Genomic DNA, 288,358 nt, shown 5'->3' with positions numbered 1-288,358 from the left:
TTCAAAGACCATTTAATGATGTAGGGGAAATGTCTGTAGAATATTTCTGTAGAATAATGTCAAATGAAAACAAAACTCAAGTATAAAAAATATATAGAATTGTTCCAAATTAATTAAACAATTAAAATGTTAAAAATATTTGTCACTGAGTGATAGGACTATATGTAATTTTAACTTTTGTTGCTACAGCCTTCTTCCAAATTTTCTAGAATATGTTTCTTTAATCATTGAAAGCATAACAAAAAGTTTTGTATATATATTTAACTTATTCAAGCTGAATTGCTGTCATCAGTCATCCTCACTCTAGAGTCAAGAGGAAGGATCAGTTCTTTAATACATCTTTCAGAACAACAGTGAAAACTATCATGTGTGCAGGACATAAGAAAAATCAGTCTATGCTAATTACTAATCATATACCTTTGAAGTCAAATTTTCCGGATCTCAATTTCTTTGCCCAGAAAATGAGAAAGTTAGGCTAAGTAGTCTTTATAATTCTGAAAAACACTAAATTTTTAAGGATTTTTTTCTTTTTAATACAAATAAAACCAAGATAGGGGACATAAAAGAAATATATTAAATTTTTCTTGCTTTACTTAGATTTTCATGGGCATTTAAGGTGGATTTTTTTATTAGCTTGGCCACTGGTAATACGTTAATATGCTCGGGTGCATCCAACATCTGATCACTGCTTGATGCTTTCACAAAAATTTTTCTCATCTCATCTTCACTAAAGCCTTTTGAGGTGAGCCTTATACCCCTATTTTTGCTGATGTAGATCAGAGAGTTCAGGAACTCACAAAAGTTCTCTCATGATATGTTGTAGCAAGATTCAAACCTGAATGTTTCTTTATAAATTCTTAGAATATGGTTAGTTCAAATATAGAATTATATGTTTGCTTGTTTGTTTTGTCATTTCAACTGCATATTGTACTAGTTATTTTAAAAACATAGTTTCTGTCCTCAAATATTTTGTATTCTAAAAGAGAGGTAAAGTTCTTTTAAAGAAACAATTCTGAAATTAAAATTAAGAATGATATGTAATGGGGACAAATGGAGGCTTTCGGCAATGTCTCTGTATCCTTTAGTGAGAAGCAAACAAAAGGACATTATTATAAAATTGCAAATGGGGGCAGAAGCAGTCACTTGTCATTAGTGTCAGGGTCATTTTAATGAAAATTAACCCCAGAAATGCTTGACTAAGCAGTGGAAACCTAGGCATCATTTGGACCTTGACAGAACCAGAGCAGTTAAATCTTTCTTACCTGCATATAAGCTTAAGAGAATAAATCAGTCCAAAGCCACTGGCCGTGCTAATTGCTCTAATTATTGTTGCAGGAGACACTAGATAATACCTAAGAGGTATCAAAAGATAGCCGTAGCCCAGAATAATCTTGTAACCAAAGTATTCCCAGAGGAATATTCAGACAGTGCTCACAAAGCCTGCACCTGCCCAGTTGGATAATAAAGCATAAAAATATGTAGTTTGTCAGAGAGGAAGGATTCATAGCATAGGGTGTAGTCTCCTGCTGGGGATGACCCTGTTCTGCAGAAATATAGCACTGATGGGACGAAATTGGGTGGGGCATCTCAGAGAGTCGTTATTGGTAGCACAGAGACACTTTGGCTCCTGAAGACTTCTACTCCTGGCGTGTGTGTGTATATGCACATGCACACGTGCACATGTATCTTCAGGTATAAGAACAAGTGTGGTGATTTGTTCATCTGTAATCCAGCCTTATTTCTTTTTTTTTTTTTTTTTTTTTTAATTTACGAGAGTCACAGAGAGAGAGAGAGAGAGAGAGAGAGGCAGAGACACAGGCAGAGGGAGAAGCAGGCTCCATGCACCGGGAGCCCGATGTGGGATTCGATCCCGGGTCTCCAGGATCGCGCCCTGAGCCAAAGGCAGGCGCCAAACCGCTGCGCCACCCAGGGATCCCCAGCCTTATTTCTTGAAATGTGACTATTCACCTATTATTTATGGGCTATGCAAAGAGGATTATGTCTAAATAAGAATTTCTAGGATTTTGTGAGGGGCTATCAACTTCTAAAATTCCCCACTGTCCTGAGATGAAAGTTGACCCAGGGTGGTAAGCTTGATCTCAGATGGTAAGTGAAAACAAGGTGTTTTGTGCATCATCAGCACTGATTTATCATCTGTGCATCATTTGATGCATGCTGAAGGGTGCATGGTTTATCCTGCTCAAACATTTCTTCTCCAGCAGGCCACCTTCTTCTAGGTAGTTACAGAAGTAACAACTGTGAAGTGCTCTAGTTCTCTGAGGAGTGCTGATATGTGGATAAAGTATGATAGATCAAAGAGCACTGAACCAGAAATTGGGGAAATGGCCTTAAGCTCTGCCCCTGTGAGTCACGAGAAAATTAATCTACAAGTGCCATTAATTCCCCATTATCAAAAGCAGAACTATGTGCTTATTTACACAAGTAACCCAGAACACACGATATAATGTGTCAAAGCACTCAAATTTCATTATATGTAAATTTCATTATATGTTTCATTATATTTAAGGAGCCTTTGCTATGTGCAAGGTACAGGTTCTGTGGGAGACACAAATAAGGCATGGTTCATATCTTTTGGGAGCTTGGAATCTAGTGAGGTGACAGACAAGCACACGTATTGCAACCAACTGAGGTGTAACAGACATCGTGATAATTGCTGTGAGAAAGTTTATTCAGTCATTCAATAAGTATTGGCAGGCACTGTGCAAACTCTAAAAGCAAATTACTTCTCTCTGAGGGGGGAAGTAGGCAGTCATAAAGCTTTATGGAAATGAGCATTTGGAGTGGGCTTTGAAGAAGAGGTTAAAATTTGCTAGGCAGAGATAAATTGAGGTAGGTACGTCTGAAGTGATGGAGGGGTAAAAGGCATGGGAAATATACAGGGTGTGCTTGGGCAGTAGTGAGCAATCTGGTTGGGCAAGAGTCAAAAATGTGTAATTAGAAAAGGAGGAATTGGTGAGAATTACATGGGAAAAGATCATTTGCAGCCACATTCAAGTTGGCCAAATTGAGAAACTTGAACTTTATCCTGTAGATATCAAAGGCTTGGGGCAGAGGAGTAATGTGATTACAACCTATGCTGTAGGACAAGTCTGTCAGTGCAGTGAAGAGAGGAGGATAGAGGAGAGGAGACTCAGTAGGAGACCTCTGTAAGAGCCCAGACAAGACAGAACCAACCTTTTTCAGAAGAGGATGGGGGAAAGAGATGGATGTACAAGATATGAAGGACGTAGAAGCCACAGAAGGTGGCACCTCTTTGGTTATGGGGCCAAGTGGAGGAGAGAGTTGAAGATGATCCTTTCCACATGTTGCCATCAGCAGCCCAGCCCTTGGCAAATTATTGGCTTTATTTTCACAGCTTTGGAGACTTCAGCACCCCATCCTCTGCTGTCAGAGCCATGTGCACTTATTTCCTTTCCACTGTCAAAGTCTGTCATCTGGAAGGGTATGAAATTCATCCTGTCTGGTAAGACCTACAATGTTACCCTTCCCAGGTATTTCCCCTTCAACAGATTTCTAAGCTTTAAGGTAGAGATAGAAACTTTTTTAAAGGAAATTTGGAATATTAGCTAAAAATTTTCCAGTATGTTTTTCTTCATATATTATATGCCTTCCAAAATAAGCTTTGAAGCTTTAAGAGGTAACTTCTGTAACCCCATCCTCTCTCTAATGGTTTTCCTACTGCCTTCTGGCCATCTGGAAGCCCTCTCTTGGCATGTTTTCTGTAGGTTTACTCTTTCCTTTTCTGTCCAGGATATTCATCAGGTCCTGCTTACAGGTCCTTAACTACAGGTCTGTTGGCCCCTACTTATGATTTGGGCTAGTGACTTACTAATGAGGAAGTATTTTATTCTCAAACTTCAAATATTTAAAACTTTGCCTTGGTTCAGCCTTGTTTATTAGTAGGAATGATATTCAAAATACTGAATAATTCCTTAAAGCCCAATCACTGACTAGTTATAAGGACCACCAACAGAAAACAACTGTTAGGGCCAAATGGGAATATCCAGCTGAGTTTCAGCTTGGATATGAGGATCTTCTGGGTTTTTACAGTCCTAAAAATAAGTATAGGCCAACAGATCTGTAGTTAAGACTTCCACCCAGTCTTTTGAAAATTAGGTTAAAACAAAGTGAAAAAAAAGACTACAATCCACTTCACTACCACTGAATTTTCAAAGGCTACAAAAGGATCCATAACTATATCCTAGGCAAGGTAAGAAGGAGATGTGAAAATCCTGTGATGTGATACACCTCCTCAACCTGAATGCTTCTCCTTTGTACATGGGGTTTTCCCCTAGTGCCTCTGAGATGCTCTGGAGGAAAGGAAGTTAAGTGCTACCTGTTCCTTGCCTTGCTGCATGCCACTCCCACTCATAGCCCAGGTAGCCAGACCCTTGGCTCAGGGAGGCTGGGTGTCATTGTAGGCTGGCCTGCATCTTATTATCCACTCAAGATGACTCACTCCCTCTTCTATTTGAAAGATCCAAATAACTTTAAATACTACCCCTGAGGCTGCATCTGTCCCCAGAAATGAAGTTCTGATTAAATTCCTACTCCTCCTTTAAGAGCCAACTTAAATGTCACCTCTAAATAATAATGGCTGACATTTACTCACTGCTTACTCTGAACAAGCACTTTGCTAAAGGCTTCTAATGGATTTTCTCCTTTCATCCTCCAAATACCTCTGAGGTAAGTACTAGTATTATCCCCATACTACAGATGTGGAAAGTGAGAGGTTAAGTAATTTACCCAAGGTCTTGCTAACTAGTAAGCAGGAGAGCCAGTAGTCCAATGTCTGTGTCCTCACTGCTGGTATATAGTAAGAATTTAATAAATGACCCGAATGATGGACACAGTCTCTGCCTCCTTTTGCATAGTGTTCTGATCATGTCCTTTACAACAGCTCACACATTTACAGGGATTTATCCAGTGCCTATCCTTCTAAACTCAACAAGGCCACCATTATATCCTTCTAGACCTGGTACTGTGCCTGACACATTGTGGGTCTGCAATATATATTTGCAGAAATAGAATATAAAGGAGAATGGAAGAGAAGAACAAAAAGGCTTTCTAGTTTGGGGTCTGAAAAACACAGTGACCCAATATATACTTTTGAATTAATAGAAGCTGTGTCACTGAGAGCTGCAGTGTTCTTAGATCGAAACATCAGGGTTGCAATCCCAACTCTGCCATTTACTGGCCAAGCAACTCTTATGCAACTGGCCAAGCAACTCCCATCCATTTCCTTTGAGTCTCAATGTCCACATCTTATAAAATGATTCTCCTTTTTTGAGATACTCAGGTTCCAGGGGATCACACAGGTGAATGAGGCCAGCAGAGTGCCTGCTACTCAGTCACTGTTGGTTGTGTTGTTAGGAGATACACAGAAGGGATTGACATATTTCACATCACATGAAGGAACAGGTAGTCATCACTGATACATAACATACTGCAGGAAACCAATAACTGTTTTTGAGTGATTAGGCCAAACGGCTGTATGTCTAAACATTAAAATATGATACATGCAAGTATCATCAGAAACACCTATTTTATGTCTCGATGCCATCTTCACGGAGATGTAGATCTGTTTATATTTCTAATGCAAATGCATTGTGCTATTCCTGGCCGGAACAGTTCAAATGTCTCTTATTTTGTCGCCCCCGCCCTTCCTGCCTCCCCAGCCTATGTATTCCTTCCCTACGCTCTCCCTCCAACACCCTTCATCTGCCTGTCACTTTTCAAAGACAAGCTCCTCAGAATGAAATCTCTGCTTTCTTTGTTTTCCTGGTTTCCATTTTGTATCCTAAAATATTCACTTCAAGTTCCGCTTGACAGACGTCCCTAATCTAATCTCCACGTCTGCTTTCTAATTTTCACAGTCAGGATAAAACAAATAGGTTGGAGTTAATTGCCGGAGCAGCGGGCCGGAGCTCTGAGCTGTGATTTATGAGCTGAGTGCAGGCGCTCTGCAACACATTTTTCTTAATTTATTTTTAATGAGTCTCTCAATTAATTTTCTTGGAAACATCTTAATGATGTTGGAGGCGGGTGTTAATGAGGTCTGCACCAGCTCCTAATTTTGCATATTTTAAAGGGCCTAATGTCATCTTGCACCCTTTCTTTCCATTTTAAGAAGAGTTGAGAGAGGAGGGAAATTATTGTTGAATAGAGAATTTTCACTCTTCATGCCTCAGTCTTTGCTTAACCTTTCAGACTTTATGGGCTTGTGGTGTGTCTCAGAGCAATCGCATACTTCCTGCCACCTTCCTCCACCTTCTCTCAGCTCCCTGAGTCTGAGAAGCTGCTGCTAGATGGGGAGAAAAGACCCAATTCCCAGAAACTGTGAGTTCTGGGGAGCAGTTAGTAGCCCTGAGGAAAGATGTCCAGAAAGTCTCTTGCTAGGTGGCCTAACCTTTCCCAAAGCAGTCAGTGAATAGGAGAAAATACCAGTGGAAGAAACAACTCCAGGGGTGTCTTAGCATCTGGGCATTTGTTCAGAGACCCTACTCCCCTCAATGTCTCTACAGAATTCGGGACAAAGTGCTAGAGTACTGTCTCTGAGCCCTCTCTGAGGCTTTTCAATTTCAAAGTCCTTATTGGTCTTCATTCTGTATTTGCTGGTTCGAGCTTATTTTCCTGATTAAATAGTCATTAAATGCTTATGATAGAAAATTTGGGAAATGCAAAAGAATGAATGGATCGAATAAGGGAAAACCAGTTTCTAGTGCCTGAAAACAGCCACTATTAAAATTATGGTATTTTCTTCTAGACATTGTTGATTTTCTACTCACGGGCTTTTGGTTTTATTTTTTACAGTTGTGATGATACCAAATATCATTTTTTTCTCATTTAATATTATCACATAAGTAACAAACTTCTGGGATCCCTGGGTGGCGCAGCAGTTTGGCGCCTGCCTTTGGCCCAGGCGCGATCCTGGAGACCCGGGATCGAATCCCACATCAGGCTCCCGGCGCATGGAGCCTGCTTCTCCCTCTGCCTGTGTCTCTGCCTCTCTCTCTTTCTCTCTGTATGACTATCATAAAAAAAAAAAAAAAAAGTAACAAACTTCTTTCAAACATTTTTAATGGCTGTTTAATATTCCATCTAAAATATTTGTCATAATTTACTGAACCATTACATTGTAGCTGAGTATCTAAGCTAATTCTCAAACTAATAACACAAACACTATTGTGATGAACATCTTTGCACAGAAAGTTTTTTTTTAATTAGGGAAAATAAATAAATAAATAATAAATAAATAAATAACTATTTCCTTTGGAATAGCCTGAGGAATTACTGATTTAAAGAGTATAATCAGGGATGCCTGGAGGGCTCAGCAGTTGAGTGTCTGCCTTTGGTTCAGGATGTGATCCCAGATTCCCGGGTTCGAGTCCTGCATCGGGCTCCCTGCATGGAGCCTGCTTCCCCTCTGCCTGTGTCTCCGCCTCTCTCTCTCTCTGTGTCTCTCATGAATAAATAAATAAAAACTTAAAAAAAAAAGAGTATAATCATTTTTAAGGCTCTCAATATAGATTTCCAAAGTTTCCAAAGAGTTATTCCAGTTTACTTCCAACAGTACTACATGAGTACATCTATTTATTCAATCTTACATTACCATGGAGTGGTATAATTTTAAAAAGTCTTAGCTAATCTGGCAGATTTGAATCCATTTAATTCTCCTACTAACTCCCCTCTTTGGGTAAGGTTCCAGTGAAACCAAAGGCTGCTTTTATTAGGGAACTTCCTGAACCATGTACTTGATGTGGCTAAGACCCAGGTTCTTCTCTTGGCAGAGACTCAACAAAATGTATATTAAAATTGACTTATCCTCAAAATGGAAAGTTAAGTATCCTATTTCCTTTTTTGTTTTTATTTATTCATGAGAGAAAGAGAGAGAGAGAGAGGCAGAGACACAGGCAAAGGGAGAAGCAGGCGCCATGCAGGGAGCCCAATGTGGGACTCGATCTCAGGTCTCCAGGACCACACCCTGGGCTGAACATGGAGCTAAACTGTTGAGCCACCCATGCTGTCCTGTATCCTATTTCCTATTTCCCTGAGTGTCCTGTTTCCATCTGGATCTTCCCAATGACCTCTCCAGCTCAGTGTCTCCAAAACTGAGTGCATGTCTCCACACCTCACCTTTCCCATCTTGTGTAAAGTTGCCCCCATTGACCAGTCCCCCACAGACTCCAGACATGAGAGTGCGGCTCTGTCCTCATGGCCCCCAACACATGCACTCTCAGTCAGTCAGCAGGTCCTGTGGGTGTATTTCCCCCAAGCCTCATGGCTGCCTCTCTTTTTTTTTTTTTTTTTTTGCCTCTTCTGTTCCATTCCCACAGTCCTGTGTCAGAGCCCTGTCTCTCACCTAGACTAGTGCAAGATTCTCCCAGTTGTCTTCGGCCTACAATCCTCCATCTGTCCTTTAGCTCTTTAAAGTGCCAGGGCACTATCTTTCTAACACAAGCAAAAACCCCACAGTGATTCCCTTCTTATATACAAAGTTTAGTCCAAAATCCTTAGTATGCCATTCATACAATTTGACCCCCTAGTACATTACTCATTTTTCAAATATGCCATGTACTCTGTTCAAGCCATTTGCTAAGCTTAGGATGACCTTTTGCCCACTCTTATATAGCAATTCCATGCTACTTCCTCCACGAAAGCTAATTCACCACTATGGCTTCTGCTTGGCGCCTAAGTCACACATGGTAGGTCCCTAGTGAACATCGGGTGTAGGGATAAGACATCTGTAGAGATGTGTTTCCTTCAAAACTGTTACCTACTGTGCTTTCTGAACTGTTTTACACTTCAAGTCAGATGTTTATATTTGAAATTTTAAAGAACTCTTCAACCTGGGGGTTAGATATTTACACTAAAATCTTTTAAAGAACATTTCAGCCTGGGAGAAAATAGTTTTTCAAGGCATTTATGTTTTCTGGTAGACTCCTTTGATTTATTGTTGGACATTTCTTAATTTCTGTTTAAGTATCTTTTGAGTGTGTTTCCCACTGATTCCTTGTGCTTAGTTTAACTGTTGTCAGAATATTCCCTGAGAAAAGACCACAGATTCTAGCTTTAGGGATAATTAGTTCAGATAAGATTCTGTACGCAGATGCAGACTTTAATATCTAGTGGCCTTAACAGTTAAAACAGTATCTTTCAAGTATTATGTTAAAGCTGAAGGATGTTTTTTTAAAGCTTTCTGACAAATAGCAATAATTTACCTACAACCATGAGATTCTGGTCTTTGACCCCAAATATTTGTCAAATAAATTGGTAAACTATAAGTGAAGCTCTGACATCAGTAACATTGCTTTTGGGACACCTGGGTGGCTCAGCAGTTGAGCAGCTGCCTTCGGCTCAAGTCGTGATCCCAGGACCTGGGATTGAGTCCCACATTGGGCTCCTGCGAAGAGCCTGCTTCTCCCTCTGCCTGTGTCTCTGCCTCTCTTTCTCTCTCTCCCTCTGTGTGTGTGTGTGTGTGTGTGTGTGTGTGTGTATGTCTCATGAATAAATAAATGAATCTTTAAAAAAAAAAAAAGAAACATTGCTTTTGAGATACCTTTAAAGCCTTATATAGGCTTTATATACAGGGAGAGAACAGAGCTCACCAGTGGATGAAAACAAAGATGAGCAAGCAATATTAATCATTTTAGATATGATGTTGAAGATGGTTTGACATTGAATCTGTTATTATAACATTGCTATTATTCCTCATATTGACCTCTATATCTGAGTTATTTTTAATACTATATAATTATATAAATCACTCATTTTATTTTTAATGTTTAAGATTTTCTAGCAATAGGTTTTGTTATAACAAACAACCTCAAATTTCAGACACTTGACACAACAAGCACTTATATTTTGCTCACATAATGTTTAAGGTAGATATTTTTAGTAGGAAGACACTTTTAGGCATCTCCTTAGTGACTCAAAGATCCAGGTTCTGCTGTCCCCTAGGGCATTCTTGGAGTCCTTCACTGGGTCCTCTGCATTGAGCTGGCCAATGAGTGAAGAGAGGGTATATAAAGGTTATGCTGCACATTTCAGAAGTCCAGTGTGTAAGTGGCATACCTCATCCCTGTGGTGTGCTGGAGCCAGCTCATGACAGTTCTCAAGAGCTACCTATTAAATTTTTAGGCATTTTGCAAGTTGTTTATTAAACACATTATTAAAAATGAAATTATATAAACAAATAAAAATTAAACTTCTTACTTTTCTACATTTTACTATCATTTATGCTTGAGATTATTTATGCCCTTTGTATCTCTAAGTGGGAAATGCTATAGAATACTATAGAATGGTTAATCTCTTCCTGACTCCATGTTCAATGCCATCATGTTGGGTGTTTGAAATAGACAATAGTAGGGATATTTATATCATAGAAATTGGCAAACACTATAAATCAGGGTTTATACTATTTTGTTGATTATCTAGAGACTTTTAGAAGTTATAAAGAAAGTATTAAAAATCCAGATTAATTAAAAGCATGCTGTATCTGTAGTCATTACATTGTGAACAGCACAAAATATCAAGGAAATATTCTTCTAGTATTTGATAACCATTAACTGACTCAGCCAAGAAGTTACCCACATTACTGATGAACAATTCTGACATATGTCTTCATTATTTCACTTACTCAATAATGTGAAAGAAAATATCAACCAATATTCATGTTGGAACTGTATTCATTCATCAATTGTAACCATAGGTTGGCTACAATACAAGGGTTCAGTAAAAATCAACAAAAGCGTTGAGAGAATCATTTGGCTGTATGGAAATTACAATAGAGTATTGCATAATTTTTAATGTAATTGTTATATTATTAATGGTAAATAATATGCTATACATTCTTTATATCAGCAAATTTATAATAAACTCAAGTACCTATGAACATACTATTTTATGGAGAGCCCGTTGTTAAACATTTACCACTGCCTCTACCTATGTTCTGTTGGCCAGAACTCAATCACATGGTTTCATCTAGATGCAAGGATTGTAGAGTAATGTCCAGGAAAGAGAGAACTGGATATTCATAAGCACTAGCAGTCTCTTTCACAGTCTATTCTCTGGACAGCAAATATCAATTCTTTTCTTCTTCCTGCCTGGAGAACATACTTACCCAAGGAGGACAACCCAAAGTTCCATCCAATAACCATTCTAGTTCAAAGTCCAGGATCTCTCGATCATACACAAATTTCTCTATCAGGTCAGATGTAACTCTTCTTGGCCTGGCAACCAAGGAACTAAAAGAATTTATTTTCTCTCCCTACCTTCTAGTCACACACTATATATACTGTAGTGAAGCAGGGGCAAGAACTGTAATTAAATATTCCCTGTCAGAAAAGAAACAAAAAGAGGTATGCTACAGTTGCTCATTCTTAACAAATGCTAGAATCTTTTTTAAAAAAGATTTGATTGATTGATTGATTGATCGATTGATTCATGAGAGACACATAGAGAGAGAGAGGCAGAGACACAGACAGAGGGAGAAGCAGGCTCCATGCAGGGAGCCCGACGTGAAACTCAATCCCAGGTCCCCAGGATCATGCCCTGGGCCAAAGTCGGCGCTAAACCGCTGAGCCACCTGGGCTGCCCCAAATGCTAGAATCTTATGGGTTGGCATAAAACACCCTTATGGGAAGAAATCTCTTGGTCTACAGGGCACTGCTTTCTGCTTATGCTAGGAAACCTAAGGGTGTTTTATGTCTCAAGCAGATAAAGACTTCTTTAATCTAGACTCATGGTTTCTTTAACAGTAAAATTCTTTTAAAAACTAATATAGGCTTCTAGTCTGTTTGCTTCCCAGTCACTTGCATGAGCCAATAATTACAATCAACATTAGAGATGATTTTCCTAGAGATGATTTTCAACCCTGCCTCTTTTTTTTTTTTCTTTTTTGTCCTCATGCCAATCTTTCTCAATTTAATGGCAACTGGCTTAAGGCCATCTGGAACCTCCAATGGGAAGATTAGACCTTCAATCTGGTCTTTGCCACAATCTGTGTTGCACTGAGAGGTTTCACCAGGCCTTTGTCATGTATTCTCTCCTGTTTGGGATCTAGAAGCAGTGGAGCTTTTTCAACTCTTTGACTTTGCAAATGTCTGGACTCTTTTTATCCCATTGATTTTCGCTTTAGAGATCAACTGATTCTCTCCTGGGTTCATCTCCTTCTTATAATAATAGCTTAGCAAAGGCAACCAATAAAAATCAAAACACATTGCAAGTAGTCTGTTTTCTAGACTCTTCCTCTAGAGCTACTGGTTTAGGAGAACTTATGACTACTAAGTTGCCACAAGTGACAGTTTTTATCATGTTTTACCACTACATACCATTAGTTTCATCTTTCTAGTCATTGTTAACAGCATCCTTGCCACTCACTGCCTGACCACTAAGCCATTGCCACATGCTTTAGTTTTTTATCAGGGCAGCAGCTCACTTGAAGGTACTAACTTCTGAATTAGTCAAAATAGAGCAAGCTAAACTATACAATATCCTAGCAGCTTAACAGTACAATTGTTTCTGCCTAATGGAAAGTTCATGCAGATTTTTGTAATAGGGCATCTCTCCTCCAGGTACTGATTCTGAGATACCTGTTCTTCAACCTGGTGGCTCCATGTCTCCTGAGATTCCTTGGGAATCCTCAGGCCTGGATACTCTGCACTCTGCTGACGAAAAAAAAAAAAAAAAAAAGAAAGAGTGTGGAAGACACTGTGGGGTATTTTAGGGGCCAGGCTTTCAAGAGGTATATATAAATCAGTTCCTCACGCACTCCAAGGCCACTCAATTACATGGGTCTACCTAGATGTGAGGGAATTTATGTGCTTTGGTTGTATACAAAGGAAGAAAAGAGAAAAAACAGAGGAAGAAAAAATAATTATTATCTTTATCCTCTTCCTGATCAAAACAAAGATCTTAAGATGCCTTAACTGCCTTTCTACCTTCTTCCACCCATCTTGCCTGTTAGGACTTCTTGGCATTTTAGTTTTACCATCCTTTTTTTTAATTTCATTTTTTATTTTTTTTTTATTTTTTTTTTACCATCCTTTTTTTATTTTTTTATTTTTTTTTTTTAATTTTTTTTTTTAATTTTTTTTTTTTTTTGGGGATTTATTTTTTTTTTTCTTTTATTGGTGTTTAATAACCATCCTTTTTTTAAAAGCTAAATGAGGTTTTTTGTTTATTGGTTGGTTGGTTGATTTTTGTTTTTTTGTTTAAATAGTTAGTATTTATTTAGTTTACCGACATGTTTGACTATTTTTTGCTCACTGACTGCTGCTTCCTGCATCTTCCTCTCTTCAGGTTGAATCTATCTTCTTGAACCAATTTTATTTGTTCTTTCAGCAAGAGCCTAAGATAAATAAACTCTTACTCTTTGTATGTCTGGAAATATCTTTATATCACCTTGCTTTTTGAATAATAATTACTTGGGTGGAAAATTCATGGTTGTCAATTATCCCTAAGCATTTTGGTGGTTGTCCTATTATGTTCAATTTTTTAGCTGTTTCTTCTGATAGTTACCATTTTTATAAATAATGTATTTAACGTTACTTTGTACTTGCAATGTTAGAAATTAACCAGGGATACCTGGGTGACTCAGTTGATTAAGAATCCAACTCTTGATTTTGGCTCAGGTCATGATCTCAGGGTCGTGAGACCAGCCCCATGTCAGGCTCTGTGCTGGGCATGGAGCCTGCTTATGATTCTCTCCCTCCCTCTCTCTGTGCCCCTCCCCTCCTTTCTAAAAAAAAAAAAAAAAAGAGAAAAATAAAGAAAGAAATTAACCAGATACTTCATATTATGATAAATAAGAATTAAGTTCTCTTATTAAACCTATGTTACTCCTATTTTTAATTAAATATTTAATATTTACTACAGTGTGCTTATGTTAATACTGTTCACTCTTAAGCCCAGTAGTAAACTATGATTACATTTAAATTGAACTATGATTCAAGTACAAGTGCAACTTTGGGATTTTCTGATAATTTCTATTTGCTATTCATTTATATGCAATGTTTGCTGCTTACTTATCATTGACCTTTTCCCTCAAATGCTGCATATTAGGTTTGCATTCGATTCCCTTGTATTAGTATCTATGGTTGTGTAACAAATTGCCTCAAAACTTTGTGGCTTAACACAAGCGATTTATTATCTCAAATTTCTGTGGGAAAGGAATCAGACTTGAATTAGTTGGGTCTTATGACTCAGGATTACTCAAAAGGTTGCAACTAAGATGTCAGCCAGGACTGATGACTATCTCAAGGCTCAATTAGGAGATGATCTGTTTCCAAACTCATTCAAGTGGTTGTTAGCAGGATTCAGTTCCTTCTGGGCTTTGTCAAGGACCATTCCTCAGTTTCTTGCCAGATATTCTCCACTGGGCAGCTCACAACATGGCAGCTGGCTTTCATCAGAGCAAGAGATGGAGACTAAGATGGAAGCCAGAATCTTTTTATACTCTCATCATGGAAGTAACATCCCCTCACTTTTACCATATTCTTTTTATTAGAAGCACATTACTAGGTCCAGCCCATCCTAAGAGGAAAGGGTTTTGCAAGGGCATGACCACCAGAAGTTAAGATCATTAAAAATCATTTTAGAAGCTACCCACCACACTCTTATTTTTTTCCTAGAGTTCTCTTTCCCCTTCATGTTCTCTCTAGACCAGTCCTGCCCTCAGTCAACATTCTGAAAGTTCCCTTTATCAGTTTCCTGCATTGGATCTTTGTTTCCTGGATCCTACCATCTCCTTTCTTGGTTTGCTTTCTCTTATTTTAGGAGAACATATCTGTAACTACTGCTCCCTAACAAAGGCACTTGGAAGGTAAATTTTCTATGTCTGTTCATGTGTGAAATATGTTAGTATTAATAATTCTTAGTACTTGGCCAGATACAGAGTTCAAGGTTAAAAGCCAGGATCTGTAAGACCGTACTTTTTTTCTTCTAGCATCAGTGTAGCTGTTGAGGAGTCTTTTCTCTCATTTCTCTGTAAGTGACCAGTTTTTTTATCCTCTATGGAGACTTTCCAGATCTTCTCTTTCTCCCTGATATTCTGGAATTTCAGTGATGTTCTTTGGTAAAGGCCTCATTTTCTTTATTGTTCTGAAACTCTACGTACCTTTCCAAACTGAGACTCAAGTCCTTCAGTTTGGAGAATTGTCCCTGTATAATTTCTTTGGTAAGTTCCTCTTTCCATTTTATCTATTCTTCTTTTCTAGAATTCCTGTTCTATTCTAGTTGGCCTTCGAGATCAGGGGTCAGAAAATGTTTTCTGTAGAGGGTCAGATAGTAAATATTTTAGGCTTTGGGCACCATATATATCCTCTGTCACATATTCTTCTCTCGATGATAGATAGATAGATAGATAGATAGATAGATAGATAGATAGATAATAGATACACAGACACACACACACACATGCACAATCTTTTACAAATTTAAAAAGCATTCTTAGATTAAAGGACATACAAAAACGTGCTATAGGCTATATTTGGCCCATGGACCATTAATTGCCAACCTCTTCTAGATAGACATAGCCTATGTCTCTTATCTGCTCTTTCATGCTTTCCATCACTTCTTGCTATAATTTCTGGGTGATTTTCTTTTTTTTTAATTTTTTCTTTTATTTATTATTTATGATAGTCACACAGAGAGAGAGAGAGAGAGGCAGAGACATAGGCAGAGGGAGAAGCAGGCTCCATGCACCGGGGGCCCAATGTGAGATTTGATCCTGGGTCTCCAGGATTGTGCCCTGGGCCAAAGGCAGGCGCCAAACCGCTGCGCCACCCAGGGATCCCTCTGGGTGATTTTCTTGATGTTATATTCCAACTCTACACCATATTTTTTTAATTTATTTTTAAACTCTAAGAACACTTTCTTATTCTGCAAATGCTCCCTTTTATAATAACATTTTCTCTACAGATATAAACTAGAGGCTGTTTGTTTTTAAAATGTTTTTCTGTTCCCCACATTATCTCTATTTCCTTCATGTTCATGCATTCTATTTGTCTATTTTTGTGCCTCTATTCCCTTTAGGGGTTTTCCTGGAAAAAGAAATCCTTGCCTGTCTCTCCTATTGAAATGTGAGGTTCTAAACAGGGGGGAATTTATTTAGGAGTGGGAGCAGGGCTTGCCAACTAATGGACTTCACTTTAGGGTTGCCAGATAGAGAATGCTAGAGGGGAAATCTAATCCCTAGGGCCATTTAGTTTATCCAGAGAATGCACTTGTGATCTCCTGCCTGGAGGAGGAGATATGTTGCTGCTGGTGTTCTGTGCATTGAGACTAGGGACTAGGAAGAAAGTTAATTATTCCTCATTGATTTTACCCAGTACCTGTGCCTAAATCCAGAGCCCTTTATCCATATCACCCTCTAAATTAACTTTAGACTGTGGCCTCTTTTATTTGCTAAATGAGTCATCTGCCTCTAAATTCCAAAAATCATTTAACTTTCTTACTTCTTTCATTCTCTTTCTATAGTGCATTTTTATGTTTTCAAAAATTCCTCTACAATCATTTTAATAAGGTCTCAGATGTAAGCAGAGATAAACACACATAGTTAATCTCCCTTATTTAATCAGGAGTCCTATCTGTCTTATTTTAGGATTTTAAGACACTTTGGATGAATGGAATGTCATTTACTGAGATCTGGAAGCCTGAGAACTCTTTAGCATAAGAGATCTGAGTGTGGATATCCACCAGGTAAAAGTGGTTCCTCAACGCCAGGCTTTACCATATCAAGTGATAACAATACAAAATATTTTCACTTACCCCTCAGACTGTTATGAGCAGAAAATACTGTTTGTGACCTAATTTTTCTGCTTTATACCTGAATCTTCTATAGTCCACTTCTGTAACATAGGTTGATATTCACATGTACTTTTGATCCCACATTTAATATTAAAGCAAGTGAATATTTCTTCATTGAGTTTGTTTTGCAATGAGATTTACATTCAATATTACCACCATTTTCATAATGCACATTTTTAGAAGATAGGATGAAATATGTAGATATTTCATGGTACCTCTATTCAAAAACTTTTATGAGAATCAAAATATTTAACATTTCAGCCTTTAAAAGAAAGGAAATTCCGACATATGCTATAACATGGATGAAACTTGAGGACATAATGTGAACTAAGCCAGTCACAAAAAAGAAAAAAATATGTATGATTCCACTCATATGAATTTTTATTTACAGTAGTCAAAATCATAGAGACAGAAAGTAGAATAGGTCAGGGGTAGAGGGAGAGGGAGTGAGGAATTATTGTTTAATGGGTATAGAGTTTCAGTTTCACAAGATTAAAAGACTTTTGGAGATGGATGATGGTGTAGGTAGCACAAAATTATGATTTACTTAATACCACTGAGCTGTACAATTAAAAATAATTAAGATGGTAAATTTTATGTTATATATTTATGTTATTTTGTTATATTTTATGCTATTGTTTTATGTATATATACAAAAATAATTGGAAAAATATCTAACACTGAGTTTTATGTCATATCATTATTAAATTCATTCAATAAATACTGAGTACCTTCTATGTACCAGGCACTGTTATAGGTATTCAGGAGTCAACAGCCAACAAAATAGACACAATCTCTTCCCTCCTAGAGCCTATATTCTAGTTGGGAAACAGAAAATAAATTAGTAAATATATAACATAAAGTAGGGTTAAGGAAGATGAGTGACATGGGTGCTGTTTCTTAGTATGATGAGGGAAACCCTCTCTGATTATGCAGCACTTACGCAGAGAGACATGATTGGTTTTCATTTCTTATGCCATTTCCAAAGAGAATTTATAATTGTGAGTTAACCAAACACCCACCCACCTCACACACACACAAGAACTATATTTGGTAAAAAGCTCTTAAATTTCAGTTACTCATTGTTCTTATGGTTGGTATTGTCACTACTTGAGTATTTGCATTCTCTTCTACTTTTATTTCTTTTCACATTAACAATTGTTATTTCCTGACACAGACTGAACTTTCCATCCAAAGAAATCCATCTGCTTAAATTGATTATCATTCAGCTATGAGGATTGGCCGTTGTTTTCATGTTTTATTTGAGGAAACTGAGGCACAGAGATCTAAAAGCACATAAGATTTTTTTGGTGAAACCATGCACAAACTTCAGCCCCCTAGCTCAAAGTCTACTTCGTTCCCTAAGACCTGAGTCACCACATTGCTGTGGGAATGGAATAGGACAATTTCTCTGAAAGCACTTGGCACATCCTTAAGCACATTGTAGAAATTCTTTTTTCTTCAGCATCCTTTTACTAATAACTGGCCCCTAGGGTGATAAAACCTCCCTTTGCCGCCCTCCCTACTTGGAGAAAGATTTACCTAGCCAAAGATCCTTAGCAGGCATTTTTCTTTCTTCTTTGATCATTTCTAGCCCCTCCAGCCCATGGTAGTAGATATCTCAGTAATTTGGGGCACTGAGAGGAGCTGGCTTACTGGATCATTTTAGCAACAGATAGTGGCCACAAGGCTAATTATCCTTTGTCCTATGAACTCCTGAATAACATTGCTCTTGCTATAGTCAAAAACACTTCACCTCTTCAACGCTGTGTTTTGTTTTGTGTCACCCATTGGAAGACTAAGTAGCCATGGGAGTGAAATTGACCCTGGTTTCCTTAAATCAGAGATGGCTGAAAATTGATTCTTTTTTTGTCCCTGTCCAACTGTGGCAGCTCTCTAATTTCAATTAGCAAAGCTTGAAAAAGAATATTATGTCAGGTGTAATTAAAGCTGAAAGGATTCCGTGTTTACCTCCAGTCTTTCTCCTGATTGAGGATCTGTAGTGTCCCCCAGCAGGGCTGTAAATTTTGGGTTCTGGGGAATTCTGGTGGCTGGGGCTTTGATGTAGCTCTCTTTTTAAACAAGTGACAGTTCAGGAAGCATAAGCCTCTAGGAAGGATTTATTTAACTTTTTAAAGTCTAAAAATTAGCTGCACGAATAAGACTTGTCTATGCACAACACCAACTTGTTCACTTTAAGCCCTTGCTTTTTCCTCTCTGTGTCTTTCAAATCTCCTCCTCCCCTCCGACTGGGGAAGGCCAACCATCTTCTCCTCTATAAAACAAGTATTTGTTCTGGTTGACATGTTAGAATCTCTACCAAGAAGCAAATCAAGCCCTTACCTGCAACTTCTTAGGTTTCATTGCATCAGTCAGGGTCCTGGCAGGAGACAAAATCCACTCCCACTGGTACAGATGAAGAGAATTTAAGATAGGAGCTACTGACAGAGGAAGGGACAGAATTAAGAGAACAGACGAGGAAAAGTGAGGTGACCAGGCACTAGCAATAGCAGGAAATTGTTATTACCCCTGGAAGGGAAGGAACAAGAGAGACATACAGTATTACCAGACCAAGTGACAAGCATAAAAGTGGCCCAACAGAAACTGTAGTCATGGAAGCATGTGGCCTTCCCAGAGAGTCTGACGCAGGGAAGAAACGTCCTCCTGCCTCCCAGTCTTCTGGATGTGCTTCCATGGCCAACCCAGACAGGGCAGTTAGCTGTTGCTCCTTCTGTATGGGTCTTGTTTCCCCAGTTTGTGTGTAGTCAGCCTCAAGGCCAGTATTATGTGTCCTATTTGTTCTGAATCTCATGGGTCGTAACCTAATACTGAGCACATAGGAGCTCAATTAATGGTCTTGTTAGATTATTTTAATATAATTAAATTATTATTATATAAAAATATAATTTAAAAAAGATTTCACTAAGTATTATTATCATATCAAATGTGTAATGTATAATAATACCTCTTCTTTCTTTGGGGGGATTATATATGTTTTTAGTATTAAGATATATTTGATATATAACATTGTATAATGTATTAATTTGATGCATTTATATATTGCAATATGATTACTGTTAAAGCATTAGTTAACATCTCTATTGTGTCCCATATTTTTGCATGTGGTGAGAACATTTAAGATCTAGTTTCTTAGCAACTTTGAAGGATGTAATAGAGTAGTTAACTATAATCTTTTGCTTAAATTATATTTTTTACACTATAATAATTATACTCAAATAATCTAACAAGAGCATTATATTGAGCACTTTTATTGCATTTTGCTTTATTAAGCTTCACAGATACTGCATTTTTTTTACAAATTGAAGGTTTGAAAAAAAAACAAACAAACAAATTGAAGGTTTGTGGCAACCCTGCATCAACCACATCTATCAGTGTCATTTTTTTCAACAGCATTTGCTCACTTCATGTCTCTGAGTCACATTTTGGTAATTCTCACAATATTTCAAACCTTTTCATTATTATTACATTATTGTTTTTTGTGTGGTTTTTTTTTTCTGTTTTGTTTTTACAGAGGAAGAGATAGGGGTGCAGGGAGGGACAGAGGGAGAGGGAGAGAGAGAAGCTTAAGCAGGCTCCATGTCCAGCATGGGGCCCAATGTAGGGTTGTTCTCATGACCCTGAGATCATGACCTGAGTCAAAATCAGGAGTCAGACGCTTAACTGACTAAGCCACCCAGGTGCCTTTTGTTTTTATTATTGTTATGGTGATCTATGATCATTGATCTTTGATACTGTATTGTTTGTTATGTATATTCTTTTTTAGACATAACACTATTGCACACCTTTATATGCACTGAAAAAAAAACAAAAAAAATCACTCAACTCATATTTTTGTGATATTAGCTTTATTGTTCTGGAATTAAACGTGCAATATCTCTGAGGTATGCTTGTGATGTGATAATAATAAATATAGAGTGATAACCCTGAGAATATATGTGGGGCATCATTGTAAATCAATGAGTGGATCTCAACCAGACATAGAGCAGACCCTCTGTTAAGAGTAAAGAGGGACGCCTGGGTGGCTCAGTGGTTGAGTGTCTGCCTTCAGCTCAGGGCGTGATCCTGGAGTCCCGGAATCAAGTCCCACATTGGGCTTCCTGCATGGAGGCTGCTTCTCCCTCTGCCTGTGTCTCTGCCTCTCTCTCTGTCTGTGTCTCTTATGAATGAATAAATTTAAAAATCTTGGGAAAAAAAGAAAGAAAGAAAAGTAAAGAAACAGCACAGCCACCAAGAAATGGCAGTTAATGGACATGTTTGGCCAGGTACAATATGCACATGACTTTCTGGAGACAAGCACTATTAGATAGGTGTATTTACATGGTCTGTTTGAAGAGGTTAAATGATGAGGGGCACCTGGGTGGTGCAGTGGGTTAAGCATCTGACTCTTGATTTTGGCTCAGGTCATGATCTCAGGGTCATGAGATGGAGCCCGGCATCTGGCTCCACAGTCAGTGTAGAGTCTGCTTAAGACTCTCTCTCCCTTTTCCTCTGCCCCTCTCCCACCCTCACACATTCTCTCTCTCTCAAAAAAAAAATAAATAAATCTTAAAAAAAAAAAGTTAGGTGACAAGAGGAGAGAAATGCCATTTCCAAGATGAAGGCTGACCAGGACTGTGTAGGCCCAGCTGGCTATGTGGAATCTATTTAAGAACAGAGGTGTGTGGGAGAAAGGGACAACACTGGTGAAACATGGAGGTTGGGTTCTAGCAAATGGACTGTGGCTCAAAAACGATTTTGTCACCATTTACCCTAAAGGTTTTGCAGAGTCTGGATTCCTGGGTTGTAAGCATTGCTCCCTCGCTCTGGGGCGGACAAGTCGCTGTGCCACAGCTGACTTGCCACCTGGTCCTGCTGACCAAACTGCAGGTCCCTTTCCTGCTTCTGAATCATCTGGCACCAAAGTTTTGAAGGTGTATTTCCTTGTATTTAAGTAAATGCTAAGGCACTTTGACAAATGCTGGCAAAAAAACCCGGATCCCTTCTGCTTCAATGACAAAAAGCCACAAATAACATAAAACAATTAACTTTGATTATCTTTATAAGCAGTGTGCACTTTTATTCACAACACATTTTAGATCATAGATTTGATTTTTCCTTCACCCCAGATCATTTCACAACCATCTTTTTCTGCCAATAGTTGGCGTGCCTGCCAAAAATGCAAACTAACTTAAACTTACCTTTAGGCAAACATAGTTAGAATGGAAATTGTATACTCAATCCAATAACCTTTTGGGGAAAAAGATTAAGTGAATGTCCTTATGGATTAGCAAAGGAGAGTCAAGTCTAAAGGTCTCCTCTATCATTTAAAGAACTCTTTGTTGACCCTGCTGCCCCTTCAGTTTAGCATGTGATTTTTCTCCTTTTGGCTGCCAACATTCTCAAGGAGGTGGCTATGTCTTCCTTCCACCTTTCCCCACCACACATTCCTTATTTAGTCCCCAAAAAGCTGACTTCGTGGCACTTGCGATGGTTTATTTTTTGTGTCAACTTGACTAGGACATGGGCTGCTGGGACATTTGGTCACACATTCTGGGCATGTCTGTAGGTTGTTTCTGGATGAAATTAAGATTTGAATTGGTAGACTGAGCAAAGCAGATCATCCTCCCCAATGTAGATGGGCTTCAACCAATCACCTGAAGACCTAAATAGAACAAAAAGACTAAGCAAGAGGAAACTTCTCTTGCCTGAGCTGGGACATTGGTCTTTTTCAGCCTTGAGACTCAGACTGAAATATCTGCTCTGCTTGGGTCTCTAGCTGGGTGGCTTTTGAATTGAAATGTATGCAATCAGCTCTCTTGATTCTCAGGTCTTTGGACTTGAACTTACATATCAGCTCTTCTGAGTCTTCAGCTTGCTACCTGCAGGTATTGGAAATTCTTAGTTTCCATAACTGTGTGAGCCAATTCCTTATAACAGATCATATGTATATAATATATGCATAATATGCATAATAGATCATATACATAAATATGTGTTCATATACACATACATATAAAATTGATCCTTTGCGTGCATGCATACCTCATCAGTGACTGTACATACCTTGCCCTCTCCCAGAGACAGCTGTGCTCACCTCTTCCTGCTTTGTGCCTTGACTAAGGCTTTTGACCCTAAATTTCTGAAGCACAGCCAAGATAAAGTACATTCCTTAATTGTCAGTGTAAATTACCTTTATTGTGTGTACATTTTTACTGTACTTGAGACATTTTTTGTGTGTGACTAGTTAATTTTGCAGGATGTGCCATATAATTGAATGGAACTAAAGTCTGTGACAGTGGACATAGCTGCTGGACCATTCCATCTTACATGTAAAGAAATCTGGAATTATGATTTTAAAACCATATAATGTGGCTATAATTTTCTTAGCATTTTCTTTGTAAAGAACTAAAATATAAACTAGTTGGTGTATAATAAAAAGTAACGAAATTCAAAAAAAAAAAAGAGAGAGAACCCTAGAGAACCCAGACTAATACAGCTCCATTGAAACTACTCTCAAATGTCATCAATGGTCTTCTAGTCAGGTTCTATGGGCAGATCTCTATCTTTCTCTTTGTTGATGCTGACACTCACTGCTCTGCCCACCTCTCAGGGACTCCTCCTTCCTCTCCCCATTTCTTGGTTCTCAGTCCCGCTCTCACTACTTTTCCAATTCTCACCACTGTAGCTCCCATTTCTCTACTAAGTCATAACTCTTGAGTTTCCCCTACCTTACAGTCCAGTATCTCTTGCCACCTATTATCCACTGCTCTTCAACATTTCCATCTTACGTAAAAGTCAGTGATTCTACCTTCTTTCCCACAAAGTCATCTCTTCCTGTGCCTGAAAAACCTGTGCCTGCTTCCCCTACCCCAGGATCCAATTAATCACCAAGTCTTGTTGGTTTTTCCTTTCATTTCCAGACACCCCCTTCTTTTCATTCTTTCTACTTCAATGCTAGCCACGCCCTCATTCCCACAACAGCCTTCTCATTGGCCCCCTGCCTTCAGCCTCTCTTCTCCTTTACCTGGACACCACTGCCAGATTAATAGTAGCTGACATTATCTCATTATGTCTGTCCCCTCCTCAATCACCTCCAATGACTCAAGGCAAATCCCAGGCTTCTTTGCTGAGCCCCTAAGCCTCTCTGCCATCTGATCCACCATTCCAGGCTGACTATCAGGACAAAATAGATTTCCAGGTAATTGGAATCATGCTGCATAGGACTGCCTTTCTGACACATCTTGTATTGCTTGCAACACTGAAAACTACACAGATGTATTTTCCCACTTAAAATCTCCTCCCTGCATACATGTTTAAAAATGTTGGTATCACGTGGATTCTGGGTGAATAATAAGTCACATGAAGTTTACTATAAATCTTTTAAGAAGCTAAACATTCCTTAGCCAGCTTTTGGTTGTCACTATTTATCTATAGTCATCATTGCCACACTGAGTTAGCTGAGAGCAGTACTTTGGGAAATAGTGATTAACAGTTTGGACCCTAAATCAAACTCCTTGGGTTTGGATCCTAGTTCTACCACATATGGGCTGTCTGGACTTGGGCAAATCCCTTCGCCTCTTGGGCCTCAGTTTCATCATTTATAAGATGGAAATGACAGGGGCATCTGGTTGGCTCAGTTGGTTGTCTATCATTGGCTCAGGTCATGATCCTAGGGTCCTGGGACCAGGCCCCATGTTGGAATCCTTGCTCAGCAGGGAGTCTGCTTCTCTCTCTCCCTCCCTGCCACCCCCCCACTGCTTGTGTTCTCTCTCTCTCTCTAAAATAAATAAATAAAATCTTTTTTAAAATTAAAAAAATAAATATAAAAAGTTGGAAATGACAATAGTCACACCCACAGGACTTTTGCAGGGCTTAACAGAAAGTGGTTAGACCAGTGTAAGTGCTCATTATACAGGCTCTCTGAGTTTCAGTCATTATTGCATCATACTGATGGTGAACTGCCAATGCAGTATTGGAATTACCCTATGGAGCTGACCTTCTGGAGTGTCCACATCCCAGCTGCAAGTGAGTGGGCATCCTGGTGCTCCCCAGGCCTTGGCTCACTTCCAAAAGTTATAAATAGATATAGGTCGTGGAGTCCCCCTACCTGGAGACCCTTCTAGTTCTGCCCCTTTGCCAGCCACTTCATAAGGACTGTTATATGCATTACCTCATTTCAACCTCTCAACAACCCATAAAATAAAACTGAGACTCTAGGAGACTAAGTAATTTGCCTAAGTCTACATAGCCAGAATTTGAGCTGAGATTTGCTCTATTTTTTTCTCTTAGAGCCTCGGAGATGCAGAGATCTGCATCTGATGGGATTTGTCCCATCTCTGCCAAACCCTCCAAGTCACTACTCTCACTTCCTCAGAACTCTGCTCCATCTTCCAACTAGCAGTTATCTAATGAAGACACTCATTCATTTTTAGTTGATTGGAACCAAGACAAAGCAAAGCAGTGAGATTTCTTTTCTGGCTCTCTGGTTGTTGTCACTACAGCTTCCAACTTCATACGCAGTCACCCTAGAGCAATGGAAAAGGAAGAGACTCAGGCCCTCAGAGCACCTGATGCTTCTAAAGTTCACCCGCTGACATTATTCCATGGGACATCAAGGATGATAGGCAGGGCTTAGCTGTGATGGCTCCTGTCTATCTTGAGCCAAGGAGGCTTGGAGAAGTTAGACTAGAAATATATCATTGGACTTAAGTGTTAAGTTAAAAGTCTGAGAACAGTCTTCCTGGTTGTGCAAATGTTCTCAGTGAAGTCACCACCATGGCCAAATGGTGGATATGAACTCTGCACCTAGGAATTGTACTTACCTTTCTTGCCGTTCAAATACATTATTATGCCAACATTAGCTAGCGGGAAAGGTTTATAATCACTCCACACAATGTCACCAAGGTCTGTGGAAGTCTGTTTCTTATGTGCCCTCAGTAGTTCTATTATCATTACCAATTCAGTCGGGACAAGATCAACAAAGCTGAGGTAACAAACTCTAAAATCTGATAGCTTAACACAACAAAATCTTTCTTCATATTTATGCAAAGTCTGAACTTTGGGGGTCCTCCATGGAGTGCCTCAGGGACCTTGGGTCCCTCTCTTTGGGAACATTACTATCTCAACAAGAAGCCGCTAGAGTGATCATGGCAGGGAACAAGAGAACACAGAGGTGGCATATCAACTCTCAAATACCCCAGCCTGGAAGTGACATACATTATTTGCATGCATACTACAGTGGCTAGGACTAGTCACATGGCCCTGCCTAACTGCAGGAGGAAGAGGAATGTCATCTTCCTCATTAAGGAAGAAAAGGAGAGCTAGCTATACAAATACACTAGTAATTTCTGCAATGGTATTTACATAAGAAACCATCAGAAACAAAATCAGAGTTCTTCAAACTTGTGATAAGAATACTCTTTTTATTAACTATTTTTATCTATAAAAGTAATACATCCTCATAGTAAAAAGAATTCAAAATGCACAATAAGGTATCAGGTGAAAAGTGGAATTCTCCTCCTGTCTAATTCTTACCCTCTCCCTCCAGGTCTTCCCCAGAAGTTTCCTGTATATTCTTCCTGCTATTGTTTTTTAACTCAATAATGTCTTAGGTAGCTTTTCATATCAAACCACATAGAGCTACCATCTTATTTTAATCACCTAGTATAAATGCCCCAATCAACCCCTTTAATCAACATTTAGATTGCTCTCCATTTCGAACTATCATAAACCATGCTCTGCATAGTTCAGTAGATGTAGTATATGCTAAGATAAACTTCTACATGATGGAACACAAAGTCAAAGGGTATAGACATTTTAAATCTTGAAATCCACTGCCTAATTGCTCTCTCAAAAGGGCAATTTTATTTACTCAAAAAATGATGGGCCTGCTATTTAAATATTGATGACAGTAAGGAATTTTTGCGAATTTTGCTAGGTGTGACAATGATACTTTTTTTTAAGTTCTTATCTGTTAGAGATAATTACTGAAGTGTTTGTAGGAGAGATAATACAATGACTTAGATTTGCTTTTAAATAAATAACTCAAGCAAAAAAAAGATGTGGGATGGATAAAGCACAAATGGTAAACTATTGATCATTGTTGAAGTGGATGATTCATTATACTCTTCTCTCAACCCTTGTATTTGATATTTTCCATAATAAAAGTTAATTCTTTATGTTTATTCTAAGAGGAGATGTTTGAGAGGCTTATTGCAGCACATTGTCAACTTCCTGATTAAAGTCAGAGGAGCCCTGGGTGAAAGCGGTCTTACATGGTTAGCCAGGAGGTGTTGGAGAGAGATGGGGATTTGGAATGAGGCTAAAAATAGAGTTCTAGAAGAAAGAGAAGGAGGAACTTGCAGAAGGAAAAGGAGAGATGTTCCCAGTCCTATCCATCCTTCCCCTCACCCCCAAGTGAACCACATAGAAACTCTTACTTTGGAGGGTGGAATTGTGCCTGGGCATGTAAGACTGTGCACAGCAATGGAGGGTACATGACAGGGAGTAAAGAGGGAAGAGTAGAGTAGACAAGGAGGAGAGAGGGAAGATTAAGTGTGCAGCAGCAACTTCCTCAGTGAAGCCATTTAGCATGCCAGGGAAGCACCTGAACATTATATTCAGAATTCCAGGTTCACATCCCTTCCCAGGCCAAGCAGGTGTGCTTATCTTCCCAGCAGTCCACTCAAAATTGTTTAGAGATCAACCAGGATGAAGCCGATATTTAGGTGATTCCCCTAGTGTCATTAAATTCTAGACTCACAACATGTGACCGTGGATGTATAATTTTTGTCTGTGTGTAAATATATGTGCCCAGCAGAAAAAATAAATTGTATATGTGAGAGAATTCTCTGTTTTTTTTTTTTTTTGAATTCTCTGTTTTTTAAGTAAGAATATGAGCACTTAGCAGAGGGAACTGAAGTATGATTGGTGATTGTATCCTCCTCTGGCAGATTTATTACAAAAATGACTAAATCCAAGGACTGTCTTCTCTTAGGATATGAAATGCTGATCTCTAAGAATTCTATGAAAGAGATACTATAAATAAAAGGGCCCTGCATGTACATTTTAGAACTTCATGAAAAGAAGCCATTTTAAAAAAAAAAAAAAAAGAAAAGAAGCCATTTTGCAGCCAGATAACCACAGATGTGTGCTCATCATCTGTGCTATATTCTCTGTTTCCAGCATTGATCCCAGCCCTGTGCTTGTGTCATACCCTTTTGTGTATGTAATAACAGGCAACAAAGTGGCCAAGACAAGAATGTGTTGGGTTCAACCTACCCACAGCAATCCAGGATACCCACAGGGGTTTGTTTTCATCCTTGACATCCAGTGCAATTGGACACACACTTTCAGTTGCTGTAGGAGATGCTACGGAGCCAGGGCAAGTGTGGGGGGATGTCTTGATGAGAAGCTGATTATCTTTTCCAAAATGAGTCATCTGTTCAATGCTGATCCATGGCAGGGGATCCACTCAACATGTGGCCAAACAATTCTTCCAGTGACTTTCTGCCTTTGTGTTATCACAGAGCTGAACCTCAGTGGTACAAGAAGTAGGAAATATCATTCATTTCTAAGAGCGAATCACTTTTAAAAATTATGGAAAAGAGTATTTGAAAGTTAATGTCCTGTTTGTCATCTCCCCATGAAGCTTCCACTTCTCTTTCTCCTAAGCTTTAAGCCCTGTCCTGGGCCAGAAAGGCAAATTCCCAACCCATAAACATTGACAATGACATCTTGAGGGTCCTGGCCCATGTGCCAGTCAAAATAGTATGTACTTTAAATTTGCTCTCCAATATGGCAGTCACTAGCCTTTATGGCTCTTTAAATTCAAATTAATTCAAATTAAGCAAAATTTTAAATTCAGTTCTGCATTTACAGCAGCCACATTTCAAGTACCTGTGCTTGGGGCTACCCTGCTGGAGAGTGTAGATCTAGAACATTTCCATCATCACAAAAAGTTCCACTGGGCAGTGCTGCTGCTCTGATGCCATCATTTAAACTGGTATGAGGTCTTTGAAAGGCCCCAAAATCTACGTGGAGGCAAATGATAAAAAATGGTTGATTAGTCTGTAGCCAGGGAGCATAGCTATGTATATACATCCTTTCCTCCATTCTTTTATTCCTGTCTCAAATGTTATCAGGCCTATACATACATCACCTCATGAGACAAGTATCCTGGGTGGCCATAGAGTTCAGAGAAGCAAAAACTACTTCCAGCTTGGGAAAAGGAGTGGCTCTCAAAAGAAGAGGAATATCCCAAGCAGAAGGGAGCACTTGAGCAGAGGCGCAGAGGCAAACAAGTTCTTCCTTGGAGAACAGTGATCCTCCTCTCTCCCAGCTGCCAGCCTGAGGCTCTGGCCTCTGCCAACTGGCTGATTATCTCAGTGCACCTTGCCAAGTAGGGAGGATGAATGTCTAGACCAACTATCCTCGGTATTGGTTAAGGATCAGTCATAGAGAAGAGAATTCACATTCGCAAGTTAAAGTGGGGTATTAGATGACTTACAAAATTGCCAGAGAAGCTGAAGAGACAGACGCTGAGTGGAGCTTTCAGAAGTGACACTAAGGAGAAGACCACCAAGGTAACTGCTGCTTGGTTTGTGACCAGGAAGCAGTACAGTCAGGAAGTGACCACCATCGGAAATCCCAACACAGCAATGAAGATGCCATCAGAGAAACAATGGCCCCAGAACACCGGGCTCAGCCCCACGTCACCTTCCACAATTCATGCAGGTACATCTAACTGGCAGAACTTAACCACATCCAGAATCCTAGGTGCAAAAGCATCTAGTGCATAAAAGAGAGTGTGGAAAATGATGGCTGCTAGCATAACATAGCATAACAGGAAGGAATGTTAGAAGTGGAAATCCATTCCTCCACCAACTTGCCATGCCCTCATATCCCCTAATCATTTGAGATTAAACAGGATAGTTACAGCAGCTTTCCAAGGTCAAAACCTGGAACCTATGGGAAGACTGCTAAAAGCAGAAAGCAAGAAACAATATTCATATAGCCACATTAACAAGAAAGAAAAATCTGGAAAAATATTTTAAGGCTTCTGGGTATTCTTTAGAAATCAAGAGCTCCAGAACTATGCAGCCTCTTTGCTTGGATGCAGCCAGTGTGATTCCCAGCTTTTTGCCAAGCACTGCAATAATCAGTGGGGCTGTACAGCATCCAACCCAGCTATACACTGATGAGGAATGAGGAAGGCTATTTTTAGGTTGAATTTTCAAGTCTGAAAAATGTTAGTAGGAGGTTGGCACCCAGCTCCTGGTTTTGTTTGTCATATCAGTCCCCGCTGAGGAAAGCAAACAGCAGGTAACTGTAGAACACACCTGTCTATAGCAGCTGTTTGATGTTAGCAGGCTTTGATTGTCAACCAAGCAATTTGCGTAGAATTTGGAAACAAAGGAAGGAGATTGTCAAGAGCCAGAGGAGCAGGTGACATGCAGCATGCCTATGTGCTCCCAGCAGTCAGGAGGAGAATGCATGAGTGAGAGATTGGCACCAGAGGTAGCGCACTTTGGAGAAGTGACAGCCTCCTACAGGGAAGTAATGGGATCTCTGCAATGAAGTGCCAACTCCCTATCCCAATAAAGCCTTGATATCACTAAAGTCCACAGTACTTGTAAACAATTCTAATGAGTGTCAGGGTGGGACCTAAAGGAGAAAAAAATGCATGGTTCTTACCATGGCTAATGAAAAACTTCAGTAAGGACTCCAGATGGATGCCAGCCAGAATTTCTAATTTTTAATGACTGACTTATTATTTATTTATTACTGCCTATCCTTCAAGATCCAGCTCAAATTCTACATCAACTCTTTCATTTATTCATTCATTCATTCAATGGTTCATCTGTTCAAGGGTATCTTCTCAGCCTACTCTACCTTCTAGTACAAGATCCTACTCAAGGCATCCACAAGGAGATGAGTGAAAGAGATGATCTTCCCTCTAAAAGGGAGACAAAACATCAATAAATAGTACTAGGTATTGGGTATTAGTACTAGAAATAAAGAGATGTGAAAATTCCAGGAGAGTTAACTTTAGTTTGGTGGAGGAAAATGAAGAAAGGATTTAGGAGGCCTTCCTGGGGGAAACAGCCTGTGTGAAAGCCTTCACACAGCTTTAGTCTTGGAATTCAGTGTCTCTAAATGACTAGGGTACTCTGCCACTCGGCCACGACCTACCTTGTAGAGTTAATGGCCTTTTAATATATCTAGTCTTCTAGTTTTTATCTGACAAAAATAATGAGCTTTGAAAGTATCTTTTGAGCTCCACACTGGACGTGGAGCCTGTTTATGATTCTCCCTCCCCTCTCTCTCTGCCCCTCCCTGCTCATGCTCTCTCTCTCTCTTATTCTAAAAAAAAAGAAAAAAAGATAAAGTATTTTTTAATGAACTGAGATGCTGTATATAAAGGCTAGCCAGATAGTGGGTAATTAATAAATATTAGCCTTTTCCCGGGATAGAAATAAGCTCAGAGAAAAAAGCAAATGTGATGGCTGAATATAAGCTAGAAATTCAGCACAATCCCTTGACCAACTCAATGTTAAAGGACTGGTTTTGGCAACTTTAGTTGAAGTCTTTATTATTATTTATTTTAGAGCCAGGCTCTTCTGTATTCCAGAAAAGTATTTGCTATTGTGTTGGAGAGAATTACCCTGACAATTGCTATTTGTTCCTAACTATCATATTCAGAGGAAGCATATACTATTCTAACTGAATTAGAAACCAGATGTAAAGTGGGAAGTGTTGAAGATCTCTCTAACAACTGTTGGGAATGAGGAGTATCTATAATGAAAATGTGGACATAGTTCCTCTAACTTTCACACCTCTCAAACTCCAATTTAAATTTAAATCCAAAATGCATTGTTCTAAGGGTAACTGTTCAGCATAAAATTATGAACTCAGATTAGTGTCTCATCACCCTCTCGAGGGAAAGTCTGAGAACTGAGAAAAGAGAGCCAAATGTCAGCTTTTCCACCAGACATTTCCAGGCCAGTGTTGAAGACATGCTGGGAAAAGAGCTGGAAAAGCAATAATGGACTCACAAATGGGGATTCTATCGCAATCTGGGGAGCTCTGCAAATCTGTCCCATGGCTGGGGTGGAAACAAGGAGTTATTCAGACTGTGAAACAATAAATAAAAGAGCAATAAGTATATAGTCAGCCAGACCGAGGACCGTAATCCAGCTAAAGCACCCAGGGACCCCACAAAGGACAATCTCTGTGTATGTCACTAGCAGCATGCAGAATTGGGGTTCACAGGCTACTCCTCTTGTCCCCAGACAGTCTGCTATCCTCCAAGGTCTGATAGTATATGCCCAACTAACACGTGAGCAATTTCTTTCAAACAGAGCCCATCACTAGTGGATTGTTATCTTGCCTCCTTGTGCAAGAGATGAGGAAGAGAATACCAGATGTCATTGTAAAATTCTGAATATGTATTAACTCGGTTTAGGTATTCCATGGAAGCCAAATTTCTGTGCTGCCACCAAATAAAAAATTATCTGGCCCAAAATGCCATTTGTGCCAAGGTCAAGAAACCCTGGTCTAGATGTGCCATTCATGAACTTGACTCTGAAATCTTGCCCCTTGTGTAGATATATTGTCAGGTCTCAGGGAGCAAGTCCCCTTTCACAGACTTTTCTCTACTTTTGCTCTTCCTCAGTTCTCTCCTCCCCTTTCACTCTTCCCAGCTTTGAGGCAATCTCTCTTAGGCCCTAGGGAATCCTTCTGCTTTTGCTGTATCTTCAAGACTCTAGGCCTGTGCTCCCAAATCTCCTCTCTGAAATTGACAGGGAGGCCACCATGGGCATTTGGTGCATGACAGCCCCTGCCCATTCATTATTGGACACTTACCATCTCTAATCCCTAGGGAACAAAACGTGGACAGTACTTCCATTCATTTAAACAACCAATAAAACTCATGACATACATTTCTAAAGCCCCTTCTGGGCTGCTAGTACCCTCACTGGAAGCTTTGCCCTAGGACCTCAAGCTTTAGTCATATGGAAGCCAGAAAGACTTTCACCTGCCTTGTGGCATGCCTCCCTAAAGGCAATGACCAATCAAATTATTTGTTTGTAGGAAGGAAAGAAAAAGAGGAAAAGAAAGACAAAATAGATTGGTATATTTAAATAGTATCCAGCCATATTCAGGTTACTTTCTGCAATAGAGGTTCACAGGATCCATAGAAACTTGGAGCAGTACAGGGATTTTTTTCCCACCAGCCATCTCAAAAGCCAGTGTTAAAACTCTGTGTGTGTGTGTGTGTGTGTGTGTGTGTGTGTATTTAATCACTAAGTAATGTATCTATCAGACTCTCAACCCATTTCTGACCCCATCCCATACCACCAAGGACAGGGTAGGGTAGAGTTTCTGGATAAGGGAGGCAAAGGGAAGGGTAAGGATGTCTGGTACTTCCATTACCAGGTAGCTAAAGATGCAATGGTTTGTATTTTGGCAGAGCCAACTCGGCTACATCAAAACCTCAAATGACACCTACAGTCTGAGGCCCACTGCTTCTTAGGCAGATTTGTACAACAGCTTCTTGCAAAGGAGAACTAGACCTGCCTTCTCATTTGCCATCAGAATCCAAAATTCCCAAGAGGGAAGATTGAACTGGGTTAGGTTGCCCTCATCTGATCTGGAAAATTCTAGTGAGTAGAATCCACACCAAACTTGGTCAGAGACACTTGGCCCCTTCATGCCCAACCCACACATGGTTATCCTCTGCTCAACCGCCACCCATTAACCCATGGGCTGGTTCTTTCCTAAGATATAACTATAGCAAATTTTGAAGGAAGGAAGCTCTGGGGGCCATTTCTCTCAGAAAATTCAGGTACTCTGGCCCCCAGCCTGTCCATGGTGGTGGAAAGAGAACTGCATCAAGTGTCCTGAGATGTAGATCTTATCCTTACTCTGTGATTTTGTCCTAACCCCAACTTTTCTACACCCTAGTTTCTTATCTATAAAATATGCCCCACCTATATCCTAGGGTTGCTGTGCAGTTCCAATGAGCTAATAGTTACGGAAGTACTTTGAAAAGCCATAAGAACTATAATAATGTTATTCCTTGACTATAGATTAACGAACATAATAAAATTGCTATTGCAGATATTAGCATAATAGGGCAGATTGCCCTTCCCTTTAATGAAATTCATCAGGATAAAATGCTTGGACTTTTCCCTGATGTCCTCTCACCATCTTTCTTCAGTAGAAGCCCATGAAGTTCAGTGGTCCCCACCCACATAGCTGTGTATGAGTAGAGGGTCCAGAACACCACTCTGCCTAAAGGGACATTGCTTAGATACAGATTAGACATCCTCCTGGAACCTTCCAAGATTTTAACTGGTTGAACAGCTCTAGCAAGAGAGTCACCAAATATTTTAAACTTGTAAGTGTAGAAATAATGCTCCAGAATAAATCAAACCAATTTTGATTAGAAAACATGTTCAGTTTTGTGACTAGCTGCACAGTTTGCCAGTTATGAGGACAGGGCTTCCCCTCCTAGCCAGGGAGAGTTCAGGCTGGTTCAAAGTCCCTGATAAAAGATAAAGGGTTGACTCCCCCACCACCCCAGGCAGATGTGGGATGAACATGTTTGGCAAAGGCCCTCCAGAGGCACTGGCACAGCAGGACAGGCATAGAGCCATGTGTGCTACCAATAGCTTGGCATGTGATGTTCTCTCTCCAGACCTAAATGTCACCTTGCTTATATAAAATTCATTGCAATACTTCATTTCCTCTCTGGCTTTTTTTCTCTCGCAGGCTCCGTGAAGATTTTCATAGTCACCAAGCTCTCTGTGTAGAGTCAGCAAGGACCACTGGCAGTCTGTCCTAATTCCATGCTGCCATTCCCTCTCTTAACTTCTCTCCATGTTTCCTACTGCAGCAGAGCATTAGAACAGCATTGCTAAGTAAGTGATTTGCAACTACATTTTCCCTCCTTTTTAGAGGAAACCACCCACTTAAAGGAAGCCACTGCAGAAACCATCCCGCTTTTTTTTTTTTTTTCATATAGTCTTCCCTATGTTTTTAAGTTTTCTTTTGCTAGACCTTCAGTGTGGTCAAGGTCTGGACTCTGCCCTTGTCTTCATTTAGCTATTAAAGGAGATTTTATGTCTTTTTTTTTTTTTAAGTGACATTCAAAAAGGAGGTGGTCGTTGGAGGGTAGGGCCTTGCAAAGACTCAGCTAGGGAGGACACTGCCTTGTGCCTCAGAACACAGGCAGACCCCTGACAACACCTGAACAGACAGGGAGAGGTGACCTTGGGTTGGAAACAAAGAACTGGGCCCTGGAAGCATGCCTCTTAGCTCCCCACAACAACACAGCAACTCACCCTGGGAAGAGCAAGAGCACAGAAAACAAAGGCTCATTTGGCATCTCTGATATCATCTTTGGAAGTGAATAAGACAAATAACTTAAAAGGGGCAGGGGAGATCGATGACGCTGCTAACTTGAGACTGTCCATATGAGAGACTCTGATTTATCAGCCTTCATAAGAGCGGATAAGCTCTGAAATGAGTGTTCTGTGATCGGCGGTTGTACCTCCTGCTAATCTGTGTTGCTCTCCTGGTTGGGGAGGGCAGGGGGTGTTATATGTGTGCAGGGGGACGGGACTGTGACAGGGACTGAAAATACACACTTTGATTATATTATTCACTGATCCACCAGTTTGCCCTCTTACGATGGGGCTGTTGTTAATTGTGCCATTCCCAGGTGCACCCCAGAGCTGGTGGGAATTCTGTTTCAGAACAGGTTTGGGGTTGGGGAGAAAAGCTATTGCTGAGAGTGGAGCCCTGTCATTTTTTTTTTTTTACCAGTATTATTATGAAGCTGTGTTCCTTGTATTAGCAGAATGGAGTCAGAGAAACCGTGCAGCCATTCGGAAAGGAGGAGGGGAGTTCTCCCCAGGGCAGGGGGACGCTGGGGATCCAGCAGGGAGAGGGAAGCTATTATTAAAAATAAGAATAAGAAAATAGAGCTGTAAAGTGGGCGAGTAGCTGGGCTGAATATTGGTGTGGAACAGTGTCTGAGCACTGGCTGGGGCTTGCCTGAGTAAGATTAAAATCTGCAGGGAAATTTTGTTCCTTAGCACTGGCAGAAATTAGGAATAAATTCAATTGCATTCTGCACAATAGCTGGAAGCGATTGAGGTTAAGTGGCCTCGCTCTCTGATGTGTTAGTATTACTGAGCACTCTCTGCCCATGTGACTCGGTGCAATCTGCTCTTGGAACACGTCGCCATGGCAACTGATGATTTCTATTACAGTACATTCAAGTTCACATTCTAGGCCTGTCATATGCTTGGAAATTTCCAGTTAAAATATTTATTTATGAAAAAGGAAAAAAAAAAAAAGCCACCCCCAGACTCTTTCAGGGATAGAAAACAAAAGGTACACCCCACTGCAGAATGATTTATCTGCAGAGAAGAGATTGTTGCATTGTTGCTTAGCTGTTGCCACTAAACAAAAAAACTCCCCATGGGGTGGCCAACTCAGCTGGGGAGGGGGTAAGTTGGAGTCTTACCTACTGTGGTTTGTGTACTGGTGTGATGTCAGTCTGAGTGCAAAGTGACAGAGCCTAAGAATCCAAGTTTCCACTTGGTTCTCTGGGACACATGGCTCCAACTGCAGCTTCGCAGTAAAGTTCTGCACTGCTTTACACCGCTCAGAGGGGAGAGCGCTGCACTCACACCTCAGTCGTGAGAAAGGGGTGGAGAGCTCTCTCACTGGGTGGGTCAATATTCTGGAGTCCCCAGATATTCTGGAGCTGACCCCAGCAGAGGAGGAGGGCAGCCTGGGACATAACATGGCAGACTGCTGTCTCCTAGAAGCCATGACCGTGTTCCCTGATAGAGGTCTGTGAGGCTTTCTGGGTCTACCTTCCAGGCACTGCACATGGAGCCCCAGGGACCCCTCACCCTTTAAAAAAGGCTGTTACGCTTATATATACCCACTTGCTTCTCCCCAGAGAAAGACAGTCAAGGGTTAAACTAAACCCTTCCTTAGAAAGCAAGCATTGTTTCTCTGCCACACTTTACACAGGGAGAGGTTGCTAACAAGCCCTCCTGGCTTCCTCTACTTTTTCCCCTTAGTCAAGCACATTAAATATGTTAATAAAAGATTCCCCAGTGCTTTTGCTATCAGAAGTTTCCAGGTGGCTGCAATGACCCTAGGTGCCCAATTACCTGGTGAGGGCATCCCATGACTCACAGATGGTTCTCTCTCTAGCTATTAAAACCTCCAGAATCTTTTCTTTTTTTTTTTTTTTACATTGTGGCTTCTGCTGTGTCTGATTGGAATTGAACTGTGATTCATAGCTAGAACCCACTTTGTTCAGTGCGGCATAGTTTTCTGAATTTTCCTGATCATACGAATCACTGGGCTGCTTGCTTAAAATACATATTCCCGAGTGTTTTCCCCAGACCTACTAAGTCTGAATCTCCAGGAGATGGGCCTGAGAATCTGTGTTCTTACAATCAAGCAAATCTGAGTGGCACTGTACTTGGATGGTGGACCTATTAACAATATTAGGGCTATCTTTCAAAAATTATCCCACTGACATACTCCTAATGTCTCTACATAAGGCACTGAGCCAGAAGTCTTCTGGGAAATTCCTAACCATTACTGGTGTCAAATGTGACCAAAAAAGATGGGACAATATTAGAAAAACATAAAGAGCAGATTGATGGTTGTGGTTCTGGAGATTCCCTGATGGAAACATGAATTAATTCAGTCCTCTAAATATGAAAGTATTTTCTATGCAACCAAATAGTCATCCTGTGTGTAAGAAGACAACTTCTTAAAACTCAGCTTCACTAATGTGCCAACCCAGCAGCTCTAAAGAAGGAGTATTATGCATAGGGATGGGGGCGGGGGTGAATTTCAGGGTTAAATTTTTAGTCTCACTCAGCAGCTTTGTCTATGAGGATTTACAAGACAGGTATGACGTTTACAGATTGCTGACTGGGCATGTAAAAAGGTAGGGGAGGCAGCGTAAAAGATGGCAGCACAGAAGCCAGAATCCTGGCCAGGAGGACGTATGTGCTGCGTTCAGCAGAGAAGACATCAAGCATAGAAGTAGCCCTGCACCCTCTGCTCCTAGTGTAAATGAGCCGTGCCTGGATGTGCAATTCTATTGAGGAACTCTAGCTAAAGACATTGGTGTCAACATCACTCAGATTGATGATTCTCCCGATCTGGGGGCAGGGATTGATGAACTTTGAGTTGGTCTGTTGATCCAAAGGGTGAGCAGTCAGACCTGAGGGTGAGTACTTGGTGAAATTAGAGCAGCCATGGTTAGTTCTTGAATCAAGTCAAGAGTTCCAGAGAACTCCTTCACACACACACATTCACCCAATTCTACAAGCTTTGAGAGAAAGAGAGAGAGAGAGAGAGAGAGAGAGAGAGAGAGAGAAAGAGAGAGATTTAACATGCTCTTCTGGAGCCTGGATTCATGGATCCAGAAATTACTTTTTCAGATTTTGTGGTGGATTACAGACCTGTAGGCCCTATCCAGCCAAGTTAAATAGCAGGACCCGGAGCCCAGAATGGTTCTGGCCAAGCCTAGCTCAGGCTGTCGCCTTTGTGTGGGGCAGCAGCGTCACCTAGTGATTCTGTGGTTTAAGTACAAGCTCTTTCCCTGGGAATTACCCAATTTGATCAAACTGTAAAGAGATCAATTATCTATTTTAATGAGTGAGAATAGTAGCATATATACTCCCACACTGGAGATGACTCCCAATTCTGTATTTGTTTGGCCTGACATGCATTCTGTGACTTTGTAGCATTTGGGTTTTCCATTAAGTAACATAAAAGACGGGATGACTACACCCATGCCGGCTGTATGAGTGGAGAAGGAGGAGGGGTAAGTTAGCAAGGTTAAAGGGGGCTGGGTCCTTGTGTCAATTCAGAGCCTCCAAGAAGAAGATGCTGAGATGAAACTAGAAGAGCAAGACAGTGTGGTTAACACCTGTGACACATAAAGGGGAGAGGGAATGGGAGTAGGCAGGGAGAGCCTTCAGACCACGGTGCAAGTCAGAGATCCATGAAAAGAAGGGGAAGGAAGGAAAAGGGTAGGAAGGGCTTCAGACTGCTGTGTGGCTGGAGAAAGGCTTGGCCAGCCCAACAGGGCAACTTGGTGCAAAGGTCATCTGCAGAGGAGTTCTGCACTGGCCAGAAAAAGGTGGGCCCTCGTACCACCTCTGTGCCTGGTCACTGGCTTGGAGCTTCCCTGGAGACATTCTAACTAGAGGCTGTCAGCTACTGCATTCCTTATGGCAGGTTCCCTCTTAAAGGGAGACGAGCAGCATGACTCAATGGCTGCCACAGACTCAAAGGGAAGCTGTCTCAAAATCATTATATCTGCCAGCAGATCACCATGTCTACACATGAATACTATCAATGAAGGAACACTGTGGAGTGATGCATCTAAATTGATGAGTGTAAAATCTAGCACTTATAATTCCATTAACTAATGTAAACTAGAAAAAGAAACCTTTAGCAGCATTTATTAATCTTGCCTTTCTAAACAGCAAGCTGCCTGCCATCCGTGATGTGTTCTCTGCCCAGGAAACCAAGATCAATGTCAACAACCTGGAATACCAACAGCACTTCAGCTTCTTTGTTGAGGATGGATTTGGGGTCTGAAAATTTCTATATCCTGCCCAATGCATGAACAATGACCTCACATCTGTGCTGACTCTCTCCCTACTGTAAATGGTCTTTGATGCTGTTGACCGTGAGACACCACTGCCCTGGTGATATGACCTGATCTCTGTATTTAAAAACATTAAGGAACTTGCTCAAGTTCAAGGATTTCCAAAAATCCAATTTGGGTGAATTAGGAAACCCAGATAGCATTACAGGCAAGGGCACAAAGTTTTCAAATCACAGTTAAGCCACAAAGGACCAGGATGACTTGAATAAAAAAATGCAAGGATCCGCTTGACAAAGAACCTTGAAAAGATCTAAGGATGGAAGAATGCCCACTGTGGAAATAGAGAAAGGATGAGGAAGAGCCAAAAAAAAAAAAAAAAAAGTGAATGCACAAACTCTTTCTAAGGCTTGTCAAGGAAAGGAAGGTAAGAGCAGCAGAGAAGGTAGAATGAGTTAACACCACCAAAGAGATTACTGGCGAGGAAAACAGGGCCGGTGAGGGAAAAGCATGGGCAATGAAGTGGCTGGACTAATGAATGAGAAGGCGAGTGAAATTAATGAGTGGCAGAGATACCAAACTGCTCTATTAAGTTGGTCTTTAACAAGAAAAATAAAGGAAGGGAACATACATAATTAGGAAGTAATGAAGACTTTAAATATAGACGTTGAAATAAACCAGGTAAGGGAATACTTGAAAACATGGTACAATATGTGAATCAGCAGGTCCAGATAACATGCATTCCCCAATCTTAAGGGAATTAGTTAATGAACTTGCTGAACTACTGGCCATTATCTTCAAAGATTCCAAGAGACCAGGGATTCTCAAATGGAAAATATCTGACTGGTCTTATACCAAATTGGGGGAAAAAAAAGACTTTGATAATTAAAAAAATTTCTTTATTTAAATTCTAGTTAGTTAGCATGTAGTATAATATTGTTTTCAGGAGTAGAGGCCTTGATAATTATTATACCTGCTGCTTTATGCTCTCCCCACCTTATGAGGTTGTTGTAATGACAAATGGGATTAGAAATATTAAACTATCTGGTGGAGGGATCCCTGGGTGGCGCAGCGGTTTGGCACCTGCCTTTGGCCCAGGGCGCGATCCTGGAGACCCGGGATCGAATCCCATGTCAGGCTCCCGGTGCATGGAGCCTGCTTCTCCCCCTGCCTGTCTCTCTGCCTCTTTCTCTCTCTGTGTGACTATCATAAATAAATAAAAATTTTAAAAAATTATAAAAAAAAATAAACTATCTGGTGGAAAACCTGGGGGAAAGGGAGTAGCCAATGCTGGTTTGTATGATCCAGGCTAATGGACTGGAGCTAGGACATATGATCAAGAGCAATTCAGATATTTGAACTTTCGTTCAATGGAATGCATGTGGGGGTTGTGTAAAAACATTTTTGTTTTTTAAGGTGATATAAAATCAGTTTACATCCCTAGGGAGAAAGGGAGAGAAAGCCTTCATACTAGATGCCCATCTATGATGCAAAAATTTCTAAGGATAATCCACAGGTGGATAATGGACTGTAGGCAGTATCAAAAATCTCAACACTTTCTCTTTAATAAGGGGACTGCAACATGTTATTCTTTAATTTAGTCAAAATCAGTAATACATTATTCTTGTAGAAAAAAAAAACAAACAATAGAGATAAGCATTAATAATCATCACCTAAAATCCTGCCACTGGTTATAAAGTTTGATGTATTTGCATACATAATTTTTCCTGTAGAAATAAATATAGAAGTTATCTTATTTTATTTTTGAGAGAGAGAGAGAGTGAGAGAGCATGTGAGCTGATGGAAGGGGCAGAAGAAGAGAGTGAGAAAGCATCCCAAGCAGGCTCCATGTTCAGTGCAGATCCTGATGCAGGGCTCAATTTCATGACCCTGAGATCATGACCTGAGTTGAAATCAACACTCAACCGACTGAGCCACCCAGGAGCCCCAAGATAGAATTTATTTTTATAAAAATCGGATGAGTCATATATGTAGGATGGTCCAGATAAATATAATTGGTTTTTTTTTTCCCACCACCATAGAACACAGATCCTTCTATTATCTTAAATTGCTGCAGAGTTGTTTAATCAACAACTTCTGGACATTTAGATTATTTCTCCTTCTTTCTTTTTGCTATCAGTAACTCTGCAGTTAACATCCTTAAGCAAACATCTTCTATATGTATTTTTTCCTTCTGTTAGAATAAAATCCCATAAGGGGAATTGCCAAGTCAATTGTCCTTTTTTTTTTTTTTTTTTTTTTTTAGGACTTTTGTTCCATATTGCTAAATTACTTTCAGGAAAGAAGGCAATTAACAAACAATAAATGAAAATGCCAGTTTCCTCAATGTGCACACCAACTGGATTTAACAAATATTTTAATCTTTCAATTCAGTAACATTTTAAACATCTTATAACAGTTGAATTTGGATCATTAGGTAGAACAAAACACCTGAGGAAATTTATATATTTTCTACCCTATCCTTAAACAATTTGGAAGAATTCTCTTTTCTCTCTCTGCCCCCCTCCCTTCTTCCCTGCCTGCCTACCTACCTGTGACTCCTTTTCTTTTTGAATCATAACTGCATTGACATATTTTTCATAAGGTTGGGTAAGAAATTCAAATAGAACTATTGAAAGTAACAGCCCAGCTCTATCTTACAAAGCTAAACTTTCACAAGCCTATGAACCAGGCATATACATTGGAGAAACACTTGCATAAGTACCTGAGAACACCCAAGAAGGCACACAGCAGCCCTGCTCTACCATAACTAAGGACCCAACAAGAACCTAACTGTATATCTCCAGAAACATGGATGAATAAACTATGCCATATCCCTACAATAGACTGTCATATGGCTGTGAAATGGGTGAACCACAGCTAAATAAAACCACATGGATGAATCTTGCAAACAATTTCAAATGAAAATAGCCAGTTGCAAATGGTTAAGTACAGTACGATAAAATTTTTATAAAGCTCAAAGGCAAGTAAACTTAACATATTGCTGGGGGTGGGGGGTACATACATATGTTAAAAGCATTTATCAGATAAATAATAATCACAAAATTTAGGGTGGTGATTATTTGTGAGGGGGAAGACAGGGTCAGAAGAATAAAACCAAGGGAACTCTTAGATGCCATACCAGAAATGTTTGAGATCCCAAAAGGATCCCACATATCATCCACATATCATCATTTTATTGTTCTGCTTCATAGCCTATGTATGTGTCCTAAGCATCTGAATGTATCAGCCACAGAGAGGTGATTATGCATTGCACACTCACTAGTTAGCAAATTTTATTTGCTCATACATCAAATAGTGCTCTGATGTCCCCCAAAGAGCACAAGCAATTTCTCACTGCTAAAACCAGCCCCCATACTTTACTGACTGGGTGCCTGTCACCGAAAACACAGAACAGAGCCTCTCCAGAGGATTCTACATCCCCCCAGAGAAAGGACTGTGCCCTCACACCTTCAGTGGAGAATTCTCTCCACTCTGGAGAATCAAGGTGGGAGAAAAAAAATGAACCAGAATGTACAACAGACACAAATTCTGGAAGAATTTCCTAAGGCTCAGGGCTATGACCTTACTCATCTTTTCTAAAAATAGATACCAAATTCTGGTAAACGGTTAGAGGAAAATAGCCTATTTTTAAAGGAGAAGTCCTAAATAGTGAAATCATTTTGCTTAAGCAATGAGCCAAGTCGTTTCTAATGAGGTTGTGGCATTACTGGAAATAAGAGATATATTTAAATAAATAGTCCATACATTACCCCAATAAATCATTTGAAAATATTCTCAAATGCACTAAATGTATTTTTAGTGGCATATGCCTGACCTTTCTGGAAAAAGAAAGGCAATTCTGGAACATTTTGAGAATAAACATCTATCTAAATTAGTAATCAAGACACTAGTAAAATTGTTTTACATTTTCTTAACACCTTTAACTATACCCTATGCTTCAAGAACAATTTATTTTTCCTACCTTTAATAAAATACAGATTCTGTCTGTAAAGTAGCAGGAATATGAGATCAGAAACTTTTTTGATGACCCAATGAGAAATCCTATAATGGTCCTATTACTTCAAGGCCTCAGGCAGGATGGATATATGTCTTTGCAACATTTCCATAAAATGACTTGCAGTCCATAAAATGTTAGTTTTTATGACTGTGTTTCCGAGTGTTTTAAAATCAGTGCCATATTCTTTTTTTATAATATTCACAATAAAAATGTAAATAAAACCCATTTATTCATTCAACAAACACATTCTGAGAACCTGCTCTCCACCTGGCACTCTGCTGGGGACCACAACTCCTTATCTCCAAGTCCTCATAGCCTAGAATGTTTTATAAAGCCCCTGTATTAAATAGCATCTGATCCTCTATATGTATGTTCCACTGCCTGAAAAATCATCATAATAATTAACAATAATAAAATACCAATTAATAATACTTATTAATTAATTAAAAGAATAATAGAATAAGTTGTTCTCCAGAGACGACTTCAGTTTGAGGTTTCCAGGGGAGAAATTCCAAACCTCAAACTTATTCATCTAGGATGCTTCCCCCACTCCACCTCTCACCCCTCACTCTGCTTTCCCCAACTCTGATCCTTAGCGAAGCTCACTAGCTTCCCTTCTGTCCCCTTTCCTCTCTCTCCCCTCTTGCCTTTACTATAAAACTCCTAGAAAAACATTCACACTACTCTCCTCCTAGATTTTTCTGGTCAACTGTGGGTAATTTCAGTCCTTTGTTCTAGCTGCAAGGTTGCAAAGGTCAGCAGTGGCCTCCTGCTTTCCAAAAAAATGACCTGATTTTCCTCATCATACTTAAACTTTTGTAGCAGCTACACACCATGGACCCCACTATCATTTCTCTGCCTTCTCCCCTTTACAGAAGTCTCTTTACTGGCTTCCTTTCTGTAGGAACCCTCTCAACCCTCCTAGCCAGCTCCCTTCTCTGCCCATCCCCCCCATGCTGGCATTCACACCCCCAAACAGCACCCTCACTTATCCCACTACTCTGACCACTAGGAATTTTTCTCTTGTGCCACATGGAATCATACAGGGAGGCTCTTGGACAAGCTTTTCCCTTTGCCTGGAATGCTGACCCTGGAATACTCATGTCACACATTCCCCTTCTTTCATCTGCTTAAATCCCCCTCATCTTCCACGGACTGTATTAAAAGGAAGGCAGTATGTAGTGGCTGAGGGCATGGACTCTGAAGCCAGACGGTGGGGGTTCAAACCGTGACTGTGCACTGATGAGCTATGTGACCTTTGGCAAGTTATTTAACCTCTCTGTGCCTTAATTTCCTCAACTATAGCATGAAGATAACAATAGTATCTGCCTCTAAAAATTGTTATGAGAATTAATGAGTTAATTTTTTTTAAGATTTACTCATTTATTTGAGAGACAAAGAGCAGAGAGAGGGGCAGAGGGAGAGGGAATGAGAGAATATGAACAAATTCCTCACTAGCCACCGAGCCCAATTCTGGGCTCTAGCCTACCACCCTGAGATCATGACCTGAGCCAAAATCAAGAGTTGGACATTTAACCAAATGAGCCACCCAGATGCACTAATGACTTAGTATTTTTAAAGTCTTTAGAACAGTGCCTGAAACACTGTAAGTAAGTAGTACCATGTGTGTTTGTTTGGCGGGGGTGGGGGGAGTCAACTCTAAAAGTACTTCCTAAATGCTGAAGCTTTTAATCTCACCCCTTACCAGCCTACTTATCACTATTTTTAGATAGATATCTCCCATTATTCTCTGAGCTCCCTTGGTCAGGGACCCTGTCCCACTCACTTCTAGATTCCAGCCTGGCACAAGGCAGCACTCAGCAAATATTTGTTGAATGAGCAGAAGATGGATCCAAAAAGGATGAGTTTTCCACAGCCACTGATCTTTCTAGCAACTCAGAAATCATGAGCCTAGAATTTCCTTGGGAGACATTTTGGCAGTGGGTAAGGGTGGGGCATTGTTAGGCACCAGCACTTTCCATTCCTACAATTTCTTCAGCCCCGTAAACTGATCAGGTGACAAGAGCCATAGTAGTGCCAAGCCCAATTAATCCAAACCAGAATGGCACACATAGTACCTTTATGTATCACATCAGTTAAGTTTTATTTTCCATCCTTCACTTATTTCCTCCTTTGTGTGCACTTAATGAGCTTTATATTTAAAACAAGAAAAGCCAATAAAACACAAAAATCACAAATCAACAGTGCTTTGTTCAAGAATATCCTATTTAATCAAGAAACTTTCCCAAGTAATTCACTCATTTCAGCCACCAGGTGCCAGGTGGCAATAGGCGCTATAGGCAGAGGGCCAGGGAGAGAAAGAGAGGTAAGAGAGAAAGGCTATGTGCTCCCTTCCCTTGAGGCTCACAATGCCATGTAGGATAGAGTACACCACCCCCCTCTAGGCAAGCATCTTTAGAAATCAAAGATGTTCCCATAACCTACTAATGCATCTGTGCCTTTAATTAGCCCAATCGAGCATATAACTCAGTAAAATCTCTCACCTTTTTTGCTCCTTTCAACTAATTTCTGAACATTTCATTTTCTAGTAAGCTTTCACTGCATAACAAGCAGTAATGAAATGACCGATATTAACCCATTGTTAGATTAAACAAAGTACATCATTGGTTGATAGCATTCTATATTATTGGGGTTTGAAATGGGTCCCATCCTATGTTGCAAACATTTGGTATTTGCCTAATGAGACCATTCTTGTACCTACAAAGGAAAAAAAGACATTGTATTAAAACATTTCATGTTAATGATGGCATGTTCAGCACTTTCCGCTCACAGCCACATCTGTGGGTGAGGCAGGTTTCTTGATATTAAATGCTGCATTGGGCCCATATTCTTAGCAAGATGTCTGATTGGCTACTCCCCAAATATACCTTAAATTGGCTTAAAATAGAACAATCACATGCTAACCCGGTAGCATTAGCAACTCTATTAACAGCCAATTTCACATCCACACCAGAGGGAGTAAAAGGTAATTTGCTCATTATCAACACCCTCTGGCAGTGGAAGGAAATGACTGTTCATCAAAAAGTATTTTCCAACATAACAATAGCAGCGCCCATATGTAACCACCTCACTCTCCCTTCCCTCCCTGACTGGATCACTGGAGAATGGCTACAGGAAAAAACTGAAATACAAATGGGTTTTGGTATAAATAGTCTACCTGCCCATTCCCTACCTCCCACCCCTATACCTTCACCTCACCTCACCCCTTTCGGGTTATAAATGAAATGTTGGGCAAATAATCCTACAGGGTACAGGGTGGATCCCACTACAACAGATATGTAGCTCAGAAAGGTTTCCAAGTCTCCATTACTTGACTAGTATCTCAGACTGCTTTAACCTAACCCAGTTGAATGTGGACGGTTCTTGGAGCCCACTGTAACCAGATCTAATCTGTAGACTCACCTAGTGACTGAAGAAAATAAACCATTCAAGAAATACCATACTGCCCCAATGGGGCAATTTAAAATCTCACCCCAGCCAGGCTTCATTTTAGTAAATATTTCTTCAGAAATGAAGGTTTTTTTATTTGCTTGCTTTTATCAATGTTTAATAAACTTCAGTATGTGTTTATGTATTTGGATATAATATTATACTACCGTAGTGACAAATTACAGAAACAGATTTCTTATCTATTGCCTCTGTTGAGCTGGCTGTTTTTGTTTGAGAAGAGTCATCTCCTAATTCTTGTCTAGCTCTCTGGGCCGCCTCCTGTTCTTCCTACCTTTGTCCACCTTGTATCCTATACACAGGAGTCAGGCTTATCTACCTGAAGCAATTCTTGAGATATCATTCCCCACTCAAAATTGCCTCTCTATTGCTCCCAGTTGCCTCCCCACTGTTTCTAGATAAATTCCAGACTCTACATCCTAGCATCTAAAGCTTTTCACAACCCTGCCTCCCCGACTCTTCTAGCTTTAGTTGGAAGTTCTCATTTCTCCCCAGTATCCTAGAATACAGCCCATCTGCCCTTATCAGAATCAAAGGTAAAATCAAATGCAACTATCTCCAGAAAGTCTATTTTGATTGTTCCAAAGAAAATTGATCCACTACACTTCTGAACTACAGTAACCCTTTGGGATAGGCTGCCAGTTCATAGTAGATTATAAGGGGCTTCCCCTGGAACTTATAAATGAGAGAAAGATTGTTCTAAGAGAGTGGAACCATACCGAGTCCTCTTAGAGAGACAGATTAGCTCTCAGATCTGAAGACCTGACTGTTCCAGAGTACCCTACTTAAGGAAAAAGCTTATGAATCTCATGATGGAGAGGAAGGAGAAAAACATAGTCACAAGGGGAATGATGTCTGGACCCCTCCTAGGGATGTCTAGGAGAGAGGGAACCTTGGCCAACAGATTGACAGTACCAGCCCCGTTGGTGAAACGTTTGCTATCTGAGACAGTTACATGATGCTGTCCCACCCAGTTACCATTCAACACTACACTCTTTAAGTGTCCTTAGTTCTGATTCTGTCACCCAAAATCTCTTTGGTTTCTAATGTTAGTCAGAGAGTGGTTGGACGTGTGAACTACAAGTATTCCAGCCTCCATGACAGTGATTTCCCTACTATATCACTAATTATCTACTATAAAGTAGTTAATTGGCTCTTTATTCTTTCTGTAAATATTACTGAGCAGCTACTATATGCCAGGTACTTGTCTACTCACTTAAGAGGGTGAACAAGAAAAATATAGTTTCTTGACCCATGGAGTTTACAGGATGGAGAGAAATACAGATAAGTACACTTAGAGTTCTAATATCGTGTGATGACTGCCTTGCTGGGGATGTTCAGGGGATAAGAGTGGGACCACATGCTTGGAGGAAACACTCAGGCTTTGGGAACCAGAGAAGGCTTTGTAGAGAAAATTATATTTACCCTGAGTCCTGAGGCATCAGCTAGAGTTACCCCAAGGGTGATGGGAGGAGAAAAAGAAATGATACATGTAGCTCAAGCAGCATGGGCAAAAGATTCAGGGTAGGTCTGAGAAACTGAGAATAGTTCAATAAAGGTACAGTGGGGAATATGAGGAGGGGCAAGAAGGGTCAGGAAAGCAGGACACAGATCAAGGAGGGTCTCATAAGCCATTTTAGGAATCTTTCTATCATGAGAATGGTGAAGAATTATTGAAAGGTTTTAGACAAGTCTATAACATGATCATATCTCTAATTGCTGGAGGAATAGGCAGGGTCATTGGGGATAAGAGAAGAGGGCCAATTAAAAGATTTATTTAGAAGATACAACAGGCAGGTCTTGGTGAGGGGTGGGATGAGAGGACTGGGAGTTGATAAGGGAGGGGGAAAGGAAAGAAGATTCAAGATGATGCTAGCATTTCTGGGCTTCAACAGATGGGCTTGTGGTACCTTTCATTGAGGCAACTTGTAACAGAGGTTCAGAGCACAGACTCCAGGTAGTACAGAGTTGGGCTACCTAACTTTGAATCCCTGCTTTACACCTTACTGCTCTGTAGTCTTGGGTAAGTTACTTAATCTCTCTGTGCCTCATTTTCTCATCTATAGTGAAGATAACCAGAATACCTATTCACAGAGTCGTTATGCAGATTACATGAGTTAATAGTGACATGCTCAGAATAGTGCCTGGCACAAATACATGCCTTATGTGTTTGTTAAGTAAATAAAATAAGTGACACAGGAGGAGTAACTGGTTTGGAGTAGAGGATTATGAGTTTAGTTTTGGAGATGCTGAACTGCAGAAATCTGTGGAACAATCAAGAATAGCTGTCTAGATGGGCAGTTGCATATATAGATCTGGAGCTTCAAATGGAGATCAGTGCTAGAGACTTTGTTGCAGGAGCAACCTCATATGTGCCGTAACTGAAATCAGGACAATGGATAGAATAGATCAGAGAAGATGTAGAATGAGAAAGGGAAGGAAAAGACAAGGGAGAACCTTGGGGCCCATTTCAGGGCAAAAGAGATACTTTACTTTCCAGAGAAATTTAGAAGCAGTCAGAAAAGCAGGGGGAAAACTGAGCAGTTCTCAGAAACCAAGGACAGAAAGTGTTTCTAGAAGGCAGAAGTAGCCACTGGTGTCAAGTTTGTCAAATGCAATAAAGACCAAAAAAAAACCCCATTGGATCTGACAACAAAAGTATGACCTTGGCCAATCAGAGTTGCTGCCACTGGCAGGGGAGTAGGGTGGAGGCAGGAGGACAGTGGTGAAGGAAAAATAGATTGCAAATGCAAACAATTTATTCATAAGAGATGAGTGGAGAGCAATGGGAAGGAAAGAGCAGACAATAGGTAGAGGTCAGGAGAGGCTTTATTTTTATTTTTATTTTTTTGGTATAATAGAAGATACTTGAGCATATTTAAATGCTGTTATAGATTGAATTGTGTCCCCCACAATTCATAGGTTGAAGTCCTAACCCCCAGTACCTGAGAATATGACCTATTGGAAATAGGGTCATTGCAGATGTAATTAGATAAGTTGAGGTCATACTGGTGTAGGATGGGCCCTTAATCCAATATGACTGGTGTCCTTATAAAAGGAATTTGGAGACAGACATGCATACAGGGAGAATGCCATGTGAAAATGAAGGCTGAAATGGGAGTGGTGCAGGCAAGCTTCCAGAAGCTGGGTGAGAGGCACAGAACAGATTCTTCCTCCCAGTCCTTAGAAGGAACCAACCCTGCCCACACCACATCCAACTCTTGATTTCAGCCAGGTCATGGTTTCAGGGTTGTAAGATCCGGCTCTGCACTGGGCATGGAAGCCTGCTTAAGATTCTCTCTCCCTCTGCTCCTTCCTACCTCCCTCTAAAAAAAAGAAGAAGGAGGAGGAGGAGGAGAAAGAGGAGGAGCAGGAAGGGACAGTAGTGAGGGGCAAATGGAAACCCAGTCCCATGCCTTTTCACACTTTGGAACTGCTTGACTACATTACATATTCAAATTGTTAAACTTTTAAAATGCTAATAAGAGAAATCATTAGAAAGAGAAAGGTTGCAGTCACTAGGCCACTCACTGCGTGAAGCCCCTATGGGAGGAAAGGGGGCTATTTTATGGCACCAGTACTCTTGTAGTTACATTTGTCATTGTTCATTTCTGCTTCATCTAATGCATACTGGGTTCTTTGCACTTTTTAATTACTGAATAAATTAATATTTATAGTCTCTATTTCTCTTGGAAATATCTGTTGAGAGGGACTTTTTCTACTATCACCTGAGCTCTTGACTATTTGAAATGACTGAGGTATATCTCTCTCCTAGGATACCTTTGAGATATGCCAGTGACTGTAACTGTAACCGGAACAGGTCTGGTTGAAAATATGGGCTCATAAGAGACAGGAAGTGATTCCAGAGAAGCTTCTGTTTATAACATAATCGGTAAGAATCATTTCTTTTATCTATGATTATAGGAATTTATTTAACTAAACCTACTACAAAAGACTGTATTATCTAAACTGGTACAGGCTGACCTGCTCTCTCTTTTATATGCATCTCTGCCAGCTTTAGCCAATGCTTTATTTCAAACAGGATCCTAATTCGTTGCAGAAATTAATATAACAATCATAAGAATAACAAAAGTCTTTTATGATAAAGGCTGATGTACACATGTCCACAGCAGTTCACCCTGGGTCTTGCAACATGAAGTTTTTAATCCCACAAAGTAGCACCAGCTATGTGGCAATCTTTTGGGTCCTTGGGTTGGCTTTTCCAGGTGAAATTAAGGAACTGTTTTGTGACAAACCACTTCAGAAGTATTCAGCTTCTCATGCCATAATTAGAGCTGTAATCTGCTGGTTGCCTGCTTTTTGAAGCAGAAGGACCAGATTTGAAAGCCACTCTAATGACTAGACTATCCATGTGAATATCTGCACACTGTATTATTTGTCTCTGGTAGGGGGGAAAGAGATGTAATAAAATGCAGAAATTGTCATAGTGGGAGGAGAAGTTGAGCGTGGGTAAATCATTTGAGGAAAATCAGAATTGAGCTTTGACCCAGTTTCTCCCTCTCATGAATAATGGGATTAAGAGGATGAGCTAGAATAGGCCTCCCAGATCGGTGAGGACAAAGGAGGAAACCAGGTGAGTGGAAGAAATGACCTCTGACAGAAATTCAGCCTTCAGGATCTTCCCAGGTAGAGGTGTCTGAGAGCTGAACAGCATCTGGGAATAAATCGCATGAAGTAACAAGAAAAAGCCCTACGGAGCTGAGCACTTTAATTAAAATAATAAATAAAAATTTAAAAAAGCAAGGGCGCCTGGGTGACTCAGTTGGTTAAGCAGCGGCCTCAGGTCCTGATGACTGCTCGCTCTCTCTCTCTTTCTCTCTCTCTCCCTCTCTTACCTAAATAAACAAAATCTTTTTAAAAAATTTAAAAAGCAAAAGATGGGGCACCTGGCTGGGTCAGCTGCTTAAGCATTGCATTCTAGATTTCAGCTCAAGTCGTGATTTCAGGGTTGTGGGTTTGAGCTCCGCCTGCAGGCTGGGGCTGGGCGGGGAACCTGCTTAAGATTCTCTCTCTTCCTCTCCCTCTGCCCTTCCCCTCTCCTCTCTTTCTAAAAAATAGTTAATTAATTAATTAATTAATTAAAAATAAAAAGCAAAAGATAAAATGGAGAGAAAGTAGGGAGTACCCCACAGCCCAAGCTGTCTTCCGACAAAATGCTCTTCTATGAATGGTCCCAATTGGGCATTTCTGATTTTTTTTTTTTTTAAAGTCACACGTGTATGCTACAACACGCCCAGGAAAGTTTCATCCCTTCCCTTCCTTTTGGAGGTGGAAATTCCCTTCACAGCTTCCTTGTTACTGGAATTGTGGGGGCCCAGAGTGTACCCGGAGCCCGGAGGCCCTTCTCCCTCCTTGCCACCTGCGGGGTTGCTGGGTTCAGTTAGGAAGTGCCCGGCTGCTGCTGCCTTCACTCAGTCCACTTAGCCGAAGGCCTCTGATTTGTTCACATTTACTACAACACATACAGAGGGCTGGAGGATTTTTTTCCTTTTTTTTTCTTTTTTTCTTCTTCTTCTTCTTCTTCTTTTTTTTTTTTTTCCACTATTGATCTGGTGCTTTAAGAGGGGAAAAAAATCTTCTTGGCTGTCTAAACACTATTGATCCCTGCTTGGGAGTCGCAGTAGAAGTGTAGAAAGGGCGTGGATGAATTGAAATTTCATTTCCGACAACTTGTTCCTGTTATTTTTACCCTTTCGGACGGGGAGAAACACGCTGCTGCCGCTTCAGTCAATGTGGTCGATAGCTCCGCTGAGAAACCCAACACAGCTTCCGCCAGAGGTTTGGCAGTGAGACATGCTCTTGGATTTGGAGTGCGTGGAACTGAAGGATGCTGGAGAAAAGCACCAGGTCTTAGCAAACGGTTTGGGAGCTGGCTGTGACCTAAGGGAGCTGTAGCTTTGGCAAAAAGGGTTGCAGAGGACAGCATTCCTGTTTGGGAAAGGCCTGAGCGGCCTCTCTAGTTACCGGTGCCCTGCTTCAGACTCTTGGCTGGCTTTCGGTAACAAGAAAAGGGGTGATCCTCTCCAGCCAAAGCTGCATTTCAGGCCTCAAAGAGGAGCATTATGTGGAGCTCTTACAGGAGGTTGCTCGTTATGGTCTGGAAAAGGACTGAGGTAGAAACTGGAGCTGCAGGCCCTGCAGGGAATGGGTGGACAACACTGGGTGTTCAAGGGCACACATGTGCAGCCAGGAGCCTCAGGAAGCACTCCCACCCCCTCAGCATGCTGAGTACATGGGGTTTGGTGCCAACAGCACCAGCTTTGTTCTTACTTTTATGAGATGTTCAAAGAACACAGGAGAGCACCAGGCTCCTTCTTCCTAATAGCAACATCTGGCATTTATGTAGCCATGCACCTTTGATCCTTAAGGATCCCAAAGCACTTTATAACCTGCTTCAGTGCTAACGGCCATAGCAACCATCTTACTTACAGTAAATGTGGTCCAGTATTCCCCATATTGGTTCTCTCTTCTCAGTTTTGCAGTGTACAGAACAGTTCTCCATTCTGGAAGGAAAGATTCCAGTTTGGACCTCAAGCACCTACTTTTGTGCGTCTTTTTTTGCATTTTGTCCAGAACTGGTCCTCCCACCCCCACCCCATTTCTTTTTTAAATAAAAGTACTTGGTAACCATTCTTAATAAACAGTACTTCATTTACATTTCCAATTATTTTATAGGCCTGTTTCTGCTTCTATCCCCATCCCTCCCATTCCAGAGAAAGATGAAAATGTTCTTTTCTCCTGGGAGCCAAGAATCTGCATTGCGGATGAGGTTGCAAATTCAGACACAATAAACAGAATTAAGAAAAACTGAGCTGGCATTTGACAGAAATTGTAAAATGACACTCAGAAATGTTGCTCTTGTGGAAATTACTGATATTAAAATATAAATCAGTGTCTTGTGTTTCCCGTAGCACCAGGGGCTCTATTAGGTTATGCAGTTTGATTGCTGAGCTGAACCTAAGAGACTTGGCAGTTCCATGCTGAAGTTATCCCAAAGTATTTAACTCCTCTCCTGCTGGAGAGCAGGCATCCAAGCAAATGCCAGCTAAAAACATTGCCTCCAAAAGGCCTTGCCTTTTTCATTGAACGCTTTGAAATCTGAAAGAAGGTAGAGGAGGCTAACATGGGGAGAGAAGGTAAAGGAATTTAGAAAAGCTTCTCTCAAGGCAAGAATCTTGTTGCATAGTACCAGGAAGGCAGCCTGGGGCAACTAAAAAAAAAAAAAAAGCAGATTTGATGCTAAAAAGTACAAAGGAAAACAGGCCATTAAATTTTTAAGAAATATTACCCCTTGTATATATGTATAATTTTTTAAATCCCCATAACAACCCCGTAAGGTAGGTACTACTATTCCAGTTTTTTCCAAGTGAGAAAACTGAGACTCAGAGAAGGTAATCTGCCCAAGGTCACATAACTTGAGTCAAAATGTGAACCCTGACTCTATAAAGATGTGCCTGGGGCAAGGAAGGTGCAAGATGAACCTGGAGCATTTTGAAGTTCCAAAAGTAAGGAAGTGCTCAAGAAAGGATGGGGCCTTGCTGAAAGGACACAGGAGCTGAGGATCCTGGATGGCTCAGTCAGTTAAGCGGCCGACTCTTAATTTTGGCTCAGGTTATGATCTCAGGGTCCTGGGATAGAGCCCTAAGCCTGGTTCCACGCTCAGGCCCCTCCCCTCCCTCCAACACTTGATTCCTCTCTCTCTCTCTCTCTCTCTCTCTCTCTCTCTCAAATAAATAAATAAATCTTTAAAAGAAGAAAAAAATTAGAAAAAAAAAAAAAAGATATAGGATCCAAACCAAAAGGGTGCCCAATGGCTAAAGTTGGAACATTTGAGCAACAAAATAAACAATGATATTAGATTATAACCCGTAGAATAAAACAGATAGCCATGAGTTCATATGGATATAAATAAACAAACAAATGGGGGAGAAGGTCCAACTATTCTTTATGAAGAATTCCAATAAATGAATGTAGAAGGAATAAAGGAAATATAAAATCCCTATTACAACACTGAAGCAATAATTGTTGCCATTCATGGTACTCACATATTTTTAAAAATAGAGGAAACATTGAACATCATATCATTATTTCAATAATTAAGAGCCCTAGAATTCATCACATCTTTTTCATTGGTAGGAGGAAGGACATTGGAGAAAAATCTAAAACTCAGCAAGAGTAAAAGAAAGACTTATGGCTGAGTGTAGGTAAATCTATGGGTTTTGACTAACCCCCAGGGATAACTTTATTTTTTTTTTTCAGGGATAACTTTAACTTTATTTCTTAACAAATTTTCCAGTGTTATTGAGATATAATTGACATACAGCACTGTATAAGCTTACTGTGTATAACATAATGACTTGATTTACATATATTATGAAATGATTACCATAATAAACATAGTTAACATCTCATATAGATACCAAAACAAAAAAATGCTTTTTTCCTTGTGATGAAAACATTTAGGATTTACTCTCAACTTTCGAACAGATCATACAGCACTGACAACTATAGTCATCATGCTGTACATTATATCCCCAGTCTTATTTATCTTACAAACAGAAGTTCATTTTTCTAAGGCTAGTAGTCCATCCATATACCCAGGCAGTTAGTTCCAGTTCCTCAGGAAAGCCAGCATTTACAGTCTGTGGTTATAGCTACAGTGTCGCCTTATGTGGGTAAATAGTGTATGAGACACTAACACGTGTTTTCCATCCTGCCCACTCTACCTGTACTTCATTGAACTTATTCACTTGTACTCTTTTTCCGTCCTCTCCCAAAACCTAAACAAAGCCTCTATGAGTTAGAAAAGAGGAAGGAGAGGGTAATTTGAGCATAAGCAAAAGAATTAGACCCTGGAAAGATTGAAGAAGTAGGCAAGGGTCGGGGAAGCAATAGAATCCCAGATAGGCTCAGCAAACCAGGGGCAGAAGATACTTTTGATAAGTAGCAGGAATGGGGGGGGGAGAGGCAGGAAAGTCAGCAAGATCTTAGAATTCTATACCCTTCTTCTCAACACCTTTTTAGGCAAAACGCAGGGTGATATTAGGGTGAGTCTAAGAGAGGGCCTGAGACTCATCTAACGTGTGTGTGTCTCTCTCTCTACATTAGGAACATCCTTGGAGAATGAAAGAGGGCCAGTAGCCCAAAAGTGCACAGGATGAGGAAGATGCAGTACTTGAAGGCTGCTGACCGGGATAGACATCCCAACACACTCCATCTGGGAGAGATACCCTTGACGGTGGACCAGAGCCACCTCTGATGCCAGAATTCAACCTAGGACCCCAGAATTCAAGTTTGCTCTTTAAGAAGGTGGAGGGCAGCCCCGGTGGTGCAGCGGTTTAGTGCCACCTGCAGCGTGGGGTGTGATCCTGGAGACCGGGGATCGAGTCCCACATCGGGCTCCCTTGCATGGAGCCTGCTTCTCTCTCTGCCTGTGTCTCTGCCTCTCTTTCGCTCTCTCTGAATAAATAAATAAATAAATAAATAAATAAATAAATAAATAAATCTTAAAAAAAAAAAATAAGGTGGAGATAATCATGAACTGATTTATTTTTAACCTGAAAATGATGGTGCTTTCTCAAAAATAACTAAGATTACGCTTTCTGCCATTTGGTGAAAATGGGGCTCAGTAATCAGGTTGAGTAATAAAAAAAGTTACTTTTTCTTTGCAGAGCTGAGTCCATATCTGCTAAACTAGTCACTCATGTGAGATACAGTGCTAGGTGTCTCTTGGGAATCTATGAGGTGCTCTGAGTATGAGCTGAGGCCTACCAGGAGGCACAAACATCACTAGATTATCTGACCAAGTTTATCTTCACAACAATTGTTTTTTCATATATTTGTTTGCTTTTCTGGTCACAGCTGTCACCAAGGGGAGGCCTGCTGGGGGAAGAAAGGAGCAGTACTTTTGAATACAAGAAATCAGTTCCCTGGGCAGATGCAGCAGGATTGAATATGCCAGTGGAAGAGATGAGGCATGAGGAAGTGAAGTCTCAAAAGAGATGCAGGAGACAGCATCACAGAAGATGCAGAAGAAGGGTTTGAGAAGAGAGAAGACATTCAAGTCCTGGACCCAGACATCAGTATCCACGGATCAGATAGAGAGCCCCTCCCTCTGTAGAGAGTTCTCCCATTTATAAAATATTGGTCCCACTGCACTGCTCAGAGAGCGTCATGTAGGCTCACATGACTGTTTTACAAAGCGTTTGAGGTTCCCTCAAAACACTCTTCCTTGTCCATCTGGCAAACATTACTGTCAAATGCATTGAAAATTTATCATAACCCTTCTATTTTTTTCATCATAAGCACTTCCAAATTGCCCACTGCTGCTGTTAATGACTCCTAGGATTCCCATGTCTCCTTCATGGAACACAACTTAGTTCTTTTTTTTTTTTTTTCTCTCACTTACTTTACTTAATGAAGTCCAATGTCTTTTCATGCAAATATGAGAGCCTCTGCCTTCCACTTTTCCTTCAAAACACTTGGCCCTTATAACTGTTAGCTGTATAACTCCCTAGTTGATGAAACCATCACAATCTGGATAGTCATTTTTCCGTCTTTGGGATAACATTTCACTTGATTTAAGAGTCATCTCAGGACTATCCTGTGGGTCTTCCTGTAGAGGAATATTATTCTCAAGGTTAGATTTGTTCCATTCCAACTTTTGTGTGATGCTTGGGCTGAGTTCATGGTTCCTACTAAAGAAGGATGTGCATCAAAGTAGAATACTGAGTCAATAAGCCTCGGTGCTAGAAAAGACAATGGTCATTTCATACAATCCCCTACCTCCACTCCAATTTATAGAACCAGAAACAAAGTTTGGGAGACATGAGCACTTTTCTTTCCAAAGGCCAGTCCTTAACTTAGGTGTTGGACCAGGTTTAGAAGCTTGGTGGCCTAGAGCCCAGTGTAGTGTTTTTATGCCACACTATTTTTAATCTTCTCATTTGCCTAGTGCTGTAGATTAAATGTTTATGTCCCCCCAAAATTCATGTGTTGAAATTCTAATCCCCAAAATCATAGTATTAGGAAGTGAGAACTTTGGGAGGTGATAGTTCAAAAGATGGAGCCCTCATGAATGGGATTAGTTCCCTTATAAAGAGGCTACAGATCACTCCCTTTTCCTTACAGCCCTGTAAAGTCACAGCAAAAACAAAAACAAAAACAAAAAAAACAAACAAAAAAAAACACAGCTGTCTCCAATCTTCTGGCAACTTAATCAGGGATTTCTCAGCCTCCAGAACTGTGAGAAATTTCTATTGTTCATAAGCTACCCAGTTTGTGATATTTTGTTATCGTAGTACGACCAGCTAAGACACCCAGTGTGGAAGTCATTTGTGACATTCACCAACATTTCCTTTAAAGGATAAAGGGAGAAGTCAGGCATAGCTGTATGACTTGTTTTGGCCAATGAAATGTGAGCAGAGGTGAAGTGTGTCACTTCCACTTTAAGAACCCTGTGTTCCCTCTCTGCTGCCATGGCAACAGGCAACATAGTAGATGAAGTTCTACCAGCAAAGGACAATGAAGAGCAGCCCCAGCTGACTCATAAAGGACATGTGGCACAGTGAGAAACTTTCATGGCTTTAAGTCCCTGAGATTTGGGAGTTGTTTGTTACTGCAACATCACCTGGCCTCTCCCACCTGAGTAAGCCTGAGCTACATCCCCACTCCCATAATGCATCTCTGTGTGCAAAGACTAAAGAGGGTAAACACCCATGCAGCACATCAGAACACAACCCCATAAAACATTCCAAATTCCATGACTCACTAGGATTCTTTCTTCCTCTTGGCTTATATTAGGGGTGGGGCATGTGGTTCATTGCAAAGAATGAGTATTTTGATAGCTTCTCATTCTTGGAACTATTCTGCAGGTAAGTGCCTGGTGGAAATTTCCTCTAGCCTTAGAGTGAAAAACATAATAAATTAGATTACTTTAATAAGTCAGTGCATTATGACCTAAAATACATCATCCTATACTTACACACATACCTGTGCAACAATCTTTGGTTTTCCCTGAGACTTTTTATATAGATAATTCTCAGCACTCAGCAAGCTTCATAACTTTACAAGCACCAACATTATAGTAACCTGATACTTTAAAAAAAAAAAACCCTACATCATCAGGTATTTCCAAAGTAACAGTTATAAATTAATGGCAGCTCCTCAAGGAGTAGTAAGACAGTCTGTGTGACCCTGGGTAAGTCTCTTGGCTTCTCTGGACTTCAGTTTCTTCCTCTGTAAAACAAGATTAGTAATAATGTCTACTTCCTAGGATTACCCTGCAAATGAAGGTAAGTTGTGCACATTCTGTCTGGTTCATAAGTAGCGCATAATGTTAACTATAAAAGAGCCATTGAATACTTAACATAGAAAGTAAGATCATCTCAGAACTTTTGCTTTCCAAGAAACTGTGAATTCAGAAACGATTTAGTCTACCAAGTGTTGGTTTTTGGAAAAAGATGTAATCCCTTGGTTCTGTCTTTCTGGTGAAGGTGTTAACACACTTTTGAAAACACAGATGGACAGACAAGTAGGTATTGTTAAGGGTTTGGGAAGTTTCGCCAAGCTCTCTGCTGAAAGCACACATCCAGATGGGAAATTTTTAAAGGGTCAGACTCATTTCTACTTTTACCATCTTAAATTCTTGGACTTTTGCAGGTTTATAACAAAGCTCAGAAAATGCTAAAGCTTAAAGGAGAAATGAGAGGTGCCAAGGAAATGAAAGATGAAGTAAGTCTCCTAACTCTCCTACACACATGGAGTTGACTCTGTGTTACAATGAACTTCTTTTCAAGTTTCATGATTCAAAATTCTAGTAATAAGGAATATTACTCAGCCATTAGAAACGACAAATACCCACCATTTGCTTTGACATGGATGGAACTGGAGGGTATTATGCTGAGTGAAATAAGTCAATCGGAGAAGGACAAACATTATATAGTCTCATTCATTCGAGGAATATAAAAATTAGTAAAAGGGAATAGAGGAGAAAGGAGAGAAAATGAGTGAAAATATCAGTGAGGGTGACAAAACGTGAGAGACACCTAACTCTAAGAAACGAACAAGGGGTGGTGGAAAGGGAGGTGGGAGGGGAGGTTGGGGTGGCTGGGTGGTGGGCACTGAAGGGGGCACTTGGCAGGATGAGCACTGGGTGTTATGCTATATGTTGGTAAATTGAACTCCAATAAAAAAAATAATTAAAAATTAAAAAAAAATTCTAGTAATAAGCATCCCAGAATATCACAAAGAGAGGTAGACAACAGATGATAGCATTTAAGGAGCCCAGACTTGAGTTAGGTGGGTCGGGGTCCATATCTAATAGCAATATAATACTAGGCATGTTACTTACCCTCTCTGAGCTTTCTTTCCCTTACCTAGAAAATATGAATAATTAGCACCCATTTCAACTGTTTGCCACAAGGTTTAAGTAAGATACCTCATGTAAAATACTAGTTCTTGGGACATAGGAAACATTTAAAAGATAGTAACTATTGTTGCCAACATTGTCTCTTGATCTGGAATGATATGGAAATGGAGTGTTCTCATTAGTCTAATATTTTGGTCAAACTGTGTTTACCTATTCCCTGACTTGTTCCAGAAAGCATTTAAGGGGGATGTTTAGATTATTGTAGGAGCGTCCCATACACAAAACACATACATTATGTGTATGTGTTATACACATAAAAGTGTATAACATATACTTTTAACAGACCTTCTATCAGGAGATGAACAGTTTCTAAAAGAGGTGTTTCAGCTCCTTTCCTGCTGGATTACTGGAGGTAGCTGTACAGGATTTGCTGTATGTTCTGCAGGGAACAAGGATCTGGGATGGATATTCTAGAAGGGCACTTCCTCATTCAATTGATATCTTTGGACCACCTTCAATGTGCCAGACATTGTTCTAGGGACTGAGGATAAAGCAGTGAACAAAACAAAATTCTGTGTTCTCCAGAGCTTATTTTCTAGTAAAATAATTTCTCCAAAGATATGATGGAGAAAAGTATGTAGAAACTTTCCAAGTGCCAATAAAAATCAGCCCATATTCCATAGGTGGCTGACCTCTGCCATATGCCATGTGTATCCTAAACCATCTATTTATGTAGTGTGCCAATTTTCAAAGAATTTAGAGCACAATAAAATATACTCATTCTTCACTAGATGAACAAAATTGGTTCCAAAATTTTTTGCTCACAGGCAAACCTTGTATAAGTGCCCATTAATTCCCATTTAAATAATAAAAAACTACAATGTTTTTATCGATAGAAAAGTAAACTCAAGAATAAAGTTAATAATAGTAATAACAGTACTTGAAATTACTGTAGATAACTGTAAACTCCTATTACACAAGTAAAATGTAAAAATTCCTGAAGCAATGATAATTTTTAAGGTTTTATGCTTTTGAAAATCTACCTCTCATGAGAAATTGATACATATTGAATGGTGGTAGTGGTTAAAAGTGGGTTTTCCATTGTTTGTTAAAGATTTGTCTTTATCCTCAGATAAAAAAAAGATAATCTCCCAAAGGTGATGATCTTTATGGTGTTATTGGTTGACTCCAAAATTACTCTGGAAACTTACACTCAAGTCTTCTTGTTCGAGTGCCAAATCCTTGATGGAATGCTGCCATCTTAAATCTTTGTAACGCTCCTGACTTCTAAAGTGCTTCTGAATCACAAGCCTCAGTTTAACATCAGCTTCCTCCAAGAAGAAGCACGAGACATATCTGTCAATACTTTGAAGTCTAGAGCAAAATTTCTTCCCATCTTTGGAAATGTGTATTCGAGAAGACATGCTCCTTGAAAAAGACCCATTGAATCAATACACAAAATTTGCTTCAGTAAACAATCTATTTTCCAGTAACTATCATGATTACAACTGTGGTACCAGCACTCACCATTTTGCCTGCAGTTGGCAGCTGCTGCTGATGTCACATGCCTTCAAGCAATGACCAGGTCCCAACTTCGTAAAAGCAAAACTGGGGTATCTGAGTGCATGGCTTACGTAACTGAAAACTCACCTAGCAGCAGAAGCTTGTGATTTCAGCCTTCATTAATGGCTTCAGATCTAGAACAAGATCAGATGGTGCCTGAGGGTCAGGATTATGACTCTCAGCTCCTCTCATGACCCGGTACTGGTTACAGAGCTTTGATTGATGAAATGTCAGATTAAATCAATTCCTGCCACATATTGATACTCAAAAGGCATCTGCCTGGAATTTAGCCTTCATAAAGTAGATAGGATTAGAAATAGTGTACAGTGACCTCTGTGCAAGATATTAGCAAGAAATTAGGTTTACTGGAACCTCAGAAACACTTGCATTTCTTGGAGTTCTGAAATGAGCACATCCTCTTCTTACAGCTTACCTATAGTAAAAATTATTTTGTTGTGCATTGGAATCACCTCCTCACTCTCACAGCATTTTCACGCCTGTTCTGATGAATAAAAACCCCTGTATGATTTGGACTTTAGGAGTGAATAGTTCGGTTTTGATTTCAAAAGCAAATTTCATTTGACATCCAACAAAACACATTTGTTATTCAATTGGTTTATGAAATCCTCAAAGAAAGAATTATTTATTTCAAGGCTCTTGTTTTCTGAATGAAGAAATTGCCTCAGAGACTCTGAGTCAATGCTAATGTCCAAATTAGATGAGATCATCTACATTAAAGATCCAATTCTGAAGTCCTGTTGGTGCATTAGAATGGGGGCAAACAGGCTTCTACTCAGAAGACATCTAAAACTAGAGGGAGAGGGGTTTTTTATTGGCCTGACAGAAAGAAGGCATTTAGCTTTTAAGTTGGAGAGGCTCGAGTTGTATATCATTGCTACTTTGTTAATGAGTCCACAGTGTGCCAGGCTCCATATGGAACAATCTGGTAACATGGTCCTCACTTTAAGATGTATGTATTCAGCATTAAGGCAAGAGTATAGACCATTTGACACTTCCATAGAACAGGCATTGTATTGTCACTTAATCTGCTCATAGATGACAAAGAAAGAGTCCTGTGGCAAGAGGGGAGGAGATCCCTAGGGTCTCAGTCCCCAGAGAGCCTCTCTTCCCTATTCCCAGTGTGGCAGCAACAAGAAAAGGAGTTCAAGGCACTAGAATCAAACTGCTGCTCCTTGTCAGGTCAAGGATTTTGTTTTCTAGTTAGAAAACAGTGTCTATACACCTTTTTTTTTTTTTTAGCTGCTCTACACACATTCTCTTAAGAGAGTCCCTGGCAAATTGTTGTAATGGTAATTACATGCTTGGGGCAGTTGACATCCGCTGTTATTTTTCTGAAAGTGAGGAACAAGGGACAGCAGCAAGAGAGGAAGAGTTTTGAGATAATGAAATCCTTTTAATGACAGAGCCATGCCGTTAACCTAATTAAACTGTAAAGTGGTAAAAAAAAAAAAAAAAAAAATCCAGGTACTAAATGGAAATGAAGAAATAAATCAGCTGAGACAGCAGCAGTTCTGGGAAACCTTCTGAATTCCGAATACTCTGACATTGCGGTGTCCGATTCTCGTGGTTATCCTCTGGCCCCTTGGCCTTGTGCAGAGGTCTCTTAAACTGACCTGTCCAGTAAGGCTTGATTTACAATGTCCATATCAGGTCTCCAGCTCCCCTGGGAATGAGTGTTATGTAGCTCATATATTTAAGAAGCCAAAGCAATCAGTGGAATATGGTGGTAGATCACTGGCTACAGGGTCAGAAGAGAAGAACTCTCCTCATTCTGCTGCTAACCAGCTATGGGACCTCGGGCACCGTCGTCTGGATCACCTTACCATTTCTGTGCACCCATGGCTTGCTTCTCTGTGTTTTGCTCCTGAAACTCTCTTAGAAGAATTGCCCTTGGGCTATTGGGGTCACTTTGCTCATAAGAGCAGAGCTGAAACTCCTTGGGAGCTTATATCCTATGGGGCAACCCTTAGCCATTGACTGACTGATAATGAGTCTGACAGCCCAGCTTTTGCAGCTAATCAAGACAAACTCTGAGATGGAACTTACACTCCAGAGTTCCCTGCGGGATCACACTACAGTTACTGCCTAAAGGACTTTGTCTGAAATCATGCCCTTCACTGGCTTTTTTCCTCCTCCTTGTCCTGCTTCCTCCACTTGTTGATTTCTCTTGGGAGAGTTTCTTTAGTAGATGCCAGGAATCCTTGCCAAAGTGCCTACTCTGGATAACCTAATCTAAGATAAGCATCTACCACAAAACGAGGAATCTCAGTTCCAGCATCTAAAACTCAAAGGTCCCTGGGTGGCCCAGCGGTTTCGCGCCTGCCTTTGGCCCAGGGTGCGATCCTGGAGTCCCGGATCGAGTCCCACGTTGGGCTCCCGGCATGGAGCCTGCTTCTGCCTCTCCTCTGCCTGTGTCGCTGCCTCTCTCTCTTTCTCTCTATGTCTATCATAACTAAATAAAAATAAAAATTTAAAAAAAATAAAAATAAAACTCAAAGGTGGTAGGACTTGTCCTCTTGTTATGAAGAGTCTGCACAGCGATAGGACTAAAGCACTGGACAGGTTCACAAAGAGCTTCTTCCTGATTTCTTTTCATACCATTGCCACATACAACACTGGCAGTGGAAGGGGGCATCCTAGTGTGATGGGGCACTCACTTTCTTACCACAGCTCTACAACCCCAACCCTACCCAAGTTACTTTGCTCCACACCCTCTATTCTAATCTCGATCATTAATTTCCATTCTGATCTAGTTGTAATTAGCTAATCTTTTTCACTCGTAATCAAAGACAGATTATCCTATGCAATCAGCCCAGGGATTTTACTTTTATTCTCCTTGGTCTACATCTCCACCAAAAAGCACTAGGTTTACAGGTTAGGGAGGTCTTTTGGTTTAGTGGGCAAAAGAGAAAGTTAAGACGCTTCAGAATCCACATTAACTCCATCACTGATTCACTATAGTCCTGACAAGTTCATTTGACATCTCACTATGTTCAGTTCATCAGTGCCAGAGCCATTAATATTTATAGACAGTCTGGTAGGTGCCTGGAATTATTCTAGGCACTGACTTCCTCTTGAAAAACAGGGGAAGTGTCTGTGATGTACCCACAGCAGTGGGTGAAGATTAATTAATGTAAATAAGTAATTGTCTGAATAATGCAGAGCACTCAGACACCTTGCAAATGGATACTGTGTAAATGTTACACTGGATGAGTAATAACAGCCAAGAATTGATGGACAAATTTCCAGCAAATTTAAAGTCTCTGTCAACCAGTTAAGTGAACGAAAGTAAGCATTTTCTTGATAGTTTATAATTGATGCTTTTGTTTTTTGACTGCCTAGGCGGGGGAGAGAGACAGAGAAGTGAGCAACCTGAACAGCAAGCTCTTGAGCCTGCAAGTTGACATCAAAAATCTGCATGATGTCTGCAAGAGACAGGGGAAGACCTTGCAGGAGAATCAGCTCTGTGTGGAGGAGACGATGATGAACAGCAGCCACGTAAGGAATTGAGCAGCTGCTACCCACTTTGCTCCCTCAACTTCCACCTCTGTTCCCTTGGGCAGGAACAATAATAGAAAATTCTTCCACTAGTCATTCAAGAACATTTATTGAGCAGGCAATGAGAGAGAATTAAACACACATACCCTATAACACACATACACACAAAAACCCCATCCCTGCCCTCACGAGTTTTCCATTTAGCTATCTCCAAGGCCATCTACATTCGAGGCCCTGTCTTTTCCTTATCTGCCCTTTCACATCTGGATTTGCAACACCTGAGGCCCATTGTCCTGAAAAGACCAAATCATAGTTATATAAGGAGAGTAGCATCTCCTAATGGATTTTAGACAAACTTCTAAATCAGCCATGAAGAAAACAACTGTCCCACTACTCAGAGGTGTCACTTCTCAGGAGCAGGTGATCTTTGTTGCCCCATCATCAGCTCTCTGCCTACAAGCTTTTCTTCTGGATGCAGGAACCCAGAAGCAGCTCTCTACCAATGACTGATGGAGAGATGGTGAAATAACCTCTCTCTCTCACCCCTCAGTCTTAGAACACTCCAGGCATGCCCTTTGCTCTGTCCCTGGCATTCCTCAACAGGACCCTGTGCCAGCTGCCTATAGTGGGAAGTAAGCTGATAACACACTCTTCAGCAGCTCACTTCCTTTCATTGTCTCATTTCTTCACCTACCTACCTGAGTTTCCCAAGATCACTTCCCACGTAAACCCCTACTTGACACTCAGTCCCTTGACACAGGGCTTGTTTCCAGAGGTGTGTGAGCCAAGATACCCGGTAACATTTGGCCTGCACATGTGTAAACAGTGGCATGATCATCTTCTCCTGGCATGACTATCTTTTTTGAACCAATACTTACCTGTAGACCAGGCAGTTCATCAGCTGAGGCAACTTCATTTCAGCCTGAGGTTTTCTGTCTTTGGAAACTCTAGTGCTAGGGTCTGTAAACTAGTCTCTAAATTTATCCCCCTAAAGCTGGGGAGCCATCTGGGAAATATTTTCCCATAGCTCTCTCACAACTTTGGGTTTACAAGAATGCCTTACCTGCAGTATTCATTTCCTTTTGAATCCTTGGCAAACGTGAAGCATGTACCAGTTGCACAGACCTGTCACTAGACCCCCAACTCAGCCTTAGCTACTGTTTAAGACCCCACTGTCTTCCACATTTGTGGTCAAGGATCCAGTCTCTCTTAATTGTGTCTGTTAGAGCTCTTCTAGGACTCACCACCTCCTTATGGAAACCACATATTGTTCTGCAATTCCCTAAAAATTCATACCAACAAAGCAATTCCACCTTATCTTACTGAGCGTTACTGTCCTTTCCTTAGGAGGTCACAAACATAGAAAAATCCATTGGTTTTCCTAAATGGATCTCAGGAAGAATATTATTATAATTTATTTCTTTCTAAATATTAACATTTTAGGATATTTTCACCATTGCTGCCACAAGTTTATTTATTCCCCCAGTCAGGAAAAGCCATGTGGTTTATAAATGTACCTAGCAACTTGGAGGGAGAAAGGTATTAAATCGCATTTTATTATTCTAATTGCCCAGAAGAAGGTCTAACAGCTTGAAATAAGCTTTAAAACAGGATCTTTTTTTCCCTAGCACTTAGTGCAGAATTTAAATTGCAGGCTACGCATACAAATACACAATTAGATGTAGACTTATACTCATCACTCAGAAAATCCCTGCAAGATATGCCCTCTACAAGGAAATGTAACATGGGACCAAAGAGGAAACCCAAGACTTTGTGAAATTTCTGACTAATATCTAACAAGGATCTGGAGAAATGAGCCAGAGGTCATAGTTCAAAACTGCAGTTAGGAAAGAAATTAAAAATCTACATCAGATGTTATGTGTAAGTATGAGGGAGGGGGTAACCTTATAAATCAAGAATATGTTATGCTCCAAAACTCAGGAATGGAGATAGGACTAGGATGAAGCAAATGAGTACATAGGGTGCAACATTTACAGGGAACTCCTCAGGTGCCAACCCTGCGCTTGCATGCCACCTTCCCTGCCCCCCCCACCCCTACTGAATGCCTCCTTAAAATTTGCACCTCACTTGTCCCACTGTAGTCCTGACCCTGCCCAGGAACCAAAAGAGTACCTCAGTTAAAATGAAAGGAGAAAAGAACAGAGATATCATAATAAAAGGATGACCAAATTAGAAAAAGAAAGGTCTTTCTGAGCAATTGCCCAGGCCCCTTTGGCCCTGGTGATAGCATGGGGATTATACTCTGATATTTAGTAAGCCCAGATTGTCAAACTCATCTTTGAAGTGGATGAATGACACTATTCTTAGCATAAAACTATGTAAAGAAGTTTGATTCCTGAAGATAAAAGTAACTAGTTGAGTATGGGTTAATACCTCCTTGATGGAAATTATGACACAGAAATATCACTTTGAGTCATTGGAAATGACAAAAAAAAAATTTTTTTAAGTGGAATTGCTAAATACAATGTGGGATCTGGGATTGGACCCTGGAACAGAAACAAACAAACCTTAGTAGAAAAACTGATGAAATCCAAATGAAGTATGTAGTTAAGGTAATAATAATCTACCAACGTTAATTTCCTGGTGGGACAAATGCACCTCAATTACGTAAAATGTTAACCTTAGGACCAGATGGGCGAAGAGTAAATGGGAACTCTATATACTACTTTTGCAATTTTTCTGTAAACCTAAAATTATTCTGACATTAAGAGGTTTTTTTTTCTTTAAAGGGACTCTCTGGTAAGCAGAGCTCACAGATGAGAAAAATGTCTAAACCATAAAGATGTATCCAAAAGAAATGCATATCATTTGAACACCCAGTTCTATACCAATACAAGAAAGTACAAGAAATGTACTTTATAGAGGATATAAAAAATAATTGATAAACCTATCTAGTGATAAAAGGCTAACCCAGGGTTACAGGGAAAATATCCCATTTAACACCTCAAAGATAGGGAAAGAAGTTCATGGCAATGACTGGGGAAAGATGAGACTTTCAGTTCTTAAATGAAGGGGAAAAAGCAGCAGGGATCCAGTTACCAGAGTAATGCCAACCTGAGACAGAAAAGAACTCAAACTAGAATAGGGAATAAAATGGTTAAAAAGTATTTTGAAAAGCCGCTTTAGGCAAATCAGCAGGACCTGATGACATACTTTGAAGAGTACTTAAGGAATTGGCAGGTGTTATTACATAGCTGCTAGCGATTATTTTTGAGAACTCAAGAGGATAAAGAAAGTCCCTGTAGACTGAAAAAGGGTAAATGAAGTGCTCATCTTTTTAAAAAGGGAAAAAGGACAATCCTGGTAATTATAGGCCTGTCAGCTTAACTTCAATATCAGGGAAAATATAGAACTTAACATCAATCAATTAGCATCAACTTGAAAAGCACAAAGTATTGGGTAGAAACCAAAGTGACTTCTCAAAAGGCAAATCATGCCAGGCCAATTAATTTCCTTCTGTGATCAAGTAGCCACATAGGCAAGGAAAGAGCAATAGCTATAATCTCTTTGACCATAAGTACAGCTGAAAAATTGACTAAATATGAGAACAGGTTCCTAGTGGTGGCCAGTGCTCTCCATCTTTTAAGACAGCTAGGGCCTGGATAGAAATCTATCTGAGAAACATGGTGGACCAGACATCCTCTTGAATCATGTCCAACTCTGGATGATAACTTCAAGAACTAATCTTACTTTGGAAGATTACTTCCAACTTGCTCGTTTTCCCCAAATCTCAGTTTAAAACTCAAAGCAGAATCTAATAAATATCTAATAAAATGTCTATGTCTTCACTAGAAAGAAAACTTTAAAAAAGAAGACAAAGAGGCAATAGGAAATGCATTGATGCCTTTATCATACGGCTGTCACATATATGAGTGAAATGTAGGCTTAATCTATAGCATGTGATTTTCTATTTATTTAGAATTAAGAAAAATAATCTTTTGAATACTTAAGGATAAATAAGTAGAAATTTAATAGGTCCCAAATAAGTCTAGGCTTTTCTCCAAGACTTTGAAACTTGATTCCTCTAAACCCATAGGTATCTATAGGGTACAAATGTTTAAAACTCTCACTCAAGGAAACTGCAGTTTCTCTGCAGATATGAGCAATTCTTGGATCTTTCCAACCAGACAGATTTGGTCAGGTGCTATGTTGGCTCTGTACTGTAAGACTTGAATGAACTCTCATCATGTGGTTGGTCTATCATGTTACCTCAAATCAAAATTAAACCCAGAAGATTCAACATGACCTCTGGGGAAAAGAAATTACTAACAGTTCATTGGTATCACTGATAGGTTGCTAAGCTTTATACACATAGAAAAAGACATGTGTCTTTTAAGCCAAAGAATGATTACGAACACACCTAAGAATAGATGATGTACAGCATGCTAGGAGGGGAAGCCCTACAGAAAAAGTTTGGCTTAGGGAATCCCTGGGTGGCTGAGCAGTTTAGCACCTGCCTTAGGCCCAGGGCATGATCCTGGAGTCCCGGGATTGAATCCCACATCGGGCTCCCTGCATGGAACCTGCTTCTCCCTCTGCCTGTGTCTCTGCCTCTTTCTGTGTGTGCCTCTCATGAATAAATAAATAAAATCTTAAAAAAAAAAAAAAAGGAAAGAAAAAGTTTGGCTTAAAAAAAAGCACTTCTTTCATTCTTTTGTATAATGAAGAGAAAACAGGGACATGAAATAAGAAGAGGAAGCTAAGAAAGAATGAACAATGAAGAGATCACAGTTAGTTTTCAACCAAGTCACGTATACCCATCATTGGAGAGGCACGTCCAAATCAACAGTTACACACGAGCACTTGAGGGACTAGGAATCCAGTTCCTTAATTGTCAGAGTTCAAGCCAACTTCAACAAAGCCAAGAAAAACAGAATTTGAGCATAATCTAATAAGGATTTGTTGGGTATCTGCTTCAGTAAAATAAGCCCTCTCAATTAACCCTACCCCAGGATGTTCGCTCCTTTGCTTAGTTCTAGCCACATTAGGTATTTATTCTTGATCGTGTCTTTTTCCAAGTAGCCTCCCCCTCCCAGCTTACCTGTGTAGACAGAAGATTTGGGCTGTTAAACATCCCCTGATATGTTTATGTGTGCATGAGCACCCACACACACACCACTTCCAAGTCCCTTCATGGATGAGTTGTGAGAATAGCAGCATTCTTATCTTGAAAAGAATGAGAGCACTTAACTAAAAACATTTAATATAAATGTTGGCAATTATAGCTGCACAGAGTAAATACAAAATTCAGCATTGTTTGGCTTAAGAAAGAAATGTCATTAGCTTCTCTTCAGCCACACACACCAGATATTCAGGCCAAGAGTTCAGCTTCTTGCCTAGGATTTCTTTTGCGGGTGACCATAGTGGTGAACTTCCTTTAGCTTACTCAAGTGGCCCCCACTCACTCTCACTGGAGAAGACTTTTCCTCTTTTCAATCCCAGATCTCACAGAATTAATCTCATTAAAACTCCATCTTCAGTTACTCAGACCAAAACCTTGGAGTCATCTTGCCTTGGATAACTATCATTTCCCACCATCCCACATCTAACACAGACACAACCAAATTTGTCTGGTTGAGATCTACTTTCAAAATATATCCATGATCCAACCATTTCTCCCAACTTCCAACTTGGTCCATGTCACCATCCCTTCTTCCCTGCATTCTTCTCTGCCTCCTTGCTGATCTCTCTGCTTTGGTCTTTGCCTCCCTACAGTTGATTTTCAGTAGAGCAGCCAGTGTGTCCTTTGTAACACCTAAAGGACATCATTTCGCTTATCCATTCAGTACCTTCCAATGTCCTTTTATCTCACTGAAAGGAAAAGTTAAGGTCTTTAGAATGGCCTTATATGGCCCTAAAGGAGCCGACCTCCCTTTCCTTTCTCACCTCATCTTGTACCACTCTCCCCCTTACTGTCTCTGCTCCAGCCAGAACAAAGTGGCTCCTCAGACACCACCAGGCACCTCCCACCTCTAGGCCCTAGCTCTTGCTACTATCTCTCCTTGGAATGTTCCTGCTGCAGATTCCTACCAGGTTCCTTCTCTGCCTCCTTCCCATCTTAGCTCAAATATCTCCTCAATGTAGTCCTCCATGAAAATACTTAACTCAAAATTACAGCTGCTACCATGCAAGCATTCCTCATCTCTCTCCCCTGCTTTACTCTCCTCCACAGCACATTTCCTTTTAATACACTACATAATTTATTTATTTAACTTGCTGTCTCCCCCCTCCCCATAGATGCAAACTGCATGAAGGCAGGGATTCTGTTTTGCAAACTTCTATATCTCCATTACCTCTACAGTGCTTGACATGTGGTAGGTACACCACGATGTTTGCTAAACAAATTCATTAAAGGAAAGTATCACATCCATACATGGCTACTATGTTAATGCTCATAGCAGCAATATTCAGGATAGCCAAAAACTAAAACAACCCAAATGTCCATTAACTGGTGAACAGATAAACAAAATATGGTATATTCATATAATTCAGCAATAAAAAAGAATAAAATACTGATTCTTGCTATAACTTGGATGAACCTTAAAACATTATGCTAAGCAAAAAAAGACAGACACAAAAGATGTATTGTGCTATACAATTCCATTTATATGATATATCTGGAAAGGGCAAATCCATAGAGGCAGAAAGCAGATTAGTGGTTGCCTGGAGCTAGGGTAGGAACAAGAGTGGCAAATGGGCAAAAAGGAATTTTTTTGAGGCAATGGAAATGTTCTAAAACCGGATTGTAATAATGGTTGCACAACTCTATAAATTTTCTACAAATCATTGAACTATACACTTAAAGTGGTTAAATTTTATGATATATAAAGTGTACCTCAATAAAACTGTAAAAAAGAAAATGTTAAGTTTAGAAAGTTTGAAAGTACTCTGTTAATGAGGCCAAGGCCACATGCTCAAATTTTGGGAAGCCAATGAGATTGCCTGTTCTCTATTTCCTACTTCGCTTTGATACCTAGCTGTGTGTAAACCTCTAGTCTAGGTCCTATAGAAACAGACATGGCCCCTGCCCTCCAGGAGTTTATAATCTAAGTAGGAGATAAGATACAGAGAGGTCACTGCAATGCAAAGCAGAATGTGAAATGCCATAGCCAATAAAATCTATGGTATTGGTGCAAAGGCAGCTTTGCAGGAAAACAAGAAGGAGAGCAAAAATTGGACAGGATTATTTATAAGTAGGAAGATAATAAACAGATGGGAGTTAAAGAATGCCCATGAGGCACCCTCTTTATCCACCTCTCTTTCACATGTCATCAGGGATGTTGGGCAAGAAAATATAGAAACTTCAGTGCAAAGACCTCACCTATACTGAAATAAACAACTCAGGGATGTATCCTACCAGCAGCATGCCTGATACAAAGTAGGTGCTCAACATATGTTTATTGAATAAATGAATGAAAATGTAAGATGGGTCTAGCAGCATTTCAAGTTGATTGTGGATTGGCAGGAAGAGATCTCTCATTCTCCATCTCTCTCTCTTTCTCTCTCTCTCTCTCTCTCACACACACACACACACTCAGCATTTACAAGGTCACATCTTCCTTCAGGAGGAGAAAACAGATGTGCCTGAACAATTTCTCTGCCTCCCATTTCCCAGCATTCCAGAAAACTATTTCTCCAAGAGCCCACCCAAGTGTTTACCCTTTTATCTAAATCGAGTTTAGTCCAAGAACTCTGACCAGAAATCCATTGCCATCTAGATCAATTGGGTTATCTTTAAATGTGAAGACAAAAAAAAAAAAAAGCATATTATTGTGTGTATCTTTATACTACTTTCTAGGTCCTTTAGGTGTATGTTTTTTCTTCTGGCCTAAATAGTATGAATGGTAGATCTAACTAATAGGAAAGAACTAGGATTTTTTTTTCTTCTTTTAAATTCTCCTTACAGGGTGGAAATACAGAATGATGTTTCATTGTGGATAGAATGAAATGTTTAATAAGTGCTCTGTGGGTGAAAGGATGGATAGATAGATGGATGTCAATGATTGAACAAATGAAAAATATCAAAGAATGAATGCATACTTAGTGACAACCTATGCTTTTTTCATATATTCTATCTGAATTGCAGAATAAGAAACAAACATTAGCATTCGAGAAGTCGCAGATGGAGTTTGAGCCCAGTAAACAGTGCCATCTGAGACAACTCCAACAACTCAAGAAAAAATTGCTAGCCCTTCAGCAAGAACTAGAGTTTCGCACAGAGGAGCTACAGACTTCTTACTGTTCCCTCCTGCAGTATCAGTCCCTCCTAGAGAAGCAGACTTCTGACCTGGTTCTTCTCCACCATCACTGCAAACTGAAAGAAGATGAGGTATAGATAGAATAACTATGGAAATGTCTCCTATGCCCATGTACCTACAGAAAACAGGTCACATCTACTAGAAAGCAGACACTGGCCTTACAGAGGAGAGCTTCTCTACATCTTGAGCAGGTTTTATCAAATTTCCCTCTTTAATTCTTAATCTTTTTGAAGCTGAGCAGAGGGAACTAAACAGAATGGCATAATTGGGTGAGAGCTCCAGTATCAATATATGTGGGACATGTGATATGTGTGTGACTCGTGTGTGTGTGTGTGTGTGTATGTGTGTGTGGTGTGCATATAGGTCCATCACTTCCATCCAATTACCATTGCAATTTAAATGCAAAAGACTCTTGGTCTCTGAGGGTTATAAAAAAGGTATAAAGTCCATTAAATGAACCATTTTTAGAAAAAAATCAGATTTTGATAATATATAAATTCCTAGCACTTGGATAGCTGATAAGATAACCAGACATTGAGTCTGAGTCAATCATTGAGAGTACCAGATTGGTCATTTTTTTTCAGGCTGGAGTTTTAGATCATATAGACTTAAGTATATCCTGGACCTTCATTTCCATTCATGTCCCAAGGTAGTATTTTTTTAAACCAGAAAAAGCATCCTTGTGGAATCCTGAGTAAATTCCAAAGACCAAAACTATAGAATATAAACCAGTTGAGCAGTGGTAACACTAGCAGCAGTAAAACTATGGCTTCTAAGTGATGAGATACACAGCCTCTCCCAGAATTTCCTTCCTTTGCATTAGAGATAAAAGTCCAAGGACTGTCTAGGATGGTGATATTAGTTAAGGACTAATTCCAGGGGCTGTATGAAGGGACTTAAAGAATGTAGAATTTTTTAAAAAGAAATATTATGAGATTTTACTGAAAAGAACTGAGAGGGAATGAAACAGAGAAAGGTTATCCTACAAAATATAATTAAGGACAAAGCCTGTGAACATAAACAATAGTTTAATAAAACTAAAGCAAGGCTGTGTTAAAACTGGCAATTCTTAAACAAGAGTCCAGCCTGAATACAGTGATCCTGAATTAGTTGGGATTCTATTTGGCTACATGTAACAGAAAACCCCAAAGTAATAGTGACTTAAGATAGTTTATTTCTCTGATATAAAAGAAGGCTAGAGATAGGTGGTCTAGGACTGTTACAGGAACTGCATGTGTCATCAGGTACCTAGGATCCTATCTTTTGGGTCCACCATCATCAGCTCAAAACTTCCACTTTCTAGATCTCCTAAGATGGCTGCTGGAGCTCCAACCATCATATCCTTGTTCCAGATAATCAGAAAAGGGGCAGGGGAGGAGGTGGGGGAAAAAAGACACACTCTTATCTTTTAAGGACACTTTCCAGAAGCCCCACACAACTTTTATTTATGTATCATTGGCCAGAGTTAGTCATATGGCTACAGCTACTTCCTGGGAAGCCAAGGAAATGTATTTTAGTGACATGCGCTACTGTCCCAAATAAAGTCAAGGCTCAACTACTAAGGAGGAAGGGGAGAATTGATATGGGATCTGGTAAGTAGTAGTCACTAAAAATGACCTCAAGCTGGGAGAACATTGGAAAAAATTACTCAAGCCATTCGGCCAAGTTTCCCCCAATACTTTGCTGTACAGTAGCATCAAATTTCTGTCTAAGGATGAGTTTCCCAACAGCAGAGCCTAAGACAAGGAGATGAATGTAAAATAGCTAATTCAGGAGATAATCCCAGAGGGAAGTTGGGGAAGTGAATCAAAGTAAGGCAGGAAGCCCATAAAGAAAATCACTATTAAGATCACTGCCATGGGCACCTGGGATTCAATCCCTCTGGAGAACTCTAGGAGGTAGGACAGGACATGCCTCGGAGTGATCCCGGCCAACCACCCAGTCAGTGGTTGAAGGCTGCACCAGAAGGTGTTAAGTCCTCCATACTTGTAACCTGCCTTGTCCTGCTCCTCTCCTTGAGTGGGCTCCTGAAGCCCAGGCATCCCTCAGGCAAAGAGCTGAAGATGCTTGTGATAGGGATGGGTTTAGCGTTCAGAGGAACGGTGAGTGCCATGGGAATGTGAGCGAGTCACTGGTAGATACTTATAAACATTTGAATATAAAATATTCCTTCCCTCTCCCCCTTATCTGATAAACTTCTCAAACTAAATGACCTTTTCTTAGGAGGAACTTCAAATGGCAGGCAGCAAGTATAATTAGCTTAGAGCAACAGAATGTGTTCTATCCAAATTCTACACTGAAATATTTGAACCAAAATGAAACCTTCCTGCTCTTAACTCCTTCAACACATGTAACTCTAGGCATACGGTTGAGCATGCTCAGCTGTATACAGTTGTTTGCTAGTTATAAATCATATCTTCCCAAAATTGTAAGAGTGTAAACTCTTTGAGGGAGGAGCCTGTCTTATAGATATATACTCCCTCAGCACCCAGGACATTGCTTATGAGTACTCAATAAATGTCTGTCAGTTGGTTGACTAATTAATCTATTAGAAAGAGAAGTAATCTATATAAGAATTATGCAAGTCCCAGAGGAACTTGGGGTTGTTCCCCTAGTCTCTCTCAGGAACTTTGCTGTGTGCAGGAGGGACTCCACATTTGCTAAATTAGATCCCTAGAGAATACCTAGGAAGGAAAGAATACTGGCACTTGAAGCCCTTAAAAAAATGGAGTTATACAAATTCATTCCCATTAATCAACTAATAAGTCTTTATTGAGTTTTTACTACATGCCAGGCAGGATGGGAAAGTTAATGGTCCCTGCCTTTAAGAAACTTACCCTCCAAATAGGACAATCTTTTTTTTTTTTTTTTTGATTTCTAATCATTAACATTCTGATACTATATATATTAGCTTTTAAATCTGTGCTGGGCCTATTCTGTACATAGAATTCTGTACATCTGGCTTTCCAGTTAAACATAAGATTCCTCTGCATGGGGTCTTATAGCCATACCCATTCCTCATTAGATGTTTCCATGAATTCAGTGTGGTTTCTTTCCTACACCAACAGGTGATTCTCTATGAGGAGGAAATGGGAAATCATAATGAGAACACAGGGGAGAAGCTCCATTTGGCACAAGAACAACTTGCTTTGGCTGGGGACAAGATCGTCTCCCTGGAAAGGAGCTTAAGCCTCTACAGGGATAAATACCAGACTTCCCTAAGCAACATTGAGTTACTGGAGTGCCAAGTGAAGATGTTGGAGGGGGAGCTCAGCGGGATCGTCAGTCAGGTAGGACTCACACCAAGCCGCTCCAGCAAGTGGACATGCTCCCAGCTGGTCCCTGAGTAACACTCCCTGCCTTCTCTGAGGGAAACCCAAACGTTCAACCAGATGTCCTTCCCTCCCTCGAGCTTTGTAACCCTCAGCTTTCAATTTCCAGTCTTCACATCTCCTTTCAGATTCCTCCTTAGGAATTTTGAGGCTCCTTAATTAATATAAAGTGCCAGCACTTCAAGTAAGGCAAAAATCCGAATACCAAATGAGCTCTCAAATCTTCCACATTCTCATAGGGACCTGGCTGGGGGCCTCTTCTCAGTCACAGGACTCATGCAAACCGCGACTTCAGGATCAAACAGGAGGTGAAACCCATGAAAGATAACAAAGAGCCAAAATGCCTGAATCTTTCTTTTTCTTTTAATTGCTTTTTTTTTAATTACACAAGTAATACAATGGCAGAGGCTCCCTAGACAGAATCACAGAGATTAAATGTGAAAGTCTGCTTTCAGCCTCCTCTACCCTACTCTCCTCCTCTTAGGTAATCACTTGAATAATCTGTTGGGAATCTTCCTCAGTCTTTTGTTATACAGTTACACATATAAATGGTTAGGGTTTTCTTTTTACATAAATGGGTCATTTTATAAATGTGGTTCTACACCTTGCTTTTTAAATGTGTATCTTGACAATTTCCTTTAGTAACTACCTTGTATTCTATGGTGTGACTCTACCATCTACTGACCTATTTTGTCTACTACAAACAAGCTGTAATGAACATCCTTATTCTCATGGAATAATCTCCTAAAGTGGGGATTGCTGGGTCAAAGGATATGCTTACATTTAATGTTTAAAGATACTTCTAGGGCGCCTGGGTGGCTCAGCAGTTGAGTGTCTGCCTTTGGTTTAGGGTGTGACCTGGAGTCCTGGGATCGAGTCCCATATCAGGCTCCCTGCATGGAGCCTCTTCTCCCTCTGCCTGTGTCTCTGCCTCTCTCTGTGTCTCTAATGAATAAATAAAATCTTAAAAAAAAAAAAAGATACTTCTAAATTGAATGCCAGAAAGATTCTACACTTACCAATTATTGTTGGCAAATTGACACTTTTACCAACAATAATTAAGGGCACTCCCCTACACTAGCGTGGTACAGGAAGTTGTGCTTTCAATCTTTTTAAGTTGTGCTAAACAGTTGCATGGGGAAAGAAAAAGTTTTCTCATTACAGTTTTCATTTCCTTTAGTTCCAACAGTTGTGGGTTGGGTTCCTCCAGGAAGCAGACTCTGAGATGGATTAGCACATACTATATTTTTTAGAGAGAGCCCTTGGTATCAACACCTGTGAAAGGAAGGAGAAGGAAGCAGGGTTGGGCAGAGGGAAAAGTTGAGCTGTGGTGTGGTCCCAGCAAAGGTCTCCGCCAACCCTATGGGAGTTCTAGGGTTGGATGGACGTTCAAAGGGGTCCCAAAGTGGGGGGATGGGAGTTGGCCTTTTACCACTTTTGATCAGTTATGGATGTGAGCTGCCCTTAGGGAGAGGCACGACTTGGAGCAAAGCAGTTTTCTTTCAGTCCAGGTAGTCTCCTTTTCTCAGGGTAGCACTGCCAGCAGCTGGAGTAGGAGGTAAGTCCTTCCTTGCTGAAAAGGCCTGGAGGTACATCACAGTGCCCACTACGCTAAAAAAATATGGAGCACTGTTCATAAGTATGGATCATGTGGCTTTCCATGTGATGAATTCCTTGTTTAAATCCTGAACCTATTTTTTATTATGTATTTAGTCTTTTTTTTTTTTTGTATTGACTTATAGGAGCTTCTTCATATATTACAGGTAATAATGTTTTATTACATATGTTACAAATATCTTCTCTTAGTTTGTAACTTTTCATTTTACTCTATGAATGGTATTTGTTACCATACCAACATTTTCTTAATTTTTATGGAGTTGAATTTCTCAGTCCTCCTTTATAGATTTTAGGTTTTCTTTCTTTCTTTTTTTTTTTTTAGATTTATTTATTTATTTGAGAGAGATAGAGTGTGGGAGAAGGCAGAGGGAGAGAGAATTCCAAGCAGACTCCCCATCAAGCACAGAGCCTGACAGCCCAATCTCATGACCCCAAGATCATGACCCAAGCCAAAATCAAGAGTTAGACACCCGACCGATTGAGCCACCCAGGCACCTCTAGGTTTTATTTCTTGCTTAGAAAGGACTTCTCTATTCCCAAGATTTTAAAAGTTTACCTCATTTTTTAGCATTTTTATATTTTTTGTATTTCTATGTTTTTATCTTTAGTCCATCTGGAATTAATATGGATGGGTGGACAGAGAGATAATCTACACACACATGTAGATATATGACTATAGATTTATATAATTTTATGTTTACCAAAAGGGGCCTCCACTTGTCCCAACTCTATTTGCTGAACCCTTTCCCCACTGATTTGAATTGCCAACTCTATATGTATATATACTGATTCTTTTTGTTTTGTAAAGATTGTATTTATTTTTTCATGAGAGACACAGAGAGAGAGAGAGGCAGAGACACAGGCAGAGGGAGAAGCAGGCTCCCCACACAGAGTCTGATACAGGACTCAATCCCAGGACCTGGTATCACAACCTGAGCCAAAGGCAGACACTCAATCACTAAGCCACACAGGTGCCCCAATATACTAATTCTTGTGTACACATGGCTCTTTTTGAACTCTGTTCTTTTGATCTATTTGCCAGTTTTTGCACCAAGACCACAGTTATTTAGCGACTTTAACTGGTGATATGTTTTGCTAGCTCCTTCAGAGCTGGTCCCCCTTTCTTGTTCTTGACTTCCAAATATTTCTTGGCCATTTTTTACATCTTCTTTTGATGAAATTTAGATTTATGTTGACTTACTTTCAAGTTATATATTAATTTGTGGGAAATTAGCATATTCTGTGGGACATGACATGCTTCTACTTTTATTTAAGTTTACTTATTCACTCTTTAATAAGATTTTATACTTTTCTTCATAGATTTCACATATTTCTTGCTAAGTTTATTCCTAGATATAGTACAGTTGTTATTGATTTTATGAGAACTTGTATACATTTAATTTTGTTAACTATTACTGATGTATAGGAAAACTCGTGTTCCATCACCTTATTAAAACTCTCTGACCAGATTTTTCAGTGGACTGCTTGGTATTTCTTAATTGTTTTCCTTTTCAACATTCATACAACTTATTTTCTATCTTACTACATTGACCAGGACTCCCAAAACAGTGTAGAATAATAACATCCTTGCTTTCTAACATCTATAGGTATTAGATGCCTGTAACATCTAAATGCTTCTCATTTTAAAGGAAATATTTCTAGTATTTCACTATTAAGTATAATGTTTGTTCCTGGATGTTTGTTAATATGCTTTCAAGTTGAAGATGTGACTGTCTATATGTAGTTTATCAAGAATTTTTGTCAGAAATGAATGTTGAACTTTATCAGATGTTTTTGTCAGCAGCTATCAAGGTTATCATAGAGGTGGGTTTTTTTTTTCTTTACTTTCTTTTTTTAAAAAGATTTTATTGATTTATTTGAGAGAGAGAGAGCACAAGCAGGGAAAGAGGCAGAGGGAGAGAGAGGGGGAAGCAGACTACCAACTAAGCAGGGAGCCTGAGACAGGGCTCGATCCCAGAACCCCGGGATCATGACGTGAGCTGAAGGCAGAGGCTTTACCAATTGTGCCACCCAGGGACCTGAGTATTCTTCTTTAATGAAGTGAATTACATTAATAGATTTTTAGTTATAGGACAATTTCCATGTTCCTGAAATAAACCTTACTTGATCATTACATATTATTATTTGATTTTATGTATTATTTTGCTTTATTTTAATAATAATAATAAACCATTACATTACAATAAACTGCTACATTAAATTTCTTAAAGTTTCATTTTCTGTATCTATTTTCAGAAATGAGATTTGTTTTGATCACTCACATTCTTGTGCTCTCATCTCATGTTGGTGTCTGGATTATGCTACCCTAATATAAATGAGTTGGAAAGTTTTTATCTCTCTGAATCTCTGGAACTGTTTTTATAACATATAAAATATGCATTTCTTTAAGATTACAAATAAAACCAACTTTCAATCCTTACTTAAGCAGTTTACTCTACCTCTTCTAAATTCTTGGACTTTTCCTTTTACTGTAATACTTCCTTGCTAATTCCTTCAGAAACTATTGTGAGTGTTAAGATTTCTCAATATCTGCATGTCTGAACAAGATGATTTTGTCTTCACTCTTAACTGCTAGTTTGGCTGGATATACAAACTTTCAGAAACACCTTCCTTTAAGTCTTTGAACTTACTGCCGCATTGTCTTGTACCATCCAGTATTAGAGAGGAATTGTTAGATTTCAGTCTGCTTCTCATTTTTTGTAAGTCACCAGTTTTATGTCTGAATTCTAGAGGGTTTTAGACTCAAAGTTATTTAGGTTGTTTTTCATTAAGCCTCTCAAAGTTTAACTGATCCTTTTAATCTGAAGATCTACAATTTCTTCAATCCAGAGAATTTTTTTTCTATCACTTTTAAATTAATTTCTATTTTTCATCCTGTAGTATTAAGACATTGGACATGTAGATATCATCTTCCTATTCCCTAATTTTTCTATTGTTTTCCATTCCTTTGCCCACTTACACACTAACTTATTTATAAGAATATTATTTATGTTCAATTTTAGACTTCTCACTGACCCTTCTGCAGCTTCTTCAAGGGTAGCTTTCATGCTCATTGAACATAAACTATTTCTAACTGTGCCTGAAAAGGCTCAGTTAGGAAAACAAGTTTAATGGAGAAAGATCTACTATCCAAACTGGAACTCTTGCTCTTTTCTGGCTATCTAAATCAGTTCATTTCATTGTTAGTGCAAATCATGTGCATGTAGTAACCTTTATGCATGATTTCAGATGACCTAGAAAAAGACTTTTTTTTAATGGTTGTAGGAAAATGGGCATACTCATGCTGATGAGAGTATCAATTGGTATAATTTCTTGAAGGATAATGTGTAATATATATCAAAATTTTAAATATGTCTTAGCAGTCCTACTTCATTAATTTAATCCATGCATATACTAAAATAGGTACTTAAAGATTTATGTGCAAAAATATTCATTTCAGCCTCATTTTAGAAAAAACCTTGGAAACAACTATTTTCCTATCAATAGGAGATTGGATAAACACACTTAAAAGCAATCTAAAAGAGCCAGAAGTACATGAACTAACATGGATAAATTTCTAAGACATCTTTTTTAGGGAAAAAAATCTATTTTTATATTTTATTATATGTGCTGCCAAAGCGAGTACTATTTTTATATTTTTTTTATTTTTTTAATTTTTTTTTATTTACTTATGATAGTCAAAGAGAGAGAGAGAGGCAGAGACACAGGCAGAGGGAGAAGCAGGCTCCATGCACCGGGAGCCCGACATGGGATTCGATCCCAGGTCTCCAGGATCGCGCCCTGGGCCAAAGGCAGGCGCCGAACCGCTGCGCCACCCAGGGATCCCTATCCCTATTTTTATATTTTAAAAGGACAATGTAATATTATCGGTATTATATAGATCCCTTTGTATTATGTAAATGTATACATAAAGGTCTAGAAGTATATGCACAAATTGTCATCTCTGGAGAACACAGCAAGTATGGGATTAGAGGTAGTATAGTCAAAGAGGAATTTAGACTTGCCTATAATGCTATAATGCTTTAGAAAGATAATATATATGTATGTATTACATGTGCAATTTGAAGTTAATTTTAAAAGAAAAATCAGAAGAGCACCTGGGTGGTTCAGTGGTTGTCTGCCTTTGGCTCAGGTCATGATCCCAGAATCCTGAGATCAAGTCCCACATCAGGCTCCCTGTGGAGCCTCTGCTGTGTCTCTGCCTCTCTCTGTGTGTCTCTAATAAATAAATTAATTAAATCTTAAAAAAAAAAAAGAAAAGAAAAGCCAGATAAATCTATAAGCAACAATATGAAAAAATATCCTAAATAAATTGTCAAGTGAAAACATAATGTTAGAATAGGGTCTTAGAAGACTTTCATTAGTGAAGGAAAAAAAGCAGCAGGTTATATACATAAAATATCCCTGGAAGGATATTTTATCCCAAAATTGGCAACACAGACTCACAGAGGAGGAGTCTTGAGTCATGAAGGGCCAAGCTAGAGGAAGACTAAGTTTCCAGTATATTGTCTTGTGAACTGTTTGAATTTTTTACCATGTGTCTGCATTTGTTAACTTTTTTCTTTTATTAAGAAAGATATGATTCACATATATGAACAGAATATATATCTTTCAGAATACAGAACTAAGAGATTTTCCATGCTCATGGTATTCTGAAGTTAACTCAAATATTAAGAACAAAACAAACTCATTATTCCTAAATATCCCAGGATCCCGAGAACAAGGGTGATCATTCAAAGGTGCGTATATACACTTCTTCCTGCATGATTCAAGAGCATCAGGAGACCCTGAAACGACTGTCTGAAGTCTGGCAAAAGGTCTCTGAACAGGATGATCTAATCCAGGAACTTCGAAATAAACTAGCCTGCAGTAATGCTTTGGTAAGTGACTTCAAAGGTATTTTTCTGAAAAAACAAAAATAAAGCCATGAGGAGAGAAAGGAGGGGAAAAGAGTCACATAAAATAATTTCTTTCACCAAGATTCCTCAAATGTCTTATATGTACTTGTCCCCACCTTTTGTTCATATTCCCCGTGGTAGGCATCCCCCCAACTGACACTAAGTTTGAGATTCCAAAGAGACTTAAAAATCTCTCACAACAACCTAAGTGTTCATCAACAGGGAAATGGTTGAATTGATTTTTAAAAAATTGTTAAAGAGGAAAAAAAAAATTGTTAAAGAGGGATCCATATTGTAGAATAATATGCAGCCAAGAAAAAGGATTAAGCAAACTGTAAGGACTAAATAGAAGGATACTTGTGATATATTGTTGATAAAAGGTTGCAAAATCATGAAGGGCCATGTATAGTTCAACTCCACTTTTTTTTTTAGCCTTTGATTATAATATAGAAGTACATACTGTAAATTCTCTAGAGTGCCCACTGCTCCCCAGTGGAAATGAGAAAGTGGAGAGATTTCACTAATTTTTGATGCTTGGGTTTTTTTAAATTCTTTTCAACAAAGAAGAACAAAAATTTCATGATTTTAAACTTTTTTTAAAAAAAACATACACATCCACCCACTCTATCAGAAACTTCCTTCTTTATTTATTGAACTTTGAATCCCATCCTTTGCTAGTTTAGGTATATCTCTCCATCACAAATTTTAAAGAGCCTTCTGCCTCATAAACTGGGTCACACAGAGGTTCAGGAGGGAGTCCAAAATGTGGCCACTGACAGATTCCCAACAAACCACTGTCCATGCCTCATTAAACCTTGATGTAAGATTGAGAACCTAATTCTTTCTCTGTTCCAAGCCCACAAAAAGTGTGTGATGGATTGCATAATATTACAACAAACTTAGGCTGAAAAAAGGAACACTCTGCAAAACAGTACTAGTCATAATCACGTTGCATTGATCATTCAGCATAACTGACCTACACTCATTTATAGGTTCTGGAGCGTGAAGAGGCTTTGATAAAATTACAAGCGGACTTTGCTTCCTATACAGCCACCCACAGACATCCTCCTAGCTCCTCAGAAGATTGTGAAGATATTAAAAAGGTGGGGGAACTTTTGCTTATTTGTGCCTGGGGGGAGATTGAATTGAGTTGGGTTTGATTCTGGGTTTTCTTGCTTATTTTAAAAATTTTATATTATATTTTTATATTTGTGTGAACTTGGTTGACCCTGCTACAAGGATACTGCATGTAATATGACAAGTTCCAATAAATGTGTCTGGCAGTATTCAATTTTATAGCTGAATTTTGGAATTGCATCTGCTTCTTAACCTTTTTCCAACAGTATGCCCAAACAAGACAAAGCCTCTGGTTGGCTTTCTAGGTTCAAAAGGACCATTCAGCTTTCTAGTTTCTAGTTGGAGTTGAAAAGCACCAAATTTAGGGAATACTATTTATTCAAAATCCTTTTTTTGAAAACTCAATATTTTCAAAATTCAAAGCGATATCAAAAATTGATTCTAAAAGTGAATAAGTATTTAAACCATGTAAACAAATAGCAAAATTTGACCAACCAATAGTCAAAGTTAGGTTCAGTGCTCTCTTAGATGAGATTTAAAAAAATGTTTTTATCCAGTTAGTTATCTTACAGTGTTCTATTAATTTCAGGTGTATAATATAATGATTCAATACATCACCCAGTACTCATCATGATAAGTGCACTCTTTAATCTTCATCATCTGTTTAACCCATCCCTCCACCCACCTCCTCTCTAGTAACCTTCAGTTTTTTCTCTATAATTAAGAATCTGTGTCTTTATTTGTCCCTCTCTCTTTTTCCCCCTTTGTTGTTTCTTAAATTCCACATAAGTGAAATCATACGATACTTGTATTTCTCTGACTTCTTTCCTTTAGCAAAATACTCTTTAGCTCTATCCACACCATTGCAAATGGCAAGATTTCATTCTTTTTGTGACTGAATAATATTCCATCTTCTTGATCTATTCATTAATTGATGGACACTTAGGCTGCTTTCATACCTTGGCTATTGTAAATAATGTTGCTATAAACATCAAGGTGCATGTATCCCTTTGAATTCATGTTCCTATATTCTTTGGCTAAATATCCAGTAGTGCAATTGCTGGATCATAAGGTAGTTCTATTTCTAACTTCTGGGGGAACCTTCATACTGCTTTCCACAATGGCTGCACCAGTATGCATTTCCTAGGTGAGATCTTAAGTCAGTCATATGCAAACCTGAAGTCCAAGGCAAATCCAGCCACCAGAGGCCATACTGTGGGCAGGCTTGCTAATTCTGAAATAGCAGCAAAGGGGGGTAGCAGGGAGAGTAAACAACACATATAAGCTCTCCAAGGGTCCTCTAGTGGAGGGATGGAGACTCTTCTCTTTCCGGGACTTTCTGATGCCAGAAAGTTTGAGTGAATGAGGAATCAATATTGAATTTTGGAGTTTCTTCTTGGGCATCTGTCAATATTTATTTTATTTATTTATTTTGTCAATATTTATTTTAAAGGTCAGTTCCATGTTATTCACTTCCTGACCTACAGCAAGATCTCATAACATTCCCATTTTTTTGTCTGAAAAATGTCTTTATTTCTTCCATATTCTTTTATTTTTTTCTATAGTGGTTAAAAGCACATAACATTAAATTTATCATCTTAATCACATTTAAGTGTACATTTCAGTCATGTTGTCATATTTACACTGTTGTACAACAGATCTCTAGAACTTTTTTATCTTAAAAAAATGAAACTCTATATCGACTAAAACACTAATGCCTCAGGACACCTGGGTGGCTCAGCAGTTGAGCGCCTGCCTTTGGCCCAGGTATGATCCCGGGGTCCCAGGATAGAGTCTCGCATTGGGCTCCTTGCATGGAGCCTGCTTCTCCCTCTGCCTGTGTGTCTGCCTCTCTCTGTGTCTCTCATGAATAAATAAAATCTTAAAAAAAAAAAAAAACAAAACACTAATGCCTGTTTACCACTCCATTTTTTTAAATGATGCAGATTTCCCCAAGAAACAGAGCACATTTTCCCTTGCCATTTTATGTGTCCTTATCCAATTCTTTCATGGTACCTGGATATTCTATTGGGAATGGAACTATCCAGATCATGGTCAATGTCAGAAGTCAGCTGGCCTGAGTGAGCCTTTGAACCCCTCAGTGCCCACACCTGGGTCATACGGTGACTGTCCCTCCTGTCTTCATGCTGCAGTCTGCCCTTACTGACAACTCTGAAATCACATAACTGTCCCTTGATGCCCAGATGACAAACTGCTCCTCCTTGACCATGTGTTTCTACCTTCTCTTAATTATAGCCCATTCCCCTCTCCTTCAGAGTAGAAGCCTAAGTCCCTGCCCAAGGACTACAAGCCCCCCATGATGTGATCACCCATTAACCACTCACCTCATGCCTCCTACTCTCTCCATCACTCAGTCTTCTAGCCACATGCCCTCCCCCATGTTCTCTCCCCAGAGTTTGATCACTGGCTAGCTCCCCTGTCTGCAGATACCTACAGAGACTACAATGTGCCTCACTCTCTCACCTCCAGCAAGCCCCAGCTCAGAGGCATCTTCTCAGTGGGGCCAAATTCTCCATTCTATTCATAATGGCAATCCTCTCCCCCCACATGCCTCCATTCTCCTTTTACTGTTCTGTTTCTTCATAGCATCTATCAACTGTTAACATTTTCTATAAGTGACTATTTATGCTCTTTGTCTCACCCCACTATATGGCCAGGTCCTTGGGGGCAAGCATATGTTTCTATGTTTTTTTTCCCCTTTCCCCGGAACCTAGGAAGGCGCCTGGCACACAGTAGGTGTCCATCAAAGACTGTTAATTGTTGTAGGACAGAAGGGGTGATGATTCTTGGGCACATTCTGCATGACAGTGACAAGCTGCCATATCCTTTTCCTATTATTTTAATTTGTTTGAGATATAATTGACACACCCTAAAATTCATTATGTAAAGTATACAATTCAGCAGTTTTAAAATAGCCACAAAGTTGGGCAACCATCCACACTAATTCCAGAACGTTTTCATTACTCCAAAAAGAAATCCCATGTGCATGAGCACTCATTCCCCTTCCTCCCTCCCTCAGCCCCTGATCACTCTGTGTGAAATAGCCACCAAGCTGTTGCCTGGCATTACATTGTATACTGGTTTTGTGATACTAGTCCACTCTCTGTCTCTCTGGATTTGCCATTCTGGACATTTGGCATTTTAGAAAGCATCCTTCCTCCATGTTCTCATCCCACCCTGCTCCTGTCCTCTCTGTCCAGATATTGAAGCACTTGCAGGAACAGAAAGACAGCCAGTGCCTACATGTGGAGGAATATCAGAACCTGGTGAAGGACCTGCGCATGGAGCTAGAGGCTGTGTCTGAGCAGAAGAAAAACATCATGAAGGGTAAACTGGGAGTGGGTGGGGGCGGGAGGCAGTGGGGAGAGGCAGAAGGAAGCCAGAGCCCTCCTCTGAGCAAGGAGCACTCTGTCCCTTCCACTTCAGACATGATGAAGTTGGAGCTGGACCTGCACGGGCTGAGGGAGGAGACATCGGCCCATATGGAAAGGAAGGATAAGGAGGTTGTCATCCTGCAACGGCGGCTGCAGGAGCTACAGATTCAGTTCACTGAGACCCAGAAGCTGGGTTTGAAGAAAGACAAGGTAAGGCAAGAGAGGTTCTCTGGTTAGACCAGCTAACAGGATGGATGTGAGGCCAGACCTTGGCCAGAGCAGGTCCTGCAGCTCTGCACTGACTGCGATTGCCTGGAGAACATCAACACATAAGCAATGAGACTGCAGGTTCTTTAGGCCCAGACACAGTCCTGAGCACTTCTTGGGGATTTTTCAAAGCACATACTAAATAAATAAAACACCATTATCCAGGGACCTTACAGAGATGTTGACTTTATACGAGGTTCTTCCCCAGCCCTGCAAGGCAGAGACTTTAGGACACACTTGCATCGTTCCTTTATGCTTCTGTTTATGCTCAATTGTTGAAAGAAATTCTTCAAATATTGTGTAGCCTTGTTAAGAGTTTCAAGTGAATTTTAATCAGTAAAATTATAAAAATCTTATGAATATGCAAATCAGGCATTTGAAAAATAGTAATGGAACTATGCCCTAGAAGTTCTGTAGTTGCCAACCTAAATCAAGGTCCTGGAAAAGCCTAGGAAATGAAGTAAGGACAGAAAGGTTGTAAAAACAATGTAAGCTTGTGTAGTCAGCACAGCTACACTTTTATCAGATCTAGCAGAAATCATCCCAGCTGATTGATTGGCTGGTCATTCAGATCTCCTATTTGAAATTCAGAGAGGATTCATTAGTCAAAGTGGAAGTATCTAGAGAGATGACAACAAGAGGCCAGGAGTCTAGGTAAACAGCTTTGAGTCATTCATACATTCAATCAACAAGTATTTTTTGAGCTCCTGTGATATATCAAGCATTGGACAGAGATTTGAATGAAGTGAAGGAGCCACTGAATGGGAGGGCTTGAGGAAGAATATTCCAAGCTGAGGAAGTAACAAGTGTGAGAGCCCTCAGGTGAGAGTCTGCTTAGAATATTCTAGGAGAGGGGATCCCTGGGTGGCTCAGCAGTTTAGCGCCTGCCTTTGGCGCAAGGTGCGATCCTGGAGCCCCGGGATCAAGTCCACGTCAGGCTCCCAGCATGGAGCCTGCTTCTCCCTCTACCTGTGTCTCTGCCTCTCTCTCTCTCTCTCTCTCTCTGTCTCTCTCTCTCTCTCTCTCTATCATAAATAAACAAACAAACAAACAAAAAAGAATATTCTAGGAGATAAGCTGAAGCCGAAAGTGGTAAGGGTGGCAAGAGGTGAGGTCAAACCAGAACATGAGCATCCCAAGAATTGCTGTAAGGACTGTGGCCTTTTTCTAAATAAATGGAGCCAGTAGATGGTTTTGAGGAGAGACAGAACAAGATCTGACTTACGCTTTCAGAGGCCTTCCTCTGGCTGCTGCATTGGGAACAGCATGACTTGAGGCAGGAAGCAGAGGTAGGAGACTATTTGATATCCAGGCAAGAGAAAATGACTGGGGAGGGCTCAAGACAATCTGTACCCGGCCTCACTGGGTCGCTGCTCAGGCCTCCATCAGCACTCACTCTTTGCTTTCCTCAGCTCCTCCAAGAGAAAGATGAGATGCTGCATGAGCTCGAGAAGGAATTGGCACAGGTTCAGAATAGTCTCATGAAAAAGGAGATGGAGTTGGAGAAGCAGCAACGGATGACGACAGAACTTGAGCTCACCATCCAGGAGGTGAAGCAGGATAAGTCCAGGGCAGAGTGTGGGACCCTGCGAGCTGAGATCCAGAAGCTGAAGGACTCTCTCGAAGAAACCCAACAGCAACAGAAGCTGGCTGGTGAGCCCCCCAGCACACAGTGTCTTCACTACACTTCCAACCATCGGGGCTAGAGCAGTCCCCTCCTTTCTCTAAATGCCCACTTCCCCCTTCTTTCCCCACTCATTACTCCAAACCTTCTGGTCATCTCATGGCACATCCCACAGGGTTCACAATGCCCTCTTGAGCTCCTGCACTCACCCCTAACTGGGATGGTGAAGTGCTGAACGCACACACCCACGTTTTTCCCAGCAGCCTTCAATGAAGTTCTCCCCTTTCCCCATCACGAGGAGGACAGGGCTCCATACTTTGCTTCTGTGCACTGCATTCCTCCCCTCTTCTCCAGGACCTTCATCCTACAGTTTACTCTTCCCTCCCTGGCTTAGACACATTCTCTCCCCTATATTGCCTCCCAATACATTCTTCTCTGTACAGCCTGCACTGTGGGTCATTCCTTGCTCCTCTGCTGAAACTGCTTTCTCAGAGGCCACCAATAACTTCTTGCTCTGGGCATGGAGTTTCCCTTGGGGTGGATGAAAACAATCAGAAATTAGGTACTGGTGATGGTTGCACATCTTTGTGAGTATTCCAGAAATCACTGACTTGAATGCTTTAAAGGGTTAAATGTTATGTTATGTGGTTGACATATCACTTTGTGGAGGGAAGGTGCATAGCGTGCCTCTGTTCCTACCCTCCTTTAACTCTGTGTGTGTGTGTTTGCTGTTGGCCTCCCACACTCAACAACTGTTTCCCAGGTTTGGAGACGTAACAGGTCCCTTCTTCTTTCACACATTTCACCATTGTTTCCTCTTTTCCCTCCTTCTCTAACAGGAGTCATCATCCACCCTTAAACTCTGCCCTCTTTCCTTTATTCTCAGTCTCAGGACAACTCCATAACTTAGAGCCCCAGGCCTGACTTGGCACCTGTGGTCACTCTTGTATATAGAGAGTAATCTCCACCTGGGCAATGCACCTTCCCCTCTGACGCAGCCTTCCCAAAACTGAACTTTCTCTTCCCTGCTTAAAAAATGAAATTCCTCCTCCTTCTTCCAAGGTATATGGTCATTTCTGTAGTGACACCATCGTTCTTCCAATATCCCCGGCTGAAAATGGAGACAATGTTGATGTTTATTTTTTTTTAAGATTTTATTTATTTATTCATGAGAGACACAGAGAGAGAGAGAGGCAGAGACACAGGCAGAGGGAGAGAAGCAGGCCCCACACAGGGAGCCCGACGCAGGACTCGATCCCTGGTCTCCAGGATCAGGCCCTGAGCTGAAGGCAGCGCTAAACCGCTGAGCCACCCTGGCTGCCCGACAATGTTGATGTTTAAAACAGAAACGATACTAAAAACTTTAGGACATAGGACCATATTTAGTGTAGAGAAACTCCAGTAAGCGACTTATTTGATGTTTCTCTCTTTATAGCCAGTAGGGGCAAGGGCATGGACTAAAAGGTTATTGAAGGAAGTCTTTCTCCATTTAATACATTCTAATTTTCCTAAAATACTCTTTATGCCAGGTCTCTGCTCAGGAACCCACTAACTTAACTCTAAACATTTCTCTCTGGCTTTCAAAATCCTCCAAAGCTGCCTTCTCTCCCACCACTCACTCAGCTGTCTCCCATAACTCCTTCCCACTTTCCTTTCCAGTCAAACCAATCTCTTCCCATCCTCTTCTTATATACCTCTCCATTCTCTTCCCATGCGTTTGTTCTAACAAGCCCCTCATCTGGAATTCCCTTCCTTCTTCTTATTCTCAGGCCCAGTGCAATCCTTGTTCCTCTATAAGTCCATTCCCAACTGTTCTCACCCACTCTGATCTTGCTTCACAGGAGTTCACAGTGAGTGCATGCTTAACATTACTGTGTTCTCTATGTTGTGTGGGCCAGTTATGTCTCCCTCACTAGACTCTAAACTCCATTAGGGTCAGGATTTGTCCCTAATGACAGGATGAGTCACCTAAGAAATACTGAGCAATTTATATTGATTGGTTTAACTTTAGTTCAGAAGCAGTTCATGGCTGGGGGATAGTTGAAGACAGATAATTTAACAGAGCTCCTTAGGAGTGATAATGAGATAGAGAAACGAGGACAGGTTGGAAATTGAAATAAGTCACAAAATGAAGGAACAGACTTTTTAACTGGTTTTATTAGTAATCTGGTCTTCATACATACTCCCTTCTCCCATGTACATGTGCCTGGCTTGTCTGATGTGTTCTGTAGCTCAGCAAGCAGCCCAGTATAAGGAAGAGATCCTTCTGGCAAAGAATAACCTGGAGGATGCCCAGAGGAAACTGCAAAGCTACACTTTCCTGGAGAAACAAAAGACAGAGACCATCCAGGAACTGCAGAGAGAACTTCAGAAGTTGCAGAAAGATTCCTTGATAGCGGGAGAGGAACTCGCACCCAACAGGTACCACCACGTCACCTCCAGAGAGAGGCTCTCTTATGAACCAGTCTGGACACTGCAGCAGCTGCCCAGCAATGGGATAGCAAGCCCCGTGCAGCCAGCTCACAATCTGCCAACACAGACACTGAAATCTGTATTCCTGTGGTTGCCTTTTGCTTTAGGAAACGGATAGAGGAGCTGACATCAGAACTCTCTGAGGCCCGGAGGAAGCTTGAAATTTCAGAAAAGGAAAAGAGGCAGTTTCAGAAGACAACAGCTGAGCAGGATATGAAGCTGAATGAGCTGCTAGAGCATCTAAAAATCCTTCAACACCAGGTATAAAGGGCAAAGAGGTTACCAGCTCAAGCATCTGCTCTGCTTAAGATTAAATATATTAGTCTTTATTTGGGAAGATGCCACCACCAATCCATTCAAACCAATTATCTAGAATTTGTGTTAGAATGTTAAGCCAGCCTATCAACTCTAGTTCCCATGACCAATAATAAGCATTTTCAACAGCTAAGCTTAAAGATAGTCAGAGGACAATGTTGGTTTTTTTTATATATATAGGATTCAGAAGCTATCTTTGTCAGTCATTTTAAAGTCTTCAATCTCTGAATTATTCTTTTCTGTGCTTTTCTAAGTTTCTTTTTAAACTTTGTTCAAAGAGGTTTTTTTGTTTTTGTTTTTGTTTTTAATTTTTATTTATTTATGATAGTCACGGAGAGAGAGAGAGAGAGGCAGAGACACAGGCAGAGGGAGAAACAGGCTCCATGCACCGGGAGCCTGACGTGGGATTCGATCCTGGGTCTCCAGGATCGCGCCCTGGGTCAAAGGCAGGCGCCAAACCGCTGCGCCACCCAGGGATCCCTCAAAGAGGTTTTTAAGTGGAAAGATTTGGTGAGTAAGCAGGAGAGAAGGTTGATGCTGTGGGAACAGGATCTAGAAATAAAATAAGTTGGTATATCTAATTGAACAAAAGAAATATTGCTGAACATCTGGGGAAACTTTTTTTTATTATCTATGCTAAATAACCAAGGAGTTGCCCTCATATTTATTTCAGCCATTCTCTTTGCCTGGGGGGTTTGTTTTGTTTTTTAATTTTTTAATTTTATTTTTATTCTTTCATGAGAGACACAGAGAGACAGGCAGAGACATAGGCAGAGGGAGAAGCAGGCTCCTTGCCAGGAACCCGATGTAAGACTCAATCCTAGGACCCTGGGATCATGCCCTGGGCCAAAGGCAGACACTCAACCTCTGAGCCCACCCAGGCATCCCTTGTTTTGTTTTTTCAAAAAATATACAGTCTAAGATTGTCTTTCAGGCCAGTCTTTATTTCTCAGCAAAGGGAGCAAGCCTCTGCCAAAACCAGTCTAACAGAAGAGCTTCAGGAGGTGACAAGATTACTGGAGGAAAAACGGGAACAGTTGAAAAAGAGCAAAGAACAGGAGAAGTTGCTGGAGCTAGAGCTCGAGACATTCCAACAGGAGGAAAAAAAGAAAGAAAAAATGGTGAGAAGGAGAATCCAGGAAGAGGTGGGGTCATGAATCCAGGGCAAGACTTGAGCCCCACTGAGCCTGGCAGGATACAGAGGCCATGCTCAGACCTCAGGAGAGAAGGGAGGGAAGGTGAGAAAGGCAAGTGAGAAGGAGAGAGAAGGCCCAGACACCACAGGCTGCAGTATGGAGCTGTGGGTGTGGGAAGGGGGAGCAGGCTTCTGTGAGAGTCTAAGGTAACACCTTTTTTCTGGGCTTTGTTCTCTAATGGGGATGCAGACAAAAGAAAGTTTGAGGATGTTGGAGGAGGAAAATGAGAATGTCAAAGCACAGTTAATGCAATGTTCCACCCAACTGGATTCCTCTCTCAGCAAACAAAACGCCTCCCAGCAAGTCATCCAAGAGCTAAACAATGAGGTGAGTTGATAGAAATTCTGAGGGAGTGAGAAACTTGAACCCTGTGACCCCCCTATAACCCTTGACCTGAAATCAGCACCTATCTCTCCCCAACTAAACGCCCAGCCCATGTGCATCCTGTGATACCTGCAAGCTCCACTTCTCTCTTTGAAGTGGGGGTAACCCCTCCACACCCATTTGCTTAGCTAGAGAAATGTTTCTTCCACATGTAGAAGGTCTTGTTTAATATCTGCTGGAGCTCCCAAACTATACAGTCTTTGGCAGCAAATATTCCACAGCAACATTTCAGACCAGAATTGAGGGAGTTCATCATGTGGGGCAATTTTCTAGGGAATGCTTCCAAAAATAGTGCCAAGGCACAAAAGGGATGGAAAGGGAGACAGTTATTTATCATTACACAAAAAAAGTTGACAGAAAAGAGTAAATGGCATCTAAATATATGCAAGGCACTATGCTTGAAGTTAGTCATCATTTATTGACTGTCCACTTAGATAATTCTTCACATGCCTTCCATCTGCTTTACTCCCAACAAGACATAGATTACTATGATCTTCATTTTACAGGGAAGAAAGGCTGGGGCTCAAGGTAACTGATTAATAAGCAATGAGATGGACCAGTGTTTGAACCTAGAGCATCTAGCTCTAATGCCTAACCTCTTTCCACTTCATCATGAATGGCAATACTTTCCCTAAAACTGAATATATTTCATCTTCCTGCAAGAAACAAATATAGCATCTTGATACGTAAGTCCCTTGGGGTACGAATGAAAGACCAAGCAGCTCTGGTTCCCTTATAATTTAAAAAGAAGAAAAAATGTTTAAAAAGAAGGAGGAGGAGGTGGGGAGAGGAGTAGGAGAAGAAGAAAAAGAAGAAGGAGGAGGATGAAGATGAGGAGGAGGACGAAAAAGATGAGGATGAGGAGGAAGAGGACGAAGAGGAGGGGAGAAGGAGGAGGAGAAGAAGAAAGAAGATGAAATGTTCATCTTAAAATATTAAAGACTATACAAAGTATAAGAACAGCACTGCCCAATGGAATGTTCTGTGATGATGGGAAAGTTCTGTATTAGACCTTTCAAAGATGCTATATCTACTATCATATGTGGCTGTTGAGTGCTTGGCTTAGTATGACTTAGGAACTGAATTTTAAATTTTAATATTAGCTAATTTTTAGTTTTATTTAAATGTAAATAGGCTTGTGCGGCTAGTGGCTACCATATTAGACAGCACAGAAACTAGTATTTCTGGAGTTTTGTACTCCAGAGATAAAAATCTCTCCTTTGCTGTGGTCCAAAGTTGAGCTCTGAGTCCCTGAGATCCCCAGGGAATCTCCCTGAATATAAGAGATATTACCTAATTACTTAATATTGGCCTATTATCATGTTTGCCAAAAGAAAGATGGCCATGTAAATGTGGAAGTAAAGGATTAATTTCAGAATTCCTTTGATGGAAATCAGGACACTAGAGGGTTTGTGTGTGTGTGTGTGTGTGTGTGTGTGTGTATGCCTGTTCAACTTTTTAAAAGCATACCTCATGTATAGTAGCAATATTATTAGCTGAAACAATCATTAGAAAGAGGCTTAAAGGGCAGCCCTGGGTGGCTCAGCGGTTTAGCGCCTGCCTTTGGCCCAGCGTGTGATCCTGGAGTCCTGAATCAAGTCCCATGTTGGACTCCCTGCATAGAGCTTGCTTCTCCCTCTGCCTGTGTCTCTGTGTGTCTCTCATGAATAAATAAATAAAATCTTTTTAAAAAAGAAAGAAAGAGGCTTAGTTTTGCATTCTAAAGTGTATTTTCTTTTTTTTTTTTTAAGATTTTATTTATTTATTCATGAGAGACACAGAGAGAAAGAGAGGCAGAGACACAGGCAGAGGGAGAAGCAGGCTCCATGCAGGGAGCCTGATGTGGTACTTGATCCCAAGTCTCTAGGATCACACCCTGGGCTGAAGGCAGGTGCTAAACCACTGAGCCACCCAGGGATCTCCCCCTAAAGTGTATTTTCTTTCGCCAATACTCCACGATCTCAATTTTTAAAGTTACCATGTGAAAACAATAGATCTTGAGATTTTTTTTCCTCTTTGATTCTAGGACATTTTTCCACTATGTTTTATAATTAATTACTAAAAATAATTAATTTTCTAATTAATAAATTAGAAAGCTAATTTATTTTAAATATTTATTCTGTATTTGGACTTCTTATTGAACTCACTTATAAACAGTTTTTCAGTTGCCTCTCATGGATTTTCTAGGTGGATGATTAGATCATTTGCAAGCAACAAAAATTCACTAAACCTCTAATATTTATTCTTATTTTATTTTATTTTTCCTATTGCATTGGACAGTACCTACAGTTTGGTGTTCAAGAGTAGCATCTTTTTCTTGCTTTTAACATTAATGGAATCCATCTGTTTTAGTATGATGTTCTTTGTAATGCGGTGATTAAAATTAACTAATTGATTCTAATTGTGGCTCATTCTTACATTCCCAGTATGAATCCTGTGTGTCATGTATTACTCTTTTAATACAATACTTGGAATGTTCTAGGAAGTAAAATAAGGCCAGTTTTACTGGAGTGTAGTAATCAAAGAGGATGCTGGTATAGGATGAGAGTAGTAAGATAGGTAGGGGTGGACATTGTGGCCTCTGTTAAGCAATTTGGGGGTTTATTCTAAGAGCAATGAAAAGACACTGATGAAATTTCCTTAAAGGGTCAGGAGAGATGATTTGATCTAAGTTTTCAAAATATAATTCTGACTAATGTATGGAAATGGATTGCAAAGAGGGGAAGGTATGGAAGTGAGAGATCCAGTTAGAAGGCTATTGCCATTCAAACTAGACTGGCATCAGTGAAGACAGAAGTTAGCAAATTCATGATGTGTTTTGGCAGCAGAATTGACAAGACTAATGATGGAATGAATGTGAGAGGAAGCAAGGAATCAAAGATGACTTAGTGAAACTCACCTATAAAACTGTGTAGGCCTATTGCCTTTGCAAGGGAGAGATTATATCTTTATGAAAACTTTTATTAAAATTATTTTATTGTATAATTTACATATATCTGTATATAGGTTTCCATTATCCTTCTCCAAGCTAAACCACTGATGTTAGAGAAATTTAAAATAAACTCTCTGAACTTTATTAAACTAAAGCCAATGGGCTTTTAGTTTATAACAGCCTTCTCAACGTACCCCTTTTCTCCTTAAAAAAAAACACACCTCTCCTTTGTTTCCCAGACTTGCCTATGGTTTTGCCACAGCTTCTTTGTCCCAGATTGTAATTCTTTTTCATACCCAAATAAACCCATCTTTTGCTGGTAAATTTTTAAAAATAAAAGCAATAAATATATAATACAAATAATAACTAACATATATTTATTACATATAAATAATACAAAACCAATGAATTAATTAAGCTTCTGTTTTAGCTGTAGCATCATTGTGACTTATGTCACCACCCTTCTTTTTGTTATCCTTCCTCTGACATTTCCTGATTTGACCACCAATTATCAAGTACTTACAGTGAATTGCCATTTCTTCACTAATTCACCAGGTTTACTGGGCAGACACAGTTGACTCCACGTTTGCAGAAGTCCCCGAAAAAGATGTTCTTTTTCCAGAAGACCAAATTATTTAATCTTCAGGAATAGTTTCATTCCCAGGACATGTAAATACAGGGTCAGAAGTACAATTTAACACTTCTCATCTCACCAATTCCTAAAGTTGAAGATACTCAAAATTCCCACTGAAAAAATAATAAACTTCAAGCATGGAGCAGTTACTGAAGAAAACCCAGTGGAGTGTGTTTCTGTGGATGTGGTCACATAGAGGATGAAGGTATACTAAAATATCAAAGAAGATAAAATACCGAAGAACAGAAGTTGGGCATGTGAATTTCTAAGGTCTTCCTTCTGCTTCGTGACTTGGAAGTAGATCTCTGCCCTATATTTAAAAGTATTTAATAACATGTTTCGTTACTTAGCATGTCCATGATCATATTCATAGCTATAAAGCAGTTTACACACTATTAAGCCCTTTTTACCTGTATAATCTCATTTGATCTTCACCAAAACTCTATAAATTCTTGAAAGTAACTGGTTTGCAGGAGAGGAAACTGAGGCTCAGAGAGATTAAATAAATGACAGAACACGACCTCTAATCCAGATCTCAATTCCTTTTAACTACAGTATGAACACTCATTACTAAGTTTAAGACACAGACTTCAATTTTTAAACACGCTTCTACCAGAACTACATGTTCACTACATCCCTAATTCCAAATATTGCCATATAAAACATTTCATTTGGTCAAAAAAATTATTTAGTATTTATTGAGCACATGTTATGTGCCATGCCCTGAGCTACAGGCAGTGGAGATACAGCAGTGAAGGAAGCATACACAGTCCTGCTTTCATGGTACATCAAGTCTAATGGATTATGTAGGGAATTAAGGAGACATAAAACACACAAACAAAATGCTATAACATGGTTCCTAACCTAGAATTGAGCTCCAGATCTTTATTAAAGGCTATAGAGTCTGTGAAAGGGATTATTCATGTACTCCATACATCATGGCCCAGGACTGCCAATATTCCTTGTATGTGGCGGGGGGACCTGCTAACTTAGAAGGGGAACTGTGGGGTAAGAGGTGCAGAAGAACCTGGAAAGGGCAGCTGTTCTTTTTATAACAGTGAGGGGAGGGTATGGGCCTTACACAGACTGTTCTGCATGTTAGTGCAGAGAGAACAGAGCCCAGCTCTTGTCCATTTCCTGTAGACATAGAGGATGCCTCTTACAGTGATGTTCCCCCTCCAAAAGCTAGTCCTTCAGAAGGAAGCCTTAGAGAGTCTACAGATCCAGCTGGACAAGGCTGTGCAGAAGGAGAAGCAATATATCCAGACCATGGTCAGTAAAGAAGCCTATGAGGAGTTGTCCCGGAAGTCAGCCGCCTGCCAAGATGACCTGACACAAACTCTTGAGAAGGTAAGCCATACCCTCTCATCACCAGGGCTCTTTAGGGTAAAGAAACGTCCAAGTATCATGGGAAGTATAAGAGTCAATCCTCTGCACAACTGGCTGTCACCAGGACCATCTGCAAACTCTTGCATGAGCTAGAATTTCCTTCCAGAGAAGGCCTTGGTGAGACTTCTTTTTTGAGGAGAACAGGAAAGCAAAGATGGAGGCCAAATCCAATGAGTCTACTGACAGGTAACCCAGGGACAAAGTTTTCCCAAAACCTAGGTTGTCTGGGCAATTTGTGCCTCACTCAGTGCCGATCATGCCTAGCTGATCAGTTCAGAGAACTGGAAAAAAAGGAAACAAGGTAGGGGAAGGAGGATGTAGAAAATCAACCACTGTCACTTCCCACCCCTCTCTGGGACACTAGGCAAGTGACCAGGTGTCTGTGGCACCCTGAGCAGAGGATGGGGAGACACTGGAACCCTGCCCCATTTGGCACTCAAGAGAATGGGCCAAAGAACTGTGACAGCCATTCTCATCCCCTTTGTCTTTATGGAAGCTCAATCATACGACCTCAGAGACCAAGAGTCTGCACCGAAGCTTGGCACAGGCTCAAGAGAGGAAAGTTCAGCTGGAAGATGAAATCATTGCTTACGAGGAGAGGATGAAAAAGCTCAACATGGAATTAAAAAAACTGCAGGGCTTCCAACAGCAGAGCGAGCTAGAGGTGAGAAGCAGCCAGGAGCTCGGAATGCCTTCCTGTTCCAGGGCCCCAAACTCTCCTCTTGCCCCCAGCTCTTTAGCACAGAGCCATTCCCTTTGGCTAACCGGTTCCCTGTGCTTGCTGTTCAGGGACCTTCAAGCAGAGGCGGCAACGATCAGAGCAGGGGTGCCCTCTGCTGGTACTGGAAGTAAAGTGCCCCATAAGGAGTCTCCTAAAGCCGAGAAAGCGCCCTCCTGCCCTATCTTGGGTGCTCTGGGCTCAGGGCGGTCGGGGCAGCCGGGGTCCCCTCCTCACTTTGCACCCCTGAGCAGGTGCACGCCTTCGACAAGAAGCTGGAGGAGATGAGCAACCAAGTGCTGCAGTGGCAGAAGCAGCACCAGAGCGACCTCAAGATGCTGGCAGCTAAAGAGGAGCAGCTCCGGGCCTTCCAGGAGGAAATGACCGCCCTGAAAGAGAACCTCCTGGCAGACGAGAAGGAGGTGGGCACTCCTCAGCTTCCGGTCACTCCCTCCCAGGCCCTCCCAGCATGTCCACGACCCCCTGGATTCTAGACTGCCCCTGGTGGAGGTGGGGATGCCTAAGAGCAAGGAAAGGACGTCCGCAGCCCACTTTATTCAGTACAAATAGGGTCTGGGTGCTCTAAGGCCCACAGCAGTTGCCTCAACCCAGCTGTCTTCCTGTGCCTTCATTGACAGAGATAATGAGAATAAAAGGCTATTCCAGCGCCCTGTCAGGTATACCAGTTGCCCCTGACTTGGATAACCCCCTGAGCAGTCCTCTTCCAGAGCCTACCCTAAAAATTTTCATTTCCCTGCAGTAGACCCTGCTAAGAGATCTTTGGGCACACCTTACGCCCCAGTCCCAGAGCAGTGAAGTCCATGGCAGGAGGCCACAGAATATCTCGGTGTAGCCACAAGGACTTTGCTTGAATTAGGAAAAAAACAAAAGGCATCCATTCCTCAAGATATTTTCCCTTCCATCTGTTAAAAAATGGATTTAACATACTGCTTTTGCAAAACATGCTGTCTTAATACCTTTGCCCAAAAATCATCATTGTAAGTATACGCAACTACTTTGTCTCTACGATAAACAGTGCCCTGTTCAGAGATGTCACCTTTGTGTGCATGCACTGCTGGTGGTGGAGATCCTGCTGTGGCAATTCCAACTCTGGCCTAGGGGTTGGACAGCAGAACCAATGTTTCTTCTTCCAGGAAGAGAGAAGAGGCCTGATTTTGGAATAGGGAGGTGACAGGCCTATGCTCTCCCACCTCTAACCATCTCATTTTCTTCTTGTACCAAAGCCTTGTTGTCTGCCCCAGCGGTCTGCGCCTAAAGAGAGCTGTAGGATACGCCGAGAGAATGATCAGATTATGTCCAACATGGAGCAATGGGCAAAAGAGCAAAAGTAAGTAAGGCAGGGTTCCAAGGCCTGGGCTGAGCTGAGAAACTGCACATATGTGTGCTAAAGAATAGTGTCACACACACACACACACACACACACTGCCCTCTAGGGAAATGAATCCACTGTCACCCCACATTCAAGAGCTGAGAATAAGATGGAGAGGCCTCAACTCTTTAGGCAGAATCAGGAAGACCTGCTGACTTAGAAACAGAGTGGCTCCAAGATCAAAGGGATGCTTTGCTGTAGGTCAGATTTCCTCTTCCCAACCTGGAATCTGGCTTCTCTGCCTGGATCCCTTGAACTCACCTGATATTATAATGATTTTGCATAGTAGTTGAGAGTGGAGGGTTCCCTCATTTGCCAGGTGCCAGGGAGGATCTAGCTCTAGGGAGTGGGTGATGAGCTGGGGCCTAGGGCTCAGCAGATGCCTTGCTGAAAACACCAGCCTCCCAGCCAGCCAGCTCATGCTCTTCCTCATGGGGGTCTGGGAACTTTCTCTTATGGATTTTATTACAGGATCGCCAATGAGAAACTAGGAAACAAGCTCCGTGAGCAGGTCAAATATATTGCCAAGCTGACTGGTGAAAAGGAGTAAGTCATCCCACACCCCCCAGGCTTGGCCCCAGGCTGCTTGGGCCCTTAGGGGAAGGGTCAGCCATGAGCGAGGGCTGACTTTATCATTAGATATACATGCATCTGACCTCAGGAAAGGGCTGGGACTATGGAAACATTCTGGGTTGTGAATCTGCATCTATGTGACCTTGGGCACATCACTTCACCTCATTGGACCCTTGTTCCCTCACCAACAATACAGAAAGGGGTTACTAGTCTCTCTGCCACTTCCCACTGTCGCCTGCTGTGATTCTCAGAGGTCAAAAAATGCTAAGAAGGAAACAGAAATTGAAAGGCAAGGTAGAGGCTAAGCTGCTATAACAAAGAGACCTCCAAATGAAGGAACATAGAACTGGAAGGAACATCCCTAGGAGGTGAATGGTCTAGGTTGGTAGGGTTCCTCTGTCCCACATGGTCATTGGGGACCTAAGTTCCTTCTACTTGTTGCTCCACCCTCCCCTGTGGCCTTGCTTCATCCTTGTGGTCAAAGCTGGGTTAGCAGACTGTGGTGTGGGAAGAGTGTGGGAAGTTTGGGAACAGATGAAAGTATGGATGTCTACAACCAAGATGTCAGAGATGGTATAGTCACAGATAATGACAAGCTCTAGGGCAGTGGCTCCCAATCCTTTGTCAGGGAACACTTAAAAAAGAACCACATTTGCTTGGCACAGTGGGAGAATTTGGGATGAATTGTTTGTGACAAAGTTGGCCAGCCAGTGGCTGCCCCAAGAGCTGAGAGCATCCACATCTCAGCACGTCTAGAACCCATTCATTAGGCCCAGTTGGACAGCTCTGTTCTGAGCTGTGACCATAGGATGATGGCTGAGTTTACGGAGAGGAGAGGATGATTGGAATACAGAAGCCAAGGAACTGAAAGCCTTGGATAGAATATACAGGATGTTGAAGGCATTGGGAATTCTGACAGGAGTGGACCATAGAGAATGGCAGAGACCCAGGGAATGAGGGCATGGCCAGGACTCCACCTCCAGGCCCAGTGGCATATGGAGTGTAGCGATGACATGAGGGGTTCCTAGGGTGCCTTCAACACCAGCCAGGCTCATAGAGAGCAAGAGGGCAAAGCACAGGCCCAGAGAAGTTGAGGATGAAGTCTTTGATTTCTCTCTATAAAAGACCATGAAATTTTTCACTAGAACAAAGGCATTTTCTGAAAGGGATTAACTAGAAGAGAAATGGTAGAAATCTAAAAGTAACAGATCATTTCTTATACTATGCCAGGTTCCAAGAAGTTCTGTTTCACAAAGAACTCATTCTTGAGTTTGAACCTATTTGAAGAAAACCCATCTATTTTTTTTAAGATTTTATTTATTTATTCATGAGAGACACACAGAGAGAGACAGAGACACAAGCGGAGGGAGAAGCAGGCTCCATGTGAGGAGCGTGATGCAGGACTCGATCCCAGGACCCTGGGACCACAACCTGAGCCAAAGGCAGATGCTCAACTGCTGAGCCACCCAGGCATCCCCCAAAAAATCTATTAATAATAATAATAACACAAATAATATTTATCAGTTACCTGTGCAAGGCACTATTCTAAGGGCTTTATATGTATTAATTTGTTTAATCTTTATAAGAACTCATGAGTTCAGTACCACTAAAATCCCCATTTATGGACAAAGAGAGGAACCCAGAGGCTAAATAACTTGCCCATGGCCTCATAAATAGTAAATGGCAGAGCCAGAATTCCAACTTGGGAAGTCTGGTTCCAGAGCCCACTGTCACGCATTGCCCTCAACATTGATTTGGAGAAATACGACCAGTTCTGGAACCACAGGAGGTATGCTAAGTTCTTTCACTCACCTACATCACTGTCATTTCTTCATCCATAAATGGGGACACATTACTTGCCCAAGCTCTCAACAGAGCTGATGAGATCCCCTGTGCTCTCAACCTTCCAGCAAAGGAAGGGGAAATAAGTTGGGCTTTGACACCAGAACTGGATGAGAGTGTTCCCCAGGCACAGCCTGGACAGCCCAAGCATGTGGGATCATTAATGACAGACAGCCTTCCAGCTCTTCAAATCAAATTTCTGTCATTTGTCAAACTGGAGCTTTATATGAAGTACGGAAGGCAGATCAGACTCAATGGTCCCCATCTGACAGATATGAAAACAGGCCCTGTGCTGACATGATGCAGTGGCTTAGAAGTCCTGATCCTGGGTCCACCCCAACCCTGAGCCTGGGCTTCTTCCAGGGAATACACATAGGCCTCCGTTTCTATGGAGCAGGAGAGCACCAGCTGGGAAAGGACCTGGTGTCCATGGTCCTCCTTCCTTTGGCACCTTTATCTGCCCTCTCTGGTGGGGAACCAAGGTGCTGAAGCAGACTGAACATCCCCTGTCCTTCCCTTTCCTTCCCCAGCCACCTGCACAATGTAATGGTCCATCTGCAGCAGGAAAACAAGAAACTAAAGACTGAGATAGAGGAGAAGAAGCTGAAAACTGGGTACCCAAGGCTGTACACCAAAGCCCTAGGCCCCAGCAAGACAGAGCCCATACAGAAGGGGAAAGTGTGTGCCACCTTGGGCTGGAGGGGGACAACTCAGGACATGAGCCAAAGAATGGACATCACCAAGTTTGTCGGGATACCCCACTGCTCAGGTAAATCTGCCATCTGTCTTTTGCTACTTATATGATATCTGTTTTCTTGGTTAAAAAAAAAAAAAAAGCAACAGCCTGATACTATTTTTCAAGAAGAGATCACTGCATTGGGAATTCAAAGTGGGAGCTGGGGGACATATCTTTTGCTTAGCTACTCTGGACCAGAGATCACTGTTACACTGATCCCCTGTACAGCCTGGATCCATAGCTACCTTTTCTGTCACATATAGATTCCATGTTACCCCAGAAGGAAGAAGCCACCCCACAACTGAGCTGCCCGGCCATGAGGCCAGTCCTTGAGGAATCATCTCATTAATTTCTCCTCAAATCAAGACTGTCATTTTCTCATTGTTCTCTCAGGTTCCTCATATTGCTAGAAATCAGCACCCTGCCTTGAGCATCATTTCCACGCACGTTTTTCAGAGGACAGTGATTTTCTGCCCCTCTCTCTTGACCTGGATCAGCTCTTGCATGAACACATCAAGGTCCCAGCCTATTTTGCAAGATGCTAACATTTTATTGAGTTTTGTCCACTATTTGCAGTGGAGTGAGCATTGGAACCATACTATTTCTGGGCCCAAACTCTAAAATAAAGACATGAGCATAGCAAGCTCTTGGTGTCTTGCAGACATCTCTGCGCCCTCCAGTCCCCACCAATATGTTCATCCCTGTTTTCTCTGGATTCTAAAAAATATAGTCTCTTTCATATATACAGGGAAGCTATAATTCCCAAAGGAAACTTCTGGATTATCTGCATTCATTTTCGAACCAAGAGAGAACTAGCTCCCCCTTTATTTTTTCTGTCTGGAATTTAAGGGGAAAAAAAATCTTAAAAATCTCAAAAAGGAAAGTAATCCTGAAACCCAAAAGAAAAGACGAGAAATGAGTGATGCATTTTCCAAATGGAGGAGGGAGATAGCCATCTGCTTTCTCCCTGGCCCGCCATATTGCATTTCTCCTTTTAACAATTTTATTTTTCTCCCCAGCCAGCTCAATACAAGTAAAATTCCATTATAACAAACTCCAAGGACAGCTAAACTATTTTATTGTGGTAGGATTTTGTTAAACTGAATACATGTCTGGAATTTATATTCCTAGTGTGTAGGAAATTGAGAGAACTAGCTACTAAGGTAAAGTAAGAGAAAGAAATAAAGGAGTTTGTACCTCAGGGTAGGGGGGCAGGAGAAGTGAAGAAACCCACTAGTTGGTAAGGATTCTTAAATATTCTTGCCCTCCTCCTCAGCCAGACAAAAGCCAAGACATGTTATGTAGCATGTCCCTGCCAGTACTTGGCAAGGGCCAATACTGGAAGTACAGGGTGAGGCAGGAGTGACAAGCACGTCTGGTAGTCTCTGCTGTGACACTTGTTGTCTGCTTGTTTATGTTTATTTTTGACTATGTACCCCCATTGGGTTTAGAGTAAGGATATGTTTTCCAGAGTAAACAAAGAGTGAAGAATCTGGTCCTAATGAAATGATTCCCCATTTCTAGCCTGTGGCCCATTTATTCAAACAAAATGTCAAAGTCATTAAAATCCCGAGTGCTATCTACTTAAAAAGATACTTTGTCTCTATATTTATGAAAAGGTGCCATATATGTTGGCCAAAGACAATAATAGCTGGATACTTTGAATGTTGTCCATTTTTTTCAAAGTTAGCTTTCACTTCCTGTGGAATAATTACACCAGAGCATGGAACGTAGTGAGTTATGGGGAGCGAAGGAGCAGCAGAGCCAGAAAAACACAGATATATCACCCAGCCATCTGGCCTTGTGAGCCCAACCAGGGGGGAGATCTGATGGGGTAGAGGGGTTGAATTTAGGGAAATGTAGCTTCTCTAAAGATAAGGCAAAGAGCAGGAAACCAGAGGGTTGCCTAACTACGAATCTTTAAGAAGAAACCAAAGGGGTTTCTTAAAGGTGGTTTGAATTGCAGATCATAGAAATGGTCTCTGTATGATGTGTAGTAGCAGATTCGTGTCATCATACATTTCCCAAACCCATGGACTATATAATACCTAGAGCGAACCGTCATGTAAACTATGGGTTCTGTGGGATAACGTGCCAAGGTAGGTTCATCGATTGTAACAAATGAACCACTCTGGTAGGGGATGTTGGTAGTGGGCAGGCTGTGCCTGTGTGGGGGCAAGGGGTCTCTGTACTTCCTGCTCAGTTTTACCGCGCACCTAAAACTTCTCTAGAAAGAAACCAAAAAAAGGAAAGAAAGTGTTATGAAACTAGGACTTACTTTAGCCAAGGGGATTGTGAATAAAGTGCTTCGGCCACCCAGTGGGAGGATGTCACTCGGATTCCAATACCTGGGGCCCACAGAATCCTTTGCAGCAGCTCCGCTCCTACTCACCTGGAGTGTAATTTCCTCCCTTGAACCGAAAACACCCAGAGCAAACACCAGCCACTGCAACCTTCTCTACAACCACCGCGTTGCCCCATAAGCACTTGGCTTTTGAGCCTTCCCTACACAGCCCAGCTGAGGAGGAGGCTTCCTGCCATAGACAGGACCTGGCAAGCCAAGCTCTGGAATGAGCTAGAATGCGCCCCCATCTCAGCCTGAGACCCTCAACTACTGACATCTTTAATGTGTTCCAAGTACCATCAACCAGACACAATAAATGCACGTGACTAAGAGCAACGGGGCGCCCACCCTAATCATGTCCACTTCAGCAACCTCACTGTTCACTCACACCAGGAAGCCCGAAAGCCATTCTCCAGAACCCACTTCAGGGCTGTTGCCACAGGCCTACTTTTGTATCTCGGTGGGGGGATCGGTTTTTATCTGAGGAAGAAGTGGTAAGAATCAAGAGTATTAGAGCTGGAAGGAAGGATTAAAGATTTAAGGTGGATCTGAATGGAAAAGGTCCATAATTTAAAGAGCACATTAGAGACGGGTCCCGACAGACCCTTGTGTGGAAGTCCCAACACCAAAACCGATCTGGGAAGTGCTGCTGAGGGCTGGGAGCCTCCCCACACAGCCCGAGGCATCTGTACTGTGAGGTGTCCTTGCCAGGTGTTCCTGTTTTCAAATGAGAAGGCTGGTTTAACTCCTGGTTTTCATAACCTCTGGCTTCATTTTCGTGATCCAGGAAACTTGAAGGTAAGTGCGTGACCAAGGTCACAGCCTGTTAGTAACAGAGCCATATTCACTGGAAGCTCAATTTTTGCCCCATTCGGTTGCATCCCTAGCCCATGGCTGTACATAAATCACATGCCCAGCTTACTTCTTTCCACAGAGCAGGTCGACACCTTCTGCTAGCCCGTCAACCTGGTGTCAAGACTAGAAGCCTTCCCAGATGAGCCTCCGGATGCCCTCTCTTCACTCCAGAGCCCTGAAAAGGCAGTTTCTACCTGAATTCCCAATAAAGGCAGTTAGAGGTAAAGAGAACGCAAGTAGAAGTGGTAGCTGGTGTTGGCTGGCAAAGCCAGGCTTCCAAACTCCTCCATAAAACTGACTTAAATTTTAAAACCACATCCGAGGAAAAAAGTGAGAAAGGGAATAGAAGTAATGGTGGCCTGAGCCAAGAGGCTGGGGCTGAGGGCTGCTGGCTGGGGAGAAGGTGCTTCGGAGACCCAGGCCAGGCCACCCGTGACTCAGCCCCAGCACAGAACCCTGCAACCAGCACACCTGGCAGGAGCCCCACCTGAGGGTCAGAGCAAGGGCCATGTGTGATGCAAAGGGCCACATACCCACAAAGCCATCTCAGCAGATACAGGCTGCTTAACAAGAGCAAAGGCTAGGGATTCCTGTGCAAGGATCTTTTTTTTTTTTTAAAGATTTATTTATTTATTTATGATAGACATAGAGAGGCAGAGATACAGGAGGAGGGAGAAGCAGGCTCCATGCCGGAGCCTGACGCCGGACTCGATCCCGGGACTCCAGGATCGCACCCTGGGTCAAAGGCAGGCGCCAAACCACTGAGCCACCCAGGGATCCCCCAAGGATCATTTTTTATGTGAAAATGAGCAAGCAGTATTTTATACTGTTTATGTGCCAACGCACATGCCAAGTGGAAACTTCTATTCTGAGCAGTAGAGCACCCAACCCACCCCTGGGGAATGGCAGAGGGTGCATGGGTGCTCACTTCCCTGCCACTTGGCCATCGCCAGCCTCCCCCGCCCACCAGCCTTAGAACAGCAAAGCACCCTAGGAGTTTGGCCTGCCCAGTGCCCCAGGCCATCATCCTTCCGTCAGCTGTCCCACCGGCCAGCCCCCCTGGGAGAGCCACTACCTGGAGAATAGAAATAAGGAGAGCTGAGGTTTTAGATCATCCCAAAGAAAGTCAGAGTCCTGCCCATCTTCTTGTTTATTATGTGATTTAGGGCAGTGAGGGAAAAAGGAACAGTCTGAAATGCAATAACATTTTACAAACAATAAATTTATTTCCAAATCCTGAATTATAACCAAATTACAATTCCCTCTAGATCTATTTTGCTGCTTTACACAGAATTTAAAAAACCATAGTCACAGCCAAGTCATTTGTACACCAAGCGTCCGAGGAATGGTTTATTTGAATACAATGGGTCCGGCCCCCTCCTGCTGCCCCGGCAGCTCAGCTGCTCTGCAGCCCAGGCAGGCACTGAGGAACTCCTCCTCCCTCCGCGGCAGAGTTGGCCCCTGCAGGGGCTTCCCCCAGGGGCCAGGATGTACACGGATGAAAGCACACAGATGAAAGGGTTTTGTGCAGGCCCGGGGCGCTCTAGCCACAAGGCTCAGGACTTTCTCTGCAGGAAAAGCCTCAGCTCAGAGCCCAAAGCGGGCTGGTGTGCGGCGAGGCGTCATGGGTTCCCCTTGCTCCTTCCGGCCTGGAGTGTAGATCTTTGTAGACCTGGAGACACGGAAAGAGGGATGAGGAATCATGCTGCTGCTCGCTCCAACCAGGATGCACAGTAAGATAAGGAGCCCGAGGCCCTGAGGCTTCTAACTGGTGTGGGAGCAGGCTTCGGGCCTGAAGGGTCTTCTCCAGCACATTTCCACCCCCACTGCCTTCTTCATTTGTGATGGGGAACAGAATAAAATATTACCTCATTCTGATATCCAGCAAGGACTGCTAGAAGGTAGATTTTTTAACAATTCCTTCCATACCTCATAGGTGAGCCATAGAGGTAGCCTTCCAGCCACCTCCCAGGCTGCCACTCCATCTATGTAATAAAGAATCTAGCTGACCTTTGTCTCGAGGTCTTGAGAGGTAATCTCTACACCCCTGGGATTTCCCAAGGGACTAAATGTCTCTGTTACTCATGGTGGGCCCTCAGACCACATCTGATCATTTCTCCTAATGAGATGATCCAGGATGAGAGCTATACTTTGAGCCCTATGATATCAGCTCACCCTCTGTGGAAAGGAGGCTGGAGACCGGGTCAATCACATGGATGCTTACCCAACCATTCATGAATGAATGCCCATGAATGAAACCCCAACAAAATTCTGGACATGGACGCTTCCCTGGTTGGCAATGCCCTGTCCATACATCACACATCAGTATGCCAGGAGACTAATGTGGCCCTAAGGACAATGGAAGCTTCACATCTGGGACTGTCCCAGACCTCTATCTCTGCATCTCTTCCTTGAACTGGTTCTGATTTGTATCCTTTTGCTATAATAAAACTATAATCGTAAATATAGTTCCTTCCCGAGTTCTGTGAGTTATTATAGCAAAATATCGAATGTAGGGGAGTCTATTTTGGGGATCCCCAAACTTGTAGCAAATTGGTCAGAAGTGAGAGTGACCTTTGACACCCCCCCACGCACACACACACTTTGAGCTGGTGTCTGAAGTGCACACAGTCTTGTGGAGAACCGTGCCCTTCACCTGAAGGTGGCTCTAACTCAGAACTCCAGCAGACACACACAAGTCCAAGGCTCCAAGGCTCCACCGTGAGTTCTAAGTCCTCGTTTGTCAGAAAAGCTGTAACTTTTCCGGCCCACCACAGGCCTCAGTACATGACAATGACCAAGAGTTGCAGATGTATCACCAGCCTTGAGAGTGTGTCTGGAACTTCTCCCAAGCCTCCACGTGGGACCAGTCAACTTCCATCACGAATTCGGCCCTACAGACTCTACTTCTCTTGGGTCACAACCTTGCATCGGGACTTGCTTGGTCTATCGGGTTGGTTCCCAGAGCCTCCCATGGACAGACTCCATCCCAGCCAGGGTCCTGAGGCCGAAGCTCACCTGACACTGCCCAGAGGGCTGCGCTTTTCCTGCTCCTGCCGTCGGGCTCGCAGCTGCTCTTCAGCAAGTGCCATCTCCTCCTCCATGGCAGAAGCTTCCTCTTTGGCCCGTCGGCGGTTCTCCTAGAAAAGAGATAGAGGTACTGGGGACCACTGGAGACTGGCCGATGAGGAGGCCTTGTCCGCACCCATGCCCCTGCTGTAAGCTGGGTGACGTGTTCACTGTGCCAGCTCCCAGAGCCAGGGCCACATGGCTCCCTGCCCCTAAACCAAGGCTGCCTTTTCTTTTGAGGCTGAAGCCTATTTTCCTTATTGATTCAAGACAGACACTGCATGATTCAGTCCTAACCCTGTGGTCCCAGCACTCCACTCAATTCAGTGAGTACTTTCACTCTCTTACCAAGTTCACCACAATGCCGGGAAGGACAGGAAATTAGGAAGACATTACCACCTAGCTGGGAGGAACACACCCAGGGGAGATGGGTGTGGGCCCAGTGTGGAGAGTATGGACAAGAGGAGAAGCAAAATCCCAGCAACATTCTGCAACCCTAAACAGCTCTGGGCATCCACGGACAGTCAGACTGTGAGGAGATGGAGTAGCAGCTAGAGAACTCCTACTGGAGGGATCGCAGAACCACCGATCAATCTCAGCATCCTCCCAAGTGGGACCACCAGACCTGACATGCTTCCTAACAGGATCTAAAAGGAAGTTCACAACACCACATGCATTTATGCACCTTTGCCCAAAACAGCTAAATCTGAATCCTATCAGGCGTTTAACTACTAGTTTAGAGAAACAGCACAGGGGAGAGGCACAAGTTAAAAACCATCATGAAAAAGCAATTGGTCAAATACAGAAGATGAAGCATTCTACAAGTGACCTGGTTTCTCCAATTAATCAATGCTGTAATAAAAAATGGATGCAGAGCATGTTCTAGAATAAAACACTTACCGCCTATAACTAATTATAATGTTTAGATCCTAATCCAAGCAAATCATAAAAAATTATCTTTGGAATGAAAGAAGAAATATGAATAAGGACTAGAAACTCAGATAACATTAAGAATTAAATGTGTTAAGTGATAATGGCATAAAGGTTACATTTTAAAAACAAATTAAGTTCTCTTAGAGATGCTTACTCAAGTATTTATTGGTGAAATAACATGTCTGAAATATGCTTTAAAATCTTTCCAGGAAAAAAAATGAGTGCGTGGAGGGGTTGGAATAAGCCCAACAAGACTGACCAAATGTTGATTATTACGGAGATTAGGTGATGAATTCATGATGGCTTCCTATACTGTTTTTTACACTTTTATGAATATTTGGACTTTTCAATGAGGCTTTTTTTTTTTTTTTTTTTTAAGGCATGGGTGGCTAGTTGGTTGAGCATCTGACTCTTGATTTCAGCTCAGGTCATGATCTCAGGCTTGTGGGGTCAAGTCCCACACTGGGTTCCATGCTCAGTGTGAAGCATGCTTGAAATTACTCTAATTATTTACTCTAAATAAGTAAATAAAATCTTAAAAAAAAAAAACAAAAAAACAAAAACCACGAACTCTCAGCAGGCCAAGCAACTGGAGTAGTTGGGAGAACTCTGACAGACCAATCTGGCTCAATCACAGCTTTTGTATTTGAGAGAGAAGTAAGGAGGGTAGGAGTCAGATGAGGACATGTCTTCAATACCAGGTTGAAGGGAAAATGGCTCCCACAGGAAGCAGAACCTCCATGGAAAGTGGAGGATCCTTACCTGGCGAGACTTTCCTGCCTGTTTTACACTGTAGAACATGGGGCCCAGCTCTGCTAGCCATTCTCCATCCACTGCGGTCACACACTGCATGTACTCCTGCAGGCAGAGGGTCACAAAGTGGTGGTCACAGAGGGGCCATGCCTTGGGCCGTCCTTCCCATAGCAGTTCCACAATTAGGACCTATGTGAGAAGGATCTGACCCCCAGCCCTTTGAAAAAGGCAAACACAAGCCCCAGACACTGGAATTCTAATCCTTTCTCCCATTCAAATTCCTCCACACTTAAAAACATGCCCCTAGTATCCAAGAGAAAAGGCCTAGCCCCTCAGAAAGCCCTTCTAATGACACCAAGAGGGCTTGCTTATCCCAGGCAGGAAGTAGGAAACAATCCTGCTGGCACAGCCATGGCTACTATCATCTAAAGGTTAACTCTGTATAAGCTTCCCCCAAACCCAAATGAAAACCAATCTCTCAATTCCCCTCAAAGCAACACATGCAGCCTCATCTCCCAAGCTTAAAACTCATACTGGAAGGCAACAAAAGGTTCCAAAGGCCTGGCCCAGCCAGGGACGCCTACATCACACAACTGTGTCAGAAAAGACTCACCTTGGTGGTCATGACCAGCTCATGATATACTATGTAGTCTGGGGTGTAGCCCATTCCAAAGAGTGAGCTGGTGGGGTGCAAGTGGCAGGGCATCCCTGTCCGGATATTCACATATTCCCCAATTCCCTAGGGAAGAGACAGAACAGGTAGCCACACCAAGAAAATGCTGCTCATCTGGGCAGCCACTCCCCTTGTTGACACAGACCTCGGTGGGGAACCCAGATCTGCAGGACCGTGCAATGAGAAAGAACTTTGTTCTCATACAGTTATCAGGCTTCTCTGGCTCACCTTGAGCTTGGCTGCCTGGTGGAAATAGGCAGCACAGATACACTTCCTGACGATGTCCCAGTCCGTGCCGCACGAGGCCAGGCTCATCCGCTGCTGCACCATGATGTCCTTGAGCTGAGCTCGCACCTCCCGGACCTAGAGCAGGACACAGGGCAGGAAAGGATGGAGCCCTCCTCCTCCTCCCTACCACCCCCTCACCCCAATATCCTGCTTATCTGAGCTCCTGCCCCCACCTTCCGCATGGCCTTGGCATGGATGAAATGATCGTTACACCAGATGGTGGAGTAATTATTATTTTTCCACTGCAGGTAGACGTTCAGGTAGGTCAAATGATCACTCTCAGGGACAGCAAACTTCTCCCGGATTTGATCACTTTCCTCTTCTCGGCCCTGGGAAGGAAAAAGGACCTTTACTCTCTGCACAGGGAGTCCAGGCCCACCGAGAAGACCCTGGAGGCTCTCCCACTGTCAGCTATCTGCACACACGACTTCAAACATGTTGATATGTGGCCCTGACAATACAGGGAAAATAATACAGCCTATAATGAAGTATTTACTCTAAAACAGGAGAGCTCAGGCACAACATACTAGAAGATAAAAAAAGATAAAATTTTCCAATTGGTCTCTGAGAACCACTGATCTAGCCCATGCTTTCCCTTACCCCAACCTGCTCAACAGAAATCAGCAGTATTATTCTCTGGAAACTTGGACCCTTGTCCCTCTATCCCATTTTAAAGAAAGGTACTAGTCCCCTCTAATCCTGCCTCAGGCCCATAAACTGCCCTGTGGCTTCTGGGAAGACAGAAGCACAGGACACCCCGTCCCCACCTTGGGCCTGTAGAAGATGGCTGGCACAGACAGCATGGAAACAATGAGCAGGATCTCAGAGCTGCAGCCCATGTCACAGGACACGATGAGCATCTTGGACAGGGCTGGGTCCAGCGGGAACTCCACCATAAGCCGCCCAGTCGAGGTCAGACCACCTGGGAGAGGAGCCAGTTGAAATGCTGAGTGGACACAGTGAAGTCAAGAAAGAGAAAACCCGGGATCCCTGGGTGGCGCAGCGGTTTGGCGCCTGCCTTTGGCCCAGGGCGCGATCCTGGAGACCCGGGATCGAATCCCACATCAGGCTCCCGGTGCATGGAGCCTGCTTCTCCCTCCGCCTGTGTCTCTGCCTCTCTCTCTCTCTCTGTGACTATCATAAATAAATAAATAAAAAATAAATTAAAAAAAATTAAAAAAAAGAAAGAGAAAACCCCATCACCAGAGGCCCAGAGGCCCTGAGGCCCTGCCTGGCTCCCAGGGCCTCAGCACCTGTGTTGTCCAGGGCCCCGAGGATCCAGAGCTGATACATGGAGTTGAGCATGTTATCCTCAGGGGGCGGGTCCATGAAGTGGAACTGCAGCAGGTCCTGCACGCCCAGGGACTTGAGCAGCAGCACCACATTGGCCAGGTTGGTCCTCTGGATCTCAGGCACTGTGGTAGTCAGGAGCTCATTCTTGTAGGCACTCTGGGTGTAGAGCCTGCCAGGAAGAAGAATCCTGAATTTCCACCTATTCAAAATTCAGTCCTGCCAGTTCATTCACCCTTCTGCTGGAATCTCCTACACGTTTGTTTCATTTCTGGAACCAATGAGACTGCGGCTAGAATTATGGCTTGGTTTTGTTTTCTATTTTTCTGTGTTTTTGTGACTTCTGTAATCAATATTTCTCACAATCAGAAACAAAGAGAAAACTGCAGAAGTGTAAAAGAACCAACGGTGTAATTTGTTCAGATCTATCCTCTGAAGGGAAGTGTGCTGTGTTCCAAGGCCCGTACGTGCAACACAGGTCTGCCTAAAACCCACTGCCCCCCAGACCTCAGAGCTGCCTGGAAAGGCTACTTCTTCCACTCAGCAGCCTATGATGAGAAGACCAAGGAGCGGCAGTCCCGCCCGCCATTAGTGCCCGGCCTCAGGGACCCTAGGGCCAGCTTCCCTCTGCTGGACCACCGTCCAGTCCCCGCCGCCCCAGCTCCACACTCCGCAATCCCAGTACTGCCCCAGAAAGCAGGCTAGCACAGGGCTCCTACCTGAAACACTGACCTGGGCCCGTCCTGCCGGCTCGCCCCGACCTCTGGTTGGCATTGGCCTGGCTGATGGGGTAGATCTGTAGAGCATCCATGCCAATCCTGGGGTTGAAGACCTGGGAGGGGACAGTACAGAGCTGGTCATGGAGAGAAAGGGCTAAAGGGGGAGGCAGCCTTGAGACAAAAACAGACAAGCCGTGGTTGCTACACATCACAGAGCATAGTGTTTTAGGAATGCAGGCAGCCACCCTTTTGAAGCCAGGAATCTTAAGAAATCTCCCCCACAAATATGAGCTCTGTGATCTCTATTGAGTTATTAAACCATCTACTTCATAGCATTATCACGAGGATTAAATCAATCAAGTGCATGGCAAAATCAGCACTCAAATGTTAGCCTCTTAAATACCACCTCCACTTCTGAGTCCATCCCTCATTTAAAGGCTGAGGACCCGGGGCCCGCCTTCCCACCTACTGAGTTGGCTTTGGGTGAAGGTCCACAGCCCTAGTGCCTGTGTTTTCTTTTACCTTTAATTTGCAATATCCAGAGTCAATAACAAACATGATGCCGTCAACAGTCAGAGATGTCTCAGCAATGTTGGTGGCAACGATACACTTCCGAACGCCATCTGGAGCCTAGAGCCAGGCATGATGTACAAGGAGGGCAGGCTGTAGGCTCTCAGGTAGGAAAGACTCCACAAGGGAAAGACCACACCCACCCCTTGCCAGAAAAGTAACACCTTGTCTCTCTCATCCTCCCTTGGGAGAATCCAGAGAGACCCAAAGGTGGGGACCCAAAACAGACACTCTTGTTGTCATACCTTCTGGAAGATTTTAGCCTGGAGGTCAGATGGCAGCTGGGAGTAGATGGGCAGCACAGCCAAGGCAGGTGCATTCTCCAGTTCCTCCAGGTGTTCCACAATCTGGTCTGAGGTTACCTAAGGGCACAGAGAGAAGCCATGAGACACCAGAGCCCCTCATATGCAGGATACTACCCATTCATCACAGTCGTGACTGAGGCACGCACCTCAATGTCCTCTTGGCCAGGCATGAAGATAAGGATGTCCCCGGGGGCCCCTGAAAGGTGCACCTGTAAGGACTGCTTCACTGCGGCCTCCACGTAATCCTCCTGCGGAGTCTGCAACACCAGCCAGGGACATGGTCAGAGGCAAGTGTCAAGGGAAATGTGGGCCAGCACCCCTTTGGGACCGGTGGCCAGTCACTGGTGTGGGGCTAAAGGAGGTCAGCCTTATAGTTCAGAGCTATAGATGGGCCTGCCTGCCCTCCCTGGACCCTGCACCTCTGCTCCAATAAAACCTCCCCCCAGAGTACAGCTCTTTATCTGAGCCCTAGAGCTGCAGGTTGCCCCATCTGCCCCATGGTACCCACAAAACTTTTCCCAGCTTTCCTTCCAGCTGGATTCTCATCAGAGATCAGGACTGATTCAAAAAAGGAGGCCTTAGTACCTTGCTGAAGAGAATGTCCACAGGGAAGGTACGACCAGGGATGTGGAAGATGGGAACATTCCCAAAAAAGGCAGCAAATTTCTCTGCATCCATAGTGGCTGACGTGACAATGAGCTTCAGGTCTGAGCGCCGAGCCACCACCTAAGGGAAGAGGTCAGTCCAAGGTTTCTCCATAGATTTGGAACCCTTGGCGGCCACCCCCCAATCTCATCAGTACTCCCCACTGAAGCAGAGGCCGAAGCTGACAGACTGGCACATTAGATCCTTAAGAATCCTGAAGCCTCACCCAACCAAGTTGGGATGAGCACTGGGTGTTATACTGTATATTGGCAAATTGAACTTCAACAAAATAAAAAAAATTTTAAAACTAAAAAAAAAATAAACAGTTGAACGTTAAAAAAAACTATATATATATAAGAACCCAGACTAAAGCTTAATTACTAGCTCAAAATCATGCCCCTACTGTGAATACATTGTGAATAAACAAATACATATGTCGACTTTCAAAAAAAAAAAAAAAAAAAAAAAGAATCCCGAAGCCTGAAGCCAGGGAGCCATAGCCAAGAGACCACAAGCAAGAAGAAAGCAAACTACACCACCAGGCCTGGACCTGGCAAGCTGGAAGCCTCCAGGCACACTCCGGCCTGTCGGAGACCCCCTCGGCTTCCCCAGCCTGGAACGCAGCCCACCTAGACCACCTCAGTCACTAAACAGCAACAGGGCACCAGTCAAAGCCCCGCACGCACAGATGGACCGTACCCCGGCCCTCACCTCCCGGAGCAGCCCAAAGAGCACATCAGTGTTGAGGGAGCGCTCGTGGGCCTCATCCATGATGACGGCGCTGTAGTGATCCAGGTCTGCTTCCCGGAGGGACTCCCGGAGCAAGATCCCATCAGTCATGTATTTGATCAAGGTGTTTTCTGAAGTGCAGTCTTCGAAGCGGATCGCATAACCGACCTGAAGGTCAGAGAGAAATGGCTCAGCAGCCCCGAACCCAGCTCACTGCTACCACGCCCAGTTCCGGGCCTTAGCAGACCACCTCAGATGGATGGAAGCCATGGGCTCGGCCCTCATGGCCACTCACCTCCTCACCAAGGTTTCCGCCCATCTCTTCACTGACTCTCTTGGCCACAGACATGGCAGCCACACGCCGAGGCTGGGTGCACCCGATCATACCATAGTCCGTGTAACCATCTTCATGCAAGTACTGCGTCAGCTGAGTGGTCTTCCCACTTCCTGTCTCTCCAACTACGATCACAATGCTGTTATCTCTACAAAGGAGAGAAGATGAAGCACAAATTGGGCTGAGTGAGTCACCTGGGAGCCTCTGGGAAGATAGGGCCACTTCATACGCCCACATCTGGCTCTCTGAGGAGCACGCCTGCTTAGAAAGGTGGATTTCCCTGGGAAAACAGCCCAGAACTGAGACACCTCCTACAAAGTCTAGAAGATGGTGGGGGTTAAACAAGTGAACTAGAATAAAGCAAGGCTGCCTTGCCTGCTTCATGCAAAGTAGCCCAGGGTACCTGTATCAGACAAGAAATTTTTTTTTTCCTTTCTCCATCACATGCAACCCATATTAGTTAAGAAAAAATTCTTTGCTTTCTCCATCAGATGCAATGTCCCAAAGAAAAAGAGCTACTGAGTAAACACAAGGGACAAAGGGGACACCGATTCAATAGTGGAACTCCCAGGCCCTGGGAAGGAATTACCTGATAATAGTGAGTAGTTCTTGCTGCACAGCAAAGATGGGCAGGTACTGTCTCTGCTCCAGAATTGACTTCTTTTTGGCAAATTCGCTGCTGGCTTCACTCTTTTTCTTCATGTGATCTGCAAACTTCTGCTCTGTCCTGAGAACACACAGCAGCCTAAGTAAGCACCATGCACAATTTCCCCCATTGCTCTTCCCACACCCAAGAATAAGAACTACAGGGCACCCCGGGTGGCTCAGCAGCTCAGAGGTTTAGCACTGCCTTCAGCCCAGGGCGTGATCCTGGAGACCCGGGATCAAGTCCCACATCGGGCTCCCTGCATGGGGCCTGCTTCTCCCTCTGCCTGTGTCTCTGCCTGCCTCTCTCTCTGTGTCTCTCATGAATAAATAAATAAAATCTTAAAAAAAAAAAAAATGAACGAGAACTACCTCAATAAGATGCAAGAAATCTTTGAGACATCGGAGCAGCCAGGTAATCTGAGATGCTCATCTCCTCTGGCCTAAGGGACCAGACATCCTGTCGGAGAATCCATCATCCACGCCAAGTATGACTCAGAGAAGTTCAGATTAGGAAATGGGCCAATTCTCGGCCCTAAAGAGCTCGACCAGAGAGGAGCTGAAATCACCAGGTCATTATCTTGTACAGAACACCGCTGAGCAATTTCAGCACAAAGTGTGAAGGGCTAAAAGGAGCCGTTGAGGCTGCACAGTCCTGACCAGGCTCAGACCTCTACTCTTTCCTCCTGGTAGGAGGGCAGAGTCTGTATAGCTTCATTTTCAAAGGATTGTGAGAACAAACCTTCCCACTGAGTACTGACCAACAGCCTCTACTGCAAGGACATGAACACACACCTACACTCAAAAGTACCATGTAATTTCCCCAAGCCCACAGAGCAAAGAGAGCGGTTCACTACAGCCAAGGTCCACACGACTGCCACCCACCTCTCTCCCAAGAGACCCGCTCCCTGTCAGACCTACCACACCCTCTGCCAGGTGTCCTACTTCTAATTTTACCATCACTCCTGGTTAGCTAATGATCAATGCCTAATGGGGTAAGTTAACTATAAGCTAACAAGGGCTAATCAGTGGTACCAACTTCTCACGGGGGTCACTACTCACAGGGTACAGAGGATTATTCACTCAGTTGCCGGTTCACTGAGACTTTAGAATGTTCAAAGATGACACTCACAAGGGACATTTGAGTCCAGTCAGCTACCAAATGTGGGAACCCCAATAAGCAGTTCTCTACCATCTGCTTACATACCTCAATGAACAGGGAAGATCTGTTTTCAAACCACTGTTAAAAGAAGCCATTCCTTTAAACTAAAATCTAAGGGGGCAAAGGCCACCTCCCAATGCTGAACCTCTGAAATGCACTCCAGCAGCGTGGCTAAGATACTGGATCCCAAAGCTATGATGTCTGGGTCTCATCATCATCACTCCACCATTTATTAGCTGGGTGACTGCAAACAAGTTACGTCACCTCCCCGGCCTCATCCTCCGCACACAGAAAACGGGAAGGAGAGCACCTGTCCCGCTGGGACTGTCGGGAGACTTCAGGGGGAAGCATCTGCGAGGCTTTTAATGCCAGCAGGCAGGGGTCAGTCCTGTGGCAGTGGCAGTGGTGGTGGGAGGAATAGTATCCAGGAAAAGCTGATGGTGGGAGGAGAGAAAGACCAGGAGGAAGGGACCAGAAGGGACCAGAAAACCCAAAGCGACATGATTTTCCTAGTCACGAGCCACAAGTCCTATCAGTTCCCCAGCAAGTATCCTGGAGGCCCCCAGTCTTTGGAGCCAGCCCACTGCTGACCAAGATCCTACCTATAGTCCACTTTACCGTCTTCTGTCAGGGCTTTATCTGGCTCTTCCTCTTTCTTGACACCCATTATATCTCCCAGTTTGGTTCCAGCCAGCTCCCAGTGCTTGTGTTGAGCCTGAAAAAAAAATAATGAAAAGTTAAGGCGGCTCCATCGTGTAACACGACTATGGTCAATGGAAAATCAATCCCGCTTGACAAGGTGCTTCATCGAGCAGGTGGCAAATTCCCACAAGGCAGCAGTGGCGCTGAGCCTGCTCCCCATCCTCCGTCTCAAGCTCCCCAAGCATTAGGCCTTGCGGTTGTCACCACTAAGGCCCTGGCGGAGGTACACCGCGCCCTCCTCCAACAGCTGTTTCTTGCTCTGTAAGTGTCCCCTCACTTCCAACAGGAACGCTACCTGTGAGATCTAATATAATTTCTAAAAACAAAGACAAAAAAAAAAAAAAAAGAAAGAAAGAGAGAGGGGGGAAGAGAGAGAGAGACTCCTCAGCCCCAAATGACAAGAAACCAACCTTTTTGCGTTCCTTCTGCTCCCTGTGCTTCCGCACAGTTTGGCTGCCTTTTCGAGCAATAATGGCCAGGTCAGAAGTGGCATCCTTGACTGGAATCACAGGCTCTGGCTGCAGGAGGTTGAGGAAAAAGAGAAAATCCCTTCTAATCATTAAACGCCACAGGAAGGTCCACTTCACAGCAGCCCCAGTAAACGGAACCGACTGCTATCCTATCAGCCCGGCAGCCTTTTTTCTCCTCTCATTCTTCTTTTCTCACCTCAGTTCCACCTGAGCTTTCTTCTCTCAGGCCACAGGAGCCTCACCTGCTTGGTGAAGACGATACGCCCATCCAGAAAGGGAGGAACCAGGTTATGCACCATCAGATGCACCTTGGCTGCGCTGTCCTCCTCAAAGTCCTCGTCCACCTCGAGCCGATGGACCACGCCGCTGGTGAGCATGCGGTTGGTTTCCCAGCGCTCGTTATCCTGTGAGGACACAACAGGAGGCCACGTTCAGACTGCCACCAAAAGGCATCCTGGAAGGTCACCAGGCAAGTCCACATATCACGGCCTGACAGAGGGGCCATGGGGCGCCGCGGAGATGTCCCAGGCTTCTGTGCCCTGCGGCTCCTTAGAAAGAAGAGTCACTTTCCCAGTTACCAGCAGTGTTTTTTCTAAGAAGCAGCCCTTTACATGAGTCAGAACCTCCACATGGACAAGTGGTGTCTCCAGCCCCACTCAGAAGCACAAAGAACACAGAGCCAGGTCCCACCCTACCACTTCCCATCCACAGCACCCCTCGAGGAAGGACTGCGCATGAAAGAAGTTATGAGTCAGGGAGTTTTATCTTAAGCTACTGAAAGGTTCCATGCCCACCCCTCCTCTGCCTCTAGAGGGACAGCGACACCTAGTACTTCAGCGACGGGGAGGCGAACTGTGCCGCCACCAGGTGCACAAGGCCTGCGTCTCTCCCACGTGCTCCCAACTCCAACTGAGTCAACTCCGACTACCGTGGGCAGCCCACCTCATTGATCTGCCTCCGCTGAGCCGAAATGCGTTTTTGCTTCTGTTTATGCAGGTGCTGCTCCCGCCTTCTCACATAATCCTCGGAGGAGTAGGCCAGGGGATTGTGGAATTCATCGTATCCCTCATCCATCATGTACCAGTCCCGGTCGGCTTGCTGCAGCACATGGGACAAAGCAACAAGAGCAAGGGACACATGGAGTTTATGTGAAAGACAAGACCAGAGAGGAGATGTTTGGTAAGAAGTCACTGGTGTGGTGAGGCCATCCATGTGAGACAGGCTGGCAAAAGGCCACCCTGCTCCCAGATGAGCCATCTAAAGGAGAACTATGGAGACTGACTATATGGCAGCCCCTCCAGACAGCACTTCTTACATGTACCACGTGGTGGCACCAGCACTTAACTAAAAAAGTTAGGTGGGCCCTGCATCCTGTGAGAAGTTTCACCATGGAGCCTGTGCCTCTGTAAAGAGATTCCAGAGCTTCAGGACCGAATAGGGCTCACCTCCCAACACTGTCCAGTGTTAACCTCTGTTGTCAAAATCCAATTCCACTGGAGTGTCACTCATGACCCACTCACCTATGGAGTGCCACGCCACCACCCCTCATTCAATCCCTCAAAGATGTAAAGTTTTTACCCTTTGATCATCCTCCCATTGTTGCCGTTCCTCTTCTGTGTCAAATGAAATTCCTTCTTCGCCATCCTCACGTCTTCCTGAAGGAGAACACATAGCAGGTCAGTCCAAATGACCCCAGCTTACCCCTATGGCCATCAACAGCCCTGCAAAGTTGCACAGCTCCAGAAGTGCAGCTTTGCTCAGCCTCACCAGGATAAGCCATCCTGCTTTCCTGCTTCCTCCTCCCACCCTGCCTTACCTCGGCCCCTAGACAGACGGGGCGTGGACCCCAGGTGTTTTCTGTCATCGGCCCACTCATTGTATTTGTAGGATGGGGTTGGCAGAGGCGTATCATCTGAGTACCTGCTCCTCACAGACCTGGGAAACAGTATAACCAGCATCACTTAAGCAGTCACTAAAGCGGAGACATGTTCCCCAGCTGCCATCTGCTCTCCCAGCCCAGATCCCTTTGCCCTCTACACATCCACCCTTTGTCATCACCCAGAGAAACTGAGCTGTTCTGCCCAGAACATCACCTATCCCGATCTCGACTGGACTGTCGATGGCTCCGGTCAGAATCCCGATAGGAAGGAGTTGGTGAGGGTGATTCCCACTGCGAGCGTCTTGAGAAGCCATAGCCACTGTCCTCTTCCTCCCACGTAGACCTTGAAGGGGTAGCTGCATCTGGAGCCAGAGAACACATCCAGGAGGAAACATCTAACTTAACCAGGACAGGGCTGTGGAGCTATCAGCCAAAAGTCAATTCCCCAAATTTCTTTCTTTCACCACTTATAAACTTTGTATCTATTTGTAACAAGTAAGATGGTTTGGACAATTTTTAAAGATACCTGGATTTTAATGGTCCAGTTTCCATGTGTTCATAACATTTTTCTTTTTTGTTTTAATGTGTGTTTATACCATTTTAAGAAATATGCAATTTCTCTCAGCAAACATAGTCCTCTTGAATATAAGTAATTAATTTTAACAAATACTCTTCCCCAGCTCCTTATTCTTTCCTGCCATTTGGAAAACTGGCCAAACAACCTGCCCAACAGTTTAGAGGAACATATCCATCTCAAAGGGTCCAGGGCCTTCCTACCTGATTGAGAACCAAGTATTCCAGAAATTCATAGTGGAATCAACAATTCTGACTCTATTCACATCAAATCACCTACGGACGGGAGTCGCTCACCCTGCCTTTTACATACTCAACCCCTCACAAATCACAAGCAATGGCTCAATCTACCTTTAGGTCGGTGTCTCGGGCTCTCCGGTTCATTTCTTCTGCTGCGCTCTGACCCTCCATCCCGCTCTGATCTGCTGCTGTGTCTGCTTCTGTCCCTCTCATCTGTCAAGAGCCACACACAGAGCTTAGGATATATGTGTCCCCACCTAACTTCCACCCATCTTCACCCTAGAGAAAGGACAGGCCTTCCCACTCACTCACAGGTGCAACCTGCACTGCTCTAATGCGATCCATGGGCTCCTGAAACTCACATATCCCCATTCTTTCAATGGGAAAAAATAGTTACTGGCTAGAAAGTTTCAAACTCACAGTAACAGTTATTTTCCTGCAAGAATTCAAAAAACAATAGTTATAAGTCTACAGTGAATAGCTTTTTAGTAGTTACAAGCCTATAAACTATAAAACTTAAAACAATACTGAGCAAAGCCAGCACTGGATTTTATGTCTAGCTTTGCTCCACAGCACTGTCCTTTCTCTATCACCAACACTGCTGTAAATTTTGTTTTTTTTTATACATATTACCCAATATCCTCTTTACCACCAATTTTCATAATAAAACGAGGATCACGCACTCAAGCAAAGCAGCTATTTTGCAAGTAATAGCTCTTAAACTGCCTGCTTTCCCAATCCTGACACAATCAAAACCAATAGGGCTCCCTAATTATTGGGCATTGGAAAAACTCCTGCAACAGGAAAAGAGGCTGACATGTTCATTCAAATGCTTAACAGGCTATAGAAACTATTCTGCTCAGTTACCTCTCTCTCTCTTGCGGTCAGAGTCTCGATCCCGTGATCTCTCTTTCTTCCGATCCTTTTCTTCTTTGGACGAGGCATAGACACCATGTTCCCGCCGCTCCCTCTCTCTCTGCCGACTGCGTTCCCAAAACTCTTCACTCACACCACCAGGATGGGATGGAGTCTCTACCCGAGCAGATCGATAATGTCTGAAACAGGGAGGGCAGCTGGTAAAAGACCCTTCCTTAGGAGAAATACCTTGCCCCCAGGCCTCCGGTGGGCTGACCTGTCCTTTTCCACTTTATCTCCCTGCAGGCTTACTTATGGCAACAACCCAAAGCATTTCTAACCCCCATCCTCTATTATTTAGTCACCTTTGAATGTTCCCCGACAAACCTGAAGAAAACACCAATTCCTATCTACCTTCAATATGATAGAATCATAATAATATCATAAAGATCTACATGTCCAACAAGAAAAAAGAAATAAATAGGAGATGTTATTTTCTGGCCTCCACTCTCATTCCCTTTGGGTCAACCCATCTAAAAGCCTTTACCTGTCTTTTCGGCTATGTCGGCCAGCTTGGTCACTACCCTCCTCCTCAGCATCTCTCTGGTCATCCTTGCTCTCTTCCCAGTCCTTGTAGGAAGAAATTCTGGACTTCTTCTTGTCCTCCCCTTCATCCTTCTCCTCTCGCTCCCTTCGTTTCAGGGAAGCTAACAAGTCCAGTCCCAGCAATGAAGGACGGGGGGCAGGAGCCTTGAAGACATGCTGCTCACTGGCTGCACTTTTGGTCTTGCAAATAAGACCGCCAACCTGAGAGTCCAGATCAGTGCCTTCTAATCGATGGATTGAGGCATCCTCGCTGGTGTCCTCCATGACAGGCTCTGGGATGTCTGTGGAAGAAAGTCAAACCATTTTGTACTGGATGTAAAAGGAGAAAAGATTTGACTCCACCGTATCCCAAGATAACTACAGTTATAAGTATACTCAGGGGGGTGACCTCTCCATCAAGACCAGGCTTTGTTTAGCTATCTCTTGCCAAGAACTTTCCATTAAGTCAATGACAATCTCAAAAGATCCTGATCCCCACTCCTACACACATCAGAAATACACACACACACACAGAGAGAGAGAGACTCTCTCTCTCTTTCTCTCTCTCATCCACCAAATATCAGGATCCAAGAGGGTATCATCCAGGCAAAAACAGACCTCACTAAAGGGCACTTATCAGAACATGACGGCATATGGAAAAGGATTCTAGGGGGAAACACCACTAGATTTTAAGTCAGAATCCTCAATTAGAGAGCAAGCTTTTGACATTTTCTACTTCTGTGATTGTAAGCAGATAAGTTGGTGTTTGGTTAGGCATAATTTCTATATTTGAAAAAATAGAAATACTTTTTCCTTTATCTATTCCATGGAAGTATCCTAAGAATCAAATACAAAAGTGTGTGAAAGCTCTCTGTAACCATAAAGTGTTACATAAAGGTAAGTGTTACATTATTTTATTTGCTGTGCTCCTATAAACTGCTGGGGCTCAACATTTTTCTACCGGAGTTCTTTTGCCTCTCTCTCCCTTTAAACTACAGATACAGCAGAGTAGTCACATTGGGGTATAAGGCTACCAACCATGTGATCCATACATGAAAGACTTTTTGGGGACCAGTTGTGTTTTGGAGAAAAGAATTACCTCACAGCAGTTGAAATCTGTTTAAAGACAATCCACGTTCACCAAAAATATTGATGAGAAACACTAGGTAATGATATGGTGTTCCTGAAAAGTATTAAGGCGATTGTAAGATTTTCCCACACAACTTGTAACAAACTCCTCTTTACCTCCCATTACACACCAACAACTTATAAACACACATGCCTGGATAATTCTCCTTTCAGCAAGTCAGTGAGGCAAAGGAACTGTTAAGGTGTAGGGTACCACCAGAATCCAGAATGTTTTTGCCCAGCTCTAATTAACAGGCGCCGCTCTAACAGGGAAATATCGCCAAACAGACTGGACGCATAATACAAACAAGGACACGAGGGCTGCATCTTGGAAAATGCCATCAGGTAGAAGAGGAGGGAGAGACCTGCATATTGATGACGTCTGTGTGCAGGTGAGGAAATCTAAATAGGAAGGTAAACACAGGGATCCCTGGGTGGCGCAGCAGTTTAGCGCCTGCCTTTGGCCCAGGGCGCGATCCTGGAGACCCGGGATCAAATCCCACGTCGGGCTCTCATGCATGGAGCCTGCTTCTCCCTCTGCCTATGTCTCTGCCTCTCTCTCTCTCTGTGTGACTATCATAAATAAATAAATTTTTAAAAAAAGGAAGGTAAATACATGTATGTTCTGCTCACCAGTAGTGTGAACTCGAAAATAAGTCCTATACTGTGAAAAAGAGAACCTTGTCTGTCTTGCTGTTGCTGTACCCAGTGCCTGGCAAAATTAAACATTTGATGAATAAATGGGTGAATGAATTTAAACTGATTCGTGGAGAACAGGAAGCCCCACGTTTCTAGAGACAGCAAAGGAAGGTATCAACAGCCCAGGACAAGGCATCTGAGGAGACCTAATTAGCTGCTGAGAACAAACAGGAGTTAAGGGGCTGGGTTCTGGGGAATGATTAATGACAAAGAAACCACAGAGAATACAAAAAAAAAAAAAAACAATTCAGAAACACTAGATTTACTAATTCAACAATTTTTCCCTGACTGCCTTCTGTGAGCCAGTCGCTGTTCTGGGCAAGAGGAAAAGAACAGAGAACAAAACAGACCAAACTCCTCGCCTCCTGGAGTCGACACTGTAGTAGAGGAGATCGCCTAGTGAAGACACACTGAGAGGCGAGAAGACACAGCCGCCCGGCGTGTGGCGTGTGGCGGCGTCGGCCGGGGAGGGCTAATGCAGGGGCCTGAGGCAGCGTGCGGGGGAGCCCCGGGGCAGCATCCCTGCACCTCCCGCCAGGAAGCGGGATCTGACCGGATCGAGGAGGAAGGATGCGGCCAGCCGCACCGGCGCAGCATCCCTACGGTGAGAAAGGCAAGCTGGGTGACAGGGATGGGGCTTCGCAAAGCCGGGCTGGAACCTGAAGGAAGGACCCATATCCGCCGCTTGGAGCTGCCATGATTGGCGAAGGGCAGGCCAGGAAGGAAGAAGGGGCACTCACCTCACCAAGCCCGCCTCTCAGAACCTTCCGTCCCAGATTCTGGGGCGCCGGCACCACCACCCCTCACTCAGACAGCTTCACAGACCCAAACCCAAACCGCGAACGCGGCCATCACTGTCCCATAATACCTTGCGCGGTCCCCTCTATCCATCCGAAGATACCATCGAGGGAAGACCGGAAAACGCCGGTTCCCCGCTCCAAATTGTGGGACAGAAAGCGACCAAGCGCTCAAGGCTAGAGTGTCCTCCTCTGGGACTCTGATTCGGAGACACTTCCGAGTCTCGTCACGACCAATCACAGCCTAAAAGGCGAGACAAGACGGAGGGTGAGGGCAGAAGGTCGGTCATGTTTAATAAGGGCGGAAGTGACTCCACAGCTTCCGGTCAAAGCCCGGCAAAGTGGGCAATGACTCGGATAACCCCCCGTTGATGGACTGTTCTGGACCGCGAGTTCATCTACTGCGCCTGTGCGTTTCCTTCTTCCGCTTCCGCCTTCTTAAGCGGGGCTCTGGGAGCCGCTGGGCCGGAGCGCCTGGGTTGCGGTGCGTTAAGGCGGCTGCGTTGACGTGGGAGGAGCCGCCGGCGTCCTGACTTTTTTGGACAGAAGGCCAAGGTGGCGGACGCCGCTGAAGCGGAAGAGCGAGAGGTGACCTGGACAAATGAGGTGAGTATCGTCCGCCCTAGCAGTTGGCGGCCAGGAGCAGCCCACCCAGAGGCATTGCTGATGTATGTATGTCTGTGTTTCTCGAAGATTTTGGAAGAAGAAAGATGCTCACTCCGATGTAATTAAGAATCACCTGCTGTCTGTTCGGTCGCAGAGATGACCGCTGATGGTGTTGGGGGATATGGACCTCCAGTTAGTTTTCCACGCACACGTAGAATGCGTGTGCAGTATCGTGTTGCACCACAACGGGGTCACGCCCTGTAGCCTGTTTTATGACTTCTTCACGGTGAGAACGTGTCGGGATCTGAGAAGTTCATTCGTAGCACAATATTCTGTGGCTGTGTAATGACGGTAGCTTGCAGGACTGGACTAGCCTTTATTTTTCCAGTCCCCCTACTTTGAGCCACGCAGGTTATTTTCAGGTTTTTGTTTTTTTGTTTTGTATTTTTGTTTTGTTTTGTTTTTCCTTTCTTTTTTTTTTTTTTAATTTTTTATTTATTTATGATAGTCACAGAGAGAGAGAGAGAGAGAGAGAGGCAGAGACACAGGCTTGTTTTGTTTTTTTTTTTAACCATCAAGAATAGTGATGTTTTCTACGTAAATCTTTTGTGGACGTGTCGAATTAGTTCTCAGAAGAAGTATCGTTGCTCAGGGTGTTTCCTTCCTAGAAAAGTTCTGCTTCTCTGCATTCCAGCGGGGACTATGAAATGCGTGTCCATTCGCACTCTTGCATTCCTGTTTTCATCTTTACCAGCTTAATGGCTTTGTCAATCTTCCAAGCTGCTCTTCTTTGTTTACCAGTAAAGTGTAACTTTGCAAATACTTTTGTCCGTTTGTATGTCTTTTGTGAAGTCTCTGTTGGTATCCTTTGCTGTGAGCATTTTCTTAGGGGTGGCATCAGTTTTCCTGTCTTCATTCCAACATTTATCCAGTCCTCTCACCCTGGTAGACAGCTTTGCCCCTCGCCCTACCTCCTCCTATAAGTAATGTACTGAATTCTGTTTGAATTCTTGTAGGATAGATCCATCCTTTCTTTGACTTTCCCTTTCATCAGTAATTTGTTCTGCTACAGACATCTGATAAAGTCCCTTCTGGTGGTCAGCTTGCGTAGTTAAAGTATGACACTATGGGAACAATTTCATTCCCTATATGAATTGTTATTCATTAACATCTTGAAATGTGACTTATCACACACACACAAATAAAGAAATCCTCCCTTTTCATAGCATTAGGCAACTTTGGGACCCAGTGTAAAATATCAAGTATCTCAATGGAGTTTCCTGTGGATGGACTCAAAAATAAAGGTCCTTGATCAAAGAGTTTCTCAGCCATAAAAACAGGAAACTATTATAGCAGAAGGAACACTGCACTAGAAATCTGGTGACTTGGATTCTAGTCCTTGTAGCTAGAACCAAAACTGTAATATAAGCAAACAAGTCTAAAATGAAGGGGTTGGGGAGGTGGATGCGGGGATGGGGTAACTGGATGATGGGCATTAAGGAGGGCACGTGGTGTGATGAGCACTGGGTGTTATACTATATGTTAGCAAATTGAGTATAAACTTTAAAAAGGATTAAAAATCAAAGAATAAATATTCAATTAAATTTTAAAAAGAAAGTTATAAAATGAGGGCAGTGGATTAGGTCCCTCCTATCTCAGTATCTTAGACTTATTTTGTGTGTGTAGCTGTCACACCCTCAATTGATCTGTTTGCCATGTGGTGAGGTGCATCTCGTAAGGTATACACCAACAATCTTTAAGCCAGGACTCATAATAATACTCCATCACTAAAAGACTGTTTAAAAAGTATGGTACATGCATAATGGGGAGCCTGGGTGGCTCAATCAGTTAAGCGTCTGCCTTCAGCTCAGGTCATGACCCCAGGGTCCTGGGATCAAACCCCGTGTTGTGTTCCCTGCTCATCCGGGAAATCTCCTCCCTCTCCCTCTGCCCCTCCCCCTGCTCATGTTCTCTTACTCTCAAATAAATAAATGAAATGTTTTTTAAAAGATTTGTTTTTAAATAAAACTTCGACACATGCATGAAATAGTGTGTTGCTGTGACAGTGTAAGTAGGGATATGGGAAGATCTTTACATGTTAGGTAAAAAAAACTACAAAGTGCAGAAGACTGGGTAAAGTATGTGTGCTGGACATCCATCATTTGCCTCTCCAGATCCCCTCTTCCTCCTCCTCTAGACTACTCTGGGACCAGGAGACTGGGCTGCCTTCTGCATGTCCTCTGCCCTCTGGTTCCAGTTTGAGTCAGCCAGTGGAGGCATTCGCAGGAGATGAGCGGGAGAGAGGAGGGGCTGCACCCCTTCACTGCAGGCTGACCTTCCGTACAATAGCCTTCTGCACCCAGCAGCCCCCACCACACACTCCTGCAGACTACTCTCTCCCATGGCTCCTTCAGGCTTAGGGGTGGGAACAGCACCCTGCTCTTGCTAGCGGAGTACACCACTGCACACTGCCTAATGAAGGTCTCTTCAAATTACCAAACTTGAGAATGTCACCTTTTTCCTGCTGGAACGCTGGCAGAATAGGCTATTTTTGGAGTAAAAGAGGGAAAAAACGTAGAAATGCATATTTGTACTTTCCTGTAGATGCATAACAAAACTGGAAGATACAGTGCAAATGGGGCTAGTTGAGGGCAGACAGGGAAGGGCGATTTTTCACCGTCACCGTCTACTATCTTGTTTCTTTTTAAGCAGGTGGACTTGCCACCAGTTTGCACATTTAGTGTTTTCCTTTTCCTTTTTTGATACTGTGTATGAAACCACTTGTTCCTCTGGGGATAGAATGTACGTATATTACCCATTGCAAAAATTAAATTTTCTTAAAATTAGAACTCATGCGCTTAATCTGTCTTTAAATATTGCGACTATTTCAGGTCTGACAGCGAGGATTAATATTTGGATTATTTCAAGATGAGCTTCCTGTTGCCCAAGCTAAATAGCAAAAAAGAAGTAGACCAAGCAATAAAAAGTACGGCAGAGAAGGTGTTGGTCCTCAGGTTTGGGAGAGATGAGGATCCTGTCTGTCTGCAGCTAGATGATATAGTAAGTGAATTTTTTCAATAAATGGTTTTTATTAAAAATCCATATATTCTTACTTCACCATCAACAGAGTGCATGGAAAAAAAAAAAAAAAACAGAGTGCATGGAAGGGAGTGGCCGGGCCCAAGGATACAGCTTTTCATTAGTTGGCACACTTTCACCAGGAGTGGATCGTGTGCCTGCCCTGAGCTGAGCCCCCAAATCTGCGACTGTGCTAAGTCTGTCCGAGATGTCCTTCCCCACCAGCAGCCGTCCAAGTTCAGTTTCACCAACAAGGCAGTGGAGGACCAGAAACGCTATTAAAAAGCATCTGTGGGGATCCCTGGATGGCGCAGCGGTTTAGCGCCTGCCTTTGGCCCGGGGCGTGATCCTGGAGACCGGGGATCGAATCCCACGTCAGGCTCCCGGTGCATGGAGCCTGCTTCTCCCTCTGCCTGAGTCTCTGCCTCTCTCTGTGTGTGACTATCATAAATAAATAAAAATTAATAATAAAATAAAATTTAAAAAAAATAAAAAATAAATAAAAATAAATAAAAAGCATCTGTGAACCTTATCTTGCTCGCTGCTCACAATAGTGGGATAATTACTGTTCCCACGGTAGATGGATGAATGCCAGGGAGGTCAGGTGCCTACCCACAGGACAGAACAACTAACCTGCAGAGCTGGGGTGTAAACTTCGTTTTCTCTGCCTGCAGATAAGCTTTCCTAGTGTATTGCCTCCAGTGTGTGCCTGATGATAATCTCTGACTTCTAACACATTTTCCTACTCTAATGAGTAGAGAGGGGGGCCTGAGACAGAATGGGTATATTCTCATCTGCTTATTAGGGACTTACTCCAGAACTAAGACCTCTTCCCACCATTTCTATTGCCACCACCCACAATGTGGATCCAGTATAAGAATCTTTATTACTATTTAATTTTTTTCAATTTTAAAAATAATAATCCTAATTACTATGATGAAAAATGAGTATGCATTGTGTTAACCTGGGGGGAAAGGGCCAGAGGTTTATGCCCTCAGCTGTAGAGGGGAGGGAATATCACAGAGCCGAGAGTATAGACTGAAGCCAGGTTACCAAGTTCAAGTCCTAGCTTTACTGCTTACTAGCTCTGTGACTGGAGGCAGATTACCTCAGTTTCTTCATCTAAGAAATGGGGACTATAATAACCGCATAGGAATGTTGTAACGATTAAATGAGTTAACACATGCAAAGCACTTAGGACACTTAGCACATAATAACTGCCATGCAAGTCTTCACTATTTTTATTATAATTATTATTTATGGGGGATTGGAAAAAAAGAGATTTGAGGGAATTTCAGTGTACGGTACATACTTCTGAGTTGTTTTTGTATAAGTGAACATGGATTTTATGGGCAGCCTGGGTGGCTCAGCGGTTTAGCACTGCCTTCAGCCGAGGGTGTGATCCTGGAGACCCGGGATCGAGTCCCACATCAGGATCCCTGCGTGGAGCCTGCTTCTCCCTCTGCCTGTGTCTCTGCCTCTCTCTCTATGTGTGTCTCTCATGAATAAATAAATAAAATCTTAAAAAAAAAATAACATGGATTTTATAAATCCACAAAATACTTATAAAAACTTTTTACAACCCAAACCAGATTTTTCTTGAAAAGGGAGAAATGTATTTACACAGTTTCCCCAGGGCCCTCTCACAAATCTACCAACAGAGACTCAGACTCTGAATGGTAAGGTTATACTGTGTCTAAAATGAAAGTCAGGAGAGATTCTTGCCCCAGAAATTGTTTTCAAACAATATTCCAGCAAAACGTTTCACAGAAGAAACCTTAGCTGCCTCTTGTATTGTGACCTACATATCTCTCTCTATTTGCAGCTTTCTAAAACTTCTCCTGACCTGAGTAAAATGGCTGCTATATATCTGGTAGATGTGGACCAAACTCCTGTTTACACACACTATTTTGACATCAGTTATATTCCATCTACTGTGTTTTTCTTCAATGGGCAGCATATGAAAGTGGATTATGGGTAAGTTAGATGGACTTGAAGTTATTATAACAGTGGGAGTTTCTTTTACCCGAGTAGTTCCAGTAACTCACCTCCCTGCCTGGGATGGTGGCTTCGTGAGCTTTATATTGGTTCTGTTTCCTCCACTGACCTACTCATTTGTTATGTGAAACTTTGGTGCAAAAAAGAGTATTTCTAGTAGGAATGGCCAGTGTTAACTTCCTATTAAAGGATGAAAGAACTGTGCAGTTTGCGGAGCACTAACCATCCTTCAGTGTAGAAAATACAGAACAGCTTTTTAAAAAGTTTCCCAGGAATTTCATTTAAAACCAGATATGTCACTGTACTTAAACTTTTGGGACTGGTTGACTGCATTTGTAAAAGAAGTGTTCCAGGAAATGAAGACATGCTTCTTTCTGGCCAACTATCCTGTCTTCTGCCACTCAGAAAGTTTTAAAGTCATTCTTCAGACAATTCTGTCAGGAATAAGCACCGTGAAGTCTATAACACTCTCCACTGCATCCAGTCAGCATCCTAATACTTAACATGTATTTTCAGTGTGTCCATAGTTCTTACCGTTTCTTACTGTGGGTGAGGTCCAATTGTCTAGATCTGTGTACATGTTTTGTTATTATCTTTTTGAAAATTAAATATTACCTGTTTTAAGTATTTTAAAGCTATTTATTTTCCTAGGATATAGTTGATATAGGTATTATTTTGGTGCAGTCTTTTTAAAAGGTGATTTATGACACTATCACCTGAAAAATAAGTAAAATTTTGGGGGCACCTGGGTGGCTTTTTTTTTTTTTTTTTTTTTTTTTTTTTTGGGTGGCTCTTTTGATTGAGGCATCCGACCTTTGATTTTGGCTCAGGTCATGGTCTCTGGGTTGTGGGATTGAGCCCTGTGTCAGGCTCCATGCTCAGCACCAAGTCTGGTTGACCCTTTCCCTCAGTCCCTCCCCCACTCTTGTACTCTCTTAAAAAAAAAAAAAAAATTAGGGCAGCCCAAGTGGCTCAGCAGTTTAGCGCCATCTTTGGCCCAGGGCATGATCCTGGAGACCCGGGATCGAGTCCTGCGTCAGGCTCCCTGCGTGGAGCTTGCTTCTCCGTCTGCCTAGTCTGTGTGTCTCTGCCTCTCTCTCTCTGTCTCTCATGAATAAATAAATAAAATCTTTTTTTAAAAAAATTAAAATTTTTAACCCAGTAATTGCATTTCCAGGAATTTCTCTGAAGGAAAATAATCATGAAAGTGGGCAAAATTGGCTGTATGAATATTCATCCCACCATTATTTAGCAAATACATAGAAAGAACATAGATGTCCACAGAGGAATACTAGATATCAATTTCATATAATGTTGTAGATACAAGTTTAATGACTTTGAAAGAAATAGGTTAGGGAACCCTGGGTGGCGCAGCGGTTTGGCACCTGCCTTTGGCCCAGGGCACGATCCTGGAGACTCAGGATCGAATCCCACATCGGGCTCCCAGTGCATGGAGCCTGCTTCTCCCTCTGCCTATGTCTCTGCCTCTCTCTCTCTCTCTCTCTCTCTCTGTGTGTGTGACTATCATAAATTAAAAAAAAAAAAAATTAGAAAGAAATAGGTTATATGTTAGTTGGAAAAGCATATTACAAAATGGTTTGCATGATATAATTCCCCTGATTTTGAAAAAAGAAATGCATCTGCATACAGAGACACACACAGATTGGAAGGACATGTACCAAAATGCAGTCTCTGACCTCACTGGTAATTTTTTTTTTTTCTGAAAAATTTCTACAATTAACATACTTAAGGGGTCCCTGGGTGGCGCAGCGGTTTGGCGTCTGCCTTTGGCCCAGGGCGCGATCCTGGAGACCCGGTATCGAATCCCACGTTGGGCTCCCAGTGCATGGAGCCTGCTTCTCCCTCTGCCTCTCCCTCTCTCTCTCTGTGACTATCATAAATAAATAAAAATTTTTTAAAAAAAGCATACTTAAAGTTAGAAATAATAAAAAAATTAAAAATAAATATTTCATACCCACCACTCAAAAATTTAAGTGAGGGCAACTACCAAGAGGATGACCAGTTAATGGGCTTTACACGGTATAGCCAACAGCAGCAGCCACAGACTATGCCCACGCAAGCATCCAGGGAATTCTACTGGATAAGGAGCTAAGAAGTGATTAAAATAGATTGTGAAGTGGAGGCTCTTCACATGATAGGGCTCACGTGCCACCCCAGTGGCCGACAGCACTAGTGTTAGTCCTGTATCAGATGGGTCCAGTAATTGCAAACAGAGAAATCAGCATCAGGCTTTATGTCTTAAGTCTCCCCAACAAGAAGAAAGTAACAGAGCTGCGATTCATTTTGTTTATCCCGGAGGTCTGCAGTGAGTAATCACCAAAAGTTTTGAGCAGCATTGTTTTCTTCTGTGCTCTCTAGGTCTCCAGATCACACTAAGTTTGTGGGAAGTTTCAAAACCAAGCAGGACTTCATAGATTTGATTGAAGTAATCTATCGAGGAGCAATGAGGGGAAAACTTATTGTCCAAAGTCCTATTGATCCCAAGAATATTCCCAAATATGACCTTCTCTATCAAGACATTTAGCACATTCACTACTCAAAATTGAAGAAAAAGGCACATCTTGAAGCAGTACCTGAATCTAGCTCTGCTGTTTTCCTGGAGTCCTTCCAAAGTGTGTTCAGCGTCCCAGCAGAGAAGATGTCCGACTTGGATAGAAAAAACTCCACCCCCAAATAGAAGACCTTGCTGATGCCGTGATGAGCAGGGATGCTTAAGTGTCTACTCCTTGCAGACAGACCTCAGAGCAGTCAAGACAGCTGTGGTCAGTTTTCCCAGCATGATTTATATCGTTCTTTATTCCCTAAGATAATAACAGAATCCTTCTAACCATTGGCTAGTACAGTTTAACTGTGTTTATTTGATACATAAGTAAAATAGAAAATCAGTTCCCATAAGAACAGAAATACTTATTTTATATCCTAGATGTACGCGTACACCCTTACCCTCACCCACTCAGATTTATCTCATACTCTCCCATCTCCAGTCCCTGGTAGCTCAGGTTCTTTTGGAAAAATGATTCTCTACTGAGAGTGGGCAAATTTGTTTTATTTTGGAAGCTTTCTGGCTTAGACTTTTATAACTATCCTGGTTTGCTCATTTTACTAGTTTTTATGTTATTAAATTACCCAAGAAATAAGACCTGGAACCTTTATCATCCAGCACCCAATTTGAGCTAAACAAAAAACTACCTGTCGTAAGTAGAAGCAGGTTTCTCCCAGAAGTCAGAGTTCTGCCTCTCTCTGAGGCAGAGAATTTTACTCCAAGGACTCAGTACTGGAAAGAGATGTCAGAGTTGTTAGAAATACTATCTCTATGGTATTTGCCTCTTTTAATAACTTTATGAAGAATTGTTCTTCCAGCATCCCTGGCATAACCTGCCACCACTTGGGCAAGTCATTGCTTCTCTCAAAACCCCACAGAGCCTATGGATCCTGGTCTTCTAGAACAAGAGAATAGATTCAGAGCCGGAGGGCAGTGGGCCCCAGGCAGCATCCACCTGCTTGGCAGCTGCTGACTGCAGAGCCAACAGAAGCCCAGTTCCATGCAGGCCAGCACTGTCACTGCAAGTGCATTCCCCCTTGACCAGGTGGCTTCCTTTGCAAGCCTGGTCTGCAGGAAAAGGTGACCAGAAGGAAGGCTGCTGGGGGCCTCTGTGTTCTTCACCGATGAAAGGAGAGAACCACTCCAGGAAGAGGGCAGAACCAAACCCTTCCTCCACCACCTCTTGCTGCTCTGGTTATCCTGATTCATGGGACTACAACAGCCATCCCAGGACCGGGAGGACCAGCACTGGGATGAAAAGTCTGTGTGAGAACAACAGTAAGAACCTGGATCCCTGATGACGTAATTGAGCTACTGACTGAACCCCAGACCTGTTTTCCCCCCAGACCCCTGTGAAAGAATAAAACACTTTCATGGCCTGTCATGTCACTGTGTGTTGGACTTTCTATCAGATCCTAAATCACACAGCATCAGAAATGGGCTAAGTGCGCAGATCCCAGCAAAAACTCAGGACTGGTGTGCATAAAATTCTCCTATCTCCGCTCCCCCCGAGGTCTCTGGGGAGTGTTTCTCTGAAGTCCTGATTTGTGTTTTTGTTCCTCTCTCGGTTGCTTTCCATTCCACAAGTGCCGACTGAGTGCATACTGAATGCCCTGCCCTGGGCTAGGTGCTCCATAAACACAGATGGTTCCTAAGCGGGAGAGGGCTTCATAGAGGACACAGTGCCTGCACCTGGGAGGACAGTAGGAGGTTTCTATGTGCATGTTAGGGGAGGGCACCAAGAGGGGAGACTGCAGAACCGCCCTGAGAGCTATGTGCAGTTCCATGTCCCTGAAGACCAGGAGGCCAGGAGGTGCTGCTGTGGAGGAAGCCAGAGAAGATGAGTGAATGGAAGAAATGCCAAAGGCTTCCTCTTAGTACTTTCCTCCTGAACAGTGGCCAGAAGCCACTTAATGCAAGCAGATAATTCTTCAAGAAAAGCACCGTGAGGGGATCCCTGGGTGGCTCAGCGGTTTAGCGCTTGCCTTTGGCCCAGGGCATGATCCTGGAGTCGCGGGATCAAATCCCGCATTGGGTTTCTTGCATGGAGCCTACTTCTCCCTCTGCCTGTGTCTCTGCCTCTCTCTGTGTCTCTCATGAATAAATAAATAAAACCTTTAAAAAAAAAAAATCACGTGATTTTTTTTCTTCAAGAAAATTTAGTGTGGGGGGCATCTGAGTAGCTCAGTGGTTGAGCACCTGCTCTCAGCTCAGGTCGTGATCCTGGAGACCCAGGATCAAGACCCACGTCAGGCTCCCTGCATGGAGCCTGCTTCTCCCTCTGCCTGTGTCTCTGCCTCTCTCTGTGTCTCTCATTAATAAATAAATAATATCTTTTAAAAAAAGAAAATTTAGTGCTAAAGACTGTACCAGAAGAAAAGGGCCTAACTGTATTCTGAGAGGCATCCATGTACGTGTCTAGTATATGTCAGTTTCTGGCTATTTGCTCTTTCCCAGGTGTTAGAGCACAGGTGTAAGATCTCCATTGGCCCGCTAGCTCTGACCTGTTGAAAAGCATGGATGGCTCTGGAGAGTGGGTACAAGGACAGCCTCACCGTGCAGGGCAGACCCGGGTGCAAGAACACAGACATCAGGTCATTTTGTACCAGTGAGCTGGAGAGGCCATCTTTGCATCTGACAAAAAGGTACCTTGATGAAACCGGAAAGAGTGGAAGAAGTTAGAAGTAGAGCTTCCTGTTGACAAGGGTTCTGAAACTGTTCTGGGAGACCCTTAAGAGCAAGACCCTGTCTTTATGAAGGGGAAGACTCAGATGGCTTGCATTTGGCTCCTGGTAAGGGACAGGTTTCTTCCACCCGGGGAAAGCACACCCTATAGAGGGAGGACCTGTAACTCTTCACCAGGTTCCAGAATGTTGGTAGGGATGTTGGAGATGATCTGGCTCAAGCCCCTCGGGAAGGAAACTGGACACTAATGGCAGGGAACTGAAGGCACTTGGCAGATGCTACAGTCTGGCCCAGCAAGTCCAGAATGCTACCTTTACCCTATCTCATCTGTCTTCTAAGTGCCAGTGTGCACAAATATTACAATGCTGCCCATGTCAGAACCCCTGTTATTGTCCTGTGCTGAGCTGGCATCTATCTTCCCCCTCCATCCGCATGCCCCCTCACTCACTGCAGAGAGCAAGGGGAGGCCGTGCAGAGAGCTGGAGGTCACGCTCGGACAGGCCCGGGCTCGCAGTTAACCCAGTCACGCTGCCTCACGGCGCTGTGGCCTCTAACAAATCACTTAACTTCTCCAAGTCTGTTTCCTTGTCTGAAGCAAGGGAAACGGTGACCTTTCTGAGGCCTGCCATTTGGTAGAACTCGGTCACCGAGTACAACCCCAGCATGGGACGGTTTCATGTCCCCTCAGGGATTTCCAGTTAGTGTGGGGTGCTTTCTGCCACACTCCCGGTATACACCGCTATCCCACTAAGCTGTTGCTGTACCACACATGAGACAATAAACACGGCCGGAGGCTAAAAACAGCACAGAAATGACTCGAGAAAGCCCTTTATTGATCGACAGCATGCTTCACACCGTGTTCTACCCCCACCACTCCCATGCAGTTTTTCCTCCCAGAGTGAATTCTTGCTCTTAGGCAGAGGCTGCCAGCCTGTCAGCATTAGTTGCCAGCGATGGTTTCCTGCACCCAGGCCAGAACAGAGGGCACCTTCACGTACACCCCGTACTCGGCCACAGTACAGCTCTTATCAAAGCTCAGGATCCCGGCCGCATACCAGGTGTCTTCGTCCTGGTCGTGAACAGCAAAGGCACTGCCAGCGTCACCATAACAAGTGTCTTCCTGAAACTTGGACATGCCGGCACAGAAGGTGTGCTCATTCAGAATGGGCTGTACCCCGACAGGGCTCTTCGGTGACTTCTTTTCAGGCACCGTGCTGCCTTCGTAGTGCTGTACACACTTGTCTTGATCAGCCACAGGCAGCATGACATACTTCAGTAGCTCAGTAAAATTGAAGTTGGAATTTCGTCCCCAGCCAGACACGTAGCCTATACGCCCCACTTCTGCATAATCTTTGGAAGGTAGACAGATGGGCATTACTCTCTCATCAATGGGCACCTTCTGTTTGAGTTTGATGAGCCCGATATCTACCTTGGAGTAGTCAGGGTGTAGGACCACCTTTTCAACCTCCACGAGCTGATTTTTCCCCACATAGAGTTTTAAAGTAGGGGCAATGTCCTTTGCTTTTGCATCATCCTTATGGCCCAGGAAGAGATTTTTAGCTGTAGTCAGCAGCCATTGTTCATTGATCAGTGTGGCCCCTGAGGTGAGATTATGGTGGGAGACCATCTTAGCCTGCCAGGGAAAGCTGCCTTTGGCATCCACTGATCCACCCATGATCCGCTGCACCTGATCCACTGGATTCTTGGGCTTTCCACATACTGTCAAGAAAAGAAAGTCAAGAGCAGAAATGTGAGTCTCCAGTGTGGGAAAGAGAGGGACAGTGTTGGCAGTTGCTACTGCCTAAACTGTCGTAATTTCTGCACAGCTAGAAGTATTGACATGCCTTGCCTTTATCACCTGCTCCTGTCATTTCCACGGTTTAAAACGGTTCTTTTTTATAAAGTTGCATACATCACTAAGACACAGTTTTATTTCCTGCTTTTCTAACTCATGGAAAAAAAAAAGTTATGCTGATATTTTCAAATGCTGGCTAAAGAACCGTATGTGTGTTTAAATAAGTCATCACAAATAGACATGTCCACAGCTCCTGGAAATTCATTGTAAGGATGAGAAACTATAATAATTCATTCTCTCTGAATAAGGAGTGATCTGTGGCAGCATTGGCTGGAACTCCGATTTCAGATGTTGCAGTTAATATAAAGCAGGTGAATAGTTCTGCGCCACTAATGGCACAAGAGGGCAGGCAAAATCCTCTTGTCCAGGAGGGAAAGGGAAACATCTCTTCCTAATAACAAAAAACAGAAGTTCTAGCCCCTCTCCAGCTTGCATCACACCTCTGTGGATTGGGTTTTGCGCTGTCCTCCCACAACGCATTCTTCCTGGAGCGTGCTTTACTTGACTCTGGGCTCCCTGGACAGCTTACGTGTACATATAGGGCCTCCTGGCCCTGGAGGGCTTATAGACAGCAGATTCCACCAATACCCCGAAGGCCCAAAGGAGCAAGATCCTTAGTGAACTTTACTGGGGACTCATCACCTAGATGTGCACTCAACAGCCTGGCTGACCATTTATGGTTCTCCCTGGCCCTCCATCTGGGTGCTCAGTCAGTAAAGATGTGCCTCCAGGATGTTTCGATCAAGATGCCTGCACACACAGTAGACTCTCAACACCCACCTTTGGTTGGCTCCCCAGGGCCCCTGGCTTCTTCCTACCTGCTTCACATTCAGGAAGTTTCTCTCCAACGGCCTTGTTTGTCCAATGCTTCTCACTGTTCAAGGTGTACACTCCTGAAACAAAAGGAAATAAATGAGTCAAAAGAGAAATTGAATCTGGACCTAGCATGAGGAAAGAAGGTGTTGAAAGAGAATTAAAGAGAGACAGAAGGAAGGGGCAGAGAAGAGGAGGGAGGAACGAGCTCTGCTCTAGAAGCCAAGTGCTGGGGGTGCCAGTGAAGCCCAGCAGGATGGATCTGGGGCTTTGGTGACACAGCACTGAGTAAGAATCAGGGTTCAGATTCTCGCTCTCCCTCTACAAGCCCCCTGAACTTGAACATGTCATTCAGCCTCTCTGTGCCTCAGCTTCCTCATTGGCAAAATGAATATAACAACAGTATCTCTTCAGAGGGGCGTTGTGAGAACAAAGTGAGCAAATAAATTTAAAACACTTAGAACAGTGCAGGGAACATAGTACTAGATCAGAGCCACCTGTCGTCATCACTGGCACCACCCTCAGTTCCTTTACCACATCTGCTTTTGAAAATGTAGATCTCACTCTGGGATGAGTAGGCTACATTGGCATCACCTCCCCCTTAACAAAGGACAAAAACTGAGGCTGAGCGAATTTTTTTCCATTGGATTAATATATTTTATTAGACATTTACTGTGTTCCAAGGACTGTGCTAACATTATAGTTTTTTGTTATTTAAATTCAATATCCCAGCATATAGTATTACACCCAGTGTCATCTCATCAAGTGTCCTCCTCATTGCCCATCACCCAGTTAACCCATCCCCCAACCCACCTCCCCTTCCACAACCCTTTGTTTGTCTAGGCTAAGTGAATTTACCCAAAAGGCCACAATTACTGGTGCCAAAACCCTTACTAGAATCTACTACTCCTGGTTCCAAGAAGAACATGTAAGCTTCATGGCCCATCACCCCTGGCCACACTCATCATGAAAAGGCCGGGGTGGGGGAGGGTGCAGGGACACTTGGCTAGGGCTTACCATCTCCTTCAGTGTGCAGTTTGTAGAAAGGCTTACACTGGTAGCGAACCATGTGCTCTACGTAGCCATTTTCAATCACTGGGGGCTTTGGGAGGCTGACCTCTGCAAAGAAAAAGTCACAGGAAGAGGTGGTTGACATTCAAAAACTGATCCCAGAGACCCATGAAAAGTCAGTGAAGAAGAAGCTGCTCTGAACCATTACCCCTCCTCCACCTCAAATGGAAGCCAAAGGGAAGGCCATCTCCCCTTTTTCCTGCCTGGCTCCCCAGTGTTCTTCACTGGCCTGAAATACCAGAGATTATGACAAGAAAGAGGTACTGGCTCTTCCCAAAGAGAGGATGTAGATCTGATAGAGTCCAAATGAGACGCAGCAGTGCTGGGATGTGAGGCTCCCAACCAAACCCGAAGACTGACCTGTATTATCTGTGACCTCACTGCCAGTGTCCTCTGCGAAAAGCTGCCCCCAGAGCAGGAGGGCAATGACAGCTCCCAGGGCTCTGCGGAGAGAAGACAAGGAGTGCACAATTGGTCTCCCTACTTCACACACACACACCCTCCCATTAGGCAGCCAGAGAAGAAGCTGCATGAAAGTGTTAGGACAAAAAGTTGCCCACCACCACCACCCACATACACCCTTGTACAGCTTCCCAGTACACCCAAATTCCAGCATGCTCTGTGCTGCTGGGAATTCTACATTAGCTTCAGAGAGGAACCACCAATGTAGGAAGGCACACAGATACATGGCCCTCAATTTCTGGTGGCGTTTAGGAAACATTAAATTGCTAATAATAGGGGCTCCTGGGTGCCTCAGTTGGTCGAGCATCTGCCTTTGGCTCGGATCATGATCCCTGGGTCCTGGGATTGAGCACCATACTGGGCTCTCTGCTCAATGGAGGGCCTGCTTCTCCCTCTCCCTCTGATTGCCGCTCTGCCTACATGTGCTCTCTCTTTTTTCTCTCTGTCAAAACATTTTTTAAAAGATTGCTAATAATATGTGAGCTCTCCTGCAAAAAGAAGCCTCCCTCATGCACCCTTGCTAATAAAATGCAGATAGCTTGAAGATGGAAAATAGGGATTTCTTATGCTATTCTCTGTACTTTTTAAATTTTTCCATGATAAGATGTTCTAAACATACAGAATGTAAAACACTTACCGTGGTTTTCTTACTATTCTACGATATTTTGCCTTCAGGAGACCCCAAAATGCCAAAAAGTTTACCAGGAATATAACTGGCCTCCTGGACGCATGACTGTGGACACAGGCATCAATGCACAGGCCACACTCATCAGAGACCAGCTATACAGAGATTGCTTGGTTATGTTAAGTTGGTAGTCTTGTGACTTCAACATTTAAAAAAAAAATTGTTGTTTTGATAAAATCTCAGTGCCTTAGTTGGGTCACTCAAATGTGTTACTATTGGTACACATTTTTTTAATCTACTAATAAACATATTTAGATTGCCAAAAAGCCCACTATGAGAACTGCTGGCAGGCATCTCCTGCAAAGATGAAAAATTTGTAACCTTGAGGAAAAAGATACCTCTTAGAGTAAGTCACATTCTATGGATGCAGAAAAGCAGAAGATTTAACACATGAAACCCTTTAATTCGTTATGATTTAATTCATTTGCCCTATTTCTCTGTTTTTGTTCTGCATCTCTTCTTTGGTTTCCCCTCTACCTGCACTGTCCTGTAGGTAAACGATGTAGACAGAGAAGGAAGAAGTAATCTATGGACAAGGAGAAAGCAGCCAAACTCACCTCATCTTTGGCTTGTCTGCCTCTGGAAGAGCAGTGCTGTGGGAGACACCTGTAGATGCTTTTATGCCTCCAATATCTCACTCCCTTCTTGATTTTGTAATTCCTGTGTCTACACAACTTTGACCTTGTTAATAAGGTCATAGCATTTTCCAGTAACAGAGCCACAAACAACATCCCTGTTAAGAGTTGAGCTCTTGCTTCACACTTGAGTTTCCCCTAGTATTTCTTTACAAACCCCAAAGAAGCCTGGCCACGCTATGACCCCACATAGCTGCCAAAGTGTTTCCCGAAATCAGCCACTGTACAGGACGCGGCGGGGTGGGAGGGGGAGAAGCATCAATCTGTGTCTCTTTGTTCTGGAGAGTTTTCAGTGCTGAAAACAAAGCTGCCCTTTGCGTTATTTTAAACCCATTATAGATGCTTCTACAACCTGGCTGAGACAGGGCTCTCTAAAGAAATCATTTCCTTTTCACAATCATTTTCCCCACCCAATGTTGACATCTCCTTATTGCTTAAAAGTTCTACAATGTGAAATCAGTAAAATGTATTTATTGCGTCTTCTGTGATAGCTCTTTACAAGAAATCACACAAAATGGTTAAAGCTATCGTGTAGGCTGACACAAACCATACTCCATGGCAGTGGCTCTCATGGTATTATAATCCAGTAATTATTTTTTTAAGATTTATTTATTTAAGGGGTGTGGGGCAGAGGCAGAGGGAGAGAAAGTCTCAAGCAAACTCTTCACTGTTTGCAGAGCCCATCATGGAGCTCAGTCTCACAACCCTGAGATCGTGACCTGAACCAAGACCAAGAGTTGAACACTCAACCAGCTGTACCACCCAGGTGCCCCAAATATATTCCGGTAATTAATCCAAATAGCAGGTGGGAAAAATCAGTACACTTAAGTCAAATGTCTCCACTTCTGTATCTCAAGTACTATTCAATTGATATTTAATAGCAACTCAATAAAATCCTGCTTTGTTCATTAAAAAAAAGGTCAGTGGTTTTTAAGTTAGAATGTACAAAAGAATCACTTTGGGATATTCATGGTGGAGCTGATGTCCATCAATAGACTACAGACAAGCCAAAAGCAGAATCAGACCTATAAATACTGAGAACAAACTTATGGCTGGGGAGGGAGAAGATGGGCAAAATGAGTGAGGGGGAGAATAAGATACAACTTCCAGTATGGAAAGAATAAGTCATGGGAATATAAGGCACAGCATAAAGAATATAGTCAATGATAATGTACTAATGTTATATGGTAACATGGTAGCTGCTTGTGGTGAGCACTGCATATTGTATAGAGATGTTGAATCACTATGTTGTCCACCTGAAATTAACATATGTGTCAACAACACTCAAAACTTTTAATAGGGGAATGGCTAAATAATGTGATATCTTTGTATGATGGAATACAGATCTTCCTCAGCTTGTAATGGGGCTGCATCCTAATAAATGAGCTTAAGTTGAAAATATTGTAAGTCAAAAATTCATTTAATACACCTAATTTACCAAACATCATAGTTTACCCTGGCCTACCTTAAATGTGGTCAGAACAATTACATCAGCCTACAGTTGGGTAAAATTATCTCACACGAAGTCTATTTTATAATGTGCTGAATATCTCATGTAATTTACTGAATACTGAAAATTAAAAAAAACAAAATGCTTATGTGGGTAAAGAATGATTAAGTGTATTGATTGTTTACCGTCATGATCACGTAGCTGCCTGGGAGCTGTGGCTTGCTGCAGCTGCCATCATCACAAGAGAAAATCCTGCATAATCACTAATCTGGGAAAAAAAAAAATTCAAAGTATAGTTTCTACTGAATGCATATTGCTTCCCACCATTATAAAGTCAAAAAAGTCATAAGTCAGCGGTGAGGAGATGAGTGAAATAGGTGATGGGATTGAGAGGTACAAACTTCAAGTTATAAAATTAGTAAGTCATGAGGATGTAATGTACAGCATAGAGAATATGCTCAATAATACTGGAATAACTTTGTATGGTGACAGATGGTAACTACAATTATGATGAGCATTTCATACTGCATATAAATGTGGAATCATTATGTTATATACCTGAAACTAATATAATGTATGTCAACTATACTTTAAAAAGGGGCGGGGGGGGGACTCTTAAGTCAAAGTATCATCAGTCTGGGACCATCTGTATTATACAGCTGAGAATGAGGAAGGAAGGTACTTCAACTTGTTTCTGTAGAAATTGCCAGAAATGTTGATGCCCTCACAGCACACAACTACAACCCTCCTGCCCAGAAGCACCTGTTTGGCTACAGGGGCCACCAGGTGGCCAGGAAATGCCTCGGCCATTGAGCACCAGGACCTGCCCCTTCCTCCGCAAACAGATGAACACCAACCCATCCTGTGGCCCCTACCACTCCCAAGCACCCAGCTGCATCTTTTGGGGAACAGTGCGAGGCGTGCTGCCCCACAAGACCAAGCGAGGCCTGGCTGCCCTGGACTGCCTCAAGGTGTTTGGTGGGATCCTGCCACCCTATGACAAGAAAAAGTGGACGATGGTTCCTGCTGCCCCCAAGGTGGTACGCCTGAAGCCTATGTGAAAGTTTGCTTACCTGGGGTGCCTGGCTCACAAGGTCGACTGGAAGTACCAGGCAGTAACAGCCACCCTGGAGAAGAAGAGGACAGAGAAGGCCAAGATCCATTACCGGAAGAAGAAGCAGTTCATGAGGCTATGGAAATGGGTCAAAAAGAAGGTGGAGAAGAAAATCAACAAATACGTGGAAGTCCTCAAGACCCATGGACTCCTAAAAAAAAAAAAAAAAAAAAAAAAAAGACCCACGAATTCCTGATCTGAGCCCAATAAAATTGACTGTTTATTCCTCATGCTTGGCCTGGCCTGCCCTTCCTCCATCGCCACCTAGGATATGGAGGACTCCCAGGGACTGCTGTCCCCATGCCCCAGGCAGCCTGGGGCTTATAACGCTAGGAACACAGGTCCTTAGTCACTACTGTTAAAAAAGCTCTTCTAAAAAGTTAAAAACAACAACAACAACAACAACCTCTAAGAGTTCACTCCTGAGAGTTCTAGTGGCATTTCACAGTTTGCAAGAGAGATCTGGAAAATGGAGGGGAGCCCTGCATTGTGAATGGGGTGTATTTAAACTTTGCCACCCACAGTCAGGCGCTATACTCTGCAGCTGTTATGGTGTTAGATTATGGGCGCCAAGCCTGGTGTACAGAGGTAGTTCCAGACGCACTGTCCGGGAAGTAACAGCCAAGGAGTCACAGGAACTGCCTTTGTGCTTTCCCTGTACTTTGTAATCCAAAACTAATAAATTATTTTTAAAGAAAAAAAAAAAAAAAAAGGACGGGCAGCCCAGGTGGCTCAGCTGTTTAGCGCCGCCTTCAGCCCAGGGTGTGATCCTGGAGACCCGGGATCGAGTCCCACATCAGGCTCCCTGCATGGAGTCTGCTTCTCCCTCTGCCTGTGTCTCTGCCTCTCTCTCTCTCTCCTCTCTGTGTATTTAAATAAATAATAAAAAATCTTAAAAAAAAAAAAAAAAGGAAATGGATTCCCCTGTATAACACCAAAATCACAAGTAACAACAACAACAAAAATAGATAAATTGGGATCCATCAAAATTAAAAACTAATGTGCATCAAAAGACAATATCAAGAAAGTGAAAGACAATCTATGAAGGGGATAAAATATCTATAAATCATTATCTCTGATAACAACTTAACATCTAAAACAACAACAATCCAATTAAAACACAAGCAAATGATCTGAATAGACATTTTTCCAAAGACAATATAAATGGCCAATAAGCACATGAAGAGGTGCTCAAAGTCAAAAACCACAGGATGCCACCTCACACCTACTAGGAGCCTACAACTAAAAAAAATATAGATAGATAGATAGATAGATAGATAGATAGATAGATAGATATAGATATTTAAAATATATATATAAGCTGAGCACTGGCTGGCTCAGTCTGTAGACCATGTGGCTCTTGATCTCAGAGTTCTGGGTTCAAGTCCCATGTTGGATATAGAGATTGCTTTTAAAAATTAAAATAAAACATATATAAAATAGATGTTGGCAAGAGTATGAAGAAGTTGGAACTCCCATAGTACCATGTAAAATGGAATAGTCTCTATTGAAGACAGTATGATGGTTCCTCAAAAAGTTAAATATAAGGATGCCTGGGTGGCTCAGTGGTTGAGTGTCTGCCTTTGGCTCAGGGCATGATACCTCAGTCCTGGGATCGAGTCCCACATCAGGCTCCCTGCATGGAGCCTGCTTCTCCCTCTGCCTCTGTCTTTGTCTCTCTCTCTCTGTCTCTCATGCATAATAAATAAATAATCTTTATTTTTATTTTTATTTTTTTTATTTTTTAATCTTTATTTTTAAAAAGCTAAATATAGAATTGTTATATGACCCAGCAATTCCACTTCTAGGTATATACCCAAACTAATTGAAAATAGGGACTCTAACAGATACTTGTACACCCATGTCCAGTGCAGCATTATTCACAATAGCCAAAAGGTAGAAACAACCCAAGTATCCTTCAACAGATGAATAAACAAAATGTGGCATATATATACAATGGACTATTATTCATCTATAAATGTGCCACCTGCTACAACATGAATAAACTTGGAAAATATGATGCTAACTGAAAGAAACCAGACACTAGAAGACAAATATTGTATGATTCTACTTTTGCGAAATATCTAGGAGAGGCAAATTCATAGACACAAAGTAGATTACAGGTTACTAGGGACTGGGGGAGGGGAGGGAGGGGTATTATTGCTTAATAGGTACAGAGTTTCTGTTTGGAATGATGAAAAAGTTTTGGAAATGATGGTGATGGTTACACAACATTGCAAATGTAATTAATGCCCTGGAATTTTACGCTTTAGAATTGTTAAAAAGAGAAAATTTGTTATATATACTCTATCACAATAAAAAAAGCTCATAAAAAAACGGATTTCTTTCTCCTGAGGTCAAAAAATTTTTTAAAGCAAGCAAAACTAAATAATGTATTTTATAGGCATAGATGCCAAAGAAACAAAAACTAATTTTTTTTATATTTTAGCAGAATGGAAAGCACAAAATGTAAAATGTTACTTCTCATAGGGAGGCAGGAGGAAGGCATAAGAGAGAATCACATAGGTTAATATAAATAAATTATTGTTAATGATCCAGCTTTAGGCTGGGTGATAGGTTCATATATGTACATTTTATGATTGTACCTTATTTATTAAAAGATATGTGTAAATATTATATATATACATATATATGTAAGTATCAAATAATGTTTTAAAAAATGAAGGAGGGTGTGGGGAATCACCTCACAGACATTAAGAGGCAAAGCCCAGGACCCTCCTCCCAGAGATTTGCTCCAGTAAGTCTGAGCAGAGTCTGAGAATCTACAGTTTAAGTGGCCATAACTTCTCCCATCCCTGTATACATGCTGCAATGTGACTCTGCAGCACTGTGGTCCTATGAAGTGGAGGGAGATGTTTTCCCTTTGGGCTGCAAGTGCCCCTTCTAGAAATAAAACATTTCTCACTACCACTGTAGAACAAATGCTTACCTACTAGGTGCATGAAAATTTGTATTTGCCTGGGAACTAAAACTTTAAACTCTACCTACACATTTTGTTGGGCAACAAGGGAGAGTTCACAGCCTCTCTTCCTTGGGCATCCTTTATTAACTTGACAATAGAGTATCCAGCCCAAAGCCCTTCTGTCTTAACTGGGAATTAGAGTGGGACAAGATAAGCAGGTGGCAGCTGAGAAGCCTTAGTGTAGCCAGCCACAGGAAGTAGTGAACACATTTTGTGATGAGAACAGAAAGCAGAAAACCTTGAAAGACTGATAAAGCAGGACAGCAGCTGACAGAGAAACTTGAAGGCAGAATTTTGATTTGGGGTTGTTTTTTTGTTTTTTGTTTTTTTTATTCATGAGAGATGAGAGGGAGAGAGAGAGAGAGAGAGAGGCAGAGAGGCAGGCAGAAGGAGAAAAGCAGGCTTCTCGCAGAAGCCTGATGTGGAACTCGATCTCGGATCTGGGGATCACAACCTGAGCCGAAAGCAGCCACCCAACCACTGAGCCATCCAGGTGTCCCCAGAGTTTTGACTTTGGAAGGAAAAAGATATTTTTAAAAAGATTGTTCTGTCATTATCGTCAGTGTTAGTCTTGAAATTTTGCAAGCTACAGAAAAACAAAAAATAAGAAAAAAGTCTTCCCATTATTGCCATCCAAAGACAACAAATAACCACTATTAACACTTAAGTGTAATTGAACTCCAATAAAAAAAATAATTTAAGGGACGCCTGGGTGGCTCAGCGGTTGAGCGCCTGCCTTTGGCTCAGGTCGTGATCCCCGGATCCGGGATCGAGTCCTGCATCGGGCTCCCTGTGAGGAGCCTGCTTCTTCTCCCTCTGCTTATGTCTCTGCCTCTCCTCTCAATCTGGGTCTTTCATGAATAAATAAATAATAAATCTTTTAAAAAATAATAATAATTTTAAAAAACACCAGTGTGACTTCCTTCCAGACTTTTCTCTATATATCTTTACATAGTTTTGATAACTCTTTATACAGGATTTTTATGGTCTGCCTTTTTTTACCCATGTTATAGGTGTTTTCCACATTGTAGTAAACACTTTAAAACACTTTTAATAAAAAAAAAACACACTTTTAATGTTTTTTTTTAAAAAAAAACACTTTTAGTGTTTTAAAAGTGTAAACACTTTTACATCATATTCCTAACTTTTTAAGGATGTGTCATATGTATTTTATTTTTTTGAGAGTGAGAGAGAGAGAGGCAGGGAAGAAAGAGGGAGAGAGAGAACCTTAAGCAGGTTCCATGCCCAGCAGAGCCTGATGTGGGGCTTGATCTCAGAATCCTGAGATCATGACCTGAGCTTAAATCAAGAGTCTGTGTTTAACCAACTGAGCCAGTCAGGTAACCCTCTGTATACTTTAAATATTCCCTTGTTGTTGGGACTTTAAGATGATTCTGATTTGTCATAAATATCTTCCATAGTTTCAGGGAAGTAAGGTAGAAAGCCAGGCTGATTTCATTCTGTATGCATGATCCTGCATCGTTTACTAAAAATATCAAATCTCAGGAGTTCAGCTCAATAAATATATATGTAAAACAACTGTGTAATAAACAGATCAAGGTATAAAATGTTTCTGGGGCATTTGGATGGCTTAGTTAAGCATCCGACTCTGGATTTTGGATCAGGTCATGATCTCAGTCAGGATTGAGAGATGAAGCCCTGCATCAGGTTCCATGCTGGGTGTGGAGCCTGCTTGAAATTCCCTCTCCTTCTCCCTCTGCACCCACCCCAGCCCTGCTCAGGCACATGCATTCTCTCTGTCTTACAAAAAAAAAAAAGATATAGAATATTTCTAGCACTCTAGACAACTATTTTCAGTTCCTTGTAGTTAATACCCCACCCTAAGAAAGTAACCACTATTCTGACTTCTGTCTTGATAGAATAGTTTCCCCTGTTCTTAAACTTCATGTGAATAGAATCAAATAGTAGTCACTCATTTTTGGCTTCTTTTGCTCATCATTATGTCTGTGAGAATCAACCATATTGTCACAGTAGTTTGCTTTCTTTTTTGTTCCTGAGAAGTATTCCCTTGTATGAATAAATCACAATTGATTAATCCATTCTCCTGTTTATGGATGTTTGAACTGATTCCAGTTTGGGGCTATTACAAATAAAGCTGCTATGAACTTTCTTGCACATGTCTTTTGATGGATACATGCATTCATTTCTCTTGAATAAATATCTTGCTATGCCAGGGTACCTGGCTGGCACATTCAGACATCCAACTCTTGATTTGGGTTCAGGTCATGATTTCAGGGTTGTGAGACTGAGCCCTGCATTAGGCTCCCCACTCAGTGGGGAGTCTGCTTAAGATTCTCTCTCTTTGCCCCGTACCACACTCTTTTTTGCACATGCATGTTCTCTCTCTCTCTCTGAAATAAATAAATAAATAAATAAATAAATAAATAAATAAATAAATCTTTAAATATCTTGCTGTGCCATGGAGTAGGCAGTGTTTAGCTTTTTTAAGAAAATATTTTATTTATTTATTTGACAGAGAGACAAAGAGAGCACAAGCAAGGGAGCAGGAGAGGGAGAAGCAGGCTCCCTGCAAAGCAGGGAGCCCAACATGAGGGTTGATCCCAGGATCCCTGAGCTGAAGGCAAATACTTAACCAACTGAGCCACCCAGGTGCCCCAATGTTTAGGTTTAATAGATGCTTCCAAACAATTCTCCAGTGTACACTCCCACCAGCAATATATCAAAGTTCCAGTTGCTCCATATACTTGTCAATATATTTCAATTTTAGCCATTCTGGTGTATACGCAGCAAAATATAATGATGGCTTTAATTTGCATTTCCCAGATACTGAATGACATATAGAGCACTTTTTATATTATTAGTTCATTTAGAGAACCACTTTATGAACTGTCTTTTACTTATTGATTTGCAGGAATTGGTATTTTTTTCTCTGAACACTATTGTTAGATATATGTATAATAAACATCTTTTGTTTATTATATTCTATGGTTTATCTTTTCTTTCTTTTAATCATGTATTTTAAATGAACAAAAGTATAGAAGTTCTTATTTTTAATATGCCCTATAGTTTTTAAAAATTTTATGGTCAGTAATTTTTGTGTCCTGATTAAGAATTTTTTGCCTAAAACTTCTCCCAAATTCTATTCTAGAAGTTTATTGTTTTACATTTCTCTCTTTTTTTTTTAAGATTTATTTATTTATTTGTTCAGAGAGGGGAAAGAGAGGCAGAGACACAGGCAGAGAGAGAAGCAGACTCCATGCAGGGAGCCCGACATAGGACTAGATACTGGGTCTCCAGGATCACACCTCGGGCCGCAGGCGGCGCTAAACTGCTGCGCCACCGGGGATGCCCTGTTGTTTTACATTTCTTATTTAGATCTATAATCCATGCGGAAATAATGTTTGCATATGATGTGAGATAAAAGTTCAAGTTCATTTTTTCCATATAAATATGCATCATCCTTTGCCTCTAAGTTGCAGTGGTACCTTTTTTAGAAATTAGGTGACCAGGAGTACCTGGGTGGCTCAATGGTTGACTGTCTGCCTTTAGTTTAGGTCATGATCCCATGGTCCTGGGATCGAGTCCCACATCAGGCTTCCTGAGGGAGTCTGCTTCTCCCTCTGCCTCTCTTTCTCTCTCTCTCTGTGTGTGTGTCTCTCATGAATGAATAAATAAAATCAGAAAGAAAAGAAAAAAAAGAGAAAGGAAGAAAGGAAGGAAGGAAGGAAGGAAGGAAGGAAGGAAGGAAGGAAGGAAGGGAGAGAGAGAAAGAAAGAAAAAGAAAGAAAGAAAGAAGAAAGAAAGAAAGAAAGAAAGAAAGAAAGAAAGAAAGAAAGAAAGAAATTAGGTGACCATATATGAGTTGGTCTCTTTCTTTCTTTTTTTTAATTAATTTTTATTGGTGTTCAATTTACCAACATACAGAAAAACACCCAGTGCTCATCCCGTCAAGTGTCCACCTCAGTGCCCGTCACCCATTCCCCTCCAACACCCGCCCTCCTCCCCTTCCACCACCCCTAGTTCGTTTCCCCGAGTTAGGAGTCTTTATGGTCTGTCTCCCTTCCTGATATTTAGTTGGTCTCTCTCTCTCTCTCTTCTATAACCATTTATGAGTTGGTCTCTTTCTATATTTTTTATTCTGTTCCATTAGTCTGTCTTGTCCTGAGTCAATTCAACTGTCTTCATAAGGAACTTTATTGTAAATCTTGCTTTTCAGTATTATAAGTGTTTTAACTTTATTCTTCTTCCTCAAGATTGTCTTGATGGACTATAATATATTCTACATCCTTTGCATTTCATATAAATTGGAAAATCAGCTTTCAATTTTCACAGATGTCCTGCTGGGATTTTGATTGAGAGTACTTTAAATCTCTAGATCAACTTGAGGAGAACTGACAATATTGAATCTTCCAATCTGTAAACATGGTATATGCCCTCATTTATTTAAGGTGTCTTTAATTCCAGTGCCTTGTATATTTTAGGATAGATCTTTGCACCTCTTTTATTAGATTTATTACTAAGTGTTCTATTTGATGGCTATTACAAATGATATTTTCATTTAATTTGCTAATTGTTTATAATGAATATGGAGAATTAAATTTGATCTTTGTATATTGACATTATGTCCATCAACTTGGTAGATTCACTAATTAAATCTAATAGTTTCATTGATCTAGATTTTTTAGGTACACAATCATTTCATCTGCAAATAATGGCTCTTTTACCTCGTCGTTTCTAATTTTTATACCTTATTTTTTCTTACCTTATTGCACTAACTAGGATTTTTGTTACAATGTCAAATAGAGGGACTGCCTTTGAGCTTCTGCCTTTGGCTCAGGGCGTGATCCCAATCCAGGGATCGAGTCCCGCATCATGTTCCCTGTGAGGAGCCCGCTTCTCGCTCTGCCTGTGTCTCTGCCTCTCTCTGTGTGTCTCTCATGAATGAATAAGTAAATAAAATCTCTAAAAAAATATATCAAATAGAAGTGGGGAGCAGGCATCCTTGTCTACTCCAAAACTCAGGAAAGGAAAAACCATTCAAAATTTCATCCTTAAGTATTATGTTAGTTGTAGGTTTTTTGTTTTGTTTGTTGTTTTTATAGATATTCTTTATCAGATTAAAGAAGTTATCTTTTAAAAAAAATATTTAGGGATCCCTGGATGGCTCAGTAGTTTAGCGTCTGCCTTCGGCTCAGGGCTTGATCCTGGGGTCCTGGGATCGAGTCCCACATTGGGCTCTCTGCGTGGAGCCTGCTTCTCTCTCTGTCTGTGTCTCTGCCTCTGTGTGTGTGTGTGTGTGTGTGTGTGTGTGTGTGTGTGTCTGTGTCTGTCATGAATAAATACATAACATCTTTTTTTAAAAAGATGTTATTTATTTATTTGAGAGAGAGAGAGCACAAAGCTCCACTAAGTGGGGAGCCTGAGGCAAGACTCAATTCCAGGACCCTGATATTATGACCAGAGCCAAAGGCAGATGTTTGAATGACTGAGCCACCCAGGTGCCTCTAAGGAAGTTCTCTTCTATTCCTAGTTCATTAAGCTTTTTTAGGTGTCAAAGCTTTTTTAGAGGTGTCAAATGTTTTTTCTTTATTCATTAAGATTATCTGTCTTGTTAATGTGGTGAGTTCATTGCTCAATTTTTGAATGTTAAGCCAACTTTGCACTTCTGAAATAAACTTCAATTTCTCATGATGTAGTATAATTTTTATATATTGCTGGGTTTGATTTGTTGATTATTTTTTAGGATTTTTCCATTTGACTTCATAAGGAATATTGGTCTATAAGTTTCCTTTCTTGTAATATCCTTACCAGGTTTTAATATTAAGTTTATGTTGATCTCTTAATGCACGATGGAGAATGTCCTCTATTTTTTCTATTACATGAAAGAGTTTGTGTAAGATTGATATTATTTTTCTTAATTGTATGGAGGAATTTTCCAATGAAGACATATAGGCTTATATGGTTCTCATATTTGAAAGATTTTAAACTAGAAGGGGCAAATAGGGGATGATCTCTGGTCATGGCACAGAAGATCCTCCCACATCCTCCCACAGACACACGAAATCTACAGCTACATATAGATAATTTCCCTCTGAAGACTAATTGAACTGCGCTGTAAAACAAGTGATTAAAGGACCACATCAAGATGAGTAAGAGAGGCAGAGACAATCTTATCAAAAAAGCCCACCCCCAGCCCAGAAACACAAGAGGGAGGTACCTCACCAGGCCAATACTTCTCTCAGAGGAGTGAGGGGTTGTTGCTCCATATCAGACACCCCAACCTCTGGTATCTACACCAGAAAAACAAGCCCCAGAATGTCTGATGGGGAAAATCCATGGGGCTGACATCTGGAGGTCCCAAAGTGCTATAGGAAACTGAGATTCCATCTTGGAAGTCTCTCTCACCTCAAGACTGAACAAAACAAAACAAAACGAAACAAAAACAGGAGTTTGAAAAGCACCTAGACTGTATGTGAAAGGAATTTATTTGCGGATCCAAGGACATTGCCTGCAGGGGCAGGGGACAGTTGAGACACTCTGGAGATGGAGGTGCTGGAGGACACCATTTTGCACTCTCTCCACATGGCCTGCTAGCACAGGGAGCTGAGCTCGGAAGTAGCACCCTCCTGCCACCTTGCTGAGATTGGCAGGGCCATGCGGGCATGGCATTTGCTGAGGTCAGAGTACTCCCCAACTCCCTGGCTGGTCAGAGTTCTTCTACTCCTAGCTAAAGTCTGCAAACATAGGTGATTGCAACACTCCTCTCCCCCCCCGCCACCCCCGGCTTAGGCTGGCAAGTGCGAGAGGTCATGGCAATTCTCCTACTTTCAGCCTAAAGCCAAGATCTGCACAAAGACAAGGCACGATTCTGCTGCATCGTTAAAGCCCATGGGTGAGCAGTCAAGACATTTTTCTGCTTCCTCTCTGGAACTACTAATGTGCCCCACCCCCAATATTCTTCAGCAGCCTTGCCAAAGCCAACAGACACAGCCCACACAGGGACACCCCTGATTGCCTGGCCCTGGTGGCCAAGAGGACTTGTGTTCCAGATCTCAATGGCACTGTAACAATCAGAAAAACAGTTCTTGACAGGCCACACACCCCAGCATGCTGCTTAGACAGCAAACTACAACAGAATCCCAGTCTTCTGTGAAAAAGCCTGTTTCAAAAAGCCTAGAGCTTCAGCCTGAGGGACAGGCTTCAGGTTTCCCAAGAATCTAGAGGCTAAGGAGGCATTCACAAGGAATGTAAGCAGGGAAACCCCCTGCTGGCTATACCCCTTGGCCTTGCTACACTTTAACAAGACTTCCAAGAAAGGAGCTCATACACTTATCTGGAGACCTGATTTTTGCAGTTGTCGCCTAGGGGACCTAGAGATCTTCTGGTCTGGAGAGCAGCAGAGATTACAATTGCAACCTCATAGGGCTATGTACATATGCATAATTTAAAAGCGCCCCCTCAGAGTCTGGCTTCCAATCAACCTGAAACTATGTTCTAAGTGAAATTCCTCCCTTGGATCACTGACAAGTCTTGGCACACCCTCTACAATGAGGTCATATCAAGAATAAATTAGGCAGTTTAGACAAAGTTTCAAGAGACAACCAAGAGCTAGGGCAGGGTTGAATGAGAAAGATAATAATTTAAGCAAGGCCACTTCTTCAAGAGAGAGAGGTAGATGTTTTGCCTAATACATAGAAATAAACAGAGAATCAAGAAAAATGAAGAGGAAGAGAAATGTATTCCAAACAAAAGAATAAGATAAAACCTCAGAAAAAGACCTTAATGATATGCACATATGTAATCTACCTGATAAGGAATTCAAAGTAATGATCATAAAGAAGCTCACCAAACTCAGAAGAAAAATGAATAAACACAGTGAGAACTTCAACAAAGAGATAGAAAACATAAGAGAGCACAAAGAAAGAAGAAAAGGAAAACATAAGAGAGTACCAAAGAGAATTCTCAGAGCTGAAGAATACAAAAACTGAACTGAAAAATACATTACAACAGCAGATTTGATAAAGCAGAAGAAAGAATCAGCAACCTGGAAGATAAAGCAATGAAACTCACCCAGACAGAGTATCAAAAAGAAAAAAAAAACTTTAAAAAATAAAGATATAACTTAAGTGACCACTGAGGCAACATCAAGCACAATAGCATTTGCTTTATAAGGGATCCAGAAGGAGAGGAGTGACAGTGTCAGAAAACTTATTTGAATATATAATAGCTGAAAACTTCCCTAATTTAGGGAGAGAGATATCTAGTTCCAAGAATCCTGAGAGTTCCAAAAATGATGAACCCAAAGAGAGGTACACTAGGACACATTAAGATTAAAATGTCAAAAAAAAAAAAAAAAAAAAGATTAAAATGTCAAAAGTTGGGGCATCTGGGTGGCTCAGAGTTGGCTCAGGTCATAATCTCAGGGTCCTGGGATCAAGCCCCATGTCAGGCTCCCTGCTCTGTGGGAAGCCTGCTTCTCCCTCCCTCTGGCTGCTCAGGCTCTGGCTCTGGCTCTTTGTCTCTGTCTCTGTCTTTCTCCCTCTCTCTCTCAAATAAATAAAATCTCTAAAAAAATAAAATGTTAAAGGTTAAAATTAAGGAAAAACTTTTTTTTTTAATTTTTATTTATGATAGTCACAGAGAGAGAGAGAGAGAGAGAGAAAGAGAGGCAGAGACAGGCTCCATGCAGGGAGCCCAACGTGGGACTCGATCCCGGGTCTCCAGGATCGAGGCCTGGGCCAAAGGCAGGCGCCAAACTGCTGCGCCACCCAGGGATCCCAAGGAGAAACTCTTAAAAGCAGCAAGGGAAAACAAATTGCATACAAGGGAAATGCCATAGGCTATTTATCAGCAGAAATTTTTCAAGCCAAAAGAAAGTGGCATGATATATTCAAAGTGCTAAAAGAAATAAGCTTTCAACCAAGAATACTCTATCCAGTAAAATTATCATTCAGATTTGAAGTAGAGTTTTCCAGATAAGCAAAAGCTGAAGGGGTTTGCTACCACTAACCCAGCCTTACACAACATATTAAAGGGACATCTTTAAGCTGAAAAGAAATGGCACTAATAATAAGAAAACATGTGAAAGTAGAAATCTCACTAGAAAAAAATAAATGTATAGTAAAGGTAATGGATCAATTACATATAAAGATTTAAGAAGATTAAAAGACAAAAATAGTAAAATTAACTAAAACAGTAATTAGTTGAGTGATACATAAAATTAAAAGGTATAAAAAGTGACATCAAAAACATAAAACAGCAGTTGGATCCTGGCAGCAGCTGCAGCAGTCTCATCTCTTCTGACCCTTTTTGCTATATCCCTTTCGCTTCCAGAAACATGGCCTCTGGTATGGTGGTTTCTGACAGTGTCATCAAAGTGTTCGATGACATGAAGGTGTGTTAAGTCCTCAACACCAGAGATGGTGAAGAAGTGCAAGAAGGCAGTACTTTTCTGCCTGAGTGAGGACAAGAAGAACATCATCCTCAAGGAGGGCAAGGAGATCCTGGTAGGTGATATGGGCCAGACTGTAGACGACCCCTACACCATCTTTGTCAAGATGCTACCAGACAAGGACTGCCGCTATGCCCTCTATGATGCAAACTATGAGACCAAGGAGAGCAAGATGGAGGACTTAGTCTTTATCTTCTGGGCACCTGAGTCTGCACCCCTTAAGAGCAAAATGATTTATGCCAACTCCAAGGATGCCATCAAGAAAAAGCTGACCGGGATCAAGCATGAATTACAAGCAAACTGCTACGAGGTCAAGGACCGCTGCACCCTGGCAGAGAAACTGGGAGGCAGTGCCATAATCTCCCTGGAGGGCAAGGCAAGCCTTTGTGAGCCCCCCAGCCCCCTGCCTGGAGCATCTGGCAGCCCTAGATCTGCCCATGGGGATTACAGCCTGCCCCCTTCCTGCCAGACTGGAGGGGCTGGGGGGATCCCAGCTGAGGGAGGGCAATCCTTTCACCCAGTTGCCAAACAGCCCCCTCACCCCCTGGGCCTTCCTCCTCCCTCTATCCCTGATGGTTCTGGCTTTCCCAAACCGCTTTTGATCTTCTGATTCCTCTTGGGTTGAAGCAGATCAAGTTCCCCCCAGGCACCCCAGTTTGGGGGGGCTGTATTTTTTAACGACACCCCAGTACCCCACCCATTCCTCCCTTTTCCCATGCTGCCAACTTCTAACCACAATAGTGACTCTGTGCTTGTCTGTTTAGTTCTGTGTATAAATGGAATGTTGTGGAGATGACCCTTCCTTGTGCCGCCTGGTTCCCCTCCCCTTTTCCCCTGGTCTTTGCACTCATGGAAACAGGACCAGTAAGGGACCTTCAATTAAAACACACACACACACACACACACACACAAAAAAAAAAAAAAACATAAGACATCAGAGGTAGTAAAAATGTAGGGTTTTTGGATGTGTTTAAATTTAAGTTGCTATTAACTTAAAATAGACTGTTATGAACATGGGATAAGATACGTGAGCCTCATAGTATCTACAAAGTAAATACACAAAAGAAAATGAGAAAGAAATCTAAACAACACTAAAGAAAGTCATCAAACTACAAGAGGAGAGGAATACAAAAATAGTTGGAGAACAATTAACAAAATGGCAATAAATACATACCTATCCATAATTACATTAAATGTAAATGAACTAAATTCTCCAATCAAAAGATGTGGAGTGTATGAAGGGATTATAAAAGCCAAGACATATCTATTTACTACCTAGAAGAGACTCATTTCAGAAGTAAAGACACACACAAACTGAAAGTGAAAGGATGGAAAAATACTCCATGTAAATGGAAACAAAAGGAAAGCTAATGCAGCTATGCTTATATCAGACAAAATAGACTTTAAAACAAAGACTGTAATAAAAAACAAAGGGGCACTACATAATTATGGAGAGGTCAATCCTGTAAGAAAATATAACAGTTACAAACATATGTGCACCCAACATAGGAGCATCAAAATATATGAAGCCAATATTAACAGACCTAAAGGGGAAACTTGATAGCAGTGTAGTGACAGTAGGAGATTTTAACACCACACTGATATCAATGGGTTTATCATCCAGATAGAAAAATCAATAAGAAAACATCAGCCTTAAATGACACATTAGACCAGATGGACTTAACGGGTATATAGAGAACATTCCATCCCAAAGCAGCAGAATAGAGGTGCCTGGCTGACTCAGCCAGTAAAGCATATGACTCTCGTTCTTGGGGTTGTGAGTTCAAGCCCCACTTTGAGCATAGAGATTACTTTAAAAGAAAAAAAACCAGCAGAATACACATTCTTCTCAAGTGCGCACAGAACAATCTCCTCGGTATTTCATCTTTTAGGCCACAAAGCAAGTTTCAATAAATTCAAGAAGATTGAAATCATATGAAGTATCTTTTCTGGTTACAATGGTATAAAAAACTAGACATCAATGAAAGAAGAAAACTGGCAAAATTACAAATATGTTGAGGTTAATCCTGGAGTCCCGGGATTGAGTCCCACATCGGGCTCTCTGCATGGAGCCTGCTTCTCCATCCTCTTCCTATGTCTCTGCCTCTCTCTCTGTGTCTCTCATGAATAAATAAATAAAATCTAAAAAAAAAAAAAGAAAAGAAAACAAAAGAAGAGAAATCTCAAATAAACAATTTAACTTTACACCTAAGGGGACTAAAAAAAAAAAAAGATTAAATGATGCCCAAAGTTAGTAGAAGGAAGGAAATAATAAACCAGAGAGAAATAAATGAAATGGAGAAATAGAGACCAAAAAAGACTAAAAAGAAAATATCGATGAAACTAAGAGCTGGTTCTTCAAAAAGATAAAATCAATAAACCTTTAGCTAGACTCACCAAGACAAAAGAAGAAGAAAAAGAAAAAGAAGAAGAAGAAGAAGAAAAGAAAAAAGAGGGCTCAAATAAATAAAATAAATGAAAGAGGACATGTTACACCTGTAAGAATGGCTAAAATAAAAAAGACAAGAAATAACATGTGTTGGTGAAGATGTGAAAAAAGGAACACTTGTACACTGTTGATGGAAATGTAAACTGGTACAGACTCTGTAGAAAAGAGTATGGAATGTTAAAAATAGAAATAACATATGATCCAATAATTCCACTATGAAAACATGAAATTGAAAAGATATATGCACTCCTATGCATCACTGTTTACAATAGTCAAGATATGGGAGCAGCCTAAGTGTCCATTGACAGACGAATGAATAAGGAAGATGTGGTGTATTATGCAGCCATAAAAGAATAAGATCGTGCTATTTGAGACAACATGGAAGGATCTAAAGGGTATTATGCTAAGTGAAATAAGTCAGACTGAGAAAGACAAATACCATATGATTTCACTCATATGTGGATCTAAAAAAAAGGAATAAACATACAAAAAGCAGAATTAGATCTGTAAACATAAAGAACAAACTGATGGTTACTAGAGAGCAGAGTGTGAGGAAATGGGCAAATGAGTGAATGGGGAGTGGGAGATATAGGCTTCCAGTTATAGAATGAATATGTCACAGAAATAAAAGGCGCAACATAAGGAATATAGTCAATGATATTATGTAGTGATGTATGATGATAGGTGGTAGCTACATTCGTGATGTATAGCATAATGTATAAACTTGTCAAATCACTATGTTGTACACCTGAAACTAATATAACATTGTGTGCCATAGTCAAAAAAGAAAAGGAAGGAAGGAGAAAGGGAGGGAAGGAGGGAGGACGGATGGGAAAACCTTTTTCTCTTAAAAGACATTGAAGAAGACATAAATAAATGGAAAGATATTCCATATTCATGGACTGGAAGAATTACTATTATTAAAATGTCCATAGGGATCCCTGGGTGGCGCAGCGGTTTGGCGCCTGCCTTTGGTCCAGGGCGCGATCCTGGAGACCCGGGATCGAATCCCACATCAGGCTCCCGGTGCATGGAGCCTGCTTCTCCCTCCACCTGTGTCTCTGCCTCTCTCTCTCTCTCTCTGTGACTATCATAAATAAATAAAAAATTAAAAAAAAATTAAAAAAAAAATAAATAAAATGTCCATAATACCCAAAGTGGTCTACAGATTGAATGCAGTTCCTATCAGGATTCCAAAGGCATTTTTCACAGAACTACAACAAATAATTCTAAAATTTGACCCCATAAAAACAAAATCTTAAGAAGAACAAAGCTGGAAGTATCATGGTCCCTGATTTAAAACTGTACTACAAAGCTACAGTAATCAAAACAGCATGGTACTGTCATAAAAACAGACTCATAGATCAATGGGACAGATTAGATAGCCCAGAAATAAACTCATGCATATATCATCAGATAATGTACAACAAAAGAGACAAGAATATACAATCAGGAAAAGACAATCTCTTCAATAAATGGTTTTGGGAAAACTGGACAGCTACATGCAAAAGAATGAAACTGGATTATTCTCTTACACCATATACATCAATTAATTCAAAATGGATTAAAGACTTGAATGTGTAAGACTTGCATAAGAAGCCATGGAACGAGAACCACCTGAGTTTTCCTAGGAGTGTCCATGACCTTAGAACAGAATGAATAATTGAGCGTTGAATTCAGAACAGCACATGTTGTTCAAAATTTCAGTTTGTATCGATAAGAAAATTAAACAAAGATGTTCCACCGTTTCTCCTCTTTCTAGGTTATCTTGGTTATCTCACTTTCCCTCAGCCACCAGAGACCAGGAACTACGAGATCCCACTGTGCCTGGAACATGGACATTGGTTCTCAGCTGTACTTCCTTAGTGCCACCAATTATTGTCTTGAAAATTGCATCACTGGCAGACATACATACTGATGTTTTGAGCTTTTTAAAGAGCTTCTTGAAAGTAGCATCAGGGGACACCTGGGTGGCTCAGTGGTTGAGCCTTTGACTCAGGTCATGATCCCGGTGTCCTGGCATCGAGTCCCACATTAGGCTCCTGGGGGAAAGCCTGCCTCTGCCTCTGCCTATGTCTCTGCCTCTCTCTCTGTGTCTCTCATGAATAAATAAAATCTTTTTAAAAAAATGTAGCATCAGCCCCCCCAAAAAGCCTCAATCTTGACACTTTATAAATGAGAAACTGCTAACTTCCAAGATTTTAAATCCAGTTTTACCCTCAAACCAGCTTCTCCTATCAGTAAGACAGCCAACCAGAGCTGGTAAACCCACAGTACATCAAACCTTCAAATACAATCGGCCAGTAGGAAGTTGGTCAGAGGTCAAAGGTGTGCAGATATTGTTAAAGAACAAAATTTGGGGCAGCCCAGGTGGCTCGGTGGTTTAGCATCTGCCTTCAGCCCAGGGCGTGATCCTGGAGATCCTGGATCAAGTCCCACATGGAGCTCCCTGCATGGAGCCTGCTTCTCCCTCTGCCTCTGTCTCTGCCTCTCTCTCTGTGTGTGTCTCTCATGAATAAATAAACAAAATGTTTAAAAAGTTAAAAAAAAGAACAAAATTCAACAAAGTAAATTTGAGGATCTAATTAGCTTTATGAGGGGGTTCATGAATCAGGTAGCATCCTGTCTAGCAAGTAGAGAGCGTGTTCTGAGGAGTTGTACAAAACGGAAAAAAAAGTTTTAATAGGAAGAAGGGTGGGCAAGGAAGTTATTAGCAAAAAGAAAGACAAGGAAGGAAGAGAGGGAGGGAGGGGGGAAGAGAGGGATCGTTTCTGGCCAGTACATCTATTGGAGGTGGGGTTTTCATCATGCACATGACCTCACCAGTGCTGATCTGGAAATTTCAGGTTGACTGTTAAAGGTCACATTCCTGGAATAAGTTGAAACTATAATTAAGTCTTGGTTTGCTATTGTGGGGGGTGGGAGGGATGACTCCAACTGTTGCTTGTTGTTTCTTCTTTTTTAACATTATTATGAATATAATCCCCTTGTGTGCACCTCCAGAAATTCCCAGCGTGGACTAAGTCAGCAAACTCCATTAATGGAGACAGCAGACCAGAACTGGGGAAAGGACTACACCAGCAAGCCCCAGGAAACAGGACTCTGGACTAGAACTGGAGACCGGATTTCAATGTGGAATTGCAAGCCTGAGGCAAGAGCTAAGGACTGATACTTGGTTAGAGCCTCTGGTAAGTTTAGATTGGAAAGCCAGTTAGATCAGAAGCTTGAGGCAGAGAATAGAGCTCAAGCAGAGAGGAAATCACAGCCCTTGGAAACATGTTTTTTAGGGAAGACCCGAAAGCACTGACACTCAAAGCAGGAGAAGTCTGATGCTGCAAAGTGGAAGCTAGTTTTGAGCATGAGCAGTCCCCAGCTTTGTGCCTTCCTACATCCCCACACCCCAATCCCATTGGGCCAGGCCCTGGGGGCATCACCTCCCAGAAGCAGGCAAAGACCACGTGGGCCATGGCTACAAAACGCATTAGGAAATACACCAAGGAAACTGCCTGGAAACAACGACCCCAGAGTGCCAGCCAGGTTCTGGGAAGAGTTGAGCCATCCGAACTCTCTAGAAGGAATGGTGTTAAAACTCTGCTTTGAGGTGCAAGAAATTAGGGATTTGCATAATTGTGGCCCCTGGGAAATTGTAAAAAACTTGGTCCTAGCCACACAGAGAAATCACTGCAGCTGCCTGAGGCTGTGCCCCCAAGTGACTCTCCTCTCTGCTAGGGGCGCACTGGGATCCTTCCACTGTTGTAGAGTATGTCCCCCTGGGTTCTAGTTGGTCCTGTTTGTATTTGACTCTTCTGAGCCATGAAGAGATGTTAGAAAACTCAGTTACCTTCATCCCCAGCAGGCAGCCCAGCCACTGACAGGAAACAGAATCTCAATAAATGATTGTTGGGAGAATGAATGAGTGAAAGAGCAAATGAATGTGGGTCAGCCTTATTCTGTGTGTATCTGTCTCTCGCGCACACACACACGTGTGTGTGTGTGTGTGTGTGTGTGTGTTTCATTGGTTATATCAGAATCTCAAATAAAATTGAAATTCTTCCCTCACCAGAATGATTTCTTTTGGGTCCCCAGACTTGGGATTCATACTTTTTGCTCTGTCGAGGTAGGAAGATGTCACTGCATTCATTACAGGACTTTTAAATTCAACCTCCAAGAGAGTGGTCAGGGGGTGTGGGGTCTCGATGACCCCGGAAACATGCTGACCTTCTGGGCACAGCTTTGTTCCTGGACCCAAGTCAACCCTAGTGATTAATGGGGCTCAAGTAGTACAACCAGATTACCTTCACATGCTGTATCTCTTTTTTGTTTCCCGTGGGACACTTCCCAGATGGAGTCTTCAACCCCCAGGAAACCTCTCCTGGGTTGGCGAGAATGTGGAGTTGGACTACTTACCACATTTCCTCTCCTAAAGGTCCTGCCCTTTGGAGCCTTGCCCCTGAGTTGCTGCTCAGTTTTGTATTTCACAAAACTACTGTGTACCAATTGCAGGTCATTCCCACTCTGTCCCTGCACACACACACTTGACCCCTGGTGTTCTCTTACATGTGACAAGCCACACACTTCATTTCCCACATTTATCACCACAAGGTTCTCGCAGAAAATTTTGCTGCCAGGATTCATTCAACACTAGATGTTAGGTAACATGAGAGTCTGAGCACATTCTCATGGGGCATTGGCACCAGCGATCTACACCTGAAGGAAAGAGAAATCTTGAAATGTGTCTTAGCCAAGTAGAAAGCAGATAACATATCTGACAAGCAGATACAAGATTACAGTAGGCCTTAATCTGGCTTCTTCCTTAGCTGGGATTAAATTTGGCTACATATGAAAGAAAACCCCAATTAACAGAGACTTAAGCACACAGGGTTTACTTTCTCAAAAGAAGTGGGACAGTATACAAAGCTGGTGTTGGTAGTTCAAAGAAGCTCGTTCCAGCTTTTGCCTCTGGGGTGACCCTGATTCTCAGGTATAAGATGGCTGCAAGAGCTCCAGCCATCATACTCATGTTCCAGATAGCAGAAGACTTCCCAGAAGTTGCACACAATAGTTTTTCATTCATATTTCTTAGGATGTGGTCATATATCCACACCCAGATGCAATGCAACTCAAAGGCTAAAGGAAATATAACCTTTATTTTGGGAATAAATGTAGAATGTAGAACTGTTCACAAGACAACTGCCCTGATCTCTTCAGAGGTTACTGTTCTAGATTTTAAAAGACTAAAGGGACATAAAGGTGAGCTTGATTGACTCTGGGAGATATTTTAAGACAATAAGAAAAACTGGAATATGGACTGCATGTTAGGTGATATTTGAGAATCATGGCTAATTTCCTTAGGTGTGACCATGGAATTATGGTTTCATAGGAGCATGTCCTTATTGTATGAAATGCATGCTACAAAGTGCTTAGGAATGAACTGTCCTGACGTTTACCACTTCCAACAAAACATACCGATAGGTAAAAATATCAATAGAGAAAACATGGAAAAGATAGTAAGAATTACTGAGCCTAACTGGAGGGGGGTATGGATATTTATTATACTATTCTTCTAACTTTTCTGTATGTCTAAAAATTAGGTGAGAGCAATCCCGCATTTGGTTTGGCTGTCCCACAGTCTTTCACATGAGGTTGGCTGCCTCCTGGTGAAAGGAAATAATGTTCCTAGGGAAACTTTTGAGTCCCCCTGTTCAGAGGGTCTGCTAGTGGGTTGGATTCCAGAGCTTGCAGGTAGGAGAGAGAGGACTACATCTTGGCCCTCAGCTTCTCGAAGGGTCTTTCCCCATTACCCAGGATACAACACAGCAGCAAATCCATGAATGGCATCACCCATTTGAGATAACAACGTGGCAGTAGGTAGAAAATGGATCTACTGTACAAAATCATCTCATAATGTGAAGGCATTAGTAGTGTATCATATCAGGATGGTACGGGGTAGAGTAAAACAAATGCTAGACTTGAAACTAGAAGAATCTGTTCTTCCTCCACTTTTTCTGCCCATGATATCTGTGAAGCATTTCGGCTTCCTCATCTGTAAAATGAGGATCATGAGCACTGCTTCCCCAATCTCACAGGGCTATCTGAGGACCAAAGAAGATATTGTGTGTAATCTTCTGTAAACTTATAAATGTACAAGATTATTAGGAAGGTGAACTTGCTTGTCCAGAACTTCTTCATCTTATGAGGCTCCCATGCAATTATCCACAGATACCAGGACCAAATGAAATTTTTCAAAATCCTGCTTGTAGTGGTTTGTAAATAACTCCACAAATTCTTTGGTTTTCCTCCCTTCAAAAATGTAACCTAATTTCCCTCCCCTTGAGTGTAGGCTGGACTAAGTGACTTGCTCCTAACAGGGTTGCCGGATAAAATACATGATACCCAATTAAATTTGAATTTCAGATAAACAAAAAAAGATTATTCATTGTTTATCTGAAATTCAAATTAAACTGGGCATCCTTTTGCTTTTGTTTGATAGTTTTGCTAGAACTGGCAGCCCTATTCTAATGAACAGAATGAAGTGGCATAAGTAATAGTACTTGACTCCAAAACTGGGTCGTAAAAGGCACTGCAGCCTCTGCCTTGCTCCCTCTTGCATTTACTCACTCTGGGAGAAGCCAGATGCCATGGTTTGAGGGTCTTTGGGCAGCCCTATGGAGAGACCTACCAGCACATCCTGCCAACAGCCAGCACCCACTCCCGAGCCACATGAGTGAACCATCTGGAAGTGGATGCCCCAGGCCTGGTCAAGCCTCAGGCAACTGCCATGCCTGTCAACGTCTTGGTTACAATCTCATGAGACATGATGAGCCAGAACCACCCCTAATTCAGCTGCTCCTGAATTCCTGAGCCAGAGACACTGTGTGGGATAATAGATGATCATTGTTTCAAGCTGCTACATTTTGGAGCCTCGGGCTCAGCCCTGGCTAGCCCTGAGATGTCTGCAGAAGGTTCCCCACCTTTCCCAGCCTCTGAGCTTTGATCACCATACCCCATTCTACCAGCATATTTCAGACCAATCAAGTGCCCACGACAGGTACCTCTGATGGCTCTTTTTTTTTTTTTTTTAATTAATGGTACATAGTAGGAAGTCTGTCTGTTAAAAGGAGACCTTTTTTTTTTTTTTTTTAAGTAGGCTCCATACCCAACATGGAACCTGAGATCAAGAGTCGTAGTTGCACCAGCTGAGCGAGCCAGAAGCACCAAAAGATCCTGTGAGGCACTTTACCTGCATCAGAAGAAGATACTCAGGACCACGTTGAACCCTCCAAACCATTGTTTTTCCGGGTGAAAAAAAAATGGGGCATCAGAAGGATTAGTGGGTCTCCCAAGGTGGAACTCCAAGGTCTGCACTCTTCCTGCCAACCACAGTGAGTCATGGAGTGAAGAGCACTCTTTGGTGCCCTCACAGCCCCCACCCTGGCTGGGGTGGTTATTCTCCTGGTATTTTTCCCACCGTCCCCCTGCTGGTACTCCTGGCTCAGGGGAGTTTCTAATTGCTGCCACAGGATGGAATGGGCCAGACACCTAAACTGGAGACCTTAATTCATCTGGTCCACAAACCAGTTTTAATGGACTGATACAACATCAGCTCCAATTTTAAACAATGGAGCTGTCACATAAAACCTGCAGACTTCTGCCTTCTCTGATCAATGAGATGCCAGCTGGCCCTCCTGGGGGGACAAGCCACCTGGAGCAGAAGAATACAGTCTCTTGTGAGATGGAGCCTGCGCCCTCCCATCTACCACTGAGAGCAGAGATGAAGGGTCCCCAGTGTCCTGTGCACTCGGTTTTCCTGCCCAGAGGCACTGATTGAACACCACCAATAACTTCCTGAGCTATCCAAGGCACACCGTTGGCCCTGAGATGAAAGTGAGTAAATCATCTCAGCTCTATGTCTTAGTCTCCTGCTTGACCTTGAGAACACCATTCTGATGGGATGTTTTCCTGCTCCCATCCTCATGGATAACTGGACAAAAATATTGGCTACAGAACCTGAGCCAGAGCAGCCTATCAGAAGGTCAGCAGAGAAATGGCTATTTTTCAAGACACTAGATGTGTGTGACTTGATGTACCTACCCCTGTGAAGGAAACTACTGACGGAAGGAAGCTCAGCCCCTTCTGATACAGAGCTGTACCCACTCGTAGGCCCCACCAGCAGGAGGGTGACCTGAACAGGTAAGAATGGGAGAATCCAGGGAAACCTACTGCCTTTCTGTTTTCCTTCCCTGGGGGTCTGCCTCAGTGGAAGCCTCTCTCTCTCTCTCTCTCTCTCACATACACACACACACACACAGAAATGGGTGTGACAGTCACTCTGGCTGCAGCCCAAAGTGGCTTACTTACTAAACCCACAGTTCCTGTTTTCTTTTTCTGCAAGGAAGAGACATAATGTAAGCTATTCCCAGGGAGAAAGGGAAGGAAAAACAGCTTATTCCTGACCCATACTTGGAAACTCTTGTGTGAGGCAACATAAGAGGAAAGGGAAGGGCAGCCTGGGTGGCTCAGCGGTTTAGTGCCACCTTCAGCCCAGGGCCTGATCTTGTAGACCCGGGATCAAGTCCTGTGTCAAGCTCCTTGCATGGATCCTGCTTCTCCCTCTGCCTATGTCTCTACCTCTCTCTCTCTCTCTCTCTCTCTCTCTCTATCTCTCATGAATAAATAAATAAAATATTTTTTTAAAAAAAGAGGAAAGAGAACCCCCCGTCTTACAAAGTTGAAAGAAAGTACAATTTGGCATATCTCTCTAAAATGGCAATTTAGCAGTAACTACCAAAATTTAAGTGCATATAACCTTTACCCAAGTGATCACACTTCTGGGAGTCTATTTTATGGAAATTCTAGGGGCGCCCAGGTGTCTCAGTCAGTTAAGCGTCTGCCTTCGGCTCAGGTCATGATCTCAGGGTCCTGGGATCGAGCCCCACATCGGGCTCCCTGCCCCACCGGGAGTCTCCCTCTGCCTCCTCCCCTTTGCTTATGCTCATGCTCTTGTCTTTCTCTCTCAAATAAATTTAAAAATAAAAAGAAATTCTACTAGAAGAGCAAAAGATACATAAACCTAGAGACTCACTGTAGCACTGCCTGTGATGTGAAATGGTGAAGACAGCCTACACACGCCCAGCCAGAAGTAAATGCTGGTATGTCTAAGCTGTGGAAAACCACAGTTCTGTTAGAAAATGCATGGTACATCTAACAGAACACCAAAAAATTCCATCATGATACAGGAACAAAGCAAGCTGCAGGGTAAGATTTCACTTATTAACAAAGCAAGCTGCAGGCTTATATTGAACTAATGTGAAATGGGCTGTGCCAATTATGCACAGAACACAAAACGTAGAAGTAAACAATGTATCAGCAAGTGGTATTAGCAACTCTACGCATCATTCCGCTCAATGATCCTGGGCCCCAAAGGGCTACCTGGGCACCGCCAGTCTATGTCTCCCAGCACCATGGGCTTTTCTGGGCTCTGAGCATCACTTTGAGAGTTAAGAAATACTGGCTCTCCTTATACCACATGGCCCCTGGATGCCAGCCAAATACTTACCCTGGCCCTCAAGGGAGAAATAGCAGCCTGTTACAACTGTACTAAGAGACAGAATGTTAGCCTCCAACAGAGAACCTTCCAAGGGGTAACTCTTCCTGACCCCTTCCCTTTCCTGAGCAGTTAGTCATAAAACCATTAGGTAGCACAGAGCAAGGCAAGTGCCTGCAATGGGGCAAAACACAAGCAGGTGGCTCAGAGTAGCAAAGCCCACACAGGATGAGGAGAATGTCCACAGAGTAAGCAGAGAGGACACATGGTATGGAGCATCAGAGCAGCCCCAGCCAATAAGGAAAGTGACCACAGAGGGACAGGCCAACACAGGGGTCAGAGCTTAAACAGTGTGAGGATGATGTCTGCTGCGGAGAGCCACCTGGAGCAGGTATCGAGCTGCACGAGGTCAGGAGGGGGCTGTGGGTAGAGGATTTTGAGCCATTCAATAAAACTGAAGCATATGGGGTTACACTAGTATAAACGAAGGTTTGATGAGGAAGGAGATAATTAATTACATAGCTTCAAAGTACCTCCCTATAAAATATTAATTTCAAAGAAAAATGGGTAATTTTGCAACAGACAAGCCTGGCAGACACATGTGAACATTTCCAGCAATGAGACAAACTGAAACCATGTGGCCCCTGGCAGGACGCAAGGACATAGTATTGTTTCTGGGATGTTCCTGCCAAAGCTGCATAGCCTGAATCCAGTCACAATGGGATAGCAGACAAACCCAAATGAGGGAAATTCTACACAATAATTGGCCTGTCATCTTCAAAAGTGTCAAGGACATGAAGTCAAGGACTGGCAGGAACTTTCCCAGACAGGAGACTAAAGAGACAGGACAACTAAATGTAACCTATCATTCTGAACTGGATACTTTTATAATGAAGGACATGATTGGGACAAGTGGTAAAACACAAAGCTGGCCTGTAGGAATCTTCTCTTGCGTGTAGCAGAGTCCGCAAACGTAGTGGTTTGAAACACAGTCACTATTAGCTCACAGTTCTTTCTTTTTCTTTTTAACATTTATTTATTTATTTGAGAGACAGAATGTGTGAGTGGGGTCAGGGGCAGAGGGAGAGAATCCCCAGGCTGACTCCTTGCTGAGCACGGAGACTGACTGACACAAGGCTTGATCTCCCAACCCTAGATCACCACCTGACCCGAAACCAAGAGTCAGAGGCTCAACCGACAGAGCCTCCCAGGCGCCCAAGGCTCAGCTGGGTTCTTTCTTTTTTAAGTTATTTATTTTAGAGAGAGAGAACCTGCAAGCAGAGTGAGGGACAAAAGGAGAGAAATCTTCAAGTAGACTCCCCACTGAGCATGGAGCCAGCGGTGGGGCTCAATCCCAGGACCCTGAGATCACGACCTGAGCCGAGATCAAGAGTCCAATGCGTAACTGACTGAGCCACCCAGGTGCTGCATCCACTGGGTTTTATGCTCAGGTTATCACAAAGGTCAGGATCAAAGTGTTGGATAGGTTGAGTTCTTATCCAGACACGTTGGAAAGAACCTGCTTCTAAGCTCACTCAAGTCTTTGGCAAAATCCAGCTCTTTGGGAGCCTGAGTGGCTCAGTGGTTGAGCGTCTGCTTTCGGCTCAGGGCATGATCCTGGGGTCCTGGGATTGAGTCCTGCGTCATGCTCCCCACAAGGAGCCTGCTTCTCCCTCTGCCTCTCTGTGTCTCTCATGAATATAAATAAGTAAGTAAGTAAGTAAGTAAGTAAGTAAATAAATAAATAAATAAATAAATAAATAAATATTCAGTTCTTTGTGGCTGTAGGTCTGAGATCCATTTTCTTGCTGGTTATCACCCCTGGGCCAACACCTTCCTTCTCATGCCCCACATCTAGTCTTCAAAACAGCAACACTTTCATCTCTTCTTATGCTTAGCATCTCTCTGATGTCTTCTTCCACAGAAAACATTTGCTTTTAATAGGGCTCATGTGATTAGACTGGACCCACCTAAACAATCTATCTTAAGCCATGAAACTTAACAGTCATGGGAGGGACATATCATCACATTGCTAGGTTCTAGAGATTAGGACAGGCCATTGGGAAGGGGGGAGGCATTTCAGAAATTCTGCGTACCACACAGCCTATAGATGAAGTGATGTATCAGTGCTCATCTCCTAACTTTTGATGGTTGTGTTGTGGTTGTGTAGCAGAATGTACTTGTTTGTAAGAAATCCACACTAAAATATTTAGGATGATGGAGCATCAGACCACCAATTTACTCTCATATGACTTGGTATTAAAAAATAGTTCTTTGTATTTTTTTCCTAAAATTGTTCTATACATGTGTGTGCAGATTGATTAAAAGACAGTTACGACACATGTATTTATATATAAAAACAAAAATATCTGGAAAAATTTAGAAAGATAGATACAAAAGTTACCTGTGATTACCTCGGGACACAGAATTATTTAAGAGGGAAAAGAAGTATACAACTTTCATTTGGGGGCTATTTTAAAAAAAAGAAATAAATAGGAGAAAGATCTTCAAAAAGGACAGCAGGAGACTGGCTGCTGGTTTTGTGGCAGAGAGTGGGTGAACACAGAGGGAGGGCCGGGCTGAGGCCAAGATTCAATGATGAGGCAACAGGACATGTTAGTGCTGTTACACTCCTGTGCCTCTCGCAGAGCTACCCAGACATTGAATTTAATATAAAATCTGTATTGAGGTGATGGGAACAAAGATAATTTCCTGCTGGTGATGACAGCATGCCAGATACCAACGGCACTGCCCAGGCAAAGTTTCTAGCTCCTCTTTGCCATTTGCTTTTCAGTATTGAAAAGACTGGTATTGCTCTATCTCTTTAGTTAGTGACACACCTTATTAACATGTGTTAATGTCTTCAGGCACCTTGAGAACCTGTCTACCCAATAACACCCCAAGTCACTTTTTCTGTGACAGATTGAACTGAGACTCCCAAAATTGCTATGTTAAAATCCTACCACCTAGAACATCAGAATGTGCCCTTGTTCAGAGATAGGGTCTTTCCGGAGCCTATCTTTACCGAGGTGATCAAATTAAATGGAGGTCATCGGGGTGGGGCCTACTCTGACGTGACTGACATCCTTAGAAGAAGAGACGAGGACCTAGACTCACATAGGGAAGGCGATGTGAAGTCAGACAGGATGGCCACCCTAAGGCCCTATTCTTGCAACTCTGCAAGGACCTATAGCATCTGGGCAAAGCCCATGGCCCTCCAGAAAGGGCTGGGATTTAAGTCCAGGTTTTAAATGGCTTTATTGTTTCCATGATTTTTTTCCCTAAAATATTTAATGTCCTTGCAATAGTAAATGGATTTGAATTTAGAGAGAATCATGAATGCAGTTAATGGTCTGACAAGCAATTAAAAAAAGCCTTATATTGATTCCAGTGACACTCATGATTGGCTTTTACAGTCATGCCGGAGGAAGGCTCTCGTGGATTGTGGCTCTCCACTCTCAATCCAGCTGCAAAAGCCTGCCTGCTTTCATGGGAAGATTCCAGATCAGGCTTCCCACCAACAACGTCCTCACCTCCGATGATCTGCTCCAATGGCATCTGTGATTCTGGTAAAACCCTGCTCCCTGGAAAAAGAAAACAAAGCAATTTCAGCAAATGGTGGAGGACAGGCCCTGTTCTCACTGGAAGCCCTCGTTCACCTAGCTCCATAATGCACCTGCCTCTGTCTCCCCCAGATGCGTGCCTTGTGCCTTCTACATGGTCCTCACCCGGGAACTGAGAGGTATTTCCACCTAGGCCCTCACAACGGGAAGGGAATCAATTTCACATATTAACAGCTCCCTGATGTCAAGCCAATATTACTGAACAGGGACGCTGCCAGAACTCCTCGGGCCAATAAACACCACTGACTCACAAGTTCTTCTTGAATTCCTGGGCCCTATTTTTTGTCATAGGAGCAACACAATAATTTTTCCCTCTGTTTTTGAATCCTTGAATGAGGAATAAATAGAGACAGGTGAACAGCATCTTCTCCATTTGAGTCATTCGGGTTTGATACCACATTAACTTCTGTTTCAAGCCACACAGGGCCCCACTCACTTCAAAAGGGCCTCCAGCTCCCGCTTGATCATGCCCACCACAGGCGGGCCCCGGTAGGTGAGGGCCGTGTACAGCTGCACCAGCGAGGCCCCTGCCCGGATCTTCTCCAGTGCGTCCTGCCCACTGCTGACTCCGCCAACCCCAATGATGGGGACTCCCCCTGCACAGAAGCACATGCAACCACGTGAGGAAAGGCAGGCAATGGGAGAGCCTCAGTCTGGCTCCTGCCCTCTGGCCCCTGATGAATGCAGACATTCATAGATCAAACCCCAGAGCCTGAGCCACACACAAATCTGAAGAACAAGGACTGAATTCTTGCCTTTGGTGAGTGCATACATCTCCCGGATGGTTTGGGTTGATAAATCTCGAAGGGGCTTCCCACTCAGCCCTCCGATCTCAGAGCGCAGGGCACCCTGGAGACTGGCAGGGCGGCTCACTGTGGTGTTGGTGATAATCAATCCATCGATGCCCAACTGCAGTGTGAGACAGAGAAAAAGCCCTCCAGTCATGGCACTGATGGAGCTGGAGAAGCTTCCCTGAGAGTCCGAAAGAACAGCCAGGCCAGGTGCCCACACTACAGACCCTGGAAGCAAGAGCTATAACAGAGCTTACCATGCTTCTAGAACAAGTGTCTGGATGAGCCTCAACATAACAAGAGTAGCCATCACATACTGACCACCCATAAGGTTCCACTAGGACAGGGTTTAATCCTTAGAACCACTCGCTTTAGTCCTGACCAAGACTCCTAGGTAGTGAGTGGTGGAACTAGGATTTGAACCCAGGACTTCTAGGTCCAGTCTGTGACTCCACCACTCCCCCATGACACAGGGACCTGAGGTTAGACTAGAGAAAGAGACAGAGATAGAATACCCTAGTCTGACCAAGGACACAACCGCAAATCTTAGAGCCCTTGCTAGATGAATGTGAGCAAAGAGAGAAGGGAAGAAATACAAGAAAACGACTCATCCAAACATTCCCTTCTTATTCTATGATGAGTTACATCAGGACAGGTACCAAACCAGCTCTCACTATTGCGGAAGGGAAGCCCTGCACTAGCCCAGCTGGCCACATGGCCCCCTTGGCAGTGGGGGGCATCCCAGGGCCCAGCCTGACTCACACCTCTTTCACCACACTGGCGATATCCTCCTTGTCCTGGGCCGTGAGGTCGGGTGCGATCTTCACCAACACGGCTGGCTTGTGTGCTCCCTGCAGGGCATCCCTCTCCTGCAGCACCTAAAGCAGCACGCAGCCAGAGATAGGGACGCCTGAGCCCACAGCCGGCGGTGCCACTGACCTGCAGCCCCCGCAGCCGCAGACCAGCATGTCCTCACACTAAAGCACCAGCAATTGTCCTTTTCCAGAAATACAGCTCCCTGCCATGCCAAAGACCCCACCAAGATGGATCTGATTCCCTAGAACCAAGGGATCTCCAATATAAGTCCCTAACATTGTCATCGGTGCTAGCTAATATATTAAGGTTTATTTAGACTTTTTCACTAAAAGAGGTAACAAGAAAGTACTGTCACAAGTACTATTTGGTAAAGAGTCATCCAATTCATTCATTTCATGTACTCACTGCTAGGGACAGAGAGATAGTCCCTGATATCATGATCTTGTGGTGAAACAGCAGGGACAGGTGACAGAACCATTAATCACTGTTGAGCATAATCAGTGTTCTGATGGGGGATTACAGGCATAGCAAGGGGTCCCATCGGTCCAGGTGCTAAGGACAGCTCCTCGACCGACCGTGAGGCCCAAGCTTCTCCCTGGAGGACCAACAGGCTGGTGGACGTGTCATCGCCTACCTTGGCCAGCAGGTGGCGCAGCTCCGCCTTTCCCTGCAGGCTCCGCAGCCCAGCCGTGTTGGGACTGGACACGTTCACCACCAGATAGTCGGCCAAGGGGCCCAAGACGCGCACCCCCTCCGCGTAGTCCGCAGCAGCGTCCACCGAGGTCTTATTCTTGCCCAGGTTTATCCCCAGGGGCAGCCCCTCTGTGAAGATCGCACGTCAAGATTTTGCCCTCAAACGTCATCCCTGTGGGCCTCCCCCCGCGAATGCGACCCTCCTGTACCAGCGGGCAAACAGCTCGGGAAGCTGCTGCCTACCAACCCAGAAGAGCTCACCCTCTGCGCAGCAATGTCTGGGCAACAACTAGATCTTTTGCTGCATTGTGCCCTTTTTCTTTTTTAAAATTCCATGGGAAATGGAGAAATCAGGAGTGCAAATACTAATGATAAAAAGGCAGGGCTCAGGTAATGAGGACAGTCAGAAATCGACAGGCATGTCAGAAGGGACAAATGTTTACTCTCAAGGGCTGTCTGCTGGCCTAGAGTCATAGGCCAGGGGGTGCCGTGGGAAAGAAAATGAAAAATTAAAGAATATTACACAATACTGGAAAATGTTTGCCACTAATCATGCCTAAAATATAGAGGCATAATTCTTTTATAATGTAGAGCACATCCCAGTGCTCCCAGAACTGCCCTGGTTGCTCTCACAGCCCGGGCATAATTGTTAATGCCCACACCCTTCACTCTCCAAAATGTCTCCATTTGCACAGCAAGTATTACGCCAACCAACTTAAAAATCCATGAGATTATCAACTTGGATTTTGCACTTTTAGAAAAATACATTATATAGAAATATGCTGTGCGTGAAAGCAGGAGGCTGTCTGTACTTCTAAGATACCACCCCATCTGCAGAGGTCACTGGTACGTCAGTGCTGCTTTTCCCTCTCTGATGGTTGGGAAAAGACCTGGAACACAAGTGAGCTCCCAAAATGTGTGTCAGGTTTGTGGGATCAAAGAGCAACATCTAGTATTGCTCACCACCTTCTCATACCCTAAAATAGTCACCCTTTTAATCACCAGCTTGAAAGTAAATACGATTCCCTGGGAGGAAGGGAGGTGAAGAGGGGCCAGCACCCAATCAGACAAAAGCTACACAAGGCCTCAGGCTTCCCAAGTCCAGCCTCCACCAGACCAAGCCATTTGTAAACTGATTGTTCCCCACACAGGTAAACTGGCTTAAAACAGAGCATCACTTTCGCTCAGCTAATGGATCTTTCATCAGCAGTTAGCTGCCCAAAGGGCCAAGACATTGAAGCTAGAAATTTCTGAATTACTCTGCCATCAAAGGGCCCCACAGCTTTTGTCAGTTTATGTTCCTTATTGTGCTAGCAACAAGCTGTCTTCAAGTCTTCTAGCTGCTGGAAAACATGATGTGCAGAACTCTGCTCTGAGATCCTGCTTCACTCCAACCAATGGTCATGCTGGAGGTGGGGATGAGAGAAAGCATGGGGTAAAGCTTGCACTGGCAACAATTAAAAGAAGGATTTTAAAAATAAATAATAATAATAAAGGAAAGGAAGGCAAGAAGGCAGGAGATTATCACAAGCTGTGGAGATCATATTACAACTTCAAAGCTCCCCAGATGGAAGGTCTGTAGTACAGCAAGGTCTGCTTCCACCAAAGCCTGGGATTTCCAAACAAGGTCACTTCCTCCTCCTAAAATCAGAGGTTGCTGACTGCCTGGGCCCTTTCAACCTCACTTCCTGAAGTGAATCTGAGGTCCATAGGTTTTCCTCATCTTGCCACCAAGACATTCAAGGAGACTCGACTCATGGCAGGAGTTCCAGAGGGATGCAATGAGGAAATGGCCACTGCTCCACACGATCTCAGAGGGCACCTGGGAAGGTGTGGTGAGGACAAAACAGCGCTGCAAGCACTCACTGTGCTTCCTGAGGGACAGCAAAGCAGAGCTCCCAGAGAACGGACACCCGTACCCCTGAAGGTGGCCTCCTATCCCACACAGTGTTTCTAAGTAAGCCCAGGAGGATATTTTCCCAAATGTCAAGATTAGCTCTCCCCGAATAGGAAGGAGTAGGAGTAATTTTAATTGTCTTCTTTATGCTTCTTGGTATTTAGTAATGCTTCTATAATTAACATGCATTATTTACAGAACACACAAAAGGACAAGAAAGCAAGACAGAAGAAGACGGTGCTCAAGGCCTGCTCACATCTCACCTACCCGTGCGACCACAGAGGAGCCGCTTCACTTTGCTCACTTCTAAGCTGCTCCAGTTATGATATAACCCAGGCTATATAATGAGGCAAAAGCTAAGCGAGTCTTTGCTAAATTGTGAAATTCAGTTAAAATCTTGGTGGCTGTGGTAAAGCCAGGAAGATTCCCGAGTTCCATAGTGTTTTTTTCCTATTGCTCAGTCATGTTTATTTCACTAGGAATGTTCCTGATATTTCCCCCACAGGATTCCTTCCAATAAATGAGGGAAGTCCCTCGAGAGCACCCCCACTTTACCTTCTGTGAGCCTGGCCTGTTTCTCCTGTCTGGCCCGCAACCTGTGTTCGACCACTGAGAATCCGTGACTGTTAAATCCGTATCTGTAGCACAGAAGCAGGTAGAGAGGGGACAACGTTAGAGCCCTCAGCCAGACAGCAAGGACTCTGGAAAGATGGCTTCATGGCCGTACCCACTATACTTCTGACTTTTTTTTTTTTTTTTTTTTTGCTTCTGACTTTTAAAAACAGAAAGAAAAAAAAATTAGAGTCAGTTCTGAGACTTCTAAAGTTTAAACACCCCTGGAACTCCTAGAAAACTTGCTAGAACACCATCAAACATGGAGGGAAAGATTTAAATTTGTAAACAAGCTGCTCAGGTACCTAGCACTGGCAACAGCCCAGACTCATCACAGAGCTGCCCCAGACCCGTCTGGATCGGGCCCCCACTCCTTTCTAATGAACGACTCCCACCCAGGGGGGGTCTCTCTGACAGCCCCATCCTGCACCTCCTGCCTGCACTCCACAAACACTCTCCCAGAGAAGAAATAATAACCAACACCTACTGGTTATGGCACTTTGTTACTTGCAGCCAAAAATACTGAACAGATAAAGCAGCACCCGTTTTTGTTGACTTAATGAATAAATTACTCCATTCATTCAGCAGGTGCTTACTGGGCAGCCACTCCGTGCCTCCCAGCGCGAGGCTGAACACGCAGGCTCTCCTCTCTGTAGACGACCGCTGCTCGTCTACATATTCTGCTAAGTACCGTTGTCCTGGTTCCTGTAGCTATCTGTGGCAGCCGAATCATAAATATACTTTGCCTGGAAATTCTGAAGATACTGATCCCAGCCTGCAGTGCAACAGGAAGATCAATAACTTCATTTCTAATGCTGGAGAATTTCCGTGAAACAAACACAATAAAGCAGGATGTGCAGTCCAATGATTCCCATAGGTCAATCTTCCAGAAGGCCAACCATGGGCCCAGAGGTGCTTATCAAAATCTCTCGAGGAAGCCCTCAGAACTCTGGTTACCAAAAAGTAGGAACTTTTTCACTTTCTGAGTTTGTTGTAGTGAATATTGCCTGGGGATTACAAAGAAAAGGGCTTGATACAATCTAGAAGGCTCCCTCTTACTAAAAGCAGCTGTACATAGGGGTTATTAGATTTTCCAGTTTACCAAACACCAGGGCTGCACAGTCTAATTCGAGAACTTCTAGTCACATGTGCCACTGAACACTCGAAATGTGGCCAGTCCAACATGAGAGTGCTCTAAGTCAAACACACACTGGATTTTGAAGACTTAAAAGTAGGTACCAGTAAAAGTAGGTAAATAGCTAATTAATCATTTTTATTTTGATTATATGTTAAAATTACATTGAGAATAAGATGAAATACTTCTAGTTAAATACAATAATTATAAAAAACAATTAAATAGAATATTAAAATTAATTTCATCCATTTTTTACTATTTTTTTCTTTTTACTAGTTTACTGTGGCTACATGAATATTTTAAGTTACATACAGAGTTCACATTTTATTTCTATTGGGCAAGGGCACTGGAGTAATAAAGCACAAACCCTAAAGTCAAGTAACTCTAAATCTGTACCCAAGCTCTACCGCTTATGATCTCATGATTAAAGTCATGCAGCTCTCGGAGCCTCAGTGTGTGTATGCGCTAAACCAGAATACTAAAACCTGCCTTATGCCTGCACATAGGTGGTGCTCAACATGGTTCCTGAACATTCCAAATAGCAGAAAAATGCCCGCACTGTATGACAAGCAGATCTCTCATTGCTGAGTGCCCTGCCAGGGAGAAGGCATTCCCTGGTGCCTCTGGGCTCTTCACCTACCTGTTAATGACTGCTTGGTCCTCAGGGAGGCGGAAGACTCTGGGCCTGGGGTTTCCTTCCTGAGGTTTTGGAGTAACACTGCCTATCTCAACAAAACCGAAGCCCATCTTGTAAAGTCCATCCACAGCTTCCCCATGCTTGTCAAATCCTGCAGCAATTCCAATTGGATTTCGGAATCTATGGCCCAGGACTCTCACCTCCTAGGAAGAAGGAAACAAAGCCAGAGGTGCGCAGGCTATCACAGTGTTTCTCAAAGCGCAGGGCCCAGCATGTCTGGGTTGGAATTACCCACAGAGTTTGTTCATCAGAAGGTGTTCCAAAAGCACCTACCAGCATATCTGATTCTTGAAAGGTGGCACGAGGAAGGAGCCCCAGGGAAGTGACACGAACGGCCAACCTGTGGGCTGACTCAGGGTCCAGCAGCCTCTGCATAGCTGGCATCAGGTGTTCAGCATAGAAATGTTCATCCCCCATGGCTGTCAGGTAGGAAGTGAAAAGAAGTCCTCCGCCCCCCAGGATGACCACAGCATCCTGGACCCGCTTCTGGAGGGAAAAAGAAAGGCCCACTGAAATTCCCCCAAGGCCAGACTGCAGTAACTTCTCTGAGCCCTTTATACCCATGTGCACAGGACATGAGATGTCACATGACGCAATGTTTCTAGCCTTCTGCTAACACTGGTCTCCTTTGTTTCTAATCTTGCTCGCACGTTGACCTCTACTTCAGCGGCTGTATCCACACTTCTGCTGACACTCCTCTGGTCCTGAAGGACCCCAGGCTAGAGGTTTCAAGAGAGGCAGTACAGCCTCTGGGGGGCATGTGGTAGGTATTTTGGAGGAATGCTAATAATAGATTTAGTGGGCAGGAATCAGTAAAGACAGACATCCTGCATTGTTTTAGGCTGACAGATGAATTGTCCCTGTCTTGTATGACTTTTGAACATCTCACTGACATTCAGTATGTAAAAAAAAAAAAAAAACAACTATTCATAATATCTGAGCCTATATTCCACCACATAAACACAAACTATCCCCTGCAGAGTTTTCATATACTTTGACTTTTCCAGAAATGCAATTCCCTTGTAAACTGAGGGACAACTGCACTTTTTTGCACAGAACATTACCAAAGATTGTTCACCATTTCAGAGATCTCAGGAATGGTATAGTGCTTTGCTTGGGTGTTTGACAACAAAACATACCCGAGGTGCTAGATTGTCTAAACAGAGGCTTAACCACCTGACTATATATCTCATCACTGAGTCATGCCCCAACCTTTACATGCTGAAATACATGTTATTTTATTACAAATTCCTTTAATTTCTCTTTTATATTCAGAGTTAGGACATTATGCTGACTTTTTAAAATTATACATAGACATTACATTATACATAAATTCCACTTCAGGATAATAAATGTAGTTGCAAAAAAAATTGTTTTTTAAAGCATCAGATCTTATTGAGTCAACAATCACTATTCTAGTTCAAAACATGCTTTGTAATGTGTTTCTCTAGTTATCACTGGCAGATGATGGGTCACTCATTCATTCAGTCAATCATCTGCCCAACATGAAGGAGCACTCAAGAGTCCCTGCCCTCAAGGAGGACAGTCTCAGGAGACATCCTTAATCAATGATCATGCAAATAGGGGCACCTGGGTGGCTCAGTGGTTGAGTGCCTGCCTTTGGCTCAGGTTGTGATCCCAGGGTTCTGGGATCGAGTCCTGCACCAAGCTCCTTGCAGGGAGCCTGCCTCTCTCTGTGTCTCTCATGAATAAATAAATATGTTTTTTAAGAAAATGATCACGCAAATATAGAACTGTGAAGATTGCTATGGAGAAAAAAGGTATAGGGTAATAAGAGAATCCAACCCAATCTCAGAGGTAGACAGGAAGGCTCCCTTGAGGAAGTGACTCAAAGCTGACATCCAAAGGATAAATAGGAGCTAACTAGGAGGCAGGGGGTGGGGGGAGTAGGAAAAGTATAAAGGCGCTCTCGGTGGCAGAGGATAATGAGATGCACCCAAGGAAGAGGGAAAGGGGGGAGGCTCCTTGGATGCCAAGGAATGAGGGAAAGCACCGCACGAGAGCTAGGGGGACAGGGAGGGGCATGGGCCAGAATGAAGATTTGCGTTTCGCTCCCTACACAAGTCATTGCGGTGATCCGATGTGCCCTGGAGGATCACCCCAGCTGTTAATAAAGAGCAAGGATCTGCCGCCTTCCTTCCAGTCTCCCGCAGATTACAGGAGCGCCCCTTGGTGTCCCCCGACAAGCCCGTGAACGCGACCACACGAGTCCCCGCCCCACAATCTCATCGAGAAGGGCTGGGGCCGCGTCTCGGTGTAACTTCGTTGCTCGTGGGTCCCGACGTCAGGTCGGGCCGTCCTGTGCTCCCTAGACGCTCGTGTGCCACGTGCAACAAAAACCTGGGCCCCGCGCGTTGGCAGCCCCGCATCTGCTCAGACTGAGCGGGCCGTCAGCACGCGGGCCAAGCACACGCGCACAAGCACACGCACGCAACCCGCGCTGCCTCCAGCGACACAGACGCGCCGGGGGCCCACGCTGGGAGCCGAATCCCGCCCACAGCTCGCCGCGGCCAGCCCGCGAGGCTCCTCTCCGCCCGCCGCCGGCCCGCGCTCCGCACAGCCTGCGCACAGCCCACTCTCTGAACTCACTTTCAGCTGTCTCCACGCCATGCTCCTTCCGCCACTGGACCCGCCTCTGCCTCATTTCCATTGGAGGAGATGGCCGCGAGCTATCCAATCACCGCCTGCGGCTGCCGCCTCACCAATCGCCGGGCAGGAGGGCGGGGCGGGCCCCTCCGCGGCGGAAACCGCCGGCTCGCGCCGTCACGGCGGCCACGCCCCTTCCGGCCCGGGCTGCCCGCGCGGGCGCTTCGCGGTGCGGCGCTGGGGGGCAGGTGCCTACGCGTCCGCGACCCTTCGCTTGCGAGCAGCGCTCCCATTAATATCTGGATCATTAGATATGCCGGTGCTCTCGGTAAAGCAGGTACCGGGAGTATGTGTCAGACACTGTAAAAGGGTTGGAATAAGATAACCCGAATCGAGCCCAGAGAAGATTCCATCAGCATCAGGTTTTACCTAAAAAAGTGCCTAAAACGGACGTCTGTAGGTAGGTATGTGTGTTAATGAAGGTGTCGGGACATCAAGACTTTGTAGCCGAGTCCTGCAACCCAAAGGATTCCATTGCAGGGAAGACTTGGTGGACTCCTATTGAGAAAACTTCCAAGTTAATTGGATACTCGTTTTCCTGGCATTTCACGAGGTTTCAGTTTTCTGGTTTGTTCCGACTTCTGTCTCCCCAACCCCCGCAGAATTATTTCTCTTTATACACGCTTCCCGTTCGTATGCATTTACTCAGGCTGACTCCGGCCTGCACGACCGTTTTGTCTCAATATGGCCCAAGTGCTGGTAATAATTTCTCCCTCATCTGAACCTTCATAGATATATGCCGTACCTGACCAGTTTGTTTTGTTTTTAAGATTATATTTAGTCGTGAGAGACAGGCAGAGCCGTAGGCCAGGGAGAAGCAGGCTCCCTGCAGGGGGCCCGGCGCGGGACTCGAACCCAGGACCCCGGGGTCACGACCTGAGCCCGTGGCAGACGCCCAACCGCTGAGCCCCCCAGGCGCCCCGCCCCGAGGGGCACTGTCTTTATGAACTACAATTGTTTGGTCTTTTTTTATCCGCCCCCCCTAACTCAACTGTAAGCGTTTTGCAAATAGGGGCCATACTATATCTTTAGTTTGATTCCTGCAGTGTTTCTCAAACTGGATGAGTGTATTCTTGGATATACACCTGAAAATTTTTGATACTGGTGTCCTCTTTCTGTAGTGATTTTTTAAAGTAATATAAGCATCATTTGGACAAACAACTCTGAAACCTACCAAGCTATTTCAGTGCCCACGTTTATTTTGTACCTATTATCATATTTTGGCATCAAGAAAGAAAACCGTCTAAAACAAATGATGGGCGTGCTGCTGGTGAAGAACAAATGACATACTACGGGAACAAAGGGTTTTCAGCAATTCAAGTAAAGCAAAGTGGTGAGAGAATGGTTTTTCCCTACAGCATGAAGTAGCGTGCCTGCCAAATCAAAACAGCCTGTGGGGCCCTAAGCCAGTATTGTGTTTATCTGTCAGATAGCTATTTGGTATAGCACGTTTTGATTTCATTGGTTTTCAGTTCCTGTTTGAATTTAACTTGTATTCGTTCTTTCATCAGATATTTACTTTTTGCTTTTTATGGTTGTGTAAGAGCTTCAGCATATAGTTTATGCCTAGTTTTATGTTTGGTCATATTTTAAAAAACAATACAATAATTTAAACACGTCTAGGGGGTCTGCAAGAATGGTTTCCTTTAAAAACACACACACGCAATACATTTCTCAATTTTTAGCAACGCTGACTTATCTACTCCTTTACAGCGTAGGCTTAGCAAATAAAGATCTATTATAAAGCTAAAGGCACAGCTGGTTGTGTAGACACAGGTGGTGGTGCCCTGTAAATGCCCATTGCTTTATTGATCTTTGCTGTTTGTTTTCAGCCTATAGGGATTCCACCTGGATCCTTAAAAACAAAAATCCTTTTATCTCCTTGACAAATTGTTCTCTGTTCTTTAAAGAATCATACTAATAAGTATCACAAACCCACCAAGAATATATTTAAAGGACTAGATAGCCGCTGAGCCCCCACACTGTTTTTTGCTCACAGTTTGAAGAGAAAATGTTCTTCAGGGGAACATGGCTTTGGTTATACATCAGAATAGGTATCATTCTAGGAAGGGAGCTAAATACCCCAGACCAACGTGGTAAAAATAATTGTTATCAGCTTAACAGGTTTCACTGCAGCTATGAGGAAGCAGAAGATTATTGTCGTATGCAGGGAGGACACCTCGCTTACACTTGGAACCCAGAGGTCCAGCATCTTCTCTGGGACTTCCTGGAAGAAGGGCATAAGTGGTGGATTGGACAAAATCTAAAGCTGCTGGGAAAACATCAAGAAAATAACAACCTAGGTAAGGCTCTGGGATGTAGTGTTGACAAAGTAAAAACCCTGACTTTTATTCTGGAACAGGAGAGAGAAAGAAATTTAAATCTTTCTGCTTTTGTGCATAGAAAAAAAATCAATCACTTTACTTCATCACCACGGTTCCTCTGAAGTATTTCTGCTTTTGTGCCTCAACCTGTGATTTGTCTGTGTAGCAAAGATGATGAGATTTTTCTCAGTTTATCAAAAGCTAAGGCACCTGATATTTTACTGAAAGTACTAGCAAGATTCTGAGGTGGGAAACCTTTTATGGCCACTTTGTTCCTGGTACATACCTCTTCATCATTATGGCCCCATGCTTCCTAATTCAGAAACCAGGAGAGAAATTATTTGCCTGTTACCTTTCTTATGGAGATATTTTCAAAATTATGCACCATAAAATTGTGGAGAAAAATCCAAGGCACTGTTTTATTACCACCATCTTCACTGAAGTCTAGGTGAATTAGTATGAAGCCTTGTGATAAAGAATGCATAATAGGAGAAAAATAAATATAATGTGTGGGGGTGATGTGGAGAATAAAGGCAAAAGAAATACAGAAAAAAATTAAATGTCCTTACAACTTACAGTCCATTGACAAGTACTTGAGACAGGCAGGGTGACCTTCCTCCAGAAGCTTAATGGCCTCAATGTTAATACTTTGCTGGAGGTGAAAGGCAACCTTAGCTTGACGTTGGCCCAACCTCCAGGATCCTTGTAAGTCTTCTTTAACATCTAAAAATCCGTTTGGAAACTCCCTTTATCTCTTCTCTCTGACCCCAAAATATATGTTAGCAATCATCCTTCAAACATATGGCCCACTGATAACCATTTGATGGGTCTTGTGATTAAGGTTTACTGGACAGTCATAAATGACCCCTCAAGGTCCAGGAAACCTTGCTTCCAAATTCCTTAGAGGCTTACGCTACCTAACCCCTTCCCAACTTGAAAGAATATAGTCAGTCACCCCTCACAATCCCAGGGCAGCTCTTTCTGCCACAAGTCCTTTCCCAATGTTTAATAAAACCACCTTTTTTGCACCGAAGATGTCTCAAGAATTCTTTCTTGACCCTTTATTCCCAGACCCCAAAAACATGTCACATCCAGGGGATATCTTAAGTTTCATCTGTTGGATGCTAGCAAAATTTGGTTTTCATATTTACTTATAAAAAAGGTTGATTTTGGAGTATGAGGCTCATCTGGGTCTGGCCCTCCCTCAGCAGGTGTCATGCCCCGCTGGGCCCCAGGCCCCATCAGCTGCATATACGTGTCCAGAAACTCCAACTGGATATCATCAAATGTGGACTTCTGCTCACTGGGACATTCTTTCATTTGCCAGGCTGGTAAGTGATGAGAACACCTGCTGCCAAAGTCATAATTTCTAGAAACTAATTCTGCATAAGGAGAACAGCAGAGAGTATTGGTTAAGGAGTCTGTTTCATGAAAAGGAGGTAAATGCAAAGTGACATCCAAAGACCAAAGGAGGCAAAAGACAAGAAAAAGACTGTCAAGTCCAGCTTGACAAGGAATGGTTCATTAAAAGGGAACCACCCGAGAGGAGAATGTTTAGGAAGAGATGTGTACCCCAGACCAAGGACATCATGCCCCAAGATTTATTTAAGGGTATGGTTAAATGGAAAGAAAAAATGGGGATGGGGGCTGGGATGGGAGGGAATGTGCTCAAGAATATTTCTTGTCACTAAGTCTGTGAGTGATAGACCATAGGACGCCTATAGGGATTTTGATGATATATATTGATTTTCATGATGGATTTGAGAAACTGTTCATTTGGAATAACTTTCACATACATCTCACTCTGGTACGTATAGCTGTGTTTGATGTTGCCTTCATTTCTTGACTTGGGTGAAGTGTGAGAGAAAATGTAGCAGTCAATTCCATTTTCCTCACATGCACTCCTAACCCGTTCAGTGCTTGCGCTTCACAGGGAGGACCAGGAAAGCAAAGGAGGAAGACAGCATGTGGTGTAGGAAGATAAGAGGGTGAAGGGTGAGGAGGCTGTTGTCATGTAAGTTTGCTTCCTCAGGAGTAGGTGATGAGAATTGTGTGCATAAAGTTGGGGGTGTGGTTTTTCTTTTAGTCAACGTTTTTCGTGGTGGTTGTGTCCAGCATTTAGTCTTACTGCAGTGAATTCTCAAAGACCTTCCGATGTCGCAGGATAGTCTGAGTAAGAATTTTGTTCCACCTTAAAATGTCACATATACATTCTTACTAAAAAATGAAGCATCTATGGGTGTTTCATAAAACAGAATACATTGTAATATTTCTTTATTGTAAGAAAAAAACAGATCACCTTCTTCAAATACTGGGTATTGAAAGGACCCAGTATTTAGTATTTCCAGGTCATAAATGTTTGGCTTCCAGCTTTTCATTCTCCACCCTTTCAAGCTCTCTGTGATACACTTGCTCAGTGTTACCATGAGAGCATGAGGTTGTTGGTGAGGCCAAGGCTGTGAGGCCAATCTCTGTATAAATGAAGTGGTCTTGTGTTCCACTGTCATAAATGTGAGTGTGCCACTTTACAATTGTGAACTGTTTTTCATCTTCACAGGAGGTTATTTGGCCCAGCTCATCTCCAGAATAGGAAAAGCAACCCTTAATATACCCTACATTTCGGGTATATTATACCCTAAATAGGGTGATGGTTTTCTATCCATTTTTTACTCTTCAAAGTTTGACTTTTTCGATATTTTCACCTACTCTTGGTTTGGGGATGAAAATGCATTTCCTGGGGCAGCCCAGGTGGCTCAGCGGTTTGGCGCCGTCTTCAGCCTGGGGCCTGATCCTGGGGACCCGGGATCGAGTCCCACATCGAGCTCCCTACATGGAGCCTGCTTCTCCCTCTGCCTGTGTCTCTGCCTCTCTCTCTCTCTCTCTCTTTCTGTGTCTCGCATGAACAAATAAATAAAATCTTTAAAAAAAAAAAAAAAGAAAAGAAAAGAAAATGCATTTCCTGATACTATCATTCATGTACTCACAAGAGATTACTGCCAAGGAACATGGAATGGTTGTGTGGAAGATAATCTTGGGCAAAAAGAGTTCTAGGGGGATCTGGCTGAGTCTCTGGAGCATATGACTCTTCATCTTGGAGTTGAGTTCAAGCCCCATGCTGGGTGTAGAAATTACTTAAGCATAAAATCTTTAAAAATAAAATTTTTAAAAATATTTTATTTATTTATTCATTAGAGACACAGAGAGGCAGAGACAGAAGCAGAGGAAGAAGCAGGCTCCCTCTTGGGAGCCTAACGTGGGACTCGATCCCAGGACCCCGGAATCACGACCTGAGCCAAAGGCAGTTGCTCAACCACTGAGCCACCCGGGTGCCCCAACAAAAGTGTTTTTAAAGAGAATTCTATTTAGTTATCTAAGCCAACCCAGCAAATTCTGAGCCAATATTCCCATAATGAGATTAAATATGTTTCTGCAATTAAGAGATCAGGCTCCAAAGTCAGACTGCTGAGTTCATGTTTTGATTCTGGGACTTTAGTGTTGTGTCACCTCCAAAGGATTGTTATGAGGATTAGTAAGATAAGTAAAGTATTAGAACAGTACTTGGCAGAATTTGCAGTTCTTACTGTTAATATTATGGAATTTCTTTTTTTTGTGTGTGCAAAATTTATTTTCTACTTCATATTCATGTCAAAGGTCATTGGATCTCTTGTCCAGCATTTAGTCTTACTGCAGTGACTAAACTCTTGGAGATATAATATTGCTAATTATCTTTAAAACTAAAGTATTGGGGGGACCCCTGGGTGACTCAGTGGTTTAGCGCCTGCCTTCGGCCCAGGGTGTGATCCTGGAGACCCAGGATCAGATCCCACGTCAGGCTCCATGCATGGAGCCTGCTTCTCCCTCTGCCTGTGTCCCTGCCTCTCTCTCTCTCTATGTCTCTCATAATCTTGGGAGTCATGAGTTCGAGCCCCATGTTGGGTATAGAGATTCTTAAATAAATAAAAAATGTTTTAAAAAAAAAAGAAGAGGGATCCCTGGGTGGCGCAGCGGTTTGGCGCCTGCCTTTGGCCCAGGGCGCGATCCTGGAGACCCGGGATCGAATCCCATATCAGGCTCCCGGTGCATGGAGCCTGCTTCTTCCTCTGCCTGTGTCTCTGCCTCTCTCTCTCTCTGTGAGTATCATAAATAAATAAAAATTAAAATAAATAAATAAATAAATAAAAAAAGAAAGAAAGAAATAGCTATTGTTGTCATAGTATTTATTTATTTTTCTGTAAGCATGGGAAATGCCTCTTCTGGGGTGCCTGGATGGCACAGTCAGTTAAGGGCGTGACTCTTGATTTTGGCTCAGATCATGATCTCAGGGTCATGAGATGGAGCCCAGCATCAGACTCCATGCTGCTGAGCCTGGAGCCTGCTTAAGATTCTCTCTCTCCCTGTCCCTCTGCCCCTCCCCATCCTCCTGCACAGCGCCTCTCTCCTTAAAAGAAAGAGAGGGAGAGAGGGAGGATGGAAAGAAGGAAAGAAAGAAGGAAGGAAAAGAAATGTCTCTTCCAAAATAACATGTTGGTAGAAGAAGTATTTGTAAATTTGTTCCTTAACATTCAGAAGAGAGGTCTAATGTTTCATATTATGAAGTATTGTTACCAAAAAATGGAGAAATGCAACTTTAAACTGAGATACCATTTCCCACCTATCAGATGGGCATAAATCCACAAACTCAACAACATACTATGTTGGCAAGACTGTAGGGAAATAGGTACTCTCATATATTGCAAATGGGAATGCATTAAGATACAGTTTCTAAAGAGAGGAATACTTGGGAATCTCTAGCAAAATTGCATTTACATCTACCCTTTGATCCAGTATTCCTGCTCCTGGAAATCTATCTTGAAGTTAGACTGGCAAAAATATAAAAAGACACACACATGAGGCTATTCGTTGTAACTCTCTGTGTAATTGCAAAAAAGTAGAAACAATCCACACCCATCTAGTGGGACACTGGTTGTAAAAAGAAATAAGTAATATTTCTATGTACTACATTGGGGTTATTTGTATGTTGTTTTAGTGGAAAAAAGCAATCTGCAGAACAATGTATATTCTACTTTAAGAAAGAGGTTAATATGAATATAAATGCATATATACCTATATACATATCTATAAACATAATAGAAGAAAAGAAATGAAAATGATTGCTTATGGAGAAGGGAGGGAATAGGATAGAAAGGAGAAATAGAATTTAGATCTTTCTGTATGTACCTGCTTTCATAATTTTAACATTGGAACTCTAAATTTTTTTTAAAGATTTATTTTTATTTATTTATGATAGACATAGAGAGAGAGAGGCAGAGAGAGGCAGAGACACAGGCAGAGGGAGAAGCAGGCTCCATGCCAGGAGCCCGACGTGGGACTCCATCCCAGGACTCCAGGATCGCGCCCTGGGCCAAAGGCAGGCGCTAAACCTCTGAGCCACCCAGAGATCCCTGGAACTCTAAATTTTTTACATAATTAGAAAACAATTGGTTTTGTTTCCTAAAAATAAGGAAAAAGAATAGGAGAAGAATGGGATTTAGCAAGTTCAGGCAGATTTTAGGTTAATTTTGCTCAAGAGCAGAAAGGAAGTAGGACAGTAGTTCATGAGGCAATGTGAATTGGCAGTTTGTGTTAAGACAGAATAAGTAGTAGCCAAGGCAGTGTCCTTGATCTGAGCTACCATGCTAAAGGGATTCACTTTGGGTAGGAGCGCAGGGAGCTTGTAGGAGGAACAGGGCAGAAGTGGCCTCTGGGTGTAGATGCTTGCTGCTCAGGGGCAAATTTGGTGGTGGGACTCTGTGGAAGGGACTCTTAACTGCTTCCATTTTCTTTTTGAAGCAGAAAGCAAGGTTATGACCTGACCTGAGAATCAAGATCAGGCACTTCCTTGTCATTGGAGTAGAGAAGGAAGTGGGAGGAATCATCTCAGAGAGCAAAAGCATGAATAGACCTGGGGAGTAGAGTGTGATCACCCCGCTTGTCATCCAAACTTAAGCTGAGATATAGTCAGTGAGGTTGTACAATCTTCTCAAGCCATGTCAGGCAGCATGTGTGAGAAACAGCAAGTATACATAAGGAGGCATGTTCAAGAATGTTATTGTTCTCCTACTGAACTCTTTTATCTCTACCAATAAGAATACAGAATATGAGGAGAATATTACACTTAGAATGTAATTTCTTAAAATGAACTTAATTCTGGGGCACCTGGGTGGCTCATCAAGTAAGCATCTGCCTTCGGCTCATGTCATGATCCTCAGGGTCCTGAGATGGAACCCCATTTCAGGCTCCCTGCTCAGTGGGGAGTCTGCTTCTCCCTCTCCCTCTCCCCCTCCCCTCTGCTCATGCTCTCTCTCTCTCTCACTGTTTCTCTCAAATAAATAAAATCTTTAAAAATTTTTTTTGATTAATTTAATTCTGTCTTCATGGTGTTGACTCCGTCAGTGGACCTCATTTTGTGATGTTGGGTCATAGAAGGTGATGTGACTGCTCCATAGCAAAAGAGCTCCCTGAGAATTCCTACGTTCTAAAAAAAAAAGGGGGGGGGGTAGTAATCTTTAATTTGTGTTGTTTTGATCACCATGCATATGCTGGTAACAACTATTTTATAGACTTACAGCTAGTTACACAATAGAAATTATCTTTTCCATTGGCTTCCCAAATAGATGCCTTTTCAGACCAACATGAAAGACATGGAAATAATCCTCATTTACATCGGAGACCTGAGGAGACAAGAGGAGAAATGGCAGTACCAAGAAACAAAAAGATCCCAGGTAATGTGTAGTGAAATCAATCTTGCCTGAAAGGATACACAAGTGTTAGTTAATGCTGAAGTGTATCATCATAACATGTACTCAATATTTGTTGCATTCTGTTTTGTCTGATCTTATTATTGCAAGTTTTACTCATTTTATAGATACTTAAAAAAATTTTTATCTGACAGCAGAAGCAGGGTGAACGGGAGAGGGAGAAGTAGGCTCTCCACTAGGTAGGACACCCCACGTGGGCTCAATTCCAGGACCCTGGGATCATGACTTGAGCAGAAGGCAGACGTCCAGCTGACTGAGCCACCCAGGTGCCCCAATACTTTTTTTTTTTTTTTTTTTATTTTACTTTCTTTCTTGATGGGCCTTTGGCCATCTTCTTTTCACATGTGCCCCAAACCAAATGAAAGATAGGATTTTCTCTCACAAAGGTTTCCATCCAAAGAATCGTCTTAAAGTCCTTGCAGATTCTTTCAAATTGTGGTGTTCTCTCTTATTTTTTTTTAATTTTGAAAAATAAATATGATATGGGAAAGGATGCATTAGCCTGAAATGACTTCAGTCAATACCAGTGTTGGATGATTATAGAGATCATCTGACCAAATGGGTGGAAAAAGAGACAGATTTAAAATGTAGCTAGTGATTATTCTGAGGGGTATGACCTCACAACTTCAAGTTTTAGATGTCTTTGTCAACAAGCCTATTAAGGATCCCTTAAAAGAACAATTCTGAAAGTGCTATTGTAGAGGCATAAATATCTATCTCAAGGACAAATGTAAAAATCAGCTTTTCTGCATGCTTTTGTAACTGAGTACTTATGAGTTGGGGAAGAAATGTTTCGTGATGGCATTAGATGAAAATAAAGTTGGTGTACTTTCAGAACTGTTAAATAATTACAGAAGTCGCTCTGATGGTAATTAAAGCACCAAGGCTGAGAATGCATTTGAAAAGTTTCAATAAAGCCACTTCCTGAAATGCGAGTTACATTACTTTAGATAACACATGATTTTAAACATGCCTTTGTAGAACAAGTTACTCCATTAAGTAACTAGATTATTTGACTGTTTCACCTACATCCTTAGAAATGATATAGTCAAGTTTGCTCCAAAACAGCTAACTTTAAATCTCCTTGAAGAACACGGAGGCAAGAAGCTAACACAGCTTTTATAGACCATGAGATGCAAGTTACAAGGTGATGACAGCAGAACAAGGCATTAAGAGCTCGGGTCTCATAAACTGTGGAGCCATCTAATCAGCCATGGACTGCTTGCTTGTTTACACTGTTAGGAGCAAGAGAAATGAACTTCCATTTGTTCAAGCTCCCATTCTGACTTCTGTTACAATAATCGACCCTATGCTTTTAAGTGTACATCCTGCTAAAACATGGCCTACTGGAAAGGGACAAGAAAGGCCTTTGAGTGTTCATGAGTTCCCAAAAGAAGGGATAATGGGAAAAAAAAAAAAAAAAAAAAGAAGGGATAATGGGAAGCCTGATCCTTTTCTTTAAGGGAACAGCCTGGAAATTGCACCTTACTTCTCATATCCCATTGGCCAGGACATGATCGCATGGCCATACTGCTGCAAGCAAGGAAGGCTGGGAAATGTAGTCCTTGGTGGGGCTACCATGTTTCCTTAGAAGGAAGGAAGAGACAGTGGCAGAATAAGCAGCAGTCTCTGCAATACAAGGAACATTATCTCCTTTGTCAGTCTTCCCCTCAAAACTCTGCAGCCACCGATCCCTTGTCTTTTGGCATTTAATACTATTGTGGAAAAGAATATCGTTACTTTTTTAGCATGTAGCCTTTTTTCTCTTATCAGATTGTGAAATTATTTAATCCTTGTAATACAGAAATTTTCTTAGTAGGTTTCCAGGTCACTTTTTCACTGATTTTGCCTAGAATGTGATGTTATATATACACATTTTTCTTGTTCATGACAATTCTATTCTACTTATTTATCACTTATATTTTATTAGTTCTAGTTTTGTCCATAAGAGATACCAGTTATCTGGGGCGCCTGGGTGGCTCATCAGTTAAGGGTTGGACTCTTTATTTCAGTGCAGGTTATAATCTCAGGGCCCTGAGATTGAGCCCCATATCGGCTCACACTGGGCATGAACTGTGCTGGAGATCCTCTCCCTTGCCCTCCTTTGCCCTCTGCCCCTCCCCCCCACCTCTCTCCCTTTTTTTTTCTTTTTTTCTTTTTTAAAGATTTATTTATTCATAGAGAAAGAGGCAGAGACACAGGCAGAGGGAGAAGCAGGCTCCATGTAGGGAGCCCGACTTGGGACTTGATTCTGGGTCTCCAGGATCACACCCTGGGCTGCAGGAGGCACTAAACCGCTGCGCCACCAGGGCTGCCCTTCTTTTTAAAAAAAAAAGGAAAAGGAGAGAAATACTAGTTATCTATTTGCTAAATTGCAGATTTCTGTCCTCCATCTCTCTTCTGTCACTCTTTTAAGTGAAAAGAATGGTTTTGTGTGTATCCCTCTGTTGCATTTTGGGAGAATTTTTATCCTCCTTCTCACTGATTGGATTTTTCCACATCAATTCTGTATTACTTCAATGTGGATTTTAATTTTCCTACAGCATTTTAGCTTTCTTGAAATCCTCTAGTATCATTTATTTCTCTTTTATCTTGTTCTTGTGCATCTTAGCTTCAGTTGGTTTAAGACTTTCTGTTCCTATTAAGGATGTGAAACAGCTTTGTGAAATATTTTTTGGGTTTTGCTGTTAACTCAAGTATACTTTCCTCGAGGTCCTCTGGATTCAATTTCCAGGTTCTAGAGTATTCATTGGCTCCTTTTGTTGGTTTTTTTCCCTCATTCTTAAGGCAAGGTCTATCCAAATACAGTGTTTGTCCATAGACTGAGAAATTGGATCACTCTTGGTTTAGTAGCTTGTTGGATCACCTGGTGGTCATAACCCCATTCAGATTCCCCATGAAAGTTCAGAATCTGTTCCCTCTTCCCCTTGAGCTGTTAAACTAATGACCTTAATCCACTGTGACATGTTTCTGAACTCTACAGACATTGCTTTAATTGTCACATATTTAGGTATTATTACACCCATTCTCCACATGAGAAAACTAGGAGGTTATTAAGTCATTGGTCTAAGGCTTCATAGTTACAGTAACAGGCAGACCAGGTCAGGAGCTCAAGTATTTTGCTTCAAAATCCAGTTTCTTTCTTCTCTCCATCCTGCATTCCTTCTAGAAAGACATGGTGGGGTGCCTGGGTGGCTCAGTCAGTTAAGTGTCTTGACTCTTGATTTCCGCTCAGGTCATGATCTCAGGGATGTGAGATCAAGCCCCACATCAGGCTCTGTGCTGGGCATTGAGCCAACTTAGGATTCTCTTTCTCTCTCTCCTTCTTCATCTGCCCCTCTGCCCCCACTTGCACATGAGCTCTCACTTTCTCTAAAAAGAAAGAGAAAAGAAAGACATGACAGCTAACCGAAAGAACATATCAAAACTATCCTCAAAAAAAAAAAAGAAAAAAGAAAAAAAAGAAATTCTCCTCTCCCAGTAGTGGTGGTTACAATGATTCTGCTGCTAAATAAACATAATCAGTCCTTTCAACACCAGAGGGACTGTTACAAGAAGAGATGGAGAGGGCAGAGCAGGCTTGCTATAGCCAGATAAACTGTAATGGGTCTAGAGCACATGCCTCAAAAGAGGTCGACCTAAGTTAATAGCAAATAGCCATGTTAACGCACTTACTGCCTTCAGATCATGGTGTTCTTACCGCAGAATGTGGAACGGTAACGAAAGCAATAACCATGATCTGGCAAAATATTGTCAGTGATCATTTTCTAAAAGTATTACACTACAGGGGTGCCTGAGTGGCTCAGTCTGTTAAGCGTCCAACTCTTGGCTTCCGCTCAGGTCATGATCTCAGGGTCCTGGTATTGAGCTCCAAGTAGGGCTCCCCTCTCAGCGAGGAGTCTGCTTCCCCACTCCCTCTCCTTCAGGCCCTCCCCCTGCTCATGCTCTTTCTAAAATAAATAAATCTAAAAAAAAAAAAGAGGCCAGCCCAGGTGGCTCAGCGGCCTGATCGTGGAGACCAGGGATTGAGTCCCACATCGGGCTCCCGGCATGGAGCCTGATTCTCCTTCTGCCTGTGTCTCTGCCTCTCTCTCTGTGTCTCATGAATAAGTAAATAAACAAATAATCTTAAAAAAAAAAGAAGTAAAAAGATTCTTTGAAAGTATCATGTTATGGTCATACCACACTGCATGCACCCGATCTCATCTAAAAGTATCAGAAATATGCTCTGATGTATTAATAGGGAGCTCATCATTTTGGTAAAATTATGGGACAAATATTTCCGTGGTAGTATTCATGTATGATAACTTTACAATTGATCTGATTTAAATATTTTTATACGGCAGACCTTTGAAGAATAAACAGAGATTAGATATTAGTGATTTGTGACACTTGAGGTCCAGAATCCTAGCTTGTCTATAGAATTATCCTAAGTGGGAAATGATCACTTTAGTTTCCCATATAAAGTGATTTGCATTGTTTTTTACCAAGACTAAGACACCCTCAAATAGAAATATTTCTATCCTAGACTTTTACTTGAACTTAGTCTGCTTTCTGCTTTCTGTGGCAGCTATTCATCCTGCACCCCCATGTCACCACCCTGCTCATGCTGATCTTGTAAGTACTTCCCTTGATGGTACACATCTGGGATTAGTCATCTCTATCATTCCTGGTGGATCCTCCCGGAATGCCACTCTGGATATAGCTTTTGCATAAGGAGAGGAAAGTACTTAAGTGCAGGAAAGAACCAGGTTGAATGAATGCTTTACTAATGATATTTTTAAAGCCTACTTTGGCTTTCATGTTGTTATAATTATCATTTGTTGGTTGGTTGTTTATTCCCTGCTTCATTCCAAAAAGGACTTGTGACATCTTACAAAAGTATATGCTATGCAATGAAATTTAAATTTCTTTTAGGGGGAAAAAACTGAGTGAAAGGAAAATAAAAGTGGAGACTGCATAATCTGCAAAATTTCACATTCAAGAAATTTCTCAGCCTTTTTTACTTTGTGTCCTACATAGAAACCTTTCAGTGGATGTCTGAAGATAGATTTACACTTATTTGACCCACTGCAAAAAAAAAAAAAAAGGCATTTCTCGTGTGAAAGAGAGCAGCGATGAAGCCAAAATCCCTTGAGTCAGTGTTTTCCAAGCGATGTTCTACAAAATAGTAACCAACGTTCCTTAAAATGTTTCCAGAAGGAAAGAAAACAAAGATTTTTGACTGTAGGACTTCTCAGAGCCTTTCTTATGACCAACCCTAACCACATCCCACCAGCTTCAGCATTTTCACACTGTAGTCTAAGCCACCATCATCTCCTGGCCAAACTTTGCATCTGCCTCCTGCTCATCTCCCTCCTCCTGCCCTTGGCTGTTTTTTGTCAGTTCTCAACATAGCAGTCAGAGGAGCAATCCTTTGCCACACAGGTCAGCTCATCCTGCTGCTTCTCAAAGCCCCCAGTGTCTTCCCATCTCATTCAAGGTAAAATCATACTCTTCTCCGTTGCCTGACATATGCATGCTCTCCCCAACCCCATCCCTCATTCCCACCCCCATCCCCAGGATCTTTCTGCTCTCCCCCACATCCAAGTTCTGCTCATCTAGCTTCCTGTTCTTCCTCAGACAAACCCAGCAGGTTGTTACCTCAGGGCCTTTGCACTTCTCAAATGCCTGTCTCTAATATATTGGTAGAGCTTTCTCTCTTTATTCCAACTGTCAGCAAAAATGCTGTCTCCATACATCTGAGTGCCCTATCTGAAACACACCCTTTCCTTTCATTTGCTTGCTCTTATTATTTTACTTCATGGCATTTATTTAATACATAGTATAATTTGCCCCCACCACTAAAATGGAGGTGCCATGAGGGCAAGAACTTCACTCATTTTGTTCATTGCCATATACCTGCTTCCCCAAAACATAACTTAGCATGTGGTAGATGTTTAATTACAATTTATTGAATGGTTGATAATAAATACACTAATGTAAATTATGAATCTAAAAGAGGGTAACATAGTATGCCACTTTTTCAAAACTGAGTACTGAATCTCTTTGAAAAAAAGGCCAATTGAGATCTCATGGGATGTGGGAGTACCAGAATAATTTTGGAAACACTGCCTTCATTTTCACTTAGTAAAATGGGAGGATGGGGTAACTGGGTGACGGGCATTACAGAGGGCACATGATGAGATGAGCACTGGGTGTTATACTGTATGTTGGCAAATTGAATTTAAATAAAATATTTTTAAAAATCAGATTCAGCCTTTTCCTGTACGCCCCTTTCAGTCCAAGACCCTATGCCATTCCATCAGCCCGTTTCCTTCAGCACTGCCCAGAGTCACATGGCAGGTCCTGTCAGTCACCTGGGTGCCTACCAGCCGCCTTCTCTCTGTCACACCAGCGCTCCCCAGGCCTGCACCCAAAGCACAGTCTGGGCAAGCTTTGGTAGAAGTGACCTCAAGCCCCAAAGAGAACACCCACACAGAGGTCGTCACCACTCACCTACAAACATCATTTCAGGATGCCTCTGATCAGGTAAGTACAGAAAACTGAGGTCACACTAGGGACCTTTGTGACCCTGTGAACGTACTTCTATTCTTTCCTCTTATTTTGCTGATGCTTCAAGAATAGTGATGTGAGAAAGGGGCCTGGTTCACCCTTCACATCTGAGCAGAGCTCTGCCTAACAGTGCCTGATGGACAAGCATGTGCTCCAGTTAAAAGCAAGCACTGAACAAGCCCATGGGAATATTCCATGATGGTTTTTTTTACCCCCTTCAGTATATTAATGTCTTATTTTTATTTAATGCTATTGTATTTAGTGCTTCAGATGGGGAGGGCGCTTTGTCCACCTGCCACAATTGTCCAGCAGTAGCACACCCTTCTGGACTGTTCTTCTCCTCACCAGCTCAGCACTCCTTTCCCCTTTGTGCCCTTCTCCCCACAAACTTCAAAAAAAAAAAAAAAAAAAAAAGCAAAGCCACCCTGATAATGTTGACTGAAGAAAATCATCCTACTTCTTACCTTTTTTAAATTTAACACAAGCCCTACTTACATGCAATCTAACTGAAAGATAATCCTGTTTGTGCTGGATCTGCTCTCAGCAGTAATTGGAACTAGTTGTTCACTATTGTTTCAGCTATTGTTGTGTTCTCCTGGCAGAAAAATTGATCTACAATAGCTTCAACAGAGTTCTTTGTTTTCCTTAAACAAAGAGAAGTCTGAAGTGTAGAATACCCAAAAAGGCCTGCAGATAAATTATTAGAAACAGTAAGAGAATTTATCAGTGTTGCTGAATACCAGATTAATATACGGAAGCTAGTTGTACTTCTACATGTCAGCAGCAAGCAGTTAGAAAATCAGATGGGTGTTTTTTTTTTAAGATAGCAGAGGCTCCTGGGTGGCTCAGTCAGTTAAGTGTCCAACTCTTGATTTTCCTGAGATAGAGCCCCGCACTCAGTGGGGAGCCAGCTTGTGGTTCCCCCTCCCCCTCCCTTGCACATGGTTTCTCGCTTAAAAAGAAAAAGAATAGCGAGTACCTCGGAGTAAATCCAACCAAAGATGAGCAAAATTTGTATGGAGACAACTATAAAGCTTTATTAAGAGCCATTAAAGAAAAGCAAGGTAAGTTGGTAAGATCTACTGTGATTCATCCCAGCTCTAAAACCTCAAATAAACCATCCTCAGTGTCCTCCTGGATGTAGCTAGAATGGCATTAAATAAGACCTGACCTCCACTGGAAAACATGCAGTTGGGTAGCAGCTGGGTCTCACTCATACCTTTATTCCTGCTTATTTACTGGGTGGTCCTCAATTCTAAGATCATTCTGTAACTAATCCAACCTCCAACAAACCCTGTGAATTAGAAATCACCTTCTTCAGTTGTATAGACTAACAAGGGCTGGATCATGACTGACTTTAACCACTCTAACTCCTGAGTCTAGCTGCGCACAGTAGGCATTTAATAAAGGCTTACTGAATACTAACTGAATTGAGCTGCAATGGGCTGCTCTCTAGAAATGCACTAAGTAGCTGCTGTAAATAGAGATTATCTCAGCTTGGGACTTCCATCCAGTTCAAAAGCCTCTTAAAGTTTTGGGATCACGTCCAGAGATCTGGGTTTGTTTCTCAGTTTCTGCCACCCACCTCCTGCCATCTGGAATTTCAAATACTCCCGTCTTGAGCATGAACTCTTTAATTGAGGGACATAAGCCAGTGGGAACCCTGAGGAGATAAGCATACTTCTGAATAGAAAAGTTTGTTTTTGTTGTTTTGATTTCAAGGTGTTGCCCTCAGTTGGATCATGGCCCTGAGATTTAAACTTCTCTTATAAGTCGTATTTCCAGACCCATCTGTCCCTGTATCAGTCATTGTATGACCTTGAGATCTGTTCCTCTACTGTATGGAAGAGGTGAAAATTCTATGCATTTGGAGAAAATCTTCTGAAAGTAGTAACTCTTACAGGGAGTCTGTGATTCATTGATTTTGTAAGGTTATCCGAGGTCAATTCGTGTTAAAACAATGTCTCAAGCTACTTAAGTGCAATCATTTTCTATAAATAATTTTGGCAGAATCCTTCGTCCCCAACAGGTCGTATATGAGACAGCAAGGAACTTGAACAAAGCAATTCATGGTTTACAAACTAACAGCAAACTACAGACAGCTTGTGAGATGCTCCAGAAACTGACAGCCTTAATCCCAGAATTTTCTAAGTCAACTCAGGTAAGCAGACGGTGATCAGTAGGAAACAAGGTATGAGAAAGGGGGAAGCAAACCAGAGAAAAAGTATGTAAGACAAAATGCATAATCTGGAGATGGTGCCCTGTGTAGAACTTAGTCTTACACACTATTTTGTGGAGACTCAATATTTAGCCACATATTTGTACCTTTACCTCTGAAGATTGCAAATCAAGTAATCAGTGATGACCTTCTCAGATATGCCTATTTTCTTTTGTTCATTTATCAGGTTACTGCCTTTCTGATACATTTGTTAGACATCACTGGCAGACAGAAATAGATCCAGTCCTGGCCCGAGATAGAGCAGTTCAGCTTTGAAACAGATGACGGCCCTCACTGCCCCATCTGCCAACTTATTCCCAGTAATTATTCATGCCTGTCTCTATTCCCTACACATAAGGAAATTAAGAGACTAGGATTCCAGAGAATTTTCATTTTTTCTTTTCTACGTCCTGCATTTTCAAATATTTTGCAATAAGCCTATAAATGTAATCTGTGCTGGTTTATTTGGCTTTTTTTTTTTTTTTTTTTTTTTTTGAGACAGAAAAAGAGGAGCAGGGAGAGGGAGAATGAGAATCTTAAGCTGGCTCCATGCCCAGTACAGAGCCCTGATGCAGGGCTCGATTTTAGGACCCTGAGATCATGACCTGAGCCAAAATCAAGAGACGCTTAACCAACTGAGCCACCCAGGTCCCCCTATTTGGGCTTCTTAATTATGGACATAATGCAGGCTTATTATTTAAAAATCTGAACATAAGCATATAGTTATAAAGCAAAAACCCTCACTATCTGTGTCCTTTTTGCTAATCTCATTCTCTAGATGTAATTGCTGGTATCAGAATATTACTAATTTGTTGGCATAGCCTGCCAGACCTTTTTCTATGCATATGCAAGTTTGTCGTTTTAACAAAAATGGGGGTTAAAATATACAAATATTTCAGCCCCTTGATTTTTTTTTAGTTAATGCTGTGTCATGGATATCTTTTTGTGTCAGTACACATAACCGAACCAATAATTATTCATGTGCACTTGGACGTTTTTTGTCTACTCTTGTTAATAGCATTCCCATGAACATCCATGTCCCTACATCACTGAGTACTTATGCAAGTGTTTCTATTTAATAGAGTGCCAGAGATTGAAGTGAGGGGCTTTTGGGACTCCTGGGTGGCTTAGTTGATTAAGCAGCTACCTTCAGCTCAGGTCATAATCCTGGGATCAAGCCCTGCGTCAGGCTCCTTGCTCAGCAGGGAGCTGAGTGAGACCCAGCTGCTATCCTCATTCTCCCTCTGCTGCTCCCCTTGCTTGTGCCCTTTCTCTTTTTCTCTCTGCCAAATAAATAAAATCTTAAAAAGAAAGGTGGGGGGCTTTTGCATTTTCTGTAGATAACAAAATTCTCTCTCAAAAGGTACTGTTTTGGGGTGCTTGAGTGGCTTGGCTGGGCATCCAACTCTAGATTTTGGCTCAGGTCATGATCTCAGGATCATGAGATGGAGCCATGCTGAGTGTGGAGCCTGCTTAGGATTCTCTCTCTAACCCCCCACCCCCACCCCTCTCCCCTCTCTCTTACACACACACACTCTTTCTCTGTCTCTAAAATAAATAAATGAATGAATGAATAATTAGGCACCGTTTTACATGTCTACCAACCATTGTCCCACACTCTCCCAATTTCGAAGGCAAGAAAAGAAAGAAAAGGAGGAGAGAGCATTTTATTGATTACTAAGGAGGTTGAACAACATCGTATATATTGATTGACCATGTGCATTTCTCTTCTCAATTGCTTCTTCATGTCCTTGTCCATTTTTCCCCTGAACACATTGTCATTTTTCTTACATGTTTGTAAGAGAGCTTTATTTACTATTTATATTGGCCTTTTGATACATGTATTGCATATATTCTGTGCCTATGTCTTATTTTTAATTTTGTTTATTGGATCTTTTTTACGCAGTTTTTAAATGTTACTTTGAAAACAAAAAAGATTTAAAATCCAAAATAGTAGAACCTACCGGGGATATTCCATCAATTTGCTTGACCTTTCTACTTGTTTTGCATAAGAACATCCTATAGAAAGGAGAATTGGGGTTTTCTGTTTCATTTAGAACTCTGCTTGTTCTCTGTGTTGTCAATCTTGAATGTTTTTGAGGCCCGAGTTGCAAGGGACAGTGTACTCAGTGTTCCAGGCAGTACTGGTTTTTCTCTCTTTTTGGCTTAGTTTTGTTAATTAGGTTTTTGATCTACTTACCACTCCAGGGGGGGTTCTCTCAGTTCCTTAGAATAACAGAAATACGAATCCTCCCTAGAGGTAATATGTAAGATATTTTCTTTTCCTGCCAAGTTGTAATAGTGCTTTTTATAAAATGTGTTTGAAATGCATAAAGAACATCGAACTCCTTATCAGAAGAACACAAATAAATTTTTTTAAAAGTCTGAAACAGCTCAGGGATGTGTGTTTGCCTCTTAAAACTCCCAGGTCAGTGTCATCAGTCCTCTTGTGGACCTGAATGAGCAGCTACCTGACAGTGCATCTCAGAGCAACGGCATTCGGGGCTTTGAAAACCCTGTGACTGTCTGCCTCATTCACTCCCTTGATGATGTAGTAGAAGCCAGTAAAGCCAGTCTGCAAAGATCCAAACATGACATTAAGCAGGTGGGTACAGGAGCTGCTGATATGGAACTCATTTTGGAAAATTGTTAATCTTGAGGTGCCTGGTGGCTCAGTTATTTGAGAATCCTACTCTCAGTTTTGGCTCAGGTTGTGACCTCAGGGTTGTGAGGTGGAGTCTGGCATCAGGCTCTGCCCTCAGTGGGGAGTCTGCTTGAGATTCTCTATCCCTCTCCCCCAACTCATGCAGACACACTCTGTCTTTCAAATAAATACATCTTTTTTTTAATGATTTTATTTATTTATTCATGAGAGACACAGAGAGAGGCAGAGACACAGGCAGAGGGAGAAGCAGGCTCCACACAGGGAACCTGACGTGGGACTCAATCCCGGGTCTCCAGGATCAGGCCCTGGGCTGAAGGCAGCACTAAACCACCAGGCCACCAGGGCTGCCCTCAAATAAATAAATCTTAAAAAACAACAACAACAAAATGATTCTCCCTCTCCATCTGTCCCGTCTCTCTCCCTCTCTAAAAAAAAAGAAAAAAGTCAGGTCCAGGGCAGCTTATAACATGGGACAAAGAAATATGTCCTTGGGTGGTCTCTTAATAAAAGGATGGTGAGTCTTTAGCCAAACCAAAAGTAATTTCAGTGGGTCCTTTCCAAAGAATGTCACCTTTCATTACGTCACTGTCAAGGTGTTTGTCCCTTACTGACCCCTCCAAAACCATTATCCACTGAGGTTGCTCGGCTCACATGGTGTTTCCTTCTAAAAGCAGGTAGAAAATACGCTGGAAATGGCCTTGCTGGCTCTTGGGAAGATCCAAGAAGTGTTCCTACAACAGAACCGGTTTTCTGAGTCTTTAGTGACTTTGACCTCTTCTGTTGCTACCCTGGTGCTGAGCAGGTAACAGAGGAGCAGGGAGAAGTTCGTTTTAGGTTTTTGAACTTTAGAAAAGACATAGAGATTGATTTCCATTTAATTTCTCCTTTCTTAGCCAAAACATGTCAACCTGGCCTCTGAGCTCCTACACTCTTGGGTCTCCAGCACTTGTGAGGTTAGGCTTTCTATCAGCTTCAGCACTGGAAGAGGTGTTGAACAGACACCCGGGAGTTAATGTCCAAGTGAGTGTGAAATTGATTCTGATCCGAATGGAAATGGAATTGATGGCTGCAGGCATTTCAATGCACCATGCAGGGGGTGCACCGTAAAATGTAAGCTGACCAGACCAAACAAGAGAAGGCTGGGTGCCATGGATTTCTACTTTATGGTGGCAGGGTGGAGGCCCCTTAAAAATGATCCATGGTAGAGGTTGAGAGCATTAAACAGACTTCTGGATTTGACAGTTTCTGTGTTATGGCTTGAATTGATCTAAACAGCTTATGTATATACAAAGCTGGGAATATCTGCATAAAAAGTTTTTTGTTTTTTGTTTTTTTGTTTTTTTTTTTGCTAAAGATTTTATTAATTTACCTGAGAGTGCAAGAAAGAGCAAAGAGGGAGAGGGAGAAGCAGGCTGAGCAGGAAGCCTGACATGGGCTCGATCCCAGGACCCCAGGATCACAACCAGAGCCAAAGGCAGATGCTTAATAGACTGAGCCACCCAGGCACCCTCTGAATAAGTACTGACTCAGTATATGACTTAGCCATATCAGTGTATTGTATTTCTTTCAGCGGTTACTTAACAGATAAGATTGGTGCCTTATCTTGGAGAGAAGAATATTTCCTAGTAATCATGAATCCTCCAGGTATAAAGATGTAAAAAAATAATAATAATAATTCTGAGGGTCACAAGTAAATGACTCATCTTTAATTCTTTCTCATATGATGTTCTAATGAGAAATATAATTTCATTTGAGATATTGGCAAGGGGAAAGATCCCAACATTTCCTTTATTTTTTGCTACCTGACACCTTATTACCTATCAGAGTATCATTTCCAAAGATTTCAGCGGTTGATGAAATAAGTTTTCTTGTCTCTAGGTAACAGGACTAGCTTTCAATCCCTTCAAGGATTTTGATGACAAGAACATTGTTGGAAACATCGGAAGTGTGTTGCTAAGCTCTAATCAGAAATTGTTTCAAGTCCATGATTTAATGGGAGATATTGAGGTATGACTTGATTATCAGGGAATGAAAGAGAAGGGAATAGGAATTCTTGGAGAACAGAATGGAAGAAAGTCATTTTAAATTCATGGCAGTGCCATTATTTGATTATTCACATCTTCACTTGGGAACTTCTACAAGGAGCTTACCTTACCCTTAGGAGAAGGTGTTTTAGGTCTGAGATTGTATATTGTCCCTTGATCCCTGGCTCTATATTACCTACTGATACTCAGGGAGGAAGACCTAGGAAGCTACATTCCATTATCACTAGAAAGGAGACTGAAAGACAAATGGATGGACCATCTTGAACTTGAAGATTGATTAACTATCTCCTTCTAGATCATGCTGTGGAGAAATGTTAGCATGGAAACCCATCCCACCAGCCTCAACGTGACCTCAGATCATTTTATTATCATAATGAACATCACTTCCCTGGAGAAATCCCTGATCGTGTGCGTAGAACCTGAAAGTCCCCTTTTAATGACACTCTACCTGGGGTTCCAGTATCAGCCTAACCACACCCGCTTTGACCTGAACATCACCCTTCCAAAGGATCAGGTGTGGCAAAAAGGTAAAACTTCAATCAGAAACTTATTTTGTTTTTTGTTTTGTTTTGTTTTGTTTTATTTTTTTAGAAACTTATTTTGAAAGGCATTTCTTCTTTTTTTTTTTCTCTTTTTATTTTGAGATAAGTGTAGATTGTCATGCAATTGTGAAAAATAAAACAGATCTCATACAATTCACCCAGTTTCTCCTAGTGGTAATATCTAGCATAAGTATAGCACAATATCAAAACCAGGAAATGACACTGATACAAAGCATTGACCTTATTTGGATTCATCAGTATTACAGGCACTTGTGTATGTGTGTTTATTCTGTGTAATTGTATCACATGTAAATATACATGACCATGAAATGCATTTTTCAAAAAGATGGATTGTGGAATGGATCAAGATATATTTGTGATAAAGCAAATTTTAGTAAAATTTTTTTTAAGTTATACTTACTTAAGTAATCTTTACACCCCATGTGGGGCTCAAACTCATGACCTCGAAATCAAGAGTCACATGCTCTTCTGACTGAGCCAGCCAGGTGCCCCAAATTTAAAGTAAAATGCTAATTATAAAATCTGTTTAGTGATGATATGGGTGTTCACTTTAGAATAGTCAATTTTCTCTATGGTTGAAAATTTCCATAATGTGGAGAAGTAAAAGTTCAGCACAGTGTATTTTATATATATTTCAAACTATTTCTTTTTTTTTTTTTTTTTTTTTTTAATTTTTATTTATTTATGATAGTCACAGAGAGATAGAGAGAGAGGCAGAGACACAGGCAGAGGGAGAAGCAGGCTCCATGCACCGGGAGCCCGACGTGGGATTCGATCCCGGGTCTCCAGGATCGCGCCCTGGGCCAAAGGCAGGCGCCAAACCGCTGCGCCACCCAGGGATCCCTATTTCAAACTATTTCTAATCTTATATTTGGGTAAGGACAAAGCTGTCTTAGTAAGTCTTGGTGTAATATCAGACTGACTTCAGTGTGGCTTAGAATAGTTAAGAATCTCTGCGATACATAGATAGGACCTAGATATACTTGACTGAAATACATAGTCACTGGATATCAACTTTAAATGTAGTACTGGAGGTGGGTGGGTAGGGAGACAGGGTAACTGGGTGAGGGGCATTAAGGAGGGCACGCGATGTGATGAGCACTGGGTGTTCTATAAGACTGATGAATCACGGAACTCTTACCTCAGAAATTAATAATACACTATACTTTTTTTTAATTTTTATTTATTTATGATAGTCACAGGGAGAGAGAGAGAGAGAGAGAGAGGCAGAGACATAGGCAGAGGGAGAAGCAGGCTCCATGCACCAGGAGCCCGACGTGGGATTCCCGGGTCTCCAGGATTGCACCCTGGGCCAAAGGCAGGCGCTAAACCACTGCGCCACCCAGGGATCCCAATAATACACTATATGTTAATTGAATTTAAATTTAAAAAATAAAATTATTCGAAAGCTAACAACAACAACAAGATAAATGTAGTACTGGGAAGTCTTAAAGCTACCCTTTGCATTTAAAAAAAAAATGGGGTAGAGGGAGAATAATCCAAATGGATAAAGCATTATTACTGTCTTTCTTGTTGAACGAGCTCTGGCTCTCGTGGAGGCATCACTAACACAGGAATGGTCACTTCTTAGGTGCTTCTTGCCCTTAGAGCACCTGAAGGAGCACCTCTCACTACAGGACTGCCAGCTAGAGTTCTATCTGCATTACCAGCAGGTTCTATCCTGATTCACAACAGGCACTCCATTTTCCATGTCAATCTTGACAGTATCCTGTCAATTGGAGCCAGAAGGGATCTTAGACAACCTTTGGTCCAGAGTCCTCATTCGAAAGGAGAAAATAGGGAGGTTGTGTGACTTGCCTTAGCCCTTACCAGCCCCTGGGTGAGAGAGCCAGGCCTGGAATCAGGGCTCTTTCCTGGAACCACCCTGTTCCCATCCTTGCTTCATTGTTGGGCTTCCTTTGTCAGCTAGGTCTTGCAGCTACTCATCTTGGTGTGTGATTATTTCATTTTTCTAAAACTCATAATACATTCTGATTCATTAGACCTAAATCTTCATTTATCAAGAGAATACGACTTCATATTGGAACAGGAATAATCCAGAGCCCCAGGTTTTATCGCTGGTCATTTTCTTTAAAATCATTTGTGGGGAAAAAAAATCATTTGTGGGGCACCTGGATGGTGCAGTCAGTTAAGCGTTTGACTCTTATTTTCGGCTCAGGTCGTGATCTCAGGGGCTTGAGATTGAGCCCCACGTTGGGCTCCGCACTCGGCAGAGAGGCGGCTTGAGATTCTCTCTTCCTCTCCCTCTGCTCCTCCAGCTGGTGCACTCTCTAAAATAAATAAATAAATCTTAAAAAAGTGAAATCATTTGTAATTCTAGTCTTAGTCAATTCCCCATTTATAAAGTAAAATAATGATAGGAGTGCCTGGGTGGCTCAGTCGATTAAGTGTCTGCCTTTGGTTCAGGTCATGATCAGGTCCTGGGATCAAGCCCCACATTGGGCTCCCTGCTCAGCGGGGAGTCTGCTTCTCTCTCTCCCTCTGCTTGCTCTCCCCCTGCTTGTGCACACGCTCTCTTGCTTTCTCTTTCTCTCAAATAAATAAAATCTTTTTTAAAAGTTAAAGTAATAATAATAATTGACCCTTCATAAGGAAGGTTCTGATGGTCCTTTTGTCCCATTTGAAATGCAACTAAGCACCGTTCTCTGTTCTCAGATGAGGAATACACATGGGTATTGACTCCAGAGAGTCTGCAGTATAGGATTGGCACCTACCACATAACAGCCACGTTGAATAAAAGCAAGGAGAGTGCCCAGCAGACGCCCACCCTGTTCTCAGTGGTAACTGCCGTCACTCAGTGTTATTTCTGGGACAGCCACAATAGCATGTGGAAGAGCACTGGATGCCACGTAAGAAGCCATGCCACTTCCTCTTTCTTTTCTGCCTGAGTTGGCAAGAAATGCAGAGCATCTGTTACCTCGTTTGGGGGCACAGAAAGAAAAATCATCAGAAGGGAAGTAAATTAGCCTGGGAGAAAGAAGGATTACGTGTAGTGGGCCAGGAAAACATGCCTCTTTGGAGCAGGCGTATGTTTCGTGTTTGTAATTTCTCAAACATCAGTTCAGGGTGAATCTAATGATTCTAGGCAAAATAAGCAATATGTAGACGTTAAATTCTACAAATATTAAATAGGTTGTGGGTAAAAGGAAAACTTCCTGCTTAGTAAAAGAGAACTTTAAAAAAAAATAAGCTAGTAAGTTCTTGTACGTTCCAGGCTAGGCAGGTACTTGTCAGATGGTTATCTAGGTCCAGGTGTGTGCCCATGTTAAAGTGGCTCTCCACATTCTCACACCGGTGAATTTGTGTGATCCCCTCTGATTTAAGTTCTGGTTCAGTTGCACAAAGACTGTGGTGCAAGGTTCTGGAAATCATGAGGCGGTTCGTAAAAGAGCCGACAGAGGGTCATTCACATGGGAACTAGAGGGAACGAGGATGCTCTGGAACGCACCTATGCCATTCATGGCCTCAGCAGTGATTTCTGGAACATCTGGAGCAGTGCCTCTCAAGCAAATCCTCTACGTGGTAGCCTGTTAAATTGCAGATTCTGTTGCAGTGAATCAGGGCAGGACCTGAACTTCTGCCTTACAGGCTCCCAGGTGATGTCAGTGCTGCTGGTCAGGGAGATGGCACTTTGAGTACCAAGACTCACCCAACAATGACCCCACTGCTCACGAAAGGCATGAGAAGGTGGGGTTCCTGCCTCCTTGAAGCCCCGCACAGTGCTTGGACCCTGTGCAGGGAACAGAGCTGCACAGAGCAGGATGAGAGTTCCTCCCAGGGCAAGAGATAGACCCAGCATCCAAAACTGAACCTTGCGTCTGGAGAGCAGTCAGTCATACTGACAGTATTTTAGGCTTTTCATCTGCACCATCGAACGTGGAGTTGGCACCTTCCATTTGATTGCCTAGTGACATTTAAAAATATGTATATTTTTAAAGATTTTATTTATTCATGAGAGACACACATAGAGAGAGAGGCAGAGACACAGGCAGAGGGAGAAGCAGGCTCCATGCAGGGAGCGTGACGTGGGACTTGATCCCAGGACTCCAGGATCATGCCCTGGGCTGAAGGCAGGCGCCAAACCACTGAGGCACCCAGGGAACCCTAAAAAAAATTTTTTTTTTTTAATTTTTATTTATTTATGATAGTCACAGAGAGAGAGAGAGAGAGAGGCAGAGACACAGGCGGAGGAAGAAGCAGGCTCCATGCACCGGGAGCCTGATGTGGGATTCGATCCCGGGTCTCCAGGATCGCGCCCTGGGCCAAAGGCAGGCGCCAAACCGCTGCGCCACCCAGGGATCCCTAAAAAAATATTTTTGATGAAGAAATGTTACCATATGGAAAGTTATAGGGAATAATATAATAAAAATATTGAACACTGTTCAGCTCTATCACAAAGTTAATATTTTGCTCTATTTTTAAAAATAATAAAACCTGCAGGAATAACCAAAGCCCTTTATGTATCCCCTCAGCTTTTTTTAATTTAAAGATTATTTATTTATTTAGAGAGCACAGGCAAGGAGAGGGGCAGAGGGGGACAGAATCCCAAGCAGACTCCCTGCTGAGCATGGAGCCCAGCATGGGGCTTGATCTCATGGCCCTGATATTATGACGTGAGCCAAAATCAAGAGTCACATGCTTTACTGACTGAGCCACCCAGGCGCCCCTGTATCCTCCTTAGTCTTTTCTCTTCCATCTCACCAGAGCGTGATCACTGTCCTGAGCTGGCACGTGAATTCATTCTTCCAGCATGTTCACCGGGCATCTTCTACATGCCAGGCCTACATAACTAGAGTTAGAGTGGACAAGACAGCAGCCTCACGAGCTTTTGTTGCAGCAAGGGAGCCTGACAAACGCAGATACAGGAGTGTTGTTTTGCTTGTTTCTGGTCTCTGCATCCTGCATCAACAGCATCATCTGTACCTTTAACTTGGATCTTTCACTCGGCATTTATGCACGTTGCGCTATCTAGCTCTAACTCGTTCATTTTGACTGTTATAGAGTATTCCATCCTATTCAGTCGTAGTCCTCTACTTCTTTGTTTGCATGTTCTGCTGTCACTGAGCACGTATATATAGGTTGTTTCTGATTTTTTTAGTTACAAACTGCCGACACATCTCCTCGTGCACATTTGCAGAGTTCTCGGGTGTGTGTTCGGACCTGGAATGGCAGGATAAGATTCAGAGAGTTTGTGCTTCTTCAGCTTTAGCAGAGGTTGCCAGATGGTTCTCCATGTTGCTTACACCGGTTTACATAATCACTGGGGGTGAAGACGTGACTGGAGCATCGTTTTCCCTCTCTCAGGCGCCTGTGTTTGTGTTTTATGTTCGTTGTGTTGATTCTCATTGCAGGTTGGGCCACGGAGCACGGTTTTGAGGACACAGTGTCTCTGTAACCGCCTGGCCTACTTTGGCAGTGACTTCTTCATTGCGCCCCGGAGAGTGAACGTTGAGGACACAATCAAGCTGTTCCTTCGCGTGACCACCAACCCCGTCGGGGTGTCTTTGCTCATAAGCCTTTTAGGCTTCTATATGCTCACATGTGTGTGGGCTTGGAGAAAGGATCAAGCAGACATGCAGAAGGTCAGGAGACTTTGATTCCAGAAGCTTTGCCACAGTGTCTTGAGTATGTTGAACAAGATGGAAAACCTGTTCACCAGAAGAGGCTGGTAGCGTCGAACAAGGTGGCATAGAAATTCAAGGAAGACTTTTTTCCTTAAATTTCTCTTCATGTCTCCTTGTCTCAGGGCTTAGCAACTTCACACTTTGTCTCTCTCTCTCTCTCTCTCTCCTCTCTTTTTCTTTCCTTTAGTGGAGGTTAAACTCTCCTATGATTCATTTAGGTTAGGAATAAGCCAGAACATCTAGAGAACTTAGCCAAAATCAGATGCAAGTTTATCTCACTTTATACTTTGGATATGAAAGTTTTGTGGGAGTGAAATTATAATTTCATATAACTGCGTTATATAAGAAACCTGTAAGGAATCTCTTTTTGGAATAACAACAAAAATCCCTTGATGACAGCCTCTTCTGTGCATTTCTTATTCTTATGTTTCCTTACACTTAGAAATTCTAGAATACACGCTGTCCATTTCTTTGATGCTATGGGTATAGAGTTGCCAGTTTTAGTAAATAAAAATATAGGACACCCAGTTAAATTTGAATTTCATATAAATAGTGAAGACATTTTTAGTATAAGTGCACTCCCATATGATTCCTCATTTATCTGAAATTCGCACTGAACTAGGCATCCTCCCTGTTGTGTGGTAACCCCACCGTCCTGAGAGGGCGGTGGAAAGATTTCGAAGCCCAAAACCTGATCAGCTGATTCTATGAATATTTCATTTTAGAGGCGTAAACCCAGGCCCTCCAGCCCTCAGCCCTGTTCCATCACTTAGGTCTGCTTGTTTATCTACTATCCGCACATCACTCTTGCTTTCCACCAAGTTGCCAAAGCTGGAGCTGTGCACCCCCCTCCTGAGATGAAGATCCTTCTTGGTTCTGCATTTCCTGCAGGTGAAGGTCACCGTCCTGGCTGATAATGACCCCAGCTCTCAGTTTCACTACCTTCTTCAGGTCTCCACTGGTTATCGAAGAAAGGCTGCCACAACAGCGAAGGTGAATGAAATGAATGTTCTTTACTCCCTGCCCTGTGTCTTTGACCACATGAGATACACTCTGACATGGTGACACCCTGGTGTCCAGTGGCACGTTTCAAGGGCAGTTCCTTGCTCTAAGCTGTGCATCTGCAGAGCCCCCTGCACTTGTCCAGCCCCCCAGAGACTTCACCTCAGTACAGCTCTGTCTGTCTCCCTCTCTCCTTAGGGATAAACCCAGAGAATCCTGTTAGGACTTACTGCATTTTATTTCTTTGTCATGTTTTAGGTGGTTATCACCCTTTATGGATCAGAGAGACGGAGTGAGCCCCATCACCTCTGTGACCCCCAGAAGGCAGTCTTTGAGCGAGGGGGACTGGACGTCTTCCTCCTCAGCACTAAGTCCTCCCTAGGGGAGTTGCATGGCGTGCGGCTCTGGCATGACAATTCGGGTACCAGTCCTTCTTGGTAAGTACCTGCGCCAGGCTGCCTTGTCCTTTCTTCTCTGTGGATCTTCAGCGCTCTGGGGCAAGACCAGTGTGCCATCGCAACACACAGCAATAACGCTGTGGGCCAAATGGTAATAAATGCCTATCAGATTTAAGTTTCAAAACATTTATGAAGGAGAAACCCTGAAAAGAAATAGGGAAAATTAACAATATGATTTTGTGTGGATGGTAAAGTGATAGATGATTTTTTTTCTTTTCTTTCTTTTTAAATATTTTATTTATTTATTTGAAAGAGTGAGCGAGTAAGAATGCAAGCGGGGGAGAGAGAAGCAGGCTCCTCGCTGAGCAGGGAGCCCAATGCAGGGCTTGATCCTAGGACCTGGGGATCATGACCTGAGCTGAAGGCAGATGCTTAACTGACTGAGCCACCCAGGTGTCCTTTTCTTTCTTTCTTTTTTTTTTTTTTTAAGTAGGCTCCATGCCTGGCTTGGAGCACGGGGCTTGAACTCATAACCCTGGGATCAAGATCTGAGCTAAGATTAAAAGTCAGATGCCTAACTGACAGAACCACACAGGCACCTCTGGACTATATATTTTAAATGGAGGCCTTTGTTGTATGTAAATTATATCTCAATAAAGTTGATTTTTTAAGTATGCATATAGAGAAAGATCTAGAACTATATATAATAAATATAACCAATAACTATCTGAGTAGTAGGATTATGCATTTTTAAAAATTCAGTATATTTTTAGATATTTTCAAAATTGTGAACAATGAATTCGTACACTTATGTTGGATTCTTTTTCTCACACATGAAATAAGAAAGTAAGTTACGGGATCCCTGGGTGGCGCAGCGGTTTGGCGCCTGCCTTTGGCCCAGGGCGCGATCCTGGAGACCCGGGATCGAATCCCACATCAGGCTTCCGGTGCATGGAGCCTGCTTCTCCCTCCGCCTGTGTCTCTGCCTCTCTCTCTCTCTGTGACTATCATAAATAAATAAAAAATTAAAAAAAAAAAAAAAAAAGAAAAAGAAAGTAAGTTACAGGGACGCCTGGGCGGCTCAGTGGTTGAGCACCTGCCTTTGGCTCAGGTCATAATCCTGGGATCTGGGATCGAGTTCTGCAATGGGCTCCCTGCATGGAGCCTGCTTCTCCCTTTGCCTGTGTCTCCGCCTCTCTCTGTGTCTCTCATGAATAAATAAATAAAATTAAAAAAAAAAAAAAAAGAAATACTAGGACCATAAAAAGTTCGTTTCTCACCAGTGAGAAAGTGGGGTTTCCCCCCCCTTTTTTTTTAAATATTTTATTTATGTATTCATGAGAGACATACAGAGAGGCGGAGACACAGGCAGAGGGAGAAACTGGCTCCCTGTGGGGAACCTGATGCAGAACTCAATCCCAGGATCCTGGGGTCATGAGCCAAAGACAGACACTCAACCACTGAGCCACTCAGGTGCCCCTTTTTTCTCCTTTTTTATACTTTACTCATAAATGAAAAACTTTAACAGTGTAAGATACATGAGCTAAGCTGAAATCGAATGCACCTTAGTCACCTGTGATTTTATGAACTGCCTCAATAGGAGAGTGCCCAGAAATATTTTAGCTTTAAAGGAATATGTAGTCATCACACAGGAAATACTATCAACTAAAATTAAGCAAAGATTTTGACCGGAGAGATTTAAGTTGCTTTATAACATGAAATATAGGCTCTCGGAGAAATAGCTTCATGACTCTAAAAGAGGTGGTTAATGGACTAATTGCAAGATGACATCAAGCAACTTGAACAGTCAGATGTCCCAGATGTCCAAGTTCGTTGGCAGTTGAAGTTGGTGGAGAAATTAGTGGAGAAATTGAATTGGTGAATTCAATTCAAGTCAAGAAAGTGAATTGGTGGAGAAATTAGACACATGGTAAACCATTGTGGTTGGAAGGAGGGTGGAACCTCCGGGCCTCTGGTTCTGTGAAGTCAAGATGAAGCTACAGACCCCAACAGGATGAGAAGTCATTAACATAAATGTTGCAGACCACTCCCCAGCCCTCAGGTACCCCACCCCCACCCCCCCAGGCCCTGGTGACAGAAGATGGAGGCAGATGGGCTCGTGAAGAGGTGGCAGGGCACTGGTACGAGTGAACAAGGAAAGTCAAGGGATACATACACACCCTGAACTGTTCCTAAGTTATAGATGTCGCATTCTGGATTTGATACATCAATTAGAGGTCCGGAAGGGAGAAATTGGATCAGCTCTTGTTTCTTTCTTTAGTTATTGCTTCACCATGAAAAGGATCCACTTACTGGCAGTGCAAAATTACTTCTTGTTACAGCAACTTGCTTGTGCCCACCTCCCTAATGTACTTATCTTCATTTTACCATAGGTATGTAAACCAGGTAATTGTCAGTGACATGGCCAGTAAAAGGAAATGGTGCTTCCTGTGCAACTGTTGGCTGGCCGTTGACCTCGGAGAGTGCCAGCGTGACCGGGTCTTCATGCCAGTCTCAAAGAAAGAACTCTTTTCCTTTAGGTATTGGTGAGAAAATGGTGGTGTTTTGCAGGTCTCTACTGTTCTGTTAGTTTTTCTTCATTCTTCTTTCTGCTTCTCAGACTGGAGAACTCCAGCTGAGCTATCTTCAGGTATGTTGATTCTTTCATCTGACTGCTCAGATCTACTCTGGAGCCTTTCTAGTGAACTTGGCATTTCACTTAATGTGTTTTCAACTGCAGACTTTCTGTTTGGTTCTTTTTTTTTTTTTTTTAAGATTTTATTTATTCATGAGAGACACAGGGAGAGAGGTAGAGACAGGCAGAGGGAGAAACAGACTTCCTGCGGGGAGCCCGATGTGGGGCTCAATCCCAGGATCCTGGGATCACGACCTTTGCCAAAGGCAGAGTCTCACTGAGCCACACAGGTCCCTTATTTGGTTCTTTTAAAAAAATAATTTCTAGGGGATCCCTGAGTGGCTCAGTGGTTTAGCGCCTGCCTTTAGCCCAGGGCGTGATCCTGGAGTCCTGGGATCGAGTCCCATGTTGTGCTCCTTGTATGGAGCCTGCTTCTCCCTTTGCCTGTGTCTCTGCCTCTCTCTCTGTGTGTGTCTCTCATGAATAAATAAATAAAAATCTTAAAAAAAAATAATTTCTAGGGTCCTGGGATCAAATCCCACATTGGGCTCCCCACGGGGAGCCTGCTTCTCCCTCTGCCTATGTCCCTGCCTCTCTCTGTGTGTCCCTCATGAATAAATAAATAAAATAATAATAATAATTTCTATATGTCTATTGATGTTTTCTATTTGGCAAGATACTATTCTCATTTACTTTCCTTTAGTCCTTTACATATGGTTTCCTTTAGTTCTTTGAATACACTTAAAATAGCTGATTTAAAGTTTGATTTATTTATTTATTTATTTTTAAACTATTTATTTATTTATTTTTTTATGATAGTCACAGAGAGAGGCGCAGAGACATAGGCAGAGGGAGAAGCAGGCTCCATGCACCGGGAGCCCGACGTGGGATTCGATCCCGGGTCTCCAGGATCGCGCCCGGGACCAAAGGCAGGCGCCAAACCGCTGCGCCACCCAGGGATCCCTAAAGTTTGTTTTAATATATCCAGTGGGGATCCCTGGGTGGCGCAGCGGTTTGGCGCCTGCCTTTGGCCCGGGGCACGATCCTGGAGACCCGGGATCGAATCCCACGTCGGGCTCCCGGTGCGTGGAGCCTGTTTCTCCCTCTGCCTGTCTCTGCCTCTCTCTCTCTCTCTCTGTGACTATCATGAATAAATAAATAAAATCAAAAAATAAATAAATAAATAAATAAATAAATAAATAAATAATAAATCTTTAAAAAAAAAAAAATTTAATATATCCAGTGTCTTGGCTTCCTCAGGGACAGTGTATTTATTGTTCTGTGTGTACGCACATGCACATGTTCTTTCTTTTGGTGTCTTGTGATCTTTTGTTAAAAATTAGACCTTTTAAGCAATAGAGTGTGGCAGTCCTGGAAATCCGATTTCCTTTCCCTCCCCCAGGATTTCTTGTTCTTAGAGTGTGTCATTGTTGTCTAGTGACTTTTCTGAATGAATTATGTATTCTTCATCATGGCATGCAACTGAAGTTTCTGCCCAGCTTGTTTTGTGGTCAGCTAATGTTTGGACGGAGATCTTATAAATGCCTGGAATCAGCAAATCTCCCAGTCTTTGCTGAGGGGTTTTGTGTGCATGTTGTGGCATGCTTTCAACACTCAGTGAGGCAACTGACAGCTCTGCCTTAGCCTTCACTTCCTGCTTCCCGAGAGCTTCAAGGTCATCCAGGGGTGAGAACTTAAGGCATTCTCAAGGGTTTTTTGAGCATGCACACAGCTCTGGGCATGTATTTGGCCTTCCAGATTCCCAGAAATATGTCAGAGCTTTTCAAACCTCCCATAGACTTCCTGTTTCCCAGTTTTTTTCTTTTAAGCTTTTTGGTTAGCCTGTTGCTCACCCACCAGGGCAGACAACTGTGAATTTAAACAATTGCCTCTAAATATTTTTTGATAGTGCCCTAGGGGAAAAGCATTTTACAGCAGGTGAGCACCCAGTCAAGTCAAATAAGGACAGCCTTGCACGTTGGGTTTTCCAGGGGACTACCAGACAAGTCAGATAATCACAATTCTCTGGGAAGGAGGCTTTGAAGTATCTCCAGTCCCATTCTGCCCTCCTCTTACTGGCAGCTGCTTTTCACTATGATTAAAGACTGTCAGGTTATCATATAGCTAGAGAAAAGGAGATGGAACTAGGGCAAGCCACAATGCCACAGAGTTAACTGTTTTTACTGATATTCAGACATTTTTCTTAAATAACCACTCTCAGGTTGCTATAATACTTGGGTTATTTATGTGAACTCTGATGTGGTTATTTATGTGAATTCTGGCTTTTTCTTTAAAGATTTTATTTATTTTAGAGTGTGTACAGGAATGAGGGGAGGGGCAGAGTGGGAAGAAGAGAATCTCGGGCAGACTCTGCGCTGAGCACAAAGCCCAGTGCAGGGCTCAGTCTTATGACCCTGAGATCATGGCCTGAGCTGAAATCAGAGTCAGATGGTCACCTGACTGAGCCGCTCAGGCGCCCCCAATTCTGGCTATTTATTTTTATATTTTTAAAGATTTTATTTATTTATTTATTCATGAAAAACAGAGAAAGAGGCAGAGACACAGTCAGAGGAAGAAGCAGGCTCCCTGTGGGGAGCCCGATATGAGACTTGAACCTGGGACTCTGGAATCACGCCCTGAGCCAAAGGCAGATGCTCAACCACAGAGCCACTCAGGCATCCCAAATTCTGGCTTTTTATTTTATTTTTAAAGATTTTATTTATTTATTCATGAGAGACAGACAGAGAGAGAGAGAGAGAGAGGCAGAGACATAGGCAGAGGGAGAAGCAGGCTCCATACAGGGAGCCTCGATGTGGGACCTGATCCCAGGACCCCAGGATCATGCCCTGGGCCGAAGGCAGGTGCTAAACTGCTGAGCCACCCAGGGATCCCCATAAATTCTGGCTTTTTAAAAGAAGTTTTATCATTGCTGGTATGGAAGAGAGAAAATTCAGAGATATTTACTCTTTTATTTTCACGGATCCAAATGGATTTACTACTAAGAGCAATAGTAGCAGTGAGTCATATTTTGTCACTGCCCAGAAGCTTGATTCTGAAGGGGTGACGTGATGAGAGCCAGGTGTTACCTGCATATGCAGTGGAGACAGATACATGACAGAAGAGCAACGCTAGGCTGAAAAGACTGATCTGATCTAAGTGCTTCTGGAAAACCTACGAGTCCTCCTTGTGAACTTAAACATTATCTTTATTACCCTGCAATGTAAGCCCATCTCTCAAGGGGTGGAAAGGAGGCATTTCTTCTTTTATAACCCTGGAATGTCTCTGGGGAGTGGGATGTCTCCGTCTTTACAACCTGGAACTGTAAATAAAGTTGCACTAAATAGAATCACTATCTTTGTCCTTCCAGGGCTGTTTATTCAGAGATACCAGAGAAGATGGGAGCACAGTCTTTATTAATCCTAGATGTGAAGTGTTGGTGGGGATCTGCATTCCCAAACTGCCTCTGCTATTGCCTGTCTCCTCTCAATCTGGCTTTGAGTCTTAAAGTATGCTGCCTTTTCTCTTTTTAATATGTTCTCTTTCTCGTCAGTGTCCCAAGTTTAATTATAACTGTTTTGGTTGTGGATTTTCTTTTTTATCTTGTTTGGTATTCACACGGTACTTCAAGAAAAATGTTTTATTGTGGTAAAATACACATAACATAGAATGTACTTTGAATGTGCAGCATCATGCCTTCCAGTCTGAAAAAGTCTGACTTCGCTTGTGAAAATATCGCCCCTCGGCATTCCCTGTATTGGAACCTCTCAAACTATCTTCTGTGTTTTTAAAATGGACCTGCATATTTATCATATTTTTGTCTCTCTGCAGTTATCCTGGGTCAGTTCCGCAGTACAGCCTTTCAGTTCACTAATTTTCTCGTCCGCCATGTCTGTACCTCCTACGTTTTTCATTTTAATGACCATATTTGCAGATTTAAGATGTCAAATTAAGTCCTGTGTTTTTGTTATTTATTCTTCTTAAGTGAATGTTCCTTGACTTGTCTCTTTTAAGCAACCTGAAATACTTATTTTAAAATCTTTGTCAGACTGTTCCACAAAATTAATTTCTTCAGGACTGAGTTACTACTGTGTTGGCTGCCATTCTCCACATTCAATTTCTTCGTGTGTTTAGGAATTAGAGATTATATGTTTATTTGGGGCAGTTTTATTGTTAAATTTCTCTCCCTCTCCCTCTCCTCTGACTAGTAGTCTTGCTACTGTTCCATGCAGTCCTTCACATCACTAGTCTAAAATTAGGTAGACCAGATTATATTACAGTAGTTTGGAGCTCCTGCCCCTCACTGTAATGAACAAAAAGTAGGGCTATTGCAGATCTTATCATGAACCAGTGTGTTTTATTGGCTCAATTCCTGCTGTTCTTTTTTCACCCACCTCCATACCTGTAAATTGGAGTCTTTTGTTACGCAGTATCCCTTCATGAGCTCTAGCCTGAACCTGGGCTCCCTTGAGGTTGGCTTTACTCTCCCTTCCCCCCTCCCCAGACACTTTGAGTTCCAGGACCCTATGAGAGGCAAAGCCCCGCCTGTGTGCTGCCTTCTTCCAGACCTGGGCACAGAAATCCTGTGACTTCCCTGCTCATCATCACTTTTTCTCATTCCATTTCTCCTCAGAGAGAGTTATCCTGTTTTTAAGCCCAGCCAATATTTTTTATTCTTTCTTTTTGTATCTTATTTCTAGTTCCTCCACATTTGGAGTAGAGCAGGTCCTCGAAGTATGAATTTACTGAACTATCTTGAGTGGAAACCTAATGCAAACTTTTGAAAAGCAAAAGATTTATCAAAACTCTTAGAAAGCTTAAAAAAAAAAAAACACTTTAATTTTTTTTTTTTTTTTTTTTTTTTAATTTATGATAGTTACAGAGAGAGAGAGAGAGGCAGAGACACAGGCAGAGGGAGAAGCAGGCTCCGTGCACCGGGAGCCCGACGTGGGATTCGATCCCGGGTCTCCAGGATCGCGCCCTGGGCCAAAGACAGGCGCCAAACCGCTGCGCCACCCAGGGATCCCAACACTTTAATTTTAAACTCTCATACCATATAAATTAACCTTATCCTCAAAAACCTTTAGTCCTGGGGATCCCTGGGTGGCGCAGCGGTTTGGCGCCTGCCTTTGGCCCAGGGCGCGATCCTGGAGACCCGGGATCGAGTCCCACATCGGGCTCCCGGTGCATGGAGCCTGCTTCTCCCTCTGCCTGTGTCTCTGCCTCTCTCTCTCTGTGACTATCATAAATAAATAAAAATTAAAAAAAAAAAAAAAAAAAAAACCTTTAGTCCTAAAATCACCAGAGAATCATGCTGCCGTGTCATTTGAAAGCACCTTCAAGGGGTATAAGAGAGTGGCTGGGTGGTTGAGATAAGCCTGATGCCGGGCAAATCACATCTTCTTCTAGAACACTATCAGGATCAAAACTCACATCTCTCCTGTTCTCATTTATCTTTGTAGACACCTGTTCTCCTCCATCATTGTAGAAAAGCTCACCCAGGATTATCTGTGGCTCTCGGTTTTAACTCGACATCCCTGGAACCAGTTCACAAGAGTCCAGAGGCTCACCTGTTACATGACCTTGCTTCTGTGCAACATGGTCATCAATGTTATGTTCTGGAGGACAAGCAGCACCACTGCCAAGAGAGACGAGCAAGGTAGGGGTGAGCCTGACGTGTGGTGTTTGTGGTGTATGATCCTGTTACTGTACTGCATCCTCCTTTTCAGGGTCAGAAGCAGCCCTGCTGGGCCTTTGCTTTCCCTTTGCTGCCCTAACATTTGAATACTTTACAGATTTCCTCACTGTTCCCATTCATTAATGAGTGAAGCAGGCTTGGGAACACATCGGGATCTTTACTGCCACGATGATGTCCTCTCCTTAGATAATCATGGTTAAATTACCAAATAAATACCTAAACCCAGAAAAAGAATGACTGAGATGATTTCAGTTCTTGAGGATGAAGGTTGACACAATGCTCTTATTCCAGTGGGTCCATTTGCTGTGACCTGGTCCCAGGTGATCATCAGCGTCCAAACTGCTGTCCTTCTCTTCCCTGTCAATCTTGTAATTGGGCGCCTCTTCCCACTGATCCAGCCACAGGAACCCCGGCCTGTCTTGCCTCCCAGCCAAGCCTCCTGCCTCTCGGATGCTACTTTTGAGCCTCTGTCTCTCACAGAGGTGGCTGAGGTAAGCTTCGTGTCTAATTTGATAGGTAGATGGCGGGCCCTGCTTCCCGTGTTGTGAGAAAGGCCAGTGGAGAGGATCTCCTGGAAAGCTCTCCAGTCCTATTAACCTTGATACCTTTTCTCTAACTCCTGTCCCCTGGGCCATGATGCATCATGCCCCTCATCTGTCCTCTTAATGTATTCTGAGGGCTAGGTGTGAACCATATTGTACTACTCTAGAGTTTTCATTGTTGATGTTTGATCAAACTGTCTCTTCTTTCATTCGGTATTCCCTCATAAAACTAGTTTTGAAGCTACTATGAGGTGACTGCTTTCTGAAAAAGGAGAAAGAAAATGAAAAATGGAGGTTCTTTCCACTAAGCGTTTGGCTCTCCAAGTAAAGCCTTACCACCTATAACAGCTACCAGTCCTGGGTGAATGTCACACTGATTTTTCTTGTCTTGGTTTTACATTTAGGAATTAAAGGAAACTGTGGGATTCCTGCTCAGGAGAAATACATACCTACTCTCAGAGTGTGAACAATCCTTATGGACTTCTTATAGCATTAACAAGCTGGTTCAGCTTTTATCCAGCCTCATCTGTTCTCACTTAGAGCGTCACGGCTCTCACCAGCAGGCAGGACCCCATCGGGCAAATGGTAAACCTCAGGTTTTAGTAACTGATCTGTTCTCTGCCTCCCACTTGCTTGCCTCTTACTCCTTCCTACCTCTTGGTATAACCAGCAGGCGTGATACGACCTTCTGCTTATTTCACTTTGCTTAAGCTTCCAGGATAGAGCTGATAGCTTTAAGGACAATATATCTGGTGATACAAAGTAAAGGATGAAGAAAGAACCCACAAAAGTGCCCTCTGTTTTAGATCCCTTTACACTCCATCTGCTTTGTTGGGGGCTCTTGAGACTTGTCATTCTTTCTGTGGAATAGTGAGATTATGTGATTTATGGAATCTTGAATATAGTCTTCACGTCTTGGGTACTTACTGTAGTTCTCGTGAAGAAGCCCAGTTAGGTTTAAATTCTTACTTGATTCTAGATCAAAGTGTAGAGTTTTAGAAATTGTTACTAATGCACTAATTCACCAGCATGCTCAGAGAAGACAATAATTGTGTCCAGTCTCCACTGATTGGTAGATTTATCCTCATCATCAGTGAATGAGTTGCTGCTTTCTGCCAATGAGCACTATCTGTTGACCCCCCACTTGCAGAAGTGTGAGCCCTGCCCTGTATTTGCAGTGGTTCCTGATAGCCACCACCATCTCTGCTGTTACCTGCTGGGAGTTGTGCAGCGGCTCCATTCTCACTTAAGTGCCGTGGGTCCCACTCAGGCCGACCAGCTTTGTGACGTCCTAGATGCCACCAACCAACTGCAAAAACTCCAGAAGCTCTTGGAAACACGTGTTCTTCACCTCGAGCAGGGGCCCTCCAGGTAAGGCCCGGCACCTGGCTTCCCTGAACACCTGCTGTCATCCCGAACCTCTCTCTCCCCACTGTTGGTGTTCAGATGGTTCCTTTAACCTCTCTTCTGCAGGGAGGTCACCAGTTTCCCCCTCCTGAGCCCAGAAGAAGGGAAGGAGCCCATCGCTTACAGCCTGCCCAGAGGAGTGACTTATATCTGCTGGCTCTGTCTGGGTGTCACTAGCCTGGTTGCAGCCTTTTTTACTGCACTTTATAGCCTGGAACTGACCAAAGACCAAGCCACCAGCTGGGTGATGTCAGTGATACTATCAGTGCTTCAAAACATTGTCATCAGCCAGCCAATAAAGGTATGTGAAAAGCAGATAGTATCAGCCCAGGGGCCCCCTGTGGTTGCAGGTAGCTCAGAAAAAGGAGATCCTTTGGTGTCAATTTAAAGTGCCTCATGGTTCTGACAATTTGACAAAAGAAAAAAAAAAAAACAGAAATAGGCAGAATGAAATTTCAGGTATGTGTGAAGTCATGGAAAAAACTAAGGAGAACTGATGGAGTGAGTAATAGAAGCAGAGCAGAAAAAGATTGCCAAGTTAGGAAAGGTCAAGTAAAAAAATCAATCGACGATAAATTACTTTGAAAAAAAAAAAAAACACCAGAAAACTTAATTTTTAAAAACTTTTCATTAAGAAAAATGTCAAGCCCACAGAAGTGTGTAGAGAATAGTGTAATGAGGGCAGCCCGGTGGCTCAGGGGTTTAGCGCTGCCTTCGGCCCAGGGTCTGATCCTGGAGTCCCGGGATCGAGTCCCACGTCGGGCTCCACACAGGGAACCTGCTTCTCCCTCTGCCTGTGTCTCCACCTCTCTCTGTTTCTCTCAGTCTCTGTCTCTCTCTCTGTCTCTCACGAATAAATAAATAAAATCTGAAAAAAAAGAAAAAATAGTGTAATGAATTCTCCTATTCTGTTAGCCAGCTACAATAATTACTTCATTACCAAAAACAAGTCAGTCTCGCTTGATCTGTTTTGGGAGGGAAAAAAAAAACCCTTACTTCATATCCTTTTATCCCTAAGTATTTTAGTGTATATATATATATTTTTTTAAATTTTATTTATTTATTTATGAGACACACACACGCAGAAGCAGAGACAGGTAGAGGGAGAAGCAGCTCCATGCAGGGAGCCTGATGCAGGACTCGATCCCGGGACTCCAGGATCAGGCCCCGGGCTGAAGGCAGGCACTAAACCGCTGAGCCACCCAGGGATCCCCCTAGTGTATATATTTCTAAAAGATAAAGACTTTTCTTTTAAAAATATAAATATAAAAACTATTATCACACTAATGTCTTAATATTTACACAGTATGAACATACCTTATACTATGAAAAGGTTAAGATGGTAAGTTTTTGTTATGTGTATTTTATCACGTTTTTTTAAAGTCAATGTTCCAGTTTTCCTAGTTGTCTCATAAATGTTTATTTTATGTTTACTTTGTTCAGATCAAGATTCAAATAAGGTCCATGTGTTGCAATTAGTTGGTCTTTTAAGTACTTTTTATACTGAGTCCACACATCACTCTCCATTCTTGCTATTTGTCACAGTGCATTTGTTGAAGAAACCGAATTTTGTCCAGGAGAGTTTTCCATATCCTGTTTTTGGTGACAGGATTGCTTCTGTTTTAAGGACCCTGGAGGATGGGCCAGAACTCCCACAAGCAAAGCTGGAGAGCTCTTAAAACTCTTGACATTCAGGCCTCACTCCAGGCCAATTTAATAGTAATCTCTGGAGATGGGTTCCAAGGCCCAGCACATTTAAAACTTCCCAAGTGACTCTGGTGTACAGTCCCATTTGAGACCCACAAACCCTGGAGAGAACAAGGAGTAGGTAGGTCTTAATGAAAAACTGCTGGAGGATGATACGGTGCCTGGATGGCTCAGTCAGTGGAGCCTATGACTCTTGATCTCACACTTAGTAAGCTTGACCCCACACGTAATATAGAGATCACTTAAATTTTTAAAAATTCTTTAAAAAAAACTGCTGGAGTAGAGAGACAAAAAAAATAACAAGATCTCTTAAGGAAATTCAGTTATATCAAACACAGAAATGAAATGTGATTTACCAGCCTTTAAAATTCAGAAGTGGGATCCCTGGGTGGCGCAGCAGTTTGGCGCCTGCCTTTGGCCCAGGGCACGATCCTGGACACCCGGGATCGAATCCCACGTCGGGCTCCTGGTGCAGGGAACCTGCTTCTCCCTCTGCCTGTGTCTCTGCCCCTCTCTCTCTCTCTCTCTCTCTCTCTCTCTCTCTCTCTGTGACTATCATAAATTAAAAAAAAATGTTTTTTAATTCAGAAGTTGAGTTGAAGGAGATGTCACTAGTGAGACTCAAATTAATGACCAGGAAAATCATACAAACAAAAATAATGCAAAACATGAAGTACAGATTTAAAAATACTGAATAAGGGGATCCCTGGGTGGCGCAGCGGTTTGGCGCTTGCCTTTGGCCCAGGGCGCGATCCTGGAGACCCGGGATCGAATCCCACATCGGGCTCCCGGTGCATGGAGCCTGCTTCTTCCTCTGCCTGTGTCTCTGCCCCTCTCTCTCTCTCTGTGACTATCATAAATAAATAAAAATTTAAAAAAAATAAAAAAAATAAAAATAAAAATACTGAATAAGAAAGAAGAGACTTAGATAGTAGTCTAAGCGTATTTGACATGCAGTAGTAGAAGTGTTAATAATTAAACAATCTGGGGCGCCTGGGTGGCTCAATGGTTGAGCGTCTGCCTTTGGCTCGGGGCATGATTCCAAAGTCCCAGGATCCAGTCCCACATCAGGCTCCCTGCATGGAGCCTGCTTCTCCCTCTGCCTGTGTCTCTGCCTCTCTCTCTCTCTCTCTTTCTCTCTCTCTGTCCCTCATGAATAAAAGCTTTAAAAAAAAACTAAACAATCCACTTTTGCAAAGAAATACTGAATTTATATTGAAAGGCCTCAATTAGTTCCAGGCATAATCAGGTTTGTTTGGGTTTTTTTAGTTAGTTAGTTAGTTAGTTAGTTAGTTAGTTAGTTAGTTAGTTAGTTAGTTAGTTAGAGCAAACATGTATATGGGGTGGGGGGTGGGGGAGCAGACTCCCTGCTGAGCAAGGGGCCCAATGTAGAGCTCTATCTCAGAACCCTGGGATCATGACCTGAGCCAAAGGTATTTACTTAACCAACTGAGCCACCCAGGCACACTGAAATGGAGGATAGTTCTGGAATGGGGCTGACCTGTCTGCATTCCTGACAATTTCCCAGTGATCACTAGTCCTTAGATCATACTTGGGGTAATACTCTGAATAATAGCTTCTGTGAAAAGACAATATCATGAAAAAAATTAATGATGGAGGAGTGTTCTAGATCCTTTGAATAAATAAGACATTTTAAATATGAGTAGGATATTATACAAGGAAATTATTGATAATTTCCTTAAGTGTGATAATGATAGGAGAATGTCTTGGTTCTTAGGTGACACATGCTTGCATTCAGGCAGTCCTTGCTTTGGAGGGTTTCCGTGTACGTGAATTTAGGTACATGGTTTAGTTAAATAACACCAGTGTCCCAGCAACATAGCTGAAATATCATTTACCCATGAGTGATTGCATAAAGTTCTAACTACTTGTTGCTAGCTCTTCAGTCCACAGATCACTACCTAAATAACATCTGTGCATCATGATCAGTGACCAGTTGTGTCACTTCTTTCAAAGTGTGTGGATGAATGGCCACTTGTTATCCAGATTAGGTGCAGAGGGCAAAGTGTATAACTTTGTTATCTCCTTGTCTCCCAGCCATAAACACCTGTGACATTAAAAAAAAAAAAAGTAACTGAAAGAGTCAGCGGACCAGCCAACATGTAAATGCAACACGGGTGGCCTGGCTGGCTCAGTCAGTGAAGCCTGCAACTCCTGATCTCAAGGTTTTGAGTTCAAGCCTCACATGGGGTGTAGCGATTGCTTAAATAAATAAAACTTTAGAGACCCCTGGGTGGCTCAGTGATTAAGCGTCTGCCTTTGGCTCAGTGCATGATCCCAGAGTCCCGGATCGAGTTCCACATCAGGCTTCCTGCATGGAGCCTGCTTCTCCCTCTGCCTGTGTCTCTGCCTCTCTCTCTGTGTCTCATGAGTAAATAAATAAAATCTTTTAAAATAAATAAATAAAACTTTAAAAAATAAATGAAAGTGGTAAAAACATGATAATACATGGTGATACCAGAGATAATGGGCATTCACTGCTGGTTGAGGAAAAATCTTGTGCTAACAGAGGAAAAGCCTTCAAATTCTGCATCCCTTTAGTAAATAAGCTTCAATTCTAAAGACCTATCCTGAGAAAATTCTGAGCACTTTATTTTTAAAAATTGGCGACAACTTAATGCCCAAAAATAGGACACTGCTTCACTTATGAGATAGCCATAGCCATATAATTCCATATAATGGAATGCCAGGGAACCATTAAAAATATTAAAGAAAATTTAATGATGGGGGCAGCTGGGTGGCTCAGTGGTTGAGCATCTGCCTTCAGCTCAGGTTGTGATCCCAGGGTCCTGGGATTAAGTCCTGCATCAGGCTCCCCACAGGGAGCCTGCTTCTCCCTCTGCCTATATCTCTCCCTCTCCCTCTGTGTGTCTCATGAATAAATAAAATCTTTTAAAAAAATGTAGTGATGTGAAAGCTAGTCTGGATATATTAAAAGTGATAGTTTATATTCCAAATGTTAAGATTTTCTTAAAATCTCTAACTTTTTTCTCTGCCTCTCTCTGTGTCTCTCATCAATAAATAAATAAAATCTTTTATAAAAAAAGTGTAGCTTCTCCGTCCGGCTCATCTGAGATCATGCAAAGACAGGTGTTCTTAAATAACTTGCAAGGATCATCACAAATCATTCAATAGTTTAAGCTTTCCTAGCCAAGCAGTTTAAGGACTGCAGGCAGAAATATAAATATAAACATTGTATTAACCAGGTCCCTGGTTATGCAAGAATTATTATGAAACTCCCTAATTTTCAGTTTTCCATGGTAGTAAAGGGCCAAATAATGGAAATGCATGAATTATACCTTCACCTTTGTGTAACGGTGTCACCTTCTTCTATGGTCTTCCTGTCTAGGCGATCTTCCTTGCTTTGTTCAATTCCCTGATGCTGAGCAGGATGCCGTGGCTTACCAAAGAGAAGGAACAACAGACAAGGAGGATCTTGGCACTCGTGGGTAATTCCAATAGTTCTCTAACTACCAGCATCTGGTTTTGCAAAGAACAAATATCGGAACAGTGGACATCCAGCCATGTCACTGACTCAGATTTTTCTGTACCGGAGTCTTGCCTCTCAATAGCTGGCTGTTCCTCCTCCATCCACTGCCTGAGACAAACCAGTGCCTCACCGACACTCACGCCTTTCTCCAGGGTCCTCTCATGTTCCCTCAGTGCTTTACTCTGCGTCTGTGTCCTACATCTCCTCCCGAATCTCTCTCACTCTTGAGGCCCGGGGGCTGTTTCCAACCACTCACCACCTGTATCGGATACCTTCATATTGTCTCAAATCAGATGTTCTCCAATCAGGATGGCCTGCCCTGCAAACCCCTTCTTGACTATATTTTCTCATGCTTTAAAAAAGTTTGTTTATTTATTTAAGAGAGAGAGAGAGAGAGAGCAAGAGGGCAGATGGAGAGGGAGAGAGAATCCAAAGCAGATGCTGTGCCAAGCACAGAGCCTAACGTGGGGCCAGATCTCCAGACCCTGAGATCATCACCGGAGCCTAAACCAAGAGTCAAGCGCTTAACCCTAACTGCACCATCCAGATGCCTATATATTTCCTCCTTTCCAAGAAGAACATCCCCACTCTCTAAAAAGGTCAGAGTAATTCTAAATTCCTATTTCTCACATTCAGTCACTAAGCCTGAGGGAAACTGTCCTTTAAATAAGCTACGTCTATCGTGCAGGTGAACCTCACAAACACAATGATTAGCTAAAAAACTAACACAATTCTTTAATTATGGGAAACAATACAAGTATATATACATATATACATACATATATATATACACACACGTGTGTATATATTTTTTTAATGAAGAAATGCATGAAAATTATAAACTTAAATTCAGGATTAGATTAGCTCTCTGAAGGAAAGGAAGGGATACCATCCCAGATGAACACTATCAGACTTTATAAGTGGCAATTACATTTATTTATTTATTTATTTATTTATTTATTTATTTATTATTTATTTATTTATTTATTTATTTATTTATTTATTTATTTATTTATTTATTTAAGAGAGAGTGAGCATGAGCAATGGGAGAGGGGACGAGAGTCTTAGGCAGGCTCCAGGCCCAGCATGGAGCCCAATGCTGGGCTCGATCTCACAACCCTGAGATCACGACTTAAGCTGAAATCAAGGGTGGGATGCTTAACTGACTAAGCCACCCAGGCGCCCTGAATTTTTATTTAAGTAATCTCTATACCCAACATGGGCCTCAAACAACCCCAAGATCAAGAGTCACATGCTCTTTCAACTGAGCCAGCTGGACACCCCATGCGATAGCTATTTCTTAAGCTTGGTGGTAAACACATTACTAAGGGGTAAGTAATTACTTACAAGACTTATAAAAATTAATCTGATTTCCAACTGCCTTCCTAGTTCTCCTTTCATTTATCTGTGCTCTTGAATTGCTGTTCCCTCTGCCTAAGAGGTTTTTTTTTTTCATGTTCATTTGGAGAATTGTATCTGACTCATCCTTCAAAACAAGTGTCAAGTTTCACTCTGATACCTTCTCTGACTTCCTTAGGAGGTTTATTTTCTCGTTGGTGATTCCCCAAGCACTAGGCACATACTTGCTGGTAAGTTTTATGTCCTCTTCTAATTCCTTCTTTCTCTCCATCTTGATTCACATGTCTCTGGATACTTCTCACAGGGTGGTCTGCAGACCAGCATCATTGGCATCTCCTGGAATTTTCAGAAGTGTGTAATCTTGGGTCTCCCCTCAGAATCTAAATTTGAGCAAAATTCCCGTGTGATTCCTGTGCCCACTGAAATTTGAAAAACACTGCTATAGAATAGTACTCCCACCACGTGGTTTGCTGATTGGAACTGTTTGTTTCAGGGATCCCTGGGTGGCTCAGCGGTTTAGCGCCTGCCTTTGGCCCAGGGCGCGATCCTGGAGTCCCGGGATCGAGTCCCACATCAGGCTCCCAGCATGGAGCCTGCTTCTCCCTCTGCCTGTGTCTCTGCCTCTCTCTCTCTCTCTATGTCTATCATAAATAAATAAATAAATCTTTAAAAAAAAAAAAAAAGAACTGTTTGTTTCTCATCCAAGATAAATACAGAAATTGAGAGTACACATGTAGAAAGTTTTATAGCAATTGAACAGACCAGTTTTAGACATATTGTGTCTAATTTTCAAAATGGCATTTGGATTTTACATACTCCTATTTTACTTCATTTTTCCAATTATTAATTTTTAATATATTTTATAAAAGTATCAGCACCCAGGGCTGGGTTAGTGGCACAGTCAGTTGAGGGACCAACTCTTTGTTTCAGCTCAGGGATGGAACCCAGTGATGAGCTCTGAGCGCAGGGTGGAACCTGCTTAAGATTCTCTCTCCCTGGGATCCCTGGGTGGCGCAGCGGTTTGGCACCTGCCTTTGGCCCAGGGCGCGATCCTGGAGACCCAGGATCGAATCCCACATCAGGCTCCCGGTGCATGGAGCCTGCTTCTCCCTCTGCCTATGTCTCTGCCTCTCTTTCTCTCTGTGACTATCATAAATAAATAAAAATTAAAAAAAAAAAAAAAGATTCTCTCTCCCTCTCCCTCTGCCCCCATACCTCTCTGTCTGTCTCTCAGAGACATAAGTATCAAAAAAAATAAATAAATAAATCCCCAGTGGACTGCAATTTTTTTTAAATCCTTCATGATAGTTTGAGAAGTGCCATGAAGATAGCTTTATTCTTTGTTTTTTTTCAGCATTTAGCAGGAGGTACTCACAGAGTTTCACCAATTGTTTTTTTTGTTTTGTTTTGTTTTTTGTTTTTTTTTTTTTTTAGTTTCACCAATTGTTGATGAATAACTGCTTAATGAAATATAACTACTTTTTGGCCTACATTTACGTTTTTGACAGCAAAATGCTCACCATTACCTGGCTCAAGAGATAAGAATAACCCCATCTATGTAGCTCCAGCTGCCAACAGTCCAGTTAAACGCCCAGAAAGAACCATGAAAGAGAAGAAACTCTTCAAGCTGACAGGAGATATTTTGGGTATGGAGAGCAACCAGTAATGTGTCAACCCTGCAGCATGTTTCCCAGCCACGAGGATGTGAGAAGAAAATGAAAATAGAGGACAAAAAAAAAAAAAAAAAAAGGAAAAGAAAAGAAAAAGAAAATAGAGGACAGTGAAAAGCTATTTGAAAGTACTCACCTTGAAAAAATAGGCACTCTAAGGCGGTGTGGTAAATGGGAACTTGGGAGTTGTGAGATGTCCACATGAGCTTGAATGAGTCCTTTCCTCCACAAACAGAAATTAATAACACAGATTGCTCTGTGTGCTTCACAGGCTGGAGGGGGAAATGAATATGCTTTCAAAACTGGCTCTCTGGTTCAGCACATCCAGTGAGTGTTTGGATTATCAAATTTCCTGGACCAAAAAAGGCCAATTCTGTTTTTAATCTGCCTTCCCTTTCTTGTGAACACACTCCATAGATAGCTAGAGAGAGAGAAAGGTTGGGGGCAGGGGTGCATTTAGTTTTAAAAAGTAAAATACAACCATTTTTATGTGGATTTTGTGTATCTTATTTCAGGTAAAATTTCTGAATAGTGGCAGAATAATTCTGGGAAGAAATATGTCAATATTTGTAGATATTTGTAGGTACCACTACGTGCTAGATACGCTGGCTCATCTGTTTACAGTTGTTAGGTTGAACCATATGGAATTGCCAAGGCTTAGGAATCATGAGGGAGAAGGTGTAGAGAATTTCGAAGCTAACCACTCAACTGTGATTTATTTTTGCCCTCCTATCCTAGTACAAGTCCTCTTCCTTATCTTGTTGATGACCACAGTCTACTCAGCACAGAATTCCAATAGGTTTTACCTCCATCAAGCTCTCTGGAAGAGCTTTTCCCGCCGTTTCTCAGAGATCAGACTTCTGAAGCATTTTTACTTGTGGGCCAATCACACCCTCCTTCCTAGCCTTTATGGGGATTACAGAGGTATGGACACATAACCCACTTCTCGGATGCTTCGTGTTCAGTGTTTTCTACCAGTTACCAATTGTCGTAACTTTATTTTTATTTTAAAGATTTTATTTACTTATTCATGAGAGACATGCAGAAAGAGAAAGAGTCAGAGACACAGGCAGAGGGAGAAGCAGGCTCCTTGGAGGGAGCCCGATGTGGGACTCGATTCCAGGTCTCCAGGGTCACGCCCTGAGCTGAAGGCGGCACTAAACTGCTGACCCACCCGGGCTGCCCACTTTGTCGTAACGTTAAATCTTTTTTTTTTTTAATTTTTTTTTAATTTTTATGATAGTCACAGAAAGAGAGAGAGAGAGAGAGGCAGAGACACAGGCAGAGGGAGAAGCAGGCTCCATGCACCGGGAGCCTGACGTGGGATTCAATCCCAGGTCTCCAGGATCACGCCCTGGGCCAAAGGCAGGCGCCAAACCGCTGCGCCACCCAGGGATCCCGTAACTTTAGATCTTAAGTAAGCTGTATTCTGGAAACTGTTGTGTTCATTTATCTCAGGATTGATGGCTTCCTTTTGGGATCTAGAGCATCTCCTATGTTTCTAGGGAAAGAAACCTAAAAGACTTATCTTAATAAAGCTGGTTTTAGTGCATTTAGAAGAGTTTTTACAGATGGCAACTCCTATGCATTGTACATTGATTCTTTTTTTTTTTAAGATACTTATTTTATTTAGGGAGTGAGAGCGCCCCTGTGCAGGGAGGGGCAGAGGGAGAAGGAAAGAATCTCCAGCAGATTCTGCACTGAGCACTGAGCCCAGCAGGGCTCAGATGACGGGCTCAGTCTCACACAACCCTGAGATCATGACGTGAGCCAAAATCAAGAGTCAGACTGAGCCACCTAGATGCCCTGCGTGTTGATTCTTTCTAGTTCAGCTTTGGATGGTGACGGTTCTAGGTTCAGGGCACATCATATGTGCGATCTGTAACTCTGTGCTGAATAAAGTACTGACCAAATAAAAAGTGAATCGAACCCTGGGTGGCTAAGGCTAGTGTCATCATGATAGGAATGATCCTCCTCTTAGAGTCTTTGGCTCTGCAGTATAGTGTCCAAAGACACAGTCTTGGAAGTCAGATTGATTAGGCTCAGATCCTGGTGCTCTACCTATTAGCTGTGTGTTCTTGGGTAAATTACAATCTGTTGTGCCTCTGTTTCCCCATCCATATGATGAGGATAATGTTAGGATCTGCCCCATAGGATTGACGTGAAGATTAAAAACTCCGTAGATCTTAGAACAATGTCTGACCCATAGTATACACTGGATAAGTGTCCATCATTATCTTTAACTGGGGCGATTGGGGCTCTGGCTAGCGGAACCACAGAGCGTCCATGAGTTACCCAGACAGGCTGAGGAAGAACAACAGCAATCTGCAGATAAAGGAATATAATGAAGGAGACCTGAGGTGAAAGCAGTACCAATTGCCCCTAATGTGATTTATCTCTTCAACTACTAACAAATCTTTACTTTCAATTTTTTTAATGTTTTTTTTTTCTATAGATTTTGTTCATTTATTTGAGAGAGAATGAGAGCATGAGCGCCTAGGCGCCCCTATTTTTTTCTCAAAGATTTATTTTAGAGAGAGAGAGAGCAGGCAAATAATATCTGCAAGATGAATACCTTGAATGTGCTAAAATGTGCATACATTCTTAATTTAAAAAGCTACTGCCAGACTTTTCCTTATTGTACCGATTAACACTCCCATGAGCACTGCAGAAGAGTCTACTCACGTCCCCAACAGCCCGGTGAGTGTTGGTGTTTTCAGACAATACCCAGAGCTTTAGAGTAGATGACAGGCTTTGCAAGAGCAGTCTTGAGAAATGCAGGTCAAAACTAGAGGAAGGTACCATTTCCCACCTCTCATTTGGACAACCTTGTCTCTGCTCGTGCCCCTCTTCATTCCATCCTCCCCATCGTATTGTTTTCAAACATAAATCTGATAGGATAAGTCCTATCCCACTTACAATTCCAGACCCCTTCCGGAGCTTACAGGGGAAGGCTCCCGCCCCCCCGCAACATCTAGTCCCTCCCTCCTATCCCAGCCCTCCCGCCCTCCCGGCCTTTCACCAGGGGCTCAGGTGGGTATGGATCCGCTCTGGTCTCTGGGTGGACAGGCCTGACTACAGAACCATGTTCAGAAGGGCTGGCATGGGACAAGGGTTGGAGCAGAGCAGGCCTATTACCAGGTACAAGAAAGTGGGGTTCCCACCAGATTTCTGGAGGGTTCCTTCGAGGTCACTGGGTGAGCCCCTGGGCAGGCAGGATGGGCCCTTGACTGTGGCTGAGAGGGACTGAACTGAGTCCCAGGCCTCTTCTGGATCCACAGCCAGGGCTAATGTCTACAGACCTGGTTCTGAAGGGATATATGAATGTGTCCCCATCAGGTCTCCTGGTGGGCAGGACTGCTCCCTGACCATGGCTGGAGCCAGGTTAGAGGGAAGTTTCAGGATCTGAAGTCAGACAAGGTTGGTAGGCTTGTCTCCAGGAGCACTGACAGGTGTGTCTCCCAGCAGGTCTCCGGACTAGCAGGTCTGCTCATGTACTGCAGCCACGTCCAGCTGAGGGCCGTTTCAGGATCCTTAGACAGATTGAGTTTGGTGAGCTTGCCTCTAGGGACCCTTGGACTGTGTCTGAGAGGGATTGGCGCTCAGTTAGGACTAAGGTCTGCAGACCTGTTACCTGAAACACTGGCAGGAGAGACTCCTGGGTCCCTTGGCATATGGTGCTGGTGGCAGGACCAAGACCTACAGGTGTTGTGGCCAAGTCCACAGGGGGACAGAGCTGTTTCTTGGTCTGTTGTCAGGACCACAGTGGGTGAGTCAGCCATCTGGGCATGGACCTGCCTTCCCAGAGTGGTTTGCTGGTCTTGGGCTCCACTGGAGTTTCACCGTTCCCTACCTTTGGACCCCACAGCTCCCACAAGCCACTTTCATCTGCAGCTGGCTGCCAAATTATTGTTGCTGAGAGGAGATACAAGCAAGGGCACCTCCTATTTCACCATCTTGCTGATGCCTTTCAGTTGATTCTCATGATTTCTAGATCATCTATTTATCACTTACAAATTATGATCATTTCACTTCCTTATTTTTATACCTCTTATTCTTTTTTCTTACCTGGTTGCATTAGCTAGAAATTCCAATTATGGTTTTTAAAATAGTGGTGAAATGTGCATTTTGGGGGCACCTGGGTGGCTCAGTCAGTTAAGTCTCTGCCTTTGCCTTCGGTCATGATCTCAGGGTCCTGGGATCAAGCCCTGCATTGGGCTCCCTGGTCAGCAGGGAGTCTGCTTCTCCCTCTGCCTCTCCCTTCCTCCCTCCATCCCGCTGTGTGTGTGTGCGCGTGCGTGCTCTCTCTCTCTGTCTCTCTCAAATAAGATTTTTTTTTAATGTGCATTTTCTGTTACTAACTTAATGAAACATTTATAAAAATGGTTTCTTGTACTCTTTTGTTAGGGTTTATTGCTGATGGGAACTCCTTTCTTTTGGGCAATGTTCTGCTTCGTCAGATTCGCATTCCCAGTGCCGTACTACTTCCAACTGGAATGTCTCCCCACGAACAAGTGAAGCTATCTCCCCAAGATCAAGAGGATACAGAGAACTATGGAGTAAACTGGGGCCCCCCTGATACAAACATCACAAAATCAGACAGCATTTGGCATTATCAGAATCAAGAGATACTGGGTGGCTATCCTATCCAAGGGGAACATGCCACTTACTCAGGAGGAGGGTATGTTGTGAAACTTGGAAGAAGCTCCAGTACTGCAATCAGGTGAGCAAGCCTGAGCCCTGGACAAGGGAACCAAGATATGTCCATTCGTCCATTCTTAGGACAATTACAGCTGCTATAATGCTACTCTGTTGTCTGTAACATTTGTAGACACTTCTTAGGCTTTTAAGGCAATCTTTTAGTTTAAAAATTCCTTGTTCTGGGATCCCTGGGTGGCTCAGCGGTTTGGCGCCTGCCTTTGGCCCGGGGCGTTGGTCCTGGAGTCCTGGGATCGAGTCTCACATCGGGCTCCCGACAAGGAGCCTGCTTCTCCCTCCTCCTGTGTCTCTGCCCCCCTCTCCCTCTCTCTCTCTCTCTCTCTCATAAGTAAATCTTAAAAAATAAAAAATAAAAAATAAATTCCTTATTCAACCTCAAACTACAGATATGTTTTAGTTTGGTAGTTTTCCAAGACTCTTTTTTTTTTTTCTCGTCTGGGAAAATACCTACCAGTTTCAATTCAGATATCTCTTGTTTAGGCAAACTGTAATCTTCAAATTCAACAGGAAACATTGCCCTTCATGAACCACAATCAATTCAAAATTCAGAGTCAAATTGCTGGAGACTTTAGAGTGGTTTTGTATGTCTATGTGATAAGAATCTTTGTCGTCATATATGAAAGGGCTTAAATTATCTCATTTAAATTTATATCAAGAATTTACTCAAAAACAATGATGCCAACCAAATAATGACATTTCCACTCCTCACACTTCCCAAAACTGAATAGCTATTAATAACAAGTAGCATTTAGGGGCACGTGGGTGGCTCAGTCAGTTGAGCATGTGCCTTCACCTCAGGTTATGATCCCAGGATCCTGGAATTGAGCACCAGGTCGGGCTCCCTGCTCAGTCTGCTTCTCCCTCTCCCTCTGTCCCTCCCCACCACTCATGCTCTGGCCTGCTCACTCTCTCTCAAATACATAAATAAAATTATAAATAAAGAGTAGCATTTAACATTTAGAAGTAGAAATAGAGTAATAGAGGTAGTTGACATAAAATAATCCTATCCTAGATGTTTAGCACCACATACGTTTTCTTGATCATTTAATCTTAGTATGAATGCTATTATGAAAACCTTCATCTTTATAGTCTTCTAAACTTATATTTTACAGTAGTGAAAGTTTGAGCATTAGTAATAATATTTTATAAGTAAACTAGATTTGGAAATGCAGCTTTGCAACTGGTCTGTGATATTGGAAATGCCAGGGCACTTTTCTCCTTTGCAGGGTTAAATGGAGAAAGTCGCTGGCCCTGTCCCCCTTTATTTTCCCAGTGTTCTGCAGCATCTTGAACAGAGCCACTGGCTTGACCATTGCACCAAAAGCCTCTTTGTGGAATTTGTGGTCTTCAATGCTAATGTGAACCTGTTCTGCGTAGTGACCCTGATTTTGGAGTCCAACAACATGGGTATGAAGGTCTCATCTCTCCTCTCCCTCTGACCTGGGTACTTCGGAGCTGTTTCTTTCTTCTATACCATTAAAATACAGTATTTTGGGCAGCCCGGGTGGCTCAGTGGTTTAGCGCGGCCTTCAGCCCCGGGGTGTGATCCTGGAGACCCAGGATCGAGTCCCACATCGGGCTCCCTGCGTGGGGCCTGCTTCTCCCTCTGCCTGTGTCTCTGCCTCTCTCTCTCTCTCTCTCTCTCTCTCTATGTGGGTTTCTCACGAATAAATAAATAAAATCTTAAAAAAAATAAAATACAGTATTTTAATTAAAGTTATAATACATAATTTTAAAAGTAAAATAGTTCAATACCAAAACTAGACATCTTCTCTTCCTCCCTACCTTATTCCCAGAGACAGTTAGCTCCAGCTATTTTTTTTTTTTTAGCTCCAGCTATTTTAACTGGTTCTTTGAAATTTAAAAATTAACATGCTTATTACCTATTTCATGAATTTTCAGTTTTAGATATTATCTATTTCTTTCTTCCTACGATGAACATTTAACTTTCTTATACCCACATATTACACACACACACACACACACACACACACACACTCTTTTAGCTTTCCTTATTCTCCCAACATAGTAATAATTATGGTTTAATATTTCCATTATTGTGATTATATAAATGATTTTTCAAAGATGAACCATATATTACAATTTCTTTTCTTCTACATTTTCCTTAGAATTTATAATTACCCTTTGCAAGGATCTATCATTGATTCATCTCCAAACTCCTCCTAGAAGTAAAAATCTCATTCTGTTCAAGAAGTATCAAGCAGCCTTTATCATTTTATCTTGCATTTTATTTTTTTAAGATTTATTTATTTATTTATTTATTTATTTATTTATTTATTTATTTATTTATGATAGAGAGAGAGAGAGAAAGAGACAGAGAGAGAGAGGCAGAGACACAGGCAGAGGGAGAAGCAGGCTCCATGCAGGGAGCCCGACGTGGGATTCGATACCGGGTCTCCAGGATCGCGCCCTGGGCCAAAGGCTGGCGCCAAACCACTGAGCCACCCAGGGATTCCCTCATTTTATCTTTTAAAAGATAAAATGAGGGGATCCCAGTATCCTTGGAAATATACCTGGTGCCCGTGACTTCACATTCTCTCAACAATAGAAAATAAACCTTTAGTTTTAGGGTGGTGGAAGGCAGGATAGGCAGCAAATACCTCATTGTGAGCGATGAGGGAGGAAATCAGGGATCCAACTGCTTATGTTCCGATTTGCAATCAGTTCTATTTTCAGTCCCACCTGACCTTCAGAAGTACATGGTGCTGGCAGTTTTCCAGGCTTGTTTCTGGGTTTCCTACACAGCTGACTTTGGTTTCAACTTTCTTGAATCTGCTGTCGGTGTCATTCTGTTTTCCAGCTTCCAACACTTCGTTGCTGTCATCTACCCTCTTCTTTTACTTTGAGGTTTTTTTTCCTTTCACTATCATTTTAGTGGCATTTAATGAGATGAGAGGGAAACTTGTATATTCACTTCCCCTACCTTTAACAGGAAGTCTTTCCTAACCAAGCTTCCTCTCCGTCTTGTCCCCAGAACTTGCCACTAGTAGCCTTCCATTTACCACCAGGCGTTACTTCTGATCAGCAGTGTTATACTCAGCGTAGACCTCTGTACTTCCTTCTGAATGAAGCTTTATGAAGGCTTCCTGTGGTCTTTATAAGGTTTTTTTTTATTGTTGGTAACTACCAAAAAAATAGGGCTAAAAAGTAAACATGGGAAAATCCCAGTCTTAAAAGCTAATGATATGAAGTGGGAATTAATTTTATTCTCAAATGTACTTTCTCTTATACAATTCTAAAATTTTGGGGTTTAATGAAAGTTTATATTCACAAGTTCTTATATGTTTTTTTTAAAGGATTCACTTTTTTTTTTTAAGATTATTTATTTGAGAGAGAGAGCAGGAGTGGCAGGGGAGGGTAGGGGCAGAGGGAGAGGGAGAAGCAGACTCCCCGCTGAGCTGGGAGCCTGACAAGGGTTCATCCCAGGACCATGAGATCATGACCTGAGCTCAAGGCAGACGCTAAACCAACCGAGCCACCCAGGTGCCCCACCTTTCATGAATTTGTAAACAATAATCTCACTGTCCTAGCTGGAATCTGAGGCTTTTTAGTCTATCCTTATATAAATGACTATTCCCAGGATACCTAGTCTTCATGGGGTATTAATGCTTTATACTTAGAAAGTAGCTAAATTTGAAGTGGCTCAAAGCACTTTCATCATACTAATTTCTGAAAATCAATTTTATTTTTTTAAAGATTTTATTCATCAGACCGGGGTGGGGGGGCAAAGACCATAGGCAGAGGGAGAAGCAGGCTCTTTGCACGGAGCCTGATGTGGGACTTGATTCAGGCCTTCGGGATCACGCCCTGAGCTGAAGGCAGACGCTCAACCACTGAGCCTCCCAGGTGTCCCTGAAGATCTATTTTAAATAGCTTTAAATTCCATTCTCTCCACACTTTATATTGTAGTCATCAGTTCTCTTCCAAACACTATTACAACTAGTCAGTGCATCTGACTGCGTGCATGATCTGTTAATATCCATGACAGCTCTAGGGGAAATATCGTGTGAAATGTAGAGATTCAGGAACATTTGAAATAGGTGATCCAGGGGAGCATATGGGTGGCTTAGTTGGTTAAGTGTCCGGCTCAGGTCATGATCTCAGGTTTGTGAGACTGGGCCCCCTGTTGGGCTCCATGCTCAGCAGAGTCTGCGTGAGTCTCTTTCCCCACACATGTGCTCTCTTTCTCAAATAAACTCTTAAAAAAAAAATAGATAATCCCGGAACAGCTGCACTCATTTCAGAGTTTGAAAGGAAGAGGACACAAGCTTTGAAGACTCTTGACTCACAGGTGTTTTTTGTTGTTGTTAGGTACGTTCTTCACCTCGCTGAGGTTGGACACTTTAACTTCCTTTCAGGCAAAGAAGGACTCTGCCTGGTCTGTCATCTCACAAGTCGTCTACTACCTACTAGTCTGTTACTGTGCCTTTATACAGGTGAATTTAAAGTGTTAGATGTAAGAAATTCTAAGGTTTCCCATGTTATCCAGGGAGCTCCACAATGAGCTATTACTAGAATTAATGGCTATGACTTTGTTCCTTTCCAGGGCCTGAATTCAGCTAAAGGCTGACTGGCTTTCTACCAAGTAGCTCTTCCAGTTTCCCAGAGTTAAGGAATTAAGTCTGTAGAAAAGAATACTATTTTTTGTACAGTCGCATTATCCCTATATAAGGTAATAGCAAGAATGGAAAATATGAACAAATACTCAAAAGCACAGGTAATGGCACCAAAAGCGAATTGATCTTAAGCCAACACATCTTCAGGCTCAATAACTAATTTGGAAACCTTTTTAAATTTAAGCAACCTGAATGAAGGAATGAACATATCCAAGAAAGTTGTATTAGAGGAAGCCACCTTTTCTGTAAGCCACAGCTCTTTGTGACTCTAGAGCAGAACCAAGACCATAACCCATTGTGTCCAAGTTAGATTTGACAAGTACCCAGCTTAATCTTTTGCTGGTGTTAAAATATTTCATTAGGGAAAGACCTGGCTAATCTTTAAGGCAAGCAATAGTGACTGTGGTGTCCGTGTGTAGGGTCATCGGCTGAAACAGCAGAGGTGGAGGTTCTTCACTAGGAAAAGAAACATTCTGGACATGAGCATAATCCTTATTAGCTTTGTCCTCCTGGGTCTGGAGGTGAAGCTTACTTCTCTGTGTAAGAAAAACATGGCACAGTACCACTATGACCGTGACAGGTAAGGAGCCTGAGCAGCACAAGCTATTTCTTTTCAATGTTTAAAGTTTCACGGTTACACAGAAGCATTCTTTCAAAGTCCCCTTCCTCCTCCACTGCTCTACAGACCTATATTTGTATAATACCAGAGTTAAACATAGACCTCGGACTAATGTCCACAGCTGAGAAAACAAGAAACTGTATTGCTAATCACATTGAAAAGCTCTTCTACCTTTATAATAGGTATGTGCTTGTCAAGGATAATGCATTTAAATTTCACATAGCAAGGAGCTGGAATTAGTTATACTGTGCACCCTGGCCAAAGAATCCTTTAAATAGGGATGCCTGGGTGGCTCAGCGGTTGAGCGTTGAGTGTCTGCCTTTGGCTCAGGGCGTGATCCTGGAGTCCTGGGATCGAGTCCCACATCAGGCTCCCTGCATGGAGCCTGCTTCTCCCTCTGCCTGTCTCTGCTGCTCTGTCACGAATAAATAAAATATTTTTTAAAAATCCTTTAAATAAAATCACAACACAGTGCATTTTCTAAATCCAAAGAGGGTTGCTTTCTTTGTAGGAATGTTCATTCATTTGGGTATCCGTTAATAAGAGACATCCTGGTGCCCCTCTGGGTACCTTCTCGGTGTTTCCCATGGAGAAGAAATCTATTTCCCAGACTAAGTATTGCCACATGGTACTTTACTTTCTCAGTGGCTAGTAGTGTGGACTGCTAATCTGTGTAATGAGAAACTGTCCCAGGTCAGCCTTACAGAGGATCACTTATGCAGAGACACAGTGTCTGTACAGTTTAAATGGTGTTGACAGTTGGGAGTCCATCTTGCTGTATGGCACTGCCTCGGCCTTAGACACTGAAACCATTGTGATCAAGTGCCAACTTGCTCCATCTATGGGAGTCTTTCCAAGTAACCTACTTAGTTGCTGCAACACAAGATTATGAGTATGTTCCTCACATTAACACTCTTCACGTCGCTTATTCATCATCTTTCTGCTTTCAGCACTGTTAAACCTATTAAATCAATTACTCCCAGAGAATATAGGATTAAAGTGTTATGGAAAACAGACTAGCATAATGTCACATCTCATTAGGTTAAGGAGGAAGGAGAGGAGGGATTGAACTCAAACCAGAGCAGTGGAGGAAGCTGCCCTTGACTTGCAGGATGAATTTTGAGTAATCTGCTAGGGTTCGTATTTCAGGGTTTCTTCAGCTGTCTCCCAACCAAATCCATGATCTTTGGCCAATGGTCTCACATCCACAAGGACCAGAGGCCATGCTGGAAAGGGGAGTTCTTACATCAACCAGTGTTTGACCTAACAGGACGCACAGAGCTGCTGCAGGTCAGCAGGGGAAGCACTGCGGCAGATGGCATCCACTTCTGCTAACTGTCGGCCTTCCTTGGTACAGGTTCATCAGTTTCCGTGAGGCAATAAAAATAAACTCAGCAGCCATTCACCTTATGGGCTTTCTGGTTCTGTTGGCAACTGTTCGGCTGTGGAACCTGATGCACCATATCCCCAGGCTGCAGGTCATCGGTACAACACTCAGCAAAGCCTGGGACGAGGTGGTGGGCTTCTTGCTGGTCATCCTCATCCTGCTGACAGGCTATGCCATTGCTGTAAGCCCACATTCCCAGTGTCTGTCTTTTCCTAAATGCTCTGGCCTTGGAATCACACTCCTTCCCTGAGAAAGCACTGTAGGGAAAACCACCAGTTCAAGTTGACAGTTCTGGAAAGAACAGTGGAGTAAGCAAGCTGGTTTGTAGTCGTAGCTTCATACTTAATTAGCAATATGATTTAATGCAGACATTAGTCTCATCTGCTAAAATTTAGCTCACAGGTTGATGTGAAGGCCAAATAAATTGATATAAAAATGCTATGTAATTATGAGAAATTTTTTTCTGTTTAAAGCATAGAGATTTGAATGGCCACTACGGCATTTCTTTGATTTCCATTCCCTTTGGTCCTATGTTGGGCTCCTTATCAAGCCAGGTGAGAAAGAACTGAAGTCAGCTCTAGAGTGCTCTACCCTCTGACTAGTCTTTCTCCTTTTCAGTTTAACCTGCTGTTCGGATGGAGCATTTCTGACTACAGAACTTTCTTCAGCTCCGCAGTGACTGTTGTTGGTCTCCTAATGGGAATCTCTCATCATGAGGAGGTGAAAACCATCCTGGTTTCCCAGCAGGAATGATTCCATTTGTTTTATTATACCTAAGGGAAGAATTTGCTTATAAAACCAGTCCCTTCTGTACCACTGCACACTAGAAAAGGGGGAGCGTGTAGATACTTTTGCCTTCCCATGTTATGGAGCTATCTATGCATATGACTTGAGTGGCTATTACTCTCAGAAATATGTCCTTTCCAAGCACCTAGTCCCAATTTCCTGACAATCTTTTTGCCAGGACCCTCGGGCCTGAATTTATGCTCTTATAACCTAGCCAGATTAATAACATTATTTGCTGTTTGCTTGTTTTTCTAAGATTTTTTTCATGAGAAACACACAGGCAGAGAGAGAGGCAGAGACAGGGAAAGCAGGCTCCATGCAAGGAGCCTGATACAGGACTCGATCCTGAGACTCTGGGATCACGCCCTGAGCCAAAGGCAGATGCTCAACTGCTGAGGCACCCGGGCGTCCCACTGCTTTCTCAGTGGCCCTTTAAAGTGTACAATGAAAGTGACTTGGGACATCAGGTAGCTCAGCAGTTAAGCACCTGCCTTCAGCCCGGGGCGTGTGATCCTGGAGTCCCAGGATGGAGTCCCACATCGGGCTCCCTGCATGGAGCCTGCTTCTCCCTCTGCCTGTGTCTCTGCCTCTGTCTCTCTCATGAATAAACTCAAAAAAAAAAAAAAGTGACTTTTAAGAAAAATAGGGAGATACAATTCCAAAAAGAGCTGCAATATTTCTGTTCATAATAAATGCTCATTTCAGAGAGACTGTTCTCTCCCCGAGGATTTGGGCACCTCGCCCAATATATAGGTTTGATCAGGACATAAAAAACTATTTAAATTAGTTTAACTCTTAAGACTTTCATGAAGTTAAAAAAAAAAAAAAAAAGACTTTCATGAAGTTTAACTTTCTGAACAATATAGAACTCAAGAGTTAGGAATAAAAATGGCAAGTTTACAGTTTCTTAATAGTTTCTATTGTGAAAAGTTCTCACCTAAGATCTACAAAAGAACTTTTATGGTTTTAGGTTCAGTTAGTACTTTATGCATTCCAAGGGTGAAAACTTCATTCCCTAAGACTCTTAAGGAAATAACAAAACAATAAGCTTTTGCTAACACCTTTTCTACTTTAAAAAAAAAAAAAAAACCTCTTTTCTGCTCTAATCATAATCATATGATATGAAGGGAAAATGGAGTATACTTATAGGGACAAGTCTTAGCAACACAGACTCAGATTTTACAAGTTATATGGTTGACCTAAAAGTATCTATAATTAAGCAATATCTGGTCATACAGAAGATTTCCACCAGTGGTATTATAAGCATTCATCCTGAGTTGTTAGGCTGCTGCTGTTTTTTAAACAGTATCCTAGTGGCAATAGTGAATGAGCCAATACCATGGGAAAATAAACATCATTTGTTACACATGTAAATTAAAATACTTATAGAAACTACTCTAAGAGTAACCCTGTATTTGAGAATGGTCTGTGCTAAAAAGAATGGCAAAACTCAGTCCTCATACTTTTAAACATAGCATACAACCCCCCCCCCCCAAAAAAAACCCAAAACTAAAATAAAAGCCAGTTTTTTATGGTTAACCTGTTTAATTCTATTGGAATGCTCCTGTGTTTATAGAGGTTCTTAGTATGGCAGAATTTTTATGATTTCTGATATTTATTCTCTCAATATGCTTTCGCTCTTTCAAGCTTCTGTGTTTAATTTTCCAGAACTGCCAAAATTCATATGGGCTTTGAATCATTTATAGTGCCACTATGACTTACCTTTCTTGTGGAAGCTCTGAAGTGTCAATTATTTTTATACCCATCAAGTTTGTCATTCATGAAGTTCTGTCCTCTCAAAAGCATTTTCAAAGTTTTTTTCTCCTTAGTTTCCACCAAATATCTTATGTGAATATATCCCAAATGTTAGCATATAACTTATATTTTTAAAGTAGAAGTTAAACTGTCAATATTTAAAACCAAATATTCTATTGTCTCTTCCCAGGTTATCGCTTTAGACCCAATCCTGGGCTCCTTTCTGATCATCACCAGTGTCTTCTTGATGGTACTTGTGATCATTAACCTTTTTGTTTCAGTCATTCTCATGGCCTTTGGTAAAGAAAGAAAGTCCCTTAAGGTAGGTAACTCAGTAACTGAAATATAAATTTGTCATGATTTTATCATTAGAAAAGCTGAATTGTTGCTGACATAATGCACAGTATCAGCATAGTCCCTTTAGCTCTGGCAGTCATTTTCCTAGGACACCCAGTTTACCAAGACTAACTAAATGATGTTCTAAATCTACTATAAATAGCTGGTCCTCAATTATTAAGCAGCAGACACACTCCAATGCCTGACAGTAAATCATTAAAAGAAACAGTTATCTTTACTATTAAAACTTTTTTATTCTTTTGGTACCTTCCCCCTCCAACATTAGCATCAATTTTAATTTAATTCACTCACTTCTCTCCTGTCTTTCAATAGACTCTGAAAGAAAGTGCACTGATAGATATGGTGCTACAAAAGCTCTCCAGTTTGCTGGGAATCCAGCAGCACCAGAACACGTGAGTAAACAGCCATGATAACAATGGCCATTAACACTAAGGTTTCATATATATATGATAAATAATTATTTATAAATATATATTTATAATATATAAATATATATATTTTTTAAACACTGAGGTTTTATTTTTTATTTTATTTTTTTTAACACAGGTTTTAAAAGATGAACTATCTTAATTCTGTTACCTCCTAGCCTGGCTTATTACTACTTAGCATATTACTACTTATCTTTGCATAGCTTAGTTTAGAAAATTATTGGTTTATGGGGCAGCCCCGGTGGCGCAGCGGTTTAGTGCCGCCTGCAGCCCAGGGCGTGATCCTGGAGACCGCGGATCGAGTCCCACGTCAGGCTCCCTGCATGAAGCCTGCTTCTCCCTCTGTCTGTGTCTCTGCCTTTCTCTCTCTCTGCATCTCTATGAATAAATAAATAAAAATCTTTAAAATATATATAAAAAAATTATTGGCTTATAATATACTGTTAATTTTGTAAATCACTAAGGAATCAAAATCCCCATGGCTGCAAGTTCCTAGTTATGAATTTCTGTCAGGAATGGGATAACACTACAAGTGATACAGGGGTGCTGAGGTGGCTCAGGTCATGATCCCAGGTCAGGTCCCAGGATGGAGCCCTGCATCGGGCTCCTGCTCAGTGGGGAGTATGCTTCTCCTTCTCCCTTTGCCCCCTCCAATAAATAAAATCTTTAAAAGAGTGATACCGGATAATCCAGCTCTGTTGCCAAAGAGCCACGTGAAAAAACACACTACTGAGGGTTTCAGCATGGCTATGGGAAATATGTCTGAGCCAGAGGTGAGCTCACTGCAGTTTATTAAAATCAAAGTTATATGGTTTGGCTATATAAGATCAGGTCTGGCTAATGGAGAGCCCTGTCCCAGAGGAGTAACCAAGGAAACTCACAAATGCTATCTGGGCTGAAACACAGAGAGAAATGGACTCCTTGCTGCTTCAAGCATCCATATTACCTAAGGAACCAAAGGCAAGGTCTGGCTTGTGCCCAGCATGGGTCACTTGCTTAAAATACTCTCCTCTAAAATCCAGATTTGCACCTCATCATTTGGCCAAACCAATGGAGAAAGCAGGGCACAGAATTTTTAACTTTATTATCAGCTACTGAGCTATGATACAAACCAATCAGAAACATTAAAGTTGCTTGAAACAGGTGTTTACATTTACACTACACAGAAGCCAGAGTCCTATCTTTTGATCCCAATGCCATCCCTCTGGGGAATCATGGCCTCAGCTAGGGGGCAAAGGAACACGTTAAGTTATAATAGTAAGAGTCTCATCCATCTAGGAAAGTAGTGAACCACAGCCACATTTTAATGGGCACCAAAAACTTACTTGAAATCAGTTTTTAAAGGTTCTCTTAATCATAAAGTTTTCAAATGAAAACAGGAACCCCTCTTCTGTGGGCATTCCAGCTCACTACCCAAGAGACTTGAGTACTTCTATTAAGGCAACTGGAAGCCCACCTTAGCCTTGAATGGTGACTTCTGCCCAGTATATGATCCGTCCTTTGTCTGCCAGTAAATGCAATCCAACAGAACATGCTATGGGGAAAAACAGGAATTTATGCAGTGTTGCCCTCTGGTAAAAGGGAAACACAGCACTCAAAGCAAAAGGCCACAGAGGGCTCCCTGAGAATCCAGTAGAACTAAGAGAAGCCTTCAACTTTCCAAAAAAACTTCACAACTGGATCCAGGTAGTCCAAGTAGAACAGTGCCCTGCAGCAAGGAGTAGTGTATATGCCAATGAGAGGACCCAGGTTCCAAGAACTGTTACTGTTACAGTGGCTTCCAGAGTCAGTCTCTCCCATTCATAGCACACCTTTGCTTTGATTTTTGCTCACCACAAATCCCTCTGTATCAAGGGGTTTGTTTCTAAGTCTAGAACTTCAGCACAGGGCTGAGAGACTTCATGAAGTATTCTTCTCCATGTTTAGCCATCTCTGGCAGCTCTCCTCATAATGCTTTCACCTTCCCACTCCCTGTGGGGAGACAGGACAGGTGATGAGAAAACCTGGGCTCATACTCAAAGGTGATGGACACAAGCCCAGCTGCCAGGAGTCAGCTGCTCTGGCCTCATAGTCTCTAATCATTAGTCTCTTAGCAGCAAGAAAGAACTGGAAAGCAGCAGAATTTAGAGCAGGAAGAGAGCCCAGAGGAAGAGCGTGCTCAGTGATGGTAAAGAGATGAAAAAGAATTTCATGGAGATTCTTTGTTACAAGGAGAAATAACTCAGTCTCAAATCCCAGAGCCTGGAGGTTGCCTAGTATAAGACCTAGGTTTTCTTTTTCAATTCTTCAAATCTCCGGGAAAGATCATCAAAGTCAATGTCCTCAGATGCTGAGGTGTTGGCACCAGCAGATGCAGTCGGTAGTGTGTCTGGCACAGATGGCAACTCTGGTAGCACAAAGTTGTCATAGGTATCCACAGGTCGGGAAGGGGGCTTTGCAGAAGCTTCTGGCTTGGGTCCAGGACCTAATTAGGGTAAGGAGCAAGCACAGTGTTACAAACACCTGAGAAAGTAAGTGGCTCAGATCCTCAAAGCCCACCAGCCCTTTTGGCAGAAACAATAAAAATACAGGAGAAAACACGTTTTTTAAAAAAATGATTAATAATTCTAAAGGTCAGTATAAATTTTCAGGACAATATCTACATTTCCTTAATATAGTTGAATCCTACCTGTTATACTTTCCTAAGGTGAGAGAAAAGATTAAGGGAAATTCAAAGTGTGGTACCTGGGACTAGGTACACAGAGCACTCGCTCACTGTCCCCTTTCACAAAGGTCTGGCTCCCATAAGAGGGTGCCTGGGTGGCTCAGATAGCTGAGCACCCGACTCCTGGTTTTGGCTTGGCATGGCTATGGGAAATATGTATGAGCCAGAGGTGAGCTCACTGCAGTTTATTAAAATCAAAGTTATAAGGTTTGGCTATATATAAGATCAGGTCTGGCTAATGGAGAGCCCTGTCCCAGAGGAGTAACCAAGGAAACTCACAAATGCTATCTGGGCTGAAACACAGAGAGGTCATGATCTCAGGGTCATAGGATTGAGTCCCATATTGAAATCGGTGCTGAGCATGGAGTCTGCTTGAGATTCTTTCCCTCCCTCCCACCTCACACATATATATGCTCTTTTTTCTCTCTCCTTAAAAATAAAAAAAAAAATAAAAAATAAATAACAGTGCTTGCCTCAAAGGTAGAGAGTGGACTGACAGAGCAGACTGGAAAGGATCGTAAGGAAACTTTCTGGGGTAATGAAAATGTTCTACACCAGTTTTACTGAGGTTACCTATCTCTAATTTAAGAAAGTTCCCCATCCCCCAGGGTTTCTGTAGTGCTTGGTAGTATTTTATTTTCTGAGTGGATGACCACATGAGCATGCTTGCTTTGTGAAAAGGCCACGGAGCTATTCATTTATGGTTTTATCTACTGCTCCCTCTTTAATGCTCAATTTTATTTATTTATTTTTTTATTTATGATAGTCACACAGAGAGAGAGAGGCAGAGACACAGGCAGAGGGAGAAGCAGGCTCCATGCACCAGGAGCCCGATGTGGGACTCGATCCGGGGTCTCCAGGATCGCGCCCTGGGCCAAAGGCAGGCGCCAAACCGCGGGGCCACCCAAGGATCTCAATGCTCAAGTTTAAAAATATGTATCTGGATAGACCAATCAATCTACCTCTTTCGGTATTTCTAGGTACAGTGGAAGTTGAAGCAGCAGGAACATAAAGAACTTGAGGTTGAAAGAATAATGATACCATTAACAGAAACAAGGAACCTGGGAGATTCTCTGCAGCCAAGAAAGATATTTTCTTTTTGGGCAAGGGAAATGCCGAGTTCTACTTTCATTATACATCATCTACATTCTGGGAGAGAAGAGGGCATGTGGGTAATATGCCACAAACATGAACACTATTTTTGAGGCAAGAACAGCCATGAGAAAACCGCAAAGGATTCAGCAATGAGGGTTTCTGACTCATACTCACCAACAATCTGTGCAGAAGAGACATTCGTATCAGCATTAATGTCATCAACCTGAAACACAAAGACTGTTACTGGGGGAGAAAGCAATGTCATTACTGGAGAAAGTACTAATACTGGTATAAACCCCTATGTTCTCCAAAAGCTAAGCTGCTCAGCAGAAGCAAAAGAACCTGCTCCAAAGAAACTGCCCCTCCACCCCCTGTACTCCTTCCTTATCTTCCAATCAGCTACCATGTTAAACACGTAACCACCAAGCGAGAAAAAGAAAATTCTTACCACACCATAACACCTCTCTTTGATACCTTCACCTTCTGGGCAGAGAGAAAGCACTAACCCACTGAATTCATCTCCAAGAAACAAGTCCTCAAATACTGAAGATCTTCTACCTCATATCCTGGAAACAGTTGTGGGCAATGCTTCAATGCATTGCAGACCGAAACATAAGAAAAACCCAGGCCCCAGGGAAAGCCAAAGGAAAGAACACTAAGCAAGTTCAGGAACAGGGTACTCTCCCAGCAAATACCCTACCAATTTGTTTTCTCTGTAATGCATCAGATGGAAATAAGTCTCAAAAGGCACATACTAGCTGAGGAAACAAGGCTGACAGAAAGTAGCCCTCTAATTCTGAAAGCGGTACAAACACAAACACCAACAATTCAGTTCAAGGCATGATTACCACATTTATAACAAGTTTCGACTAAAATGTAAAATTAATGCCATAGTGTGAAATTTACTAACTGGCCACTTCTGATGAAGACACACAGTGTTGAATTTACAAAACTGGTATTTTAATTATGATATTCTAGCAGCTAGACTATACCAGCTCAATATAATTCTCTGCCTAGTTAGTTCAAAAAAACAGAAACAACAAAAACCCCAAAGACTATAAAGTGCCCTATTAGAACTTTCTAGGAGATCTGCAGCTCCCTCCTGATATCTGGCTTAAGTGCAAACAAAGCATTGCCACCAATGATGCCGATGCCGCCGCCGCCACTGCCGCCACCACCACCCCATTTCCAGGATAATGTTAAAGCAACACAAAAATCCAAAGCAAGAGCAATGCTGGTAACTAGGAATTGATCAAAACTTTGCCTTCCCTGTGGCCATTATTTTGCTCTCTCTTCATGGGATTCACTCTCCTGCTGCTTACAAAAGACGCTCATGCACTTACAGATTCATACGATGGGGGAGTTGCTGGTATCTGAGGCGGATGAATATTGGGAAAAGCCTGGTAAGTCCCCATTGGCAATCCGTTGAAATCTGACTGCAAGAGGACAAAGGCAACATCAGAAACACAGCCCCTATCTAATTTCTGAGGTCTGTGTATGTTAAGGGAGAAATACCTACACGTATTCAATGTGAATACTGAAGACATATATTCAACATATGTATATATGCAAGAGCTCCAAAAGAAAAAAAAATGCCCCAGAAGGATTCTAGATTTTTAAAGATCTATAGCCAAAGGCTGGCTAGTCTTCAAATTACTAATCAACTGCTTTGCTGTCTACAAGGGAAGATTCTTTTTTTTTTTTTTTAATTTTTATTTATTTATGATAGTCACAGAGAGAGAGAGAGAGAGAGAGAGAGAGAGAGAGAGAGGCAGAGGAAGAAGCAGGCTCCATACACCGGGAGCCCGACGTGGGATTCGATCTCGGGTCTCCAAGATGGCACCCTGGGTCAAAGGCAGGCGCCAAACCGCTGCGCCACCCAGGGATCCCACAAGGGAAGATTCTAATCAAACTTTCCTATCACTAGTAATGACCTTCACCTTGTCTACAAAGGAGGTTTTCCTGCCTGGTAGTAAGTAGTATTCATTTTTGGAAATAACTACTAGTATGCCTGCAACAGGTCCCAGAGGTAGTCAGTAAACCTATGAGAAAAAGTTTATATAGCACTCTCTATATATATTTTCCCATATCATTAACTAAACACAAACCAAAAGACCTTCTCCAAATCCCAATGTTTTTATTTCACAATATGATCACTAATACCAAGTGTTGTCACTGCTGAATCTTCTTGACAACCTACAACTCCTGTGTGTACTCATACATCATCTATATTTTATATAGTTTAAGCTCACATTTATATGTATACTTACTGGTCCCTTTGGAAGTGGGTAGGAAAAAGGAGTGCTTGGAGAGGGCATGGGCATAGGCATGGGCATAGGCACTGGCACTGTTCCATCAGGTCCACCAACTGGTGCTGTGAAACCACCTCCTCCTCCTCTTCCAGAGCCCCCTTTCTTCACATCATCTGTGAATCCAACATCAATAAGATCTGTCTCTACCCCAGGAGGAGCTTCTGCCTGAGAAGGAGAAAGAAACTCTTATCATTAACCCACATCATAGGCTAGATTCCCCCAGAAGATGACCCTGAGATGGAGACCAGTATGGAGTTTTACTGTGGTGGTCCCCTGGGATAAAGACCTGAGGGGAAGTGAAGGAAGCAAGGCTGGGCAGAAGAAAAAGCTGGGCTGCTGTACAGTCACACGGACTGCTCAATTCCTTAAGGAGCTGGGATGGCCCTATAGCAGGTACCCTAGAGTCTTTAAAACCAGGGTACTGAATACAGGCTCTCCCGCAGGAAAGACTTTGGATGAAGCAGCTTTCTTCTGAGGGCCACTCAGCTGTGTATGAGTCACCAGTCATCAATATTCTCAAGAGCTGGGGAAATAAATGCTTTTATCCTTAAGTGCGTTTATTTGGGATGGGGGGACAGTTACCTGAGCAGCACACCAAAGCTGAATGATACATCCCAATGACCTTAACTGAATCATTACTATTTGTATATTTGCCCCCCTTCCAGTGTAAACCTCATCAGGACAGTGACCTTGTTTTATCTGTGTTCACAGCCTTCTGTACATTGTCTAGCACACAGCAGGCACCCAATGAAGGTTTCAGAATCCATTCGAGGTCTTGAGGCACTTCTTCAATTCCTTGAACTTTATAAAAAAGCAGCAATAGTGCCATTTTGTATTTGTATCAAGGTTTGTACCTTTTCAGAGTGCTTTCCAGTCATTCATCTCATCTAATCCTTCAATACTAAGAAATGCAGGCATATTTATTGTTACCAAAAGGGCAGTGACTGGACAAAGGCTTAAATTCCCACAAACTTTAGTGCAAAGAATATGGTTATTTTTTAAGAAAGTGATATCCAGAGATTCATTTCCCTTTGTATTCTGAAAAAGCTCTAAACTTACCATGACCACAGAGTCAGGCTCATAGGGCACATTGTAGTTCTTGGCAATTTCAATCAAGTATCTCTCCACCAGGATTTTGGGTGGGGCTTCCACACTCAATTTATGCATGAGCTGTAAGTAAAAGACCCAGGGTTAAAAATCTATGCCAATGAGCCTAAGCCTAACCTGTCTTAAATTTTGTTCCTCTTATTTTACAGGTAAACTGAAGAGAAAAAGGGGTTCTGACCAGTTAAATTTCTTTTTTTCAGTCACAAAGCATTATTACAAACCCACGCCCCTCTCATGTTCTCTGGTTACATACAACCCAGATGTCGGTAAGACTGATAATGCCACCCTTCCCTATTTGAATTCATCCACTCTGTTCCTCACCTTGCTTCTACATCCACAAATCATAAGGGGCACAAAAGGACCAAAGGCCTCACAATCACGGGTTTAAGGAAGAGGTAAGGAGTGGACTACACTGCCAGCCCAAATGCCTTCTCACCCTCACTATGAAATATGCAACCCTAGATTAACTCAGCCATACGTTAGGACCCACTACAATCAATACAAAATAACATGCCCATACCCTATTGCATCATGTTTAACAAGCATGTTCATTACCCTGTCATTCACAGTTCCAATCTGGTTGGTCCTACATAACTTGCCATATTCCTTGCTATATTTGGCACAGAGCTGATCAGCAACCTAAAAAGAAAACAGAGAAAATGGAAATCATTCCAACAGACTGCTTCAAGCTTCCCATCATCAGTAACCATGTTTCTATTCTTGGATTTCAAAACAAACATGCAGCCTGTAAAACTTTAAGGGGGTATATGTGAATTCATATGTGTTCATCCATCCACAAAGCTGTAGCTATGTACCAAATTCTATTACAGACTTTATGATATATGCTCTAAATACAATGAACAAAAATAGACATTGTTCTTACTCTTACAGAGTTTTATATTCTCTGAGGAAAACAGTCATTACTTGGTCATGCACATAAAGAGATAAATGCAGCTATAATAAGTGTCAACCAGGCAAAGTACAGCAGACTGTCAATAGCTTGTAACAGTGAAATTAGATTTGACCAAAAAAGTCATGTAAGTGGGGGCAGTGCCTTGGTGGATCAGTCAGTTAAGCATGTTCAACTCTTGTTTTCAGCTCAGGTCATGATCTCAAGACCATGAGATCAAGCCCCACATAGGACTCCACATTCAGCATGGAGTCTGCTCGAGATTCTCTCCCTCTCCCTCTGCCCCTCCCACTTCACTTGTGCAATTGCATTCTCTCTCAAATAAGTAAAAATCTTAAAAAAAAAAAAAAAAAAAAAAAAAAAAAAAAAAAGGCCTCCTGAGAAAAAAAATGCTTCAATGAGATCTAAGGGATGATGAAGATTTAAGAGGGAAGGAAGAACATTCTAAAAAACAGCATGTGCAAAGGCCTGCGGTGGAAAAACAGAGCCAATCCTTATTTCAAGATGAAATCAAGTGAGTGTTGAGCCAGAGGGAGGAGTGTGTTAGGTAATGAAGTAAAAGGGGGACACCTGGGTGGCTCAATGGTTAAGTGTCTGCCTTTAGCTCAGGTCATGATCCCAGAGTCCTGGGATTGTGTCCCGCATCAGGCTCCTTGCAGGGAGCCTAATTCTCCCTCTACCTGTGTCTCTGCCTCTCTGTCTCTTATGAATAAATAAAATCTTAAATTTTATTTTTTTTAAAAGGGAATTTTGTTTCTATCGTAAGAACAGGAGCTACTAAAGGGCTTTAAAGCAAGGAATAGTAACAGGATCAGACTTGTATCTTGAACAGAACTCTAAGCTATTCTGATGCAATGGTGAATAGACTAAAGGAAACCAAAGTAGGTGTAGAAGAAAGATTCAAGAAGTTACTATAATAGTTTAGGCATTGAACCAGAGTGGCCCCAACACGTGAGAGCTTAATAAGGAGGCACTCGTCGTTCACATGTAGACATGGTTCTTGTAAGTTTGTCCTTTGTCTTTTGATAAGTTTTTGGTTGCTTTATATGATGCAGAAATTTTTTTATTTTTCCTTATATGAATTTATCACTTTCTATGGCTTTTGTAGCCATTTCCACTATGAGACTTATTTTTTTAAATCTGTCTAGTTCTAGTTCTTTTATGAGTTCATCTTTTTAAAAACATGTAAATCTGTTTCATCTTTAATAAACCTTTTTTTTTTTTAAAGATTTTATTTATTTACTCATGAGAAACAGAGAGGCAGAGACACAGGCAGAGGGAGAAGCAGGCTCCATGCAGGGAGCCCAACATGGGACTCGATCCAGGGTCTCCAGAATCAGGCCCTGGGCTGAAGGCTGCGCTAAACTGCTGAGCCACCGGGGCTGCCCCAATATATCTTAGTATAAGAATACAGGAGAGGTTACAATGAAACTGAGGTTGGGACACCTGGGTGGCTCAGAGGAGCATTCAACTCTTGATCTAGGATCATGAGTTCAAGCCCCACACTGGATACAAGATTAATTAAATAAAAACTTTTTTAAAAAAAAGACTGAGGTTAAAAGTCTGTGTAAAAAGCAGCTGCCTCAGGCGGCCCAGGTGGTTCAGCAGTTTAGCGCCACCTTTGGCCCAGGGCCTGATCCTGGAGACCCAGGATGGAGTCCAACGTCGGGCTCCCTGCATGGAGCCTGTTTCTCCCTCTACCAAAGTCTCTGCCTCTCTTTCTCTGTGCCCCTCATGAATAAATAAATAAATCTTAAAAAAAATACATACATACATACTTTAAAAGAAGACTGAGGAGGTTAAAAGTCTGTGTAAAAAGCAGCTGCCTCAGGCAGCCCGGGTGGCTCAGCGGTTTAGCACCGCCTTCAGCCCAGGGTGTCATCCTGGAGACCTGGGATTGAGTCCCATGTCAGGCTCCCTGCATGAAGCCTGCTTCTCCCTCTGCCTGTGTCTCTGCCTCTCTCTCTCTTTCTCTGTGTCTCTCATTAATAAATAAATAAAATCTTAAAAAAAAAAAAAAAAAAAAAAAAGCAGCTGCCTCTGGGACACCTTGCTGGCTCAGTTGGTAAAGCATGGGACTCTTGATCTCGAGGTCATGAGTTCAAGCCCCACACTGGGTGCAGAGCTTACTCTACCAAGAAAAGGAAAGGAGGCAACAGTTGCCTCTACTCTCCCATTCTTCTACTCACAAACTCTATGACTATCATCCCTACCAGATCAGAATACTAGAGGCTTACTCTCTGGGGAAGTTAAACTAAAGGGATTCTGGACTCCAAGCACAAAAGAGAGCAGAGACACTTAAAGACAATTGAAAAATAAAATCTAAGTCTTCTGTAAGAGAAGAACGAGACCCTTGGCTTCCTTCTCCTCTGATTGTTAGAAATTCTGGCAGCCAACTTGCACCCTTGGGGTAGAAAACAGGATTTCTCTCTGAGGGAAATGACCATCCAGAGGAAGAAAACTAATTCCTGATACTCTAGAATTCCCATAAGAAGGGGCTTAGATCATTCAACAATAAAGGCATTTGGCAATAAGCCCCACCCAGGCACATGAGAGTTTTAATGTCTCACTTTTAAATATAACCCAACAGCCAAGGCCACCAAACTTTTGTGAAAAGCCTGATTTTACACTATATGATAGTTTAAAAGAAATAGAAGAAAACAGTTATTACAGGAACAAGAAAAGTTACTAAGAAACTGTAATATTCTCAGTTAAAAGACATTATAGCTATGAAACAAAAGCTACAGACTATGATGTAAATATTTAAGAGAATTAAGAAGAGCTCTTAGGGGCACTCTGACGCTTCAATTGGTTGAGCTTCCACCTCAGGTCATGATCCCAGAGTCTCCCTCTATCTGTGCCTCTCTCCTCTGCTCGTTCTCTCTCTCTCTCTCTAATGTCCTTTAAAACTTAAAAAAAAAAAAAAAAGCAGCTCTTAAAAATAAAAACATACAGAAGACAATGAAATTTCAAAAGACAGGTCAGGAGATAAAACAGACAATCTAGAGAAAATAAAAAAGGCAAAGATGTAGAAAAAAGGACAGAACAACTCAACTGAATTTATATCCTGGTGGCTAGTGCCGTATCCATATTGTGATGGGGAAGTTTTCAATGTCTATCTCTTCTGCTAGATTTAAGCTACAAGAGTAGGGTTGGTGTCATATTTTGCTCACTGCTGTACCCTCGGTGCCCACCAACTTGTAACATACACCAGATAAATATTTGTAGAATTACTGAATGAAACAAAACCTCTGTAACCTTAAATTAATATGATTTTAACTTTACTCGTTTACAGTTGTGTAACTTTATATGAATATACTTATATAACATTACAATAAAAATAAGAGAAAACTGGAGATATGCAAAACTTTGCTCCTTAAAAAAATTATTCAAGTTTGAAAATACTGTTCTGTTGCATTACATAACAGGCCTGAAAAGAAGGTAGACCAATTTACAAAGCCTATTTCAAAAGCAGCATGGGGAAGGATACAAAATATCTGGTCAAATAAACAGAAATGACTTGTATTAACCAACCTAACAATATGACAAACTACAAACATCACTGAAACGTTGTACTCACTATTTTCAACTCAGCCACTTCTGACTGGAGTCGAGGAGCAGCCCAGATCAGTGTAGACACGGATTCAGCCAGACCAGAATCTAGTTCCCTAATCAAGGAAAGAAATTAATAAAATTTAATATTCTTTAAAACAAACCAACAGGCTCTGTTACTTAAACACGGGTCTTTGGCTCGGGTCATAATCCCAGGATTCTGAGATCAAGCTCCACATCAGGCTCCCTAGCCAGTGGGGAACCTGCTTCTCCCTCTCCCTCTGCCTGCTGCTCCCCTACCTGTATTCTGTCAAATGAATAAATAAAATCTTTGTAAATAAATATATAAACCAACAAAACCCTCCAATTTGTATCACATACTTGATAGCCTCTAAAGTTCTTCCACCAAGCTCATTAGAATCTTACAAATAATTCTAGGACTTTAGCATTTTCATCACCCTCTTTTACTTTTGGGGAAACTCTGACAAGCCCAAGGTTACAAAGTCAGAAAAATGTTAGAGCCAAGACTCAAACTTAGACCTTTTGATTTCAGAGTCCTTATTTTGAACAGTTGTCTACATTAAGATCAGGTCTTCCAACAAAGTTATTAGGAAAAAAGGCCCTTGGGTATGTGAAGTAGTCCCCTAGTGTTAGGCCCCCCACACTGCATATTACTCCTTTTTCAAATTTCCTTTCTCAAAAGTGATTTGATCTTAGTTTTCAAGTCTCTTATTTCATTTCATTATAGTTATACAAGATGAGTAAGTTCAGAGATGAACAACTCTATGCATATAATTAACAATACTACACTATGCATTTATAAATGTTAAGAGAGTAGAAGGGTGCATTCAGTGTCTGACACAAGTTTCGGCTCGGGTCATGATCTCAGTCTTAAAGGCCCATGTCAGGCTCTGCACTCAGTGGGGAGTCGGCTTGGGATTCTCTCGGACTCCCTCTGCTCCTCCCCACCCCTGCCCTGGTTCGTGCATACATGCTGTCTCTAAAATAAATAAATCTTGTTTAAAAAAAGTTAAGAGAATAAGAGATCTGATGTCATGTGTTTTTATCAAAAAAGTATTGCGGGTGTGTGTGAGAGGGGACACAAGGAAACTTCTGGAAATAACAAATGTTTATTACACCTTGATTGTGGTGAGGGTATACAGGTGTATGCCTATGTCCAAACCCATCAGATTCTATACACAGGTATAGTTTTTCTATAAATCATACCTAGATTAAGATTTTTTTTTAAAAAAAAAAGACAAAATATCTTACTTCATAGACTGGATGAGGCCAAACCGAGCCAGCAGCAAATCACAATACAGCTCCAGGATCTCCATGGCCTCCACAAGGTAATCTTCTCGGATAATGTGCTCCACTCGGATCCTAGCTCGTTCATCTTTCCCAGCAGCCAGATAGTCAGCAATCTCTTTCCTTGCTTTCTGGGCCAGTTCCGCTAAGGCACAAATCCCATCCAGTCACATAGCAGCAGTACATTGGGCCCTGGCTTGCAGGAGACTTCCAACCCAAGAACAAAGTGAGTGTTTCTACCTACTACAACCTAGTTCACTCACTCTGAGCAAATCTAGTCCCAACTCATCTAGTCTCCAGAATTTGCTCTTTTGTCTAGCAAAGAGTATTGCTGTTATAGCCAGAAATTTCCACCTCAGAAGTCATGTTAACCCATTCCCTGCAACAGAACGATTCAATCTAACTTGTCACAAGGAGCAGCAGTAATCTATCTAAAGCTTCAAGGATCTAGGATCCCTAAGACGTCACAGTACTAGCCTGATGGAGCCAGTACTAGGGTGGTAAAACCCAGTGATGTATTTTGGGAAAAAATATAAAGCAATCATGTATATTACTCACTTTTTTTTTTCTCCAATAGCTTAAGACGGTTTATGACTAATCTCAAATTGACCCGTAAACGCTCAGCTTTAAATCCAGAGCCCAGCATGCTGTGTTGTTACTCCTGGAAAAAGATAAGAAATTACTACTTTCAAGCTGAAATTATTCCAGTTAGAGGATGGATTAGCTGACACTATAACCCAGAATAATTTCCTAATACAGGCAAAAACAACATGACATTATTCAACATTTCTTAAAGATCATTTTGGCTTGTATGGAGAACTGATTAGGGGAGGATAATAATAGAACCAAGAGGACCAAGGAGAAGGCTATTATTATAGTCCAGACAAGGGATGGAAAAAGCTTAGGCTAGGGTAGCATGACTGGATTTGAGATCTTGAAGGCAGAGCTGAAAGAACCTGATAATGGATAAAATTAGTATCTATATATTGGTGTAGAAGTGGGCTGATAAAAAGACAAAGCAACAGCAAGAAGGCCGCCTATTTCTCCCAAAAAGCTCATCAGGGCAGTGATGAGGAAAGATTATCAAATTTAGAACCAAATTAAAAAATATTCTCCCATTGGTTCCTCAAATCTTACTAAGTCTCAGCCTTTGGGAAAAAGCTAGTGCCCAAGATCACAAAAATATTAATATTTACTGACATACAAAGAAATACACCAAAGGACGAAAAGTCCAAGAAAAAAAAAAAAAAACCCTGCTATATAAAACTTAACAACAGAAGGCTATTTTACCAAGACTTTCAATGAACAGCAAATATACAGTCAACAAAACCATTCCCCTCCACCTACAGGGGGGTACACCATTGTGCATTCTATACTGAGACAGCACAAATTCTATGTCTCTAAATTAATTCCTGGCTTGAACTTCAAAATATGTAACACCCAAACAAAAGCTAGATCTAACAAACTAACCAATCAACAGACAAACCAAAAAAGACATCCAATGTAAAGAGTTTGTATGGAACATGTGTCCACTTATGCATATACCACTAATAAGAAACATCAGATATATTTTGTTTGTAAAATTGCCTCCAGAAGCCTTTATACATTTAAATAATTAAGTCTCAGTTTACAATGGAGCTTGTATGTTGTATGTCATGAAATATCTGGCATCCATTACACTGAATTATGTTCAATCCACCAACAAATATTTACTAAATATTTCTACATCAGACAATAGCTAAACGCTAAAGATTTACAAAAAAAAAAAAAAAAAAAAAGTACAGTCCTTGCCCTCAAAGGCAAAATCTGGCAACTACAACAGTATTTGGAAAAAGGGTAATTTTAGAATGGTTCTCAAATAGAAGTGATTTTGCCCCATTTGGGACATTTGGCAATGACCAGAGACATCCTGGCTTGTCATGATTGGAGGGGATGCTACTGACCTCTGGTGGGCAGATGCCAGGAATGATGCTAAACATTCTACAATGAACAGGACAGTTCCCCCAATAACAAAAAAAATTATCCAGCCCAAATGTCAGTAGTGCCAAGATTACAGGATACTTTCAGGAGAAAAAAAATCTAAGTTGGGTCCTAAAGGACACACAAATTATTTATGAGGTAAAAAAGAGGATGTGACTACCCCAGGCAGAGGGAGTGCTGTGTGTAGACTCCAGGTACCAGAGAGAAAAAGAAGCTTTCATCTCTCATAATCTCTCATAATCATAAATTCAGAACTTCAATTTGACAATTATTTATAAGACAACGGGTGCTGCAGTAGGTTCTAGTGCTAAATAGATCCAGACTGTATCCTAATTTCCAAGGGATTCATACCAGAGATAGATGGGAGGGAGAAAGACAGCCAAAAAAATACTAACTAGTACTGTCATTTGCTGTACCAGGCGCTGGCCCAGGATCAACCAACAAACCGGTAAAATGAAGAATAAAATCTAAGTATATCTAAATATCCAAGTAAACAATCATACACTCCTACAGTATTTCAGCAGAAAAATTAAAATACTATGTTATTTTTTAATCTCTTTCAACAAATATTCATTGAATATCTACAACACTGTGACAGGAGCTAGAGATACACACTGGCACTAAAAAAAACAAAAAAACAAAAAACCCAGACATGGTTATTGCCCTAATGGAGTTCAGTCTAGTTAGATAAAACAATCACCTCGGATTGATATCATTGACATCAATGGTATCAGGAACCCAGATCTACCAAAGCAACCTCAGATTTATACTGCAGTATAAATTATTTTATAATTTTGTAATTTCTACTGAAGAAGTTGAAAATATTGAAGTCTGGCAAAGTTATTTATATTTCACTCTTAATCTTCTGGTTGGGGATATTTGGGGAAGAAAAACTCTCAAGGCTACTATAAACCTCTATGGAAGGCAGATAAAAATAAACCCAAATTACTAATCTTATCATTCAGTAAAACATGTATTTGTTCATATCTAAAAAGTAAGTAAAATCATAGGGCCCATTCAGGGACTTTAATAATCACAGTTCCAGCTGAAAACAGACAGCATCCACAACCTGAGTAATTAGAGAAGAATTTAATAGGCTATATGTACAAAGGTGTGGGTAAGGTTTAGAAAAACCAACAAAGGATAGTCTTGCCCCAGAACCATTAATAATTCCAGGCCTGCGAGGGCAAGAAGAGGACGTGAAACCTCACAAGGGTAACTATATGAAGAGGGCCTCCAGACAGGAATCACAGTCACTGGTAGAGGCAGAAAGGAACAGGGCGCCTATAAACACAGCACACAAGAGCAAGCTTCCAGGCACATACATCAAAAGAGGATGCTATTTGATTCTGGAATGGTATCAAACACAAGGACTATACATATACACACAAGACTAAATCAGCAGGAACCAGATCTACCAAAGCAACCTCAGATTTATACTGCAGTTAAGATTTCAGCTAGTTGGGGATCCCTGGGTGGTGCAGCGGTTTGGCGCCTGCCTTTGGCCCAGGGCGCGATCCTGGAGACCCGGGATCGAATCCCATGTCGGGCTCCCGGTGCATGGAGCCTGCTTCTCCCTCTGCCTGTGTCTCTGCCTCTCTCTCTCTTTCTGTGTGTAACTATCATAAATAAAAAAATAAAAAAAAAATAAAAATAAAAAAAAAAAAGATTTCAGCTAGCTGGAGACACCTGGGTGGCATAGTGGTTGAGTTTCTGCCTTCAACTCAGGGCATGATCCCAGGGTCCTGGGATAGAGTCCCACATCGGGCTCCCTGCAGGAAGCCCACTTCTCCCTCTGCCAAAGTCTCTGCCTCTCTATGTCTCTCATGAATAAATAAAATCTTAAAAAAAATTTTTTTCAGCTAATCAGACTAAAAAACTGAAGTTAAATGAATTGTCTTAAAAAAAAAAAAAAAAAAAAAAAAAAAAAAAAAAAAAGGCTGTGGGGGCACCTGGACAGCTCAGTGGAACAAACAACTTTTAGTTTCAGCCGGATTCGGGATCTCAAGATTATGGGACTGAGCACCCATGTGGGGCTCCATGCTCAACAGGAAGTCTGGTTCTCCTCCCCCTCTGCACCCCAACAACTCCTGTGCTTTCTTGCTGTAAAATAAATCTTTAAAAAAAAAAAAAAAAAACAGAGGAAAAAGAAGAAAACTGTATACTTGTATGTCCCTCTCTACAATACAGCATTGATGAACATAATAACTTAAGCCTCTTTAAAGTCCCTTCAAAAAAAAAAAAAATAAATAAATAAAGTCCCTTCAACTCTAAGATTGTGCAGGATACTAAATATCCAATTGTAAAAAATTATATGGAAAAGGTAAAAAGGCATAGACAACTGAGATTAATCCTTAATACATCTCTTAGAAATCTTTTTTTTTTTTTTAAAGATTTTATTTATTTACTCATGAGAGACACAGACAGAGAGGCAGAGACATAAGGCAGAGGGAGAAGTAGGCTGCCTGCGGGGAGCCTGATGGGGGACTTGATCCCAGGATCACAACCTGAGTAGCAGGCAGATGCTCAACCACTGACCCACCCAGGGGTCCTAGAAATCTTATTTTAAAAAGATAACATTACATTGTTTTCTTGGAAAAATGCAGCAACGCGTTTTATTCATTCTTTCATTCAAGTTTTTTTTGTTCCTAAGAATTATTTTAGAGAAAAAGAGCGGGCACATCAGCAAAGGGGAAGGGCAGAAGAAGAATTTCAAGTAGGCTCCTGGCTGAGTGGGGAGAAATTTCACCACCTTGAGATCACGAACTGAGCCAAAATCAAGAGATGTTCAAATGACTGAGCCATACAGGCACCCCTCAACTAGTATTTATTAAGTATTTTACTGTATACCAGAAACTGCGCTAAGTTCTGCACATAAAAAGATAACCTGCAGGGATCCCGGGGTGGCTCAGATGTTTGGCGCCTGCCTTTGGCCCAGGGCGTGGTCCTGGAGGCCTGGGATTGGGTCCCACATGGGGGTCCTGTGTGGAGCTTGCTTCTCCCTCTGCCTGTGTCTCTCTCTCTCTCTCTCTGTCTCTCTCTCTCTCTCTGCGTCTCTCATGAATAAATAAATAAAATCTTTAAAAAAAAAAAAAAGATAACCTGCTTCTCCCTCTCTCTCTGCAGCTTCCTCTGCTGTTCCCCCTGCTTGTCCTCTGTCAAATACATAAATAAAATCTTTTTTAAAAAAAGTGTCGGGGGGATCCCTGGGTGGCTCAGTGGTTTGGTGCCTGCCTTTGGCCGGGGGGGGGGGGGGGGGGGGGGGGCATGATCCTAGAGTCCCACGTCGGGCTCCCAGCCTGCTTCTCCCTCCCTCTCCTGTGTCTCTGCCTCTCTCTCTGTGTGTCTATCATAAATAAATAAATCTTAAAAAAAAAAAAAAAAAAAGGTGTCGGGCAGCCCCGGTGGCCTAGCGGTTTAGCGCCGTTCGGCCCCAGGGTGTGATCCTGAAGACCTGGGATCAAGTCCCACGTCGGGCTCCCTGCATGGGCCTGCTTCTCCCTCTGCCTGTGTCTCTACCTCTCTTTTTCTCTGTCTCTCGTGAATAAATAAAATATTTTTTAAAAAGTGTCGGAAAGGATATGGAAAAAACCGAAGCCCTTGTGTACCATTGTTGGTGAGACTGTAAAGTGGGGTACCACTATGGAAAACAGTATGGTAGTTCCTTAAAAAACTGAAAACAGAAATACCATCTGATCCAGTAGTCTTACTTCTGGGTATACATCCAAAAGAAGTGAAAACAGGATCTCCAAGTTATTTGCACACCCATGTTCATAGCAGTATTATTCACTATAGCCAAGAGGTGGAAGTAACCCAAATGTTCAATAACAGATGAATGGATAAACAAAACATGCTGTTTATTTATTTTGACACACACAACAGTATAAGTCTGAGTCCATCCTATAGCAAGTGACAGGATCTCCTTCCTTTGTAAGAGTGAATACTAGCCTGTTAGTATTTAATAAAATGTATGTCTTCATGTATAAGGTAAATGTACACATATACCTTAAGATCTGGCAATCGCACTGCTGAACAATACCCTCAAAGAAATTTGTACAGAGGGCCATGAAGACACATATATAGTGAAGCACATACAGACCCTATGGTAGTAAGGAGTTGGCAGGATACCACAAGTTCCTTACAAGAGGACAAATAAAATGTGACAGAAGCACACAACAGACTACTATGCAGCAGTCAGAATTAATGAGCTAGCTATACTTAAGAGTAACACGTGTAGTCCTTAAAAACCAGAACCAAGGGGGCACCTGGGTGGCTTATTCAGTTCAGTGTCTGCCTCTTGGTTTAGGATCAGGTCATGATCTCATGGGTGGGGAGACGGAGCCCAGCATTGGGCTCCATGCTCAGTGGAAAGTCTGCTGGAAATTTTCTCTCCCTCTGCCCTCCCCTCACTTGCTTGCTCTCTCCCTCATAAATCTTTTTCTCAAAGATTTTATTAAAGACAGGGAGTGAGCTGGAGAGTGATGCAGGAGAAGGGGGGGAAGGACAGAGAGAGAAGCAGGCTCTCCACTGAGCAGGGAGCCCAATGTGGGCTCAATCCAAGACCCCAGGACCACAACTGGTGCTGAAGGCAGATGCTTAACAGACTAAGCCACATAGGCGCCTTGCTCATAAATAAACCTTAAAGTATCCAGTTTAAAAAGAATTTTTTTTTAAAGTGAACAAAGTCTCAGAGATCTGTGGGGCAATAGCAAAGGATCTAGTATTTGTGTCCTCAGAGTCCCAGAAAAGTTGGTACCAAAAAACTGTGAAAACCTATAGGCTGAGGGGGGCACTAGGTGGCTCAGTTAAGTATCTGAGTCTTGATTTCTGCTCAGACCAAGATCTGAGTTCCGAGATCAACCCCTATATAGGACTCCAGGTCCAGCTGGGAATCTACTGGAGATTCTCTCTCCCCTGGAGGCAGGGCAAGATGGCAGAGGAGTAGGGTCCTCAACTCACCCAGTCCCACCAACTTACCTAGATAACTTTCAAAACATCCTGAACACCTATGAATTCAACCTGAGATTTAAAGAGAGAACAACAAAAAAAAAAGAGAGAACAGCTGGAATGCTACAGAGAGAAAAGTTTTCGCTTCTAACAAGGTAGGAAGGTGAAAAAAATAAAGAAAAAATAAAGTGGGGGAGGGGCACCACGAGTAGCAGAGCTAAAGCGGAGCTGTGAAAGCCTCCGGGACAGGAAAGTCCAGCCCTGGATCCGCACTGGATTTTTCCCTGACAGAAAAGTGCTTAGCAGGGAAATCCAGCAGAACCACAGGAGGGGAATGAAGCCTCAAGATTCCCAGAGTCACTATTTGAGGAGATGCCCTGGGGGGATAGCTCACTGCAAACCATGGTCTGATATCCGTAAAGGGTTGGGGTGCCACAGCCCTCCGGGGCATTTGGGAGAAGCCAGTAGGTTAGGTGAGCCAGTAGGGGGCGGCTGTGCCCCTTTTCCCTTAAGGAGAAGTGGCCCCCAGGAGAGCGTGGTTCCAGCACAGGGCTCCGGATACCAGGGCACCCAAGCGGACAAAGCCAGCGATCCTACATTCCCCCAGGACAGGTGGAACCAGGGAGAGCAAAGGACAGCGAAAACTCTCCTGCCGCTGGGCGCCCCCAAGCTGTACATCTCTGTGCACCCTCATCGGCCTGGGAGCATCTAGGCCAGTGAGGACTGAAGATTGCATTAGTTACTCATCCGGAGCTCGACTCCAGAACTGGAAATCTGGCCGCAGCCACTGATGTTTTTCCTCCTTGTTTCACCGTGTGCCTGGGAGGGGCAGGGCCGCCGGGGAACAAAGGCCTCAAGGACTAAACGGCTCACACTGGTAAGGGGTGGGGCATCTCTGCCCAGCACAGATGCCTGAGAATCAGCACAGCAGACCCCTCCCCCAGAGGACCAGCTGGAAGAACAGGGGAAGAGTTCTTGACCAAGCAGTGCTGAAAAGCTCCAGGAGCAAGGGAAAATCAAGGGAATATAGTATATAGAGCTAGAGGGTCTCCCTCCCCTTTTAAAATTGTTTTTCCCCTTTTTCCACTACAATTAGTTTTTATATCAGACTAAACATTTCCAATATTTTTTCCCTTTCCCCACCTTAACTACAATATTACCAGCTCTTCATTTTTAAGTTTTTTCCTTTTTGACTTTCATATATCTACAATTACACGTCTTAGATATATTTTTTCACTTCTGGATTCCCTTCAACATATTCAATTTAATTTGGGGAGATATAGGAGATAGGGGTTTTTATTTTGTGTTTTTTGTTTTCTCTGCCTTGTTTTGTTCTACAATAGCAGAATACCTTTTTTTTTTTTAATTTTATTTATTCATGAGAGACACACAGAGAGGCAGAGACACCGGCAGAGGGAGAAACAGGCTCCATGCAGGGAGGGACTTGATCCCAGGTCTCCAGGATCATGCCCTAGGCTGAAGACGGCGCTAAACCGCTGAGCCACTGGGGCTGGCCGGCAGAATACCTTCTAAAACATGACCAGCATGCACCCAGAACCAAGAGGAATACCAGGCTGGTTCTTTCTATGAGATTATATTCTCTCTTTATTTCCATTCTGCCCCCCTCTTTTATCTTCTGTTTTGGTGGCAATATTGGAGCTTTCTAGAAGTATTGCTGGTTTATATATGGGATGCTGAGCATCTTCTAACATACAGAACAAAATACACTCAGAATCAAGAGGATCACCCTCTAGGACCCCTCAGGTAGACTATATTCTCTCTCCACTACCACCCCTTCACCATCACCATCCCCCGGGTCCCCCCCCTTTTTTCTCTTTTTCTTTACTTTTTTCTTCTTCTTTGGGGTTTTTGGCATTTTTTACTACTTTGTTTTAAAATTTATCACTTTGGTGGTCCTTTTGTTTTATTTTGTTCTGATCTTTTTTCATTTTCTGGTCTCTGACCTCGTCAGAATCATCTAGGGTGGAATTTACTTGGGCCATGGTTGATATTTTTGACTCAGCCAGCTCATACAGCCACTCTGCAACAAACAAAATGACTAGAAGGATGAATTCCCACAAAAGAAAGAATCAGAAACAGTACTCTCTGCCACAGAGTTACAGAGTATGAATTTCAACTCGATGTCAGAAAGCCAATTCAGAAGCATAATTATAAAGCAACTCGTGGCTCTGGAAAAAAAGCACAAAGGACTCCAGAGACTTCATTACTGCAGAATTTAGATCTAATAAATCTGAAATTAAAAATAAATTAAATGAGATGCAATTTAAACTGGATTTCCTGGGATGCCCAGGTGGCTCAGGGCGTGATCCTGGAGTCCCCGGACTGAGTCCCACATTGGGCTCCCTGCATGGAGTCAGCTTCTCCCACTACCTGTGTCTCTGCCTCTCTCTCTCTGTCTCATGAATAAATAAAATATTTAAAAACAAATAAATAAATAAAATAAAAAATAAACTGGATTTCCTAACTGCTAGGGTTAATGAGGTGGAAGAAAGAGTGAGTGACACAGAAGACAAGTTGATGGTAAGGAAGGAAGCTGAGGAAAATAGAGATTCTCTCTCCCTCTCCTTTTGTTCCTCCCCACAATCGCACATGTGTCGGTGCTCTCCCTTGCTCTCTAAATTTTTTTTAAAAGATTTTATTTGAGAGAAACAGCAAAAGAAAGTACAAGTGGGGAGGAGAGGGAGAACAGGCTTCCCACTGAGCAGAGAGCCCAACACGGGGCTCAATTCCAGGACCCTGAGATCATGACCCGTGCTGCAAGCAGACAGACGCTCAACCAAATGAGCCATCCAGGCACCTCTAAAATAAATCTTAAAAAAAAAAAAACAAACCCTAAAGTCTGAAAACTCCCCAAATTTAGCTAATGGCATAATTTAGCAAAAAGCATATGTCTATAGCCTGAAAAAGTTAGGGGATTCCAAACAACATAAACACAAAGAAATGTTTGCCCAGACTCATCATCAAAAAACTGCTGAAAACTAAAGATAAATTTGTAAAATACCGAAAGCAGCCAGAGAAAATACTGACTCTAAATGTATTGTCAAAGTATATCTACTGTAATACATATAGTGACCTGTAAAAAATATCATACAAAAAAAAAAAAAAACAAAACCTTCAATATTTTAAACTGGAATACTAGTATTCAAATAACCCAAAAGGCAAAAATACTAACAAATGAAAAACAGAGAACAGAAAACATAATAAAATGGTGTTTTTTAATATTTGAACTTAAATAATAATTACATAAATAATTATATAAAAATGGTCTAAAAACAACTTAAAGACAGAAATGGTCAGAATGGTCCAAAAAAATGGTCTGTCTATATTCTATCAACGAGAAACTCGCTTTGATAAAATAAAAACAAGTACGTTAAAAAAGTGAAAGGATGTGCCTGGGTGGCTCAGTGTTAAAAGTGAAAGAATGTGTCTGCGTGGCTCAGTGTGTTAAGCATCCAACTCTTTTTTTGTTTTGTTTTGTTTTGTTTTATTTGTTTGTTTTGTTTTTTAATTTTTTTTTTAATTTTTTATTTATTTATGATAGTCACAGAGAGAGAGAGAGAGGCAGAGACACAGGCGGAGGGAGAAGCAGGCTCCATGCACCGGGAGCCTGATGTGGGATTCGATCCCGGGTCTCCAGGATCGCGCCCTGGGCCAAAGGCAGGCGCCAAACCACTGCGCCACCCAGGGATCCCAAGCATCCAACTCTTGATTTCAGTTCAGGTCATGAGTGCAATGTCTGCTTGTCCCTCTCCCTCTTCTCCCCTCACCACTCACATGAGCTCATATGCTCCCCACTCAAATAAAATTTTAAAAACAAAAAGGTTGGGGCACCTGGTTCAGGTTCCCGCCTTTGGTTCAGGTCATGGTCCTAGGATCAAGTTCTGTGTGGGGCTCCCTATTCAGTGGGGAGTCAACTTGTTCCTTTCCCTCTGCCCCTTCCCCTACTCAAGCTTGCTCTCAAATCTTTAAAAGAAATAAAGTAAAAGAATTAAAAATGTGTATCACACACTCATCAAAAGAAAGTTGGAAGTTTAATTTTTTTACACCCTTCCACCCATTTCAGTACAAGCTTCCAGGAATAAATATTTAAGTCATGGGGATGTGAATGTATAGATTAGTTAATAATACTATACACTGCTTATTTGAAAGTTGCTGAGAGTAGATCTTAAAAGCTCTTATGACACATATACAAAAAAGTTATCACAAGAAAAAAGTTTTGTTAACTGTGTATGGTGATGGATGTTAACTAGACTTACTCTAACGATCATTTTTCAATATACATAATAATCATTATGCTGTATACCTGAAACTAATATAATGTTTTATGCCAATTTTAAACTATTTTTTTAAATTTTTGTTTTGTTTTCATTTTTAATGTGCTGAGGTTTCAACATAAAACACTGAGGATTGAAAAAATAATAATACTTTTTTTTTTTTTTAAAGATTTTATTTATTTACTCAAGAGAGACATAGGCAGAAGGAGAAGCAGACTCAAGCAGAGGAGCCTGATGAGGGACTCGATCCCAGGACCCCATCCTAGGAACCCAGAATCATGACCTGAGCCAAAGGCAGATGCTCAACCACTGAGCTACCCAGGTGCCCCCCCAAAATAGTACTCTTAAATGACATCTGCTTGATCATGACATGAAAACGAAACAAAAAGACAAAATCTGGCTGTTTCTCTTGCCAAACTGCTGATGGTAAAAGCACCACAGCACAGAGGTGACACTCTGGAGTCACACTGCCTGGTTTTAAATTGTGGCTGTGCCACTTAGGAGATATGTGGCCCTGGGCAACTTTTCTTTTTTATTTAAATTCAATTAACTAACATATAATGTATTATTAGCTTCAGAGGTAGAGATCAGTAATTCAACAATTTTATATAATACCCAGTGCTCATTACATCATATGCCCTCCTTAATGTCCATCACCCAGTTATCCTTTTTTTTTATTTTTTTTAAATTTTTTTTTTTTTAATTTTTATTTATTTATGATAGTCACAGAGAGATAGAGAGAGAGGCAGAGACACAGGCAGAGGGAGAAGCAGGCTCCATGCATCGGGAGCCCGACGTGGGATTCGATCCCGGGTCTCCAGGATCGCGCCCTGGGCCAAAGGCATGCGCCAAACCGCTGCGCCACCCAGGGATCCCCATCACCCAGTTATCCTTAACCCATCCCCCCACCCTCTCCCCTCCAGCGAACCTCTGTTTCCTAAGAGTCTCATATGATTTGTCTCCCTCTCTGATTTCATCTTGTATAATTCAATTTTTAAAAAGAAAGTTAGGGATGCCTGGGTGGCTCAGTGGTTGAGTGCCTGCTGGGCCCAGGGTGAGATCCCCGGAGCCCCGGGAGCAGGATCAAGTCCCAAGTCGGGCTTCCTGCAGGGAGCCTGCTTCTCTCTCTGCCTATGTCTCTGCCTCTCTCTCTCTCTCTCTCTCTCTGTGTGTCTCTCATGAATGAATAAAATCTTTTTTAAAAATTTAAAAAATAAAAATAAAAAGAAAGTTCAAGTTAGTTGGAGGGACTATATTAATGTTAGACAAAGTAGATTTCAGAACAAGGAAAACTAGGGATAAAAAAGGAACATTATAAAATGATATAATGATATAACGATAAAAGAGTGAATTCACCAAGTAAATATAACAATCCTAATAATGAATGCACTTACAAATAGGGCTTCAAAATATATGAATCAAGAACTCACAGATAAGAAAGGAGAAATAAACAAATCCCTAATTATAGCTGGATACTTCAACATACTTCATCAGTAAATGATCAAAATATCAGCAAGGACATACAAGAACTGAACACACCCAACCAACCTATCTCAATGATAGTTACAGAAAACTCCACCCAACATAGTAAAGCACATGGAACATACTTGAATGTAGACCATATCCTAGCCTACAAAACAACCTTAACAAAACAGAGTGGAAGTCACACAAAGTATGAGCTTTAACCATATGGAACTGAACCAGAAATCAGTTAACAAGACAGAACATCTCCAAATGCTGGAAAATTAAACAATACACTTCTATATAATCCAAGGCTCAAAGAGGAAATTGCAAGCAGGAAAAAATATCTAAAGGTTTGAATTGCAAGGGAATGAAAATATTGAAACTTGTGGATGTAGCTTAAAAAGCAGTGCTTAAGGGGATCCCTGGGTGGTGCAGCGGTTTAGCGCCTGCCTTTGGCCCAGGGCGCCATCCTGGAGACCCGGGATCGAATCCCACATCGGGCTCCCGGTGCATGGAGCCTGCTTCTCCCTCTGCCTGTGTCTCTGCCTCTCTCTCTCTCTCTCTCTCTCTCTATCTATCATAAATAAATAAAAACTTTAAAAAAAAAAAAAAAAAGCAGTGCTTAAGGGGAACACCAGGGTGGCTCAGAGGTTGAGCGCCTGCCTTTGTCCCAGGGTGTGATCCTGGAATCCCCAAACGAGTCCCATGTCGGGCTCCCCTTGGAGAGCCTACTTCTCCCTCTGCCTGGGTCTCTGACTCTCTGTCTCTCATGAATAAATAAATAAAATCTTTTTAAAAAAATAGCAGTGCTTAAGGGGAAATTTACAACACTAAATGCTTGTATTAGAAAAGGTCTCAAATTAGTAATCTAAGCTACCACCTAAGGAACTATAAAAAGAGCTGTATTAACCCAAAGCAACCAGAAGAAAATAATAAAAACAAGGCTAAATAAATCTGAAGCGGAAAACTACAGAAAAATAAACAAAACCAAATTCTGGTTATCTAGGGAAAAAAATTTTTTTTAAGATTTTATCTACTTTAGAGGACACAGAGCAGGAGCAAGGGGCAGAGAGAAACGGGTAGCCTGACTTAATCTGGGAACTCCAGGATCATGACCTAAACTGAAGGCAGACACCAAGGAGACTGCCTTCAGCTCAGGTCGTGATCTTGGGGTCCATGGATAGAGATCTCTCTGCATCGCAAGGAGCCTGCTTCTCTTTCTACCCCCCGCCCCCAGGCATGTGTACAGTTTCTCTCTCAATAAATAAACTTTAAAAAAAAATTGATAAATCTTGGGGCACCTGGCTTGACACAGTCAGTAGAGCACAGGACACTTATCTCGGGGTGGTGAGCTCAAACCCCATGTTGAGCATAAAGATTATCTTTAAAAATTGATAAATCTATAGAAAAGGGACAAACTGTCAGGAATGAAGGGTGGAATGAATATCATTACAAATCCTAGAGATATTAATGAAAAGAGGAATTAGCAACTTTCCTCTATAAATTCAAAAAACAACAGACAAATCTCGGAAACTCAACTTACCAAAACTGACAAAGAAATAGAAAATGTAATTACTCCATACACATAACAAAAATTGAATCTAAAATTAAAAAACATTCAAAAGGAAAAAAAACTCAGGCCCAGGTGGCTTCTCTATTAAACACTTAAGAATTTTCTATCAATCATCTACAGAAAATTAATACCAGTATCACATGAACCCTCACACCTTGTAAGGCTGGTATGAGAATTAAATGATAAATGGGGTTTTTATATGTTTTAGGTTGAAATAAAATATTTAAAGTATGCTTTGTATGTTTTCTCCCCAGCTTTGACTTTTTTGACTAACCTGTTTCAAAGTCATTGGAAGACTTCAACTGTAATCAGTATAGTTGCTTGAAGTCAAAGCTTCTTTTTTTTTCCTTTGGTCAAACCTATTTCTGCGGTTCCATTGTTTTTCCCACACTGCCAGGCACAGAGCTTTGTACAAAGCTGTCACTATTGTTAATTAGTAAGAAATTTAAATAAAAATAACATTCTTTGTTTTAATTCCACTGACTTAATTTTTGTTTTAGGTTTAAGGAAAAAATAATAATTTGCCAAAGTATTTTGTTAACTTAAGTTTCAAGAATTTTCTTTCTTTTAAGTTTTTAATTTCTGTTTTTAGTAATCTCTACAACCCATCCTGGTGCTCAAACTCACAACCTGGAGATCAAGAGTCTCACGCTCTTCTGACTGAACCAGCCAGGTACCCCTAAGTTTCAAGGATTTTCAGTTTTCAGAAACTAGATTCCTGTTCTACAAAAACCATGAATCATTAAAGATAATGCATTAAGCCACAAAGGCAACAACTAAAGATCCTAAATAATTATCAATATATGAAACAAGTCATTAGACCCCAAACTAGTCTAATGCAAAATACCAACTCCATTACCATTTCAGGATTTGAACCTGTTTCCAAAGCTAAATACCATAATCTTTGTACATGGCATGATTAGGAATATTAAATATAGGAACAATCTGAAAGTTAATAAAATATTCTGGTCAAGTTAACTGTTCTATATATATGCAAACATCCACATAAGTAAAACATATGAACAAATAAATATATGTATATGTGAGTGTGTGTAGGTATATATATGCACCATATACTAATACTGTACAACACATTTAAAATTCCTTTTATGATTCACAGATTATTCTAAGATGTTATGCCTCAACATGTTTACTGTCATGCATTCACTCACCGTTTGTTGTGTGCTCTTCTATCAAGCACTGTGCTAAGCCACCACAGAAAGACACATTATAAGACCTCGCCCTAAAGTTTCAAAGATCTTACAAGCTAATGAGAAAGACAAAAAACAACTGTAAGACATGTAAATGACTGTAACATAAATCCTAGGAAATGATTATGAACTAGTAATTACGAAACTAGTTCATACATAGGCATACCTTTTTTTATCGCACTTCTGCATTTTTTACAGATTAAGGTTTGCAACCCTGCATCCAGCCAGTCTATCAGCACCATTTTTCCAAAAGCGTTTGCTCAATCCATGCCTGTGTCACATTTTGGTAATTCTCACTCACAATATTTCAACCTTTATTATTATTACATGTTACAGTGATCTGTGACCACAGATCCTTGATGTTACTATTGTAAAATTGTAACTGGAGTGCCACCAACCACTCCAATGTAAGACAATGAACTTTACTGATTTATGTGCATGTTCTGATTGTTCCACCCGTCTCTCTCTCTCTGCTTAGGCATCCCTATTTCCTGAGAAACAATACTGAAATTAAGCCAATCAACAACCCTATAATGGTCTCTAACTGCTCAGCACAGAGACCAACATGGGGCTTGAACTCACCACCCTGAGATCAAGACCTGAGCTGAGCTCAAGAGTTGGATTGCTTAATCGACTGAGCCACCCAGGTGCCCTTTAAACAAGATTTTATTTTTCAAAAAATTTTATTTATTTATTTATTCATGAGACACAGAGAGGCAGAGACACAGGCAGAGGGAGAAACAGGCTCCTTACAGGACTCCAATGTGGGAATCAATCCCCAGACCAAGATGATGCCCCCAGGTATCCCTAAACAACAGATTTTAAATGTAGACAAAACAGCCTTATACTGGAAGGAGATGCCATCTAGGACTTCCATACTCAGAGAGAAGTCAATGCCTGGATTTACAGCTTCAAAGGACCCAGTAACTCTTGTTAGAAACTAATGCAGCAGGCAGCCCAGGTGGCTCAGCGGTTTAGCACGGCCTTCGGCCCAGGGTGTGGTCCTGGGGTCCCGGGATAGAGTCCCATGTCAGTCTCCCTGCATGGAGCCTGCTTCTCCCTCTGCCTGTGTCTCTCAAGAATAAATAAATGAAAAAAAAAAATCTTAAAAAAAAAAACAAAGCTAATGCAGCCAGTGACTAAGTTGAAGCCAATGCTCATTTACCATTCTGAAAATCCTACAGCCCTTAAGAATTATGCTAAATCCACTTTGCCTGTGCTCTATAAATGAAACAACAAAGCCAGAATGACAGCACATGTTTACAACATGGTTTACTAAAGATATTAGGCCCACCATTGAGACCTACTGCTCAGAATAAAAAAGATTCCTTTACTGTTCACTGACAAGACACCTGGTCACCCACGAGCTCTAATGGAGATGTAGGAGATTAACGTTTTCATGCCTGATAACACAACATCCATTCTGCAGTTCATGGATCAAGGAGTAATTTCAACCTTCGAGTCTTTTTAAGAAATATATCCTACAGGGACGCCTGGGTGGCTCAATGGTTTGGGTGTCTGCCTTCGGCTCAGGTCGTGATCCTAGAATCTGGGGTTGAGTCCTGCATCAGGCTCCCTGCATGAAGCCTGCTTCTCCCTCTGCCTGTGTCTCTGCCTCTCTCTCTCTCTCATGAATGAATAAATAAATAAAATCTTAAAAAATATATATATATATCTTACATGGCTAGAACTGCTATAGATTGTGATTCCTCTGATGGATTTGAGCAAAATCAATTGAAAACCTTCTGGAGGGATCCCTGGGTGGCGCAGTGGTTTAGCGCCTGCCTTTGGCCCAGGGCGCGATCCTGGAGACCCGGGATCGAATCCCACGTCGGGCTCCCAGTGCATGGAGCCTGCTTCTCCCTCTGCCTATGTCTCTGCCTCTCTCTCTCCCTCTCTCTGTGACTATCATAAATAAATAAATAAATAGGGATCCCTGGGTGGCGCAGCGGTTTGGCGCCTGCCTTTGGCCCAGGGCGCGATCCTGGAGACCCGGGATCGAATCCCACATCAGGCTCCCGGTGCATGGAGCCTGCTTCTCCCTCCGCCTGTGTCTCTGCCTCTCTCTCTCTCTCTCTGTGACTATCATAAATAAATAAAAAATTTAAAAAAAATAAAATAAAATAAATAAATAAATAAAAAAAAAGAAAACCTTCTGGAAAGAATTCACCACTCTAGATGCCATTAAGAACATTTGTGATTCATGGCAAGAGAGCAAAGTAACAATATTAACAAAAGACTGGAAAAAATTCCAATCTTCATGGATGACTTTGAGGGGTTCAAGATTTCAGTGAAGGAAGTTACTATAAATGTAAAAATAGCAAATTAACTAAAATTAGAAGTGAAGCCTGAAGATGTGACTGAATTGCTGAAATTTCACGATAAAACCTTGACGAGAAGTTGTTTCTTGGGGTACCTGGGTGGCTTAGTCAACTAAGTGTCTGCCTTAGGCTCGGATAGTGATCAGAGTCCTGGGATAGAGCCTCAAGTTGGGCTCCCTGCTCTATGGGGAGCCTGCTTCGCCTTCTCACCTCTGCCTGCCCCTTGCCCTGCTTGTGCGCTCTCACTGTTAATGTTGAAGTTGTTTCTTATGAATAAGCAAAGAAAGTAGTTTCTTGAGATGAATTCTATTCCTAGTGAAGATGCTGTGAAGATTGATGAAATGGTAACAAAGAATTTAGAATATTACATAAATCACCAACAGGGTTTGACAGGACTCAACTTTTGAAAAAAGTTCTATGGTGCATATAATGTTATCAAACAGTATGATACACTGAGAAACTTCATGAAAGGAGTCAACTGATGCAAAAAAAAAAAACTCCATTAAAAAAAAAAAAACAACAACTCCATTATTGTCTTATTTTAAGAAACTGCCAGGGCTTCCACTTCACCCAGATCAGTAAGGAGCCATCAACATGGAGGGAAGACCCCCACCAGCATAAGGTTACAATTTCTGGGTTAACCTTTTCTTAGCAATAAAATATTTTTAAATTAAGATAGGCACATTTTTTTGTTAGACATAATGCTACTGCACGCTTAACGGGCTACAATAAAGTGTAAACATTATTATATGCACTTTGAAAACAAAACAAAACAAAAGTCAGGGGCTCCTAAGTGGTTCAGCCAGTTAAGTCTGTCTTTGGCTCAAGTCATGATCCCAGGAGCAGGGAGCCTGCATTTCCATCTTCCTCAGTAGGCCCCCCTGCTTGTGCACTCAAACGCACACCTTCTCTCAAATAAATAAATCTTAAAAAAAAAAAAAAAAAGTTAAAAAATTCATTTGACTCACTCTATTGCGATATTCACTTTATTATAGTGGTTCAGAACAGAGGGATCCCTGGGTGGTGCAGCAGTTTAGCGCCTGCCTTTGGCCCAGGGCATGATCCTGGAGACCTGGGATCGAATCCCACGTCGGGCTCCCGGTGCATGGAGCCTGCTTCTCCCTCTGCCTATGTCTCTGCCTCTGCCTCTCTCTCTCTCTGTGTGTGACTATCATAAATAAATAAATTAATTAAAAAAACAAAAAAACTCCACAGAACAGAACCCACAATATCTCCAGGGTATGCCTGTACTGATGTACTATTTTCATTGGTATACCAACACTATGTCACACACTGGCCTCATGTGCCCTTATTGGCTCTACCAACTCACTTGATCCCACTCAACTTTGGAACAAATCTATCCAGTCTCTCTTTTATCATTCAGTTCTAGGAGCTCTGTTTTTCTTTCTTTTTTGGGGGGAGAGCCTTTTAAAGAAGAATTCTCTTTATTCTGAATAAGGGAAAGTATAAAACCATGAATCGAGTCATTCCTCATGTTACTTGGTGAGAAAGGTGAGACTGCTGCAACTCACACCTGCTGCCCAAAACTGTGAAGCTGTCCAGAGGTGGTAATCCTAAAAGCTCTATTTAAAGTAGTTAAAACAGAAAAAAAAAAAAAAAAACAAAACTGAAGTCCTAAGAGACAAGCCTAAGAGTAGCTCCAAAAACTACCAAGTGGGAAAAAGAGGTAGCAGGGTCAACAGTGACTAGAATGATAGTACGCAGTATAAAAGAAACCTTTTGTATTTACAATGTATTATTTTAGAAACGCCTGGGAGGCTCAGCTGTTGATAGAGGGCCTTCAGCTCAGGGAATGATCCTGGGATCAAGTCCCACATCCAGCTCCCTGCATGGAGACTGCTTCTCCCTCTGCCTGTGTCTCTGCCTCTCTCTCTCTCTCTGTGTGTGTGTGCGTGTGTGTGTGTCTTTCATGAATAAATAAATAAAATCTTAAAAAAAAAAAACCAACTTTACTGTATTTTCACACTGTCAACTGTTATCAAACCTTCACTGATCAAATTAATCAAGATTAAAAAGTTAATAAAATAAAGGGTCACGAGACCAGTAGCATCATGTGTAACACAAAAGAAAAGTACAGACTACAGAAAGCAGAGACCATCATATATTCTGGAAGCTATAAATATTGAAATGTGTAGATATAAAAAAAAAAAAAAATGAAATGTGTAGATATTATGAAAGTATTTTTGTCTTGTTTCAACAAAATAAATATTAAAAAAAAAAATCACAGGAGTCACTGGGTATACATCTCACCAACAGTTTTTCCTCATATTTTTACACAGTTGTAATCATGGACTCTGACACTACTGAACCCGGCCTTTTATCATGTAACATAGTATCTGTTATGCTACAGTCTTTAGTTTTATTTTAATGGCTAATATTCCAGAGTAGTAATTTTCAAATTATTTCCCCAACTGACATCTGTCATATAAATGATGCTGAAATTAGTATTGATGTGCAAACTAATGCACACAAAAACTTTTTCCGTATTTGAAATTATTTCATTAGACTACACCCCATTTTCTATTTTTAAAATCAGAAGAGACTACCTACAGCTGGGACTTGATTCTAATTTTAAATGAATGAGAACTTAAGCCTAGAGTTGGGGATTCCGGAGGCTCCTGATCACTTAGAAGCCCAGAGGCACAGGAAGAAAGTAAAAACAAATCATTTGGACAAAACAGTAACAGTACTTTGAAAATGAGAGCCAATGCTAACATTAAAGTTTTTCTTTTTTTTTTTTTTTTTTTTTAAGATTTTATTTATTTATTCATGAGAGACAGAGAGAGAGAGAGAGAGAGAGAGAGAGAGAGAGAGGCAGAAAGACACGGGCAGAGGGAGAAGCAGGCTCCATGCAGGGAGCCCGACGTGGGACTCCATCCCGGTCTCCAGGATCAGGCCCTGGGCCGAAGGCGGCGCTAAACCGCTGAGCCACCCGGGCTGCCCACATTAAAGTTTCAAAACATTCTTTTACCTTCTAAGAAAAGGGTATCACGAAGTCCTTTTATTCCCAGTGGATGTGCTTCTGAGGAAGTTGTAAAAACAAAATTTCCGACGGACTACTGGACTGTAGGTAAAGGAGTCAAAGGCTTCTCCGTGCCTACGCCCACTCACAGGCAAGTCAACTACTGTTTTATTAAACACACGCACAAGGAGAGATCTAAACCAAATTGGCCCCGAACTGATCGTTGTTGAAGCTAAATGAGGAGAGAATTCATTACTACCCTTTAGTCTGCATGAAATTTCAATACAAAGTTAAACGCATAACCCAGAACAAAGAATCACAACCCCCCCCCCCCGAAAAGAGTGATTTATAAGCGGCTTTTAATTTTAATGAAGGGGCTGTGCCTTTCCTACCTCCTAATGGTAAACGGACCCTCTGTGGATCCCGATCCCGGCGAAAGTTTACGCGGCTGAGTTTGAAGCCCTGAGCTCCAGCAGCCCGGAAGAGAGAGCGGAGGATACGGAGAGGAGCGAGACGAGAGGGCCTCGGGCTCCTCACAGGGTCTCCCCTACCACACGGGGGGCAAAGACCGCTGCTCGCGGAAACTACGGAGGAAGGCCGACTCCCTCCGGCCGATGGAGCGGTCAACGCAGACCCCGACCTTCCCGGAGCCTCTCGGACCAGTCCAACAGGGCACAGGGTGTCACCCCGAGATCGCAGGCCGAGCCCCGTCACCAACAGGCGCCGAGGCCGCGGCGTTTCCGCCTCGGGGGAAGAACGCTTCCAGGCAGGAAGCACAAGAGGAAAGTTCCGCCGCCTCAAGTATCCGGGGCCAGCGGTCTCCACGCGGCTCGCGGCCCCGCCACGCCCCCAGCCCCCGCCTCAAGCGGCCTCCCGCGCCGCGGACCTCCGGCCTGACCCCCAGACCCAGGATCCTCCCTTTTCTCCTCACCTGCCACCTCAGGGTCGTCTGAACCCAGACTGGGGAACTCCTAAATCCAGAGCTCAGCGCGAGGAGAAAAACAAAGACCCTTAACGATAAGACTGCCGATAAGACTCACCTGGCTGAATCCAGGCGTGAAAACGGCTGACACCGACTCGGTTCTCAAAGCTCAGCATCCAAAATGGCGGCTCCCTCGGCCTCAGCACAAGCAAGCGCGGGCGGAGGGATCCGCGGGGGGGGGGGGGTCAGCTAGCCACGCCCCCCTACCCAGGGATTGGCTGCGAGCCGGCCGCTCCCGGAACTCACGTCCTGAGGGACTCGAGGCTCCCTCATTCGGGTCCCTTCGGAGCGGGCGCGATGGGGACTACTTCCCGCGGCGGAGGCATGGGTGGTGACGTGCGCCGACGTCACGCCACCTACGTGATCGTCACCTGGTGGCGGCGCGCCCTCTCTCGCAGGGAGGCGGGCTGCAGTAGTTTGCTCACCTGCTTTGTGCCCGGTGCTTTTTTTTTTTTTTTCCGGATTTTTCCCAGTCCCTCGAAAACCCAGCTCCAGTATTAACCTTTTAGATACCCGGAGTTCGCTCCCCGCTATTTGCTCCCGGCCTTGGGTCAACTCCAGTCGCCCCAAGGGCTTTCCTGCCGGGCGTCGGGTTCTTCCCTCCCGAGGCAGCGACTGAGCGGGTTTCCGACCCTTCCTCCTATTCCCTTACTTGCCCACCCTCACTCCATCCATGTCCTCCAATAGCCCTGCCCCTCTTTTATTTTTTTTCCCAGCCCCTCTTTTAAACCAAATCTGATTGCTCTTTCAGCCAGAATCTCTTTATTATTTAATTCACTGATGTTTTGTCAAACACCACGTTCTCCGGAGATTTACCTTATCTCTCTGCCATCTCTGTGCTAAATGAAACTTCCGTTTACTTTTGTTTTTCCCTTGAAAACCAGTCTCCCCGTTTACCGAAGGAAGGGCGCCTCCTCGGCTCTTGGCTTCTAGGGGACGTAACCCTGCCCCCTGCTGTCGAGGCCGCGTCCACCGGGACCGAAGCTGTGGTTTGCGAAATTGTAATGCGGGCACAGGACCAGGATGGAGCTACACATTACTGTATGTTTATATGGACTCGGTAATGCTGTGTGTTTATCACCACTTGAAATATTTCTTTAAAAAGCCGTTCCCAGAACCTCAAAATACAGTGTGTGTGGTTCCTTTCAAATGTGTAGATGTGTTTTTCCCCCCTGTAAATGCGTGCAAATGTAATTGAAGTCTGTTGTGCAGTAGGATAATGGCAACCGTAAAGATGGGAGTGAGGCGGAGGGCTCGAATCTAAAAAGCCTTAGAGACCTTGCAACCAAAGGTAAGGAAGGTGTGTGGATCTTGTTTAAGGGTTCAACCCAACCAACTATATAAAAGACATTTTTGGGACAATTGGGGAATTTAGATGATGGACCAGGTATTTGCATGATACCAACTAACCAAAGAATTGTTATTCTGTTAAGCATGAAAATGGCATTGAGATTTTGTAAGAAAATGTCCTTTTAAAAATGTTTAGACCGGGATCCCTGGGTGGCACAGCGGTTTAGCGCCTGCCTTTGGCCCAGGGCGCGATCCTGGAGACCCGGGATCGAATCCCACATCGGGCTCCCGGTGCATGGAGCCTGCTTCTCCCTCTGCCTGTGTCTCTGCCTCTCCCTCTCTCTGTGACTAACATAAATAAAATAAAATTCTTTAAAAAAAAAATGTTTAGACCATGAATTCCTTGCATAGGGGTAAAATGGGGCAAGGATTGTGATGATTGTGTAACTGAATGAGTTAGTGTTGTACGATTCTCTCTACGTGTAAGTATGTTTTAAAATGTTCATAGTGGGATCCCCGGGTGGCTCAGCGGTTGAGCATCTATCTTCAGCCCAGGGCGTGACCCTGGGGTCTCGGGATCGAATCTGACGTCGGGCTTCCTGCATGGAGCCTGCTTCTCTCTCTGTGTGTGTTTCTCATGAATAAATAAATAAAATATTTAAGAATAATAAAATAAAAATTAATAATAAAAGAAAGAAAAGCAGAATAAAGGGGATTGAATTTAACACCACTTTTTTTTAAGAGTAAAAATATGTTTGTTTTTACCAATTTGAGAGTACATATGTGGGTGTTAGTGAAAATGCCTATGCCATTATTAATTTTTAAAAATACATTATTAGGGGATCCCTGGGTGGCTCAGCGGTTTAGCGCCTGCCTTTGGCCCAGGGCGCGATCCTGGAGTCCTGGGATCGAGTCCCACGTTGGGCTCCTGGCATGGAGCCTGCTTCTCCCTCCTCCTGTGTCTCTGCCTCTCTCTCTCTCTGTCTATCTCTATCATAAATAAATAAGTAAATAAATAAATAAATAAATCTTTTAAAAATACATTATTAAAATTTGTGTTTTTATTTTAAATTTAATACAAATAGGATAATAACATGCACACTATTCGGTAAACCTGCTTTTTGGGGCCCCTGGGTGGGTCTGACTTTATGTGTCTGTGGTTGGTTCAGGTCATAATCCCAGGGTCCTAAGATCGAGCCCTATGTTGGACTCCTTGCTTGGCAGGGAGCCTGTTTCTCCCTCTCCCACTGCCCCCCATTCTTGCTCTCTCTCTCTCTCACTTTCTATCTCAAGTAAATAAAATTTTTTGAAAAACCTGCTTTCTATATTTTTAAATAAAGATTTTATTTATTTAAGAGAAATAGCAGGGGAAGGGGCAGAGGAAGAGAGAGAGAGAGAGAAAGAATCTCAAGCCGACTATGTGTTAAGCTTGGAGCCCCGTGTGAGGCTTGATCTCATAACCCAGAGATCATGACCTAAGCTGAAATCAACAGTCAGACACTTAAATGACTGAACCACCCAGGCACCCCAAACCTACTTTTTATACTTGATATACTCTGCATATTTTTTAAAGATTTTATTTTTAAGCAATCTCTTAGCCCAGGTGGAACTTGAAATTAGAATCCTGAGATCAAAAGTTGCGTACTTTACTGACCAAGCAAGCCAGGACCCCATTCTACATATCTTTTTTTCTGTCAGTACATACCGATCCATTTTAACCATGGAAGCAGATATACCATAATTCAGCCAAATGTCTTATGAGTATTTAGGTTGATTCCAATAATGTTCTGTAATGTTCTATAGTGAATATCCTTCTAAGTATGTATGTGCATATGGTCAGACTATTTTTCTTTTCAGATCACTTATTAAAGACAGAGTCCCATAAGTGGCATTGGTAGGTCAAAGGATATGCATATTTAAAAATTTGGTTCCCATGTTATGTGTCCCCCAAAATGCATATGTTGAATTGCTAACCCCCAGGACCTCAGATTGTGACCTTATTTGGAGAATGGGTCTATACAAAGCAAGTCAAGTTAAAATGAGGTCCCTAGAGTGGCCCCTAATCCAATGACTTATATCCCTATGAAAAGGTAAAATTTGAAGACAGATACACACTCAGGGGGAACACCAAGTAAAGATGAAGGCAGAGATGCAGGTGAAGCATCTACAAACCAAGAAACACCAAAGATTGCCAGCAAACCACCAGAAGCTAGGGAAAGGGCCTGGAACCAATTCTTTCTTAAAGCCCTCAGAAGACACTAACTCTATTAACGCCTTGATCTAGGACTTCTAGTCCCCAGAATCATGAGACAATAAATTTCTGTTAAGTGACTGCGTTTGTGGTAATTTGTTAAAACAGGCCTACCAAACTAGTACAACCCATTACCAAACTTCTCTCCCAAAAGGTGCTATTATTTTATCTTCCTAGTAATAGTGTATGAGAATGCCCATTTCCTCGTACTCCCCAACTATAGGCACTGTCAATCTTTCTAATCTTTTTGAAACTAAGAAATTATTTTACTTTGCATATTGTTGAACATTAGTGAGATTGACTAGCTTGTAAATAGTATGCTCATTGTGGTCTTCTCATTTTCCTAATGGTACAGATAAACTTTTAAAATAAATTTTTTACAGTAATGCATAAATAGCCAACCACACACACACACACACACACACACACAGCTGAAAAAGATGTTAGAATAATCATTGTTATCAGATTCTGGTGCTTTTGAGAAAGTTACTTAATTCTCTATGCTTCAGTTTCCTCATCTGTAAGATGGGAATAATATCACCTACATTAATAAAGTTGTTATGAGGATTAAGTGGGTTAATTACATAAAGCTTTTAGAATACCATATTAAACAGATAATGTTAAATGCTTTCAAAATCCTTCCAAGTGATATTATGTGCATGTAAAACCATATGTATACACATGCCCTTTTTTACAGATGTAGTAGCATTATGTACACTATACTGTAACTTGTACTATAACATACAAAGATATATATCTTGGAGATTGTTCCATATCAGTAGGTATCAATAATTCTCATTCTTTTAAAGAACTACATAATCCAATATATATGTGTACCATAATTTTTAAGCACTGTTCTGTTGGTGGGAATTCAGGTTATTTCCAATATTCTGCCTCTATAAACACTGCTGCAATGACTAGATATTGGCTAGCATGGATTGTATTTAATAGGTAAATTCCCAAAGGCAGAACTGCATCAAAGGGTAGGTACATTTTTAATGTGAAGAGATTTGCCAGCTCACCCTTGACAGAGGAAACATCAATTTACATCGCCACTGATGTATGAGAGTGTTTATTTCCCCATGCCCTCAGTAGCACAGTGTGTTTGGATAACTTTTGGAGTACTTGACATTATTGCAACCTCGTTCAAACCATGAAAGATGAGTGAAAAGAGTCATGGAGCCCATGTCTTGCTAAAAGTCACACAACTCATTTAGAAAAATTGCTTCCTAATTGCTATTTAGATCCTATAGTACACCTAGGTGGCTCAGCGGTTGAGCGTCTGCCTTCAGCTCAGGGTGTGATCTCGGAATCCCAGGATCCAGTCCCACATCGGGCTCCCTGCATAAAGCCTGCTTCTCCCTCTGCCTGTGTCTTTGCCTCTCTCTGTGTGTCTCTCTCTGTCTCTCTCGTACCATGTCAGGCTCCCTGCATGGAGCCTGCTTCTCCCTCTGTCTCTGTCTCTCTCTATGTGTTTCTCATGAATAAATAAAATCCTTAAAAAGAAAAGAAAAATTGCTTCCTACCCAGCAGTTGCTTCAATTCAGCATTCATCATCTGTTTCTGTCCTGTATAATTATTTAGATCCTATAGTACATCAGTGTATTTTTTTTAAGAGTTTATTTATTCATGGGATCCCTGGGTGGCGCAGCGGTTTGGCGCGTGCCTTTGGCCCAGGGCGCGATCCTGGAGACCCGGGATCGAATCCCACATCGGGCTCCCGGTGCATGGAGCCTGCTTCTCCCTCTGCCTGTGTCTCTGCCTCTCTCTCTCTCTTTGACTATCATAAATAAATAAAAATTTAAAAAAAAAGAGGAAAAAAAGATTTTATTTATTCATGAGAGACACAGAGAGAGAGGCAGAGACACAGGCAGAGGGAGAAGCAGGCTCCATGCAGGGAGCTCAACGTGGGACTCCATCCCAGCTCTCCAGGATCAGGCCCTGGGCTGAAGGCGGCGCTAAACCACTGAGCCACTCGGGCTGCCCACATCAGTGTAAATTGTGCCAGTGTCCTTGGCTGAACAGACCAGTTTCATTCAGAAGCAAAACATAACTGAAAAAAATCAAACTGACTCACATTATTTTGTTTGAAAATCCTGTTTTGCTGTTAGGATAAAAATCAATACATAACATTTCTTTGGTTAACTAACCAGTAACTCTTTTTTGTGTACATGATGATAACTAGGGGCCATGACATACACCTGATACAGTGCTTGAACGTAATAGAATAATGTTCCATGGCAGGCCTGCAGGCCAGGATCAGTCAGGGCTGTTTCTGTACAGTCCCTCCAGCTAAATATGGTTTGTACAGGGTTAATGGATTGCAAAAACAAAAAACAAAACAAAGGGAAAGAAGAATATGTGACAGAATCCTGATGTGCCCACAAAGCCTAAAATATTGATAAATTGGCCCTTTACAGAAAAGTTTTGCTGACTGCTGCAATAGAAGAAAATACTACACATCCTGTAAAGAGAGAAGGGTAAGATGATGGGCAGAAA

General features: G+C 42.2%; 7 protein-coding genes, 1 long non-coding RNA gene and 2 pseudogenes across 29 annotated transcripts; 5 read left to right on the top strand and 5 right to left on the bottom strand.

The window, feature by feature from the left end:
- Positions 1–59,729: 59,729 nt before the first annotated feature.
- Positions 59,730–107,153, top strand: PMFBP1 (polyamine modulated factor 1 binding protein 1). The gene is made up of 20 exons (XM_041773054.1): positions 59,730–59,741; positions 65,305–65,460; positions 73,568–73,810; positions 76,808–77,029; positions 83,419–83,589; positions 84,600–84,710; positions 87,906–88,032; positions 88,132–88,289; positions 89,759–89,999; positions 92,202–92,391; positions 92,550–92,703; positions 93,711–93,878; positions 94,143–94,280; positions 99,089–99,253; positions 99,789–99,956; positions 100,265–100,432; positions 101,255–101,358; positions 101,872–101,946; positions 104,346–104,584; positions 107,065–107,153. The coding sequence occupies exons 1-20, from the start codon at positions 59,730–59,732 to the stop codon at positions 107,151–107,153; spliced, it is 3,099 nt and encodes a 1,032-aa protein (XP_041628988.1).
- A 1,798-nt stretch (positions 107,154–108,951) lies between these two features.
- DHX38 (DEAH-box helicase 38) lies at positions 108,952–128,037 on the bottom strand. Of its 2 annotated transcripts, none has more exons than XM_041771382.1 (27): positions 127,865–128,037; positions 125,132–125,471; positions 124,597–124,784; positions 123,841–123,942; positions 123,131–123,278; positions 122,854–122,972; positions 122,616–122,692; positions 121,980–122,135; positions 121,280–121,441; positions 120,978–121,085; positions 120,468–120,580; positions 118,648–118,785; positions 118,020–118,206; positions 117,707–117,892; positions 116,936–117,076; positions 116,497–116,607; positions 116,291–116,407; positions 115,998–116,105; positions 115,476–115,588; positions 114,720–114,928; positions 114,234–114,388; positions 113,640–113,795; positions 113,407–113,541; positions 113,119–113,244; positions 112,515–112,610; positions 110,769–110,890; positions 108,952–109,422 (listed from the first exon to the last, which is right to left on the bottom strand). In XM_041771382.1, exons 2-27 carry the CDS (start codon positions 125,452–125,454, stop codon positions 109,338–109,340), a joined length of 3,681 nt encoding a protein of 1,226 aa, XP_041627316.1. In that variant the 5' UTR covers positions 125,455–125,471; positions 127,865–128,037; the 3' UTR covers positions 108,952–109,337. The 2 variants fall into 2 exon arrangements, with proteins under 2 accessions (XP_041627316.1, XP_041627314.1); XM_041771380.1 differs by lacking the exon at positions 127,865–128,037 and adding an exon at positions 127,737–127,854.
- Positions 128,038–128,160: 123 nt separating this feature from the next.
- TXNL4B (thioredoxin like 4B) lies at positions 128,161–137,422 on the top strand. 4 transcript variants are annotated; one of them, XR_005990288.1, is made up of 5 exons: positions 128,174–128,399; positions 131,291–131,459; positions 133,303–133,454; positions 135,855–136,258; positions 136,917–137,422. XR_005990288.1 is itself a non-coding variant. In XM_041771383.1 (4 exons), exons 2-4 carry the CDS (start codon positions 131,328–131,330, stop codon positions 136,018–136,020), a joined length of 450 nt encoding a protein of 149 aa, XP_041627317.1. In that variant the 5' UTR covers positions 128,174–128,399; positions 131,291–131,327; the 3' UTR covers positions 136,021–137,422. The 4 variants fall into 4 exon arrangements, 2 of the variants coding, with proteins under 2 accessions (XP_041627318.1, XP_041627317.1); XR_005990287.1 differs by having other exon boundaries at positions 136,857–137,422; XM_041771383.1 differs by having other exon boundaries at positions 135,855–137,422.
- A 2,113-nt stretch (positions 137,423–139,535) lies between these two features.
- On the bottom strand, positions 139,536–144,304 carry LOC121501011 (haptoglobin). The gene is made up of 5 exons (XM_041773118.1): positions 144,167–144,304; positions 142,823–142,905; positions 142,409–142,510; positions 141,397–141,471; positions 139,536–140,442 (listed from the first exon to the last, which is right to left on the bottom strand). Exons 1-5 carry the CDS (start codon positions 144,169–144,171, stop codon positions 139,664–139,666), a joined length of 1,044 nt encoding a protein of 347 aa, XP_041629052.1. The 5' UTR covers positions 144,172–144,304; the 3' UTR covers positions 139,536–139,663.
- A 2,009-nt stretch (positions 144,305–146,313) lies between these two features.
- On the top strand, positions 146,314–147,004 carry LOC121500967 (annotated as a pseudogene).
- A 12,106-nt stretch (positions 147,005–159,110) lies between these two features.
- Positions 159,111–160,109, top strand: LOC121500783 (annotated as a pseudogene).
- Positions 160,110–174,456: 14,347 nt separating this feature from the next.
- Positions 174,457–184,133, bottom strand: DHODH (dihydroorotate dehydrogenase (quinone)). Of its 3 annotated transcripts, none has more exons than XM_041772701.1 (9): positions 184,092–184,133; positions 181,755–181,967; positions 181,425–181,624; positions 179,593–179,675; positions 177,082–177,269; positions 176,396–176,509; positions 175,596–175,749; positions 175,277–175,436; positions 174,457–174,801 (listed from the first exon to the last, which is right to left on the bottom strand). In XM_041772701.1, the coding sequence occupies exons 1-9, from the start codon at positions 184,110–184,112 to the stop codon at positions 174,747–174,749; spliced, it is 1,188 nt and encodes a 395-aa protein (XP_041628635.1). In that variant the 5' UTR covers positions 184,113–184,133; the 3' UTR covers positions 174,457–174,746. The 3 variants fall into 3 exon arrangements, with proteins under 3 accessions (XP_041628635.1, XP_041628636.1, XP_041628637.1); XM_041772702.1 differs by lacking the exon at positions 184,092–184,133 and adding an exon at positions 183,562–184,015; XM_041772703.1 differs by lacking the exon at positions 176,396–176,509.
- Positions 184,134–184,306: 173 nt separating this feature from the next.
- Positions 184,307–251,538, top strand: PKD1L3 (polycystin 1 like 3, transient receptor potential channel interacting). Of its 11 annotated transcripts, XM_041770668.1 has the most exons (35): positions 184,307–184,548; positions 185,380–185,481; positions 186,265–186,451; positions 187,681–187,803; positions 193,126–193,233; positions 197,840–197,886; positions 199,528–199,800; positions 201,854–201,985; positions 204,471–204,647; positions 205,379–205,509; positions 205,601–205,727; positions 206,586–206,714; positions 207,048–207,279; positions 209,992–210,185; positions 212,688–212,918; positions 213,852–213,953; positions 214,221–214,399; positions 216,754–216,900; positions 222,455–222,651; positions 222,982–223,181; positions 223,637–223,817; positions 224,411–224,603; positions 224,706–224,940; positions 229,717–229,816; positions 232,725–232,862; positions 233,625–233,810; positions 237,294–237,609; positions 238,879–239,012; positions 241,938–242,062; positions 242,662–242,822; positions 244,219–244,429; positions 244,867–244,968; positions 246,980–247,111; positions 247,459–247,538; positions 251,259–251,538. In XM_041770668.1, the coding sequence occupies exons 3-35, from the start codon at positions 186,313–186,315 to the stop codon at positions 251,272–251,274; spliced, it is 5,178 nt and encodes a 1,725-aa protein (XP_041626602.1). In that variant the 5' UTR covers positions 184,307–184,548; positions 185,380–185,481; positions 186,265–186,312; the 3' UTR covers positions 251,275–251,538. The 11 variants fall into 11 exon arrangements, with proteins under 11 accessions (XP_041626602.1, XP_041626601.1, XP_041626597.1 ...); XM_041770667.1 differs by lacking the exon at positions 185,380–185,481; XM_041770663.1 differs by having other exon boundaries at positions 185,380–186,451.
- LOC121499694 lies at positions 225,467–242,019 on the bottom strand. Of its 2 annotated transcripts, none has more exons than XR_005990214.1 (4): positions 240,227–242,019; positions 233,023–233,158; positions 231,441–231,596; positions 225,467–225,507 (listed from the first exon to the last, which is right to left on the bottom strand). It is a non-coding gene; the product is annotated as an uncharacterized LOC121499694 (long non-coding RNA). The 2 variants fall into 2 exon arrangements; XR_005990213.1 differs by lacking the exon at positions 225,467–225,507 and adding an exon at positions 229,689–229,767.
- Positions 248,642–282,525, bottom strand: IST1 (IST1 factor associated with ESCRT-III). 5 transcript variants are annotated; one of them, XM_041770673.1, is made up of 11 exons: positions 282,377–282,430; positions 281,346–281,568; positions 261,121–261,223; positions 260,527–260,707; positions 259,283–259,370; positions 255,348–255,431; positions 254,745–254,855; positions 253,644–253,850; positions 252,717–252,809; positions 251,548–251,596; positions 248,642–250,038 (listed from the first exon to the last, which is right to left on the bottom strand). In XM_041770673.1, exons 3-11 carry the CDS (start codon positions 261,206–261,208, stop codon positions 249,839–249,841), a joined length of 1,101 nt encoding a protein of 366 aa, XP_041626607.1. In that variant the 5' UTR covers positions 261,209–261,223; positions 281,346–281,568; positions 282,377–282,430; the 3' UTR covers positions 248,642–249,838. The 5 variants fall into 5 exon arrangements, with proteins under 5 accessions (XP_041626607.1, XP_041626609.1, XP_041626606.1 ...); XM_041770675.1 differs by lacking the exon at positions 281,346–281,568 and having other exon boundaries at positions 251,548–251,554; positions 282,377–282,525; XM_041770672.1 differs by lacking the exon at positions 281,346–281,568 and having other exon boundaries at positions 282,377–282,524.
- Positions 282,526–288,358: the final 5,833 nt, after the last annotated feature.

This window comes from Vulpes lagopus, chromosome 10 (genome assembly GCF_018345385.1).
Source record: "Vulpes lagopus strain Blue_001 chromosome 10, ASM1834538v1, whole genome shotgun sequence".
Classification (NCBI taxonomy): Eukaryota; Metazoa; Chordata; class Mammalia; order Carnivora; family Canidae; genus Vulpes; species Vulpes lagopus.
The sequence above is the reverse complement of the archived record's forward strand: the minus strand, read 5'-3'. Positions and strand labels throughout refer to the sequence as shown.

Bases quoted from the DNA above. Each gene is read 5' to 3' on its own strand.
- PKD1L3 (XM_041770663.1), top strand. From the start codon at position 186,160: ATGTTCTTCAGGGGAACATGGCTTTGGTTATACATCAGAATAGGTATC. The intron at 199,801-201,853 runs GTAAGTACAGAA...CGTCCCCAACAG, and splicing joins TTCAGGATGCCTCTGATCAG to GTCGTATATGAGACAGCAAG. The intron at 206,715-207,047 runs GTATGACTTGAT...ATCTCCTTCTAG, and splicing joins ATTTAATGGGAGATATTGAG to ATCATGCTGTGGAGAAATGT.
- IST1 (XM_041770672.1), bottom strand. From the start codon at position 261,208: ATGCTGGGCTCTGGATTTAAAGCTGAGCGTTTACGGGTCAATTTGAGA. The intron at 259,371-260,526 runs GTAAGATATTTT...TTCCTTGATTAG, and splicing joins GGCCTCATCCAGTCTATGAA to GGAACTAGATTCTGGTCTGG. The intron at 250,039-251,547 runs GTGAGTATGAGT...TACCCTAATTAG, and splicing joins CTCTTCTGCACAGATTGTTG to GTCCTGGACCCAAGCCAGAA.
- LOC121501011 (XM_041773118.1), bottom strand. The intron at 141,472-142,408 runs GTAAGCCCTAGC...CTTTTGTTTCAG, and splicing joins ACTGCACACTGAAGGAGATG to GAGTGTACACCTTGAACAGT. The intron at 140,443-141,396 runs GTAGGAAGAAGC...TTTTCTTGACAG, and splicing joins ACTTCCTGAATGTGAAGCAG to TATGTGGAAAGCCCAAGAAT.
- DHX38 (XM_041771382.1), bottom strand. From the start codon at position 125,454: ATGGAGGACACCAGCGAGGATGCCTCAATCCATCGATTAGAAGGCACT. The intron at 123,943-124,596 runs GTAACTGAGCAG...GGCTCTTGACAG, and splicing joins TGACCGCAAGAGAGAGAGAG to ATGAGAGGGACAGAAGCAGA. The intron at 121,442-121,979 runs GTGGGCTGCCCA...GTGTCCTCACAG, and splicing joins AGCGGAGGCAGATCAATGAG to GATAACGAGCGCTGGGAAAC.
- DHODH (XM_041772701.1), bottom strand. From the start codon at position 184,112: ATGGCGTGGAGACAGCTGAAA. The intron at 176,510-177,081 runs GTAGGCGATGAC...GTGCTGCTTTAG, and splicing joins TGCGCCACCTGCTGGCCAAG to GTGCTGCAGGAGAGGGATGC. The intron at 174,802-175,276 runs GTGAGTGGGGCC...TTCTTTTTCCAG, and splicing joins GAGCTGGAGGCCCTTTTGAA to GGAGCAGGGTTTTACCAGAA.
- TXNL4B (XM_041771383.1), top strand. From the start codon at position 131,328: ATGAGCTTCCTGTTGCCCAAGCTAAATAGCAAAAAAGAAGTAGACCAA. The intron at 131,460-133,302 runs GTAAGTGAATTT...CTCTATTTGCAG, and splicing joins GTCTGCAGCTAGATGATATA to CTTTCTAAAACTTCTCCTGA. The intron at 133,455-135,854 runs GTAAGTTAGATG...TGTGCTCTCTAG, and splicing joins CATATGAAAGTGGATTATGG to GTCTCCAGATCACACTAAGT.
- PMFBP1 (XM_041773054.1), top strand. The intron at 73,811-76,807 runs GTATAGATAGAA...CTACACCAACAG, and splicing joins GCAAACTGAAAGAAGATGAG to GTGATTCTCTATGAGGAGGA. The intron at 100,433-101,254 runs GTGGGCACTCCT...CTTGTACCAAAG, and splicing joins TCCTGGCAGACGAGAAGGAG to CCTTGTTGTCTGCCCCAGCG.